The sequence below is a fragment of the Candoia aspera genome, chromosome 11 (assembly GCF_035149785.1).
Source record: "Candoia aspera isolate rCanAsp1 chromosome 11, rCanAsp1.hap2, whole genome shotgun sequence".
NCBI lineage: Eukaryota > Metazoa > Chordata > Lepidosauria > Squamata > Boidae > Candoia > Candoia aspera.
Genome location: NC_086163.1, coordinates 5640687 through 5855688, shown reverse-complemented (window position 1 = coordinate 5855688; position 215002 = coordinate 5640687). Strand labels below are relative to the sequence as shown.

The 215002-nt window shown below is 43.0% G+C and overlaps 1 protein-coding gene across 2 annotated transcripts; it reads right to left on the bottom strand.

The window, feature by feature from the left end:
- Positions 1-9871: 9871 nt before the first annotated feature.
- GNAO1 (G protein subunit alpha o1) lies at positions 9872-209465 on the bottom strand. Of its 2 annotated transcripts, none has more exons than XM_063313157.1 (8): positions 209204-209465; positions 208435-208477; positions 119984-120125; positions 72140-72300; positions 55238-55366; positions 50579-50708; positions 16844-16997; positions 9872-12951 (listed from the first exon to the last, which is right to left on the bottom strand). In XM_063313157.1, the coding sequence occupies exons 1-8, from the start codon at positions 209319-209321 to the stop codon at positions 12764-12766; spliced, it is 1065 nt and encodes a 354-aa protein (XP_063169227.1). In that variant the 5' UTR covers positions 209322-209465; the 3' UTR covers positions 9872-12763. The 2 variants fall into 2 exon arrangements, with proteins under 2 accessions (XP_063169227.1, XP_063169226.1); XM_063313156.1 differs by lacking the exons at positions 9872-12951; positions 16844-16997 and adding exons at positions 39262-39460; positions 42380-42533 and having other exon boundaries at positions 209204-209463.
- Between the last annotated feature and the right edge of the window lie 5537 nt (positions 209466-215002).

Here is a 215002-nt window from a genome sequence, read left to right as displayed (position 1 = left end):
TATTTCAATTATTAGGAGGATGAGAAAAACGATATTTTTTAAAAAAAGAGAGAAAGGAATGTGGCCTTTATATGTAATGTAATGGCTGTGTTCACACAACCCACTTAACTGGGTCAACAGCTCCAATAGCTGCTGCATTTGCATTAAGAGGTTAAGCTTGGTTGACTGTAAATCAATTCCATAAGCAGGTTTAAACGAGCCAGCAGGTCCCTTTTCCTTCTGTGGTATTTCTGGAAGGGAACTGGAAGCACAGACACATGTTCCTTCATAGCTTTTTCCAGCATCCCCCTATGCAGGAAGGGGGGTCTGGTTCTTGGATCTGTTTACAAAGACAACTGTGGGGCGCACCAGTTGGCTTGTCTGACCAGCTTTAAAATGTTCTTCCTGCCATGATCTTTCAGCAACAGGGTATTTCCCCAGACCGGCTTTGCATGTCTTGCTTAAAACATTGAAGCGCGCACTGGTGCAGAAAGGGGGAAAGAAGCCACGCTTTGGGCTGTGTTCTGAAAACAACAGCTAAACTGGACAGGCTCTGCCTTCTGCACACTTCCTGGTTCCTCTTCCCATGCTGCCCGAAAGCCAGATGTGGCCAGAAATCGCAGCAGTGACTTTGCTGAGAGGTCTCGGAAGGGGCACTGTTGTGCCAGCAGCAGCTGTCAGCACCGTTAGCTGTCACAACCGGCTGGGGGCTCTGATCCAAGTCGAGGCTGGGTCATCACTCCCAGGACAAAACAAGGCAAAATTCCACTCGCCCTTTAGAGCAGTGTTTCTCAACCTTGGCAGATTTCAGACCTGTGGACTTCAACTCCCAGAATTCCCCAGCCAGCATATGCACGTCTGAAAGCTGCCAAGGTTGAGAAACACTGGTTTAGAGACAGGGCTGCAACTTTTCAGACCTAGCCGAGCCTACGTTGTGAGGGGCCGCAGGGCTCGGTCCTCTCTCCCCTCCTGTTTAACATCTACATGAGGCCACTGGTTGGGGTGATCTGACAGTTTGAGGTGAGGTCCCACCAGTATGCTGATGATACCCAGCTTCACATCTCCGCCACAGGCCCCTCTAGATGTCCTGTCCCAGGGCCTGGAGGCTGTGGAGGTCTGGATGGGGCACAACAGGCTTCAGCTCAACCCAACTCAAGCAAGACTGAGTGGCTTTGAGTGTTTGGACCTTCCAGTGCTGGGGATTTTCCACCTTTGGTTCTGGATGGGGGGGCCCTTCCTCAGATCGACCAGGTGAGCAATCTGGAGATCCTCTTGGACTCACAGCTCCTGCTGGGAGAGCAGGTGGCAGCTGTGGCTAGCTGTGGCCTTCAGGTGGTGTGCCAGTTGTGCACTGGCAAACTGGACTGGGAGGCCCTGCTTCTTGTCACTCATGTCCTTGCGACCTCCCATCTGGACTACTGCGGCATGCTCTGCATGGGGCTGCCCCTGAAGAGTATTTGGAAGCTTCAACTGATGCAGCAGCAGGGGTAGTAAATGGAGTCGGATATTCGACGCACTTAACACCACTGCTACGTGAACTGCATTGGTTGCAAGTTTGCTTCTGGGTACAATTCAAGGTACTGGTCACCTTTAAAGCCCTTCATGGCTTGGGACCAGCTTACCTGACGGACCGTCTTTTTCCGATTGTCTCTACCCATCTGATCAGGTCTGGCAGGATGAGCGTGCTCTGGGCCTTGTCAGCCACAGAGTGCCAGCCAGCAGGGCCCAGGAGGCGTGCTTTTTCTGCCATAGTGCCTGCCCTATGGAATATCCTCCCTCTAGACCTTAGGATGGCCCTGACACTGCTGGCCTTTCGCAAAGTATTATAGACCTGGTTCTGTGCCCAGGCCTGGGGCCCCGAGGGTGTAAAGGGTCCTGTCACCCGGTTGTGTTAACAGCCATTAATAGTGATATTTTCCTCAGGTGCTGTGTAGTTTAATTTTTGTATCTCTGATGAGAATCCGTTTTTAATTTATTTTAAGATGGTCTGCCACCTGGAGTCAGTTGCTGAGATAGGTGGCCATACAAATTGAATAAATAATAAATCTGATGCCAGATTTCAGAACATCTTGGCCTCCATAGGCCCCTAAGCCAGAAACTGCTTGAAAACAGTACATCCGGTGCTCCTTTAAGCCCAGATAACCCAAAGGAGTCTGCCCTGCTAGATCAACAAACACAGCTGGTTCTGCCTGTTGTTAACAACAGCTGGAATGCAGGAAAAGGGCCTTCCAGAGGCTTCATTCATGTTCCCCTAAGCCAAATACTTCACTGCCAACCGCAGGCCGTTGCCCTCATTCATATTATCTGGCTTCTCGCTCTAAATGACAGAAAAAGGATTTGGCGTGTTGTTCAGCAACTCAGTACACCTCTAACAATGAAGACCTCCCTGATTTTCTTTTGAAATTTCCCCCACGCAGGTGCTCATTGATCAACATGTGAGACCTCTCCTAGGTGGTGGAACACCAGCTCACCCATTCCTAAACATTGGGTTAACTCGGACGGCTGCCAGCTGCTCCTATTGTATCTCCACCCTTGAGAGCAGAGGGTATAGTTAAATGCTCTGCCAGCTTAGGAAAAGAACCACCTGGTCCTTTTGAAAATGAACTGATTAACTCTTACAACATGATGGCTAAAGACAGACAACCAGAGATACAGTATCCAAAACTGAAGGTCTTGCACAAGCAATGAAGCTGATCCAAGAGAAACCAACATGCCTTGATGCTCTAGCACCCCTAAATGGATTCCCGTAACACAAAATGGCAATTAAAGCCAACAGGGAAATGACCAGAAGCACAGTGTCTCCATCAATTAAAGATGCCAGGAATCTGGGGTAAGAGGCTCAGAAGGATATCTTGTTTAATAACTGCACACACTGCCTGCCTTTCTCCATCTGACGTCCTTGTAAGACAAGAGGTCCATCGACGTCTTCTCCAGTCCAATGGCACCAGCTAATGGCACAAGTGGACTCTCCTGCAAAGATGATCAAAAGGACGCAAGGTTTCATCACTGAGAAGTGCAGGATGTGGTATCACAGACCCACCACCCTGGCCTGACAGAATCTCCTGTTCCATCATATGCCCCCAAACCTGTTCACCAGTCAATCCAAATCAACCCTTAGATGTTCTACTGAAGACTGATGTTTCCTTCATGCATGATGCATTCCCCCTGGCCATGAATACCAGCTCTAGACAAATGGACACTAGTCACAGCTTTCAAGTTCATTTCACTGAGGATCTCATCACCAAATCAACTTCTTCAATAATTTCACATCTACTGGCCTGGACTCTAATTTGCAACATGAGCCCTCCTATTTCTCTTTTCCAAATGCTTCCAAAGGGCCCCCAAACTCATGTCTTACTACCAAAAAGGATCATCTGGTTGGCCCCAGTCCTCATCTAAAGTGGATCATACCGTCTGCCTGACAAATTAATCTCATCCCTATCAGGTAGAACTGTTTGTGCGGTGCACCTTATTTGATTAGTGAATTGACCATTTTGTGGCATTGCACACAACATTAAATATTAAACTAACTGAAAGTTCTGGATTTGCATAATGCACTAAGCTATCAAACAAAGCACCCTTTACTGAATTTAGCATGCAAATGCAGTAAATTATTTCAGTCAGTCAGCTGCATGGTTGAAAAGGACTTGAATTAAACTAAGTTAAATTGCCTAATCTAGCATCCTAAGCACTAGATCACTTGCTTTACAGATCTGGCTCATGTTCCAGATCTGATTAACATCTCAAGCCATTTGGAGTTTATTACTGACATAATTGCCAAAGTTGTGTGTTGCAACTTATCTAGGTCAGTTTCATGAAGAAAATTATCTATGTGGTTGCTAAAGTCAACACCAATTTTGTGGCACATAATCAATTTTTAAAAATAGGTTAACTACCCACTGCTATATACACTTGCTAAACTTAATTTGTTTTAATATTTTTCTTTTAAGTTGGCGTATTGTGTTGTGTGAACTCAGCCCAGCTGGTTACTTTCTGGTTCAGTGGGTTGAATCCTAAACTAAATTAATTGAGTTCTTTCATTATTCCAGTTAAAAATGTGTGGACAGAGCTTATAAGTGGCTAGGTGTCTTATCTTATAAAGTTATCTCTGAGTTTTATTTATCTTATATTTATCTGAGGTGTGAGAGCCAGTTTGGTGAAGTGGTTAAGGCACCTGGCTGGAAACCAGGAGACTGTGAGTTCTAGTCCTACCTTAGGCACAAAGCCAACTGGGTGACCTTGGGCCAGTCCATCTCTCTTAGCCTTGGGAAGGAGGCAATGGCAAACCACTTCTGAAAACCCTTGCCAAGAAAACTTCAGGGACTTGTCCAGGCAGTCTCCAAGAATCAGACATGATTGAACAGGTTTTTTTAAAAAATTGAGGCGTGGCTCTTCTCTTGTTAAAGTTATTTTGAAATGAAAAGCTATAATAGAAGAATATTCAAGACTTCTCCTCCCTGGCATAGCCCAGATGTGTTCTGAGAGAAACCCCATACTTTCTGACAGTTAAGGTTGGAAAAGGGGATCCTGTACAGCTATTTCTTTTTCATTGTGACTGTGCTACAAACTTTAACAAACAGCCTGCAGGATATACAGGTAGTCCTCGCTTAATGACCACAATTGGGACCAGAATTTTGGTTGCTAAGTAAAGCAGTCATTAAGCAAATCTGATCTGATTTTATGACCCTTTTTGTGGCAACCGTTAAGCAAATCACCATGGGTGTTAGGCAAACTATGTGGTTGTTAAGCAAATCATGAGGTTCCGCATTGATTTTGCTTGCCAGAAGCTGGCCAGGAAAGTTGAAAATGGCGATCACATGATGAGGGGACACTGCGATGGTCATAAATGTGAACCGGTTGCCAAGTGCCCAAATCGAGGTCACGTGACTGTGGGGATGCTGCAACAGTCATAAGTGCAAGGATGGGTCTTAAGTTGTTTTTTTCAGCACCAACGTAAGTCCGAACCATTACTAAATGAATGGTTGTTAAGCGAGGACTACCTGTACTATGCTTCAGATGTCCTTCCAGGAAGGAGCAGATACAGCAGGCACAGCAGAGCAGCGAAGTTTCAGAAGACGAAATAACACTGACTCTCCTTGAGAATAGCAGTCAGGCTTTGACCTCTCCTACTCAAATGAATTTCTGCGAGGCTTTTCCTCCAAACTAAAGATCAAGAACTCAAGAAAAGAGATAAGCAGCAGCCTAGAATTTGCAAGACAACAATTAGCAACCTTGAAACAGCTAGATTAAGTCCTGGTCACCTGGTTAACATTCCTTCTCCCTGCAGTGACCTGTTTCTTACTCCAAGACTTCATAGCTGCAAAGACATACTTGGAAACCTCTAGGTCATGCCTGTTTCCCAGTGGTCAAAAGTTTATCACCTGGATTATTCCCTTTTCCTTTTCAGGGGTAGGCAAAATGGGCAAAAGAAAGGAAAAAAGGAAGGCCTTAAAGAAGGGTTTCTAAATCAGGGTTCTGTGGCACTCTTGGGTTCCGCGAGAGGTCATTAGGGGTTTGCTGGGAGATCATGATTTATTTAAGAAATTATTTCAAATTTGGGCAACTTCACATGAAAGAGGTATGTTTCATTCTTTATTCTGAGTTTAAGAACACCATTAATGCATATTTACAGGCCTACCCGTGAAACAAATATCATAATTTTGTAACTTCTGGCCTATATTCGAGCCTGAATGTACAGGGGTTCCCCAAGGCCTGAAAAATATTTCAAGGGTTCCTCCAGGGTGAAAAAGTTGAGAAAGGCTGCCTTAAAGAATAAAACTGCAGAATAAGCAAAAGAAAAGGCATACAATTTTCCTTGGCTATGTTGAATTTTTATGATGTGGTGTGCACCTTGGCCCTGTTCACATGACTTACTCATTCCTTCTTCTATCAAGAGACTTACTTTTGTATGCCAGCAGCTCTCAGTCTCAGATGACGTATTTAATCACTGCCCTACTCTTTTCCTTTTTTTTTTTCCAAAAAAAATCACTCTGTGTGGGTAAGGAACCAAAATTTAAAAATCTGTATTGGAGTGGTGTTGGGGCAGCTGTAGACAAATTTAAGGAAACCTACTGAACCACATGACCCGGAAGTGTCCTATGGACAACGCTGGCTCCAAGGCTTTGAAACGGAGATGAGCACCACCCCCTAGAGTCGGACACGACTGGACTTTACGTCAAGGGAAACCTTTACCTTTACCTTACTGAACCACAACCATTTTATCTCCTCAGGAAGGACGAGAAGTCAACCAGCCACAGGGATGAAACCTACAGAAGACTCATTCAGTCTCAGCTAACTTCCAGTAAATAGTTCACATGATGCAGGGGATATTTGACCAGGAAGAGGCCAAGAAAGTCAGACTGGGTCTATTTGGAGCTAAGCTTAAACCCCTCTGTTTAATTGCCTGGATCAAGGACCACTGTTTAGAAATTCATCTGATATTTTTCTCCTCGGACCCTGTTAAATGAGTTGTGTCACAGCATTATCTATGAATATTACATAACATAGTGTAGAACACTGAACGTACTTCTGACCAAACAGGAAAGGCAATAAAATAGGACTCTCTGCCATTGGATCTCATCTACTCCTCATTGCCAAACATTAAGATAAGGCAGTGTTTCTCAACCTCAGCCACTTTAAGTTGGGTGGACTTCAACTCCCAGACTTCAACCCATGTTGGCTGGGGAATTCTGGAAGTTGGAATCCACCCATCTTAAAGCGGCTGAGGTTGAGAAACACTGAGATAGGGTGCCTCCTTCTTGCCTTCCTGAACCTCTGCTCGACTTGACTTGACTTGATTTGATTTGGACTCGTTATTTGATTGGTTATGCCACCATAGCAACCAATTTTGCAAAGAGACCATTTTCCCCCTCCATGGCAACCACCGTATGTCCCCATGGTTATTCTTAAAATTTCAAATCTTCTCACTTGTTGAAAGAAGATTGATGATTTCTGCAGCAACATATATACAATTAAAAGCATGATCTCTGATATAATCTACTTTTAATGTTCCTTTAACGTTCCTTAGGGACGCGGTGGCGCTGCGGGTTAAACCGCTGAGCTGTCGATCGGAAGGTCGGCGGTTCGAAACCGCGCGGCGGGGTGAGCTCCCGTTGCTCGTCCCAGCTTCTGCACACCAAGCAGTTCGAAAACATGCAAATGTGAGTAGATTAATTGGTACCGCTTCGGCGGGAAGGTAACGGCGTTCCGTGAGTCATGCTGGCCACATGACCCGGAAGTGTCCTATGGACAACGCCGGCTCCAAGGCTTTGAAACGGAGATGAGCACCGCCCCCTAGAGTCGGACACGACTGGACTTTACGTCAAGGGAAACCTTTACCTTTAATGTTCCTTTCAGCCTTCCTGATGGAGAAATATTAAATTTCTAGTACCCCAGTTAACATCCTGAAGCAGAGATTGCAACTGTGTCCCCAAAGCTGGTGTCCTTCACCACATTTGAGACTTCAGCTGCCCTAGTTTCCAGACTATACTTTCTGGGAACTATGCTGGTTGCAGTTCAAAGTGTCTCAGAAGCTTCAGTTTAGGGAAAGCTGATCTAGATGTTAAGGTAGGAAGTTCCTGTTGGAGCCAGAGAACCACATTCCTTAAAGATTATAGGACCATTCTTCAGATACCTGAAGGGCTGTTCCATGAGGCAGAAGCTGTTGAAGGTGGAAACATTTTGGGTGTGTGTGTGAATATTCCTGAGGGCGGGAATCTGGTCTGAGCCATGATTAATGAAATACACTTTAACTACAGGTAGTCCTCACTTAACAACCATTTATTTAGTGATGGTTCGGACTTATGACAGCGCTGAAAAAACAGACTTATGACCAGTCCTCACGCTTACAACTGTCGCAGCATCTGTGCAATCACATGACCATGATTCGGGCACTTGGCAACCGGTTCACATTTATAACCGTCGCAGCATCCCATGGTCGAATGATCGCCATTTTTTACCTTCCCAGCCAGCTTCTGGCAAGCAGAATTAATGGGGAACTGTGTGATTCACTTAACAACCATGTGGTTCGCTTAATGCCCACGGTGGTTTGCTTAACAACCGCTGCAAAAAAGGTAAAAAAATTGGGTCTGATTCGCTTAATGACCACTTTGCTTAGCAACTGAAATTCTGGTCCCAACTGTAGTCGTTGTGAGGATTACCTGTATAGCAGAAAGGAGATTTATCTATAGGAAATACACTGTAGAGATAGGCAAGGACTAGCACCTAGCTAATTACATTCTGCTCTGTATATATGTTCCTGGAAAAAGGGCTATAATCTCTGAGACAAAGAAGAGACAAAAAGTAAATCCATAATTTTCTACTTATGCCTCCCTGCCCCCTCTGGTCAATAGGTCATGAAGTGCTGAATAGTCAGGGCCATTGGATTCATGCCTCTAACAGAAACAAATATCTTAGCATCTGCTCTTCCAGAGGCCAGTGCTTGTTCTAATAGGAAGTGGAGTAAGTTTTGGCTGAACAAGGATCCATGTGCAAGTTTGCTTGGGAAGCAGAGAGTCTTCTCTGGCAGGAGATCTTCTGAGTACAGCTAGGCAGCCAACCATAGAAGAACTGTGCCAGAAAATGGATTAGATGGCCTTCAACCCTCTCAACTCTGCTAGGAGGATGGCTGGATCATCAGGAGGAAGCCATGGCAAGTGGCTTCACCCAATTCTGGTTGGTATACCAGCTAAGGCCCTATCTGGACCAACATGCTCCAGTGACAGTGACTCATGCCCAAACACCATGCAGCTGAACTTGTAATGGTTGGCTCCAAGAGAGATAAGGCTTCAGGAGACAATTATATAAAGAACCAGTGGCAAGTTCCTTTATTAGGAAAGACCCAATAAAGACACATACACCCGTGAAAAGACCCCGCCCCCTTTACTCACTCACTCACAGCTCCCTTGAAGATGACTCAGAAGTTACAACTTGTCCAGTCAGTGGTTGCCAGGCTACTAGCTGGCTTACACCAAGCCTTCAGTTGCTGCACTGGTTGCCAGGAGGTTTCCAATCCAGCTGAGTTTCTGGTCATTACCTATAAAGCCCCATATTGTGTGGCCCTGAGATATATCAGGGGCCAGCTAACTAAACATGATTCTGTCCATCCAACTGAGTCATCAAGAGAGGCCTACTGAGAATCTTACCCACACCAAGAGATCTTCAGGGCAGGCACATGATTACAGACCTTTTTATTAATAGCCCCCCTCTCTGATTATCTATTATTTTATATCATTTATATTGTGTTCTTTTTCTGTGTTTGCTGAATGTGCATCACCCAAAGGCCTACTGAGCACGGTGGTAAGCAAAACTCTAACGTAAATAAATAGAAATACATATTTGGAGGCATGCTACCTCCATCCAGTACTGAGACTCCAAGATGAATAGCCCGTGATAGGTCTCTCTTGAATTTATCTAGTCCCCTTTCAAAACTTTCAGACTTGTGGTCATCATATCTTCTGGTCATGAATTCCACTCTATAAAGAAAGACTTTCTTTGCGTGCTGCATTTGTCTGGTCTGGTCTATTTCAAGCCTCAGGGAAGATTCTCTCTGAAAGGTTGTGTCAGTGAGAGGGTATATCTCATCACAAGCTATTGCACAGGAGGAAGTTCTTTGTGACGGTCCTCTCCTCCACAGGAGGAGGTCCTCTACATGAAACCAACAGCAGTGGACTCAATACATGGTGGTAGCTTAAATAAATTCATGGGATATATCTAGCTCTAGGACTTAAGGTGGGCCTCTGTTTAATTTGGCCGATCTAACGAGAGATTAAGGAGAGGTAAGAGGATTGTCAACAGGCCTTAGGACATGTCTTCACACTCATGTCTTCTCAAAAAGAAAACCACAAGTAAACAACTCTTGAATCAGAAGGTGAAAGAGAAAGACTCTTGATGGTACAGACAAACATTCTCTTTATTAAGCTACACATGAATTTTTCCATTAGTCAGAGAAAGAAATTGGCAGTGTCTAATAGATCACAGAAACCTCACCAATTGGTAATAGAAAGGCTTAGAAAGATCTGGCATTTTTAGAGATGTGTATAGGTTGTGTTTGTGTGTATGTGTGTATTTAGTTTTCTTCTCTATTTGTTCCAGATTTTAATTGAGGAGGGTGCAATTGGCTTTTTCCAGAAAAGGTACTTCTTAAAAGTGAAAGGTGAAGACCTCTGCTAATCAGAGAAGAAATGACAAAACATTGGTCATGAAAATGGTGGCTTTTTAAATAATATAAACACTACATTCGATTTTGTTTTTTCATATTTTTTTTTCATTTTTTGTTGCTTTTTATGTAGATATTTAATTTTTATATTGTTTTTTCCTAGTTTTTTTGTCTTTTTTTTTTGTTTGTTTTTGCAGCACGAACACCCCCACATGAGAGAGAGGGGAGGGGAAAACAATTAAGGAATATCACCACCAAACGTAAGAACTGGAAGAGGAGAAGGGAACCAAAAGCATCATGAAGAAATGGATTCACAGGGAGTATGGAAACTTTAAATAAAACGAAATCAAATTCAGGGGGCAGATTAAAAAAACAATCCTCCCCACCCAACTTAACCCATTTCAAAAAGAGACTGAAAATGGGTATATGATACAGAGAGTCCCTTGGAGCAGGAAAAACATCAAAACAAGATCACAGAGATAATTTTGGCCCCTTGAGACCCGTGGCAGCTGTGCTTTTTATATAAATTAAATACAAAACCAGAGAGTAAACGAGACGAAGCAGAACGATCATGATGAAACCCCAAAGGAATGTATCCCATTTTGTTGGCCTGTCCTGTTGGCCTGTCCTAATGTGATGATTGTACACAAGAGGCTCTCAGGAGGATTTTCATGGTGGTGGGGGAGGAGGGAGTTGCAAATATGTATAGCAATGATCTGACTATGAAAATAAACCTGGATATTTCCCATTGGTGTTCCCTGGCCATCTTTGTGCATCTAAACATATCACGATCAACTTTCCAGTTAACCACCAGGATGAGAGAGATGCGTTGGTCATTGGGCCTCCCTTTCCCCATGCCCCGTGGACGAAAAACAGCACCTGTTATGATAGGGAAGGGGGATTGGGAGGCAAGACCAAGAATCCCATAACTTCTGGGTCTTTAGCCGTATTGTGCATACACGCAAACTGACCCGTTACGAGGCAGGCAACTCCGGAGCATCCCTGGCTGTTTCCAAATAGCTTGTTCACCAAAGCAAAACAAGGTTGCCTCTTGTAACCATCAAGGCTCTGATTGGGCCACTGCAACCACCTCCAAGGGAGGGTCCCTTCCCTAGGATCAGTTCACCACATTGGTGTGTTGGTGTGTGTGGAGAGAGTGAGTGAGTGAGCAAAGGGATGTAGGTAAGTCTGTGTGTATATATGAATGTCTGCTTGGGCGTTGTTTGTGTCTGTCTGTGGAAAGGGCGTGAGCAATCCTTCCGTTCTTCCCCAGTGTGCTGGGTGAGCAAATCTTCCATTTCATGTTCTCTTTTTAATGGCTTTTTCTGGGGTTGGCTTGTTGGGCCTCCCAAATATCAAGAGTTGGGTAAAGTCCCCGTTTCACAGCATCTCCTAAAACTCCTAGCCGTGATTCCAACATGGCAGGACATCAAGGCAACGAAAAAAGCCTGTGTCATCCTGGGGCTGGAGGATGGGAGCAGAAAGTCTCTTCTAGAGAGACAGAGTTAAAAGATGGTTTGGGCCTGAACACAAATACTAGGCTGTGTGCATGGATGGGGGAACCCAGGAGAAGCACTAAAAAAAACCCTCCCCAAAGTGCAGCCAAATAATAAGTTTCTTACTAACTTTGTGATGCATTTCTCCTTGGTAAGAACTTGGCCCTACATCCAAGGGTGAGTGTCTTCTCCTCGCTTTAAGGGGCCAATGTTTTAGCTGATGGAACTTTTCTCTTTCTTGGTCACCCATGTGGATGTTAACCAAAACAGGAAACAAACTAAGCACCAAATTTATCAACTTTAGCTTAGGAATTAACTGCATTCCACAAAGAAGGGATTCCTAACAAGCAAGGGGTAGGGGTGAGGTGGGGGGCTGTCCGGTGGTCTGTTTACGGAGCGGAAGAAGGGAAGCCTGTGTTTCGTGCAAGTTTTTTCAATGTTTGCTTTGCCTTTGTTTGTTCTAACCCTTCAAAAGCTGATGTAGCCAACAAACTGGGAACTCTTGTGATAGCATACCTTGAAGAAACATTTCCACAGATAGTGGTATCTTTAAAAATCCTTTAGAACTAAGGAAAAAAAAGCCTTTTCCCTAAAGCACCCTACGTATAAACGACTTTAAAAAATAACATTGCTACTTTTTATTTTTACTTTTTTTTGGTTAAAGAAAACCGATTCCTTTTTAAACTTGCAGGATAGTACATTCTTTGAAGATACAGCTAGACATTTTAGAAAAATTAAGTGGTTCTTGGTTTATCACTTGGTTATTATTATTATTATTATTTCTCCTTTATATTTCCTGAAGGAAAAAAAGGAGGCTGAATTATCTGCCATTAAGTTACTTAAACAGGAAAGAAGAATTAAGTTCTTGATAGGGACATTGGAACGCTTTGAGGCAAACTTAAAAAAAAAAGTGTATGTCTGTGTGCGTCTGTCTGTATATTCATTATACCTTTTTATTTACCAACTTGCATGGTTCATTTTTAGTGTGTGTGTGTGTGTGTGTGTGTGAGACTCGTACTTGGTTTTGCCTTTTTTTCAAATATTTTATTATATTTTTTTCCTCTCGCTGTGATTGTTTCCAAATATGCTGCTTGCTATACAGGATGGGAGGGAGAAAGGAGGGAGGGGGGGGTCAGTATAAGCCGCAGCCTCGTAGGTTATTGGCAATGATGATGTCGGTGACGGCATCGAATACGACCTGGATGTTGTTCGTGTCTGTTGCACAGGTCATGTGACAATAAATCTCCTTGTTCGGCGAACGGTTTTTGCTTTCAAATTGTGCTTGGATATAGGCTGCAGCATCTTCATACGTGTTGGGTCCTGTAGGGAAGGGAGATCATTTCATTTGGTTTTTAGGAGTGGGTGTTGATCATTGCATTCCTCCAAAAAAGAGAGAGTTAATTAAAATGACAACATGAATGTGCAAATTAGGAAATGCTTTAACATATGGAGTCTGGTCTGGCTTTGTACGCCGCTAGGCTGAAATGGGATCTGGGAATTTGGAGTTCAACCAGGAGGGTCAAAAGAGTGAAGATGCAACTGTGCAAATGAAGCGCCACCTCTTTTTACATTCTCATACTCCCAAAATTGCAAGGCTTTGGTTGTGAACTTGTGGCTGTTGTCTTACTGTTTTGAACCTTCTCTGCAAATGCCCCTGGTTTAACAAATTGTGGGAACCCAGCTGTTGCTTTAGCATGTTGTGTGAAGCAGCCATTACACCAAGTCAGTGTTTCTCAACCTCAGCAACTTTAAGATCCGTGGATTTCAACTCAGCTGGAAGTCCACGCATCTTAAAGTTGCTGAGGTTGAAAAACATGGTACTAAGCCATGACAAGGGAGGACACAGGGTTGCGTTAAACCAGTTTGGAACTGGGTATCTGGCATCAGACCAGCTACTGAGTTTTCAGACTTGGGTGAATAACCATTGTCTTTGTCCTTGAATGCTAGCTGTCACTGAATATCAATAATATTTATTGCTAACAGAGAGTCTCTGTGTTAAGACTGATATTTTGAACTGCTGATTCCATGGCTGAACACACCGGACTTATTTTTGTTTTCCCCCCTGCTTTTTGTGGCACCTTTCTGGAGAATGCAAACCCATACACGTTCTTGGGGGCTATTTCAGTAGGTCATCATAAAAATATTGTCCAGCTAAGTGGCAGTACCTGACTCCAATTGATCTCAAAAAGCTTGCAGGATTGGGGCTAGTTAGTACTTGGACAGAAGGGCATCAGAAAATCCAGGCCCAGGAAGTCCCAGGAGAAAAACATCTCTGAAGAAGACAGCAGAAAACCATATTCTCTCTCTCTCTCTCCCCCCCCCCCCCCCCCCGTCTCTCTCTCCCTCTCTCTCTCTCAGTTGTGTCTATGGAAGCTCCAGGGATCTTGCTCAACCTGAAGGACTTTACTGTCAGTCCAAATATTAACCAGCTATGGATTTTAGATATTTTCTGTGGACCAACATAATTGTGATTAGACTTCTTACAGATTTACGAAGGTTATCATATAAAAGCATATCTCCTTCCCTTTGGATGCTAGAAAAGCAGAATCTCTGGCTGCAGGGATCCTGGGAAATGTTTCTAAGAGTGCTTGATTCCTTAATATGTCAGATGCCTTGGAAACCACAGCATACCTGGGACAAAACCGTGAGCCTGCAGTGCACAGTCTCAAGTGTAAGAAACGCTAGCATATGTAGTTTCCAGGGCACATGACAACTGCATTGAGGCTCTGGGTGCCAGGGGAAAATATATTTCCCAAGGATTCTAGGGTCTCAGACACAGCTGTCTTGCAACATTCAAGGTAGCAGGGAGGATATTTTCAACAATGTTCCCCTCTCCTCATTATCATTGCCAAGGCAGTGAGAATTTAAGTAGAGGGAACTTATGGGATGGCGAATGGTATTTATACCCTGAGTCCTTGGATGACTCTTCTAGGAACGTGAACTGATCCAAAATTTTGGAACTGAGCTCTTAATCCAATCTAATCCAATCCAGTCCTGTCCCATGCCATACCACGCCACCCCGTCCCCTCCTTTTGGAAAAATAGCTTAGTTGACTAAATCCAGCTCCAGTTCTTGAACTGATGACTGATCATTAGACCAATGACTGTATTCACACAAAATGCTAACCCACAGTCTATTTAATCACAGTTTACTGAGTTTACCAAACAACCTTGGTTTGCAAATCACACTGAACCATAAACTAGTCAACTATATTTTAGCCTAGTGTGTTTGTAAATGCAACCAATATGCTAATGCAGCTGTCTCAGCTTGGCAGCTTCCAGATGTGTTGGTCTACAATGCCTAGACTATACAGCCAGTATGGGGAAAACTGGATTACTGTTAGTGGTGTGCAAAACACATTGTTATGTCAATAGACTGTTCCAGGGAACACTGGAATGCTGCATTTTTCTCCCCAAACATGCTGAACTGGCCATTTTAGTGGCAATCTATTCATTTTCAGAAAGTGGTTTGTGATTCCAGATGTGACCTGGCCCCAAAATGGATCTCACAAAACCAACGAACCATCTCTGGAATGACCAGACTGGTCTGTTGCAGAAGAAAAACAGAACTTTCTAGTGTTTGCAGATCAGTGAGTGTTAGACATCTTAATAATGTTCACATATTATTTCAGAAATGAAAATCAGAGTGAGTCCTACTGAATGCTGTCATCTTGTTCCGGTACAGCTTGTGCGAGTAGGTTTATTTTTTGCACAGGTTCTCTGTAACACAAGGAAGCCTATCTTCAACACCCCCCCCCCCATACATTCTCTGACTAGGCCTGTGGGATGTGGCCACAATTTAAGCCATGCTGTGGAGCCAACTGCATTCACCTCATTGAAGAGAAGCAATGATGTCATTGGCCCCATTGAAATTCTTTGTGTCACTCACTCTGACAGCCACCTCTGGTACAATCAGTAGCCTGAAAGGGGTTTTCAGCTGTGGAGGAGGCTGTCAAATCAACCCCAAGTGAAACAACATGGCAACTCTGCTGTGTTCTCTAGAAGACCAGAGTTTTGTTGCTTCACAAAGTTTAACTAAAGACATCTTCTGCCTGAAGCATCACTGAAATGAAGCACCCTTTTGAATCTTTGCACAGTTCCCAAATCCAATGTGTTAACACAAGACTAGTACCCATTTTCTGGGCACCCTGGGAGTTTCTTCATTGCACTGGGTGGGGGTGGTGCTTTTCAGTGATTATGACAGGGGAGCAAACTTTTTAAGCAGCCTGAACTGGAATCTGGTGTCTTTGTACAAAGATGGAAGTGCCAGAAAATCAACCGAGATCTTTAAAATATTGTATTCATGCCTAATCTTATGTTTCAAATCTCACCTGAGAATATAAAGATCCTGCAAGACCTGGCTATCTTGAGAAATATGGCTATTTTTAATTATATTTTAAAATTCTGGAAACTTATCCGGGTTAATAAGACAATGGCCAGATTAGAACATGGCACCATTGCTGCTCAGCCAACAGCTGGGTGGAAGACTGAGTATTTTCTAGGGCCAAGATGAGTGCTGTGTTACTCTTCAGTCATCCTTCTGAATCAAATCTTTGAATTACTGAACTGAGCTGATGCATGAAATCAAAACAGATGCCTTCGGAATGATTAAAAAAGATTTGGCTACCATTCGGAAACTCAAGGGACTTTTGCACTCGTGCAAACACACTTTTTCTGAATGGAACCCAAAGAATTGCAAATCCAAGCTGAATCGGTTTTTTTTCAAACCAAACTGGACATTTGAATTGGATTGATTCAACCTTTTTTGAACCAAACTGTACATTCAAAAGGGATTAAGGCTGTGTTGTGTAATTTCACAGGAATATCTCTGAAGCAGAGTTGAATGAAAAGGCCAGGATCTTCATGCCAGGCTGTTCTCTAGCATTTCAAGAGTCTCTGCTTGATCTGCTAGGTCCAATGTTCCTAGGTATCTGGTACAAGCCACAGTGATGTCATGTACATTATGACATGTCATCTGTTATGTCATTGGTGTGGTGATCTCACAGTGCCTAAGGTGTCGGTTCCCCTACCTTGTGGATGCTCATGTGTAGGTTGTTTTGATTTTGCAATCTACAGCAGTGTTTTTCAACCTAGGCAACTTTAAGATGTGTGGACTTCAACTCCTAGAATTCCCCAGCCAGAAGTCCACGCATCTTAAAGTTGCCGAGGTTGCAAAACACTGATCCAGAGAATCTGAGGCAGAGCCTCCATACCTGTGTATTCAGGGAAGCAGATGGTCAGAGGTGACTTTTTGATCTTCTCACCAAACAAGTCTTTCTTGTTGAGGAAGAGAATGATGGAGGTATCAATGAAGAATTTGTTGTTACAGATGGAGTCGAAGAGCATTAAAGACTCATGCATGCGGTTCTGCATCGGAAAGAAGGAAGGAGGTGGCAGAGAAAAAAAACAAGAAGAGAAAAGGGGGTTGGGGGGGGAGAGAAACAAAGTTAGGCTTAAGAGAAAAGAATGGTTGCCAAGCCAGCAGTGAAAATAAAAGTTAAAGGACCATGTTGACAAGGGTTGGAAGAATTATCATTTAGGATGCAGAGGAAATAAGAAAATTGGAGGTTATTTCATTTGCACAAAGGAACTTGGTTTTGCCCCCATGAGGCTTTTTCTACTGCGGGGGAACAGGGGATCCTCCTTCCATAAATTGCTTTTGCCATGCACAAAGGCATCTTCCTACTGCTGAAAGTGCCAGAGCGGGTCTCTGAGGCCAGAGGAAGCCGAACATGGCTGCTGCGCTTCACTTTCAAAATAAGGAGTGTACTGTTTTGTGAAGCAGCCTTCAAGGGTGCTTTGCACAAATGTTCATCCCAGCCAGGCACGCCTTTGAACCTTGGCCCAGCCAAGTTGTGTATCTCCTCCAGTAAAGCACATCTGTTAAAATTACGCAACACCCCTATTGCACCCTCCTTTTCTTAGGATCCAAGGAAAAGAAGCATGCATTGATTGATTGATTTTTCCTTCTAGGTCAGTGTTTCTCAGCCTTGACAACTGTAAGGCTGTCTGGACTTCAACTCCCAGAATTCCCCAGCCAGCATAGCTATGCTGGCTGGGGAATTCTGGGAGTTGAAGTCCAGACATCTTAAAGTTGCCAAGGCTGAGAAACACTGTCCTAGGTCAAACAGCTGCCTTTGATTTTGTGTGATAATAAAGTGAGTTCTGCAAAATGCTGTTTGGGACCAGGAGGGAAATAAACAAATAATCAGTGAGGAAAGGCATTGGTGGGGAGGAGTGAGAAGAAATTTGTACGGAAGACCTGAAGGATAAGTCTCCCTTTTTAATCATCTCCAACAGAGATGAACCAGCCAGATCTGTCAGTTTTAGCTTTCCTCAGTTCCTCATTTTGCCAATCTGTCAAGCCATATACGCTAATTTCTTTTGATCACGCTGAAATGTGCAGGTGTTTTGGAGAGAATTCCTGTAATTCCATTCTGGTTTGGCCGGTTTGCTTTGCAAATAAACTTTCCTCACACAATGCATCCATGAATACTTGCATTTTAGTACAGTTTTCATTTCTTTTTTTCTGGAGCATCCTTGGGGTGGTATTAAAGAAAAAAAATCAAGATGGCAGCCAGGCCAGGGCCATCCATGGAACATGTGATACAAGTAAAAAGGTGTGAGGTGATGACCGCCATCTTGACTTTTTTGATGCTCCCCTGTGGAAGCCCCAGATGCTTCCTATCTGGTTTTCTTCCTTTTTAAACCCACAGTCATCCAGAAAATCTACCTCACAGGGTAGTGTTGGTGAGAATAAGGAGAGGGGAAAATGCTGCACCAGGCTTAGCAAATGTGCAGTCTTTCACTTAGCAAATAGACTCTCTGCTTCATTTCCCCTGCATTTGAGAAATCTCACTGAGGCAGCTCTATGCTGCTCATCTACTTCTCCATTTTAAGGAATTCTCAATCATTCTGAGACATTGACTTGCTCTTACACCAGTCCCCACAATCGTGTCAGACTCATCTGCATGGCTAGCAGCCCACCCACCTGCCATTTTGAAATCAAAGTTATCGGTGCAGAAGAAAATTCTCAGAAAAAATAAAAGTATCTTGATAATAAGCAGCCTGTTTGCCTTTTTCATGCACATAGCCACCACCACGTAAGCTGTTAATTTCAAAAACAAACTTGGGGTGTGGAGCAACAGAGTTGGGTGCATGTGCTTAATTTGTCTGGTGAATCAAAACTCTAAATGTACATGAGCATCCCTTGTAAAATGGCGTCATTTAAAACATTATTTCACATAATAAAACAAAGAGAGCACTTTCCCCATGTATATGCACAGACAGTCTCTCTCTTCTGTGCGTTATGAAGTCCAGTTGGGAACTTTAGTTTATTAGGAACAGAAACATTATGGGGCTTTAAGAATTCCATCTTAGTGAATTTCCAGCTTGGGCTTCCTCATGCCTTCTCTCTTTATGGTATACCACAGCTGCTTGCTTCTAGTAACCTTCATTTGAGTCCATGGGGACATCTGAATTTGAGAGTCAACTCGTGATCATGGTTGGCCAGGCTACGCCTGCTAACCCAAAAGGAAAACTGGCTCATCGCAACCTCTAGGAACCACCCTTCATGGTCTCTGCTGCCCTAGTTTACCTCTCTTTCCTGGGATGAGGGGCACACTTCCAATCAAAACACTGAGCAAATTGGTTCTGAGAAGGACAGACACTCATGTAGGCCCAGAAGCATTCATCTAAATAAAGATGCTGCTGGAGGGAGGCTGATGCTTTACATTGCAGCCTGCACAGCTTTCTGCTTATTATTAATTCAAAGAATCTGGAAAAAAAAAAGGCACTGGGGGCAGAGAGCTTGCTGGGGGCCAGAGGAGACATCCATGAAAACCTTGGTACCAGGGGCACCACAATGCCTGCCCTGTTCCAGCCCATTTCTTAAAGGATTTCTGCCCGGATGGCTATTGGAATGCATTTGCCGTGTGGCTCAGAGTGGTTATAAATATCTGGCAACGATGAACATTCAAACTTTGCAAACTGGAATTCAAGCATGAGACTGAAAAAAGTACAGATTAAAAAAAAAAAAGGTTCTGTAGGCACCCCCACCACCAGAGAGCATAAAAGTATATTTATGAGTACAATATTATTTGAAAACAGCCCTGCCCCATTTCCAAGTCTTAGCACGGTAATTGCATAGAGGTTTCCTTAAGTCCTTGAAGCTCATATGTCCTGTTAAAGCTTCTTAGTCCCAGGAGTTGCTATTGGAAATGGAGCAAGTTGGGTGTGCCCACAGTACTTCCAACTTAGACTCACACCATAACACTTGTTAGGTTCATAGCTATTCCCACCCTTATCCATCGAATATTCAGAAATTCAGTTATATGCTTGTGCTGGGCATTTAGAGATCCCAAGGATGACTGGAAAGGATGAGGGGAAGTATTTGGAAATGAAACTGGATGTGAGTTTATAGAGTGCACATATTCCATGTGTATATATAGGAGTGAAGAAGTAACTTGTGTACATAGATTTACACATGTGGCCTTTCCTGATAAGTGTATGTGTATGAAATTCATCTTTCAGCCCTTGTTCAGGATGCGGGTCAACCTGGAGCTTCATCAGCACCACCACTGCCTATAGATCTCTCCATGCCATTGTTCAGCTGTGCAGAAACAGCTTGAAGCACATTTGTGACATGCCTGGGCTGTATCCTTCAGCTGAAAAAGTGGCATTTGCTAGTGCGTGTGGTTGTCACCAGGGTATTTTGCCACTTTCCAGTCTCTGATTGTACAGAAAGGGCCCCAAACACATACACCTGCCAGTTGCCAAGATATTGTGGCTGGAATTCTTGGCCTCTCTCAATAGCAGAGCTGGTTTCCAAGGCTGCTGTTTCAGGAAAGATCCCAAGTCTCAGAAAGTGCCATCTCTCCACCTAGGTGGATGCAAAAGAAATCCACTGGGGACTTGGGGCAGATCAAATGTTGCTGTCCACCCAGAATGACTCCAGCACGAACAGCCAGCAGGGAATGAAATAGCAGGCATCCACCATTCAGAACTGGGTGTTGTAGGATGGCAATGCCTCCAACAGCAGAATGTCTTGTGTGGTCGTTGCATTAAAAAAAAAAGCATATTGGGGTAGCTGCATTTTAGAAAGCAAACATAAAGAAAAGCACATACATGCATGGTATGTGAAGACAAAGGGAAATTTTCCAAGGTGATAAAATGTATTAAACATTTGACAGCTATGGGAAAATGCGAGACTGACATAGATTGGATTTTGACTGATTCAGACAACATAAGGTTCATTGTAAACCTGCAAGGAACACAGCTGGGCTTCATTTCTATTAGCATTCACTTCCTGGGAAGCCCCTTAAACTTTACTCAGAGGGTGTATTGTGCAAAAATAGGAGGAGGAAGGGATATTAGATATGTTCCCCACCTTGAGTTGTCTATAAAAATAATAAAGGCGGGATTGAAAAGAAATCTAATAAACAAACAAACAAACAGACCTAATAGCTTTTGAGTGTGGGGTGGGTGCCTTTCTCCCATATAGGGATATGATGGCTTGTCACAGCATTTCTCCTGGAAATTACGATTCGAAAGCTAAATGTTCAGGTTGCCGAGCGAGTGGATTGTTGAGTGGGAGCAGTAATGAGCAGACGATGGAAGAGTTGCATGCCAAGAGAGTAAGTGTGAAAACTTGATTTTGAAGGGAGCATGCGAATTGCAAATATAATTAACAATTCCTTAAATGCAAATTGGGACAGCTGTTTAATTACCAGGGGAGAAGATAAGTTAATATTAGCATTTGGGGAGGAGGCCCATAAGGAGCATCTCCAGGGGGTTAAAAAGGTCAGGTGGAGGAGGCCATGACCACTTGGTTGAAATTCTGCCCTTTTTTACACGTGTTGCACCTGTGACACATGTTTAAGAGGGGAGGGCCTTCAGTGCCATGGTCATGGCTTCTTCAATCCCCCTTTTTTTACTTCCCCAGGACCCATTTCTTCCCCTAAATCTCTACCTGCAATGTTCTCTTTCTCAGGAAATCGTTAAGGCGAAGGATTTCGTTATTAGGAAGTGGGGTAGACATGCCCCACTACAGGTAGTTCTCACTTAATGACCATTCATTTAGTAACAGTTTGTTCAGAGTGCTGGAAAGCTAAAATTTCTTGCGGAAAACACCACAAGCCAACACAGTTCAGGCTTACGATGGTGCTGAAAAAAACAGCTTACGACCATTGCAGTGACCCTGCAGTCTCGTGATCATGGTTTGGGCACTTGGCAACCAGTTTGCATTTATGACCATCAAAGCATCCTGTGGTCATGTGATTGCCATTTTTGACCTTCCCAGCTGGCTTCTGGCAAGCAAAATCAATAGGGAACCACGTGATTCACTTAACAACCACATGGTTCGCTTAACAACTGTGGTGAAGTATGATTTGCTTAACAACTGCTGCAAAAAAGATCATGAAATCTGGTCGGTTTTGCTTAACGATCGCTTTGCTTAGCCACCAAAATTCCGGTCTCAACTGTGGTCATTAAGCGAGGAGTACCAGTACATTATTATTTAGTAAATTTCCTCACACCTGTCTGGGAAGAGGAACGTCCAATAAGTGTCTCGCACACTAGAAAAGAGCTGGCACTTTATTAACATTTGGTAACTAATAAATACATTACTGACAGCCAATAAATTATTACAATAAGAATCAAAAGAACTCTATGAAACCAAGTGATGGTCATTCACACATCATACAAAATGATAATTAATACCGTGGCAGCCAATCAAACATGCAAAAATAAAATCAGGATAAAAAGACTCTGCCGCTAATTTGCCAAAATGAAGTAGAAGTTTAGCAAGCTCCTGCCTCTTTCAAAAACCTCTCTGTCCATATCTCTGTAAAGCATTTTAAGCAGCCAGCAGGAAAAAGAAGTGATAGAAAAAAACCTAGGAGACTAGCAAAGATCAAGAAGAAGAATAGATGATACATGACAAGGTTGTATGCTGAAGCCCACAGGGCTGCACAGGACCTTCCAGATTGGCCCCAAACCCTCTTACTATTTTTTTTTGTGACAGAATGGGAATATCATTAAATACATGTAGGGGTAAAAATGCCTTTGAGCTGAGCTCAACTCCCTGGAATGTCATGGACACATCCACACGGATTCCTTAGCAGCCATATTTTTTATTTATTCATCTAACAGTACTCATAACCCACTCCAATTCCAGAGGACTCTGGGCGGCATAAGGCAATAACAACCATTATACACCTGCTTTACCATTGATTTCTGCCTGGATTGTTTTCATTTCCTATTCTAGTTTAAAGCCCTGGGATTCCCTGAATGTCTCCCATTCAGAGACCAACCAGGCCCAACCCTGCTTAGCTTCAGAGCTCAGGAATGGTTGGCCAGATGCTCGCACCTGCTGAGACACTTGATGTCATAATCTATAGCAGTGTCTCTCAACGTTGGCAACTTGAAGACGGGTGGACTTCAACTCCCAGAATTTCCCAGCCAGTGCTGGCTGGGGAATTCTGGGAGTTGAAGTCCACCCGTCTTCAAGTTGCCAACATTGAGAAACACTGATCTACAACAATATCCAGCGTACCCCTCTAAATCTCTGATTGAGCAATCTGGGATAGGCAATCTTGGAACTCCATTGACCATTACATGTTGGTAAAATGCTGCCAAAAATCAGGAGTGAGATTTTGAAGTGAGAAACAAATTGTAACATAGAGGTATCTGCTGGATTCAGTGCTTTCCATAAAATGACAAAAGCAGTGTCCTGCTGTTGCACCTTGATGCCTGCATGGTGCTGGTTTCGTCATGTGCCCCCTTGGTCCTCCTGCAATGCCTCTACTGTAGCATAAGCCTAACGTAGCTTTAATGCAGTCAAAAAGCAAAGAAACAAAGACAGCTCCCCTGATCCTCCCAAACTGGGAAAAATAGGAAAATTTCATCTCATGGGAATGAGGCAGCCCCACCCAGACTGCATCACTGCATCATCAAAACCGTGGTGTCTGTCTGTCTCTCTCTCCCCCCCCCCAAAAGTCAAGATGGTGGTCAGAGGGCTTTGAGCTACCACGATTCCCATCTTGACTTTTTAAAAAAACCTCCTCCTCCCCACAAGGCCTGCTCCACCAATGAACTTCCAAAGGTCTGCCCACACCTCTAAATATGGTCCTCGCTAAATTCCAGATCAAGCCAATTATTTCAAAATGGAAAGTAATTCGTTGGATAAATCAATATTATTTTAGTACCAATTTTTGACAAAACGCCTTCCACTCCCAGCGTTGGATTGTTCTCCAGGCAGGGCCAGTATAGATTTCATTTATATTTTATCTTACTTTTTTTCCTGGGTGCTGAAATAGATCAAGTTCCGACACACATTGTGCAGGGCCAGGCTTACCTACTGTTTGTTGAATGAGCTGAGTTCACACACTACACTAAATCAGTACCCAAGACCGATCAGAGCGTCCCATTTACGTATTGACTGCAGCCAGACCAGCTTAGTTTGATCAAGGCTGCTACAGCAGGTTCCTTCAGATAATTATTTTTATGTACACAGAGATGTCAAGTAGTACTATTGGTGCATTATCTCTTTGCTGTCTATCTCTCCATCCAAAAGTTTAGTAAGGCAGTTCCTTCAATAAGATAGCTAACAAACATACCACAGAGAAATGAGCAAGCTTTGAAGTTCAGGGTTGTATGCATAGGTAAAGGTAAAGGTTTCCCTTGACATGAAGTCCAGTCGTGTCCGACTCTAGGGGGCGGTGCTCATCTCCGTTTCAAAGCCGAAGAGCCGGCGTTTGTCCGAAGACACTTCCTCCATGGTCATGTGGCCGGCATGACTGAACGGAACGCCGTCACCTGCCCACCAAAGCGGTACCTATTAATCTACTCACATTGGTGGGTTTTCAAACTGCTAGGTTGGCAGGAGCTGGGACTAGCAACGGGAGCTCACCCCGCCACGCGGATTCGAACCGCCGACCTTCCGATCGGCAAGCTCAGCAGCTCAGCGGTTTAACCCGCAGCGCCACCGCGTCCCTGTTGTATGCATAGTTATTTGCAAATAAACCACTTGGACGTGAAAGGATCTATTGCTGATGACCAATCTGGGGACTGGACCACTGCTTATCAGTCTTGATGTTAAGCAAAGCAGTAACATCTTTCATCCATCTGGAAAAGTTTGCTCATGTCTTGGGGATTTTTCAGTTGGCTGCAATTAAGGAATTAGCCTAGTTATTCTTACTGGTGGGGGTTCCCCAAAGATCAACCACAGGTACTGTATTAATATCATGCAGTCCAATACAGGGTTCCTCAACCTTGGCGACTTTAAGCTGTGTGGATTTCAACTCCCAGAATTCCCCAGCCAGCATGGGAGTTGAAGTCCACACAGCTTGAAGTCGCCAAGGTTGAGGAACACTGGTCTAATACACAGATGCAACATCTGGATAAATTCTCAAACAGGCATGTTTGAGACCTACAATATAATGTGTGAAGGCATTTCCTTTTCTTCTCACTGCGTTTGACAAACCAACAGTGAACGGCAATTCTCCAATCAGAGTTACAACTTTATCAGAGACTGGAGACCCTCCAGATGAGTGGGATTTCCAGTCCCCAAATTCCCATTTAGCAAGGACAACATTCAGGCTGGTTGGTAATGCTAGGAATTGCAGTCCAAACATCTTTGGAGGTTAAGGCAGGATATCCTGGGAAAATACAAACTTTTCATGAAAACAAGCTTCAGGTTGGCTTCTGTATCACTCTAAGCCACGGTTCCTTAAACATGGTTTATTATATAAATCACAATTGGAGGGCTTCACACACCACACAAACCTGTAAACCAGGTTTTATAGACCACCATGGTGGAGTCTAGGCTAAAAGGAAAGAAGTTTCATTATGTATAGTATCAGTTATATCTTAGTGCCAAAGGAAAATGAAAGCAGCTTCCTTCCTACAGTAGGAAGAGGCCAAAAGCCTTTGTTTCACACACACACCCCACCTTCCAAGGGGCTACAACTGAGTTTAGCATGTTGTGCAAACACAGCCATTAAGTGTCTCTCTTGGAATGATCAAAACATTTTCCCATTTGGGCAACCTTTATAAAATAGGGCCATGGTACAAAGCAGGATTATCCACTGTGAGCATGGTATTACCTTGCAAGCTAACAACAGACCTGACATTTGAACAGATTCCATCTCACAGTTTTCACTACTATGGTTTGACTCAATGAAACTTGGATTCTTAGGGTGCAAATGTTTTTAAAGAATCCTTGTGGTTTCATTTGTTCCTGCTATAATGTCCCCTTGCATTAGATAGATGTGATAGGTTTTCGCACCTACGTTTTAATTAGACTATGAATGCTATGCTGTACTGGTCTAGAAAATTGATTTCATCCCTGCAAAGCTGTTAAGAACAAAAGAGATTCACAAACATCTTCAAGAAGATGTTTAGAAGGTTTCAGCAGTGATGCTCAATGAGGGGTATCATGCCTTGGCTACACAGCTCTAGATGGCAACAAAGACATTGAGGTTCTCTTTGCTGTCATCCAGTGGCAGTCCAGATCTAGCAGCCCTAAATTCTCAGCAACCCACACTATTTTAAAAGAGAACTGTCACTGCCTGGACATTTTTACCACTTTACCAAACACTGGTTCTGTACAGTATTTAATACAGTTCCATCCTTCCAAAAGCCAATTCAGAAAGTGTATGCCAGTGTTTCTCAAACTAAGCAACTTTAAGATGTGTAGACTTCAACTCTTCAGTATGGCAGGGCTGTATACTCTCGGCCTACCTATTCAACTTGTACGCAGAACACATCATGCGACATGCTGGCCTTGAGGAATCCAAGGCTGGAGTTAAAATCTCTGGAAGAAACATTAACAATCTCAGATATGCAAATGATACCACTTTGATGGCTGAAAGTGAAGAGGAACTGAGGAGCCTTATGATGAAGGTGAAAGAAGAAAGTGCAAAAGCTGGTTTGCAGCTAAACCTCAAAAAAACCAAGATTATGGCAACCAGCTTGATTGATAACTGGCAAATAGAGGGAGAAAATGTAGAAGCAGTGAAAGACTTTGTATTCCTAGGTGCAAAGATTACTGCAGATGCTGACTGCAGTCAGGAAATCAGAAGACGCTTAATCCTTGGGAGAAGAGCAATGACAAATCTCAATAAAATAGTTAAGAGCAGAGACATCACACTGACAACAAAGGTCCGCATAGTTAAAGCAATGGTGTTCCCCGTAGTTACATATGGCTGCGAGAGCTGGACCATAAGGAAGGCTGAGCGAAGGAAGATTGATGCTTTTGAACTGTGGTGTTGGAGGAAAATTCTGAGAGTGCCTTGGACTGCCAGAAGATCAAACCAGTCCATCCTCCAGGAAATAAAGCCAGACTGCTCACTTGAGGGAATGATATTAAAGGCAAAACTGAAATACTTTGGCCACATAATGAGAAGACAGGACACCCTGGAGAAGATGCTGATGCTAGGGAGAGTGGAAGGCAAAAGGAAGAGGGGCCGACCAAGGGCAAGGTGGATGGATGACATTCCAGAGGTGACGGACTCGTCCCTGGGGGAGCTGGGGGTGTTGATGACCGACAGGAAGCTCTGGTCCATGAAGTCACAAAGAGTCGGAAGCGACTAAACAAATAAACAACAACAGACTTCAACTCCAAGAATTCCCGGACTCAGATTTCTTTTATCTGAGTATTGCCTTAGCTGTGGCTCTTTTTCCTGTTCCTCAAGGTTATCCTTCTGCCCACTACATCCCACTCCTAATCTAAATGAAAATTTCTAAAACTCTAGTATTCCAAGTGTGGTCATGCCTGGAAATCTGGCTGAAAACATTTCACAAGCCATAGGCTTATTAACATGTTACCAAATGCTTTAGCACTTGTCTGGTGCCAAGGGTCTGGGTGACCCAGTGGGAGAAAATGATGGGTGTTCAGGCTAAGGACTGGGACTAACATATATTTTGTTTCTGAACTTAGTGGTAGTAGACTGGTCACTGGCTTCTATAAAATTTTCTACTTACAAGGATATGCATAGTTTGGAAATCTTACAACTGCAAGTTTTCAGTGACTGGAAATAAACAAGAGGTTTAAATGATGCATTTTGTAAGAAACAAGGCAATAATTGTAAGAGAATATACAGGTAAAAGTCCTTCAACAGATTCCTTTTAACTGTTAACACACGTCTTGTGTTTTTCCCCTCCTCTGCAGTGCTAATAAAAATCCAGCAATTATCCCCTTTGGTGCTGAGTTTGGCCTCATAGGTATCTGTTACAAGCCACAATGTTATCAAAACGATGCACACCAAGATGCCATCATCTTGCCAGTCATGCAAGTATGTAACTCACATCAGTTGAATCATGATGCAAGCTGTTTGGGTGATGATGTCACAGCACAAACGTCATTTGCCCACTCTTCAATCTGGCATAGCAAACAATTCTCTGCTAGGGGCCCTCAAATGCCACCAAAGTAATGACTTTCAGGGACATTGAAGACAATGTAAGGTGGTATGTAGGTCACACTTATCAGCTTTTGCAACACTGCAGCTCACCCTACCAATGACAGCTATCAAAACTCATTTCAAACCTCACACGTCACCAAATATCAGAATTAGAACTCTTTGGTTTGGAGAAGTCAAGCAGATGTTCTTAGGGACATAAACTTTGCATGTCCTCAATAACTGTTTCACATTCTTTATCGCAAACACGTTCATACCCATACACAGAAGTGGATCCAGAACAAGCATTTCCCCTCCCTTATTCTTTTGGCATTGATTTCAGGAGTAATAAACGCTGACAACGGGGCCTGAATCCAAACCACTGGATATACTGTACCAAGTTGAGGGCAGCTGGATTTTAGTGGCCCATATCTCCATGACCCCTGCATCCCATCTTTCCATCTCACCTTATGGTACTTATTTGTTATAAGTTTCAATTTCGTAAGTGTCTACTGTTTCTGACAATGCCAGTTTTCAACAAATCAGCCAGCGTATTATTAGGAATCAGGGAATTTGCAGTTGAGATTGGCAGAAGCGTGGTAGAATGGAAGGGGAAGATTTCTTAATTCTGCCTGAGAACAGAAAAAGACAGACTGTCAACATGAACTCAGGTTTGCAAGTTCTAACTCTTCAGGATGGGAAGATATGGCAGAATTTGGAAATCCAGACATAGTGGCTTCTGTAACCATGACTATCTTAAGGTTTTTCATAAATGACAAGGATATTTCTGCATCTTGCCCTTTCCCATCTGGAGCAAAGAGAGAATCAATTAGGCAGACCAACAGCACAGATCAGGAGATATAATATGCAGAATGAAACAGCAGCAATAGCGCACCATTGGAAGATCCGAAAGATCACTTTGGGGAAGAGTCTCCTGCAGAACATCTATCTATGTGGTTGCTGAAAGTCAAGACCAACCTGATGGCACAAAACCCATCACTGATCAGTGCAAAATAACGCCAGGCAAACTTCCTCAATGGGTGTGATTTGGATAGATTGCAACATTTACCTTTACTGGCATTGTACTTGCACTACTGAAATACAGAATTACTGGCAGTCCTCACTTAACAACCACAATTGGGACTGAAATTTTGGTTGCTAAGTGAAGCAATCGTTAAGTGAATCCGACCCAATTTATGACCTTTTTTGCAGCGGTTGTTAAGCGAACCCCCATGGGTGTTAAGTGAACCACGTGGCCGTTAAGTGAATCACGTGATTCCCCATTGATTTTGCTTGCCAGCAGCCAGCCGGGAAGGTTGAAAATGGTGATCACGTGACCACAGGATACTGCAACGGTCATAAATGTGAACTGGTTGCCAAGTGCCCAAATTGTGATCACGTGACTGTGGGGACACTGTGGTGGTGGTGAGTGTGAGGATTGGTTGAAAGTTGGTTTTTTCAGCACCATCGTAAATCTGAACTGTCACTAGATGAATGGTTGTTAAGTGAGGACTACCTGTATAGTGTCCTTAAAGCATACAATACACATGCTTCTCATATGAATATCATAGCTTAATTCACATTTACAGAAGGCACTCGTGTTGAAGAAACCAACTCTTTATTTGTGAGTAGGATCCCTTGGGGAAGGCCTTTGTTACTCAGTATTGATTTATTGGTAAACAGAGTATGCTTGCCTTGCTTGCATTAAAAAGCTGAAGGGAAAAACAACATGGCAAGTATCATGTTTATTGTGGTTATTCATCCCTAGAGACGGCAATTATAAAATGATGAACTGGGAAGATTTAGCAGAAGCATGTCTTTATTTAAAGGTTAATTAATTACCCCCTACTTTTTTTGGCGAAAGAGATAATGTCCTGCTGATTTGCTCTGAGATAAAACAATAATGTAGCTTTTTCCAATGTGGCATTGCAGGGAGCTCCACCTCTTCCAGACTGGGGGAGGCTACACTGAGGTTTCAATAGCCAAAAGATAGGGGGATGCAAAATTCCATATGCAAGGCAACAGTCTTGAATTTGGGATTCCCATCAATGTGCCAGGCTTGGCAAGATGAGTAGGATCCAAGCTGTTTTACTACTGTTTAGTTCCTCCAAGTGATTAATCTGAAACTATGTGCAAATGTATAAGGTAGGAAAGATTCTATGCTGCAACAATTCTCAGCATTCTCTCAGTGGTTATTAGGTACCCCTGCGAGGAATTATGCAGATGTGTTGGGTGCCCTCCAAAAATGCTAAGATTGCAACTTCCCAAATTCCCAGCCAGAATGGTCAACAATCATGTCATCTTAATACACCTGGAAGGTACTAAATCAGTGTTTCTCAAACTTGGCAACACTAAATCAGTGTTTCTCAAACGTGGCTGGCTGGGGAATTCTGGGAGTTGAAGTCCACACATCTTAAAATGGCCAAGATTGCGAAACACTGTGCTACTAATTAGATACACACAGTGTATTCACCTTGAAGAATCAAGACCTACACTTCGATCTGGATTTGAGTCCAAATCATCAGTCCTATTGGAATCTGCAATTTAAAAAAAATGTGTGTGCATGCACATAAAATCCACTGAATTGTGCACTGATGTGAAAGCACCCAATTCAATTGGATGCAGTGAATCAGTTCAGCCTCTGAATCAAAGCAGCAATTTGACTGAATCGTTTTTGACTCAAAATAGCAAATCAAAACTTTGCTTAGCTGTAGCAAACAGCAAAACAGTGGCCCTATTTTCCTGAAGAACCAAAAATGAGTCTCACCAAACCATACTTAAATCAGTACCTACAGTACGGTAGCTGAAGAATTTCCTTATCGGCAGAGGGAGGAGGAAGGACCTATAGTTCCAGGGCTTCCACCCATCCACTTCCAAATATCTTTGCATGTGAAAGAGAGACGGTGAACATCGTTGCTTATACAAAAATTCCCCCTTCTCCATTTAGCAGACATGAGCATTTGGAACAGGAGCATATGGATGGTAGGGAAGAGATATGGCCTGTAATATTGACTGGAGGTTTGGGAGATTTTGTTTTTCTGCCTTTCATGACTCTAGCAATACAATTAATTCTGAATCTTTCAATTTAGGTCTTCCCCCAAGGAAGCATCAGATGTGAATTTGCTTCAAAGCTCAGACAAACAAATGAATCTCTTTACTGCTCTGAAAATATTTGATGGGAACCTTCTCAAAATATTACTTGGCTGTACCACTAGTTAGGCAATGCTCTGTATTCAATTTCCACCTTTGCAAATATGACAGCTGGCTAACAGTAAAGCTTAGTCCATTGTGTATTATGGATTAACTTAGCCAAATAAAGAAGAAAAGCAAAAATGAAGCCCATTAATTCAAGCCTAATCTTCAACTGTTAAACCTTTGGTGCCCAAATATATTTACCAATACCACGTAGAGTTCACTGTTCACATTCTTATATCAAGCATCTACAATTACAGTAATTTTAAGTTCCCAACCAAGTTTTTATTTTATTTCTATTTATTTATGTATTTAAAGAACATATATGGCTGCCTATCTCACACAGTGATCCTGGGCAGGTCATAACAAGCAATAAAAACAGAATAAAAACAGAATAACTGTTCTCACCAGGCGCCAGACCAACCAGCTATCATCAGGGGGATTGAGCCAGGAAGTTGATAGCTAGTTGGTCTGGTGCCTGGTGAGAACAGTTATTCTGTTTTTATTCTGTTTCAGCCCCAGTTTTGATTGAATAAAAGTAGAATTTTATAATGTAATTCTGAATGTCTTCTTCCTTCTTCTTTCCTCTACTTCTGCCCCAGACTTTTAATGTTTACTTTTTTTTTCTTCCTGAATGCCCTTTTCCTTATTCTTTCTCCCTTGTCATCATTTCCAACTTGCATTTTGCTCCCCAAAGTTTCCAGAAGAACTGACATCTTAAAAGTCCATATGGTTCATCTGAGTAACACTTCAGCAGCACTTTGTTGTGGGCTCAATGATCAGTAGCTATTTTTAAAAATAAAAATAATAACTAACAATTCTAGGAAAACTAGTTGGAACTCTGCAGAACATCTGCAACAGATTCTTCAGGGTAGGTACATATTATTGTCTTATCACTTTACCATTTCTGCTATCATCCATTCCCCTAAACTCCATTACCTTTCTTCATTTTATCTTGTCTCTATAATTTCCAGTGGCAACCTGATGCCTTTAACATATCTCTTGGACATCTACTCCCATAATCCCCAATCAGCATGACTAATGGCTGTGCTGGTGGTAGATTATGGGAAATGGAGTCCAATACCTACAGAAAGCATCCAATGTGAATTTTTTTTTTTTGGTACAGGCTGCTTCTGATTCAGTTAATTCACCCACTTTCCAAGCAAACCCAGCACTCTTCTATGGTTTCAGGAAACTCATAATGAGTGGTCAGGAAGCCATAACAACCCAACCCAAGACTCGTTCTTCACTCTACACACAGTTTCTGGGAAAGAGGCAAAAGTCAGACTTGGCCATCCTTCCAGCAGGCTTTGTCAGCATTTCTCCTGGCCTTTGAATGTGTCTTTTACTACTTCTCACATCCATAATCAACCTCCTTGGACTTTCTACTTGTCTTTGTTCAAACTGAGGAGTCTTCCGCTTAATTCTTAGCCTTGTTACCAGTCTTGCTTGGCATTTGTTCCATCTATCTACTCCCATGTTTCCTGGGGCTGATTGCCCTCTGCCCCAATCACATGGCACTCCCTTTTCATCTCAAACCTGATTCTACTCTAGATTGCCTCTTCTTCACTCTGACCATCATGATACCTGAGAAACCTACCCATGAGCCAAGATCACTGCCTATGTCCCTAATTCTGTGGGACACTGTGGTGCACCACCCCACTTCCTGTTTTATTGGCCTTGCTTCCTGCCTTCATAAAGGAAGAGCTTACAGTAAGCTGGCTTCAACTCTGAAGGGGCCTTGGGATGGGACCCTTTGGTGTGCCTTCCCATCAAAATACATTGTCCTTTAGGGGCCCCTTATGTCATTCCCTCCTCCTATTTATTTCCATAAAAATGAAATCTCTGCTTAACAGACCACGTGTGTGTGTGTGTGTGTGTGTGTGAAACCTAAATATCTGTTAAATCCCAAAGAACCCCACCATTTTCATCAATTTACACCATTAGCATAGTGATGTTAATTAAGCAATTTGCATCAACTGGGTCAACCGATGTCATTCTGCAAATGATATAAATTGACATCATTTGCCCAGATTTCTCTGGAAACAACAAATGAAAAAGTTCTTTGTATCTGACATCTGATAAACCAAAGCATGTTAAACTGAGGTTTCCCTTTAGATGTAACAAGGTGGCCCATTCTAAAAGGAAGCTGTAGCAGGACTCTTCCAATAACCCACTTGTCTTCCAATAAGACAGGACTTCCTAAATTGTTCTCAGCACAGTATCATCCTTTTTCAGGGCATTAGGGATGCTTGAAACTGTACATGTCCCTGTAGTAACTGGAGATCTGGGAAAGAGAATGCAAGGCCTTGGTTGCTGTAGGAAACTACTCCCAAATGCTGCCTTCTGACACCCCTTCTAAGCCTACATCCCAAGCTGAGCATTAGTCCCTTCCAAGTAAGAGAATAACTATTCTAGAAGATGCACTGGCCAAACAAGACGTAAGAAAAATGAAAGCCACGCAGACATCTGGCCAAATTCTGTTGCTATTGGGAAAGTCTAACAAACTGAATAGTGTCTCTCCCTGCAGAAATCCTCAAGTTCAGCCCTTGCTTGGATAAAGGAAGATGACCTCTCACAAGTATTTCACAAGTCTTCCAAGACTTCTCTTTCCTACCTCCAGTTGGATTCCAGCAGTTTGTGTCCTCCCTTCCCATTTTAGGAAAGGCAGGGGATGGCTCTTCCTTCTGTCTCAATGCAGGAATCTAAATGAAAACATCCCTGAAAGACAGCTGCTCGCCTTCATCTGAACACCACTGAGGAGGGGGAGCCTCTCCGGGTCATGAGTTCCATTGCTGAACTGTTTTTATTACTAGAAATGTCTCCCACTAGGAATGTGTCTTTCTGCAACTGAAGTCCTTTATTCCAGATCCTGAGTTTGGGAAAAAAAGAGAATCAGGGCTTGGCTTCCTTCTGTGGGGCCTCCTTTCAGGAACTTGAAGAGGGCTATCATACCCACCCTACTCAGTTGTCTTGTCTCAAGGCTAAACATGCACAACCTTACAACATACAATGCAAAGACTGTAGCAGCCACTGTGTAGGACAGACAGGCAGAAGACCAGCAGAGCGCATCCATGAAGACCAACTGGCAGTCAGAAGACACGATGAGAACTCCTTAATCTCACAACACATGGACAGACTCAACCAGAGTTTCAACTGGGAAACTGTGAGCATCCTAAACCAAGCAAAATCCAAAAACGCCGGAGAATTCCTGGAAGCCTGGCACTCAAAGCAGCCATCAACAGACACATAGAGGTAAACAACACCTACATACCATTCAAAAGGGACAATAGAAAAGCCAAAAGACCAGGGCACTCCCTTGCCAGCAATCAACACCCAGATATGCAAGAATCAACACCAGGATTAACACCAGACGAACTATCAAACAGCACAATACACCCTAATGAAGGAACTGTTAACTCAGGCAATCAACCAAGCAGCAAACAACAGCCCAATCAAAGAACTCTCAAGGAGAGAACAGCACCCCCACCAACACAAGCAGGGCAAGCCACGGCATATAAACTGAGAGCAAGGCCCACTCCCTCCTCGCACTGAAGATGTTGCCTAGTCCGGCAATGAAACGTCTGCAGGAAAACAAGGCTCAGAGAGCACCCAGGACGCCACATGCACACCTTTCTTCATAGGGATTAGTTTCCTCACTTTCTGATCATCCTCATTGCCTTTCTCTGACCTGTTCCACCTTCTCTGGATGTTTCTGCAAGTGTGGTGTTCAAAACTGGATGCAACCAAAGTTGTCAACAACAAGGAAGGATGAGAATTTCATTGCAATGTAACTGGCAGTCAGGCTAGGCTGACCTAGGAGTTTAACCAGAGAGATCGTTTGCCACTGACAAAGAACATGCAGACACTTTAAAAATACCCCTTAATTTGGGACACAACTGCTTTTTTCCCAACAAATAGTCAAGAGCTGCCTAAGAAACAATCATTTATGTGTTTAAATAATAAGAGACAGGTATTGGGACAGTAAAGTTGGAGTGCAGGGATTGAAGAGATGAATGGGTGTAGTTATGGGCTGGACGGCCAGTTTTTCTTAACTTTTTAAAAAAATTCTTAATTTTTTTAATTTTTATTTTTTTTAAAAGAATATTTTATTTTATTTTATTTTATTTTATTATTTTATTTTATTTTATTTATTCCCCTTGCTCTTTTTGTATTGGTTTTACTGCTTGCATTTTCATCACTGTTGTTAGCCGCCCAGTGTTGTGTGCTACAAGATGGGCAGCTATATAAATCTTTTAACTAACTAAATAAAAAGAGACACCCCCCGCCCCCCATTCCAGGGTTTCTCAACCAGGGTTCCGTGGCACCCTTGGGTTCTGCGAGAGGTCATGAGGGGTTCCCTGGGAGATCACAATTTATTTAAAAAATTATTTCAAATTTGGGCAGCTTCACATGAAAGAGGTAAGTTTCAGTCTTCATTTTTTGTTTAAGAACACTGTGAGTGCATATCTACAGGCCTACCCATGAAACGAATAGAATAATTTTGCAATTTCTGGCCTGTATTTGAGTCTGAGTGTGCAGGGGTTCCCCCAGGCCTGAAAAATATTTCAAGGGTTCCTCCAGGGTCAAAAGGTTGAGAAAGTCTGCCCCATTCTATGGAAAGGTGTATGCAAAGAATTAAAGGTGGGAAAATGCTGTGCTGAGATATGGATTCAAAGGACCAACTGTCACACTCCCAATCAAATGTTAACACAACAATTGATCGCTCTTGTGTCCATCTTGAAGAAATCCACATTCCCATGGATTATTTGTAGAGTGCTTCAGCAGAGATGCAGCACCTGCTGAGAACACCTTAAAGCAGCCAGGTCCTTCCTGGCCTTGCATGGTGGCAGCGAATCTTGAAAAAAAGTCACATTGAGTTTTGGGCATTGCTGACAAGCATCCTTCAAAGTCAGATCTCAGCACAGCCCTAACAGACACTAATCTCAAATGCTGATTGAGCCTGTTTATAGTTAAGGAGAACTTTTATGGGTAATACACCTGCTTTGATGTTGTGCTTGTGGATTTGAGATGGACTGGCTTTTTGTAAACATCTCAGAGGATCTTAGGTATGTGTCAGAAACGCTAAATCATTTAGCACAGTGTACCTTGGCAACTTGCTGGCTGGGGAATTCTGGGATTGAAGTCCACACATCATACAGTTGCCAAGGTTGGGAAACACTGATTTAGCAGAACACTGGCTGAGCCTTTTCCCCCCCCTGCATGAGTAAGTACAAGCTAGGATGTTTCATAGTGAGCTTTGCCACCCATTTCCATGGCACTCTGTGCCCAGAGAAGATTGGTTAGAGCGCAGCAAGTCTTTCTATTACTACCAACTTTCTAATTAAAGGACCTTTGGCATGCATCTTAGGATTGCTAGAACTCAGTTTGCAAACCACTCGATTAGACTGCCACAACACGCATTAGAACTGCCCCACCCTACTAGCCAATGTCTAGAAAACATCACGGCAGCTGCTTCGGTTGCCTCTAAAATTTAAAGCATAGCAAAAACCTCAGACCTGTATTTAACTTTGGGATTCAAATAGAAGAAAAACTGAGGCCCAGACAACCCTTCAGCTTCTTTGTTCTGCTTAAGGAACAGTTCAGAAAGACAAAGAAGCCAGGGTCATGCCGAGGCTGGGCAACTGTTGCCTTAAGTTTGCAATTTCCAAATAGAGTGATGCCAGAAGAAGAAAACCATCTGTAGGGTTGAAAAATGTTAATAGTAACCCGTGTTTGTGCTTGCATGCTTGGGGGTCTGTGTACAGGTAGACCTCGTTTAGCAACTGCCTCATTTAGTGACCATTCGCAGTTATGACGGTGATGAAAAACTAACTTTATGATCCGTCCCCAGCATGGCTGTCAGGGGAATTGTGGGAATTGAAGCCCATGCATCTTAAAGTTGCTGAGATTGAAAAACACTGCTGTAAAGCAAAGGAAAGCTGAAGTAAGACCATAAGCACAGTCACACTTTCACCTGGTGACTGCTTCACTTAATGACTGAGTTGCCACTCCCAATTGCGGTCGCTAAACAAGGACTACCTGTATTGGAGTTATGGACCTGCAGAACAGTTACTCAGCAACCTTTTTTTCCATACTAGTTATTCAATCTGATTAAAGAAAAATCCTTTGGAAACTTTGTTCCAAGGGAAAGAGAATCTGAATGAATTTCCATGGCTAGAATATAGTGCTGGCACACTTATCTAGTCTTAAGATGGCAAGTGCATGAATGTCTTGGCTCCTATTAAATAATCTCTCTGTGGACTGCAGCCACCCTAGCTTCTCATCTCTTCCTTCATCTGTGCCCTCTCTGGCTTTTCACGCTTCCATCCAATTCCAAAAGAAATATCAGGTGAAAGTTCCTCCCGGGGTCTTTTCTCAGCCTGGGAATATAAGGAAGGCTTCAAATGAGTGACATGGGATGCAAAACTTTGCAGAAAACATTCCAGTGCTTAATTTTTCTATAGAAAATCTTCTCCCCCACACCCCTGATGCAAATGGGTCCTATACAAATTAGGCTAATTTGCGCTGGAAAGATTCCTGATATAAACCCAAATTTCCAGTTTAACATTTTCTGAAGAAACGGCATTACGCTTTCAGGGTGATAGAAAGGCGTGTCGCCAAACAAGCCCGGCAGTCATCCCCAACTGACAAAGGAATGGGGAAAAAATTCTGAGCCACGGTGAGAATGAGAGAGAAAAACAGAACCTTTCTCAGGATGAAGAAAACTTTACAGAAAGGGAAGGTCAGCGAAGCAGTAGATTCTGAGCAAGCAGGAATGATTGAGATTAGACAGCTAATTCAGGAATGAAAAGGATATACTTTTTTCTCTGACCAATTTTGCCTGATACAAAGAGTGGCAGGGGGCCCACAGATGTAGGCAAATAAATAAAAAAGTAAGCTGCCCGTTTCAAAGTAACTTTTCTGAAACCAAATCTACAGATATTTAATATATTCTTGTTTACTGCTTCAGTGCAAAAAATGTGGGGAGGACTTTAAAAAGATCCTAATACAGGGAAAGAGCTTGCTCACCCCTCCATCCTTTAATACCCTTGATCCCATTCAGATCCTGCCCTGTTCGTCATGGTTGCTAGTATTTTTAAATGCACAGGAGGTCTTATTTACAGCTTTTGCCAACCCACGGACCTCCAAATGTACGCAATTCAGCTTTCAGGATCCAGCTAGAGAGTTAGAGGTGTCCGTAGGGTATGTTTCAAGTGACGGAAGCACTGTTGTAATGCAAGCTCCGCCCCTTTTGTATGTGTGTATGACATCACACAAATCTCCGCCCCTTTTGTATGCATGCATGACATCACACGTGCATACGAAAGGGGTGGAGCTTGCCTTCTGATAGTGTGAGGCCTGCTTTTGTCATTTTGATGAAAGCATTGGATCCTGCAGACACCTCTGATCCTGGGAGTTAAGGCTGGGATTTAAGATATGGCCACTGATTGCCTAATCCTTGAATATGTGGATTGTATGTTTGCTGGAAAGGCTAAATTGTATTCTTGTTCTTGAAACTCATCATTCAGGTGCTTCAGATGTCTTTCAGAAATGGAAAAGTGGTAAAATTAGAAGACGTGAAGGCCCAAGGGGGAAAACAGAGATGGGGGGAGGGAGAAACTTTGGAAAAAAAAATTGAAATATTCAGCAAAAACATGAATAATGTATTTCTAATGGTCTTAACCGTTTTTGTGAAAAAAGAAACCAGAGATTTTAAAGGCAGGGGAATGGGTTTGGGGGAAAAAAGAGAGTTGGAAGTTTGAGCATGGTTTGGGGAATCAGCGAAAGGGATTTCTATGAAATTTCTTTCAGGGCATTTCTGGCGCTGATTTGCTATTTGTGTGTACGTGGTTCAGAAAAATCCTGTGAACGCAGGCGCAGACAGTAATTCGCAAGACCCTTTTCCCCCACCATCTGAACACTGGAGTGGAGAACCAACACTGACTGACCCTTACATCTGAAACATATTTATAGGATTTAGTTCTGCATATGGAGAGCGAGGAGGCCGAATCGAACAACGCAATACGAGGGAGGGAGGGAGGGAGGGGTTTTAATATAGTCCACATCCACGCAAATTATTGGCAATTATGACATCAGTTACAGCATCAAAGACAAACTGGATGTTGTTGGTGTCCGTGGCACAGGTGATGTGTGTATATATCTCCTTGTTGAACGATTTGTTCTTGCTCTCATATTGGGCCTGGATGTAAGTCACCGCTTCCGCAAAGTTGCTGGGTCCTGCAATGGAGAAAGGTCACAGCCAAGAGAAAGTCTGTTTTGAAGCCCCCCTCCCCCGGAAGTGGTGGCAGCGTTGGCTCCCCTTGGCAAGCGGGCCAACCAGTCAAGGGGCAGAATGAAGGGTCTTGGGGAAGCAAGGTTTGAGTTTCTGTACAACGTTCCCGACAAATGAAGTTCTGGGTCCTGTTATTCGAAAGGATTCCAAGCAAGGTCGCTTGAAGTGCCCTGAAGTTGTATAGTACTGACCCAAGTCATTTCTGGAGGGTTCAATTAATATTAGATTGATCTATCAATACCTCACACTGATATACATTGCTCAAAAAACACTGCACAGTCCTTAAGCTCAAATCAAGCCATGGGTTCCTTTGGGTGGAGGCAGGGCGCGATTCTTTCAATTAAAAGAGGAAAGGAAAACAGGTTTGCAGACACCCCCCCGCCCGCCAGTCTGGATCAGGACTGTATTATGCAGAATTTAAGTTGATCCTCCCCAAATCTAGCACTAGCTCGAGGAGTGAGGTGTCCCAGGGCTGATACAGGGGTGTCCACAAGGGGTGGGTGAGTGTTTTGCCCGCATTATCAAAGACCTGGCCCTTATTTGCAGGGCTTGAACCACGTGGCTTTGGCTGCCATACTGACCTTTTTTGACAACCCCCCCCCAATACCTCTGGGATAATAACAGCCTTGAGGTGAAGGGAGGGAGAACTATTAACGTTTCTTCCCATATCCTATACCCCTCATCTTTATCTTCCCCATGTCACCTCACAGCTACAGTTTCAACAAATGTGCCCTCCCCATGTATTTTAGCCTTTATTCATTCCTACAAAGTGGGTATAAAATAGGTCAGAATTGCTTTACCTATCATGTACACAAGGGACCAAAATGGAGAGAGAACGTGGTTTGCTTAAGGTCACCCCAGGGGCTGTGATCACACAACAAGCTGATCTCTAAACCTGGGTGAACAAACCACTCTTGCTGTGTTCTGGTAGGTAGGTAGGCCCTAAGAAATAAGGTGTATTATGGCCTATAATGAAGGCCAGTTTCCCATAACTCACTTAAACTAATCCCGTTTGAATCTGGTCAGGTATGTTACCCCAAGCCAACTAGTGAATTGGTGGGAAAAGTAGGATTTAGATTAATAGTTCACCTGCTCACGGTTCAGTTTCTTTAAGTTCACCTGCAGTGTCACATTACTGTAGATGCAAGCAGGATGTTTAATTGAATGTTCTGAATTTGCTCCATTTCTTGTAGGAGCCACAGAAAAAACCCGCAAATTTAGTGGAACACCATTGGAAAACACTCTATGATTCTCGGGGCAGGGATCTGTATATTTTGCTAAGTCATCAGCCAAGTAACCTTTGAGGTACCTTTATGGTTTTTATTATTTTTATTTGTTCTCTCCTAGAAGGGCTGTCTAACTGATAGTGCGTGTCTACATATATCCATTCTGAAGGAAGCGCCATTGAATGCCATAATATTTACTCCCAAGTAAAGGAGATAAGACAATAGACTGATACTTGGCTTCCTACTTTTTTCTGACAGGCTTCCTATCCTCTTGTGATAGCCAAAGATCTAACAGATTCCAGCTACCTTGTGATGGCAAAACCAGAATCTGCTGAGTTATATTAATCTCCTACTTCTTTTTCTTAGACCACAGAACTATGGAGTAAGACACACAACAGCCCTTGGAGGGTAAAAAGTGTGCAACCTATCTGAAGAAAAAAAAAAAGAAATATTTTGGGAGTTATTCATTCCTTTTGTTGCCATAGTGAGCAAAGCATTTCCATCTTCATGTTAAAAACTCTTCTATCCCAGACCAAAATCAACACAACAGCTAACCAAGCTCAGATTTTGTAATTGTAAAACTGGCTTCTTCAGCTTCTCCACATTTCTGTGGTGCACACATTTTGTGCAAGAATATTGAAGACCTGTGTGTTTCCCTTAGCATCTGGAATTCACAAATACAGTAAAGTTGGCCATCAAAGTTCCACTGGGCTATCATTACTAGCTGATATTAGCCGTCCCTAACCCTAATAAAGAATGGATTCCAGAAGTTGATCATCTTCTTCCCTCCCCCCCTCCTCTCCTTCTCCTTCTCCTTCTCCTTCTTCTCCTTCTCCTTCTCCATCTCCTTCTCCTTCTCCTTCTTCTATCTTCTCCTTCTCCTTCTCCTTCTCCTTCTCCTTTTCCTTCTCCTTCTTCTGTCTTCTACTTCTCTTTCTCCTTCTCCTTCTCCATCTCCATCTCCTTCTGTCTTCTCCTTCTCCTTCTCCTTCTCCTTCTCCTTCTTTTGTCTTCTCCTTCTCTTTCTTCTGTCTTCTTCTTCTGTCTTCTTCATTGTATTCTATGCTATCACCTCATTCTGAATAAAAATGTACATTCTGTTTGGAGCACAGAACTATAAAGAAAGAAACTGATGCAATTCCTTTAGTCCAGGGGTTCTCAAGCATTTTTTAATCTCACAAACCACTTAAGCACTGATGATGATGATTATAGCAAATCATCTTAATAAACTCAACAAACTTTTCTGTTCTGCAGGCCAAAGCACGGGCTCTAAGCTAGGAGGGGGAAAAGAACTTCTTTTTGGCTAATGCTTCTTTTTAGAGACAGGTATTAGATGGCAACAGCACCCATATTATGCCCATGTTGGACTTAGACCAAGTTCCTGTCTGTAATCTGAACCTCTTCAAAACAGCCTTGGAGTTTCTTTTCCAAATATGATTTAATCAACTACAAGGCCATATTCAGATATTCTTGATTTTTCCCTAACCCTTCCAAATACAATTTAGATAGAACATCTGGTCTATTTGTGGATCATAGTTTGGGAATTTTTGCCTTAACAAAGGTTAAAAGTTCCCAGGCCCAAAATGCTCTTCCTGCATATATTTCCTTGTAAAAAATGAAAGGACATGCTTTATTTACCTGTGTAATCTGGGAAGCAGATAATTAATGGGGATTTCTTAATCTTCTCTTCAAAGATGTCCTTCTTATTGAGGAACAGGATAATGGAGGTATCTGTGAACCATTTATTGTTACAGATACTATCAAACAGCTTCAGTGATTCATGCATGCGGTTCTGTAACATAAAGGAGATAATGTGTCAGGCCAGGATGGTTACACTGCCATCTTCAACATGTAGGGAAGCATCTAAAGAAAGGAAAAATTCAAAAGGAAGCAGACAACATTGGGTGCAGTACAGCCCATATCAACATACAGGAAAATGTGTACATATACGACAGCTGGGTTTGCACAACATACTTAAAGACCTTGCACAGAAGATGCTAAGTCTGATTAGTTTTAACCTGGGTCAGTTTATTTTGTGGCTTAGCCTGTTGAATTAACCAAATGTGTTTGATTAGGGTATCCTTCAATTCATTGTGCAAACCCAGGAAGTGGGTCTATTCAGTGACCAAGTTAAGTGTGTTGCATGAACATAGCCAAAGAGATGAGGTTTGTATAGTTGTGAACTTCAGTTGGCAGCACTGAAGTGTTGTGTTTTTCTTTCTGTTTTAATAGAGCTGAATATTGTGAATAACACTTAAAAATATAAACAGGGTTCCATCTCAGATAAATCACCATGCACATGCATTTCACAGGCTGAGTGGAGGAACTGTTACTGCCCTTACAGGCTGCAACTTTAAGCTGAAGTGCAGGTCATGCAGGTTGGTTAGAATAAATCTGTAAAATGTTGGCCATATCATCATTGATTGTGTGGGACAGTATTTGGTTGTAGACATTAACCAAGGATGGCTGGATGACATCCTTGAATTAATCCAGAGTTGAAAGCAGTCCAAGAGGAAGTCTCTTCAGGGCAATAATCTTGCTGTGAATTTTGGCCTTTTGTTATTTCAATTAACATTTGTTACTTTGTTGGTTTAATGTTGACATCCTTCAGTTTACGGTTTTAGTGTAATTCCTTTTTGGAAGGTGGTCTGCTCAAAAGCATAGCACAAAGCAAAAAAGAAGAAGAAAGAACAAAAGAGGGAAAGGGAAGGACAAAGAAGTGGGGACAGACGATACCTAAGAATAATGTTAATATTTATCAGCTGATTACTTCGCCAATGCTTAGTTCATGCCTCAGGCAGAAAGATTAGATCTGATTGTAATTTTTGTTTTTCCAATAACGCCACAAGTTCAAATGCAAGAATGAGGGGAAGGTGGTTTTAGTCTGGAATGCATGCACAAAACAACAATACGTGGATGAGCGAATAAAGTGATTAAGAGATTAAAAAAAAGAATCAAAGAATTAGTTAAGTAGCGACAAGGTACTTGGCATACGGTGGTAAGTATATACAAGTTCACAGCAAAATCAGCCTGTTGGTGACCTGTCCTTCAGCTGCTTTCAACTCCTTGGTTTTTCCCAGTTCAAGAGAAGCTTCATACCTGCCAAATTTGGAGGGTGTCTCAAAATCTCATTATTTTTGCCTTTGTTCTGTTAGATAAGATCAGTCGGCCCAGGAAAAGTGATGGTGAAGAAGCCTGTTGGAGTTTGGAGCGAGAGGCTGAAGGTGGAAATGGAATAGCAGAAAGTAGCAGCCGTAACGGAGGTTGAAGCCAACCCAAAGAGTCATAGGGGTTATCAAGAAGCAAAGCAGATATTAGACCAGAGAGCCTTCTGGGTTTTGTCCTGGGTGGCACCTCGTCGAGTGCCGTAGTTCCTGCTGAATGTGGCTGGTACAAATTGTAATTAACCAAATGAAGAGGACAGACACGAAAAGAGAGAACTTTTCAGGTGATTGGGAGATCTGCTGAAGCTTTCAGGAGGCAGCTGGAATGCGCCAAGCCCTCTCCCATCTGCAAAAAATCAACCACAGCTTCTCAATGCAGCCATCAAAGGACTTTTTTCAAATTAAGCTCCAGAGAGTATGAGATGCCTTGGAAGTGTACTAGAGGCCCATTAATGTGTGAAGGACCAGAAGTGGTAGTGAAGATGAGAGAACTGTGGGCCATTTTCCCCTACAATAGAAAGCAGTGGGGAAATTCACTGTCTGTTCAAAGGCTCAATGTCTGTTCAAAAGACTCAATGGTGAGATCCAGAACACTTGGCTAGTGTGAAGGAAGCATGTGCTGTGCAACATGCCCCAGAATCTTCAGTTGAATTCAGGAATGAGAGAAAGAGGTTCTGGAGGTACAATGTTAAAAAAACCACTATGCAAAGTTATTCATCTCCTCCTCTGCCTTTTTATAGCCACAATTACAGTGGAGGAGAAGGGAACCAATGAATTCTTCATCTACAGCCACAGTTCAAGATTCTTTTGAGAGCTCCAGGATGACGCCCATTTAGATACTCCTATTTCCTGTTGATGGATCATTCTTAGCTTGTCCCACAGTCTGGGCAAATTGATCCACCATTAATCAGCAAATGCCGATTCTTCCACAGCCTGAATCCAACTCAGTTTAACTTCTGCAAAACATTCTCATAGGACTAAAATAGCTTAACCTTGTTTGCTTTTGACTACCCCACTTGGTGCCTTCAGATGGACAGAGCCACAGGGCATGGGGGAGGCAGCAAGGGAAGTCATGCACATCATGACACCAACACACAAACTGCACAACTCACATCGTTTTCACACTTGCATCATCACCCATTTGATGTTGTTGTGAATTCTACCAGATGCCTATGTCTAAAATTCCAGCATCCACCTAAGGTGCAGTATTATAGACACACAACATTGTAAGAAAGTAACATTTGCAAATACATTTGGAAGACATCAGGTGAGAGAATGTTGGTATTGTATATGTGAATAATTCAAAAATAGATTGAGATGTTTGTGTCCTGTAGAAGCACTGGAAATTAAGGTTTCCCATGGCTGTAATGACTAACAGCTTCCAAATCTGCAGAAGAATCGGACACAACTGGATTAAAAAAAAAATCTAATCATGCAACATACTGGAACACAGAGACTCCAGGAGAGGCAAGGCAGGGAGAGTTAGAACTCGTCTTAATAGGAGTGTTCTCTTAAGCATGAAACAACAATATACTATTTCCTAGCATTTCCCTGTCTGAAGAGACAGCCCCTGGCATGAGGATATGCCCAAATCGCCCACAACCGCAAGCTTCCAATAGTGACATCATATAATCAATGAGGGACCCGTCTTGCCCTGTTACTGGGGCTATGTCTTTAAGTTACTGAGAGAGAGGGAAGAGCAACCTTGCCTACTTCCATTTCCATCTCCCTGGTGTAGCCGTTGGTCTCACCAACATATTAGCTGTGAGGAAACCCACATCAGCCCCAAGATGTAGATCGGACCAAGAAATCCTGAAACCATTTTTGTTAAGATTGATTAGTAACAGAATCTTGCAAGTCTCAATATGGCTTTAGGGTTTACCTCCTCCCTCTCTTGTACTATGTGCATTAGGGGGGTGTCTGTCTGAGATGTTTTCACATTCCTCCTCTGTAGTTTGGACTTAAGCAACGTTTTCCTTCTTGTTGCTTTGTTAACAGATCTTCCCTCTCTCTGTCAAGGTAACCCTCTTTACTCTCTACAACCCAACTCTAAAGAAGATAGGTTCCCACTTCTTTTTAAAGGAACAGAATCCTGGTTGTCCTACACAAGTGGTATATCTCCATCATATCTATCTATCTATCTATCATCCATCTATCATCTATCTATCATCTATCTATCCATCTATTACCATCTATCTATCATCTATCTATCTATCTATCTATCTATCTATCTATCTATCTATCTATCATCTATCATCTATCACCATCTATCTACTGTATATCTCTCTATCTCTCTATCTATCTATATATCACCATCTATCATCTGTCTGTCTGTCTGTCTGTCTGTCTATATATCATCTCTATCATCTCCAGCCAATTGATTTAATGCACCACTAACATTTGGAGTCAGTTGCTTTTCTAGGAAAAAGAAGACAGTGGAATTTCTAACTCCAAGATGTCATTTTCCCATGGATGAGCTATTTGATCCAGTCTTTTGCATGAACCGGATGACTGATTAGAGTTATTCAGCTGTCTCTGGATATTTTCTATGGCTTGTCACTTTGGGATCTGGGGTATTAGAACTCTCCAATTACATTCATACACAGTGTACCATAATGTACCAAGCTTCCTCTGAGTCAAGTTTGACTCCAGGGGGCTTCGAGGTCATGTCCGTGTAGTTTTCTTTGGTCAACAGTATGGAAATATTTGCCAAAAAGTCAAGGGACTTTTTTTTTAAACGTCCCAGTCTATTCTACAGCCCTGGGATTCCCTGGTTGTCTCCCACCCAAGAATCAAGAAGCAATCGGGTCCAGCCCTGCTGAGTTTCTGATCCCATAAATATACTTGTCACCTAAACAAAAATTCTGTTTGTCTCTGACCCCATCCAGGGAGGCTAATATTTTGAAGTGGGCAAAAGTTTCAGAAAACTCAACATCATCAAAAACAAGACATGCCCTCATGCCTTGATATCATTATACTCTATCTTCTTAAATTACAAAGCTAGCAGTAAAACAATTGCAAGCAATTGTTCATCAGCACCCCGCCCCAAGCGCAACAAGATTATTTTTTAACTAACAAATGGAAGTTTAGTCAGCCTTTTTGGATCTCATGCAAACTTCAGAGTGGTACCCAAGGAAGTTTACTGTAAAAGATACACCTTAATCGCCTTTTCAGAAGTGAAATGAAGCAGAGCTACATATTTCCTCTGAAGAAGAAATATGTAGCTCTTCTGTGAATCTTTTATTCCACTCTTGCATTGGAGACACCAATTCCCTAACTATTGCGCGGACATCATTCTTCCCAGATGACCGTTTCACTAAAATATTATAGTGTAGAGACAGTTCAGTCAACATGCTAACCAGGCCAGTTAAAAACACCGCAGCTTTATCTGCACAATACATTATGCTTGGTTATTTTTCAGCTTGGTTAATTTTTTTGGAGGCTCAGCTTACTGAGTTTATATTCATTCATTCATTCATTCATTCATTCATTCATTCATTCATTCATTCATTCATTCTAGACCTTTGGCAACTCACTTCAAAAAGTAGGAACAATTAAAAAAAATCATATGATAAGTGCCCAGAAAGACTCTAAATAATAAAACATTTGACAGGGGCTCAACCACCACTCTGCCCCAAGGCCTGGGAGCATAGCTATGTTTTCCATGACTTTTTAAACATCATCAGGATGGAAGCTAGATGGATCTCTGGGGGTTGCAGTTATAAAGCTGTGGAGCTCTATAAAAGGAGCTCTCACTCCAGTGATGGTTCAAATACAGTTACCTTTCAAACACTTCATGAAGTGGATCAGCCATGATCCACCTAGGTTGAGTTAGCTGGTTCAATGCATTGTGCACATGCAGAAAGAAAGTTAATTCAATAACTAAGTTAAGCTTCTTCTATGGACTCTACCCTTTAGTAATTGAAAGGGAAAAAATAAGTAACAATATGGAGTCAAGATGTTCTGCAGAAGGTTGTACAAGCACCTGGGATAATGCAGTAGTGCAACACAAGTTCACAGAAGTGCAACTTAATCTTTTCCCCAGCTGAGCACCAAGTGATTTTTCCTTTGCTGCAAGCATCTGTAAGGCCGGTCACTTGCCTCTTGATCTAATCCATTTAATTCTAAGATCCAAAGACTAAATTATTCATCCTTTTAGACCATTGACCAAGCCTGGTGTGCCCTGTTCGGTTCTCCCACAGCTTAGAAACAGGCAGCCAAACCTTGAAACCACTTCAGTTAGAAGCAAAGTGGGCTGTTGACATTTAAAACCCATCCACCTCAAGGAACACCCAAGATTCACTCGTTGGGTAAGTATTTGTTTCTACTTGCAGTATCAAACCCACAAAGCCTACAGTCACATGGCAGAGATTTATGATACAAGGATGCACAGGTTGAAGCCTGGGAGAAAAATCACAAAAATTAATAACTTTTCTCTCTCTGTTCTGTTCTGTTCGTTTGTTGTTTGTTTTCAAGTTTCCGTCCGCTTTTTATCATTTTAAACTTGTGAAATTTCACATCAAGATAACAAAATTCTTATGTATATGAAAGAAGAACCACTGGGCTGAAAAGTTGTAGTCCCAATACTTCTGGGAGATACCCCCCATGGAAAATGTTGGACTTGCCAATGTGCACATTCCTTGAATGGGTGGTTAAATACATTGGTAATTTGCCAGCCCAAAACGAGACCCTTATTCAGGAGAAAAGTGAAAATGTAAAACAAGCAATGATTTGGAAATTCACAGCCAAGTACACGCTTAGGAATTGGGACTGAGAAGGAAGAGGCAATGGATTCATAAGAGCTTAGCAAATAAGAATTTTCTAGCCTCACTCTCCCCCACCCCAAATTCTACCACTTTTCCAGCCTGAAATGATAAAAAAGGAAGAAAGGAAGAATCAGAAAGGCTAGACTTTCACCATTTCAAAAATTCTTTACAATCCTCTGTACATTTATTTATAGAATCAACATAATCCATAACTTGATCCCCTCCATTCAGACCGGAATAATTTTAGTCAGTCTTGCAACTCCTGCAAGAGAACCAGCTGTTACAAAGAAACTGCCTTCTCTTTCTGCTAAATCTGGGTGTTTCCAGACAAAGCTTTGATGGCCCAACCGCCTTGTTCCAAATGCTGCATTTCACAGGGGTTAAATATTTTATAAATCAAATAAATAAAATATTGAGGGGTTCAGTTGATGACATCCTTCATTTGTAACCCACTTTTCTGTTGTTCTCTCCCCCTGCCCAAATCCATTAAGGGGGGAAAGAGGGAATCATTGTTCAACATCTTTTTCTTGTTATTAACCACAGCCTTCTGCTCAGAAGCACTCTCTCTACAACTTGGGATGAATGGAAGTTCAAACTCCTTTTATTTTGGTGAACAGATTGCCATGTCAGATCTGAAATCTCAGGTGTAGTATGAATGGCAAAGGCTTCCTTGCACTTATATGTCTCCTCTACCATTCCTGTCTTGCACTCCCACTCCCCCACCCACCCCTGCGAAATTCCAGTGTTAGCGCTGGAACATGTTAGTGTTGTTACTGTTAGTGTTTGAATCAAGAGTGACTGAGGAGACCCTCTTTTGGAAGCCCCAATAGGAACATCTCTTAGTTATTGTATAAGCTGTTTTTGCTTCCTTTGGGGTGTGGATGGGCATCCTGGGCTGAGGCCCAGCCTTTTACGCAAAGCTGACATTTGATGAAAGAACTAATCTTTTTGTCTGACCATTCTGTCTCTTTCAATCCCACCCCACCCTTTTCCAGGCCTATGAAAACTATGCAGGAATTTATCCACATAATTGGTGGCAAGATCAAGATGAGTTTCTGTAAAGAATTACAAATATGGCTGTGGGAGAGAGCATCTGGGGATGTTAGATGTTGGTATCTCCACATGTTCATGCCATTATAATGCATGCCATTGTGCATCTCTGTGTTGTTTTTAATACTGTTTTTTAAAAAATATATAAACCATTCTGAGCCATTGGGAGTAGAGACCCATAGAAATGTTAGTTAATAAATGACTGGGACATTATTGTCTACTATGCTTGAACCATCTCCTCAACATAGGTCCACTTTCACACTTTTCATTAGCGCTAGAGTTTAGAAACCTGGTCTTGACTTTTCATGTATGCTCACAATGGAGAAGAAAGCAATTTGATGACACTGACACAACCTTTCTCTTCAACAATGGCATCCGTTCATATTCAGTTTGTTGCAAATATTTTCTTTTCTACCTGCCCTGTTCCTCGATTTCCTTTCTGTCAGCACCTTGGACAGCAGCCTACCTTTCAGGTCCTTCTCTCCTCCCCTCCCTCCCATTCCTAGCAGAGTAGGAATCAAAAAATAAAATCTTTAGGGTTTTTTTTCTTTTTAAACGACTGTTGTTCATCAGGGACACCTGGTCAGATACAACCAATGAGAAAGGAGAGATGTGTAGACAAATCCTTGACCAATTAGGGTGTGCAAGAAGTGGTTACCTGGGACTAAGACCATCCTCTGCTGGATGGAGAGGCTTAAATCCATTGCGTCAAAGGAAGACTTGTGAGCAATAAAGCGTATCGTTAGATCCTTTGGGCTTAAGAAAGGAACCCTGATTGCGTGGTGGCTATGGACAAAATACAAACAATAGAAAAGCCGTGGCATCTCAGGGATTCTTTTAGCCAGGAAAATACTCACCGTGGTTTCGTCTTCATGAAGTACCTGGTCATACCCACTCAGTGCGACGCAGAAAATGATTGCTGTGACATCCTCAAAACAGTGGATCCACTTCTTGCGCTCCGATCTCTGACCCCCAACATCAAACAGCCTTAAGGAGAAACAATGAAAACTCTTCATCATGATTGCCTAGCACAGAAGAGGATAAATGTCTTCAGGCGAAGGCCACACTGAATGACCGGTCAAGCACAGCACTCCGAAAAGGAGGCAGGAAGGACAAGATATGAATAAAACACAGAGCAAAACTAACGTTCACAGAATTAATATGCTTATGCCCCATTTAAGTCATTTCCCCTTCTGTTGTTCTTGCCATCTTTTATCTTTTTTTTTCCTTTTATTGGTTTTATCGTAATTTCTTTGTTTTGATTATTGCAGGCCACCCAGATTTGTTGGGAGTCAGGCAGCATAAAAGTTTAATAAATTGTTGTTGTTGCCACATTAAAAATGGAAAGGCCATTTTGGGAGGGGGGCAAACCAAAGACTTCATGATTGTATTTGGATTTCAAGTTACACAGCTCTACTTTAGGTCCAAAGGGGTAACTCCGTAGGCTATGGCCATTTGGGACTTGCATTTCTTGAGACATGTTCACAAAACATATAGGGAATAGTTGTTCAAACAAGAGGAGGATTTCAATGTTTTTTGCAACATGGTATCAGGCAGAGAGAGAGCTTGGTGTAGTGGTTCAAGCTGCTGGACGAGGACGGAGGAGAACTGACCCAAAGCCAGCTGGGAAACTTCCTCAGCTGTAGATTGAGAAGTCCCGAAACATCTCAGAGGATGTTACTGGCAAATGATTTCTGAAAATGTTCCTCCAAAACTGCAAGGACTCATCCATAAATCACCATAGTATATCAGGCTACAAAACAATAGTAAACCTAAAGAAATTTCCTGAATCCTAGTTTTATCTTTCATAGAAATGAATAATGGAAAATTAAGCATGGAATACAAAGGGAAACACTGTGGGGTGAAACCCCGATGACATATATTAGGATCAAAGTTTGTTGTTGTTTATTCGTTCAGTCGCTTCTGACTCTCTGTGACTTCATGGACCAGCCCACGCCAGAGCTTCCTGTCGGTCGTCAACACCCCCAGCTCCCCCAGGGACGAGTCCATCACCTCTAGAATATCATCTATCCATCCTGCCCTTGGTCGGCCCCTCTTCCTTTTGCCCTCCACTCTCCCTAGCATCAGCATCTTCTCCAGGGTGTCCTGTCTTCTCATTGTGTGGCCAAAGTATTTCAGTTTTGCCTTTAATATCATTCCCTCAAGTGAGCAGTCTGGCTTTATTTCCTGGAGGATGGACTGGTTGGATCTTCTGGCAGTCCAAGGCACTCTCAGAATTTTCCTCCAACACCACAGTTCAAAAGCATCGATCTTCCTTCTCTCAGCCTTCCTTATGGTCCAGCTCCCGCAGCCATATGTTACTACGGGGAACACCATTGCTTTAACTATGTGGACCTTTGTTATCAGTGTGATGTCTCTGCTCTTAACTATTTTATCGAGATTTGTCATTGCTCTTCTCCCAAGGATTAAGTGTCCTCTGATTTCCTGACTGCAGTCAGCATCTGCAGTAATCTTCGCACCTAGAAACACAAAGTCTTTCACTGCTTCTACATTTTCTCCCTCTATTTGCCATTTATCAATCAAGCTGGTTGCCATAATCTTGGTTTTTTTGAGGTTTAGCTGCAAGCCAGCTTTTGCACTTTCTTCTTTCAACTTCATCATAAGGCTCCTCAGTTCCTCTTCGCTTTCAGCCATCAAAGTGGTATCATCTGCATATCTGAGATTGTTAATGTTTCTTCCAGCGATTTTAACTCCAGCCTTGGATTCCTCAAGCCCAGCATGTTGCATGATGTTTTCTGCGTACAAGTTGAATAGGTAGGGTGAGAGGATACAGCCCTGCCGTACTCCTTTCCCTATCTTAAACCAGTCCATTGTTCTGTGGTCTGTTCTTACTGTTGCTACTTGGTCGTTATACAGATTCTTCAGGAGGCAGACAAGATGACTTGGTATCCCCATACCACTAAGAACTTGCCACAATTTGTTATGGTCCACACAGTCAAAGGCTTTAGAATAGTCAATAAAACAGACATAGATGTTTTTCTGAAACTCCCTGGCTTTTTCCATTACCCAGCGGATATTGGCAATTCGGTCCCTAGTTCCTCAGCCTTTTCTAAACCCAGCTTGCACATCTGGCAATTCTCGCTCCATGAATTGCTGAAGTCTACCTTGCAGGATCTTGAGCATTACCTTACTGGCATGTGAAATGAGTGCCACTGTTTGATAGTTTGAACATTCTTTAGTGTTTCCCTTTTTTGGTATGGGGATATAAGTTGATTTTTTCCAATCTGATGGCCATTCTTGTGTTTTCCAAATTTGCTGGCATATAGCATGCATTACCTTGACAGCAGCATCTTGCAAGATTTTGAACAGTTTAGCTGGGATGCCGTCATCTCCTGCTGCCTTGTTATTAGCAATGCTTCTTAAGGCCCATTCAACCTCACTCTTCAGGATGTCTGGCTCTAGCTCACTGACCACACTGTCAAAGCTATCCCTGATATTGTTATCCTTCCTATACAGGTCTTTTGTATATTCTTGCCACCTTTTCTTGATCTCTTCTTCTTCTGTTAGGTCCTTGCCATCTTTGTTTTTGATCATACCCATTTTTGCCTGGAATTTACCTCCGATGTTGCTAATTTTCTGGAAGAGGTCTCTTGTCCTTCCTATTCTATTGTCTTCTTCCACTTCTGTGCATTGCTTGTTTAAAAATAATTCCTTATCTCTTCTGGCTAACCTCTGGAATTTTGCATTTAATTGGGCATAACTCCCCCTATCACTGTTGCCTTTTGCTTTCCTTCTTTCTTGGGCTACTTCTAGTGTCTCAGCAGACAGCCATTTTGCCTTCTTGGTTAGGATCAAAGTAGACAGTGCCATTTTTAAAGTTCATCCTGGGATTCCTCCTTGCCACCCCTATTTCTAGTTAGTCCAGTTCAGAAATCTGTGCAATGAAGTCAGATTAACTTTGTGCTGAAAATTACCTTGGAAATGGTTATTGGCACAAGAAATGAATTAAAAGACCACATTTGGTTTGACCCAGATGCTGTCTGAGACGGAGATGGAAGCTGAGGTCTCCAGTCAGTGTTTATCCAATGGCATGGCCTAATGAAATCCTTCTGGGTTAAAGAGAAATTGAAGAACCAAAGTAAAGAACAATCAAGAGCACCCATCTCAGCACCCTGGTTCTCAAGTATCAAGCTAGTGTGTGTTGATTATTCCTGGAGAAAACGTGCTTTGGTTTGGGTGAGAATGGGGCACTTAAGGTGACATCTGTAATGGAAGGTAAAAGTGAAATTTCTTTCTAGCCTAGCTTAACTCTTGGTGAATTTATGGATACATCCACAAGATTTTCTTAGCAACAAAGTACAAGTGGTTGCTACTGACTTGTTCCATGATTTTTTTTTTGAACTTCCCAGTCTATCCTATAGTCCTGGAGTTCCCTGGCTCTAGCTATGGCATTTCAAAGTGATGGAGAAGAGACAAAGAAGCCAACTTCATTGCCTTCTTCCAGGACAGTGGCGTGAATCTAAATTAGAGACTCCTGACTATCATTGCTAATTTGTGCCACCAGGTGTTGGGAACTGGTTGTGCAATGGAGTCCATACAGGAGTTCTGTTGAGTGGGGATTGTTTTTAGACCCACACGTGGATTTTGTTAATTTAATTTGTATTGTTTTTATATATTTTTATTTGTTTGATTGTAGTTTTCTTCGCATTTTCTTCAATTGTTGTAAGCTGCCCAGAATCATGCAGTTGAGATCGGTTGCTATATAAATTGATTGATTGATTGATTGATTGATTGATTGAATGAATGAATGAATGCAGTTAAAGTACAGTAGCAGCCTCTACCCAGAATTGCTGAAAATGGAAGATTTCAGGAAATGCACAGAAAAAGGCAGAGAGCGCCTTTAAAATAGAAATATGTGTTTGTTTGTTTGATTGTTTGTTTTAAATCCTCTGGTTCTATCCTCTTTGCACCATGACTCCATCCACTCCAGGTTTTATTTCACCTCCAATATGAAGTTTGGGAATGACTTTTTGTGGAGTTGTGTAGATAATTTCCAGGGTTGGGCAAAGCTTTGGATTCATCAGAAGGATGCTTCATTGGAGCATGGGGAGGGGAGGGGAGGGGAGGGGGTGAAGGGAAGGGAAGGGAAAGAAGAGAGGGAAGAAGGGAAGGGGGAAGGGGTGAAGGGAAGAAAAGTGAAGGGAAGGGGGAAGGGAAGGGAAGGGAAGGGAAGGGAAAGAAGAGAGGGAAGAAGGGAAGAAGGGAAGGGGGGAAGGGAAGAGAAGGGAAGGGAGGAAGGGAAGGGAAGGAAGAGAGAGAAGACGGGAAGGAGAGAGGAGACGAGGGGAGGACATTCTCTGGGTTTAAATGAGTGGTGGTGATGAGCAACTGAACCAGCCTGTGGCAAGCTCCACTTACCATGGGAGCCGTTTTCTGGGACTGCAAACAAAACAGTTTCCGAGCCTGCCCACTGTTAAATGAAAAGGACTAGAGAACACCAGCTTATTATCTGCCCAGTCAGGGTGATTCTTTCATCCTGCCTGCATCCTTCTCACCTGAAATGGAGGTTTTTGAACGTGAAATGGGTTTCTACAATGCCGGTTGTTTTGACCCTGGTTCGAAGGATGTCTTGCTCTGTGGGCTGGTAATCAGCAGCTCCAATTCGATCTAAGCTGTCTAGATAGCTGGAAAACAAAAATAGTAAGGGAGGGGATCGGGATAAAATCTGATTTTTATCGCTAGCAATGCTGAAGGAAAACAGAACAAAACACATTTAAATACCAAAATCAAGCAACTTATGAAGAATTATTATTTATGTTTTAGGTCCTTGGCTTCCAAAAGAGAGCACCTTCATGAACCACCCCAATGTGTCTTTCTTAAACTGAAAGCTGAATGGGGCAGAGACTTGTTTTCTCAGTCTCCACAATCAACCACGTGCAGGAATGCTGAGGCAGAGAGTCTGTGATATCTTACAATAATATCTCATATTATTTACGTTATAGTAGTGAATTCATTGGCAAACCAGTGTCTACTGACAAGTATAAAATGTAATATTTTTTCCTTCTTAGTCTGTAGTTTTATTTTTTTATGTTTCTTTTCTTTTTTGTAAGATTAAAGATTGTTTTGTTAAAAATAAAGATATTAAATTAAAATTTTAAAAAATGTACAGTTTTGTTGCTTCAGATATGTGGGCGCTTCTTGGAATGCCCAAGGAGGAATTCAGTATTATTCTCCTCAAGCAGTACAAGAAGGGTTGTTGATGGGAAGCTGCAGAGACAGCCCTGCATCCTTGTGAATGGCATGGGACTTTTTTTAAATTAAAAAAAAAAAGCCAGGGGAAAAAAAGACTAAAATCTATGGCTTCCCCATAACATTAATTTAAACAGCAATCTCTTCCTGAAAAATCCAAATAAATCTCTCCTACCAGCCCATAAACTTTTGAAAGGGGATTATTTTGCCCCTAAGGCTTCAAAAAAGCCTCCAGAAAGCCAGAACATGTTTGTATTTTCAGCACAGCTCTCCTTTAGCAGAAGACAAGTAAACTCTAAGGCTGGGCATGCTTTGCCAACAACAAATACCTAATTCAATTTTCAGCATCTGCAAGATGGGCTAGCAAAAATCCTTTTTGACAGTTTAGAAAGTCACTGGCAGTCTGAATTAGCGATATAGAGCTGGTTATACTCATGAATCAGGTTCAAGTCTTGCACTTAGCCATAATGGTTTGGTTGGATTGGGCTCAGCATGTTGTGTGAACCCAGAAAATTGTTCCTATGGAAGGAGTTGTGTTCTCAGTATGTCAACTTGCCTCTATTAATTTAACCACAATGCTTGAAGAGAATGGGATGACTTTAGGGACATTTTCTTCCAATTTGATGCCAGCAAGTGCAGAGAGATAACTAGTACTGTAGAATGCCTCCCTCCTGCCCCCCAAATAGAGATCAAGGTAGCCCTGATAGTCTTCAGAAGGGGGTTAAAAACTCTGTTTTTCTGGAGAACATTCCACTATGTTTACTTACTGCAACATCTTTTACTTTTTATTCTTCTGTTAGATATTGTTAATTATATGGTTTGCGTTTTCTTTTAATCATACCATGGATATTTTATTTATTTTGGATATCTTGTGAACTGCTGAGAGACCTGAGATCATGATGGGATATACTTTAAACAAAGAAAAAAGTAATAAAAGATTCCTCCATAAAAGCCCCACAGCGCCTATTCTGAAGTTAAACAGCCTGCAATGATTGTCAAGCTCCTGGATTGAACTCAACCGATAGAAGATTTTGGAGAAGTACCTTGACTTTTAAAAATTCCCCAGCTTTGGGAAAGGCTGCCGAGAAAGCATTGTATAACCAGCTCTTATGCGCTGAACAAGTATTTGAATGGTCAAACTGAATGCATCTCAACATGAAATCTACTTATCCATCTGATCCCCTCGTCTTGATGACCCAACTGGATTCAAATACTAGGTGGGTCAAAGGCCAGCCATTCCTTGGTTCTATTAAAGCTGTCCTAGCTTTTCTATGTTTATTCTTTTGCAACATTATTCATTTCTGAGAAATGGACATCATCAGCCAAAATCAAGTACAAGGTCCGCATTGAACAAGCAGTTCAATATTGCAATTTGGGGCCAAGCCTTTCTTGAATGGACTTGCATCAGGGCAAAAGTGTTGACAAAACCAGGGTGGCAGCCATGAGTTAATCAAAGCCCTCCACCCCCTTTATGGGCATCATACATGTGACATGCCAAGGGTGTGGCTTCAATCACATAGCCACAGACTTTTTAACACCCCCCAGGACACTAGTGCAACAGGCTAGCATGTATGAAAATAATGCAATAATTGATCTTTTTTCTGATTCCTTGCCAACATAACTATTCCATATTCTCTTATTTGAAAGACACCTTATTGAAGGCTGCAAACTCAAGTATTCTACCTTAGAACAAGTCCTCAGAAATCAATGGGACTTTCTGTACAGGGGATAGATATGGGATAGCTTTGTGATATTTCTCTATTGAAGTCCAAATCTTTTTTGGACTCCAAATATTATCTATTCTCAGGTGAGATTGATGTCAACTTGAATAAAAAGTAAATCCATTTACTGAATGCCTCATAATTTCCCAAACATCTATACAGTCCATTAAATTCTGGGATTTCTTAAAAATCCCAGTTCATTTTAAAAACTCTTCAAAAATGAATAAAATCAACAATGTCTTTACTAAGACAATGTTTCAGATTTGGGGGGAAAAAATATCCAGTATTGATAGATGGCATCTCCCTGCCATCATTTTGGAGATGGAGAAGCAATATGGATTAACTCAACTAAAATGATTGACAAATCACACTTTTGATAGGATAAATGATTTTTGTAGCAATACTGGGCTGCATAATAACGACAAGATGAAACAGAGGATAGGGTGCTTGTACTTGGCTGTTCTGGCACGAGCTCAAAATTCAAAATTCAGTTAATATTAAGATGAAACCAGAATTATTTCTGTTGGGTTTTATGGACACTGAATTGGAAAATAAATATGGGAAAATAATATTGTATATGGTAACTGCAGCAAGATTATTGTATGCACAAAGATGGAAGAATAATGAAATACCCACAGTAGAAGATTGGATTATAAAATTGACAGAGCTTGTGGAAATGGCAAAGCTAACAAGTTTGGTCAGAGAAAAAATGATAAAGACTTTTTTAAAAGACTGGAAGCCTTATATGGACTTTTTGTTGAAAGAAGAAAAGACGATTGATGAATTCAGGGATTTAAAAGGGTGAAAGAGCAAGTGGAAAGAATAAGATGGCAATTTATTTATTTATTTATTTATAAATTTATTCACCGCCCATCTCCCCCTCATGGGGGGATCCAATTACTCAATAGAAAAAAGGGCAGAAGTCATAATTCTATGTTTTCTTTCTTTTTTCTTTCTTTCTTTCTTTTTCTATATTCTTCTTTTCTTATTCTTTAAATACTTTTATTGTATTGAAAAATTCTAATTAAAAATATTAAAGTGATGGGCAAATCACACCTCTGATAGGATAAATGACTTTTATAGCAATACTGGACTGCATAATACAGTAACGATGAGATGAAACCAAGTACAGAGTACTTGGACTTGGTTGTTCTGCCACCAGCTCAATACTGTTCTTGGTAAGGAGGAAGTCAGAAACTCTGAAATTCACTGACGTATTACATTTGAGAACTTAATATTGAATTGATAGGCACAACCAAAAGGAATAATGCAAGAATTTACATGCTATTATAGCAAATTGAGATAGGGGATCCTCCTATCGGTTTAAATCAGTTTGAAGCCTTGTGTGGCGCAGAGTGGTAGGAGGCAGTATTGCAACCAAAACTCTCCCCATGACCTGAGTTTGATCCCAGCGGAAGTTGGATTCTCGGGTAGCTGACCCAGGTCGACTCAGCCTTCCATCCTTCTGAGGTCAGTAAAATGAGCACCCAGCTTGCTGGGGAAGGGGACGACAGGGGAAGGCAACGGCAAACCACCCCGCTCTATAGTCTGCCAAGAAAATGTTGTGAAAGCAGCGTCCCCCCAAAGGGTCAGACATGACTCGGTGCTTGCCCAGGGGACCTTTCACCTATAAGTTTAAAGGACACCTGGGATACTGATTTAGGCAGCCCAATAGTTGAATCAAAATGGCAATCGCTGGGAAATCAGGAGGCCTATCCACGAACTGCTAGTGGAAGACGTTACTTTGCTGGCACTTATCCCCAGCTAGATTAGCACATATACGGTGCAATCGTTCTTCAAAAGGTCGGACGGCTGTGCACCAAAGGGTCATTTTACCATGTATGATGGCCATGGGACAAAATAGCGCTTTTTAAAGCAGAAAACCTTCAGTGAAATTACAGGTGGTGTCTGCCAGAGATCACTTCTGTGCAGGATGGTCTTCCTGCCTGAATATATGACTATCCTTGCAATCTGATGGTGTGGTGAATTTCGGCGGTGCCGCTGGTTCTCAGGAAGGAAAGAGCACATTCCAAGGAGGTGGAGGAGGCACAGTCTGGGGGGCAATGGTGAGAAAATGAAGAGGTTCAGGGTAGCCCTGCCCTACAGCCTTCCCACATTATTTCCTCCTGTTTAGGCAAAGCAGCTTGAGTCTGGCAAGACTCTTTCTATATGGTGTGAGCAAATAAAGAACTGGAGTTTGAATGGACGGACTCTTTGTTGTTCTTGGGCTGAGCCTGACAGATGGCCTGGATGACACTCACTGCTTGACCAGGCAGAGCTGTCAGCTAGCTGTGTTACACTGCATGAACATATGGTGCTCAACATCACAACGTACCTTATCCCAATGTCAACACAAAAGCAATGGAATTCTGAAATTGTAATTTTGAAACATTCGGAGATCTGAAATTCTGTAACTCCTTTTAAAAATCTTTCAGCAGGGGACTGCAAGGTAATCAGATACCACAGCAGTGCAAGTTGACCCATGTTTTCCCAAACCATCTCTACTGTGTGGTGGTAAAAGGTATCCCCCTCCCCCCCATGCATGTCAGCTGCATTCACTACCAAACCTATGAGATGCCCAGAACGGGGGGCATGAGCTGCTTAAAATGTCCTTGTAAGAAAAAAATTCACATCAAGCTGAAGTGACCCTGAGCGGCAACAGGGAGAAGTCAGGAATCTGTGACCCAGTAAGCCAACTTATTTCTATTCACCAACCGTATCTCAGAGATAGTATAGCTAGCATGCTGACCTAGTTGGAAGGGATAAATAATAAGAAGGTCACCTGGATGGGTTTATCAAAAGCATGCCAACATCATGCTGGAATTGCCATGGTGTCTGGCTTTTTCCTTTGTCTTGTCTTTGCCCTGTAGCAGGCCAAAGGGATTTAAACACTGGTTCTGCTTTTGATCAGGGTTGCTCAGCTGCCTTGGGAGCCCAGTGTATGCTGTTTATTGATTGCATACTAATAAAATAATGTTGTATCTTCAAAGTAATTTGGTTGCTTTAGGTGAGCCAGATCTGGGCCCCAAGGATTGTCTCCTCTACTTCTTCTGAACAAGCGAGGTCACCCCTTGGAGATCCTTCCTGATCTCCAAGGGGTAACCTCGCTTGTTCAGAAGAAGTAGAGGAGACAATCCTTGGGGCCCAGATCTCCGTTGTTCTTGGATGATCAGAGGGCTGTTAAGTCCATGACTGTCCTTCCTGGGGAAGACAGATCTAGCTGTAGTGCTCCAGAACCTCCACCATTTCCTATTTAGAGTACCGTGATTTGGTCACCCTTGGCAAATGCTGGAAACTTCAGCTACTGCAAAACGGGGCAGTCCAAATGCACTTGAGAGACCCGTGACCAGTTCTGAATGAAGGACATTCCTCTGCACGAACCTGCTAAGTCAGGGGGTGCACAAGACACCCACACCTCCAAGAAATGCAGCATGAGCCAGAGGGACGTCGGCCTCGGGTTTGCTTTTAAATACTGCACTTTTAAACAAAGTATCTCATTTTAAGAGCAAGCCGAACAGCAACGTAGAAATACTTCTAAGAAAGAAAAAATTGGAACGTGCCCAGATTTTAGCGGAACAGGCTTTCTCTTATGCCACATCCACCCTTGTCTTCCTCTCTTCATTTTTCTCTTTACTCATTTTTGCTCTCTCCCATAATTTCAGGCTGCATATTATGTCAGAAAGGGTTCTCCCATTTTCTCCCTTTCCCTCTTTTCTCTCTTTGCCTTTTCTTTTTGCAATTCCCACCTTCCTTTGCTGGGAAGACAAAGCACCCCTGGCAACCATCTCCCTAAAAATGACACCCCCCCCACCCTTTACAGGAGACTTGCACTCATTAGCAATTTTCTGCAGAATAAAAGATTTGAATGGGCTTCTCTGCTAGAGAGAGGAAAGACTGGCCAGACAGCTTCATTGGTTATTCTAGCTCGCTAAAGGGAAAGAGGATATGGCTGCCTTGCAAAGCTGGACCTGCTTAAGCTTCTCTAAATGCTGGAAATACCAACAATAAGAGGCCCTTGAAGATGTTTGGGACTGCATACAGATGAGAGGTTTTTAAAGCTGTGAAGTTGGCAAGGGTTGGGGAGGGGAGGCAGATCCCTCATCAAGCCGCAAGTCAACAGAAAGGGGATGGTGCTACTGCCAGACAGCCCTTGCTCTTCACGTGGAAAGGCCGAGTATGCATTTATATAATAAAGAAATAATACACAAGGGGGCATCCTCCCTCCCAAGACGAAACAGAAAGCAAAACACGTCAAGCCGGGTCATGAATGCTTTGCAAAAGGCCAGGAGGATGCGGGATGGATGTGCCTCCAGGAGAAGTGTGTTTCAAAGTGCAGGAGCTGCTGTTGAGAAGGCCTGCCTCCTGACCCACTCCTCAGTAGGTCTCAGGAAGGGGGGCCCCTCAGGAGGCCCTCAGGAGGCCCTCCCTAGACATTTGGATAGATGGGTGAAGACACACTTGGTGGGGTGGTTCCTGATACATCCCAGTGTTCTACTGCATAGGGTTTTGCAGGTGATAATCAACCCTTTGAACTGGGCCTGCGGCAACCTCAAAATTGATTTCAATCTAATTTAGTGGGGTTGGCCCACTCACAATCTGGCTACTGGATTCTGTACCAGCAGCAGCTTCTGAGTTGTCTTCAGAGACAGCCCCACATAGAGTGCCTTGGAGTAGCTGAAGCCAGTGGTGATCAGGGCATCAGTTACCATCACAGGGTGTCCTGATTCAGGGACAGCCATAACTGGCACACCGGCTGAAGTTGGGCTCAAGGCCTCCTGACCACAGTCTCCACGTACTCAAGCAGGAGCCATGAGTCCAGAAGGACATCTAAGCCATGGCCCAACTCGTCAAGAATGACTATTGAGACTAATGTTGCCAAATCCCCTAGACATTTACAAATGAGCAGCAACTCCATTATGGTAGGGTTTGATCTGAGGTTGTTTCTCCCCTTTCCATTCTAACAGCCTCCAAGTACCAATTCAGGACTTCTACAGCACATCTGGCTGTAGTGTGCCAGTCTATAACTGAATGACATCAGGTACTGATGATACCTTACCATAAAGTGACATATGACTTCCCTCAGTGGCTTCATATAGATGCTAAATAATAGAGAAGAAAGTACCAAGGCCTGTAATACTCCACATTGGAGCAACCAAGGGCTCAAGTTCTCAGCCCCCCAACTATCAACTGGAACTCTATCTAGCTAGGAGCAGAATCCCCACCCTCAACCATGATGGGTAGTCCAAAGGGATGCTGTACACTTCTTCAGGCTCCACAAGTCTAGAAGAGTCCTTTTTCAACTCCTAAGATGCTACCTCGGTTACCACATTGGGCTCTGTCTAGCTGGCATCAAGATCAAAGCAGAAACAGGAGACTTCATCTGCAAGGAACCCCATCAATTCACCCAGGTGGCCTCTAGGCATCTCGTCTATCCATTCCTAAAGGGTCCAGGTCCTCTATACAAAACTTCCAGGTGGGAATCCTTGGGTGCAACAAGTGCAGATAAGAGTTGACTCCAGTTCTCTTATTGCCACTGCCTTGACTCAAATGTGAACTTGGGCCAATGCTTGGGCATTGTACCCACTTTTGGTTTTGCACCATGTTGCTCCAGGCACCCTTTCATTCATTTAATGTCCTTCAGCTCCTCAGTAAACCAAGAGTTGCTTGGGATCAGCAACTGGAGTGATACACTGTTGGTCAGCCATATCATTTTTCTCTAAGTGTGATATCCACTGCAAATTTAATATTTGACATTCCCATTGTTGCATATCAATTGTTCTGTCTAAATTCTGCATCCATTTAATCATACAGCATTTATCTGGTTTGGTTTCTGAGTCATATTTCAACCAACAGCTTATAAATAGGGCTGAAGAAGGGCTCCGAGGTTTGTTTTCTAAGGTTTTCAAATTAAAATCTCTAAATGTTCTGCCTTCTTTTTTCTTTTTCTATTTTTAGAACAGCACTGCTTGTTTGAAGATATTGAGACCGGTCAGGGGGTTCTAAGCATTCTGAATAGTGAGTCTCAAAGGATTTCATCTTTGCCTTATTGACAATTAAATCTTGCCATCTGTACAATTTATTATTTCTCACTGACCAAATTTCTTTGCATTCTCATCTTCATAAAAATAAATAACAAAGCAAGAGGTGATAAATCTGGGCTTTCCCCCCCCCCCTATTTATCCCATATTTTTAATGCACTGCTTATTGGATGATCTCTTACAAACTGCCTATTTCTGTTTGGGTCAAGCCAAAGGTATCTTTGTAAACCATCTGGAAATCTTTTGCCTTTAACAGAAGTAACCCAGCATTAAGGAAATATGATCCAGCCTGTTATCCAGGTTTGGGAACTGGTCTGATAAGATATGTGAACTTTGGTACTGCCAAACTGCCTCACGCCTTAAATCTTTTAATATCTTCAGTTTAATCCTCAGTCTTTTGTCAAACTGTATCAAATTAGTTATTTATCTCTGCCAGTCATTTAATACTCTATCTTCAATTTTTATTGAAATCATTTGAAGCTGAAAGCTAAGCCTTGGCAGAATGATCATCTTTACTGCTGAGATTCCTCCGAACCAAGACAATTTTAACTTCTTCTATGGAAGACCATCCTAGCAGATGTCCAGGGCATCCAAACTATTGAAAAGTTCAGATTTCTTCACTGAAGGAACCACGATTCAAGATGGCAAAAAATGCATCACTGTCCCAAAACAAAAACAACACCCCCAACCCCAAATCCCCAAAAGCAAAAAACCCACCAAGGAACATTTTGGAAAAAAAAAATCAGTGATGTTGGTCCACCAGAAGAAAAAAACCATTGGTGGGAAATAAGGATCAACCAAAATGACATAAAAGGTTATGGAAGCTCTAAAGTTCTCCAGAACTTTTCATCCAGCAAGCTGAAGAATTATTCCAAATGGGGTACAAAAGTGGAGAAGAAACAAGCCAGATTTTAGGCATGTGATTGGTGGCTTAAAGTCAGTCTCAAGATGGTAACTGTAAACCCAAAGCCTTCTATAGTAATTGTTTTGGGGATGGACTGTCCCTAAAATTCAGGGACAAAGGATCATGACCATAATCCAGGGTTTGGAAAAATATATTATCCTACTTAGCTTTTGGTCAGTTTCCCAAATGGAAGTTAAAAGAGGACATACATTTGCAGAAAGCCCGCTGGGTGACCTTGGGCCAGTCCCTCTTTCTCAGCCCAACCCACCTCACAGGGTTGCTGTTGTGGGGAAAATAGGAGGAGGAAGGAGTATCAGGTATGTTCACTGCCTTGAGTTATTTATAAAAATAATAAAGGCGGATAGAAAATAAATAAATAAAATAAATACATTTGCAGAACCTGTGAATTTACATGTATAGATGCAAGCTACCTACAAATTCTGGATCTGGGATTTCACTGGTCCTGGCTTGCTGTCCAAAAGATAGTATTTCATATTTGAAACTAAATCTCTGTTCATGAGACCTTTGGCTTCTACCAATACGGAGAGGCCGATGGTTTCAGAGGGATTCCTCCTATGTAAGAGTAGATGATTATGTGGGTTTAGGATTCCTCAGCATAAGAATATTTTATTATGTAATGTTATTTATTGTTTGGCTGGTTTGATCTTGTTTGCGTGTGGTGGGATTATAAACCACCAGAGTTGACTGATGATTGAAGGGGCATTTCAGCCAGGTAAAATAAACAAATAAATAAATATTCTTCTTTTGAAAAGACAGTTTTCTGTTTGAAGAACTGTCCAGTTCAGGTCTGGTTTCAAGACAGCATCTAGTACAATGAGTTTGGTTGTGATTTTTTTAAAAATTCCATAAAGAAATAGGCATCAGCAAATCCCTTGCTCCCTTTAAAAAAAAATCATCAAACCAAAACCAAACCTCAAATCCTCTCATTTTTATTGTCAGGCAGTCTCTTCTTGATTTTGCTGAATGTTTAGATCAGTGTTTCTCAACCTTGGCAGTTTGAAGATGTATAGACTTCAACTCCCAGAACTCCCTGACCAGGGAATTCTGGGATTTGAAGTCCACACATCTTCAAACTGCCAAGGTTGAGAAACATTGGTTTAGATTATCCCAGTTTAATAATGTATAGATCTACTTGCAGATCTGTCACGTTGCATTGATTTCTTAACAAATGCTATTAATTATTAGTAATTATGCTTTCCTGAGATCCTTGGGATCTCTGCTGCCCATCGCTCTTATTCTGCAGGGGTACATGATATCCATGTGGCCTAGACGCCTTCCCACCCCAATCATGATTTGCATTTGGAATTTTGCGAAGGGAAAATATTGTTTCCTTGGGACAATGTGGTGACATCATTATTTGGTTCCTGGGACTTTGCAATCCTGATAATGAAGTGTCTCTGTGCTTTGGTGCTGCAGAGCAGATAAAAAAGCCAAAAGTGCCTTTTTCATTCATGTGAGCTCATTTTCCCAGAAAGAGTAATGAAAATAGCAGGCCTAGAATTTCTGGTTTAGAATTTATATACTGTCTGCTAGGGGACTAATTTACAAAACCAAACAGTTGAGGCACTGAATGGGAATGACATTCACAGTTGTGTGAATGTTGTTAGGACATATAAAAAAGGAAGGATTTCATCCTGAGAAGCACATTTTTTCCTTTCAAAACTAAATAAGCAAAACAAGTTCCTAGTCCTTATGGATAAGAACATCTCTTTTAAGGGATGTGAGACAGAGTCTGGTCCCCTTTCAGAAAACTACAGAGAGATCACTGAAACTGGTTTCTGGTTTTGAAATACTAATTTGATCTGATTGTTCCAGCCTATGATTAATAAGGCATGCATTAATTAAGCCAAAAGAGATGGTGGGAAAAAAAAGAAATTTGCACCATTGCTTTTGGCATGCAAGTTGCACTAATTTGTTTTCCAGCTGTGAGTTGTACATTTTATATGCATTTCATATTGCAATCTTCCTTAACCAAAACCTCCCCTTGTTTTAACCATTGGTGGTGCGTGCATGTTGAGAGAAAGAAAGATGGGAGCTGAATCAATATCTGGAAGGCACCATTGTGCAAATTTGTCAACTTCTAGATGCCCCTTTAAACAAGGTCAAAAACGCACTCAGTGGGAAGTGCTCATTTCCCAAAACCATGTTCTCTAATGCACCTAATGGCCGGTGCATTACAACCTAAGTGAGTTTTGATCTTAGGAGGAAGCCCTAATGAAATCTCATCTGTATTTGTGGTGAAAACTTTAGAATCTGTTCTTAGCTGCTGCGTGAACCTGGGTCTAATTGTGGAGTCCTTGGTGCTCTCTGAGCTTGGTGCTTTGCCTGCAGACGTTTCATGACTCAACTAGGCAACATCTTCAGTGCAAGCTGCTACATACAAACAGGAGCAAACCCCACACTCCCTCGCACTGATGATGTTCCCTAGTTGGGCCGTGAAACGTCTGCAAGCAAACTGCCAAGCTCAGAGAGCACCAAGGACTGCACAGTTCAACCCTGTGCTACGGAGATTCTCTTCTATTAGAATTTAAAACATCTACAACATTGGGTTGTAAACTGTTTGACCCTTGGTCTCACAACACATGGACAGACTCAGCCATACTTTCAACTGGGAAATGGTGAGCATCCTAGACCAAGCTAAATCCAAAAAGGCTAGGGAATTCCGGGAAGCCTGGCACTCAGACAAATCAGCCAGCAACAGACACATAGAGGTAAACCACATTTACACGCCTTCAAAAGAGACAAGAAAAAGGCTAAGAAGGAAACAAAAAGACCAGAGCACATCCCCTCCAGCGGCCAACACCCAGATAAGCAGGGATTAACACCAGGCAAACAATCAAGCAGAAAATAATATCTTAATCAAGGAACCACCAAGGAGAAACCACTCCCCCACCAATACTGGCAGGGCAAGCTATGGTGTATAAACAGGTAGCAAACCCCACACTCCCTTGCACTGATGATGTTCCCTAGTTGGGCCATGAAACGTCTGCAATCCAACAACCAAGCTCAGAGAGCATCAAGGACTCCACAGTTCAACCCAGAGCTCCAGAGATTCTCTTCTATTGGAATGGGTCTAATTCTATTTCCACTGGAGGCACTGGGAAGCCCATAAGCAACCACAGCCCCATGGTCACGAATCCCAAAAGCTGGAGTTAAGAACATTGCCTTGAATCACCAACAATCCGATCATTCCTGCCTTAGTGAATTTACTTAAACTGAGAGTTATCACTGAGATGTGCATTTCCATCATCTCCGCGGTTGTCATTTATGGAAGCAGGAAGCAATGTGCCATCATGCTCTAGGAAAATCACCTCAAATGGCAATGACTGCTGTAAGTGAGGTGTGCATTTTTCATTGATTTTGAACATCCCAAATTTGTTTTCCTCCTTCTTTTTAAAAAGATCCCTCTCGCTCCACATACCATACAGGTAGTCCTTGCTTAATGACTGCCCTGTTTAGCGACCATCCAAAGTTACGATGGCGCTGGAAAAGTAACTTTACAACTGGTCCTCACACTTATGACCGTCGCAGTGTCGTGCAGTCACATGATCACCATTTATGCACTTCACAGCTTCTGGCAAACAGAGTCAATAGGGAAGCCGGCAGTAAATTGCAAGTCATGGTCATGTGATGTCTCACTCAATGACTGCGGGTGATTTGCTTAATGATGGAAGCGGAAGTGAGGTTGTAAGCCCATCATGGTCATGTGATGTTTCCCTTAGTGACCATGTCACTTAGCAATGGAGTTGCCGATCCCAACTGTAGTCGCTAAGCGAGGACTACCTGTACATTCTTGAACCTCTGGCACATCACTCCTTTATCTCCTCACTTTTTCCTTTTTGCAGCTGAACTTATAAAAGAGGCAGGGCGAACAAGGCACCTGTCACCTTGCCTGCTGCAGGTGCTGCTGGTCACTGATCATCCTGGCTAGGCCTGATGGAAGTTGTAGTCCCAACTATCTGTTAGAGAGCAACTTGTCTGTCCCTGCTACAGCTCATCCTGTTTGTTTGTTTTTCCTGCTCTTGCGTGTTCTCTCGTCTTCTTTGTTTTCAGCTTGATAATGTGGACCTTGATGGATTGTGGGGAAGCGATGGCTCATGTTTTCATCTCCCTTTAAGGTTTGTTAATTGCTGTTTCTTTTTAGCTGTTACTGGATCAGTGCCTTCCCAGGCAAGGATGACTCTTGGCTGAAACAAAGCAGAGACCTCCTGCAGATCTTACCTCGGTGTGGTGTGTGAGCTGTCTGTGGCCCACTTGCTAGCAGAGCAGCAAAAGTGCAATCATTACAGTCACATGGCAAGGTAGTAACAGCCACTGTTATTGTTTTTTTTTTCCCAGCTGCATACTCTGCTTTCTTGCACTCACTCTCCTTCTTTTTACTCAGGTGCAATTGAGCTGAAAAAGAACACTGAATAGCAGAGTGCTGAGGAGGTTTGTTTTGCAAATTACCCGTAATGGTAAAATGGCTGGCTGGTTTGATCCCACTTTGCCAGAGGAAAATGGAAGGGCTGTCTGGAGAATGGAGAGAATTTTGACACATTCCAAAATTAAAAGCTTAATCACAGAAATATCAAAGTACCTCCCTACCTGCCACCATCTATCATATCAGATCCAAATCATCTCAGTATGATATACTTCTAAGTGTGCGCACCTAGGCTTGATTGCTTTTTCAGATTCAGAATCCTTGCTTTCATCTATCCAGCCCGCCTTCCTGCAGCAGATGGCAGCAGAATATGTAACCTGCCAAAGGATCCGAGACAGGATCATTCATATCAGTTGCTGAGATTCTGTAGGGTTCATCAGCAAGAATGGATCTTCGAGGCCATTGATTCGTGTTAGAATGCTTCCCACATTTAAATACGGGCAGAAGGGTCAAAACAGCAGAAGGAGCATCATGCAACCTGTGTCCTTCTCCTACATGAGTAGTACATGTTGCATGGACAAAAGGGGCGGAGCTTGCATTGCACTGATGCAACACTGCTTTTATCTTTTGCTCCCCCCTCGCCCCTGGCCTCTTGTGGACCTTCCAAGTACAGATGTCCCCCAAGGTTGCAACATTATGGATCTGGCAATATTTCAACCCCTTATAATTCTATTAATCATCAGGAAATATCCGGCGAGAAACCGTCTTGTGTTGAGTCAACCGTCTACACTAGAGGCCTGCGATCCATCTCTTGAAGGCTTGGGATATGCTTCTTGAACACCTCTTACCACATGGTCACTTTTAGTGAAACAGAAAGGGGAAATAAATACCAAACTAGATACTAGTTATGTTAATTGTATGTAAGCGTAATTAAATTTGAGTGAAATGAAATGAAATGAAATTCTGTTCTCCTGACCGCACCCTCTCTTTTGCAGAGCATGGTCCTGGGGTGCTACTCATAAGCTAAGGGCGGTCCTTGGACACTTCTCATCTGTGCTGGTCTCCAGCAGCCCTCCAACACAACCTGCCGATGGTAGAAACTGAATCTGGGAATTTCTTCATGCAGAACCTGTACCCTCTGCTCCTAACCGTTAGCTTTGCCCTCAGCCAGTGCTTAGAATCTCTTTAGAGTTTGCTTTTGCTGTGACCCAGACCTGATTTATACCTGGCGAAATGCATGCTTCTCTTTTCTCCCCATTGTTCACTGTTAATGCAGACAACTGTCTAAATACAATGACTGGTTCCTAAATGCACGGGACGATTGGGCCCTTTATCTCAGAGATACGGACCTTAAGCGGACATAATCCTGCCCAGTCCTCCAAACTTCTACAGGCATTGCCAGCGTTGGTTGGCTTCATTTTTGCCTCTCTTCCTTCTTGCATGTTTACCAGGGTAGCAATTGCTGGTTTATCTGATGCCCACCTTCTCAATGGGTTTAAATTACCCAATATCCGGATCTTTCCATGCAGAGGGAAGGTGGTAAGAGGCTCCCCTATTTCATCCTGCATGACATGCTTTCCTTCCTCAATGTGAGACCCAGGGAGTGACTCCCCCCGCCCCCCACCCTGGCAGCTTCCTGTGCAGAGAAATGGAAAAAGTGAAGATGGGGCTTAACTCGGCAAAGCCTTGCCCTGAAAGTGGTCTATTAAGTTCTGCCCCTATTATCTCATGGATTGCTGGAGCAAGAGGTGGTCTTATTCTGGTTTGGTTGCTATTGGTGGACTTTCCTCTGATGAAGTTTCTGAAGCTCACAAAAGCCTGCCACTCGCCAAGCTTGCTGAACCAAATATTGCCTGAAAAACATCCAAATCCAATCACCACACTGGTCAAGCTTATAAAGCAAAGGTACATGACTACACAACTTTTTCCGGATCAAGAGCTACACCTGGCCTTTGAACGATGTGCGTGGATCTCTTCCCCTAAGAATCAGGTGGGCCAGGAGAAAATCTAAACTTGATCTGAGATGGCTTACACTTACATTTAATTATAATTAGATGTCATTAATATGATTCTTCTCCACATCCTTGTACAATTTTGTAACAACTGTTGGAGATTTCCAGGGGCTGTACCCAAGACTTTTGGGAGCCTCATGAGATTTGGGGGGCTCACATTGTGCTTCTCCTCCATACAAATGTCCAATCCAAATATTTCAGTCTACCTACAGTATACATATGTCTGCCTCCCATCTGCATATGGTAAAATATGCACAATGTTTGCATATTTGCATTGATTTTTTTTTTGCCCCTGATTCATTTAGCCCAATGGGGCTGTATTCACACAACAGGTTTACCCAGGATAGTTACAACCTGAGACTTGTATTTACCCCACTCGTTAAACTTGATTAGGTCTTTTTGGGCTTGCCATGTTGTGTGAGGCCAGTCTGATCATTTAGTTTATGGTCGAGTGCCTTATGCAAACTAAGAAAATCAGGACAGGGATCGTGGTGTTCCACTCTTGCCCTGAACCCAACAAAATCCATCCACCTGCAACCAGTATGAAAAACTGTAATGGTTTGTAAGAATGTCCTTGAGAGACAGGAGGAGGAAGAGGACCCTCAAACTAGGCAATGGGCAGATAAGAGGCAGCTGAGCCCACAGAAGGAATGAGGGTGTGGCAAAAGTCGCAGAAGGGACCCTCCTTAGTTTCTTGGACTGTAAAGTCGGGTGGGGGGGAGATGTACTTTCAGACTTTCAAGATTCTGTTACTGTGACCTTACAATAAAGGTAGTGTTAGTACTTATGGTTGGTGCTTCTTGTCTGGGCTACCTTGAAGGGCTGACATCAATCTTGCAAGTCTCAAGGACATTCTCACAGATGATTAAGGTGTAATGGCATGTGGGAATGACCTTGGGAGACAGGAGGAAGAGCCGCAGACTAGACAATGGTCAGGCAAACAGCAGCTGAGTGGGCAGAAGGAATGGGGCCCTGGCAAATGTCGCAGAAGGGACCCTCCCAAGTTTCTTGGACTGTAAAGGTGATGGGGGAGGGATGCAGTCTCAGACTTGCCAGATTCTTTTAAGGTAGCCTTACAAAAAGGCAGAGCTAGGACTCCTGGTTGGTGCTTCTTGTCTGGACTACCTCTGAGGGTTGACAAAAACTCACTATTGAGCTGAGTCATTGAGCTGATATTCTCGGGACCGGTTGAAACATTCTTGGAGACCAGAATCTGCCCAAAGCCTCATCATGGCTGAAAGCAGCTCTGGAGAGAAGGGCTCCGTGTCTTCCATCCGACTCACGACATCGCAGACCATCTTGGCGTCAGCCTAGGAAAGAAAAGAGCAGATGTTTGCACCAACAGAGACGCGGAGGGAGGGAGGGAGAAATCAGCTGAACTGCCTCTCTGGGACCTTCATACTTGCCAGCAGAATCTCACTGAGATGGAATTTAGTTTTGGGAAAAATTTCGTCAGGTTTGGTCATCTCCATCCATTGGCCTTCCTCACTGATGGACTGAACTCCATCAGTTCCTACTTGCCACTTCATGGTTTTCCATCTAGCTTGCACAAATCTTTCTGGTATTCTATCACTCTCGCAAGATATTACGTCTAACAAATTTAAGATGAAAGAGAGAGAGAAAGGGGAGAGAGAGAGAGAAAGAAAGAAGAGAGAAGGGAGAGGAAGAGAGAGAGAGAAAGGAAGGAAGAGAGAGAGAAGAGAGAGAGAGAAAGAAGAAAGAAAGGAGAGAGAGAAAGAAAGAAAGAAAGAAAGAAAGAAAGAAAGAAAGAAAGAAAGAAAGGAGAGAGAAGAGAGAGGGAGAGAGAGAAAGAAAGGAAAGAAGAGATGAGAGAGAGATAGGAGAGAGAAAGAAGAAGAAAGAAAGGGGAGAGAGAGACAAACGAAGGAAGAGAGAGAGAAGAGAGAGAGAAAGAAAAAAGAAAGAAGAAAGGAGAGAGAGAAAGAAACAAAGAGAGAAGAGAGAGAGAGAAGAGAGAGAGAGAAAGGAAGGAAGGAAGAGAGAGAGAAGAGAGAGAGAAAGGAAGGAAGGAAGGAAGGAAGGAAGGAAGGAAGGAAGGAAGGAAGGGAGGGGAGTCCTCAGCACACAGGACAAGTCGTGGCAGCCCCGCCCTGCAGTGGCATCACTGCTCAAGCCCCCACTTTACACGCCTGAGCCATGCCATTGCTGCAGGGCAGGATTTGCACAGTAACATCACTGTACATGCTCAGGGTCTCAGAGAGCACACCTCGGCCTTTGCTTGCCGGCAAGCCACGGGCCAGCTAGCCTCCAACTTGTTTTCTGTTGATGATTGGTTATTACTGGCTGAGAGCAGATTGTTCCCGACGTGGACCTGCTTTTGCCAGAAGAAAGAACTAAAACTGACTTCACTGGCTCTAGTATAGACACCCTCCGAGTGTTACATTTGGGACCTAGAGTGCCAGTCCAATCCTTCTGGACTGGCTCCGGGTATGGGAATTGGGGGCACCGTATTGTAACGGTTCTCTTCTTCAAGGCCAGTTCCGGTCAGTATTGGGGGGGCGGGGGAGGAGAGATAGTTCCCAAGCCCCTCTTTTATGGGGTGCCACATGGCTCTCACCCTGATGGCATTTCAGGAGGCCTTGTAGGCCTGGCTGTTCTCTCAGGCCCCAGAGATGGGTGGGTGGAACTCTGGTTAGATGTCTTCCTCATAGCTTCCTAAGTTTTGATGTCAGTGGTCTGGATTTGCCCTTTGTTTCCCTTAGTGTATTTTTAAAAAATTATCCTATTATCTTTGCATTTGTTTTTTGCATGGTGAGTTGTCCAGAATGGGTCTGGAGTCAAATGGTGCTGAAGTCAAAACAAACAAACAAACAAGGATAAAGCGATGGTGTTTTACTCCTATGAGAACCCAGCCAATATCCACATTTAAAACCTCGCTCTGCAGAGCCACTTAAAATATCAAAATAATTAAAACCAGCAAAAGACAGGATAAAAAAATATTCTAGAAGTATTTGCTTTTCGAGAAACGCTCCTTATTCCACGCGCACATCTGATTGCTAATTGCAGCATTGTCCACCTCTTCCTCCTTTTCCCTTCCCTTCCTTCCCGCATCACTGCAGCTGTCCTTTCCCCTTTCTGGCAAGGCCTGTCTCATATCCTTCTGCTAAGGAAGCTCTTTTCCAGAATACATCAGTTCACTTTCTTGGAACAACAGAAGTGCCCAAGAGTTCCCTGCTCATTAACAAGAGGCTGAACACATACTTTACAGGTAGTCCTCATTTAACAAGCATTTTGTTTAGTGATGGTTCAGACTTACGAAGGTGCTGAAAAAACTGACTGACAACCGGTTCTCACACTCACAACTGTTGCAGCATCCCCATGGTCACATGATCATGGTTTGGGCACTTGGCAATCAGTTCAGATTTAGGACTGTCACAGCATCCTGTGGTTACGCAATCGCCATTTTCAACCTTCCTGGCTGGCTTCTGGCAAGCAAAATCAATGGGGAACTGCATGATTTGCTTAACCACCACGTGGTTCACTTCACACCTGCGGTTATTCGCTTAACAGCCACCGCAAAAAAGATTGTAAAATCTGGTTGGAATCGCTTAATGACCGCTTCACTTAGCAACTGAAATTCCAGTCTCAGTTGTGGTTGTTAAGTGAGGACTACTTGTATGCCTGTCCAGCCAGCCAAAGATGCAGGGCAACCTATTATGGCGCTGCTGCAATTTGAGATAATTACATATTGACAGAAAAACAGTGCAACTGTTTACCATGAGCCTATGGTCAATGTCGCAACCTGTAACTTGCTGATTGAAGCTTCTCCAACAGGTGGCCCTGAATGCTGAATGACTCTGAACAAATGATGCGGGTCTGAGAAAAACCTTGGTGTCCCAGTCGTCTCACCTTCTACTCAGAGGGGATCGGCCCACCCAGTCTCTGTGGAACAACTTTCAGAATCTTGACCTTGATCCCAGATGTGGTACTTCTGGGCACCACCTTGCCACTAATACCACTCTTGGTAGTGACCACACTCTTTGCTCCATGTGATTTTTTTTCTTCTTAAAAAGGATGCTTTTAATTGAAAAAAGTGGGGAACGAGCATGCTGGAAGCAAAATTAAATAAGGCCAAAATGTTGGGTGGCTACATTCCTGTCAGTGTCCTGTCCGGAAGTATGTTCATCTGTTCAGAAAATAAGTAGAAAGAAGAAGAAGCTGGGGCAAGAGAGCAACGTGTGCTGCTAGAGATGGGGGTGGATCACATCACCTTCTTGCAACAGGTGATCTGAGACTATCCACATTGATTATCGGTGGTCATTTCCTGATAGTGCCCATAACTTGCTCTCTAATTCCTTGACCTTTGCTTAGACCTAGTCTCCACACCCAGAAGTTCATCAAACCAAACAGGGCTTAAATTTCAGTGGGACTAAATCAATGTCCTTAGCTTGCTTGCAACTCATTTGCTGGACTAAGCATCCTTTTTCTGCGGCCATTTTGGCTATTTCGATGCTGAATTTCAGGAGTGTGATTGTCCAAAGGGAAAGATTTAACTGCTTTGGGTGGTACCAAATCTGCTTGTCAAATGGAAGGTCCTCCTCTGGATTCCTGCAACTTAATGCCCTCAGCCTCTATAACTCCCAACCAGCGGGGCTGGCTGGTGATGACAAAATCTGATCCCCCTGCATCTGGAAGGCAGGACATTCTGGAAGGTGGCATCATCAGGTTAGAGAAGAACTCCAGACTTGACAGTAATCAACTTTTTAAAAGAAAGATGAATAGCAACAATAACACACACACATAAAAAAGGAACTTTACACCTCACTGAAAGGGCACAGAACTTGGCCCTTCATTATGTCCATTTGTTAGCTGACTTAATAAGCAATTAACTGTCTAAGCAGAGATGTTCTCCCTTTCTTCTGGTCACTCCAGGATGTATCTCAAACTGTGAGTGACCTTAACATCCTTTTTTCCCCTCTCCCTGGGCCCAGCAGGTAAGATTTTGAAATGTGGCATGGCTGGATGTTTCTTCTTTTCGCTTTTCCCTCCAGACTCCGCTCAGCCCTTCTCCCCTCCTGCCCCAAGCCTGCCCAGGTGGTTGGATTCAAATCGCCTACCATGCTTTGCCATCTGTACAAAGGTGCACCATTAAATAAAACAAAACGGCGGGGGTGAGGGGTGGGGGAGGAAGGCTACCATTCCAGCAGCTCCCATCCCACTGGGGTTTTATTTAATGAATACCAAATTGGTATTTTAGAGAGTTAAAAGTAGAGAAGTGGGCCCTTGAGGCAGGGCTGGAGCAAAAAGTTTGCTGAATAGCCTGATCCCGATCCAATCTTACGTTCTTACTTCTCTCTTATTTTCTTTCTTTTCTGCCTCTTTTTCTTCTTTCCCCTTCTTTGCAGGTGCTGCCACTGCACAGTCAACTGTGATCGATAAGCCCAGTGCATGGGATCTTTAGCATACTGATTTATTTCTAGCAAAATTGCTCACTCCGTGGAAGAAATGTGAGCAAGGGAGTCTCTGGAGTCAGGATAAGGGAGAAATGTATTTCCTTTGCCCTGGAAAGCCAGGTTATTTCAGTTTGCTGTTTTGGGGACAAGGGATTTTTTCCACTAACTGCATTTTCAAAGCGAGGAGTTTCCAAAATTTCAAACCATAATAAAGGATGTTTGAGTAGCCCTGTATATGTGTATCTAGGTGTGATATGTGTGTCTTGATTTGCTCCATTCAGTGGTTCTTACTGAAGCGGCAAAGTGTCCAGATTTGATTTGGCCAGCTGCTTTGCTCCAGAAAAAAAAAAAAGTTTTTTGCTCATGTTCATTTATGTGCAAAAGTTTTTTCCATTCTCTGGATTAAAGGAGTGGGCTACTGATCCAAAGCTTTGATCCAGGATGATGATTGAAGCAGTGTTTCTCAACCTTGGCAACTTTAAGACGTGTGGACTTCAACTCCCAGAATTCCCCAGCCAGCTGGCTGGGGAATACTGGAAGTTGAAGTCCACACGTCTTAAAGTTGCCAAGGTTGAGAAACACTGGTTTAAGGCAATGCTCCATTTTATATTAACGCATACACACAACATCCACAAAAAATCTGTATCATTCTATATAGTTGTAGATCTATAAGATTTATACTGCTGTGCTATCCATGGGCTTACTTTTGCTTACTTTTTCCGGAAGATGGAGCAAACTCAGCTAGAAAAACCCAAAAACCAAAGGGGGAAAAAAAAACAAATGCAATGGGGACACATACAAAAAATGAACTTATAGCAGCAACATTACCTTTACTTAGATCTGAGGAAGATCTGCACACACAAAACATCTTTATTTATGAGTTTGCATGGAGAGAAGATGGGGAGAAGCATGGGCTGAGGATGACAGCTTATCTCCTTCCCCAGGACAGCCCATGCAGCCTACAGACCTTGTCCAGGGCCCCGTTGCACGCTGACACATCTCCTCTGTTAATTGCAGAGTGGATTTGCATCTCCACCTTCTGACATCAGATTTTAAGCAGGCAACTAATTACCGGTTCCAGCGCTCCCCAGCTCCCCAGCACAGAGACGTCAGCCTATCCCTCACTCTACGTAAGCTGTATTTAACCACAGATGTGTGGCTGGCTAGTTGTATTTTAAGACAGCGTAGACACACCACTGATGTCTTTTCCCAAATTTGCATTTTCTTGGCCGCCTCTGTTCTACTCCGTAGCGAAAAGGAGTTTTTTCTTCCTCTTGTGTGGTTACAAGTGTGGGTCCATTAGGCAAGAGCTGCTGGGGGATGGGGGTCAGAAAAAGTCTTGGGCCAGGAATTGCAGGAGCAGGAGGTCAGACTTAGATCAGGGTTTTTTAATACTCCAGCTGTGGGGTTTCCTAGTGGTCTCCCATCCACATACTAACCAAGTCCAACCCTGCTTACTTTTTCCAGAAGACAGAGCAAAATCTCCCCGCAGTGCAGGAATGCGGGAGCTCAGGGAAAAGAATAAGCTTACTTCCGAAGCTGAAGGTCCATGCAGACAAATCCAAGGCCCAGGATTTACAGTAGTCCAGAAATCAGTCAGGTGATCAAAACCACAACTGGGTAGTCAGATCCAATGTTGGAAACCTGTTTGCCAACAGAAGTCTGACTCCAAACCTTGCTTTTATGGCACTGACTCTGGCATACTTATTTTCCTGAGACATGCCTCTTTCTTTTGAGCAGTCTCATTGAATGTCTTTGTTCTAAGTCTTCAACTTACAATCACAACTGGGACCGGAATTTCCATTGCTAAGCAAGGCAGTCGTTAAGCGAGTCACACCCGATTTTACGACTGTTTTTGCCATGGCTGTTAAGCGAATCACATGCTTGTTAAGTGAATCCAGCTTCCCTCATTGACTTTGCTTGTTGGAAGCCAGCTGGGAAGGCAGCAAATGGTGATCACGTGATCCTGGGACCCTGCAACCGTTGTAAATACATGCCGGTTGCCAAGCGCCTGGATTTTGATCCTGTGACTGCAGGGATGCTGTGACGGTTGTCAGTGTGAGGACCGGTTGCAAGTTATTTTTTTCAGCACCATCGTAACTTCGAATAGTCGTTAAACAAATGGTCATAAGTCAAGGACTACCTGTATTTGCTTGACGACCTTTCCTTGCTCAGGAAAGGATGATATTGTTATTCTACAGTATTGCTGATTGAAATATCCTACAATTTCCCATAGCAGCAGGTCAAAAGTGTCTTATTTTACTAATGGGAGATATGGATCATGCTGGCTCCAGAGTTTGTATTCCGTCCATCCCAGGGAAATGCTTGCTGGAAAAAAAACATTTAAAGCCTCCTCTGGTGAGACCTAAGATGCCTCTGGAATATCATCCTTGTCCTTTTCTCTCCTGGAGCAATGACAGCAATAGCCCAATGATTGAAGCCGAGGTTTCTGTTGACTTGTCGCAGCAGAACGCCTTACCAGAGACAGCTCTTCATCTCTGGCCCCACAGGGAAACCTCTCAAGATACCCTCAAGTTAGGTTTAAACCCTGGTGACTGGACACCTGCAGTTTTTTTGGCAGAGTCATGGAAGTGCTTCACAACAGCTTTCTTTGGAAATTGTTTTTTGTCCCTTCCCAGTCTACAGCGGCCTTTCACTTCAGTTACTAACTAGGGCCAACCCTGCTTAGCTTCGGAGATCATCCAAGGTCAACAGATGTTGACATCTATTTAGGCAGGGATTAAAAAAAACAAAACAAGATCATAAACTGTCTGTGACTCAATTACATTTAGCTGAATAAACTCTGTTCTTGCTGCCAATGCTGCCAAAAAAAGAAAAGAAAAGAAAAGAAAAGAAAACTACCTTTTTTCATTATCCTAGAATTATTGCTGATGATTTAACACATGGCAAAGCAGGATCAGCTTTAGAAATATATTAGAAAGCACTGAAACTTGTGAACCACACTCTAGGTGCATGATGCTAGAGAACTTATCTAGAATGTGTAAAGGCATTTCGGATGTATTTTGGAAATGTGAACAACATGAAGGGACATTTTTTCATGCTTGGTGGACATATAAAAAAGCTAAAAAATGCTGGATTCAAATACACACATTGATACAGAGGGTTTTAAAGATTAATATTCAATCGAAGCCAGAACTGTTCCTTTTAGGATTGATGGAAAAACAGTTAGAAAAAAGCCATGGAAGATTATTGCAGTATATGATTATTGGGGCGAGATTACTATGCACAAAGATGGCAAGATTCGGCATTATCCACCGTGGAGGAATGGCTGGTGAAATTGAGAGAACTTGCTGAGGTGGACAGACCTCCTAGACATATGACTCCTGCTTGAAGAGCAGATGGTAGCCATGGCCTTTGCACAAATTGCCCTTGTGCACCAACTATGCCCATTTCTGGATCAGTAGGCCCTATTCCCAGTCACTCAGGACTCAGTGACCTCTTGTGTGGACTACTGCAGTGCAGTCTACATGGGGTTGCCCTTGAAGGCTGCCCAGAAGTTACAACTGGTCCAGAATGCAGCCGGGTGAGTATATAGATGCACCTTTGGGCTTTTACTTCCCTCACTTTTGAGAAACAGAACCATCTTTTCTAGTTTATCACCATTCATGTCATGTGTCCAAAGTAGATGCATTTCTGCTTGCTGACCATCACCGCAAAGGGTGTCAGCTCTTATTTGGTCTGTGACTGACCGGCTGATTCTCCTTGCAGTCTATGGTACATCTGGTAATTGTCTCTAAATCTGTCATTCAAAGGCATCTACCTACTTTCTCTCACCTTCTCAGAATCCAGCCTTCAGAAGGATATGCTACCACTGGAAAACCACTGTTTTTAAGACTACTGCTCTTGTCATCACTGAAATGTCCTCATCCTTTATGATCTTGTCCAAGTTGGTCATTCTCTTCTTCCTTAGATAAATATACTCTTTACTTCTTCAGCACACTATCGATGTTGATCTACTGCTGTTCTGAGCCAAAGAAAATCTACCACTTTCATTGCTTGGTCATCAACTGTAAGTTGACTAAGCATGTAGGTCAACATGACTGGTCATCTCAACATCTAACTTTAGCCCAGATTTTTATCTTTTCCCTTTCACTTTCATCAGGAGCTCTTCTAAGTGTACTTTTTTTTTTTGCTAATGAAGCGATGTTCTGATTCTGAGACACGTCTTATCCCAATCCTGCCATTTTTAGAATATGTTCTCTGTTTCAATAGTCATGAAAACACTAGACATCCTTGTCTCACTTTCTTCCCTGTTCTAAACTATTTGAATTCTCCAAATTCAGTTCTTTACAAGACTCTTCACTGTGATGATTTCTCAGAGAAATCTACTGCTACCATTAGCCATAAAATGTTCTGATTTTGGCACAGTCTATACAAAAATCTGGTTGTAATTTAGAAAGGAAAAGTAAACCTCATTCTTGTAATTTTTTGTAACCTCCATTTTCCATCCTATTCTTGCTGACTGACATTTTGGAAAACTGCCTATCCATTTGGCATTTCTCTCTCCAGATACAGCCCTATTTGTCTTTGTAAGATCTTAGCCAACTTTGTATATTGCATTATTCCATGGGTTATGACCCACCAGGCCAAACAATCATTAAATAAACTTTTATTTAAATCACACTAAGTATTTTTTGCTGGTAAAACAAAAAGGAGTTGAAGATGTATGGATTTCAACTCCCAGAATTCCTCAGTCAGCATGGCTGGCTGGGGAATTCTGGGAATTAGTCCACATATCTTCAAGTTGCTGAGGTTGAGAAACACTGGTGTAGAAGTTTGGATGGGCAAGAATACACTTCAGCTCAACCTTACCAGGACCAACCCTGAGACTGGAGAGATCTCACCTTTGACTCTCAGTAGGGGTTCACTGACTTGCTTGGATTCAGTGTGTAACTTGAGGGTCCTCTTGAACTCAAAGTTCCTGCTTGTTGAGCAGGTGGCAGCTGTGGTGAAGAGAACCTTTGTTCAACTTCATTAAGTGCGCCCATTGTGCCTGTTCCTGGATTGCAGGGCCCTGCTCATGGTCACTTATGCTTTAGTCACCTCCTGACTAGACTACTGCAATGTGCTCTGCATAGGGCTATTCTTGAAGACCATCCAGAAGCTGTTATTGATCCAGAATGCAGCAGCATGGGTGGTTATGGTTGGTACTCATTATGTCTATGTGACACTTCTATGTTGTGAGCTACACTGGCTCATGGGGTACAACTGAAGATGCTGGTTATCACTTAGCATCGGACTAGGTTATTTGAGGACTATCTGCTGTGAAGGGCATCTGCCCTTGGCACATGATCCAATAGGGAGGGCACACTCTGGGTCCTGTCCTTGAAATAATGTCATCCTGTGGGACACAGTTGGCATGTCTTCTCAGTGCTGCTCCTGCCCTTAGGAACAATCTCCTCAACATATGGCTGGTCCCAACCCTGCAGGCCTTTAGGAAGGTCTTCCCATGGGCCTTTGGACCAGAATGAGGGGAGTTCCCATTTTTTACGTGTTATAATAGACTTCAGCTGTTTCCCTATTTATTGTCTACTTGGTTTTAATTATATGTGTTGTGGGATTTTTGTTGTTTTTCAGGGGGGGTTGTATTTGTTGGGTTTGACTTTCTTTCCCCCCCTCTCTTTGCACACCACTCAGTCACATTGTCTGGGTTGGGTGGCTATATAAACACTGAAAACAAACAAACAAACAAACAAATCACCATTGGACTGGAAGCTGCAGATGGGATTATCAGTTAGAGATCAATCTTCACAGGGAGTATAACTTTTCCTCTTGACTTTATCCCCGTCATAAGAAACTTCATGGAAGAAGACTTCATGATTTTTGCTGCCTTATTTCCTGCAATCTTCTTAGTTCATGGCCCATCCATGTATAACACCCACCCACCCACCCACCCACACCCACACACACGCACACTTAAACACAGACATACACAAATAGGTCTGCATGCTGGCCAAATTTGGTCAGACTTAGGGCTCAACCCAAGAGCCAGTTTGCTATGGTGGTTAAGGTACCAGGTTGGAAACATAAAGATCATGAGTTCTAGATGGGTGACTTTGGGTCAAGTCAACTTCTCAACCCAAGAGCCAATGTGATGTAGTGGAAAATACACTTGAGTAGGAGTGGGGAGGCCCAGATTCTAGTGCCCCTTATTCCACAGATACTCAGGGGGTGACCTTGGGCCAGTCATGCTCTCTCGGCCCTAAGAAGAAGACAGGGGTAAACTGCTTCCAAAAATGTTGCCAAGAAAACAGCACAGACTTGTCCAGGCAATCGCCGGGCGTCAAGGCTGAATGCAAGGCCCACATGCTGACACAAAAAAAGACTCAGACTGGCTAAGAATCACTTAATAGAAGGGTTAATTCCAGGCTCAGTGAGTTTTATTCTGATCCACTCATCGGGGATCAGATCACTCAGGCAAATTAAATAGCAGAACAAGTGAGAATAAGGCCAGGAATAAGCGTGGGGAGGGGAGGGGCCAGCAGAGTCCTGAGAACTGTCAGGTTAAACTTGCTACAACTGATGAAAATATAGATTCATTTTGACATGCGAACTTGAATTGCTGGTCCAATTAATCTTTCTTTTTCTTTCACACAAACAAATATTATAGGGTGGTAATAATGCCTGTCCTCCCCCTGCTCTTAGTCCATTAAGACACTTCTACTTGGATGTCTTGGATAAAAGAAGATGCAGCTCTCTATAACATTCACACAAGAAGCTTAACCATGTTAGGGAAAGACCAAGCAGCTGCATTTCTACACCATGGTTAAACTTGGTTAGTGTTAACCTTAGGGGGGGGGGTTGGGTTTATTTAGTGTGTTGTGTGAACCAAGCTTGTTGGGTTAGTTTATGGTTTAGGGTCTGGTAGGAATCCAGAAAATGTGTCAGTTGAGTAACCAAGCGTGTTGCATAAAATCCCTTTACTCAAAAAAGACATTTGCTAAACTGTAGATGTAGAAGTTTAACGGCCCACCCCTGTTAAAATCCATTTGGAATTTGGCGACCTATACGTGGTTGCGTCAAGACACCAACAATCTCTTTTGTGACATCTAATTCCATCAGTAGAGTTGGTGATCCTCAGACAGATGATTGCTTGCACTCATTAAAGACATCCAGGGGAGGTCTAGGCTGACCTAGCAAAGATGAAAGCAATGTCATGGTGCAGGCTCCACCCCTCTTGCATTGTGATGCTGCAACCATGTACATACGGGGCAGAGTTCATCTCGTGATGGCTCACCGCTTCTTTTGTCATTCTGAAGAAAACGCTGGATCCTGGGGTTGCCTCTGCCTTTCCCTCCACTCCAGCTCCATTTCCCTTGGCTGAGTAACCTTGTTCTAAACCAGGAACATGCAATGTCTGGCAGGCTAATGATTTCACTTAGTTGAAACTGAATTAAAATTACATATACAGTAGTTGAGATAGCTGCTCTCCTGACATGCATCTCGTAGCATCCCCCCTTTTATCCAATTAAAAATAAAACAGCACAGTCACAGGTTTTGGAGACCTCTAGGATCAACACTTAAGGCTCTTGAGTGCCTTGCACTGGGCACCTCTGTTCTAAGCAATTAGCACATCTTGAATGCCTTTGAAATCAGTGGAATTTAACCCTTTCGCATAGCACTGGAGTGCTAATTCCTTATACATCTGCCGTCTAGTCTGTGGAACCAGAAATATATTCACTACTAGGGAACAATTGCGTGGGTCTGAAGCTCCATCCATCCTTTTTAAGGAACTGGGTCCCACTGTTGAGCTGAAGTGCTGACTCCATTCTTGGGCTGGTAGAAGACAACACCAGCATGAAATTGGATGTCACCATTGCCAATCCCTTTCCTTTTCTCTGTTGCCTCGGTTCCCAGTCACTGCCAGGTCCCTGGGCCTTCTCTACAGAAAAGTGACAAAGCCTAATGTATTTTTTCACCTTAAGGCTGCCCTTGGATGGTGTATGAATGGTATGAGAAAGGACTATCTTAACGCTGATGCAATTAAGGGTACCTTAAGCCTGGTTCATTGCACTGCAGGCTTCGGGGATGAGATGGAGGCAACTGCCTAGGGGACACAGAAAACAGAGGTTTCCAGGACATGTTTGTACCATGACTGGGTGCAAGCATGGAATGATCCAAAAGAACAGTCCTTCCTTCTATTCTGCTTATACAGGACGGGCTCCAACTTTGTCTTTTTGAGAAAATATCCCTGGAAGTCCCAATTTCCTGGAAGATATTTTGCCAGTGATGCACCACGAAGGAAAAGGTAGGACAGAACACTGTGATGAAAGAAGCTAGTGCCAGAGAAGTGCAGACTCAGTCCCTCTCTGGTGGCCACTTTCTCCATTAGCAACCAGAGTTCTGGATCTTTGTCTGAATAATAAAAATAGCATGGTTCTCCCCTCCCCATCCATGCTGAGTGGTCCCTGGCCTCCAACCATCTAAAGGGCTTTGTTACCAAGGCAACAGCTTGTCTCCTAGCTGCAAAAAGGCCACCAGATGAAAGCAGCCTATAGAAAATGAACAAGAGGACAGGGAGATGACAACAATGACAGGGGGGAGGAAAAAAATCCACCAAGCAATGGGAGACAGGGAGGGAGGCAATTTCTCGTAGAAGAATAAAATGCAAAAATAAGACAAGAGTAGCCAATTAGGCCCAGAACAAGAACTTAAAAACAGAACTATGAAAATTCAACTAGCTAAATGGAAGAGTACTCAGATTTGCAGAAATCAGCCTTTTATGTCTTAAAAGACAGTATTTAAAATTTCAGAAAGAGCCAGGTTGGTGTGGTGGTTAAAGCACCAGGCTACAAACCAGGAGACCGGGAGTTCTAGTCCCACCTTAGGCACGAAGCCAGCCGGGGCACCTTGGGCCAGTCCTTCCCTCTCAGCCATAAGAAGAAGAAGGCGAGGGCAAACCACTACTTGCCAAGAAAATGGCATACTCAGCTCTTGATTATTCATCCTGTGACTTCCTTCCCACTATACAGTATCTGTGAGTTCTTCTACGTCCCTTCAACGTGGCCATGTTGGATGCAAGCATATGGCACAAGGACCCACCTTGGGATGTAGTCAGTCATACAATGACAGTTCCATTCCAGGTCTAAGTCACAATCTCCAAGTGGTTCTCTCTGTCTCTGAGAGTGGGAGAGTTGATTTTCCCACAGTCAGAAGAAAACAGACTTATCTCCAACCTGACCCCCAAACAAGAGATACATGGAAACCAGGTTTTTACCCCAAAGATTGCTTTCTCCCAGCCTGGGGCATAGCTTGAATGGAAAAAGAGAAACAAAAATATGAACTTTGATTTCATTATAAATTCCAGGGACTGATTTTGATCCACAGCAGTCATTGGAATTCTTTCATCAAAGCTTCTTAGCTTTCTTACGGTGAAATTACTTATTCTGTTCCTGGATTCTTTGGTGCCTCTGTAACTGATTTCAACTCAGCCTTGCCAAAGAAGCCTGTTTTGATTAGTAACATGGGGTCAATGTTACTGATTCCTTGATTTCCCAGTTGCTGGCTGTGTGATGAGAAGGACCATCATGGAGTTGCCTTTCTTCCCTGCTTCCAGTAGACTCCAAAGGATGTGTGCCCTTGTCCTTTTTGCTAGAAGGCCACTCAGCAAGATGAGGCAGGGGCATCTCTTTGTTTCTGCCAGCCCCCATTTGTCTCCATTCATCACTTTCAGGTGGAAAGTGTTCACCCGGCCAAGTACCTGCCATCTTGCTTGCCAAAGGGAAGCAGAGCTGATGGGATGAATGAAAGGGGAAAAAAATCGGACTAGGAGAAGGACTTTCGTGCCAACTGGATTTCCAGCTTAAAGCAGAGAAAGGCATGGTGCTCCCTCACCTTGGATTTTGTACTTCGGGGACAGGCAGAGGCTGGCAAAATGCCCAGTGGCTTTTGTCTTTCCCTGTTTCTCAGAGCTTCACCCTGGGCATGCACTACATCTCTCTGCAAAAATGCCAACGTGAACACATGAACTTAGATGAGTAGATTCAAGGAGGAGGCTCAGGTCGATAAGTGGCTTTTCTTATGGATAGCCCTCTTGTAATGGGGAAGATTTACTGCAGAAGATAGGCATCTGGCCAGATTTATATTGTGATGGAATGTGAGGATCACCTTGGAAGACGAGGGGAAGAGATGCCGCCTAGGGAACGATCAGATAAGAGGGGGAGGAGCCCGCAACTGAGTAACGGACAGGAAGAAAGAAACTTAGGAAGGACCTGCCCTGACTACTCAGGCAGTAAATAAGGAGGGCAGGAGGTTTGTACTTGCAGACTTGCAAGATTCGGTCAATAAAGTAGAATTAGCTCATTAGCTCATATTTACCACCTGAGTAGTTAGGGCAGGTCCTTCCTAAGTTTCTTTCTTCCTGTCCGTTACTCAGTTGCGGGCTCCTCCCCCTCTTATCTGATCATTCCCTAGGCAGCATCTCTTCCCCTCGTCTTCCAAGGTGATCCTCACATTCCATCACATCTATTTAGAAACTCTGCTGCATCACTTTCTCTTATCTTTATGTAGTACATCCTCTCGTTTAGCCACTGCAATCCATTCCAACAACCTGGCCACTAAGTGAACACGGGACTAAGAGAAATATGAAGATCACTACTTGCTGCTGCCTCATTCAGATAAAGTCCTCTCCTACAGTGCCCTATGCCTGACCTGTTTTTTCCCCTTTTTCCACCTTGCAGGATGGAGACATTGCTTAAACAAGCTATCTCTTCCTGAGCTGCTTTTCTCTGCAGGCAGCACTTCCCTAAAAAGTGCTAACTGCAAGTTAACAAGCTCAGCTTTTGTCACCTTCATCAGTTAATTAGAACCCCTCCACCACTGGCCCTGCTGCCTGAAACTGACCAGGCGATAATCAGTTTCACCCTGAAGGCTTTTATTGTCTGGCTCACAAGGTTCCTTTGTAAATGTGCATGGTTTTTTTCTTTTTAAATTACTGTTGTATCTGCAAACAGTCACTGAATGAGGTAGCTGCTAAACGAGGAGTGGTTGTAACAGGATTCTTTTCCTGCTTGTTTCTGAGCTTTGGAAATTGAGAGAACCCACATATGATTTTGGTAACAGTCTTGCTTGATTTTCAGCTCTCTATATTCAGCCTTGCTGGTTTCTGCCTTCACATCCCTGAGAGGCCTGCAAGCAGGGAGCGCAGAGCAGCTGTTGCTTGGGCATGAAATGTCTGAATACGATATTTTGGTGGTGCAGGAGGACTGAACCAATTAAAGGAGAAAGGTCCCTCGGTAGGTGTTAGCTATTCACAAGCTTGGTCAGAAGACAATTGGAATTCCAGGTGCAGGTTTTAAAAATAACCTTGTAGGTGTTTAAATGGTATCTGTCACATGAGGGAGGGAAGCATGGTATAAAGTTAAGTGATGGACTCTGGATCTTTATTTCCAAAATTGCTTCTGGCCACCGCCCAGCACAGAGGAAATAAGTGTGAGGTGATTACAGTCTGGTGTTTTGTTTGGAAATGTGTCCAGTCCTTCAGAAAAGACCAGAAAGGTAAGCTGGAGGTGGCAGTGGTGATAGAGAAGAACTTCATTCCAGAAAGATCCAGCGAAGGTACTTCTTGCTTTCTTTGATTTGTACGGGGATTTGTATTCATGCTGTCTGAGAATTACAGAAGTTACAGTCTCAAACACCTAGAAGGCTTGTGGGAGGCTGATCTATTCCAACGATTTGGACAGCTGGTTGTAAAGGGGTGAAGACTTTTGCTTCAAATACTTCTGCTCTCTTGCACCAGAGATGCTAGGGATTGAAACGTGGACTCTGTTGTATGTTGTATGGTCCAGATGATCCAGCAAATGTTTTCCCAAACAACATTTTTGGGCCTATCCTTAAAAATAAAAACCCACTATACAAGAGAAAGAGAGAAATCAGAATATTTGTGCTCCATTAATTCTTTAGACTTCACATTTGTTATCTCCAGTTCCGTAAACTAACAATAGCGGGGCAAGTCATCTTAATTACGGTTTAAGCTAGTCTTCGCTGCTTTGCCTTTTGACCAATGCACTTTACTGTCTCTGATTCCTATGCTGTGCTTAAAAGTTGCAACCCAATACAGAATCTCTCCCACTCAATGGGAATTATATTAAATATTCACAGCCTCAAATTAACTTTCTTTTTTTTGCTGCACCTACATTTTTAGGAGCCCAGGGAACTTAATAGTTTTTTTTGGCCACCTACACCATTTGGTGCATAATGGGAATGGCTAATTCACTCTCACCCGCATCCCCATCCTGGGAATTTCTTTCATCAGAAGAACTTTGTAAGCATGGAATTTTGTTTTTGTGTATGACAACTGCAGCGAGATTATTGTATGCACAAAGGTGGAAAGATTAGGCAACACCTACAATGGAGGAATGGATGGTGAAGATGATGGAACTGGCTGAGATGGCCAAATTGACAGGTTTGATTAAAGGTAAGACATTGTCTAAGTTTAATGCTGATTGGAAACCCCTTTTAGACTTCTCATGTGAAACAGAAAAAAAAAATGATGTATGGTTTTGGTGCTTAGAAAAAAAAAGGTTATAGAAGAAATGTAAGCAATGCTGTAACCGTAAAGTAAGAGGTTTATTTACAGTTATATTTCTAACTGTTGTAAAAGAAAATCGGAAATCATTTCTTTATATTTTTCCTTTTTTTGCACTCTGTTCTTTTCTTATTTCCTCTTTTCTTCTCTCTTTATTCTAAATATTGGTTCTTGTTAGTTTTTATCTTCCTTTTTAATGTGTGTGTGTGTGAACTTTGTGAGCTTAGTATATTTGAAGCAATAACATAGGATTCTAATAAAACATACAACTATTATGGAAGGGGTTATGGAGCCCACCACTTGCTGTGGCAGAATTCAAATTAAAACATCCCATACAGACGGTAGTCCACTTTCTGCTTGGAAGCCTCCACTGAATGGGGCTTGGCACTTCTCTTGCAAATGAATTTCACCATCAAAGTGTTTCAACTATTGGTTTTTTTCCCCAGCTAGAATCTGCTGTCATGTAATATAGTATTCTGTGTCCTGAACTGAGGGATGATAAAGTACAAATATTGAAATCCTTCCGTATAACACCCCTTTAGGTACTTGAGAAATAATATTGTATCACTCTGAACTATCTTTTTTTCCCCAAGTCTAACAAACCTAGTTCCTTCAGTCATTTCTTATGAGTCTTAGTTTCCACTATGGCTATGCAAAGTTTAGCATCTACTCTTGAATCATCTGCAGAGTTGTCAACCATTTCTTCTATGCCTTCATCAGCATCATTAATGAACATTTCGAAGAGTACCAGGCTGTGGATTGAACCCTCCTCCTTTGATACCACATTCCGGTTTATTGAGGATTCATTAACGAACAGTCTCTGAACGTGATTTCCAAGCCAGCTGTGGATCCACCCAATAAACGGACCACCCAACCCATACTTAATATTCTTATTAATCGTAACAGACTTTGTCAGATGCTTTCCTAAAGTCAAGATATATTATGTCCACACCATTCCCACAGTCTATTAATACAAATTAATCTAATAAGACTTGTTCCAAATAATTAGTTACCAAGCTAGGCTTGATCATAGGTACATCCTTGGACTGATTCCCTCCTTTTCCAAGGTCCTCCTTTTCTATGATTTTATTTATTTATTAGATTTATAAAGCTGCCCAACTTAAGTGACTCTGGATGACAAAGTAACTATGGTTTAGGAGCAACTAATACAATGTGTTCCCTCAAGGCCAGGAGATTAATGCAATGAACACATAATTATTTTTATCAAACTCACTTGTAAGTGAATGAATAGCTTTAACTAGGTCTGTGTGTAAATGATTTCTCAAAAACCTTATGTTTGGGCACAGAAATGGGAGCATTCCACTGAATGGTGCTCCTCATCAGCAATGGCCCTTTTTCATTCTTTTCTTTCATATTTTTTATTGTAAACTCCTGCAATAGTGTTAGCAAGCTATTCACTACTCCATCAAGACCCTGGCATGGAGTATTTTGGGACCTTGTACAAGTAAAATGGCAGCTCTCCCCTCCCCCTCAAACCTAAACAGTGACAAGTATTGAAAACTTTGTTCCCTTCCATTTCCCAAGAACTGAGACAAATATCAGAAACCTTCTAGCAAATTATCTGTGAAGCCACCGCTAGAAATGATTATTGCACCAAATGACAAAAAAACTTTTCCAGAGTCCTGGAGACTATCATTTCTGCCTGCCTCTCCCCACCCCCCAATCCTGGCCATTTGTACTGCTAGCTTATGATGAAGATTTCTGCATTGGTGTACCACGCAAATTTAATCATGACTGGAATTTTTTTGTTGTATACAATATAAATATATTTTTCATCTGTGAGAGATCCATTAGCAGAGATGAATCCTTAACTTATTCAGAAGGTAATTACCTGGAGTGTTCCCAGTATCTTGGACAATAAAGCAAGAAAGGGTCGGGGAGCAAAAGACACGCATATGTGCACCTATACAAATTGTGTCTCCTGGATTACATCACTCAAGAATTTGCGAGGAAAACAGTAGATGCAACCCTAGTGAGCTGAAAACACACACTCCATAGGCCTGATGCTCTGAATCCATTAGGAATGATTGGAGCATCACATGGCTTCAGCAAATCACGCTGAGGATTGATTCGATTTGTTAAATTCAATTGAACGATTTGGACCAATTTGGATAGTTTCCATAGACACGCACCTTGTAATAGACCAAATTGGTCCAAATTAAATTGAGTATAGTTTGTAGGTTCGGGCCAACTCTATGTGGATGCCTGAATCAAAACAAATTTGCTTTATGAATAAGTTTGAATGTTTGAATTTAATCAGAGCTGATTGTCCCACCCAAACACCTAAATGGATGTATCTCCTAAGCATCTTTGACAGAAGGTTTTGAGTTTTGTAATGTACACACACACACACACACACACACACACACAGAGCTTTGTGAATGTTCACATCAGTGGCAGGGGGCTGGTTGGTTTCTGCCCCAAATAGGTTAATCTCCATTCTGCAATCCAAGGACAATAGGGAGTCCAGAACCCCATAAAACAGGTACATGCATAAGACCTTCTGGAGGACTACACAGAGAACCCTCAGTGATGAACTGGCATGCTTTCATCTGACACATAAACCTTTGGGGAAAAGACCATCCATCAGAGTTGGAATGTGTGATTTGTAAACAAAAATGCAGGTTCATTCTTCAACATCTCTAGAAGAAGCTGGAATAAGTCCTAGAGAGCTACAAAGAATGAGCCCTTGTGATATAGGAGTTTGGGTAAGAGCAGGAAGACCCACATTGAAGTCCTCCTTCAGCCATGGAAATCCCCTGGGTGACTCTGGGCCAGTCATTCTCTCTAAGCCCAGCCTACTCCACAGGCTTGTTGGTGTGGGGAAAAATAGGAGGAGGAAACCTCCTTTTGCTCTTGAACGAAAGGCAGGATAGAAATCTAACCACAAAAAATAAATAATGAGGTAGACAGCCTGCAGCCCCTGGATCCCATGGCACCTCCTAAAACTATTAGATGTGGGGTGCATCTTAGAGGTGGCCTGAAAGCTACTGTTCAACTACAATGTTTAATGGGAGAGAAGGCGAGCATTATTAAATAAATGAATGCATTTTGGGATGGTGGAGAACTCTGGAGTTAGGAAGACATGGGTTAGATGCTCTCACAAAAAAAGAGAACCCACATAAATGCACCTCATCAGCTCTTCTCATTTCCTAAGTTACCTTCAGCCACCTGAGCTTACGCTTATCTCCCCTCAGGACAGGTGGGCATGCACACCAAGTGCTGAGCTGTAGCTACATACCCACTTATTTATTTTAAAAAAATATTTTTAAAATTAAAAAAAAAGTAGGTGGAAAAAGAACTTGATTTGTGCCCCAGGGAATCTCCCTGGGCATACCGATTCTACCACATTGGGGGTCCCAGGATTATTAGAGAATAGTCTGGATGATTTTTAACTTGTATTTGGATGGACAAAATATGCATTTATAAAGCAAGCCAGCAGGAAAATAAATAAAAATAACATTGTTCCAGTTGGAGCAAAGATCCAAGTCAAGATAAAGAGGCTCATGGCATCTCTCAGGAAACAGTGTATCCTCAGATACTATGGGTGGCCAGGGATAAACCCTGGTTCATCATCAATTTGGATTATGGGTTTTTAGGGATATCTGGAAACATGACTAGATGAATCTTGACCTGGTTTTCTGTTCAAAAATCCTCTAGCAAACTATTTCCCCTCCATCTGGGTACCCTATCTTCTCCACCCTCTTTTGGAATGCTTTCCATTCCAAAGAAAAGTAAGCATTTTATAGAATTTCCAGATTGCCCAACGATTGGCCATTCTGGCTGTAAATTCTAGGAACTACAGTTCGATCCATTTGGAGGACCCTAACTTGGAGAAGCCTAAATGAAGCCAGATCATAATAAGCAACCGGCATGCTTTGTTCAATGAGAAAGAACATCCATGAGAGGGAGCAAAGGAAGCTAAGTGGCCTCATGTGCAAATAATGTGACTTGTGCAATGACATCATGGTGCCTACACCAGTAGGATAGTTTAAAAGCAGTCAAATGTGGCATCTTTTTCAAAAAAATAAAAACAAATGCCTTTAAATAGTCAGCACAATCCTCCTTTGTTCCTTTTTCTTTCCTCCCCTTGTTATTTTTTTCACTTTTTCTTATTTCCTATGTGTTGGTTCCATAACATTAAGAAGTCATAAATAAAAGCTTATCTTGATTTTCGTGGTCAAGGCAAATTTTAACTGATGGAGATGACCTTTGGCAGCTTACAGCTTCATTTTTAACATCTATGATGGTTCTAAGACAAGAAACGAAAAGGAAGCTATGTGTAGATGGCCTTTCCATATTATTAAATCAAAATGTTGCTGTTTTTCCAGTGATTTTTTTTACTAATTAACTTCCTGAAGATTGTATTTACCTGCTGTGGCATAGTTAATTTGGTGATGTTTGCAATTACAGTCCAATTCCCCTCCAAAATTCTTCTCTGGCTTGGATCATAATCAGAGCCGAGATCCCACCCTCCATCTTGAATTAGAACAGTTTGCAAATGACATTTAGAAATCCCTCACTTGATTCATGGGGAGAGAAATTGGGCAAGGACCATTTGCTTCATTTTTAATTAAGAGGGAAGTATTCAGCTGGAGTTCAGTATTAGCAATGGTAGAAAGGCTTCTGGTGCAGATTGTTTTGCCCTCTTTGGCACATATGTTATGTGTCTGAGGGTTTACCATTATCTTCTGGACTTTTTGAGTTTACACATAGTTTGGAAATAAATCCCTCTAGTTCAGTGTTTCTCAACCTTGGCAGCTTGAAGATGTGTGGACTTCAACTCCCAGAATTCCTCAGCCAGCCATGCTGGTTGGGGAATTCTGGGAGTTGAAGTCCACACATCTTCAAGCTGCCAAGGTTGAGAAATACTGCTCCAGTTTCTCAGCCACCTTATTCTGCTGTTATTCTTCTCAGTATGAGGGTCTGTTAGGAGAAACAACCACAGGAAACTCACTATAAAGAAGAACCAGGAACTGTCCAGAGTGCTAAAAGTAGATAAAGCCTGTTGCCTCCTCTTGCACTGACCAGCTGCATCTAACTTTTCTTTTCATTGGCATAATGTCTCATCCAATCAAACCTATGTTTGTCTGATCAAGGCTAAGCAGTTCACCCAGCTGAAGCCTTCCTGTACTAGCAATTCAAGAAGCAGGGGAGCTGGAAAGGGAAACCCTGAAAGCTTGTGGACATTCAGTTTGGAGACCCACCTGGCCAGCTTTCTGTTATCTTCAGAAGTTCTAAGTGTCCTTCAACATAAACAGTTCAGGGCCCTGCGGCACATATATGGTCAAGCAAAGCAGGAAACTCTAATATTAACTTAACCTGTATGGAACCTCTGTAGGTCATCTAGCTACACTAGAAAATAAAAAGAGTACATGGATGTAGCTGATGGATTCCCTTGGAAATGCACAATTTATCCAGAAAAACAATTAAGGAACACTCAAATGGAAGAGAGAATCCAGTATGTGGAGGTGAGATGCAACTTCACTATTTGCCTTCAGGTAAATGGGCATTTTGTGACTAGTCCAGCCACTGGCAGACATATTGTGAGAGTGCCCAGGACATGCTCTTATTCCCACAATGAGCACTGGGCCAAAGTTATGCCTAATGTGACTGTAGGCAACCCATCAGCCCCAATTCTATTTAAGTCTGCACAATTATTTTCAGTGCTTGAAACACATTCCTTTCTTAATTTAAGTATGCATTTCAAAACCTGAAAATATATCGGAAAATAAAAGTTTTCCCCATTGCCTAAGTTGCTAGTCTTGACCGCACTGATAAGAGATTCCTATATCTACTGGTTTCCAGTCTCTCTGTTTCTGGAAAAAGATGTCCAACATTCTCTTTTTAAATTACTTTCTCTGTGATATTATATGGAAAATGGTTTCTTTGCAATGGTTTTATCATTTCTTTTATTTAAGCTTTTACTGTTTGATGTCCTTCCTGTAGAACAAAGCAGGAATTTCTTGTTCTTTTTGCAATTCTTGTTGCTACTGATTTGTAAACCTTATTTAGTTGGTGCAGCCAAAATTAAAATTAGGGCCTCTTTCTTTAAACAACAGAGGTTGGAAATGGATGACCCAGTGGGAAACCTCAGTTAATATTCCATTAAATGGGATGATGGAAGAACCATGCATGTTGCCTCATTTGCCTACGTTTATATTAATGTGGGCAGGGACAGACATTGTGAGGGTCAAAAAAATGAAGATGGTAGCTACGATCATTCAGCTGAAGCTCTGCCCTTCAATAGCATGATTGTAGCTGCCATCTTGATTTTTTCAACTCCCCTGCAGATGCCCCTGAGTAGAGTTCAAAAGAAAAGCCTGGTGTGTGTGTGTGTGTGTGTGTTTGTGCATATGGCTCACTACCCTTTAGTTTGTGGCCCTCTGCCTCTTAGGGAGGGTGGAATCAAATTTGTGGGCCTAATTTAGTAGAAGATCAGTTTAAATAGCATTCAAACACTGACAGATGTCATTTCAAGTCCTGTTTGTCTGGATTTGCCAGCTGTTTCTGAAAAACCCACTAAATAAATAACAGGGAACAGGTGGGTAAAAATTAGAGAGCTCTGAGGCTTTGCCTTCAAAATGACTCCATGCTTGTTTCTAAAGATGGATCCCTTTAAACACACAAGTGGGCATTTAATTTCTGACTTGCTGTGGGTGACATGTAATCAACACATCTGCTGGTAAAATAGTTTTTTTTTTTCTAACTTCCCACTTCTGGGGAAATAAGGAAAGGGTGGAAGACACACTGAAAGTGAAGGAAGGGGGGATGAGTCACAAATAGATGAGTGCATAAGTGTCTTGGCACTGGGTAGGAGAGAAGTTGGAACTGGGCATGGGAATTACTTTCTTGAAGATTCCCTAGACAGCAGCTTCTTCTAGGAATACTTCCCCTTGTGCAGAGAATACTTGCATGCTGCATTAATGACTGTGGCAAAGATATTTGGTGTGGGAAATCTTGTCAGTTGCTTGGACTTCTACATAGATATGTCTGGATGTCATAGTTCCATTCATGCAGGTACTTGCACAAGATGATGACTTTTGTTTTGGAGACCTAAGTCAGCAGGTTTTACCTTGGGGAATGGCAACATGCTGTCAAGCTTCTCCTGCCAAGCTGGACTAGAAACAGATAAGCAGGTGCTGAAGGTTACAAGAACTTTTGCTAAGTAGATTTACTGCAGAAACGCTAAAGAAGCCATTATGAAAGAATTCCAGGGACTGCTGTGTATTGAAGGTAAGGCCTACATACCGTGACAACATTGAGGTTCATGTTCTTCCACTTCTTTCTCCTGATTAGAAGCCAAGCTCTTTTGGATGGGAGATTGTCTCTTAATCTTGCAATGGACTGATCTAGTATCAGACTGTCTCACATACAAAAGATAGACAGTGTGGTATTGACTTCTGAAGAAACAGGAACCTGGAATCTGTCCTAGCAGAGTTCATCTTGGACCAGAATTAAACCAAAAGCTGGAACAGTTCAGGAGGAGAATCTGAAACTTTGAGATGGAAGAAAAAGCGGATTTCACTATGGTCCTTGATGATTTTCTCACCTGTAGGGGTCAGGCGCTATTTAGATTACTGATAAATGAGCTTGAGGTAAAGGAGAAAACAGTAGGCAACATGTTTATAGCCAAGGAAGTGGCATTATTCAGGACAATGAAACCTCGAGCAGACAATAAAACTATGGATCATGCCACATCTTTGTGGAATTTGTTTGTTCCTTTTAAATATTCAGTAGATATCTCTCAATCCCAAAAATTAGAAAAAAATTCAGAGGGGCTTACATGAAAAAAAAAACAACGAAAAATAATATGAAACAAAATGATGACAACTTAGGCCACCAGGTCTCAGCAGGTACTAGATGCCCGTTGAAGCCTGTCTTCAATGCTAACTGGTTTGTTCTGAAAGCACTGACTGAGTCATGGTTCCAGAGGAGAAGCCCATATCAATGGCAAAAGGTCCCAGAAGATAAGCTTGTAACAAATGGGTAGCAGGAATGTTAGCAGTGGATTAGCACTGCTTCATATTGGTGCCTTTCAGATCTGGTGGATAGCAATCCCATTAATGTCTATGGTCTATGGTCTATGGTCTGTCTGTCTGTCTGTCTATCTATCTGTCTACCTATCTATCTCCCATCCTCCCATCCTCCCATACTCCCATCCTTCCATCCAATAGAGTCAAAAGTTGAAAGAAGATGAAAGCTCAGGTTTAAAACACTGGTGCATTAATAAAATTCCTCCCAGTGCTCATGATACCTAACCCAGCACTGGGAAAAGACCCAGGGTCTTCAAGTCCCATTTTCAAAGGACATCAGTGCTGGGGCAACCTGAGCTTCTGTGGGAATGCTGATCCAGAGGGCAAGCACAGCAATAGAGCAGGGATGCCACTGGGTCCCATGAGATGTCACTGTGTTGAAGATGGGACCTGGATCATTCCCTTAGTCAGATCTTACTGACTAAGAAAGCAGAAACTATCGGAGAAAAGCCCATCCCACAAATAGCCATGACCTTTGCCCTTATAAATCATGAACAGCACCTTGAATTGCACTGAGGAGTTTACTGGTAAGCAGTGAAGATTGCATAGCAGTAGTGTAACATGGGCATAGCAAGGAGAAACCATAAATGCTGGTTAAAGTGAATGCTTATGCTAATGTCTTACTCTCCATCCCATGTGGCCCTTCAGCTATAATCTGTGGTCTACAGGTAGTCCTTGACTTATGACAATACGGACTGTAAAATTTGTCGATAAGCAGTGCAGTTGTTAAGTGAGGCATCATGTGACCACACCTGATATTATGACATTTTTGTTGTGGTTGTTAAGTGAATCACATGCTTCCCCATTGACTTTGCTTGTTGGGAGCTGGCTGGGAAGGTTACAGATTGTGATCATGTGACTCCAGGATGGTGCAACCGTTGTAAATACATGCTGGTTGCCAAATGCCCGAAGTTTGGACTTGTGACAGTCATAAGTGTGAGGACCAGTCGTAAACCACTTTTTCAGCACTGTTGTCACTTTGAATGGTCACTAAATGAATGGTTGTAAGTCGAGAACTACCTGTAGTTAAAGATGGCTATCTGAACTAGGAGCTGCCATCACTCTGTTTAGCACCAGAATTAAAAATCAATCATTAACCCAAAGAGAAGGAGAAGAATCTCAATGGGGGTGGGGGTGGGGAATGATGTAAAATGAGTGGGCTGTATCAGGCATGAGGGTGGATCAAAATAATCTTTATCGCCCCTGCCTAGGTTTCTGGAGAAGGTTTGAGGTTTCTTCCTTTTAAAAAAAAAGATTATATTATATCTATTTTAGGATGTCGCCTCCAAAATCATTTCCACTAATGGTATTTGGTGGAAAGTCTTGCGCCAGGCAACATAGATAATAAAATAAAATACTCTGTCTTCGAGATAGTTCCCAGTCTCTGCTCTGATGAAAAACATCAGTTGTGCACTTTAGAAAGATTCATCAACCGGCTTTCATTTAAAAGGCACTGCATGAATAAATTAGCCGAGTCACTCTGTGTTCGAGTCACAAAAAAGTCACAAAAGCACTTAAGCAGGATTCCTACCCTGGTAGCGCAGGCTAATATTTCCAGAAAACCAAAAAGAGTTGTTCTAAAATCTGTAAAAACATAGAGGCCCAACCATTTAACTTTCCAGATCAGATAGGGTTTAAAAGGTCGTGCACGGTCTAGAACTCCCTGAGTTTTATTTATGTGTTCATTTGCATTTTAAAAAAAACCTTCTTGCAATGTGTTTTCTGAAGAGCAAAAACTTTATTTCCAGTGCCTACCCATCTATCTCATCTCTCCAATCCAGTCTTTTTGACCTTGCATCTGTGTGCTGAAATTCTGGTTGCTTACTGCTGGGTCCCCAAGAGATAAATTAGGAAACAGTACAGGATGAAGTGAAGGCTGGTTCATTAGCTGCCATGCCTGGAGAGTGAATGGTTGTGACTAAAGAGCTGCTTAAACTCTTTCCCTTCCATTCCCTGTTGTTTCAAAAATTCCCAGACCTCCAAGAAGGTTCATTTTGAACTGACAGGTCAGTGTTGGGAGCAAGCCAGCAGGATTCTAATTAACATTTTCTCTGTGTGCTTCTTATGGTAGAAGACAGACAACACTACTCAATGCCTACTTCCATATTTTCAGCTAGTGAGGAAACAGCAAGGAAGTGACAGATTTGAGAGAGAGGCTGATATGGCTATTGAAATGATTCTTGACTTGGAAAAGGTTTTGTATGGATTTGTTGGTCTGTTAACGTGAAGGATAAACTGTGCTTGCTTGGACCACTGTTTTCCTAGGCGTGGCTTTGAGAAGAAGGCAACAGTGTTGCCATCCTTGTTGATTCAAAGGATGTTTGGAACACCACATTCTGGGACACAGGATTTATGGGAGACCACAGATGGAGAGGTGGATTCTCATGGCCGCATCACCTAGTACCAGCAGACAGAGATCCTGACAGCATACCCCAATAAGGAAAGAGGAACTAAGGAAATTGGTAGTTGACAAGAGCTACAGATTGTTGACTTGCTTCACACATACATCCTCATAGAATTCTCTCTTCAAAGTCAGAATGTTTTCCCTGTTAATAATTATGTACAAAGAACAACCGAAATCACGAGTTACAATAAACTCTTGATTTAGTGATCCTCAGATGCGACGGACAAAATCTGTCCATATATTATATGCCCCTGCACATGTGTAAAATCCTTTTTGCCATAAATGACATGCATAAACTACATACAATGTGTCTGAACAAAATCCCATTTCTATTTTATACATGCATAAAATGTGTAAAATATGTAAAATAAGCATGCATTAAACCTTATTTGGATGTAAGGGTTATTTTGCTTTAACGGATACCCGTTCCCCACTTTAGTTTGTTAAATCAAGAGTTTATTAGTATATATATTAAAAAGGGAGAAAAATTAGAATAACTTCAGATTTGACAGTCTAAAGGAAAAGATGACCTTCAGCTGAGCTTGATTCCCAGTGACTGTACCCGTGCAGTTTTCTTTATAGAAATGGCATTGTTCTGGGATTTTCCCCCTAGCTTTTCAGTCTAGCCCAGTGTTTCTCAACCTTGGCAGCTTGAAGATGTGTGGACTTCAACTCCCAGAATTCCCCAGCCAGCTATGGGGAATTGCTATGCTGGCTGGGGAATTCTGGGAGTTGAAGTTCACAAATCTTCAAGTTGTCAAGGTTGAGAAACACTGGGCCAGTCAACAGCTCTATAATTATTTATTTATTTATTTACTATCCCGCCTTTATTATTTTTATAAATAACTCAATGCAGGAAACATACCTAATACTCCTACCTCCTCCTATTTTCCCCACAACAACAACCCTGTGAGGTGAGCTGGGCTGAGAGAGAGGGACTGGCCCAAGGTCACCCAGCCAGCTTTCATGCCTAAGGTGAGACTAGAACTCACAGTCTCCCAGTTCCTAGCCCAGCACCTTAACCACCAGACCAGACTGGCTCATCATGAATTCCTAAGCGGTCCTCATCCAAGTCCTAACCAAGTCCAGCTTCTGAAATCAAACAAGGTCAGCTATATGCTACCACCTGCTGAAGCATTTGACAGTCTGAGCATGCAAGAAAATAAGCTCTGGTGCTACATGCAAGATGCGGAATTTGTGGCTTAGAAACACTACATCTGAGAAAGACTTGGGTGTGGTCACTGACAACTTGAACACGAGCCAGCAGTGTAAGGCAGCTTCCAGAAGGGCTAATGCACAACAGCTGCCTTAGAAGCATCATGTAAAGACATGAGAAATCATTATTCTCTGTTTGGCACTGGTGAGACTACACCTGTTAATGTTCACTTCTGGGCATCACATTTCCGGAAGAATATTGATAGGGTAGGATATGGACAGGTTAAAACAGACTCAGAAGGTGATAGAAACTTGAGGATATGCTCTTAATGAGAACAGGCTGAGGGAACTTGGGATGTTCCATCTGGAGAAAAGAAGTCTGGGGGGAAACATGACATCAATGTTCAAGTACATAAAAGGGTCCCATAAGAAGATGGTCAGGGACTCCACTGCCACATAATTTGGGATCAGACATAATGGGTATAAGTTGCAGCTATCATGATATTGTTTTAAGTATAAGAAAATACTTCCTGATGGGAAGATCTGTACAACAGTAGAACAATTCACCTATGGAGACTGTGGGTTCTTCATCTCTGGACAGTTTTAAGAAGAGGCTAGTCAGCCACCTCTTGAAGATGATTTAATCAGTTTTCCTGCACATTTCAAATATCTGGACTCGGTGATCCTTGTACTCCCTTCCAACTTCATAATTCTATGGTTTCATTCTGGAAAGTCCTGATGAGTCTCATCCTTCCTGGGCAACTATGAGTGATAAGAAGGACTGGGCACAACTGGAGAGAAATCTGCTTTCATGGATTGTTTGTATGAAAAGCCCATCCGGATCCAGGGATCTTCAGTTAAATGCTCTCAAAATTCTTGTCAATAACAATCCAGCAACATGGATTCTATATGGTTCCAGGATATGGCTTGTTGCAGTGACAGGACATTAACACTGCCCATAACACATGGAATGACTTGACATGCCAGCAACAAGCAGTAACAGTAGTTCTCCATGAGGGAGCAGTGTGACCCTAGCAAGTCACTGGTAACTAGTACTACCAACTTGAGATTCCAGCACCACAAACCTCAAGGGTGCCACCCACCCAGGGTTACAGCAGGGATATCCCTTGGCCCTGCCTTCTAAGTTTAGCTTTCATCAGAAGACATCAGGGGAGAATGAAGGACAATGGTCTTAAAAGATCTAAACAGCTGTCATACCAATAAAAGCTGTGACTTGTTCTCTGCTGCTATACAGAGGGAGGGCTAGATTTAATGGAGTAAAGTTCTAGGAAGGCAATCAGGAGAAACATTTGGTTGCTGAACAGAAAAAAATTTCTGCTGTGGATGCATTAGCTCTGGAGTCCTTGTGTCTAGCAGGGGAAAGGGCTAGATAGCTAATGAGTTGTCTCCCAACACTACAATTCAGTACCTATATTCACATGTAATGCTAAGCCTGGATTTTTCCAACTGTGCTTTAGTAAAGCTGTAATGTAAGGACTGGCAACTTTTGGGGCACTGGGCTAGGGCTTGGGGTGATAGTGTGGAGAATCTACCATAGAGTCTCCAAAACATGGACATCAGAACACATGGGAGCATGAATGGAGCCTCTCTCTGGAGCCAATTAAAGCAAGTACACCTTTTTCTCTATGATGAAGGTGAAAGAAGAAAGTGCAAAAGCTGGCTTGCAGCTAAACCTCAAAAAAACCAAGATTATGGCAACCAGCTTGATTGATAATTGGCAAATAGAGGGAGAAAATGTAGAAGCAGGGAAAGATTTTGTGTTTCTAGGTGCGAAGATTACTGCAGATGCTGACTGCAGTCAGGAAATCAGAAGACGCTTAATCCTTGGGAGAAGAGCAATGACAAATCTCGATAAAATAGTCAAGAGCAGAGACATCACACTGACAACAAAGGCCCGCATAGTTAAAGCAATGGTGTTCCCCGTAGTAACATATGGCTGCGAGAGCTGGACCATAAGGAAGGCTGAGTGAAGGAAGATCGATGCTTTTGAGCTGTGGTGTTGGAGGAAAATTCTGAGAGTGCCTTGGACTGCGAGAATATCAAACCAGTCCATCCCCCAGGAAATAAAGCCAGACTGCTCACTTGAGGGAATGATATTAAAGGCAAAACTGTAGTACTTTGGCCACACAATGGGAAGACAGGACACCCTGGAGAAGATGCTGATGCTAGGGAGAGTGGAGGGCAAAAGGAAGAGCGGCCGACCAAGGGCAAGGTGGATGGATGACATTCTAGAGGTGACGGACTCGTCCCTGGGGGAGCTGGGGGTGTTGACGACCGACAGGAAGCTCTGGCATGGGCTGGTCCACGAAGTCACGAAGAGTCAGAAGCGACTGAACGAATAAACAACGAACACGTTTTTCTGGGATTGTTTAACAAAACTATATGCACTTGCTTTGAAGTGGCAATTTTCTTTTATCAAGGTTAAAAAGCAGCTCCCAGCCAGCCTTCAGAAGGCCCAAGAAAGCCCTTGCTTATTGCTGTGACAACAGCTTTCCCTGAGCGATTTCCCACGAACTCCTGCCAAGGGTGCTGTCCATGGTCCTGATGGACTCAACTGTCCATTGTTTTGCCTTCTGCAACTTAATGCAGCTATATCTGCCTTCCAATAAGCGGTCACTTGGAATTCTTGCATCAAGCTGGAATAGGGTAATTGATTGCACAAATATCTGTTCTGCTGCACTCCAGGACCTCATACGCTCTGCCCTGAATTACGCTGTGGAAGAGAGGCAGGATATCAAATATTCATGATCAGTGCTGAACGAAAATGTCATATATCTTTGGAGGTTCTCTCTTGACATCTGAAATCTTGGCTCCCCTCCCTTGTATTAGAGTTTGGTTTTATTGGGGAACAGAGAAAATTGCTTGGAAATTTTCTTTTGATTCAGAGGTCACCATCTTACCTTATCTGTTGTGCAACCTCGCAGGTTGAACTCAGGGACTATGATGGGCCATGGACCATTTTCTTGTTGGTTCCCTTTTGGAGAGGTAGCTAATGGCTGTTGCAGCATTAGCAGAAGCTGCAAGTTACAGCCCCACAGGGAGTGAACAGGACAGGCCTGAAGAAAGCACAGAAATGTTTGGCCGAGGAAGAACATTTAACCCCTGTGGAACAGATGCAATTGGCTGTGGCTTTAATGAGTTTTTTTATGCCAGCTCTTGAGAAGGTTTTAATGCTTTCGATTAAGAAAAGAAAAAGTACTCCACTGGGCAGGAGTTGCTGAAACTGCAAGAATTGGGGGATGTGAAAATGTTGTCAGCAATCCTTCTGGGAAGGATGCCGATCTCAGGAACTAACATGGCCCTGCTGGCCAATTCACATGCATTTTTCCAGCTTAATTGCTGATCCACAAGGTTAGACAGAGCTGTATTCAAAAATATGGCAAAAGGATTCTGGTCAGCTAGGGGAGGAAAGGTAGGGGATGGAAATATAGGCCAATCCACTGTGGACTGATTTTGCCCACAGATTCCCAGGCAATGCCATTCTGAGTAGCTCCTGCTGTGGAAAACTGCCATGCCCCGTCTTTGAACAAGAAGATGAGAAACAATACTGATTGTGATGTGGCTTTTGCATCCCCATCTTCTCTGCACAATGTGCTGATTAGGAGCAACAGGGGATCAGAAGAAAATCCTGCTGTGCTAGATAACCAGGTATGACAACAGAGATCCAAGATACACCAAAGACCTGTTGAAATAGAAGAATTGTGGAGAGGACTGGGCAGCACACAGAAGTCCAACTTACAGCAAATCCTGTTTTATTTATCTATTCTTCAAATTTCTATCACCACCCATCTCTCCCAAAAGGGGACTCTGTTCTGCTGAATCCATCAGAATTTGGGTTCAATTCAATTCAATCCATCGCTGTGGCTCCATCAATAGGGCATTTTTATCCCAGCTTCTAAAGACATAGGAGATTTCCTTCTTGCTGACAAGACCTTTCAGGTATTGTGTCCTGTAGACCTAGAGACTTCATGTGCAGGGAAAAGGCCCTTTGCAGGAAAAGGAAGCATTTTGCATGAGCAGAGAGTAAATTGCATTGCCTTCTACAGTCAGGCATTTAAAAGAAAGATGACCTTCACCTCCATGGACATCAGTTGTGCTACAGCCATCCATAAGAAAAGCTGATGGCCCTAGAAACATTTCTATAGTGGGGAGGAGAGCAGGGCCTTGGAGGGAGCAACAAGAACATCCCCAGTTTTGTTTTGTTTTGTTTTGTTTTTGGAGGGGGGTTGAAGTCACATGCACCAGTTTAACTAGGCAGAAGCAAATTTCCTTTAGGGAAGAACCCAGCTTCCCCTAGTGGAGACCTGCGATAAGAAGATAGAACTGTTTCCTCCTCACCACAGCCAAAACAGGTCAGCTCCAAATCCGAGTGCTCTCTTGTTGAGGATCTGTCATGTGGAGCTGCTGAAATTTTAATGAATCATAGGAGAATCAAAATGCTTCTCTTCCCCATTTCTAATTGAGATGGGGCAGGCAACCCAGAATCCATAAGTTGTGTTTAGCCTCCAATTCCCACCCCCTCAGTCCTTGGGGTCCCCTCTAATTGCACTGCCAAAATTTCAGTGGCAAGACAGTAAGTTTTAGGGCATGGATTTTCTTTTTCTTTCTAAAGGCACACGAAGAGATGCACACACATTTTAGAGAGTATCACCCATAATGATGCAACAGTTACTCGCCCCTGAATTAAAGAACCACATTTTGGAAGATGCGAGAAGGAAGCATTTGCATCTCTCAATCTCAGTTTCAGTCTCAGTCTTTATTCCACTGCTGATCTCAATGACTATTCTATCCTGTTAAAAGAACAACCAACCTCACACTTAGTTCCTGGCTGCAATAATGAATTCATGCATTCAGCTCTACAATTTCTAGAATGAAAAAGGTAAACAGAATTCACAGAGCAGGTGAAAATCCCAGGGATCTTTTGGAAAGTTGGGAGCTGTCGGTTCAAACCTGCCAAACTGACCCAGAAATCAGTTCAGAGATGCACATGGGACAATAGAGCTGGTGTTGTTCAGAAACTGGGACCATTCAACTCAGTGATTCAGCGACCGTTTAAAAACCCTGGTGCATGCAAGGAGAAATTAATGCTCTCCTTTTAAGGAATGTCTTTAAAAGCTCATTGCAGGCCAACTTTGATTCTCTGAAAAGCAGAATGAGATTGCAGGGGGCCCAGGCAATCAACCCAAAGGAGATTTGAGCAGAAAGGGAAGAAGATCATGCCTGGGTGATGATGAATCAAACCTAGGTAATTGTAATAGTAAATCCCTTGCAGAGCAGATTTCTTTTAATGGGAAATAGTATAGAATGTTTGAAATAAATTAATAAAAATGAAAATATGATCAGCAAGAGCTCAATTTCTCCAAATGAACTTATGGGCCTCATTTGAGGAACTAATTCTTTTGCTCTTTGCAAACTTTCTCAGGACCCTAAACCTAAAGGAATTTCTTGAAAACCTCTCAAGAATCATAGCACATTCACGATGCTCTCTGGCATCCAAATAGAAAGCCTGTTTTTTTTTTTTGACCAACTGCAAAGGGGCTGCATTCACTTAAAACTTCCTGGGTAGAGAATAAACCCATTGTCTGGATTTGCATAATACACTGAATCTTAAAGGAATCAGCCTGGGCTGGGTGGGTAAACACAAGACATTGAATGACCCCCCCAAAAAAGCCACAGTTGAAACTCACCAAGCTTAGCTGATTGTGGGAATGCTGCTAAGATTACTTGGCCTGTTAAGCGTCTTGTGTGAATATAGCTGGGGTACTGGTGGTGGTGGAGCTGCAACAAAATTGAAGTATTGCAGCATTCCCTCCCCTCCAAATAATCCTGCCACCCATATATCCAAGGAAGGAATTCCATTTCAGGCTGTTGGTTGAGAGCCCTTGAGGTTTCTTACAAGAGGAGGCCAGTAGCATGCTTTGTAAGTAGTTCTGCAGTGTGCAGCATTTGGAAGAGAGCCCAGAGTTGTTTCCAACACATTCAGAGCTCTGGAGAGTGAGAAAGAACTCAATAGAACAAGCATCCAATCACAGTTTGCAGTGTGAGCATTGCCACAAGGTAACTTCAGGACTGCAAGATGCGATAATTGGAACAGCTTCAAGGCCACACTTCTCACTGAGGTAGGCATTCTGTAACTGATTGGCAGCATCTAAGAATGCAGGATTGAATGCTCTTCCAATAAAAAACATATCCCTGCAAATAGTGAAGTGACATCCCCATTCAAACATAAAGTAGATGAGTTGTCCCTGGGCCAATCTCTGCATTCCTCCTCTTAGCTTAGCTCAGTGCTCACCCCCGATTTCCATCATTTGTCTCTGGAAGGCTTTGCTGGAGGACCATGGGCATTCACAATTGGCAGGTGGACTGGGCAGCTGGTAACTTTATGCTTTTGTAATTTACAAATATATATAAACAATGTAGAAGGACAAAAGCGGGCCCCAAATCTCACATGTCACCAAAGAGCAACAGGTCCTGAAATTCACAAGGATGAAGGGATACCAACGAATGTTTTAATGGCCAACAAAATGCATTACAGACACAATAAATCTGTGTAACTCTTTTCTGTCAGCCAGACATTTTTTTAAAGATTCCCCAAAGGCCTGTTCCATCTCCAGATCCAAATTACAAAACAGTTTCCTTTAGCAAGATGCATGGGTATGACGCAAAGAAGGGCCGGCTTTGGGTAATCATCCATCAACGAAGATTATTCAGCCCTGAATTTAGCTCTTGAGCAATTTAGAAGGCTGTGAGCAAAAACAAGGGTGATTGAGATGTTTTGGAAAGCCAACGAGTGGGCTTAGGGCCATGTTTTCATCCTGGTTCTCAAAGACTATGTTGAACCACTGCAGGGGAGTGATGTTCCCAAATTAGGCCACGTCCAAACCAGTGGCGATAAAAATCTCATTGATCTGACTAGGATTTGAGCTCATCAAGGGAAGTCCCAAACCTAAAGCAACACCCTTTGAGGAGCTCAATTTGTACTGGATTCAATTCAGAACCTCCCAGACATCCAACTAAGTCATCAGAGGTCTAAGAATTCCCTTCTCTCAATTTCTCCCTGAACCTCAAGGCCTAAAAGTCCTCAAACTCTTTTATCGGCTTGCTACAGCAAGGGTAAACTTGGCTAATGCTTCAGCAGTAATGGGAGAAGAAGAGAGGTTGAATTAATATATTGCCCTAAGTCATAAATTGCATTGATTGGTTTTGGCTTAGCATTATCCCTGAATCCAGTTCCTGCGGTTTTTAAAGCATGGTGTATTACCTAGCTTTATATGTACATCAGGCCCCGGTACAAATCATTGTTACAGCAAACTAGGGCTCAGTGCAATCTGTGAGCCCATCTAGAAATCCTTTCTTCCCTCCTCATGAAAATGCACCTAAAGCATTTCTTGAGGCTTTGGGAAATGTAATTTTCCTGGGGCATGTGAATGTTATCTTGGGAAAATGGTTGTTTCTCAGGTATTCTTTCTTCAAGGGATATTACTTAGCTGAGCCAGCTATCAAGGATGGAGAGTAGGAGAAAGAAATTTCATTCCACCTTTGCCATGACTGCTCTGGTCAGTAAATCAGTGGACAACGTGAAAGAGGAGATGGTTGAGATGACAACCTACGTTGGAGAATAATGATACAAGAACCTAGTCTGGAATGACGATGACGTTTATCAGCATACCAAATTAATCAACTGAGCTAGGTAACTGCTTATTTTAGGGATCTTGCTGAATTCAAACCAGACAGAAGACAGGGCTTATTTTGGGCTCCACCTTCTCGATTTCATAGGCATCCAACTAGCCCCTTTGAGGGGTCTGTTGCTAGATTTCCATGCTTTGACTGTATCTTCTCACTTCACTCTGTGCCCTGTCCCCCATGCAACAGGAATTGCTGTTGGCTCCTTAATAGTGAATCACTAACCCCACAGCTTCCTCGTTCTTAAACTTGCATTGATGTTACAGTCTTCTCTAGGTCTCTTTTGTTCTGCCTTGCCATCTTCCTGTGGCAACTCGGAGGCATCCACTGTATTTTATTAATGAACCACATTCACAGAAGCTGCCAGATTTTCTGCAAATGGAAATAACTGAGATTTTCTTTTCTTTTCTTTTTTTTGGGGGGGGGGGGAGGAATGCACACACACACCTGAAAACAAAGCAAAACTGCCTAGAAACCCAACCTCTTCATTACGGTTCAGCCCTCCTGCTTCAAAGCCTTTGCTCTGCAAGTGAAAGAGGAGGGGATGAATAGATAAAAGAGAAATAGAAACGGCAGAAGAAAGAGATCCATGAGCATGTTCAAAAGTGGTTAGATTTTCAGTTTTGAGGGTGTCTCCCCACCCACATTTGCTGGTTTCTAAACCTGCTATGAAGAACATGAGGTAGAAGCTGGCATGGCCCAGGATAGATCTATACATCTCAAACATATTATTCTCTGATGTAACGAAAAGGCCACTTTATCTATCAACATGATGGAAGCCTTGGAGAAGTCATGACAAGGACGTTGCTATATTCCCCAGATGACACCAGGCTTTGCTTTTTCCTAAAAGCCTTGACAGGCTAATAAAGTGGAGACATGACCACCATCTACGTGTATCAGAAAAACTGTATCCCAAGGACCAATGTGAGCCCTGCCCCTCCTTAGATTTCCTCTTGGAGCCAGCTGTGACTGTATTGCCACCTGGAACCACAAAATAGCCCACCATATTTTAACCTCATACTCTGGGCTCGGTATGTCATGCAGATCAGGACATTAGGCTAATTGGGTAAACTATGAGTAAGATAACTACATCTGTGTCCTGTGAAGACTGTTGATCAGAGCTGTGTCATGAGAACCAGCTTCTAATGAGGGCCAAAAGGGAGAGTAGAATTCAGGGAAACTGCCACTTAAACAAGGTGCCACAGGGACAGGGATGTCCTCTTTTGTTCCTTCCAGTCCAGGAGATGCCAGTGATCTGGAGGATGTCATGATTTCCAAATCCAGAAGCTTCTTTACTGAGAGGCTGCAATTAGGTAGCCTCCCACATCAGCAGGGGTTCCTGACACAAGTCTCTATCTCATCCCTGGATGATCACCACAGTATATATAACCGCTGCATTTATACTTCTCATTAACCTATGTTGGGTGCTGTAACTGCAGAAGGTGGATAAATAAACCTTATTTGTCCTGAGCACCTTTGGGTTCATGTATCAGCATGGACCATTCACTTCCCAAACGAAGAGAGGACTTGTGTTTCTCTCTACCAGGTCAAGCGAATCACCCAACTTGTCAGTGCAGGAATGCAAGCTGAAACATCTCTGACAGGTGGCTGACCAGAGTTTCCTTCAACACATCCAGGCAAAGGGAGCCTACCACCACTTCAGTCATTGGTTCCTCTGTTGAATGACTCTTAAGGTTAGGAAGATTTATTTCCAACATCTGCCCTTCTATAAGAGATGGAGATGAGGCTGAGCAAGCAACAGAAATATCTCTAGGCACAAACAACTAGCAGATCAGGAATACTGTTTTAGGCTTGCATGCAAAAAGCTTCAGAGAGACAGCCCCCGCCCCGCCCCTTTAAATGAACTCAGTAATAAAGGAGGGCTACAGAATTTTCATCTCAATTCTTGAGATAACCCCTAGTTCTGGGCATTAAAAGTGATTTTAAAAAGGCTATGTGAATTGTGCTTCTTTGACCATGCTTTGCAGGTAAGGGGCCCGATATTTCTTGTAACTAAAAACCAGTCTGTGTCCTGCTTTCTGAACCACAGAGAACAGGTTTTGATTTTCTTCTGTTAAACATCTTTTCAAGAAATTGGAAAAGGCCACCTTATTCCTCCCTTGATCTTCACTTCTGAAAGCTAAACATTCCCAGTTTCTTCAGTTGCTCTTCACAGGACAAGAATGTTGGGAGTTGTAGTTCAACAACATCTGGAGTGCAACCAGTGGCTTAGTCCTTGATTTAATCCAAGCCTGCTTGCTTTCAGCAAAGTGTCTGCTTCATATGCCCCCCACCACTATTAGGCATCTTCAGTCACACAGAACATGCCACTTTCTTTCAGACTCTTCATGGCTGTGTTCACACAACAGGTTTACTACCCGGTCCCCAGAGAGGTTGCAGATGCATTAGCAGCATGCTAAGTTTGCTTGTTGCTCACTCGGGTTAATTTTTTGTGGTTTAGCATGCTATCCAATCCTAGCTGGTTTGGTCTATGATTCAGTGTAGTGCTTGAATCTATGCAATGGGTTAATTCTGCGATCAGGAGAGATATGTTGTGTAAAGACCATCAAAATGTTCATTATTTGAAGTTCTTTGAGCAGTGTCCCTAATCACTGGAGATTCTGGGGACTGAAGCTGATACTTTTGGCATGCAAAGCAGGTGCTTCTCCCTGGACTCCTATCTGAGAAAAATGCCCCCTGAAATGAATTGGTCATTCAGGAACCTGTCCGATCCTATTTCTCTTGCTCTCTCTGTTTTTCAAAATCCATTTTTGGCAGTTACTTTTATAAAGAATTTAAAATTAGAAAGAGGAATATGAAGCTTAAGTGGTCTGAAACAAAATTTGATTAGGAAGAAATACGCACCTGCTTGTCTGGCAAATAATGTTATTAAAAATAATTGGTTTGCAAAGATGTGCATGACCACCATAGTATTTATTGTAGACAAAGAGCATTTTCCTAAGTCCATAAATGGAACTTTGAAGTGAAGGTTCCAATTCTGACCTGGCAGAGGAGGTCTGCATTATCTTAGTCTGCTCGAGCCCAACCTTGGTCTTTGCACCACCAAGATCAACCATCCTTCACCTCAACCCCAAAGCTGGCAGCTCCTGGTTGAAAGTGAATCAAAGAGGTGAGCTTAAATCATTAATCTCAAGGGAGGCTTAAAATCAGTGCTATGGCAGCAGAAGTGACACTTGCTAAAGTGTTGATCAGGACTTCAAAGCCACCATGTTCTCCTTCCATTTCCAAGAGAACAATCCATAGCCTTCCTTGGACTTCATCGCCTACTTCCTTGCTATGGAGATTCTTTGAACACAGTCATATTTTGCTCCTCTTTGGACCACTTCAGAAGCCCAGCCAAAATTCTTGGCCCCAGCATAGGACTTTGAGGAAAACATCTGAAACTTCAGTAGGCTAATCACTCAGGAATCTTTCAAATTCTCTCCCAGAGAAGGAAGGGTAGATGTTGGAAAACAGCATGGCGAAATGCTTTTTCTTTGGGTAGTTAATAAAATGACCTGTCTTTTAAAGTCCTAGCCATTTGTCATTTTAACTCAAATATTCAAAATATAATCATTGTGGAAAGAAGATACTATGGAAACAGCAATAAATGTAATGTGTAGAGATTCTGTCTAACTTTCCAACAGTAAACCTGATTTTATCTCAGCGTTGTGGAAAGATCTGAAGATGTTTAATGCTCATTGGCTTATTTCAAGAAAGAGAGGATGTACTTTACAATTTTGAAAAACATTTGCAAGCCTTGGAGTTCTCTCAAGTATCCCTATTTCTCCTTCTCCGTCCTCAATATTTCTGTTTAAGCTACCAACCTTTCGGGGCGTGGCTGCTGAGTTTGTTTTCATTGTAATTTCTGTCCTTAAATCTTTAACTCTGCTCTTCTTGGCTGTGATAAAACTGCAGCCATGTTGGGAGGCTGCCACTCCCTTAGCTAAGCCAACGTTTAACCATAGCAACGCGGCAGACTGGGAAAAACCACTAGCCAGAATGATGATTCTGATAGGATGTTTTTGTTAGACTTATTTTGTACAAAATCCTGGACAGCACAGAAATGTGAGTTCTGCTTCTTGCAAAGGAAGATTGCCCATGATTTCTCCTTGACTCTTTTCAAATTTCTGATGATGTTTCAAAGAAACCCAGTGTTCTTCAATCTGCTGCCCTTCAGATAAATTACATTTAGAAATGTGTAAATCACTAAAAAATGTGTTCGCTTTATTGAGTTCATTAGCATGGCGGTATTCCAGCCCATTTTTTATTTTCTACAGGTTTCTATAGACCTTTGTTTTAAATCTGTAACCACATGTTTGTGATGTTCTATAAGAAACAGGATCCTTCTAACCACCCTCTTCTTCATTTAATGTAACAGTGTAAACGAAAATGAAGAATGACCCTTTTTTTTAAAAAATGCAGATCACTTAGCTTTCATTCTCTGTCTGATGTGCTAATTTCCCTGTCAGACTTAAAAAAAAAATTTTTTTTTGGATGCCTAAGTGGAAAATCATCTTTCCTGAAAACACAGGAGTGCAAAACACATTTTGAAATACGTTTTATTTTATTTTTTTCCCATACTCTTCTTTGGTTCAGTTTTTATATCTGCACTGAAAACAACCCAACTGGCCAACATCTACAGCAGCTTTCTCCAACCTAGTGCTCTTTTGATGACAGCTTCCAGATTTCCTGTCCAGTGAGGGGACCTTACTGGTTGGGAAATCTGACATATAACTTAAGTAAGTTGCCTTTTACTGGCTGATTTTGCACAAAGACAGTCAAAGACCCAGTAGAGCATTTGTGCCATATGCCAAGCTAGGTCACTCATGCCCTATTCACCTCACAGTTTGACTATCACAATGTTTTCCACACAGGCTTGCCCTTGAAGACCACTTGGAAGCTTCAACTGGTCTAGAATGCAGTGGCGCAGACAGTGATGGGCATGCCTTGGCATACCCATGTGATGCCTGTGTTCCACATGATGCACTGGTTACTAGTATGCTTCCAGGTGTGATTCAAGCTGCTGGTTATCCTATCTATCTATCTATCTATCTATCTATCTATCTATCTATCTATCTATCTATCTATCTATCTATCTATCTATCTAATTTAGCCACTGCCCATCTCCCTCTGAAAGAGGGACTCTGGGCAGTTTACGATATAGCTAAAAAAAAAAAATACAATAAAACCACAATTAATACATAAAATATAAAAACAAAATATAAATATAAAGTAAAAATCCAGATGGCAGTAGAAGTTCTAATTCAATTCATGTGTATATGAGGACCACTTTAAGGTACCAGCCATCCCCAAGAACGACTACCTGAGATGGCAGAGCCATGTCTTCAGCTTTTTCTGGAAGGCCGGGAGAGTGGGGGCCTGCCTCACCTCTGGGGGAAGAGTGTTCCAAAGGGCGGGGGCCATGGCAGAGAAGGCTCTCCTCCTGAACCCCGCCAATCAACTTTCTCTCATGTCTGGGGTCTGTAGCACACCCTCTCTGCCTGACTGGGTGGGATGGGTCGATGTAGCGGTGTGAGGCGGTCCCTCAGGTAACCTGATTGTTATGACCCACAGACAAAGCCCTACATGGTATAGGGCCTGGTTACTTGAGGGACGGCCGATCTCCCATGATACCAGACAAGCTGGTTCGATTGATCCAACAGAATTGGCATGCTCCTTTCAATTCAACAATGTCAACTATTGGGACCCCTGAAGCCTACCTCTGGAATGAGATTCTCCCTGACACCCATGTGGCTCCCACCCTCATGGCATTCTCCCAGGCCTTGGGTTAAGGTGGTTGGGGTCCCTGTTGGATTTCTTCAAGGGAATGGGTGTGGTTAGCCAGACTTACCATCAGCTGTTGTTCTTTATTTCTTCCTTCTTTCTTTTATGATTATTTTATAATATTTTTCTGTTTAGTTTTAGGTACACTGCCCAAAGTCAGTTCGGAGTTGGGCAGGGCCCAAATTGAACAAATTAAATTAATCTTAGTTTATTTTCCTGGCTTAGCAAGTTGTATAAGCCCAACTCATTTAGATAGCTTATTAGTCAATGTATTGTTTGGAAGCAGAAAATGGGTTAGTTCTATAGCCAAATTAAGCAAATTGTACGAACCTAGTCCCTGAGCCAGTGTCTTGCTTCAGCTGGCTCAGTATTGGCTATGTTCACATAACACAAATATTCTGATTTGATTTGATTTGAACTAATCCATTTGGGGCAGGGTGGTGGTGGTCCTAGAATACATTAAACCATAATGAATTGTTAAATAGTTAATGGACTGGACTGATGCAACATGCCAAGCCACAGCAAACCCTAATCAAGATTAACCAAGATGAATACTAACCAAGCCTAGATTTTTCTCTGATCAGGTTAAGCATGTTGTCTGAATGTAATGCAGCCTGCATTGACCTACTACATCCCTTTCAGTGCCTCAGGCAGAGCAATTCCCCAGCTTCACTTAGAAGCATAAGGGACTGAAAGACAACTCTTTCTACATACAACCACTTTAGATTCAATTGAACAGGAAACAGAGTCACTCTCCTCGTACTCAGCAACTTTTCCTTCTGTCACTTTAGAAATGATAATTCAATGTTTGGAGAAATGCAGGGGGCAGCACCCAAAGTTTGGAGGGGGGCACTTGAGGTCCTGATTCTGACCCCTAACTGATGCATCTGTAGACATGTCAAAAAAGTTGCCAGGTGCCTGGATTTTGATCATGTGACCGTAGGGATGATGCAGTGGTCATAAGAGTGAGAACTGGTCATGAGTCACTTTTTTCAGCACCATCGTAACTTCGAACAGTCGCTAAACGAATGGTCGTAAGTTGAGGACTACCTGTACTGAATTACAGTGCTCTCCCCCCATCCTTAAGTTGGCAGAAAGGTATAGCAACATGGAATTTGCTGCCCGCATTGCCAATCCTTCTCCTGCCTCAATTCCTTCTGACTTCCTTCCACGACAAAGAATGCCAAAGCCTAACAGATGGGACCCACCTTGGGGCTTCCCTTGAACAGTGTCAGAAGAAGAGAGAAAATATTATTTTAACACAGCTAAGGATGACATAACCCTGTCTCACTCATGGGCAACGGATAAGATGAAGGCCGTGTTATGGGGACGTGGCAAAATAGGATAACATGCCGAAGTATGTTTGTGCCCTGATTAGATAAAGTGAGACATGGCCTTAGAACCCAGGTTTTTTTAAGGAATGACAAGGACTTCATTGATTATGACAAGTTAATGCTGGAGGAATCGTTCTTCCTTGACCCATTTGCAAAGGATATGCCAACATTTCTTTTTGTGCTGCTTCACTCCATACTTCTTAGGTCCCTTCTACGCTGCCTGCTTCCATTCCTCAATCTCTCAAAAGAGACTGGGAAACAGCCCATGATCATCTTTACTTCTACCAACCCATAAACCCTGAAAACCAGAAACAAATCCACCCCTTTACCCTGAGCTGCCACAGATCCTCTGCAACAAAAATCTCTCCCTTCCTTCTCCGCGTAAAAAGAAAGAACCAAAACTTGTTAAAATGGCAGTCTGGTGTTTTGCATCCACTTATCCTCTGAAGAAGACAAGAAGAAAATCCTTCAATGTCCTTCCCTCCTCTTTTTTTGCCTGGGCTACTGGGGGGGAGGGATGCAAAGCTGATAAGTCAACTTTCCTCTTGCAGAACCTCTAGGCAGTTGAAGTTCAGAAGGAGGGTTGAGGCAAGAGGTCCTCCTAGTGGAGAAATGGGAAACTTGGAGGGCTGAACACCTGTGCATAACTCCAGACTGCAATGTTTTGGACACTTTGACACCACCACTATTTCTATTGCCCAACATTTTAGAGCAACTGTAGTCATCTTCACTCTCCAACCCCTGAAGCTGTTACATGTCCTGTAGCAGCAGAAACCCCTTACTCAAAAGGGAAAGAAAGACAAGAAGTAACACTTCCAGATAGACAGGCATATCCCTTGCAGAAGAGAAGAGGGGGATGGGCAGAATCTTGAGAATTCCTCCCATTCTCTTCTCATCACAAGAGGGAGACACAAAGCCGTGAAGCCAGCTTTCCCTTAGAAGATTTGCCTGGTGACTGAAGCTTTGGAGCTGAGAAACGGATGAGGCAAGAGAGCCTTCTAATAGTAAATTGGGCTGCTCCCAGACCTTCAGCACTTCTGCTGAAAATCAGGTTCAGCATGGTTCTTCTTGCACGACAGATGAACTGGAAGAAAATCAGCCCAGTTGCCGAAGCGGTCGACTGCAGGGGAGCAGAGCCAATGTGGAAGCATTACAAAGTTCTTGCGAAGAATCTTCATTTTTATTTAATGTTCCATATTTAAAAGACTTATATGGCCACCCATCTTGGGAAGCACAACTCTGGTTGGCTCACAGCAGTGGTGCAAAACCAAAACACCACAAAAACAATAAAAGCCCAAAGGCAAGAACCAGGAGCCAATCTCCTCTGGCGCAGCCAACACCACCATCTTCAGCCTCCCACCCCATCTTATTCCAGCCTTGGGGGAAGGGCCAGCTCTTTACGGCCTTTCAGAAGCTGCAGAGGGTGGGGGCCCTGCCGGATCTCCAGGGAAAGGTGTTCTACAGGGCAGGCTGCTTCAGTGCCCTTAATATTTTTGAACAGTGATGGGAAAACCCACCCACCCACAATACAACTCTAATGTGATGGTGCTTTCTTCCCCCGACAATTCTATTCCTACATCTGATGGAATAGCTTGCAGCAGAAATAGGAACAAATTATAAATACCCCCCACCCCATAAAACTAAAAAAGAACTTTATAGGAAAAAAAGCATTCATGTAGACCCCACCCCCTTTTATTTCTTCCAGGTTTTCTCTTTTTTTTTGTTCCCCAACCCCTAACTGCTACTTAAATATTTTTAAGCAATGCTTCAAACACATAGGATTATTGCTCATTTCTCTTTAAGCCATCTGAATTATTTTTTAAAGCAATTTCTCTCTTTCTCCACAAAATATCTTTTAAATGTCTTAGCTTGCCCTGTTGTGTAATGTGTTATATATAAGGAAGCCCTTCCTGCATGAATTTGGGTTGACTTCTGTTACGAATATATACAATTTTTCCATTGTGGCGTATTTTGGTCTCTTTTTTTATCCATTTGTTTATATCACAACTCCAACTCTCATGTTCTGCATTTTATTTTCAGCCTTCACCTTAGTATAAACCTTACGCAACAACAACAAAAGATAAAATAACAAAGATGAGTTAGGGATTATAATGTTACGTGTGTATTTTTTATGTAAGCATATGTATTCCTTTCCTTTTTTTTCTTTTTCTGATGTTTTTGAACTTAAACAATAATTATTTTTTAGAAGGGATAGGAGCAAATTGAGGTGCCCTAACATCCCTTGAACTCTTCATCACTAGGAAAAGAAAGACAGTTTGGGACAAGAGAGAAAGGTGGCACCCCCAAATAACTTAAACCAATCTTCCTCAACCTGATGTGTTAAGACTGCAGCTCCCAGAATTCCAGGCATGCTGGCTGAGAGTTATGGGAAGTCATGGCCCCAACCCATGAGAAAGACACTGTTATATCATGTAGGCCAGTGTTTCTCAACCTTGGCAACTTGAAGTTGTGTGGACTTCAACTTCCAGAATTCCCCAGGCAGCATGCTGGCTGTGGAATTCTGGGAGTTGAAGTCCACACATCTTCAAGTTGCCAAGGTTGAGAAACACAGATGTAGACCCTCCATCTGTCTCTCCCCTCTAGCATCCCATCCTCCATGGAATAAAACTCCCTAAGCATTATATGCAAAAACTTAACACCTGAGAAATGGACCAGAAAAATACCTGAGGACCTGACAGGGGTTGGCCGGTTCTTCACCACCACCACCACTCCCTCAATAGAAGATTCATCTCCCCAACTTTCCCTTTGACCTCCCAAATGCCAACTTCTTCAACCTCATGCCTCTCCATGACCAGATGACAGCCATGTCAAGAGCCTATGGCAGTGGTTCAGGGAAGATATAATGCCAAGGACCACAATCATTATTTTTCTGAGGCTACTAAACCAATTCCCCAGGGACAGTTCACATGTTCTGCCAGGGGCCATTCACGCCGAGCCATCCCTGGATGAGAAATCCTGTGGTTTATGGGCAGGTGTGAACCAAACTTGGCTAGGACCACAAAGCATAAATTCCCACCAGAGACTGCAGGGAACGACGGCTGTTTCGCAGCACAACGCTGCATGCCAAACTGCAGTAGAATAATAAAGAAACAGTGGACCAAGATGAAGATAATTGCTGGTGCTTCCAGGAATAAGTTCACAGCTAAACAACCCCCATAATTAGAGAACACAGCTGAGCCATCTGAAGGGGATGGAACTGTGTCAGCAATTCAGCTAAGATCTGCACAGAGCTATTGGCATTTACTTGGAGATAAGTCGCTTTGAGCATGAAAACAGAGAGCATTGGATTTCTGTACAGCCACAGCAAATGCTTCTTCTGCCCCAACGAATTTAGGTCCTCCACTCCTCTATAGGTCCATAGTCCATCAGCTAAATGCTGGTGGAAAAGTTAAATGCATGTTTTCATGCAGCTTCTGTTTTCCCTTTTTCCAGAGTAATGTGGAAATTCAGGCAAACCAACCAAGAAGTACATACTGAGAGATTGTATTGAAACAAGCTGGTACTGACCCAACAATTCTTAATTTAGAACATCCCTCCCATTAATATGTTTGTCTTCTGTTATAGGGAGGTGTGTGGGGTGTTCACTTGCACAGGGAATAATATCCTGGTTAATATGATTCTCCTGCTTTGTATGTACCCCCTGATATAACTTCCTTTTTTGGCCATTCCCCATTCAAAGCCAATCCTTTAAAGCAGTGTTTCTCAACCCTGGCAACTTTAAGATGTGTGGACTTCAACTCCCAGAATTCCCCAGCCAGCATGGCTGGCTGGGGAATTCTAGGAGTTGAAGTCCATACATCTTAAAGTTGCCAAGGTTGAGAAACACTGCTTTAAAGGAATCATCTTCCACCTTTGGTCCCCAGATGGAGGTTAGCCCAGGGGTGTCCAAAATAAAGTGGGACAAATTTGAGTAACCTCTACCCCACACTGATGTCACTTTTTCAAGCCCCTCTTTACAGGCCTGCCTTGTGATGCTACAGCTGGCTTGCTTTCTGCCAGTAATCACCAATTATCAGCAAAAAGCAGACTGGTTGAACCCTACCACTGACCTGTTTTTTTGTTTTTTTTTCCTGGCAAGCATTAATTAAAGTGCTATTTTGGGAGGTGGGAGAGGCCTTCTGCTTTTTTAAAAAAAAAATCTGCAAATCAAGTTACATTATTTGATTTCACTGGTTATAATGCAGATGTTCCTGTTTGGGCCATGCGTCCCATCATCCCCTACCAGCACGGGCAGGGAGGACTGAGTTCTGATCTAACAAAACCTAGGGCCCCAAATCAAGAAGGAGAGCTTTAAAGGAGAATTTTGCTCCAAACCAACCTCTTATATTGTCAAGATGAGCAAGGCAGCTGAAGTTTCTGTAAACGACAGCACCCAATACATAATTTCAGGTACGTCCATTGGAAACATACTTGCAGGGCAACATTCAGCCTGACAGACCGAGCGGAGAAAGTTCTCAATTCCTTCGCATAAAAATACTCCCCCTAAGAAATGCACCGTTGAGGATCATGAGGCCGACAAGGTTTTATGAACTGAAACCGTTTCTTCTTTGCTATCTAGACTGTGACTCACCCGCCTTTCCTTATCACCGTATTCTATGCCCAGCGTGTCCATGGCGCGGACAATAGCTGCCAAGGATTGAATAGTGTTGCTATAGACCACAGGCTTGTACTGCTTCACATCTTCTCCAGAAAAGCCATCTTCATGGATGATCCTTGGCAGGGAGAAAACAAAAAGCTTGTTAAGTTGGAGGAAGAGAGTGCTTTATCAAAAATAAAATTGATACCCCGTGTGTCTTTTATGAATGCTGTGCAGAAGCTGCCCCCCACCGGCCCTTTTTATTCCATTAGAAATTTGCTTCTGAAATTTCTTTCCAAGGAAGCCACATCGGTGAAGAAGTGCATCTTTGCACTTAACCATTTTCGTATGATTATTTATTAATTACACAGATTTCTATGCTGCTCCAATCTGTCAACTCCAAGAAGCTTGCCAAATCCCAGGGCAGTATTTAAGGTTAAAAGGTACAATATCACCCCAAACAAAGAAGAACTAACAATAATCTCAACCACTCACACCCAGAATAATCACTTTTCCACTGCCTCTGCATAGACTGTCCTAAAAAGTCAGTTTCTTTGTTTTTTCAGACTGAGCTGCCACAGCCCACTCTCATTCGCTGATTGCTTATGTCTAGCATCCCCCCCATTTCTTTCTCAGCCTCCTCAAAACCTCTCACCCCTATGGGGTTCATAAGTAACATTCTCATGGGTAGAATGCAGTCTTTTCCCACTTATTTCATTGTTGAAGTGGCCAAGGAATGGTGTGAATGTCCTGTCTTTGACGACACCATCATCCTCCCCCTGCTCTGCAGCTTCCCTGGCCTCCTATGCTTTCACTGAAGCCAAGGAAGATATCACAAGGGAAGCCCTCTACTAGTTTTTTAAAAAAAAATCAAAATATGAACAGCCACGCAGGTTGCTGAGTGATCCAAAGATGTGCAACAGAAAACACAAATGTTAGCAGTTGCACCGTCCACCACTTCCAATGATCCAAAGGAAAATCCAGAAGGTCTCCTTGAGCTTTTCTCATCTAGAAAGGATACTGTTCTTGGTATCCTAGAGACAAAATGGTGGTAGCATTTTTGTTTCTTTGTTTGTTTACTTACAGGAGTTATATGGCCTCCTGTCTTACACAATGACTCCGGCCCACAGTAGGAGCTTGGCTACCTGGATCAGAGTAACCTTCCCTAAAGTGGTGTGGTGTTCACCAAACATGTGCCAACTGCAAGTCCCCAAATTCCCAACCTTCAGGATTCCCCACATTTCTGCAGAAACATCTGCACTGTAGTCATTAGGGATGGTCTTCCCTGGAAATTCTGAAAGGCCCTCTGGCTACCTATGGAGAAAGTGGGAAGGGAGAGCAATGCCACGTCTCTGCTCTTCCTTGCTATGTTGTTTTTCTCACCTCCTCTCACATCTCTCTGGCCCCTAATTGTCCCTCAGCCTCCTCTGCCCAACCCTTAGGGAAGATTAGCAGCTAAAGGAGAGAGGTAATAAGCATCCATAAACAATCAGTGCACTCCAGTTCCCATGAAACTTTGCCTGCTTTTCTCCAGAGGATCTTGGAGCATTCATAACAGTTGAAGATGGACTTGAAGAGGAGCTGGGCTTGCCATCAAATGCACTCAGTACACAGATAAATAAAATGAAAGGCCCAGAGCTCCTGTTTAAAACTTTATAGTGGGGGCCAGTGACCTTTTCAGGCAGCTGGTACATGGTAATCCAATCATAAATAAATAAATAAGCAAGCAAGCAAGCAAGCTTGGCCCAGATCTCTTGAGATTTCACTTTGTGAGATTTTGGCAACCTTACCTCTAAGCTGTCATGTAATAACGCTGGAATCTCCTGAGATCCAGAGATAGCCTGAGATTTGGGTCATTAAAAAATTAAAACAGATTTTTCATGTAACATCAAAACCCATGTTGAGGTTCTGTAATTGATTGGTACATGTACTTAGGCTTGGTAATAGGGGGTTTGCAGGAGGGGTCAAAAAAAGTCAGGATGGCAGGTGCAATTGAGTGATCGAAGCTCCACCCCTTTTTATGTGTGTTACACAAACACCCCTGCTTAGCTGCAAGGTGAACGCCAAGGAACATGGGAACAAAGAGTCAGAAGAAAGGAAGCTGTGCCTCGTTGGGTCTTCTGAACTGTCTTAAAATGATTCTACCATTCATGCATATATCATGATGAAATTGTCCGTCCTTCCTTCCTTCCATCCATCCATCCATCTCCCCCCCCCCCATTATCAGCCCCTTTGATCATCCTGGTTGGAAAGAAAAGGAGAATGGCAGGCAGGGAACTCAATGATATTAATTGATTAATTAAATGTTTTATCTGTTGTTCTGTTCTGTATGTATTGTGTTAACATTTATATGTTTTTTTAAAGTTGTACTTCAATTCTGCATTGTACATAATCTCTCCCTCTCTCTGTTTAGAATGCACAAACGAGCACATTTCAAACAGGCATTTTGCTGGATGCATTTGCCATCCAAATCATATCCTCCAATTGTTTGGCCCAATTTTTATTTGCCGCATGACATCTGAGTGAAGGCGGGAAATATTGGGCAAAGCTGACTGGCTTTGGGGCATTAACGAAGCCCAAAATGGAGCAAAGGTCCTGTTTCTATCCTCACCCAGCTTTGCAAGAATAAGGAAAGATGCAGTGCTGAGCAGAAGTGTGATTGTCGCTCATGATAAATAGGGCAAACACACTGTCCCTTTTTACAGCTTGCAAACACCTAGGAGGGTTCAGGCAAGAAAGTTTGCTCGGGCCCTGGAGGCGAATTGTAATGCTAAGCTACACCTCAGCTTCTTCTGCCCTCTTTTCATTTTTTTTTTTTAAACCACAGGATTTGGTAAGGTGAAGTCAGTAGTAACAGCAAGCGGGAATTGTGCCACTACGACTCATCAGCAATTTTCATTTAGAGGAGTAAACAGATGGATTGCAGGAGGCAATCACACGTTGGTACAAACACAAGGTGGTGTCTGGACCTGCAACCTTTCCAGGGGGAATTAAGCAAAACAAATCAATGTACAGGCTTTGGGGAGGGGAGGGGCGGGGAGGGGCGGGGAGGGGAGGGGAGGAGGTAGGACAAAGACACCAAGATCTGTGAACTCCTACCATGAAGGAGCTACCATGAAGCTGGTTGGCCCCCTCCAGCGCTTATCATCCCCAGCTCATCTGGGACTTTGGAAGGAAACTGACCAAGGTGGCTGAACCCTTCTGGGGGCACTGGGGTTATTTAACATGTTTTCAAATCTTACTTTCCAGCTGTAGAGACCAAGCTTTAATTTCCTGGATCTCCTGGATTCTTCTCTTGCTGGGCTCTTCCCTTTCCCTTTCCCTGTCTTATTATTTATTTATGTATTTATTTGGTGTTGGACAAGTCTCTGCAGTTTTCTTGGGAGGATTTTTTGGAAGTGGTTTGCCATTGCCTCCTTCCCAGTCTCTTTCTTTTCCAGCACTCTTAAATTGAAGGAGAGCTAAGGATGGATGGATGGATGGATGGACGGACAGATGCATGGATGCATGGATGGAAACATAGATCCTGCTAAGGGCAGGCAAGACAGCCAGTTTGGTGTAGTGGCTTGGAGACTGAGCTAGAAACAGGGAGACTGTGAGTTTTAGTCCTGCCTGAGGCAGGAAGCCAGCTGGGTGACCTTGGGCCAGTCCCTCTCTCTCAGCCCTAGGAAGGAGGCAATGGCAAACCACTTCTGAAAAACCTGCCAAGAAAACTGCAGGGACTTGTCCAGGAAGTCTCTGAGAATCAGACACAAGTGAACAGATAAAAACAAACAAACAAGAAAAACCCAATGCCCAATCAACAGCTTCTATCCAACTATATAGTCCTCCAGACTCCAACATTATTTAGCCTTTTAACAAGCCTAGATGTTGCCACTTGCTATAGCTAATTTACTCAGAAGTAAGTCTCAATGGACTCAGTCTGGTGTAGTGGTTAAGCCAACAGGCTGGAAATAGGAAGACCATGAATTCTAGTCCTGCCTTAGGCACAAAGCCAGGTGGGTGACTTTGGGCCAGTCACTCTCTTTCAGCCCTAGGAAGCAGGCAATGGCAAGCCACTTCCAAAATCTTTCCAGGAAAACTGCAGGGACTAGCCCAAGCAGTTGTCAGAACTCAACACTGACTCAAAGGCATCCAAAAAAAAAAAAAGTGTGTTTAATCCTTTTTGTTTCCATTGCATGGAAAAAAAATTTTTCAGAAGGAATCATGTTTGGAGAAGTCTGAAAGCCTTACCCAAGGCTTTTAGAGATGGGAAGTCTCAGGCTGCATCTTGCCGTTATAAAATTGATGATGAGACCATCCCCAGACAGAAGTAATGGGTGACAGGAAATTGGAAAAAGGAGGTGCAAAGGAGTGGTGGAAGACTGGATGTCTTATCAGCTTTGGAAGCTGATCAGATCAAGGTGTGGGCTGATGCCTTCAAAGAGTGCAAATATTAAAATACAGACAGCTGTTCAAGCTACACTTAGCATGAATGTGGAAAGAGCTGATCTCACAAGAGAAATCAAAGCTACTGATGGGCTCATTTGTATTCATGACATGTATGGTCCAGACCGCCACAAGTGTTAAGAGCAGCAAGTACCAGGCTCTGCTTATTACTGGCTGATGGAGTAGAATATCTGAAGATCGGGGTGGGGGGAGACCCAGCTGGTTTCCATTGTCTCTCAATATGCATCTTCCAAAAGAGAAACAAAGGAGGGCCGAGCTCATGTGACCAAGCAATGTTCTGATCAGAGAGCCTTTGTTAATGGCTGGGACATAAACGGCAAAAGGGCCCAGCTGTCTTCTGCAAAGCTCATAGGTTGACCCCCTAAAAGGATGGGGAGGATGCAGATCAAGAACAGATTTAGAATACACTAAAGGGTGAGGTGCACGGCAGGGAGAGAGAGAGAAACTTTTTTTTAGCAATGGAAGAGTGAAATCATTTTGTTAGCATTTGACTTTGATGAATAACCAAGCAATTGCTCTGATTCTGCCCACAATCCCTTCAGCTGCCTTTGAACTGCACTCTGGAAGGGCCCCCGGAGGGCCAGAGGACAAAGCTAATTCAGGATGGCTGGCAACCAAGGGGACCTATAGCAACCTTTCCTAACTTGCCACCCTCTCTCAAGATGTGACGGTGGTGTCAACAATGGGAGTGCTACACCAACATTTTTGGAGGACATCAAGTTGGAGAAAGCTAGCCTTGAGCATTATGAGTAGAGAGCAGCAAAAAAGCTCTGAAGCTGTTTAAAAGCTAAAGACCCATCTAGTCCACCATTCTGACTCCACAATGGCCATTAGGCACAAGACTCCCCATCCCAGAATGTTGGATTCCATGAGGTTCCGCGTGAACCAAGAATGCCACTGCCAGCACACACTGATTGTGATTTGTGGGGACAGCAAATCACCATCCTGCCCATTCCTGATGATGGGACTGATGCATGTGGAAGCCCACATGTGCTACTACTTCTCTGTATCTGACAGAAGCTGTGAGAACTGGTCATGACCCCACCATTAAGTGAGGACAACTGGAGGTCTCAGACCCACAACAAAATACAAAGACCAAGCCTTGTTCTGGTTTAGATTAAGTGCTCTGTGCAGGAAAAGATGTTCTCACATTGAGTTTGTCCCTTGGAGACTGAAATCGTGATGTTTTCTTGGCACTATTACAGATATGGTTTCCCACTGCCAGGATGGTGATTTTTTTACTTCCTAATTGAGCCTGGAATTCTCATATTTTCAGCAGTCTTTCATCCAAACACTAACCAGATTCAGGTATACTAATTTCTGGAGATCAGTCAAGATTGGTTTGGTGCTGCCACCTAGCTTGGCTTGGAGCGTCCCTAAAGTTAATTAAACATGGGCTATATTACACCCAATGTCTTTGTAACTACTCTGCTTTACTTTACTCTGCTTTGTAACTATTCTGGTCTAGTACCAATAGTTTCTGCATTCTCTTGCTTGCATTTCTTCCAAAAGCCATATTGCCTGGGAGGGGAAATGGGAGCTGAAACACAATATATATGGAGGTCCACAGGTTTGGAAAAGTTCCCTGTAGACCTTCAAAGAGGGAGACAAGGTGGCATCAGGTATCACATTTACTACTAGTCAGGTTGTATTACATCAGGTTTCTGATGCAACGTCAGCAACAATTGAAGCTGTTTTGAACACTGAACAGCCTCATCTGCTTCCTCCTTAAAATAGCCTCTTAAAATAGCCTCTTAATTGAGCAACTTCTTCAGTTCTGGCCAAGAGAACTCTTCACCCAGGATGTTCAGAGCAAAAGAGGAAAGGGTTTGTATGCTAAACAGCCGCTTAGCCCAAACACTGTATTACTGTATGGATTTGTTTATATAGCTTATCCTGCTCTCATGGTTCAGATTACAAGGGGTTTGGGCTGGGGACAAGAACAAAAGACAAGGAAAGAAGATCTTGGCTGGTATGGAGAAATGAAAATTAAAAATAAAGCAAGATTCCAAGAAAAGACAATCGGGTGGATTATTATCTTGACCTGTTTCTCACTAGCCTTGAGCTGAAATTTCTCCAGGGAGATTCTTTAAAAAAAATTCTGAGGTTTCTTTTTTCAAAAACTCTCCCCAATATTGATGCTGCTTGGCTGCATGTTTTTAGAATGATCTCCATGGTTGTTTCATGCCACTTGCCATTTCCCCCCCCAATGCCAGGTCTTAGATATTGCAGAAGATGCAAAATGGTGGTTGGCAATACAGTCGCAGCCAAAATAAGATATTCATTGCCAAGGCTGGCATCACAATTTAGGATCCTTGGGCATGTGCCAAAGTCTACACCTTTGTAGGGCAGCCAGGACCAAGGCTGGGATCAACCTCTCCCAACTGTTCTTCATGTTGGTTAGGCTTCCAATTTTTCTATTCACTTTTCAGCCTGCAGAATAAAAAGCTGGAGCAGCTATCACCACTTAGAATCTGGATCCAAAGCCCTTAAATTAGTCTATTTCCATATATATATATATACACAAACACACACAGAGTATATACAGTATATAAAGTGTGTGTGTGTGTGTGTATACTGTATATATGAAAATTTTAATTACAATAGAAAAAGCAAATACAAACTAAACTCAGAGAGAGCAGGAGAAATAGAAAGGAAGAACAGAAAGTGCAAAAAAGAAAAAGAAAAAGAAGAAAGTTAAACCAAAAGAAAAGAAATATATAAAGAAGTAACTTCCAACTGTTTCTCGTCAGCAATAAATGTAGATATTGTCTTTTCTCTGATCAAAGAACTCAATTTGGCCATCTAAGCAAGTTCCAACATCTTCACCAGCCATTCCTCCATTGTAGGTATTACCAAATCTTTCCATCTTTGTGCAGACAATAATCTCGCTGTGGTTATCATATACAAAAACAAAGTTCCATGACATTTTTCCAGCTGTTTATCCATCAGTCCCAAAAGGAAAGCCTATGTTTTCAATTGTATATTAATCTTTAAAATCCTCTGAATCAGTGTATGTATTTGAATCCAAAACTTTCTAGCTTTTTTACACATCCATAAAGCAAGATAAAATGTCCCTTCTGATTGTTCACATTTCCAATATAAATTCGAAGTGCCTTTAAACAGTATGTTTGAGACGGTGGCATAAATATGGCACATAGTTTTACAAAAATATAAAATAATGGACTATAAATGGAGCAAATGCTCCTCAGAAGAGAAAAAAAATCATTATTTGAAAAATTAAAACAAGATATAATTTGCCTACAAGAGACACACATTAGAAAAAGGACATAAAATATTGATTTATAAAAATGTGGGTGAAGAATTTATTTCACAGGAACTAAAAAAAGAAATGGAGTTGTTTTGTATATAAACTCCAAACTAAAACCAGAATTTGTATTGACTGAGGAGCATGGCAGATTTGTTGGGGTGGAAATTAATTTGCATGGGACTAAAACTCCTGCCAACCTAGCAGTTCGAAAACATGCCAATGTGAGTAGATTAATAGGCACCGCTTCGGCGGGCAGGTAACAGCGTTCCGTTTAGTCATGCCGGCCACATGACCACGGAAGTGTCTACGGACAAACGCCGGCTCTTCGGCTTTGAAACGGAGATGAGCACCACCCCCTAGAGTCGGACACGACTGGACTTAATGTCAAGGGAAACCTTTACCTTTACCTAAAACTCTGGTATTGGGAATTTATGAAGATAAAGTACTGTTCTATAAAGGACTTATAGAGAGACTATTAGGTTTTTCTTATGAAAACTGGTATTTGATGGGGGGTTGGAATGGAGTGATCTCCCCACAACTGGACAGAACTTCTGAAAAAGAATATTAAAGTCACTCAAGGCAAGTCACCAAAAGTTTTTTTTTTAATTTGATGAACAATTTAGGGCTTGTTGATATATGGAGACAGAAAAATGGCAATTCAAGAGAATACACATACTTTTCTGAAAGACACAGTTCCTTTTCAAGAAAATATATGGTTTGGATTTCAAAGAATTTGTCTCCTAAGGTCTCTAAAGTAGAGACACTACCAAAGACTTTTTCAGATCATAATCCTGTGAGTTTGGTTTGTAAAAGGAAATCTAGTTCTTTTAGATGAGGATTAAATGAAATGTTGCTACGGAAAGAAACAATAGTGGAGGACTGTAAAAAGAAATTAAAAGAATTTTTTGAAAATAATTTAGATAAAGGTGCTGATTTAAGAATGGTTTGGCAAGTAAAGCTTTTATCAGAGGTTATTTTGTACAATATAATAGTGAGCTCAAAAAGAAGAGGCAAGAGGCAATGCAAGCTATTTTGGATGAGATAACGAGAAAAGAAGAAGAATTAAAGAAATTTCCAGAGAAGATTTCTCAACAAATTAAGCTTTCACAATGACAGTTATCTCTGTTAACAGTAAGAGAATTGGAAATAAAAATGAACCATGTAAAGCAAAAAAACCCTTGAGTTTGCAAACAAACCAGGCAAGTGGTTGGCATATAAAATACGAAAAGAAAAAGAAAAGAAAATAATATTGAAACTACAGGAGGGAGAAATTGTATTCACGGATAGCATGGCCATGCAAAAAGCATTTCATCAATATTATTCCAGCTTGTATAAAGCAAGTGACTTCTCTCTGGAAAAAACAGATGAATACCTAAAGAAACAAAATTTACCAAGGATTACAGAGGAACAGAAACAGATTATGAATGGACCTATAACAATAAGGGAAGTTTCTGAAGGTATAAAAAAAGATTAAACCAGGAGAAAAGGATTCAGTCTGGACCAGATGGATTCCCAGGTTCTTATTATAAATGTTTTGAGGAAAAACTCTTGTAACCTTTACAAAATGCGATGCACTCTATTTTACAGGGAGGAAAGATGCCAGAGGGTTGGAAAGAGGCTAATATAGCATTAATATTTAAGGAGGGGCAAGATTTGACTAACAAGAAGCTATAAGCCGATATCATTATTGACTAATGACTACAAGTTGTTTACAATGTTTCTGGCCGATAGACCGAAAATAATTTGGCAAGAATTTATTCATGAGGATCAGTGTGGCTTTTTACCTAAAAGACTATTAAAGGACAATATTAGAAATGTGTGGGACATTTTGGAATATTTGGAGTAACATAATGAAAAACAAGCTGCAATGGTTTTCTTAGGTGCAGAAAAAGGCTTTGACAATGTGAACTGGGCTTTCTTGTTCAAAGTTTTGGAAGGTATGAACTTTGGAGTGAACTTTATAAAATGGGTAAAATCAGTATATACTTCACAGAAAGCACAAATAATTGTTAATGGAGATTTAACAAAGCCTTGTGAGATACAAAAAGGAACAAGTCAGGGATGCCCACTGTCTCCTCTCTTGTTTATTTTGGTTCTTGAAATACTGAATAGAGATATAAGACAAGATGAGAGGATTGTGGAAGTAAAGATTGAAAAAGAAACTTGTAAGTTAAGGGCTTTTGCAGATGACTTGATGTTGGTTTTGGAAGATCCTTTAAAGGGAATTGAAACATTAATGGGAAAACTAAAAGAATTTGTACAATAGCAGGTTTTAAGGTCAACAGAAGATGAAGATGTTAACAAAAAACATGAAAATAGAGGATCAAACAGAACTGATGAATAAAATGGGTTTTAAGATTTAGAAGAAAGTAAAATATCTGGGTATGACAAATATGAATTGTATTTCATTTCAAAATAATTATGTTAAGACACGGAATGAAATTAAAGACATGGGATGGGAGAAATTACAATTGTCATTGCTGAGGAGAATTTCTGTGATAAAAATGAATGTCTTGCCTAGAATGATGAAAAAGTGGGTGCTGCTGAGAAATAAAGAAAACTAAATATAAAGAAGATTAAACTAATGGCAACAAGAAAAACAACCAACCTTAGAATTGATAATGAAGATATTGAAGTGGTGGAGAGCGTCTGCCTTTTAGGTTCAACCATCAACAATAAAGGGACAGTCAAGAAATATACCACAAACTAGCACATGAAGGCCTTGAAAAAGATATTCAGATGCCAGGATGCCCAAGATCAGAATTGTGCAGGCAATGGTGTTCTGTGTGACACTCTATGAAGTGAAAGTTGGACTTTGAAAAAGCAGGATAGGAAGAACATTGATGCTTTTGAACTGTGATGTTGGAGAAGACTCCTGAGAATACCACAGACAGCCAAGAAAACAAGCAAATGGATCATCAAACAAATCAATCCAGAGTTCTCACTCGAGGCCCAAATGACCAGGCTCAAATGATCCTACTTTGGACACATTATGTGAAGACCCAGCTCCCTGAAGAAAGCTGTAATGCTGGGAAAGGTGGAAGGAAAGAGAAGAGGAGGACAACCAGCAGCAAGGTGGATGGCCTCAGTTACAGTGGTGATGGGGACTTGAAAGGACAGGTTAGAGATAGAGAAAATCTATCTATGTGGTCACTAGGAGTCAAAAACGATTTGATGGCACATAATCAATCAGTTTGTTGAGAAGAATTCAGAAGTGGTTTGCCATTGCCTTCTTCCTCTCCTCCCTGTCCCCAACTTCTCAATCTAGCCCTTAGTTCTGTCTGGCTTCCCTGGCAATCCCCCATTCAAGCATTAACCATGTCTCACCCCATTTAGCTTTTTGAGATAAGCCAAGGTCAGTCAAGTGCTATCACCTAGCTGGAGACTCCACCGAAATAGAATTGAGCAAACTAGTATGAGAAGTTGCCTGTTTCAGCAGAAATTGGTCACAGGGTCTGCCCTTGGAATGATCCCCTTCTCAGTAACAATCAATGAGGATATTGTTTTGCAGTGACAGATATTTGCCCATCCATCATAGTAAATATAAACAAAACTTTCTCTTTGGTAACAGGAAGACTTCAGTAAAGGAATCAGTATGGGAAGACTTTGGGATTAAATGTCCTATTGGAAGAGCAATTGCTACACTTTCACCAATTAGGAAGCCTCCAGGTTATTAACCTTGAGAATTACATACTAGGATATTGCTTTTTAAAATCGGTCTCTTGGTTTTATCCATTCCATAAGGGCCTGAGTACTTACAGGGTGTCAGCTGAAAGAATTAGGCTGTAAAAAACTAGGATCATGCTTGGGATTGGAAGGGAAGAGGTGATTCAGAGCATTGTGGATGGGACTGTTGCAATTCCTCAAACCAAATGCATCTTTTCTCAGGATTGCACTGCAGCTGCATGAACTCAGGATCTAAAAACAGCTGCTTCAAGGAGTTGCTGAGTGGTACTACACAAGCATCCCTGTGCACTCTGACATCCCCTTTTCCCTTAAGATATGAATCACTGCATGGCCTTACTAAAACATGGGTCTGCCCTGGGCCTTCTAAGAAGAAGTGGTCTTGAGCCAATGCTGAACTTTTATAAAATGCCCCAGGCAAACATTTTCAAAAAAAAATCAGGAGGGCTCTTCCAGACTCTATTGGCCAGGGATTAAGCCCAAGCCACTCGCCACTCAAATACCTTTGTCTTTCTCACTTGCTTAAGCCACTGCAGTGCATTCTTCCTAGCCCACTTCTTTGCTCTAGCCTCCACAATATTAGAAGGAAGGCATAAGGACATTTCCATCTTGAAGTGAGTATGTCCATATGAAGTCCAAGAAACCAAGTCTCCAGACTGCGTACTTCCATCTTGCCCTTTCTGTAAGATTCCACACACTGACCTCATGACCCCCCCTTGGTTTTTACACACCTGGTAGCCCGAAGCAGGATTATATCACCCTCTCGCTATCATCCTCTTGCAAGTGCCCAAAGAAAGTCACGTTTCTAGGTATTGCCATTATATTGTGCCAGAACCTATTTGAACAAGCCTAACCTAAGTTACTCCTGATCCACACATGATGCTCTTATTCTTCCTTCAGGTTATTCCTTATTTTAATATACAGTATGTTTCTTCTTTTTCCAATCTTTTTACTTTTTAAACTTAAGCTCTCTTTCTGTTATCAGTTGATCTTGGTTCAAAATGACCACATTCATGCTGAAGAGCAAGTGGTCTGCATGGAGCTCTCCAAGGTGCTGCTTGAACACGAATTGATCCTTCGGTCAAGGATTCATTTGGAAATTCTTGGTCAAGACTCAGGATCCTATTTAAAAAGAATCCAGTTTGGGACTCGGTGGTGGAAACAAATTGAGATATCTTGCTGCCATGGATACACTGAAAGTCTGTACATGGATTAATGCCAGCTAGATCCAAATCCAGTTAGCATTCATTACAGATGTGTAAAATATACCATTCTGGGAAGAGAGAGAGAAATCCCAGAAGGTTCCATTTTTTTGTTTGGACGATGCTGGCTTGACTATTCAAGAGACTTTATGGAAGAAAATGTTCTGGATCTGGAAATGATCTGGGCCCACCACAAATCACTTCTAGTTCCAGAAGATTTACTCCTGGAAATCCTATAGAGCACTGCTAGTGTCAAGCCCCACACAGGGGGACGATCCTGGGCCAACGCTTGGCCAAGGATGCAAGAACTACACGGACTTCAGTAATGGATCTTTAATGCTGGTCAGGGGTTAATCAGGGACTCTTGAAACTGTCAAAGGAACTTCTTACCCTCATTTATGATAGGTCCATTAAGGCGGAGTCTCTTTGAATGACTTGAAATGCTTCTTCCCAACTTTCTTGCCACATGGAAGAATCTACCAATAGACTCGCCTTCTGCTTACATCTCCCCTCCTTTCCGTTCCTTCCCCAGCCTTCCCATAATCTCTCACATCCAGAGCAGCAAGATCAACACATTTCAGAAGAAAAATTGGTAGGTCCTAATCTTTCTGCAGACATTTTGCTTCTAGAACAGTGCCTTTTCCAGATTCTTGTTGCTCACCTTTCCCAGAAGAAAATCCCTCATGGGGGCAAATGGAGTGCGCTTATTTAGAAACATTGAGTTGACGGACAGTCTCTTTTCTATTTTTCAGCCTGAACCATGGGCTTGTGGAAAGGCTGCTAGCAATGGCTATAAAAGTGCCAGTAAGAAGGATGGGGAGAAAACAGCCTTAGCCATGAGCCACAGTGAACTCATGCAGATAAAAGAGCAACAGTTTACATCAATCCTTGACATGCTCCAATTCATGCAAAGCTGGGGTTGCTACCTGCACCCTTCAGTTTTTCTATTTTCTTCTTTGCAGCCCTTGATAGCTTATCTCAGGGTTCCTCAACCTTGACAACTCTAAGCTGTGCGGACTTCAACTCCCAGAATTCCCCAGCCAGCTTTGCTGGCTGGAGAATTCTGGGAGTTGAAGTCCGCACAGCTTAGAGTTGCCAAGGTTGAGGAACCCTGGCCTATCTGACTCATGACTGTTGAATACTCAGTATGGTTTTATGTGTTTGCAGGCAGGAAACACAGTGTAAAACTGCAGTGTAAGCCCTAAAATAGGTTTAAGGTGACTTTAAGAAAAGTCCCCAAGGGACAGGAAAACAAAACAACCCCATCCCCCAGCAGGATGCCTAGATGGATGCATCGTTGACCGGCCCGCTGTGGTCCTTGCGCTCCTCCTAGATGTAAAGTCTGGGCCATACTTGATGCAAAGCAGCGCTTCCTACCCCACCTCCAATTTGTACCTCAACGGGGCAGACACAGGGTTCAGCCCTCCACTCTGTTTCCCTCCTGGCATTAAATTCCAGGCTTGGGGTTTGCAATGAAAGCACCAAAGATTAAGTACGAATTACCAACCTGCTGTGATTCTGAATAGATGCTGAGTGCGTCCCCTGATTGCCCAGGACCAAACAGTTTGGAAGGCAGCATGGCCTGCAGGTTAATTGTGCAGAGACCCGGCAAGGCCTCCCCCTCCCTCTCTCCCCCACTCCTCCTCTCTTTGATCCTGCCGAAGCCTTTATTTACTTCCATTGATTCCTTTCCAGCAGCTAGCAAATTCTCTTTTGTGCTCAGCCCTTGTTCAGAAATCCCCACAAAGCACACCAATGGAACTGTAACATAGGATGCAGATGATAGTGTGGTTCTTTAGCACGACGACAGCATTATCCCTATCTCTGCTTAGTCTGCCTGCTGTATTCTGGTTCTTCTAATCCCAAAGAAGCTACTGCCCAGCCAACCACCCCTCTATATGGGAAGGAGTGATCACATCCCATGTTCTCAAACTTCCCTCTACCGTCTTAAGGACTAGTAACTTACTCCAGAGAATTTGAAACCATTAATCAAAGTTAGATGGGTAAAATATAGGAATCTGCTTATAACTAGCTGTATCTTGCTTTTTTTTTTTTATTTGTTCAGTCATGTCCGATTCTCAGAGGCTGCCTGGACAAGTCCCTGCAGTTTTCTTGGCCAGGTTTTTCAGAAGTGGTTTGCCATTGCCTCCATCCTAGGGCTGAGAGAGAGGGACTGGCCCAAGGTCACCCAGCCGGCTTTATTCCTAAGGTGGGACTAGAACTCTCAGTTTCCTGGTTTCAAGCCTGATGCTTTACCCACTAAGCCAAATTGGCTCTAGTCATGCAATACCCTAATTTAATTTAGCCATTTTGGGGGTTTGTACAATACACAAAACTCATAAATTATGTGCTTGCATAACACACTGCTAAGCCACCCAAAAAAAAAAAAAGACTCACCAAGGTTAAAACTAACCAAGCTTAGCATCTTATACAAATGGATCTTCTAGCTCTTTAACTGACCTGGTTAAGTGTGTTGTGTGAACATGACTAAGTCAGAGAAAAGTTGTCAACACTGCCAGGTAGCTGTGGCTCTCCAGTTTCAAGCCCAACATGGACCTTCTGGAATTGAACTTGGGACTGTCTCCACTGAGCTTCAGAACTACAACTCCTACTTTAGCTGGCACACATATCCAGAAGCACATTACACCAAGATTTCAGGTACAATTCAAAGTGCTACTTTTGACCCATAAAGCCCAATACGACCTGGCACCTGGAGATCTTCAGGATGGCGTTTTCCACCTGGAATTGACCCAACTGTTGACCCAATTGTCCTGGGAGAAGCTGTTGGTTCCACCTCACTTCTGCAAGGGGATGTGGGTGGAGGAATGGAGGTGGCATTCTTCTGTGATGCTTGTTCTTTGCAACAGTCCCTGTTTGAGATTGGCTTGATGGTCTCCGTGCCCTCCTTTTGGTAGATGTTGAACACTGAGCTCTTTGTGGTATATATAGCTGCCCTCCAGGTTTTGGTTGACTAATTGTGGGGGAGGTGAGGATTGGGGTGTTATTATTTCTGGACACCTTATTTCTATTCCTTGGATGTTTTATGTTAATGTATCTTGGTCTGTCACCTAGCAGATTATGGGGGGCTGGAAGTCAAAAAAATGAATTAATAAACAAACTAGCTACAAACTCTCTAGGGCAGTGTTTCTCAAGCTTGGCAGCGTGAAGATGTGTGGACTTCAACTCCCAGAATTCCCCAGCCAGCATGGCTGGCTGGGGAATTCTGGGAGTTGAAGTCCACACATCTTCACGCTGCCAAGCTTGAGAAACACTGCTCTAGGGAATATAAGCACCCTAGTTGGATAACAATGGATTCTGCCAAAAAAAAAAAGGAGGGGAGGAGAAGCAGAAACAGAATATGTGTTCTAACTTTTCTATTACACCTGCAGAATGATATTCTACTCTTAATCTTCTTCCCTTTAGAGATCTTTCCTAGCTGCTTCTCCTCAGTTAGAATCCTTCCACTGGGTTCAGTGCGGCTCTTGGCATGCCAAGAGTGTGCCAAATCTCTCTCCCTAGACAAACGAGGACGTCCCAAAGTGAATTATTGCAACTTCATATGTTTCTTTTCCTTTTGTAGAGTTGATTTCAACTCTGACCAACTGCTACCTGGATTTTTAATGAGATCTCCAGCTTCAAACTTGATACTGGGTTCTGTGGCTAAGCGGGGTGTTCCCCACTTTGGAAAACATACGAGAAGGCTGGATTGTCTTGGATTTTTCTTTCTTTTACTGCAAAAATATAGCACACTCACAGCAGAGCTTTCCCGAAATGCTAATTCTCCCTTGCACCAGTTCCTGGACTGACCATGGAACCGTGCAATGTTGTTGTCTCGTAGTCAGTCCAGGAAGTGCTATAGAGGAAGCAGCCTCTCCTGAGAGCTTCACGCTGCTGTGAGCCCAACAGCGATCTTTTGCTGCACTCTCAAAGGTAAAACTGAAAGTCCCACCTCCTACATTTTCAAAAGTGAGTCACCACCCCCCTTCAATGCTCTGCAAGCAAAATTTCCCAATCTGTTGCCAGCCAGATACAAAGCAAACTCTTCTACATTCCTAACGCAGAGTGTGTCAGAGCAAATTGGTGCAAAGTTCAGGGAAGCAATGTTGTACATGTTCAATAACCCCCATGCCAGCCTGCAACGTGTCACCTAGATTGGTAGGGGGAGAAAAGGAGAGATGCCTATTGATCCAGGACTTGCTTTCCTTCATTGTAGGATCTGAAAGCACAGCATTTCCATCTTTCATTTGATCTGCAGAGAACTCCCTCCCCATAGCACAGCGATTCTGGTGTATTTTGCCCATCCAGTTTGTTTTATACTTGAGGAGGTCAGGAAATAATATCTCAAGGTTCTTTCATGCAATCTGAAAATTCTGCAGCAATAACAGAATCTATTTTCAAAGTCTCCTTTTCTCCTTCATTCTCATTTCACTTTCATGCTTAGCCTTCTGGGGTAGTAGGAAACATCAGTTAACCTATCTGATCCTTTTTGTGCTGCAAATACATACATACATACATACATACATACATACATACATACATACATACATACCAATATTATATACAACCTTTAGTATTTGTGGAAAAAAGCATTGTTTTCCATTTCCATGCTATTTTTCTTTCTTTCTCCTTAAATAATGCATTCAGGTTCCACCCCTGTAAGTAGAGGGACTTTGTTCTTTGAGAAAGACATGGAGAAAAAAATTATTCAGTCTCAAGAGTGTCTGTAGAGCAGCCTTTCTCAACTTTTTGACCCTGGAGAAACCCTTGAAATATTTTTCAGGCCTCGGGGAAGCCCCTGCACACACAGGCTCAAATACAGGCCAGACGTTAAAGATTATTTTGTTCATTTCATGGGTAGGCCTGTCTATATGCATTAACACTGTTCTTAAACTAAAAATGAAGAATGAAACTTACCTCTTTAATGTGAAGTTGCCAAATTTGAAATAATTTTTTAAATAAATCATGATCTCCCAGGGAACCCCTAGTGACCTCTTGTGGAACCACAGGGTTCCATGGAAACCTGGTTGAGAAACCCTGGGATAGGGTGTGTTTATGTGTTTGGGAATTGCATATTATGCCAACACGGGAACTGTAGTAGTATTTTTTTTAAAAATTGTTATGGTGTGTATACTATAACAAATCAAGCTAGAAAAATAAAATCATATAATAAAAATAACCAGGATAAAACAAGACAAGATACAAATATATGCTTACTAGAAACTGTGTTTGCAAGCAGCAATGCAAATAAATTTCTCCCTCAAAACAGCTGCAAGCCAGGAAGATCTGGCTATGAGAAATAATTTGCATGACCTTCTCTGTGGTGGCCCCAATGTTCTAGAACTCTCTCACCAGAAATGTGCCTGGCCCCCTCATTACTGGCCTGCCATATGATAATTGTGAACATGATTTTGTTTAGGTAGGAATTTGAAGTTTAAATTACAGTTATGCTGTGGGTTTAGCTGAGATTTATTCTGATTTAATTCTATTGCATGAGCCAATTTGTTGTTACATGTTTTTTAACGTGTTTTTACATGCAACGTTTTACTGGATTTGATAATATTTGATAGTATTGTTGTTTAAAGTCTTGGGACAGGGGAAGGATACGATTCTTTAATTGTTTGTTTGTTTATTGGTTTGCAGTCACAGACCAGCATAAAACTAATAACATAACAATCATTCTAAAATAGAAGTAAAAATAAAATATCATATTGATAGAATAAAATAAAGTAAAAATAAAAATTATTAGTGTAAAAATACAAAGCACAGGGATTAAAACCCGGGAGGAGGCAGGATACAAAAACATGCAATAAATGATAACCCAGATTTAGGGGTTAGGATTGTGTGTGATCCTGGCTTTATGGATTAGAACATTCTACTTTCTCCTCAAGCACACATGGAAAAGATGGGAGCTCTCATCTTTTAACTGTGTGGAAAAGACCCGAGTCTGGATTCTGGCTCTTTCCAACTCTGTGTCTGCCCAACATGATTAATCAAGTCAGCCTTAGTTTGCTTTAGCATGGCTGAATGGGTCAGGCAAACTCCATCATTGGTTTCATCAATGGCTCAGAGCTCTATGCAAACTTGCCAAATGGGTCACTTCAGCCCTAAAGCTAAGCTGATGTTTCCATTCATTAAAAGGAACATGGTCCCTTGATCCCAAGACAGAGGTTTTGGCAGGGGTGGGGGTCAAATAAGTCAAGATGGCAGCTTTCATCGTGGGATGGAAGCCCTGCCCCTTTATAAAATCTATCACCTACCCGACGCAGGTAAAGAAGAGGTGGCGTTTTGATCATGTGACTTTTTGACACCCCCCTATCCCCATGGATGACCTGGTCAGTTGCCCCCCATCTTATCCCTTCTGATCGCAGCTCAGTTCCCAACAGAAAGGAATTCTTATTATTTCTCAGGGCAGCATTACTCCTTGCCGTTCTGATTTTTAAGGCTTTGGAGCCTCCTAGCATGCCTGTGCGGGTACACATACTGTATATCAACCTTCGGACTCATCAAAATAAAAGCCGGCTTTGTAATACTCTTTATCCCTTCCTTGTCCAGCATTTAACAAAGTCATCTCTTTATCTAAAGCACAAGCTGGGGTTGGCAGCTCAAAAAGCCGAGAATGCAAGGCAAATAGCTTCAAGCCTCCTTTTTTTTTATTTGCTCCAACTGATTGATATGTTACAGATTGGCTGAAAAGGGGAAGTAAGGGGATGTGGCTCCCTGCCCCCCCGCCCCCATGGAGTTAACCATTCCCCTGCCATTATTCTATACAAACTCTATAACAGTATTTTTCCAAACTCTCAAGTGCCAACTGTGTTAGTGCTGCAGCTCCCATTGTTATTTAAAAAAAAAAAAAGGAGGGGGAAAGAGAAAAAAAGAGAGCTCCTTGGAAAAGGTAGATAGATATTTAACCTCTAACTCCACCCCACCCCCCTTCTCTATGCTCCGGCCAATTTGCAGTGTTTATAAACTTTTTTTTTTTTTGCTCTTCAATCGTATCCGATCCTCAGCAACTGCCTGGACAAGTCCCTGCAGTTTCCTTGGCAAGATTTTTGGAAGTGGTTTGCCATTGCCTCCTTCCTAGGGCTGAGAGGGAGTGACTGGCCCATGGCTTTGCACCTAAGGCTGGACTAGAACTCCCAGTCTCCCGGTTTCTAGCCCGGGGCCTTAAACACTAGACCAAACTGGCTCTCTTATAAACATTTAAACCCCCTTAAAAACCCCACTGTAAATCTTTGTACTTGCCTTGCTGAGTGAGGTGCTGTCTACACTGGGAGCCATTCCTGCTTGAATTTGGTTAAGCTTCTGTTGCGGAAATATGTATACTGTTAGTTTTGCCAAAAAACTAGCAGCAAATCTTTCAGCATTTTTTAAAAAGTTGTAGCTTTCTTAAACTGCAAGGCAGACTGTATTTTCCAGAGCTATCTGTTGCCTCCCCACAATGCAGAGACCCTCTAGAACAGTGTTTCTCAAACTTGGGAACTTTAAGATGGGTGGACTTCAACTCCCAGAATTCCCCAGCCAGCATGGCTGGGAGTTGAAGTCCACCCATCTTAAAGTTCCCAAGTTTGAGAAACACTGCTTTAGAATCTCACAGACAGCCTGGACCAATCAGCTGCAGTTTTAGCACCCTCCTGCAAGATGACCTCCAGTCTGTGCTAGTTAAGAACAGGTTTTTTGTACTTCTCCTTTCCAAAGCAGAACAAAGATCTTAAATATCTTTGTTGGGGAGAGGAAAAGGAAATGTCCACTTCCTTTTCCTCTTTCCCTTTGGAGTCATGCTTCTATTATTCTATTTGAAGGGAAAGACTGTTTCATATTCAACAGGTGGCCACTCAAGGCAACATTGGCTAATCTTGAAAAAACCTAAGTAGAGTTGGACTTGGCTACTACTTGGATGGGAGACCACCAGGAAATAGATGGGGAAGTGAAAAACTATCCCAGAAGAAGGCAACAGCAACTGTATTGTTGCCGAGAAAACTACATAGATGTATCCATGTAATCATCTGGAACAGCCTTTCTCAACCTTTTGACCCTGGAGGAACCCTTGAAATATTTTTCAGGCCTCGGGGAACCCCTGCACATTCAGGCTCAAATATAGGCCAGAAGTTTACAAAATAGTATATTTGTTTGTTTTACAAAATTATTATATTTGTTTCATGCACAGGCCTGTATATATGCATTAACAGTGCTCTTTAACTGAAAATGAAGAATGAAACTTACTTCTTTAACGTCTAGTTGCTCAAATTTGAAACAATTTTTTAAATAAATCATGATCTCCCATGGAACCCCTTGTGACCTCCTGTGGAGCCCTAGGATGCCACGGAACCCTGGTTGAGGAACCCTGATCTAGAATCAAGCTTAACTTGAGGAATGTTATCATCCTGGGCAACGTATCAGCTGAAAAGCAGGGTATCAGTACTTGTTTATCTGCCCAGATAGTTAATGAAGATTGAGTCAGAAGCTGGTGCTGTGCGCAGAAGATGCCATTATATAATTTGTAATTCAACCGTTAGGTGGCACTGTATTTGTTCTGGCAGGGTGGAGCCAGGAATTTTCCATTTCCTGTTCTGTTTGTTTTTGAGACTTCTTGTCTATGTTTTTTTTCTTGTGGTGGTGGCGGTGGGGAAATCCTCTAATCCAGGAGTTTTCCAGCCTACAGAATCCAGGGATGTGCAGGTCAGTTTGGACCTTAGATGTAGCCAGTCCTTTGGCAACACTGTCATAGCTTTTCAGCCCTTGTTTCATTTGTCTTCACTGTCAATTGCCCTTAATCTGGGACACTGTTATGTGCCTCTTTTCTTAGTAAGCCTGCTTTGTCCTTTTTCAATGTAAATTTCTCAACCACATGCTTTTTCTTATAAATTTCTCCATAGTATATTTCTTAAAAATGTAACTATTTGCAATGTTCTTTTTTTAAAGTGCAGACCCTTAATATGTGTTTATGTAGATATCTTTTGCTTTTTTAAATGCACCTTGACAAATAAACAGCTGTTTCACAGATGTTCACCTTAAGGAAAATGGAATGGGCTGAGTGGATCGTGTTTACTTCTCAGAGTAATCTGGGGCAGAAAATACATCTCTCCCACCCCGTCTTTACAGTCCAAGAAACTAGGGAGGGTCCCTTTTCAGACATTTACCACGCCCCATTCCTTCTGTGGGCTCAGCTGCCTCTTCTTCGACTGTTGCCTAATCTGTGGATCTTCCTCCTGTCTCCCAAGGTCATTCCCACAGACCATTACAACAGGATGTAAATTACATGAAACTGGTCCTTGCATTATTCACAGAAGTGGTACCCTGTACTACAGGACAAGTTCTTTTTATTTCCTAGCACCCCAGAGCCCCAAACACCAACTCCAAAAGGGCCAGAAAATGGACATATCACCCTGTCATAAACAGAAGAGGCTCCTATGAAATCCATACCTTGTCACTTGATAGGCCTCAGGAAGAATATATATTCTCAAGTTGGGCCATTCAATAGAATAGGTCAAATTTCCTTCAGGTCAGACTTCTCCGGGCAATCTTCTTTGCAACAGATACTGAAGGGGTTTGCAATGCTGTGTTCTAGGATTTTTTTTTTTAATTTTCCAGTCTAGCCTTCAACCCTGAGTTTCCCTAAGACTCCTACCCAAGCACTAACTAGGTCCAAACTTGCTGGGCTTTTCAAGGTCAGCCACGGCTGACTAACTGGACTTTCTACACATAGGACATTCTCCCCATTCCTTCTCTAAGCTTTTAATGACCTGCTGCTTATTTCTGATATCTCTGTGTGCCATGAATCAACAAACCATCCTCCAGAGCTATCATCACTACCCACTACCCCCAACCAGTAAATTGGGTGATTGTCATCCTACATCCCTTGTGAAGGCAGAGTTAGGAAGGTCTATTATTTCCCTGAGTTCATCATAATGAGCTGGCTTGGATTTCAGTGACTATATATATTTTTTCCGAGCCACTTTGAAAATAACAACCTCACTTCAAAGGCTAGATGTTGTGCTTTTGAATGAATTTGCCCTCAGAACATGAAATCCGGTGACAACAGTTTCTGCGATTTGTTTGCAGGCAACAAGGGTTAATCAGAAGCAGATGAGTTGAAACAAGATGCACCCCGGGTAATCTGGGATTATTGACATGCTGTTTCGTCATTTAATAAATATCATGGTCCTTATATTCTAGATATACAGAGAATAAGTCTGGTTCAAAGTCCATTGCTAGCAATTTACTGAGAACAATGCAAGAGGGGTAATGAGGGGCGCAGAGCAAACAAGTACAGTAAAGTCAGGATAATAATCTGGTGCTTCTGAAGGGACACCAGACGAAAAACGATCAGAACCCAAGATCAGAACAATGTTGGTGGGAATCAAAATGTTTTCAATGAGGGTGGGGGGATTAATAATACTAAGCCCCCATTAGCGACGAGGTATTTTATCCTTTTCGGGTTTTTCCCGTTTTTCCTTTTTGTACTTCTGTCCATTTCAATTTCTCTCAGTTTCTCTGCTTTGCAAACAGGCCCAGCTTGCTTTTTCATTTTTTTTTTTTTAATCCTCTGGTGAACACATCTGGCTCAGCCTGAGATTTTCTTTTTAAAACATTTGCAATAAAATGCATTTCTTGCTCCATTTCTCCAGTCATGTGCATTTTATTTGCAATCTGACTTAAAGATTTCTTTTAATCCAATGCATTGTTATAACAGTTTTTCAGGACTGGGTGCATCTGTGTACAGACCTCTCCCTCATACGTGTTATTTTAAAATATGAGCAACCTAAAAGCATAAAACTCAAATAACTGCAAATTGCTAAGGATGCAATGATCTTGGTTTGTGCGTTAATTTAAAAATGCAGAGATGCTTGCATTCAAATGCAAACTAAACAGATCTTTCTCCCATCTTTACTGCAGGCTGGTGATGATCTTATGCCTCTAATGCTGACCATTTTGAAGCAGAAAGCTAGTGCTGAAGGATTGTGCCTGTGGCAGCCACTTCAGCCATCACAGGGATCGCTGTGATGGTGAGGAAGAATTTAGGTAGCATGTCTGTCATTTTATCTCACTTCAGTTTGTTGATTTGGGGGTTAAAACTGCCCAACTGGTTGTTTTTGATCCTGTGAAGGGAGTCTTGTGCCATGAGGTGGGCCTGACTAGGTAAAGGTAAAGGTTTCCCTTGACATGAAGTCCAGCCGTGTCCAACTCTAGGGGGCACTGCTCATCTCCATTTCAAAGCCGAAGAGCCGTCGTTTGTCCGAAGACACTTCCTCCGTGGTCATGTGGCGGGCATGACTAAACGGAACGCTGTTACCTGCCCGCCGAAGCGGTACCTATTAATTGACTTGCATTGGCATGTTTTCGAACTGCTAGGTTGGCAGGAGCTGGGACTAGCAACGGGAGCTCACCCCATCACGCGGATTCGAACTGCCGACCTTCCGATCGGCAAGCTCAGCAGCTCAGCGGTTTAACCCGCAGCGCCACCTGATAGGGCCTGACTAGATTCAGTGTATTTATCACCAGCGTAATTAGAATGCAGATGCAACAGTAGCTAATGTGGAAGCATTTTTGCCTCGTTACATCTGTTGGCCTCATCCTTCTCCATTGTCCTTTCTAATGGTGCTGCTTTTATCTAATCACTGCGGAAACTGAAATGATCAAGATTTGGTCCTCTGCAAATAAGTCAACAATGACCTCTAGGAAAGTTGCAGATTCTGTGCAATCTGGCATGCAATTGTTTAATCTCCTGCAGTGCAGTGCAATTTAATTTTTCAGTCTACTTTATGTAACAATCAATAGTAAGTATGCCCATATGTCACTGGCCATTAACCAGGATAGGTAGAGCATACCAGTAGGTTTTAAAAAGTTTTCTGTTTGTATTATTGTGTTTGCTTTAAGACCATTGTCAGGTACTGTATTACTCAGTGTTATGGTCGTGAGAAAGCAGGGTGGACTCCAGACCACATGTCGATGAAGATTCTCAGTCCAGACCACATATTGCTCAACCATCTCACTCTTACCTAGAAGGATTAAGTAACCTGTTCCCTGAAAAGCTTGTTTTCTGTATGCAAGTAATGGAAATTCAGTTGTGCTACATAAACGGCTCTTTTTCACCATGGAAACAAGGCCCAAATTACTTCAGCTCAAGTATGACATTAAGGACGGCAGATATTTGGGGAAATTGTATTCGAAAAGGTGATTTTTGCGGGGTAGGGAACAATATGTAGGAAGGGAGGGGGAAATCACATTTTTTACATAGGTAAAGGTAAAGGTTTCCCTTGACGTAAAGTCCAGTCGTGTCCGACTCTAGGGGGCGGTGCTCATCTCCGTTTCTAAGCCTTGGAGCCGGCGTTGTCATAGACACTTCCGGGTCATGTGGCCAGCATGACGACTCGGAACGCCGTTACCTTCCCGCCGAAGCGGTACCTATTGATCTACTCAAATTTGCATGTTTTCGAACTGCTAGGTGAGCAGGAGCTGGGATTAACAACGGGAGCTCACCCCGCCGCGCGGTTTCGAACCGCCGACCTTCCGATCGACAGCTCAGCGGTTTAACCCGCAGCGCCACCGCGTCCCTCTTTTACATACACATGCACAAATTAACATGCAGTCCCTCTCTCTCAGCCCTAGGAAGAAGGCAGTGGCAAACCCCTTCTGAACATGTTTCTAAGAAATCTGTGGGCAATTGTCAGGAGTTAAGACTGACTTGAAGGCCCCAAAATATTGATTCGAAGGGCCAAAATGTTAGTACAAAGATTAAAAGATGAAGTCTCCTTCCAGTGGAACTCAACTCCTGGTAGCAACAAGAGTATGGAAGGGGCTTGTCTTTCCCTCCTGGTTGTGATGATGATGATGATGATGATGATTCCCAGACCAGAAATAGTTTCCCATTCTTGACTAGCCCAGCCTGACCCTGCTTAGTTTTCCAAGGTCATCCAAGGTCAGCCAAGCTGTACTACTATCTAGCAGGTTAGCCACATGCAATCATACGCTTTTTAGGCAAAAAGGCGCAGTCATTCTTTACGCTCGCCCCACCACTGGGTAGGTTTAAAACATAAAAATGCTGAGGTTGTATAGAGCCAAAGCAGTACCACAAGGACAACCAGATCACCAGAACTGCAGGTGCAATCAGCAAATCAAAAAATCCATCAAGGAGAACATATTCATGTCCCTCCCTCAAAGCCCATCCAGTCCATTTCTCAGAGGTGATACAAGCAACTTTCCTTTAATGTTTCTGGATAATCCAACCCATCCTGCTGTGAAAGTTTTTCTGTACACCCAAAGATGGTAATGATGGGGAAAATGCTGGGCTAGAACCAGGGGTATCCTCCAGGGTGATCCAAAAAGTCAAGTCGTTGGCCATGATCATGTGAACAAAGCCCTACCCTTTTTCATGTGTGACACATGTTTTAAAAAGGGAGGGGCTTCAGTCTTGACGGTTTTGACCTCACCGATCTCCCTAGCTGTAGCCTACTGAGACGCTACAACTGGTTTTTACCTCCAAACAATGAATTCATGAAGCTTTCGCTCAACCCCTTGGCATTCTTCAATGACGTCGTTTTTTTCATTCATTTTCTTTTTGAATATGCTGCCACCCAGAGGTGTAACTGGCCCACCTCCTTCAAGATGATGGTGAAACCTTGTGTTTTTAAACAGTCTAAGATGAGTTAGGGGGATGATGTATTTTACTGTAGTTGTGCTTTAACTGAAATAATGGGAAGGTCCCTTTTATATTGTTTTACCCTGGTCAGGATGTAGACTTTTTGCAACGAGTAAGTAAATAAATACATGGTTAGCTCTATATACCCTTCCTTTCCTCCAGAGCTAGGATGAGCAGTACCTGCCTTACTGGCAATTCTTTCTGTATCACAACAATCCTGTGAAGTAGGTTGGGCTGAGAGACCCTGGCCCAAAGTCGCCCAGGCCATTTCCATATCAGATCGTAGACTTGGCCCGGGTGTCCCCAGTCATAACCAAGACTTGAACCTCCACACCACATTGACTGTTATCCTGAACATGCTATAGCAGGCCATTTCCTCCGTATTTGACTCTCAGAAAGGTTCAGCAATGTTACTTTTGAAAGGCACATGAGTCTTTAGCAGGAATGCAAGGAGAAAAGTATCAAACAATTGCAAACAGAATAATGAAAGGGTGTCCTGCATTCTGTCACCCAAAGGGAAGCATCCTGAAACCTCAGGGTTACATCCAGCTCACAGATGGGTGATGAAGTGGGAAACCTATGAAAATGATTGTGAAAGCCCCTCATTAGGCTTAAGATAGTTTTATAATATAAAGAAAACTCATAATCTCAGCCACATTTTACCATACCTCAACTCTTGAGGTCCTTCACTTCCCCAATTCCCCAAAATATGAAACAGTCCTGGACAGCCAAAATGTTACCTATTTCTTCTTTTTTTCCCCTTTTGGTACCTCAAGGACTACAATTTTGAGAAATTGTCTTTAGTTAAAATGGTAGGGAATGTTTTAGACTTCTCATGAGCACAGTAATCTCTCTTTTTTAAAGAATTCATACTTTTTTTTTTTTAAGTTTCTAGTCTGCATTTCAAGAAGGATATTGTCAAACTGGAGGGGGTCCAGATGACAGCAACCAATATGATGAAGGGCCTGGAAAGAAAACTTAGGGGAAGCAATAGGAGGCAAGGTATATGTTTAGCTTGGAGAACAAAAGACTGCTGAGAGACATGAGGGCTGTTTTCAGTGTCTGAAGGACTATCATGGAGAAGACAGGGCAGAAGTGTTCAAAGTTGCTCCAGAAAGTAAGATAAGAAACAAGAGACTTAAATAAAAGGAAGTAAATGTTGGTTGGATGCCTTACCTAATGGGAAGAGCTGTTCAACAACGACGCAGACTACCTTGGGAGGTGAGGAACATCTTCACTAGAGATGTTCAAAGAGAGGTGGGAGGACCATTTCTCAGGGATCTTGTTGTGGTGGATTCCTGCATTGGGTAGGGAGTTGGGCTAGATTTCCTCCAACTTTTGATCCTTGTATCCTATCATTCCAGAAATTAGAACAGTTTCCAATTTGGTATCGCCTATGCTTTAACATCCCTGTGTGGCACTGATGGGCTGACATCCAGAAGGATCCTGTTTCTAAAGGTCAGCCACCCTCTTCCAACGGGGTCTGCCCCCACACCCCTTGGACTGCCATCAAGCCACAAATCATGTCTCTCCTTAGGATGATGGTGAGCGAGGGTCCGTCACCAGACCAGGGCCGGGGATGCTGTGGAGTGAAAACAGATACTTGCAGCGAAAGTGCCAACTGACAAGGGGGCTATAAATAATCATTTCTACCAAACAGGAGTGGCTGTCATAACCGGGTGCCAGGGTGCTGCTGTCACACTCAGAAGTCAAAATCGGCTCTTCATTTGCTAAAGTTGTCCATGCCATTCCTCATTTGGAATGCAATTCATCGGGCCTTTGGCCTTTCAAAATTCATAACCGGCAAAGCGGGGCCTCTCCCCCCTCCCACCCCCACCCCGAGCCAACTCCCTTCTCCTTGCTGGACAGACAACAAAGCACAGCTAGAGCCTTCCAAAGGATCATAATAAACAAGGTTGTTCTCCCAGCACAGCCTGCCGCCTGGTCACCAGGCTCTGGCCAATGGGAATGCATTGCCATTGGAGAAAGCAGATGGGCTGGGGGGAGAGAGCAATTTTCAAAGGCCCCCAAGGGTCCTGGAGCTGTATATTTTTCTTACAATTAAAGTTGCGTCACATACCTTCAGAATCTGATTCTTGGTATAGTTTCAGCTGACTGGGAGAAGACTCTGACTCGACTCTTAGGAGCTGGAAGACTTGGGAAGGAAAAGTCAACTGTGACACCCCTAGTAATCGAAGGTCTTGGGGCATACCAAAAGTTTTACACCAAACCCACCTTCTTTGGAACTTCTGATCCTTCTACGATTCCTAGGCTCCTGGTTAGAATCATCAGAAAATTCCCAGTCTAAAGACCGTGATATTCATTGGAAGAATAGATGATAATAATAATAATAATAATAATAATAATAATAATAATAATAATAATGCCAATCCTTACTATTAGAAGTTCAGTAAGCTGGTAGGATATTTTCCCCCTGCTTTCTTCTAATGTGGTGTGTGTGTGTGAGAGAGAGAGAGAGAGAAAGAGAGAGAGAGAGAGAGAGAGTGATATTCCCAGCTGGGTGATAATGCAATTGTTTTGGATCCTAGGGGTGCAACTGTTCCCCTATGCATGGCTTTTGCATAGCTTTCAGGGGATTATAACAAGGCTGTGGTATCACTTTCTAGGTTTAGTTCCACACCCAGGCAAAAGAATGATAGTTTACCAAATAGGTATCAGTTAAAGGTGAGGAGCCTGCTGGGATAAAGATGTGGCTTAGAGGTAGTCCTCACTTAACAACCTTTCATTTAGTGATGGTTCAGACTTACAACGCTGCTGAAAAAAACAACTTGTGACCAGTCCTCACACTTATGACTGTTGCAGCCTCCCTGCAGACATGTGATCATGACTTGGGCGCATGGCAACCAGTTTGCATTTAAGACTGTCACAACATCCTGTGGTCATGTGATCACCATTTTTGACCTTCCCAGCTGGATTCTGGCAAGCAAAAGCAATGGGGAACCCTGTGATTCGCTTAACAACCACATGGTCCACTTAACACCCACAGTGATTCACTTAATGACTGCCTCAATAAAGGTCATAAAATTGGGTTGGACTCACTTAATGATCACTTCGCTTAGCAACCGAAATTCCGGTCTCAATTGTGGTTGTTAAGTAAGGACTAGCTGTAATCCAACCCTGCAAAGCAAGGTTGAGGTTTTGGAGTCTCAGCATGAATCTTTGAAGATCTAGGCCAGAGCACCCTGCTTCTGCAGGATTTTGCATTATGATGCTGCAGGCACCCAAAAATGAAAGTAAATCATGACTGTGTTCTCACAATAGGCTTAATTTGGTTATTGAATTAATCCACGTTCTGGGTTTACAAAAGATGTGCTCAAATGGATTAATCCACTCAAGATCCATTGAACAAGAGTCAGTTTGGTCTAGTGGTTAAGGCACCAGGCAAGAAACCAGGAGACTGTGAGTTCTAGTCCCGCCTTGGGCATGAAACCCGGCTGGGTGACCTTGGGCCAGTCCCTCTCTCTCAGCCCAACTCACCTCACAGGGTTGTTGTTGTGGGGAAAATAGGAGGAAGGAGTATTAGGTATGTTTGCCACCTTGAATTATTTATAAAAATAATAAAGGCGGGATAAAAATTAAATAAATAATAACAATAATAACAATGCAGCCGCTCTGTCTTCACCAGAATTGGCTGAACACATGGCCCAATCATAACTATAAAGTATAAACATAAAAATGACTCCTTCCCCATGAGAAACGCTGCCCTTTCTTGAACTTTGGTGAGTCTCTGATGTTTTGCCTACCTTAAAAATAAGATAAAAATAATTCTGGTGTTCCATCAGTGGCATGTAGGGCTAGGAACTAAGGCGAGCAGTGCTTTGCATTCAGTTCCAAAAAAGTCCTTGGAGGGCCTGGGAGTGAAAATATGCGCACTCCTGTATGCTCCAAAGCACCTTTTTCGAACTGAATGCAAACCACTGCACAGCTGTGTTAGGAACCACGGGCATAAAGCTGACAGCCCAGATACATAAAACATTTTGCTTTCTCCTCCAAGTCCAAAACAACCTGGTATGAAGAAATGTGAACATATTGAGAAAGTCTTATTAAACAACCACCACCAAATGCAAGCTGATCACCACTCTGTAAATTAGAGATATTTGGCACTGGCTCTAATTCCTTTGAAGGGTTTTCTTCCTGGAGTTTTCCAGCAATGGTTTGGCAGATATTTAATTGCTTTCACTCTGCCATTCCTATACCAAGCACCTCCAACACCATGCCCTGCCACTCACTCACTCTGTGCACCCGTAGTGCAGCAACTGGTCCATACTTGGGGGACAGCACTCAGTAACAACCATTTTTTATTTTTTTGGTGTCAAGTCAGTGTTGACTCCTGGACATTGCCTAGACTAGTGTAATGGTATGTGAGAAAGATCATGACAGATGGGGCAAAGAGATGCTGCCTAAGGAATGGTCAGATAAGAGAGGGCACAGCCCACAGCTGCATAATGGGTGGAGAAAGAGGCTCAGAAGGGACCCTCCCTAACTTCTCAGACTGTAAAGGAGACGGGGAGATTTGTACTTTCAGACTTGCAAGATTTGATTAATGTAGCCTTACAATAAACTGGAATTAGCTCATCTGGTCTTGTTTCCTGTCTGGTCCACCTAGGAAGGCTGACAACTAGTCCCTGCAGTTTTCTTGGCAAGATTTCAGAAGTGATTTGCCATTGCCTGCTTCCTGGGGCTGAGAGAGAGTGACTGGCCCAAGGCCACCCAGCTGGCTGTGTGCCCAGGGTGGGACTACACCCAACTGGCTCTCAACATTCTTACTTAATATTAATTGGTCAAACCCAGTCAGAGTTATAAGCAACTAAAGTCGCATAAAATACTATCCTATTCATAAATGCATCTGAAGAATTTCAAAGGGGGAAGAGGGGAAAGAAAAGATCTTCCCTTCGTTTGGAGACAGCTGTTTCAGCTCTACTAGTTTAGAGAATGGAAGTGTGTTTCTGGCTGGAGGTGGGAAGACCAAGCTTTATGTATAGACAGACCCTCTCAACTAAAAAGCTTGGCTTCCCTCCACCCCAGTACTTAAGGCTTTTCACTTAATCCATTTTAGATAAGTGACAGAAATGTTAAGTAATGGGCTACCATGAAAATGGCCCTGGAGTTAGAAGAGAGAACCTTCTGGAATTGGGGAGATTGAAAAAAAAAAGAAGATCCTTGCTTCTCCTTTTCCAAATTTAAAACAGGATTATTAATTCATTATCAAATGTACAGTTAGACTGTTAATTAATCATCGGGTTGTCTACCCCAACATAGGTTTTGAAATCAAAATGTTAATATATGGGTGTAATTTATTGAAAAACCTATATATTAGCATAGGTATTCCTTAAAGCCGGGAACGATATTAAAGGCAAAACTGAAATACTTTGGCCCCATGATGAGAAGACAGGACACCCTGGAGAAGATGCTGATGCTGGGGAGAGTGGAGGGCAAAAGGAAGAGGGGCTGGCCAAGGGCAAGGTGGATGGATGACATTCTAGAGGTGACGGACTCGTCCCTGGGGGAGCTGGGGGTGTTGACGACCGACAGGAAGCTCTGGCATGGGCTGGTCCATGAAGTCACAAAGAGTCGGAAGCAACTGAACGAATAAACAACAAATTCCTTAAAGCCACCATAATATTACAGGCATCATCATATCATTATGTAAATTACATGAATGGTACAATTTGCAAATTAGATCATTTGATGCCATGATACATGTGATATTCCTTGTCTTCCCCCTAGGTGCCATTCTGCATTAGCACAAAATGCAGTCTCAATGCCATTTTAAATCCCTGAGCACCTTTTTAATCTCTCTTTCCCTCTGCAGAGTTTTCCTGTCCCTTTATGGTAGCTGGCAGGAAACTGCTCACTGCCAACATATTTTTGGGAGAGCTTCTTGTCATCCGTATCTCTCCAAGCACCTTGAGGTCAGCAGAGCTAAGTTCTGATCGGGGCTGGTTTGAGCCAAGCAGCTCCGGTTGAGAGGAACATCGAAATGCCGTTTGCGCAGTTGCATGGATTGCCAGGAAGATCTGTTACCCTTTGGATCACTTTGGCAAAATAACATAGAAGAGCCCACCCCAAGTGTGCACTGAATAGTTATTCATTCATTTATATCATTTATATAGTCACCCATCCCACACAAGTGACTCTGGATGGCTTACAAGATTAAAAATAACCCCCTTCCCCATCAGCCTCCCAAGTAGACCAGACAGGAAACACAAGATGAACTTATTATTATTATTATTATTATTATTATTGCCATTCATTAATGTCTGATCCTCGGCAATTGCCAGGACGAGTCCCTGCAGCTTTCTTGCCAAGGTTTTTCAGAGGTGGCTTGCCATTGACTCCTTCCTAGGGCTGAGAAAGAATGACTGGCCCAAGGTCACCCAGCCAGCTTTCATGCCTAAGGTGGGACTAGAACTCCCGGTCTCCCAGTTTCTAGCCTGTTGCCTTAACCCCTAGACCAAACTGACTATCATTTTATTTTATTTTATTTTTATTTATAATTTTTATTTGTTTATGTTCATGTTTATGTTTATTATATGGCTATGTTAACCAACCCTTGCAAGTCTGGAAGTACAAATCGGCCATCTCTTTTTACTGCCTGATCAATTAGGGTGAGTCCTTCCTAAGTTTCTTTCCCTGTCCGTTACTCAGTTGCGGGCTCCTCCCCCTTTTATCTGATCGTTCCCTAGGCAGCATCTCTTCCCCCCATCTTCCAAGGTCATTCTCACGTTCCATTACACCCCCGCCAACATAATCCCCTTGGCACCCAGCGATAAATGATTAACTATTAAACACCCATACTAGCAGAGCTCATCCCCATCCTGACCCAAATGTCTGGGAGAACAGTCAGGTCTTCAGTGCCTCGCAAAAGGCTAAAAGGATTGGGCCATCCAAATCTCCTGGTGGATGCTGCTCCACAGGGCAGGTGCGGCACAATTCCAGGGTCCAACCAGATGACGTTGTTTAATAGAAGGGGCCTGGAGCGTGCCCTCTCTACCAGAACTGGTGAGGAGGGCCATGTCAGGCCCAGCCCAAGAATGACAAAGAATCAATCCAGCCAAACTCCAGTTCTTTATTTGCTCACACCATACAGACAGCGTCTTGCCAGACTCAAGCTACTCTACCTAACCTAGGAGGAAATAATGTAGGAAGGCTCTAGGGCGGGGCTATTCTGAATCTCTCTGTCTTCCCACGTTCGAGCTCTGGGCTGTGTTTTCTCTTATTTTGCTCCCCTCCTTGGAATGTGCTCCCTCCTTCCTGAGAACCAGCAGCATTACTGAAGTCCATCACATGCAGAAACAATAGAAGAAAGGTGGTCCCTCAAGTAACCTAGCCCTAAGTCATGGAGGACTTTGTAGGTGATGACCATCACCTTAGATGGCACCCAGAAGCCTACCGGGAGGCAGTGCAGCTTGCGGAGCAGCCGTGTCACCTGGGTGCATAACTGCTGCATTCCGGACCAGCTGCAGCCCCAGAGCATGCTGGTAAATATATGTTTCCTATTATTTTCAAGTGAAAAGCATAAGCAAGCATTCATATCCACCTAAGCTGGATAGGATGCACATGATTTAGCCTCCCTTACTTTCTGCTGCTGGCCAGGCCATAAAACTTCCTAAATCCATAAAGGACAAAAGTCAACCTCTCCAAAGTTGCCCACCCCTTCTCTACAAATGAAAGCTAGTCTCTAAGCAAGTGACAAATTCAACAACACAATTAAATAAGCAGCTTGAAAGACCAGGACAAATCTCTCTCTCCCTCCCTTTTATGGCTGGTTAAATACAACAAAGTTGAAGGTTTATACATTTGATGACAACTGAAAATGGCTTTATCCTAAATTAGCCTTTTTAGGGCTTTTTGCATAACAAATCCAAGTTTATTTTACTTGTTGGTGCCGTAGATAAGGTTACTATTTCTAAAACGAGATGCCTTAACTTCTGAAAACACATTCTTTTTATCCATCTTGCTCCACTTCCTTACTTTACCTTCCCCATGCCCCTTAAAATACAACTTTAGATTACTTTGCAGCCTGATAAAGTCACTTTTTCTAGAAACAGCCCCCTTCCCCAATATTACAATGATTCATTGAAGAGGAAACAAAAATAGATTTCAGACAAATCTAGATGTCACCAAGATGTACTTTTTCCCACACCGATTCCAAAAACTAATAAACCTCTTTGGGTCAGATCAGTTATCATCCCATGATAATTTTATATTATTTGATAAATAAATAATACATTAATTTCATCTAGTTCATTCCAGATCTCCTATGCATTTCCCACTTTGGTAAAATTCCCCCACTGACCATCTCATTGCTGATTCTGATGACATTAATGTTATTGCAATACATTCCAACAAGTTCTTCAGAATCTTCAAACTGCTTCTTGATCCCAACAGCTGCAGATTAGTGCTGAACAAACTACTTTAAATGAAATAGTTGCAGCCTATGATTCAAAAGTAACCTTAATCTATCCCCATACCCACTGGAATCCTAGCATTGCCAGTGTACAAATGACACATCTATGGTTGCCTGGATGAGGGATGGGGAATCTAACCCCAGGAAACCATGAGGTGGCATCTATAGACTTCCAAAATTAAATAGAAATGGGAAAAAAAAGATGTATTTATTTGATAGAAATCAAACAAACAAACAAACAAACAAATAAAAATAAAAAAGCCCATTGAAATAGCCAACTATGCAAGATTTCAATGATCTTGAGAGATTGTAGAAGAGATTATGCAAGGTTTTGGAATTCTTGAACAAGATTGTGCAAAATCTCAGAAGAAGGAAGAGTGCCAACAACTTGCAAGATTTCAACCACAGTTTATTTAAGTATTAATACCCACATCATCACAGGATGCCTTTTTAACAGTTGGTTCCCAGACTACAAAGGTTCAGGAGATCATTATGTAAACAGCCAACTGCAAGCTTCTCTATTAGCAGTGAAAATACTCACCCCCTCACCAGGCCACCCAAAAGCTGTTAGAAAAAAGTAAAACTGTATCTGCTCTCTTGTACAAGGGCATACATTGAGTCTATATGGGAAATAGATCAGTGGCTAGAATCTTGTAACCCTGTCAATTCTTCTCAGTAACTCTGACTGAAGAAAACTCTGGGCTCAGAAAAGAATCATTTTCAGGGGCAGTTACCAAAAGACGTAAGAGTCATCCAGACCCCTCCGTATGAAAAGATTGCCAAAACCTGATAGGAATTGGATGTCTGGGGCTTAGCACGGTATGCGAACACAGGCCATGTGTAAGTGCACCATTCCTCAGGCATGCCCCCTCCCTCTTCTGCCTCCCTACTGGATAATGTAATGGGGTAGCCAGAAAAGGGGTGGCCTGGGCAGGCAGGGGGGGGAGATTAGGAGCTGTGCTCGGTGCTGGTTAGAATGGGTTCAAGGTCTTCATCTAGACCAGTGGTTCTCAAAATGTGGTCTGGACATCCCTGGGGATCCCCAAGTCCCTTTCAGGTGGTCCATGAAGTCAAATCAATATTTTAAAATTTCTGTTGTAATTTCTAATATAGTCAATATTGATAGATATAACACACATAAACCAAAGCTCTTTGGGGTCCTCAATAATTTTCAAGAGTGTAAAGGGGTCCTGAGACCAAAGAGTTTGAGAACCACTGATCTAGACCAGGTTTCTCAACCTCATGTGCTGGCCGGGGACTTCTGGGAGTTGTAGTCCACACATCTTAAAGTTGCTGAGGTTGAGAAGGCCTGGTCTAGACTGTGGACAGAGATTCTGTATCCCGTTCTATGTATTTATTCGGAACTCAGTAGATTTCCATAGGATAGTGCAATTAGTTATTTATGTAGGATTGAATGTCAGGACCGTGTCTTATGGAGCACCCTGGAAGTTACATTTGTGTAGGTACAAGATATAATTTAGCATCAACCTTACACCCTTATTCCTAAGAAAATGGTTGCATGATGGCCACCAATAACCCAGCCTTTCCTAACCTGGTGCCCTCCAGATGAATTCCCAGAAGTCTCAGCTTGGAAGTCTACAAGAAAAAGTCCGGCACTTATGGATAACACTGGGTTGGGTAAGGATCCTATGACCTCTTTTTGTTCTTTAATGGGTGTGTGTTTACCAAAGTGAGAAATGCATAGGAGATCTGGAACGAACTAGATTAAATTTATGTTTTGGAGCAAAAGACAAAAAAATGGACTAGAAGCATGTTACTTCATTCACTCCAGGCGATTCAGCTGGAAAATGAATCAGAGGAAAGTTCTAATCTGCCAACGAGACTGAGTCCAGTTTCTCTAAACATTAAACTGATAATTGTCTAAGTACGGAATGGGGGTGGATAAGGAAAGCTTCCAGGAGTAACAGTTCTCCCCGAGGGATGTTGTTGAAATGTCCCAATGTCTTTTGGCAAGTTCAAAGTACAAGCATTTGTTTCCAAAATAAAGGAAAAAAAAATCCAAGCACCAGGCAGGACCAGGAGGTGGATGGAGCAAACGAGAGAAGCTGGGCCCCTGGTGCCAAAACCGACAACATTTTTAACTGCGGTGCAAAAATCACTCGATGCTTCTCAATTCTCGACCCCATTTATAGAACATTCCATTTTCTGCCCAGGTTTTCATTCATATTTTTGACTCAGCCTCCCAGCAGGCTCTGTCCCTTTTCCTCAACTTTGGAACTTTTCCTCGCCAGAAAAAAGGGAGCAAAATGTTGCAAGGAGAATAAAATTGAAAGGGGGCACGTGCTGTGCTGGAGCTTGGTGGGGAGAGAATGGGACATTAATGCAATAATATTGGTAAAACTGACTCTCCTTGAGGGTATCTGCCTGTCCTACCAGGCTGGATACAGGGGCATGCTCCAGATCCCTTCCCTTAAATATTGTCATCTAGTTGGGACCTAGGAAGCTCCCTTTTTCTGTAGCAGCCGCTGTCCTGTCGGACACCCTTCCCCTGAGATCCACCCAGCCCCTACCCTTTTAGCCTTCTGGAAGGCCGTGAAGAGCTGGCCTTTCCCCACACGCTGAGGTAGGGTCGGGTGGGAACCTGTGGATGGTTCTCTTGGATGTATCTGCAGAGGATGGCTGAGGCACCAGACTCTTGTTTTTAGTGTTATTATTTTAATTGTTTTCTGGTTTTTATTGTTGTGAGCCCCCCAGGACTGTGTTTTTCAGATGGGTGGCCATCTAAATCTTTTAAATAAACAAGAAAGCAAGCAAACAAGCAAGTAAATAATATGTTAGAGGAGACTCGGATCTCTCATGGCTTTAATCTGGTTTAATAGCAGCTGAGGAAGGGCAGGGAGGGGGAATTGGTATGCTTTTCACACCCTGTAGTTTCCCTGCGTGGCAGGGAACGTATAGCACAAGTACTGTGACAGGAGTTCTAGCTGGAGAACCATTTAAGTCAATGGTGCAGTGACCATCCTGTTTTAGAGAGACAGTGTGGTGTAATGGTTGAGGTTTGGGATAAGGAATGGGGAGAACCAAATTCAGATCTATCCTCAGCTTTGGAAATTCACTGGGTGACTTTACCAAATCTGTCATGGTATGTGGGAATGACCTTGGGAGACAGGAGGAAGAGCTGCAGTCTAGACAACGGTCTGGTAAATGAAATTTGAGTCTGAAGGAGAAGGGATGGAGAAAGCATCTCAGAAGGGACCCTCCCTAGTTTTCAGGTGAGTAAAAGTAAGGGACAGGAGAAATACTTTCAGACTTGCAAGATTCTGTTAATTTTTTTTTAATCTGTTCAATCGTATCTGATTCTCGGAGGCTGCCTGGACAAGTCCCTGCAGTTTTCTTGGTAAGGTTTTTTTGGAAGTGGTTTGCCATTGCCTCCTTCCCAGGGCTGAGAGAAAGTGACTGGTCCAAGGTCACCCAGCTGGCTTTCTGCCTAAGATGGGACTAGAACTCACGGTCTCCCAGTTTCTAGCCTGATGCTTTACCCACTACACCAAACTGGCTCTTCTGTTAATGTATCCTAACAATGAAGACAGAGGTAGTATTCATTGGTGTGCTTCTTGTGTGGACTACCTCGAAGGGCTAACACATTCTCTCAGATCAACCTTCCTCAAGGGTTCCAGTAGTAGGGGATATACAGAGGTCACAGATGAACTGCTGGGCTGCTGTGTTCTCTGATCTTGGTCGTTTTATTTTTATTTATTTATTTATTTAATTTATATTACCGCCCATCTCCCCCCATTTTCCTGCAGACATTTCATTACCAGGCTAGATAACATCATCAGGGGACAGGGAAGTGTGCTGGTAGTTTATATATAATAGCTCCCCTGGCTTGTCCTGGTTGGATTGGGGTTTCTTCTTTAAGGGTTCCTTGATTAAGATATTGTTTCTTTTTTTATGGTTTTCTGGTGATATTTCCTGCTTATCTGACTGATGGTTGCTAGGATGGATGTGCTGCAGGCCCTTGGCTTTCTTCCTTGACTTTTGGTTAAAACTTTTCAATACTACTGTATGTGGATGGAGTTTATCCTCAAGGGTTGGTGGAGGGGGTATAAAATACGGAGATAATCCTGCCTTGAGCTCCTGGACAAAAGGTGGCAATCTAAATGGTATTTATTTATCTAAAATATTTCACCCAATTCAACCAAGGTGACGCTGGGTGGTTTACAGAAAATTCAACAAAACTCAACAAAAGGAATATGAAACCACAATATATACCCCTACCAATGATAATGAAAGAATAAAATGGCGATCCAATCATTTTGATTATAAATAATAGAGGCGATAGAGAATTGGTAGAATAGAATCCTCTGATGAAGGAGGGCATGTGCCCCGGGCGCTGTGCTGGGGGGCGCCAAAGTGAGCGCTGCGGGGGCACCAAAATGAGCACTGGGGGACACCAAAATGGGCACGGAATCCATGTTTGCCCCGGCTGACACAGACCCTAGTTGCCGGCCTGCTCTGATGCCCATTTTTTCTGAATGTTTGAAGTCCTCCTGACTCATGTGCAGACACCAGGATTCATTTCAGACTCACTGCATTCTGCTTCATGGTCTCTCCCCTTGAGCCAGCACCAAAGGGAACTCTCCACTAATCAGAACTTTTTCCATCCTCGCATTTCACAAGGAAATCCCAGATACTTTTTTTTTTAAAAAAGAATGCCTACTTGCGCCTGGCCGTCACTTCCATTCTTCTCACTCACATCAAGCTTAGCCACCTGAAAACCACTGGAGATCATACAATCTAGCTTGTCCCGAGAACAAGGCAAGGAGAGAAAGAGAAGATCAGCAGCATGCAAATTCAGGCTGCTGGCAACCTTCAACAGAGTCCATCCATTCTCACATATTAACCTCTTCTCTGTAGGTTGGAGGCATCAAGGCAGCCCCTCAGGTATTTAAAAACAACCCTGTGATTAAATTACTTCATTTGTTCCACAACCACCCAGAGCCATTGAGAGTCAGGTGGCATACAAGTTTGAATAATAATAATAATAATAATAATAATAATAATAATAATAATAATCATCATCATCATCATCCTTTTGTTGCTTCGTTTGGCTTAAAAGCCTTTGGTAAGAGACCTTCTCCAATCTCACCTTAGACTACGTTTAATGGATGATATTATAATTCAGTATTTCTTAAACTTTTTTCTCTGAGGACCCCTTCCCATTTTTAAAAATTATGGTGGGCCCCAAAAGAGCTTTTGCATGTATGGGTTATATTTATCAATATTCACCATATTAAACATGAAAATTGACGCATTTGCTGCCAGGGCCATTTCTCACAATTGTTTGATGGGACTTCAATATTGTATTATTTTTCAATATAGGCTGGCAAATAATTTTGATTTCGTGGGTCCCTGAGAGGGTCTTGGGGGATACCTGGGGGTTCTTGGACCCCACTTTAAGAAATACTGCTATAATTTATCTCAACCCACCCTATGTTGGAGGCTTGGAGGGAGAAGAATATAATACATGCAAACTATTTACATCACTTTCTAACTAGGGACAGGAGAGCAATGTGTTTAGTTTGGATCTGAATTTACTTTTCATGCTCAAACAATACATAAATAACTTTAGTCCTTCAAAAACTGCATTTTTTTGAATTTTTCAATGCAGTTTGGCCATCTGTGAAAAAAAACATCAGGTCTGCATAAATAAGCATGTATTCATGAAAGTAGCATGCAAAATTCAACCTTTTTTGCCCCAGAAGCTGCTTTAGCCAAATCATAGCCAAAATTGCATAATGTACAGAAATGTCTGCAAATGAAAGTGCAAAGCATTATTCTTTAAAAACTCTCAAATCAGTGCAGACATGACACAAAATGAATGTCCAAATGCAATATCAAGAAACTGGAATTGATGGGTTCACCTATCATCTTTAACAGAGGGATTTCAGTACTAACACCTGTCTACAGTTCTCACGATAACTGTGGTTGAAGAAAATAAGCATGGGGGAGAAAATGGGGAAATTATTTATATTTTAAAGTAGATTTACCTGATTAGGCATCTGGTTATTTTTGAAAGACATTTTCCCCAAATTTTGCAATGCTGCTAATTTTAAATAACGCTTACAAGAACGTACCAGTTGGGGGAAATGCTGCATAAAGTGGCATATACTTTCAAAAATACTGTACCCAAGCTCACTTTAGGTAATGGACCATAGAAAAATAAGAGAAGAAATTTCTATGAGTGCAAATATATTTTGGGCAAACTTTTGTTTAAAAAAAGAAAAGCTGAAGCAGAAAAAGGGGCACACTGCAATTAAGACTGGAAAATAAAGAATGAGAGCAACTAAATGTGGCAATTTTGTCCATTCCAGGAAAGATAATCATAATGGTTAAATGGGTACAAAGCCTACATAGAAGTATATTTATATACACAACCATTTCTATCCCTCCTTTTGAATCACTCATAAGCATGTGTGGATCAGATTGTAAACCTATCCCATGAGGAGATCCATTACTAACACGCAACAACAAATCTGTTGAGATCTGTTATGTCTCAAGGCAAAGCAACATTTTACTTTAGCAAGAATAGGAAGAGTTGGGGATTGACTCCAAGGATGCCCACAGTGGGGAATCAATCCACCTCCAAAACTGAGACTATAGACAAAAAACAGCATATGCATTCTTCATACACAATGACTAGCCTGATACCATGGTAATAACCCTGTGGATTTAAGATGCAAAATGGGACAATAATGGGACCAGCACAAACAGTCACTTGAGTGTGACTGTTCTCACTCCCAGATTGAACCTCCAGCAGCAAGACATTTGCAGCCATACAAGCCATGGTATTCCCTGTGACACTCTATGGAAAAGAAAATTGGACTTTGAAGAAGTAGGGCAGGAACAGTATTGACACTTTTGAATGCTGGGGTTGGAGAAGACTCCTGAGAATACTGTGGACAGCCAAGAAAGCAAACCAAAGGATCACTGAACAAATCAACCCAGAATTCTCACTCTAGACACAAATGACCAGGCTCAAGTTATCCTACTTTGGACACATTATGTGAAGACCTAGAAGCTCTCTGGAGAAGGCTCTGATGCTGGGAAGGATGGAAGGAAAGAGAAGAAGAGGACGACCAGCAGCAAGATGGATGGACTCAGTTATGGTGGTGATGGGGTTACAATTGGGAGAACTGAAAGACCAGGTTAAGAGAGAGAGCATCATGGAGAAAATCTGTGTGGTCGCTAGGAGTTGAAAACAACTTGATGGTACATAATCAATCAAATCAAATCTGAATTGCACACAAAGAACAGGTTGCTACGGAAGAAAAAAAAACCCCTTTCATCTTAAAGCTTATGCTGAAATCTCATATCCTTTTCAGGTCCGATAAAAGGATATGAGATTTCAGTGTAAGCTTTAAGGTTTGCACACCCAGGAAAAGCACTAGGTGTGATTCACTCCTTTGCCCTGACTCTCATCACTTAAATGTGGAAGTGATGAAAGGCAGGTGCCAGGCTTCATCTTGTGAAATTTTGCAGGAAGGAATGAGACATTGAGGCTTCAAGGACATGAAGTTGGAAAAATGTATTTTATTCACTATTTCAGTTTTGTAGAGCCACCCACTCGCCATGTAACTCTGCAGTGAAGCCAATCCATCCACTATGAAACCCAATTAATGGAAGCTTTGAAATAAGCATCCTTTCCAACGTTCTACAGCATCTCCACTTACATATGTCCACTACCGCTTTCTTCTATCAGATGATCTCCAGATATTTTGACCTCCAGTTCCCATAATACCTAGCCATTTCAAGTATAACATGCCTGGGGAGCAGGCAGAGAAAGGACTATGTGGGGTGGGGGAATCCCAACCCTGGGATTTTCATATTCTAAAATAGAGATGGACATTCTGCAGGCCATTCCAAACATCCTGGTGGTCTCCAGCTTTCTTCTACCGCACTCTGAAATTTCAGTGGCATCATCACTGAAAATAAGTGCTATCCTTTCCTGCCATTTTGAAGTAATATAATAGTATAGTGGAAGCCTTTAGGCTCAATTAATCAAATCCTGCCCACTTGATGCAGTGATGCCAATTTGACAAAAGAAACTCCGGACAGTGTAAATCTGCATCTGGGCTAAGCTCCTGAGATGAACACCAACCAACTCAAGTTAAAAAAACAAACAAACCTCAGAATAGATGCTTATTGTTATTTTTTTTTTTAAAAAAGTCAATCACCCTTCAAAACTCTTCTAGGAAAAGTCCATTAAGCCAAGTAGGAGCGGATGTAGTTAAATAGAGATTTCTCAGTAGAGGTGCGCAACATGGATCAGGTGTCAGAATAACCCTTTTGTAATTCAGACCTCCGTATTCCAAATTCAAAATAGGGCATTCTGAGTTCAAAACACTTTAAATTCAAAACATTTTACACACCTTGATTTCCAGATAGAGGTGGAAGGAAGGAAAGTGAAGAAGAGGGCAACCAGCAACAAGGGGATGGACCCAGTTACAGTGGCAATTGGGGCGCCATTGGAAGACCGAAAAGATCAGGTTAGGGATAGATTGTCATGGAGAAAATCTGTCTTTGTGGTTGCCAGGAGTAAAGAATGACTTGATAGCACATAATCAATCAATCAATTATTTCCGGCACAACTATGCAGTTCTTGCTAACTTGTGGCATGCTGAATATCAGCTACAAAGTGATCAATTGGAAACCATGGTTTTATGCTATCCTTCCATCTTCATCTATCTTCAGTTTAGTTCCTGTCTTGCTCATTTCACTTTGGGGATAAAACTCTTTGATCTTTCCCCTTCACAGTTCCAGATTTCTGCTTCTGGAGACTGAGTGACCCTACGAAGGCTACATAGACCCTAGAAATTGAGCTCAGCTTGAAGGAATCTTTCCCTTTTTCTTTAGTGACCCCAATTTCCTCCATCTTTTGTCACAAAGAACTGTCCAGAAATTTAGCAAGTCATCAGCAAACCATTTGTAGAAGATTTTGAATCAGGAGGGAGCTCGTCCCTGTGAGATTGACTTTCTCATGAATGGAGTTGGATTTGTCTTTGGTTGCTGGTTCCTTTCTTGTTTTTCTAACCCTGTTCTGGTTTGCTTAGTTTGAACCCAATGTGAGTTGCTCAGAGTCACAATTGTGAGCATTATAAATTAATTAAATGAAGAAATAAGCTTATTTGGGGGTTAAGATTGAACATGTGTACTTCTGTCCATGGAAAAGCCTTTCTATTTCATTCAAGCCAAGCGTAATACCAGGCAACCAGATCCTTCATTCATATTACAGCAGAAATCCATCTGGGTAACATGCACGGAAATAAACATGTTCAATCATAAACCCTACAGATAATTCTATCATTTTGATGTTACTTGCAATAGGTGTGTATTTGGGTTTTAACTTGTTTGCATTTTGTTTTACTTATTACAATTGGCCTTGAAAACAGAAATACAAAGACCGTATATACTGTACATTCAACGATATAACTTTAAAAAATAAAGTTAAAATATGTGCAATCCCTGTTTGGAAGATACTGCTTTGAGGTTTGTTTGATGCAAAGAAGTGTTGAACCTACAACAATCTGTAGGGCAAGATTATCAACCTGTGACTCCCACCTTCTTCCACTGATGCTTTCACCTTTTTTCCTTTCTACCCAAAAATGAATAAATGGAAGGAAGAGGCTACATAACGCCTTTCAACTGGTTGTAGTAGGAATTCTCTCTCTGGAAACACCCTAGTGGAAATTTTTGGATTGAGGGATTTTCAGCCATTAAACATGGTACTCAAAAAGTTGAACACTGCTATTCTAGAAGCTTTGCATTCTGGATGGTGGGAGGTGGGGGGGGAACCTTTTCAGATTATTTACTTATTTATGTATGCTTTCAGGTCAGTCTTGACTCTTGGCCGCTGCCTGGACAAGTCCCTGCAGTTTTCTTGCCTGCATTTTCAGAAGTGGTTTGCCCTTGCCTCCTTCCTAGGGTTGAGAGAGTGCAACTGGCCCAAGGACACTTACCTGGCTTCGTGCCAAAGGTGGGACTAGAATTCATAGGCTTCTTGGTTTCTAGCCTGGTGCCTTAACCACCACACCAACCTGGCTGTCTTTTTCAGACTTACCCAAAATTTTATCCAATACCCCTTCCTTATTGCTGTTTTTTCCTGTTTGCTTATGATCTATGAATTAATGCTCAATCCAGCTTGTCTACAGTAGGAAAAAGAGTTGTATAACATTTCTTTTACTGGATTTGCAAAAGATTTGCAGTGTGTTTGTTTTTTTTACAAGTTGCTTATACACGTAATAGGCTTGTATTCACTGGACAGCCTTTAAAGAAATCTGCCAAGCTGCCTTCCAGAGAGAGGCAACGAGTCCTGTTGCACATGCTTTGTGGGAAACTTGCAAAAGTGAACCGTTTTTGCTTATAGCTTTAAGCAAGGTGTGTTGTTGAGAAAGTGCAGGCTTCAGAGCCTGTTGGCACCATGCAAAAATCTCGCTCATCGTCAAGACTTGGGCTCCCCAACAGACAAGAAGTTTACAAAATCTTATAAATAGTACAGGAGAAGGCTGTGTAAACTAGCAGGAGTGAATCTAAATATTTAAAGTGTTAGACAAACGGTGCTCTAACACATTTTCAAAATCCATTATGCACCCAACACTGTGGCCTGTGTCAGCTTGTATAAATACTGCAAGGCAAGAGAGAAAGGACGTCAGCTCAGCTGCTCCAGGAGACACAAGGCAATGTTGACTTTCTTGTCCAACCCATCAAGCTGGGGCCCCTCCAGCGGCTTGGATGATCAGCTTTATTTTCCACTAAGCAACCAACATCATCTGACTCGCCCAGGTCCAAATCCTGTCCCCAATTCTGCAACCATCAAAGCTGAATTTCACAACTCTTATCACAATTTGGACTATTTTGAATTATTTTTCAGACTTTTTTTTAATCCCACCTTTATTATTTTTATAAATAACTCAAGGTGGGGAACACACCTAATGCTCCTTCCTTCTCCTATTTTCCCCACAACAACAACCCTGTGAGGTGAGTTGGGCTGATGTATTTGGTTTGTAATATATTGCAAAATAACCTCTCTCCCCACACACACATTAAAAAAAAAACCTGTTGTATATAACCTGAAAGATCTCCAATTTTGGATTGCTCATCGTCTGGTTTAGAAATTCCTCAGTCTTGGAAATCATCCCTGATGAATATGGAGCCACAAACTGGTTAAACTTGTCTTCACAGAAACAGCTGGAATTGTATCCGTTGTACAATTGCTGGGTCTAGGTTAAGGGTTTGGTCTAGATTAAGGGTGATGTGTGGACCCAATCATGATGGTTTGTTAACCATGGTGGATAGCTTAGCATCAGGTGCAAATCCAACCATGACTAAAAAAACCAACCAACCATAATTTGGCATGATGTGCAAATCCAGCCAAAGAGTTGTAGAAATAGAGCAAGCCAAAGCAGAAGATGCACATTAAGATGAAGGTCATTTTCTGTTTTAAAATACAGCTTAAGAACTTAAGGGTGGATCCCTGGATCTGATGGACACTGGATCACTCTCTCTGGCCCAGCATCTTATTTGCTTTTATGTCTGGAAGTGGCAACAGGAGCCACTTTCAAAGCCAAGAGGTTGCCATAAACTTGATAACATTCTCTTGGCGCTGTTTTCCATGAATTGGTATTCAGAGGAAACCCGCTAAAATTATATTTATGTCGTATTGATCCCAGGAGGGTCTATTTTGAGCATGACTAAGCCAGGAACCAAGTCATTTGTTAAATTAAACATTCCTTTCAAAAGTGCTCGATTTAACATGATATCTGAACATATTCAAGTCTCCCTTCCGTTCACATCTACTCAGAAATCATGTCTCTGTAATCCAATGGGAAGTACTTCTAAGTAAATATATCAAGGACTTACAACCCTAACGTGCTAAACGGAATGTATGACTTAATGAATCAAAACAAACTTTTCTCTACTTTAAAAAAAGACTCCACAATGACTTTTGAGACCACAAACTTTATAAACAGGACAGAGAGGGCCTTGTGGTTTACATTTGTCAGGCGTTTCACCTGGCAGGACTGTAAGTCTAGGCTGTCTCCTTACTCAAAACTTGGCAAGAACAGAAATTTTATTGCAGACTTGAAGGAACGCTTACACAGAAAATCTACCTACTGCAGTTAATAAATATCTTCCTCTTTCTCTCTCTTTTCCTCTCTCTCACCCTGGGTTTCAATCCTAGGCTATTTCTCCCACCTTTCCAAGTGAATGGGACATAAAACAGTTCTCCTGAAACTGGGAATCATGCTTACTATCTCATCAAATTCATTCCTGACAATATGGTGCAAAACAGGAATGATTAGACTGTCAACCAAAAAGCACATCTACTTTTTGCCTTATGGAGGCGACCTGTTCCAGCCAGGAATCAGCCACTTTACCCATAGTATTTTTGGTGAAATTCACAAGGAAATGGTCTTACTGTTCTTAGCATGTGCATGTATGTGGTTGTATGGGTGTGTATGTGAATGTGTGTGTGGATGTATTTGTGCGTGTGTCTGTCTCTGTATGTCTGTCATCTATCTATCTATCTATCTATCTATCTATCTATCTATCTATCTATCTATCTATCTATCTGGTAGTTTCAGTGATTCCCTAAAACAGTGTGTGTTATATTCCCCCCCGGACCCCTTCCCACTTTTAAAAATAACAGAGGACCCAAAGGAACATTTGTTTCTGTGCATTGTTTATCAGTATTTACCATATTAAAAATTAAAAGCGAAGTATTCGCTGCTAAGACTGGTTCTCATGATTGTTTGATGGGATTTTAATATTGTATTATTTTTCAACGTGGAAATAATTTTGATTTTGCAGACCCCTGAGAAGGTCTTGGGGGACCCCAGGGGTCCTAGGACCACACTTGAGAACACACTGCCCTAAGTACATTAAAACTCTACTGTTAAAAAGATCTAAACTGCAAGGCTGGGATTGACATGGGTTGAGTTGGAAGCTTAAGTGGAGGAGCCAATTGGCATCCCTCCTCTTTCAGGAAATATATGAATGAACCTAGAAACCCAATTTAAGCCAGTGAGTTCTATGGTCTTTCAAAACTGGCAACGCCAAACCAATGAAAGGTGAGAACTTTAGAAAGCTAAAACTTGAAAGCAATTCCCATTCCCTGGAGTGTGAATGGCCTCTTCTATTAAAGCTGGCATGTGCACCCAGCTGTGCTTTTCTTGAGCTGTTTTGTCTTAGGGTACAAGTGCCAAGATTGAGCCTTGAACATGATGGACAGAACTTGGGCTGCTTGTTCCTTGGTAATTGGGCTGATATTCTGAGAAGTTTGGCAGTCACTGAAGAATGCTGGAAGGGTTGGGTACCCAAGAACCATGACAGGCTAAATTGGCTCGTGAATTAAAATGATGTGGATCAATGATTCCGATCTTTGGGAAGATTAGTAACCAGAAACTACTGGAGATAGGCTGGACAAGGGAGAGGGCGAGCCAATTATCAAAGCTTCAAAGTTGACTGGATATATTTAGGTTCAGTCTTTTTCCTTCTAACATCCTTCCTAAGTTTGTTCTAAAACCACCTGAGGAAGGGAGAGATTGGGGAAAAATAGAAACAGACTAACCAGATTTGGAGACCTTGGGATACACAACCTATGGCTTTACCATCAAACTAAGACTATTTCAGATTAGATGCAATGGGAAGAATGTCAGATGGAAATGTTCACAGCAGACCGAACATCATTTGGAAGAATTACGGTATTATTTGAGACGGCCTGGCTATGGAGAAAGCTGAACATATTCAGGACTCTGGAAGGACTGAAAGGCAAGATTAAGCTATTTTTGCAGGGTTGTTAGTAGCAGAGAATGAGTTAGACTAGAGTTTCTCAACCTTGGCAAATTTAAGAGGTGTGGACTTCTATTTCCAGAATTCTTAGAGTTGCTAAGGTTGAGAAACACTGAGTTAGACTATAGCCCATCTTTCCTCCATCAGCTCAAGGTCCACAAGGGGATCTACACAACAGTCCTTCAGATTATCCCCACAACCATCTTGTGATGCAGGTTGAGCAAAGAGAGGGTTATTCCTGGTCCAGGTATAAGGTGACCAAATATCCCGAATTATGCCAGACAATCCATATTTCTTAAACTTTGTCCTCTATCTATCTCCATCCTCTGAAATAATCTTTTTTTTTTTTGGTGGGGGTTTTTTAGGGGAGTGGCTGTGTTCTGTTTCAGCCTCCTCCCTCCTCTGGGCTATCAGATCTGGGCTGAAATAATCCAGATGGCCACTAGGGGGCAGTGACAAATTCCATTTCTATGTCTCTTCGCTGCCACCTAACTGCTGTCTGGATTTTTTTCAGGTCAAATAGAGAACCCACAGGGGTAAGGCTGACTAACCTTCCTCCATGGAGTCTGCTAGTGGTGAGGCAGAATGGCCTGGCTGGGAGGAAATTGAGCAAAGGACAAATGGCTAAAGAACAAAGTTTCCGAAACATTCTTCTTTCTCTTTGTAGTTACCAGTGCAAATTTAAAAAAGAAAAGAAAACTTCAGGGTGGTTGAAGCTGCCAGGACTTGCTAACAACAACAACAACAACAACAACAAACCCCACATCTCTCTGTGTGTGGGGTGGGGGTGAGAAGGATTTGGGACTAAACAATGCAGTTCTATAGAATTGATGAATGCACATCTAACATTACTAGTTACTAGTGTTTATTAAAGTTACTTAAATTACATCTTGGCTTCCTCTGCTACCAAGAGCAGAAAGAGAAAGCCTTCCTTCCTTCCTTCCTTCCTTCCTTCCTCCCTCCCTCCCGTCCTCTGCCCTGTGTCTTCCTTCCTTCCTTCCTTCCTTCCTTCCTTCCTTCCTTCCTTCCTTCCTTCCTTCCTTCCTTCCTTCCTTCCTTCCTTCCTTCCTCCCTCCCTCCCTCCCTCCCTCCCTCCCTCCCTCCCGTCCTCTGCCCTGTGTCTTCCTTCCTCCCTCCCTCCCTCCCTCCCTCCCGTCCTCTGCCCTGTGTCTTCCTTCCTTCCTCCCTCCCTTCCTCCCTCCCTCCCTCCCTCCCGTCCTCTGCCCTGTGTCTTCCTTCCTTCCTTCCTTCCTTCCTTCCTTCCTTCCTTCCTTCCTTCCTTCCTTCCTTCCTTCCTTCCTTCCTTCCTTCCTTCCTTCCTTCTCTCGTCTTTAACCGTTTTCTTGTATATTTTATTTACTTAATTTCATTTCAAACCTTGGCTCATTTTGCATTGCACCTGGAGTCACACAAATAAAATCCAGCTCTGGGTCAAATCTCCTAACCATATGCTTTTAAAATTTGCAGGGAACTGTCAAGACCAGAGAAGAAAGTGAGATGCTTGTATGCAATGGCACAAAACCAGGTTTACGGTTTTGGAGTAACAACTTGATTTATACAGAACTTTGCAATACTGAATACGTTGGACTCCTTTCTCGGGATAATCCTTGGTGCATCTGATGAATTGGCTTTGATCCCTGAAAGCAAATAGGCTCCGGGGCTAGTAGCGCCTTCAAGATTAACCAACTTTGTAGGGGCACAAGTTTTCTCACATCTCTTTGCATCCCCTTCCATTATGAAAGCTTACATTATTTATCAAAGGGCACAAAAATCTTTTATTGTTTTTGCTATAAAAACTAGGTAGTCCTCAACTTACGACCATTTGTTTAGCGACTGTTTGAAGTTACAATGGCGCTGAAAAGAATGACTTGCAACTGGTCCTCACACTTAACAACTGTTGCAGCATCCCTGTGGTCACATGATCAAAATTCGGGTGCTTGGCAACCAACATGTATTTTCAATATTTGCAGCGTCCCGGGGTCACGTGATCACCATTTGTGACCTCCCCAGCCAGCTCCTGACAAGCAAAATCAATGGGGAACTCTATGATTCACTTAACGATCATGACAGAAAAGGTTGCAAAATGGGGTGCGACTCAATTAACAACTGCATCGCTTAGCAACAGATGTTCTGGTCCCAATTGTGGTCGTAAGTCAAGGACTACCAGTACTGCCTGGAACTGCTTATATTTACTCTTTAGTACATGGCCCTGGATGGCAGCGTTGGGCACTGATTACACTGGCCTTTCTACACTGGTTCAACTCTCCCTTTTTATTCACAGGAAGCCTGGAAAAATAAAATAGCAGAGCTGAGCAGTTGTGAACATGAGTTCCACAACACCAGTGGGGAAAAAGGTAAATGCTAGTGTAACGTGTTCTAGGAAATGTTATCCTCCCTCCCCTCAAGCTGATCAATATTTTCAGTCCCAAACTGAACCAGAGAACAGGATGAAGGATAAGGGCAGGCATCCCCTCCAATCATTTAGTTTGCTTTTTCCCCACACCCATCATTCCCCCCTCTGTCTCCAATGCTAGCAAACCGAACAAACTTTCTTACAAGCAGTGAACAGAAGGGCATACAAGCAGAACCAGACACAGCCTAACATTTACCCTATGGGATACAATTTTGAATAATCGTGCAATGTTTCAGATTCAGTTTGAAATAAATATGTCAAAAACCATAGAACCTGGAAGGCAGCGCCTCTCTTTAATGCATGAAAGCAGCCACGTCTATTTCTAGGACCTAAACAGTGTTTCTCAACCTTGGCAACTTTAAGATGTGTGGACTTCAACCATGCTGGCTGGGGAATTCTGGGAATTGAAGTCCACACATCTTAAAGTTGCCAAGGTTGAGAGACACTGACCTAGATGAAGCTTTGCCACAGCCATCACCCAATCCTAGAAAAATGCATCGGCTTTAACAAGTCTGTGAAAGGAGCTGCACTGCACTGCAGTCCATTTCAATGCACATCTTCCAAACTGAATCTGAAGTACTACATAGCCTTCACCTTCATAATCCTATGTGTTTCTAATCAGGGCAAAAATAGCAAGAGATCTCTGCGTTTGATTATATAAAGCATCTAATTATTCTTAGCTGATCTTAAAAAGCAAACCCCACAGCCATCACCATCATCTCACATCCCCCCAAACCCCAGCATTATGAGAATCCCAGGGCTGCCAGATAGACCAGTAAGTTTTAAAAAAAAAACAAAGGTACTGGAAAAAGTCAACGGCAACTCCATGCTGTTGCCAAAAAGACTGCTTGGATGTTTCTACGTAGTCATTAGAACTGGAGCTCTACCACTGAATCTTGAGACAACAACGTTGAGTATTACCATCTTCAGTGGCTGAAGGTTCCCCAAATCCAAATGACTCCATAGTCTGGGAATTTCCCACCAGGAGCTGAGCTTGACTTGAGGGATTCTTTTTATTTTTGAATGCAAGGATATTTATAAGTCTTTTTAATTTGGGATATTTTGTGTCCTAAATCTTGAGATAACGTGCAGAATGGGTGTTTTAATGGGAGGGGCGAGGTCTGGAACAAGCTATTTTCTTTGAAAGGGTTGACGCTGGTGGTGACACACAGGAGCACAGCACTCACCGTGTCAAACTGACTCCAGAAAATGACTGAACTGCAAATCTCAAAGACAAATTCTGTTGCTGGCCTTGCACTGAAGATTCCAAGGTACTTATACAGGATCTTGTTTGGAATGTCCCAGGCACTGAGCAAGAGGATGGACGTCCATGATTCTGTGTGGAAGTCCATTCAAAAGAAGCTTCTGTATTTGAAACTATTTTACTTCTTTTCATTCAAGCAAATAAAGCTAATGAGAATACAGTTCCACTATAGGTCTCAATGGACAAAAACCACGGAGAGAGAGAGAGAGAGAGATCTCAAAGATGTCAGAGACTGACATCTGCTTGACCTGATCGATATTAAAACAGCTCTGGTTGATTCATAATAGAGAAGTGGAGCGTCCACTCCTGATTAATTAAAACATCTGGTTTATGCCACGGCCCCACAAACTTTCAAATGGCTGTTTGCTTCAATTGCAAGAAGAAGACACATCTCCTTACAAACTCTGCCTGGTCAGGGATGTTTAATACTTTGGCCCAAAATCCCCGGTCAGTGAGTTGAAAGAGCCGAATGACTCAGGACACAGGAATATATAATACTGTCAAGTTTTAAGAGCACTCAAATTATCCCAACTCCAGCTACACAGAGGCTTTCAACCATCTTCACACTATCGGCAGGGGATGGGGATCAAGCCATCTGGCACAAAATAGTTCTGCTTAATTAAACAACTTCTCAACTTCCCTCTGTCAAACAAACTGCTGATTTTTCCCAGCTCTAACTACAGCCAGAGAAGTATGTATTTCAGCAAAATCTCCCATGTAACCATTTTTAAGCCCAGGGCCATTGTTAAGATGGCCAAAGAGCCTGGACATTTATGATTTGATTTGATTTGATTCACACAGCACCACAGTCATCAAATTCATGGTGGCACAACTCAGATATGGTTGACCCTTTGCTGTAGGAGAACCTCCTGGTGGTGTGGATATGCAAGTATTCGCACATTATTACTTCTCTGGAGACTGACAGCTTTTATTTTTTGTAATGGAAAATGGAGAGAGCCATGGAAAATGGAGAGTCTCATGCAGCAGCTAGGATACTGGACTAGGACTGAAGCAAATTAGGTTGAAGTCCACTTTCAGCCATGGGAGCTCCCCAGGAGGCTCTGGGTCAATCACTCGCTCTCAGCCCAGCCAATCTCACAGGGTTGCTCTTCTGGGGATGGCAAGAAGAGAAACCCCAGTGCAAACAGATCAGACTTCCAATAGATGTGAGATAATCAATCTGCGAGGAACTTGTAATGGTCTGTGATAATGACCTCGAGGGACAGGAGGAAGAGCCGCAGCCTAGACAGCTGTTGTGCAAAAGGTATCTCAGCCCACAGAAGGAAAAGGGATGTGGGAAGCATCTCAGAAGGGACCCTCCCTAGTTTTCAGGAGAGTAAAAGTAAGGGAGGGGAGAAGTGCTTTCTGTCTTGCAAGATTCTGTTACTGTAACTTTACAATAAAGGTAGCGTTAGTACTCATGGTTTGTGCTTCTTGTTTGGACTACTTCAAGAAACTGACAGAAGGCAAACTGCAGAACTGGTACATGTTGTTGAATTTCAGTGACACTCTTGTTAAAAATCAGAAGTGTGATTTTGAGGTAGGAAACAATATGGATACATCCATGGAAGCTACAGTGCAGTTTAGTAAAGGAAAAGGTTTCCCTTGACATGAAGTCCAGTCGCGTCCGACTCTAGGGGGCGGTGCTCGTCTCCGTTTCAAAGCCGAAGAGCCGACGTTTGTCCGAAGACACTTCCTCCGTGGTCATGTGGCCAGCATGACTAAACGGAACGCCGTTACCTGCCCGCCGAAGCAGTGCCTATTAATCTACTCACATTTGAATGTTTTCGAACTGCTAGGTTGGCAGGAGCTGGCACTAAACAATGCAGTTTAGTGCCATGTAAAAACAAATTTTAGAAAGGGTGAAGAACACAGAAGAAACAAATAACACCACCCATATGAAGTGGTCCTGATAGGCCCTCTGTGTCCTTTCTACCCAGAACTCAATTTTCAAATGCATGAAGTTCAGCTCGTGACACTTTTTTTCATGCCACATGTTGGTCATGTTTCTGCATGGCTGTTTTTTGGTTTCAAGTGAATATATACATTCATATAACCTTAGGAAAAACATAGCAGCTGAAGATGTAAATATGATAATGAATTATACTCCAAAAAGATGGAATTTGACATTTTATGAAGAACTTTGGCTTTAATGAGCCTAGGGTTCAGCAGAGAGATTATCCCACATAGGTGGAAAATATTTTACTCCTGATGTCAAAGGTTGGATTTAAGAGATATGTTCTCCATCAATTTTTGAAATGTCTTTCCATTCTAAAATCAGAAGATGGAGCTAGAATTAATATGTTAAAAGACTGAGCTAGTTTCATAATATATTATCTGGTTCTTTTTTCTTCCCTTTTTCTTAAAATTTACTTTTAAGGAATTTACTATCGTGTATATTTTTAATAGTATAATTACTATTATTTTTCCTTCTGTTTCTTAGATTTCACCAATAAAATTTTTTAAAAGGTTGAACAAAAACTGGTTAAACACCTAGCAAATGCATTTGCACAATTCAGCAACCTTGATTATTTTAAATTTCATTAGGGATTTGTGTGAGTGTGTGTGTGTGTGTGTTTTATGTGTACAAACTCAGTCCATTTGATTAGTTTATGGCTCACACCATGCAAAACTGGAAAATCGGAATAGTGCAGTGACCACGTTAAGCAAGTTGGCTGAACGTAGTCATTGTGGAGTTGTTAGATGTGAAGCTAGATTTCACACTAGTTTTCTCCTTTGAGTATATCAATCCTTGAAACTAGACCTACCCTTTAAACAAGGGATGATGGAAAGATCTGGTGCTTGCAATTTCTGATTCAAACTGACTTGGTCATCAGCTCCTAAGTAATCTTTCAGACTGCACATTTGCTGAATTTTTCTCATGCAGGATCTTGGCCTCAAAGAACATCCTAGGTTGCATTTGAAGACATAGTTTCGGTAAAATATATTTAGAAAGGTGAATGTTGAGAGATAATATACTGGCAAAGGTTTCTTTTGTGAGATGGTTTAAATCACACTTTTGGGCAAGATGTATTTTAAGAATAGAGGATTCAGGCAGAAAAGGGATGGAGCAGAAATAAATCCAGAAGGAGCTGGAGAGAAATTAATGTCATCAGTTGGCCTAGGAGGACACAGACTGATCCATCAAGAAAATAGGAATTGCTTTGGCATGATTCCACCCTGATATGAGATGTACTTCTTCAATAATGGTTGAAGACTCATCAAGAAACTGCATTCATCAGCTAATCTGCCTGGGAGCTCCTATTGCATGCTGCACATCGATATGTGGTCATTCTGAGTGGGCCAAACACAGTTCTGCACATAGAAAGCTAACCCAAGATCTGATGCTGAGTGGTAGAGCATTCATTCCACACATTACCTAAGCATGCTAGGCAAATGCAGCCAACTGTAATTATTGAATTAACCGTGGTCAGACAAGCCAGGGTTCAGCACATAAGCTGCTTATTTAGGCCAGATGTAGAATAACAAAAGAGTTATAGAAAGTAAGGGTTGGAAATGACCTCAATCTAGTCCATTCAGGTCAGGTCAGAAATCCACTATTAGAGCCTCCCCAACAGATGGCCATCCAGTTTCCAGCAACCACCTTCCATGACAGTCAGTTCCATTGTCAAACAGCTTCTACCATGAAGACAATTTTCCGATGGCCAACCCCAAATCTACTCTTTTATCCGCCTAGTTTCTTTTCTTGTCTCCTGGAACAACTCATCAGTTCTGCCCTGTCTTCTACAGCACAGTTCTACAGACACGTGAAGCGGGGGGTGGGGGAGTCTGCTGCAGGGGGGGCACAATAATATCAAAATAGTGGGTACGACTGGGTGCCCTGCCCCCTTTTAAACTGGGGCTTTGATTGTGCCGTTGCAGCCAACATCTTGGCTTTTTTGATCCCCTGCTCCCTGTCAATGCCCCTGAGTTGTGGGTGGCAGGTCAAGAGGACAACAGACAATGAATTGGCCTTGATTAATCCCCCTTCCTGCCCCACAACCCAAAGCAGTCGCTCTGTTATGCCTAAGGATAGGGACGGCCCTAACTGGCCTATATGTTGTACCCTGTGTGATATTTCCACAGATTTTATTTCCAAGTCAGTTGATGTGATTAATAGAGCATTCCTTCCCTTGTCGTTGACCTGCCAGCTGAGGCATCACAGGAGAATGACTGTGCATCAGGGCAGTTGTAAGCTATCCCATGTGCTCTTTTGAACCCAGTTTGGTCTAGTGGTTAAGGCTGTGGACTAGAAACCAGGAGGCTGTGAGTTCTAGTCCCTTTAGGCATGAAAGCCGGCTGGGTGACCTGGGCCAGTCACTTTCTCTCAGCCCAACCCACCTCACAGAGTTGCTGTTGTGGGGAAAACAGGAGGAGGGAGTACTAGGTATGTTCACTGCCTTGAGTTATTTATAAAAATAATAAAGGTGGGATAGAAAATAAATAAATAAATAAATTGTCATTCAGATGATCAAAGCCAGGAGCCCTTCTGGACTGAACATCTGCACCACAGCCCTTGGCTTTTAAGAGTGCAGATCCCATTTTTGTTCTCCACCTGTCTTTCCTTGGACTGTGGATGAAAACCAGGCAGCTGTCGATGACAGCCCAAACAGGATCTTAATAAGTGACCATAATAAAACTGTACAATCCTGATTCATTTCTTGAAAAGGAAACAAATTGTAAAGTGGACTGTTGCCTGGCGGTGAGGCTGAGGTCCAAACACCCCTGATTCTGCTGTCTTTAAAATGGGCGCAAGAGATGTTAAGGGCTGAGAACCTGTAGGTCAGAAGTGTTCACAGGGGGGGATGAAATAAGTCAAGATGGCAGCTTCAACCACACAAAGAAAGCCCAGCCACTTTCTTACAGCCATCGCTTTATTACTTTCTTTCTTCCTTTCTTTGATTAGTTTGGTATGGCTGCCCACCACATGTGTGACCCACCTAAAGAGGGAAGGGGCTTTGATTGGGCTGTCACAGCCACCATCTTGAATGTTCAAGTCAACCCTGCTATGGATGCTGCCCTGGGGCCACATTCAGAAAAGCAGGAAGGTCCAAGGTAAAGAACCAGGTAGGAATGGACCATAACAACAGCAACAATGTGGTTGACATGCAATTGAATCAAAATGGCATTGTATTAATGCCACCTATTTAAGACAATTCCTGTGGAATTTGATCATTTTCTTCTTCCATTCAAAATCACACCTTCCAGAGGGCCCCTAAAGGAGCTGCACCCACACAGCTTTGTGCCCTTGAGTTGCACTCCTCTGCTTTAAGAGACAAGGTCAGCCTTCACCAGCCTGGTGCCCTCCCAGTGTTTTGGACCACACCTCCCCAAGTTATTACAGGAATTATGCAAATTGATTTCTAACAAATCTGAGCACACTGGCTTGGGGAAGACTGAATTCATTAATGGATAACTGGCACCCAAAATATTTGTGTGTTGATCACGGAGCCCTAGAAAATCTATTTCAGAGGGACAGGCATCTCTGGAGCTCCAGATGTTGCTGGATTACAACTACCAGCATCCCTATTATGGTGATGTTACCTGGAGCTGCTGGAATGTATAATTCAGCAACAGCTGGGAAGATCAAAGTTTCTTCATGTTGGTATTGTGCCATTGAACTCATGGTGATAAGGCTGATGGTTATGATGATGAAGTACTGGAAAGACCTGGGGTAAGGCATGGAAAACAAGAGAGAAATTGGCAGAGGAATCCTGGCTGAACTGGGATGCTCCCATCAGAATTGAAAGGAAGAGACCTCACTTCCCACATCTGGCATTCACAGGCAGACTGCCTCCAGAATGGCGCCTTCAAGGAGCCATTCTGAGAAAGCCCAGAGGAGTACATATGGCTGCCCCAATTCCAAAGAGCTAGCTAGATTTGGGGTTGAAAGAAAAAAAACACCCTATCACAAGTGATTTTCAGAGCTGGCTCTGGAAGAAAGCAGCTCATTAGGACAGACAACGGAGCAATCCCAAGATATGGACATTTCCATGAAGCTTAGAGTTTCTCAACTGGTGCTATCTGTATCACCTGTGGGATGCAGAGTTGCTTAGGTGGGACAAGGATCTTCACAGCAATGACTAATTCATTCTCCTCCAATCCCCAGGTTTGTGGAAAACCACCATAGACCTGCCAACTGCCTGTTCTTCTGCTTGCTTGCTCCTTTGAGTAGCTTCAGGACCTAACTTCTGAAGTTACTATCCCAGCAGTATCTACAGCGCAATGGTCTTGGTAGCTGGGCAACCATTACTGGAGTGTTCCTTGCTCCATCTTCTCCCATCCACCCTTCCTAATTTTGCTCCCTAATTTGTTACTTGGGAATGTCCTCTTCTCTTCTCTTGTTGTCTTTTGGGATATCTTGCCAAAAAGCAGAGAAAAGGGATTTTCCATCACAGCTGCAGTTTCCTTAGCTTCTCGTGATCCTTCTCAGAAGGAAGCAAGGATCTCACAAAAGAAGAATGGCTCACTTGGGGAAGCTAGGGAGCTTCCTGATCTCCCTGTGCCTCCTTCAACTTCTCACTCTTTCAGAGCAGCTTCCAAGAAAGAAGGAAAGTGTTTTCTTCAAAGTTTCTCCAGTGCTTTTTCTTGTTTCTTGACGCTTCTGCAAAGCAGCAACGAGAAAAGAAGGGAGGGGGACCTGCACAAACACAACTTGCTTTCTCCATGCCATGGATTCTTTCTGGAAATCCTTATCCCTTCTTCTTTTCTTTCCACCTGCAATGCCTCAGCCTCCATTTTGCCTTTTCATCCCTTGGTTGCTTTGCAAATAACAGCCAGAAGCATGGAAAAGAAAGAACAAGTCTCTAAGGCGCGTGATCCTGAAACATTTTCCTGGCCATGATGGTTTATTGTTGTCGGGGTTAATGGTTTGGGCTTCTATTTCTTAGCTTCCCGGGGGGGGGGGAGTGGTGGGGAGACTTGCTTCACAGGCTCTTAGATTAGGAGTGGAAAATCCATTTTAAAATTAATTGGAAAGGAGAAGAAGGAGATATAGTTTTTAATTCATTAGAACAGTTCCGGGAGTTGAAGTCCACACGTCTCAAAGTTGCCAAGTTTGAAAAACATTGCATTAGAACAACACACTGGCTGCTTAGAACAATGGGCATTTTTTCCTCCCTATTATGGTGGGACCCAAGTTCTTTGACAGTGATCAGCGGGATTTAAGAACTGAAAGGAGACTAAACACTAGTCTAGATGACAACAGCTTGCCTTGCATTTTTTCCTAATTGCTGTCACTCTGGGCCACAAACCCCTTCCATGCAGCTCAATAGATCATCCGTGGTGGGCAAACATGGGTGGCTCAGCTTTGAACATGCTGAGCTGAGAATAATCTTGAAGCCATTTATTCTTTCTTTCCTCTTGTAATATGTATCATCTCCGGTTGCCATTTGACCATCTAATTTACAAGCCATTATCTGAAAAGGAAAGCAGTGATAAGATAGCAAGGGGCGTTCATCATCTTGGGGAAAGGGTCCTGATTTTCCTGCAGAATAATCTATCGTGTATTCTCCTTGCATTTATTTGGTTTGCATTATAACATCTGGAGAAGCTCTTCACCAGTTTCAAAAGAGCTTATCAGGAGAAGAAACTGTAGCTTGGTGGCAGAATGGCACATCTAGGTATGAATTCTTGGGTCTGAACTTAGGAGGCATCTTCATTTTCCTCTTTCTGGGAGCCTAGATATATGCTAGTATAAGAGGAGGTAGACCACATGTCCTATGGCTGAGGAGGCCTTGAGTAGAATCTGCAAGAGGTGGGAAGAATGTGACCTCTATCCTCTCTTTGCAGCCCTTTAGAGACTTTTTCTGGCCAAAACCTGGTGGTACAGATAGCACTGATTCCTTCCATTCTGAGCTGGGAAGCAACTGAAAACTTACTTTTAGTTGAGGTTCTCCAAACTTAGGAAGTTCAATACCAAAGTAGAGGTCACTGTGCAGATGTTTGTGTGCCAGCAAGGCTTGCTCAGGGCAACAGTTTTGATACTGATCTCCCTAAGGCTGGAGAACCCCAACTAATGGTATGTACAATGTACCTGGGCTACCATTATCCCAGGAAGTCCTCATGGAAAAATTACAGTAGACATCTCTGTGGCCTTTGCAGGTTAATCAAAGTTCTGATGGCTGCATTTGTGTAATATAAGCTTGGTTTCTGGTAACGGGGGAGATACATGGAGGGTGTGGGGTGGGTGCTTAGCATGTTGGATGAAATCAGCCTGTTCAGTTAGTTTATGGTTCAGAATATTGTGTAAATCCAGAAAATGGGTCAGTTCAATAACCAGTCAAGCATGTCAACACAACAGTGCAACATGTGGACCAAGATGGGGGATACACTTGGCCAAGTGATGCATAATTTGTCTCCTCATCTCCCAAGTCCACACTGTGGATTTCTTATTACTCCATTTCATACTAATCCTGATCTAGCTAGAAACAGGGGTACCATGGTTTATCCCACAATCAACACATGCTGTAAAGTCCAGTTGCCAGCTGGACTTTGCTCTCTCCCCAAATTTCCCTTTTGGCTCATTCTTGACAAGCTTTGCTTCAAAAGAGGACACACTCGGGTGGGGGAGATGGGCGGTAATAAAAATATGACAAATAAATAAATAAATAAACAAACTCTCCTCCAAAGACAAAAGACCAACCACATGTTGTTGGTAAAAAGTCTGCCAATAAAAACTCAACTGCTTGATTCCTTTCCCAGTGCTGAAGGACTGATTCGTCTCCAGTTGGAAATAAAAACAACAAAAAACTGGATACCGGGGGTGTGGGGAGGATCAAAACCGACGTGACCTTTGATTTAGAGAGGCAGCACATGTCCCGGTTCCCAATGACACAGATCAGTTTTGTGCCAGCTGGGGCCGGGCACAGAAGTGTGTTAGGCCGTGCAACACAGCTATTACTAATATGGAGACACACTACCCTGCTGAGAAGGGAGAAGCAGCAAAAGCTGCTGAGGAATGTTTTGAAAAATGACCAGCTATGCCACAGATACTTTATCATCCAAAAGATTTGCTGATCAGCAACATTCTTTCGCTTGTGGTTTTAGCAACCCATTATAACCAATCCGGAGAAAATGTGCAGTGTTTTCTATATTTGGAAGATCAACTCTGTTGGAAAAGTTTCCCAAAATGGTTGTGGTGTTAATCTGTGCTTTTGTGGGTCAAATTACTTGCATGCAATGGTTCTCCAAGAGGCTTAATCCCCAACGGCTTACGTGGATGTGTTCAGGGCCACTGCAAGCTGGCATGCAAGTTGTGTGCTGCACAAAGGCACCATGACATGGATGTGCGCGTGAGTGTGCCAAATTAAGTTTTAAAAATCATTTCTCCATTCCGAACACCAGCTGCATGTGCTCGCTTCCCTCATATTTCACTTCTTCCAAAACAAGTGCTATTGATCAATTCACAGAAACTGTACATATCATGCAATCTGAAACTATCAGTGCTGTTGACATCTTCCGGGGTGCATATTGTTGCAGTTCCAGGAAGCTCAGCCTGACAAATATGAGCTATGCAAATAAAATTATTGAGGGGAGGGGCAGCAAAAACGTTTTAGCACAACGGCGCCTTACAAGTCAGCGGGGGCCCTGGATGTGCTCATCCCTAAAATGCCAAAAGCAGAAAGTAACACCCTACACATGAGTTACAGCTACAGCTACAGTGATTTGGAATTGGGGGAGGTGTGTTATAAACACATCTGGAAGTTGCTGGGTTGGACAAAGCTGGTGCAGAGCAACCTTGCAGAAGGGAAGGATTTAAACTCTTGGTAACAAGGAGAACCACCAGCATGATGTTCTGGATTCAAAGGGTAGAATGTGATTCGGAGTGTACCTGATTCAGCATGTAATGCCTTTTGGAAAAACCTGAAATCAAATGCATCTTTTCCCAGGTCTGTGCATCAGCTGTGGAAGGCAGCTATTCATGCCGTGGAAAAGGCAGACGCTGCTTTAAGGTGTCCCTGACAGGTGCTATGTGCTCCCCCATGCACACTCTGAATCACATTTTGCCCTTCTGCACAGCCCTAATCAGCATGACAAGGGAAGCTTACAAACATACAGAAATAACTTTCAGGAGAAATTAAGCAAGCAAGTAGCAAAAAACTGAATGAAGATGGAACATACTTGGTAGGCATAGACTGTAGAACTGGGTGGGAACAGAGAGAGGGAAGATAGAACTTCTCTCAGGATCTGTCGCTAAAGGACACCTGTGGGTGGCAAAGTATCTACCAGGCTCCACTTTACTTTTCAAATATTCATTCTGGTTTTTAAGAAATATTAAAGAAGAACTTAGCAATTTGCAAAGTGAGGCCCATCTCAAGCGTCTGCAGGATTTTGAGCAATGCTTCCTACCTCTGCACTCAGGAAATAAAAATTATTCAGGGCTGTAGCTCAGGGGTTTCTTTGGAAATATTTCCATCTGCCCAAGGAAAAAGTCTTAGGAAGCTAAGATGGTAGAAATTATCCTATGTTGTTTGAAGAGTTGGGCAGTGGGTCATTGGTGGCCTGAATTTTTCATTTCCATTTAATTGCATTCCCCCTGCATTTTCTACCCCTGCTTATCCTCCAGAATCTCTCCCCTTCCTCCACCATGCTTTGCGCCATTCAGCTGCTGCTGGTGTGCACCAGCTGCAGATATTAAAAATTCACAGGAACAAAAGCGCCAAGCCTTTGAACGTCACCAGCCGTTGCTTTGGGAGAACTGAGGCTGAGCAGAGCCCCCTTCAGTAGAAACAAAAGCAAAGGCCCCAAACAGAACTCTTTTCTCCAAAGCTACTTCATGCAGCAATCACCACCACACACACAAACACAGAAAGACAACTGCTTACTTCCAGCTGAATCATGGTTTGATTTAGCCATTATGAGGATTTTAACAGCTAGATTGTCTGGCTGCTGGATTCAGCTGTGTTTGGTTGACAAAAATTTCCCTGTATCAAATCAGCTGCCTTGACTGCATGATGTGGGGGCGGGGGGGCAACCAGATCCGATCTGGTAGTACAGATATTTAGCTCCATATACTGTAAATCGCCTTTGTTTTATTACTTGCATTAATAGAGCAGTCCAATCTTCCCTCCTTCCTTCCCTCCCTCCCTCCCTTTTCCTTCCTTCCTTCCTTCCTTCCTTCCTTCCTTCCCTCCCTCTTCCTTCCTTTTTTCCTTCCTTCCCCCTTCCTTCCCCTTCCTCCCTCCCTTCTTCCCTCCCTCCCTCCCCTCCCTCCCTCCCTCTTCCTGCCTGCCTTCTCCTCCCTCTTCCCTCCTTCCTTCCCTCCCTCCCTCCCTCCCTCCTTCCTTCCTTCCTTCCTTCCTTCCTTCCTTCCTTCCTTCCTTCCTTCCTTCCTTCCTTCTGCTTAGAATAATTGAAACAGAATAGTCCCCTAATATATATGCTTTGGCATACAACTTACATAAATTCACAGAGAACTGAATGTGTATTTCCAGACAGCACTCTTTTGTTCCATAAAACACCCCAATGTAGGCTATTAAAAAAACCCCTTCCCCTGATTTAAGTAGTGTTCCATAATCACCATTTTCGATATGCCATTTTAGAAAGCTTTATTCCTTCTCAGGCCTTTCTGTCAAAACGAAATAATGCTTCTGTGCAATTGTTCACTAGACAAAGTGGTTGCTAGCAGAATCCACTCTGTGTAGTTTCTGGACTGCTTCAGAGCCAGCTTAAGTGGATTGCAGAAATAACGTTTACATCCCTATCAGAAGGTTAGGAGATTTGACTTGTAGACTTGAAAAGAAATCTTGCTCCTTGCTGAGTTCAAGAGATCTGGAATCAGGGATAGGAAAGGGAGGAGATTATCTCCATTTAGCCCCCTCCTTTGAGGATGCTAGCTTCTATCAACTTTGCTGACTTTCCTGATCTATTGAGGGGAAGAGATAGGCTATAAAGGTGCAAATGGGTCTGCCCCATCCTGAGATTCCTGGGTTCAAGTCCATTTTTAGTCATGCACAGCCATTGGATGTCTCTAGGCCTGTTACTCTCTCTCAACAACTTTGTAGGGTTGATTGTAGGAAAAACAGAAAGGAGTGTGTAAGCTTCCTTTAGCTGCTAGGGGAAAGGTGGATATAAATCTAGCAAATAAATAAATAAAGGATCTTTTAAATCACATTTTATTAAGCAAATTCAGAAAATCACTTCTAAAATACTTTAAAAGCAACTTGTGTTTAACTATGATCGCAGGCTAGGTTTCTCTATGCAGTTTTCCCTTAATGTATTTCTAATTGTAATTTATTACTGTACACTGCTGGGGATATCACACCCAACAGATAATATGTAATATTTTAAATAAAAACAAACAAACACTCCCATGTGCTTCTTTTAGAACAGTGGCAATTATCCCAAGCCAAAGACATACAAAGCATTTATAACCTCAAAGAATCTTATTTGGACCATCCTTTCACATTTTCTTCCTACCAGGATGGCAGGTCTTCATGGAAATGCAATGTAGCATTTCATTTTTACATGTTCTTGAAACAACAAAAAAGACAAGAGACGTGGGGACTATGAATAGTATGTCAGACTGATATGATCAACCATCCAGCACATTTGGATAATACCAAGTTTAGAAAGGAAAACACCTCATGCAATAAAAAATATTCTGTAAAGGTCTGAAGCCTACTCACTCCATCCCCTTTTGAAAATTTCCTGACAGAGTGGATTGCAGGTTCATTTTAAATAGTACTGATCCAACCAGACTGTTATGGAGAATCCACTCAAGTTCATGAAGGTCTAGATGAGAAGTCTATGAGATGCCTTCTAAAGCCCCAATATTGTCTTCAGGAAGGATGACCAGTTCTGAACCATGACTGACACTTCTTTCAAGGCTAATGTTGGAGAATCTATTGTCCCACCTTGCTCTATAGCGATGTTCTCGGGATATCAATCTAATCAAGTGGGCTATCAGCATCTGATAAAACCCAAGAGGGGTGGGGCAAAACAGTGTGGAACCAAAGGAAAAAGAGCAATTTGTTTATTTATTGGAACTTCCCAACTGCCAATAAAAGCCAGCTATTATTGCTTCTGTACCCTTCTCCAAGCAATTGAACTTGGTCACCAGAGGTAAGGAAAATGGCAATAGTGAACATGCTCAAATTCCCAACATGGTTGCAGCATTGAAATGTGGAAGGATGTCCATATCTGGTTCACTCATCACATCTCTCCATTTAAAAAAAATGCTGGGAAATGCTGTGGGTGCATGTGATGGATAGTCTCCAGCTGACATATGTGAACTGGCTTTAGGTGTTTTATCAGAGATCCATTTATTTGGAAGGTGTGACTCTATTTCCTAGAAAAGTGTCTTCCATTGACTCAGCCCACTAGTCCTTTGAGCCCAATTTTGCCAACAGTGGATTGACAGCATCAGTTCTCCAGGAAGGCTCTCCTTGGAGAAGCTGAGGATTGAACCTCGGTTTGCGAAGAGATGAGCTGCTGTCATGCTCTCATAATTCATCTAGTGCACTCTGAACAGCACTGTGAACTTCTTTTTTTAAAAGATGAATAATAAGCAGGTAAGATGCACTGATGCATTAATGTGCAGTGGAGCTTGAAGTGAAGACGTGAATTCCATTATTAAAGGTAAAGGTAAAGGTTTCCCTCGACGTAAAGTCCAGTCGTGTCCGACTCTAGGGGGCGGTGCTCATCTCCGTTTCAAAGCCTTGGAGCCGGCGTTGTCATAGACACTTCCGGGTCATGTGGCCAGCACGACTCACGGAACGCCGTTACCTTCCCGCCAAAGCGGTACCTATTGATCTACTCACATTTGCATGTTTTCGAACTGCTTGGTGTGCAGGAGCTGGGACGAGCAACGGGAGCTCACCCCGCCGCGCGGTTTCGAACCGCCGACCTTCCGATCGACAGCTCAGCGGTTTAACCCGCAGCGCCACCGCGTCCCTTCTGAATTCCATTATTGGCTGTGTATTAAAGATAGTATATCAGAGTAAGCTTAACTCAGGTTTTGGCAGATCAAGCTCATATTAAAAGCACTGTGTTAAAAGATGACATTTTTCTCAGCCATTAGGTTTAAAAGAATTTGCTTTCCAACTTCTGTGAAAATCTCCTATGTGAAATGTGGTGTCCTTGTACCTCTTTGGTGAAGTGGTGATCCTGAGATGTGGCTGAACATTCAAGCTTCCATGGCTTCTCACATGGGCTTCTTAGGCCCAAGAGGAGACCTCAAGTGGGACCTCCCAAATAGAGCTTGTTCTGATTGGGATGTGTGGGTCACCAGGGATGCTGACAAAAGATGTGGGGCTCAGAAACAAAATCTCAGCAAAAGCTCTTAAGTACCCCAAAGAGAAATGTGGGAGAAACCCAAGCACTCAAATATAAGGGATTAAACTAAGCCTCTTTCACAGGGAAATAAACCTTTTGAGAAAATGCACAGCATTAACTAGACAAAGAGGCGGGCAAGTTGATCTTCACTGGAGAAATCCTGCTAGATTTTGAAACCCACTTTTCCAACTGTCTCCGAACAAATGGACAACCAACTTTCTTGCCCTCTTAGCTTTTGCTGTTATTCACACATATCTAATGAAATGTCTATATGTACATGTGTGTATGGGTGTATGTGCATCTCGGTAGACACACACACACTCCTACTTCCACAAACACGTCAGGAATTCAAGCCAGTCTGCATCAAGACAGGAGGATGCAGCAGAGCCAGGGCAGAATGCTAAAAAGAAAAGAAAGGACATTCCAGTTTTAGGCAAGGCAAGAAGAAGGTCATTGAAAACTGGATTTCTCCTGCCTTTCTTCTCTTGCAATAGATTAGGGTGCTGAGTTGATTTAGGTACATGATTTTAAAATTGTACCGCACTCAGGAAAAAAAAATTCTTTCACTCCCACAATGGGACTGAGAAGTGAAGAATCTCCAACCATTGCACTCTCTGCAGTTTCTACTCAATGGCGACCGAGACTCAGCTGCCAGGGGGACTGCGATGCCTTCTGCGAGAATTTCCACCCTTTACCTCCCCATTTTCAGGCGATTGAAGGCAACTTCCACACCAAAACAATTATGGCAGACGACTCAGGGGGAGAATCAAAGGATGCCTGAACTTTGCAGCTCGCTCTGTCTCCGTAACCAACCGCTTGTTCCTGCGTTTAATAAGCCGTATCTGATAAATATCAATGAACGGCTGACGTGCTTGCTGGGTTACTAAGGAGACACCCTCCTTCTGCTGTTGCTCACAGCAAAGTCAACACTGCATGTAGGAGGGGCTCTGCTGCTGACTTGGCCAGTGGACGAAGGTGTGCGTACCCAGGGCTGCTCTTCACATCCAAGCATACAGTACGTCCCTCTCGGCCTCTGCTGCTCCTGCCTTACTCTTCACTTCCAAACTGCAGCCCTTTAGCCCTGAGCAAGTGCCCCTAGTAGCCACGTTCTGGGTTACAAAGGGTTTCTTGCACCCTTGTAGCCACGTTCTGGGTTACACAGTGTTTCTTGCACCCTTGTAGCCACGTTCTGGGTTACAAAGGGTTTCATGCACCCTTGTTCTACAATGCTTGCCTTCCTGGCCCTGTTGTCACGCCCAGCCCAAGAATGACAAAGGATCAATCCAGCCAAGGCCAGTTCTTTACTTGCTCACACCATTTAGACAGAATCTTGGCAGACTAAATCTACTCTACCTAACCTAAAGGGAAATGACCTGGAAGGCTCTAGGGAGGGGCTCCTCTGAATCTCTTTGTCTTCCCATGTTCTAGCTCTGGGCTGTGTTGACTCTTGTCCTGCCCCCCTCCTTGGAGTGTGTCCCTCCTTCCTGAGAACCAGCTGTGTTACTGTAGTCCATCGCATCTGCTTTGTTCAGGAGCAGGTGGATATGGAGGGGAAATCAAGGTGAGAACACACATCCTCAAAGGCTCATGTCACACCAGACTTCTCCTGCCCAGAACCTCTATCATGGAGGTGTCTTGGGCTTCATGATTCCTAAGCATGAGCCAAATTATGCAAGTTGCTGTCCAATTTCTGTTCAGGATCTGGAAAACTATACTGGATCCACCGTAGGGGTAACCAAAGAAATGAAGTGAAAAGTATCTGAGTTCAGAGCCAGGCAGTCCCTATCATAGTATCTTATACATTATACTTATCAATACTCACTGATTTACTAATAAATACACTACGATAACATAATTCATACCAAATATTGCTGTGAAATATCACAACATCCCCGCCATAGTCTAGCCTGGCCAAGGTGGCCATATGTATCCTCTTCCATAAAAGGCAATATTCTCTTAGAAAGGTTGCCAGCAGCCTTTCCTGGAGATGAAAGTCTCCTCTCTTGGGAGAGCTACCAGCTCAAGTCTGGTTTAAAGATCAAGAACCATGAGATGAAAGAAGGACTTGTCCATCAACAGAGCCACCTGAACTGGTGTGTTTGCAGTCTTCCTTTTACAGTGAAAGAGATTTCCATTTCAGTCATTATTTCTTAATTTGTGTCTTCACCAATAAACATACAGTGGGTAAGGCCTGTATTTGCACAGGAATCAAGGGAAAGACCCAGCAAATAGATCTGCATCACACAGTAAACTTGCTTAGCACACCTGGGCATTTTGTACAGATCGGTTCCATCTTCTGTGCCTTCTTTGGCAATTCCATTTTATTGTCCCAGCATAGTCCATCAAGTTGGGCCATGCAGGAAGAGGAAGATGAAAGGCAGCAAGCCAACACCCTGAGTCTGCAATTTACAACAACTTTCCTCACTCTGGTCCTACCCAGCAGGCTCCTTTTGCAACTGGAGGGAATGATGGGCATTGTAGCCCAAGAGGGACATAATTAAATTGGGGAGCACTGCCAATAGGCAATGTTTCCAAATCTCTGGCAACATGCAGCATTTGCCACCTTGGCCGAACTAATAAAGAAACAGCAAATAAAATAAACCATTTCAACAACGTCACCCCATTTTAGCTACCCACCTCCCTAATCTTGACATTCTGCATTGGGCAGAGCCATTGCCTTACAAGTTCATCAGCTTGAATGTCCAGCTTGGTTCAAATGCATTAGACTTGGAGGCATGTAATAAAATTCTGGTTGCCATTTGAAAAACTAGCTTGGGAAATGCCACCCAACACAGCCAAGATAATCCAGCATTTGGCTTTGCAGCTCACCGAAACCACGAAAGCTCTGCATTTAGCCCATAGTTAAATTAGGGCAGGTGGAGGAAGAATGCAGAAGGAGATGTCTGCAGGGGCATTCTTCATCAAATCAAACTTTTTTATTTGAGTGAGGAAATGCCCCAAGTTGAGGCCAAGCATTAGTGGAATATAGCTGCAATCAAAAGAACGATGACAATGAAAAATACCGCCACAGAGATTGCCATCTTTTTCTACCCCTACGTATTTCGTCTTTAGTCGGATGAAGCAGAGTTATTGCTGGAATTGATCAACTATTATTGGATTTATGCACCTTCAGGAGGTAAGTCACAAGTGGGCAAGAAGGTATGAGTGAATCGGGCAATTTCAGCTTCTCGTTTTGCTAATATCACAAGCCTCATTCCTGTCATTTGAGAATTCCTTTTAAAAAAAGCTTGCAAAACACTGGCCTGTTTCTCAAAGCGTATGCACTTTAGTCTGCAATTCTCCGGATTGTATCTGCAAAGAGATTTCCCCTAACAGAATGCATTTTGCTGCAGTATTTTCATCAGTAGGAATAATTTTTTCCATTTAATATGCTGTCTTATTGCTGGCACACCATGCTGCAAAACACAAGCAAACAAGCAAACAAATAAAATAGATGAAAGTCAAATAATAACATTTGGGGTCATATCTTGCTTCAGCTATGTAGCATTAAGTAAGTTGGCATTCAGATATGAAGTGAATGAGTTTTTCCCAACCCCTGTTTCTTAGTTCAGTTGTATTCCTGAGATTAAAGCTTCCGTTCTTATGCTCAGAAACTGTGCAGTAAAACCTTAACCATGTCAGGCCTTTTGCTGTTCTGCCTTGCTCTGGTGGTATGACTAAGAAATCCAATACAATATAATTCTTAACCCCTTGGAGCAGGAATGTCCTTGGGGAGGTCAAAAAAGGCAATATGGCGGCTGCGGCTATTTGATGAGAGACTCTCCCTTTTTTATATGCATTTTCACCCAACACACATATGTTTGGTCTGGTGGTTAAGGCTCCAAGCTAGAAACCAGGAGGCTGTGAGTTCCAGTCCCGCCTTAGGTGTGAAAGCCGGCTGGGTGACCTTGGACCAGTCCCTCCCTCTCAGCCCAAGAGCCAATCAGGCGTGGTAGGAGAGTTCTAGTCCCGCCTTAGGCATGAAAGCCAGCTGGGTGACCTTGGACCAGTCCCTCTCTCTCAGCCCAATCCACCTCACAGGGTGGTTGTTGTGGGGAAAAGAGGAGGAGGAAGGAATATTAGGTATGTTTGTTGCCTTATTTATAAAAATATTAAAGGGATAAAAAATCTAAAAAAAAAAAAGAGGTGGGGCTTCAAGTACATAGCCGTAGCCACCATCTTCATTTCTACACACACACACCCCTGAGTGGAACAGCTTTAGCATGCTGTGGGAAGAGAGACTTTCTTTAAAATATGGCTTAACACAATACAGAGGGCCATGATTACCAGCCATTAAACCGGGATCTGTACTAAGCCCGCCTGCCAAAGACTTTCCATCAGCTACAGTTGTGTATGTTCTAATATCCAACTTCAAACCCATGAGATGCCGACTGTCACTGAGCTATGGAGATGAATGGAAAGAGGAATGATTTTGGTAAAGAGATCTCATAGAATCATGGAGGCATCCTTGGAGATCATCTAGTTCAACCCCCTGCCCAGTACAGGAATCCCTGACAATCATCCTGCATCTGTTTAAACACCTCCAATGAAGGAGAATCCACTATTCTTCCCTGACAGCCTGTTCCATCGTTGAACAGGTCATAGATTAGGGCTGGGGTCTTTTTCTCTGATGTTCAGTCAAAATCTACCTCTTTCTTGTCGTGTCTTCTGGAACAACTTTAAACAATTCTGACCCATCTTTTACAAGACAGCCCTACAGATACTTGAAGACAGCTATTGTGTCTCCCTGCACTCTTCTGTTACAGAATGGAACACGTGGAGATGATCTTGGAGATCAACCAGTCCAACCCCCAACCCATTGTAGAAATCCACCATGACCGTATCCCCAACAGAAGGCCAACCAGCCTCTGTTTGAACATCTCTGGCAAGGAGAGGACACCCCCCCACACTGAGGCAGTTTGTTCCATGGGTGAACAGCTCTTGTATATGTCCAGCATCACCCCCAACATGACTGGGAAGGGGGAAATAGAGAACATTTTTGGAAATGAAAAGCTTCTCATTAGAACATCGCAGTTACAGAAAGGCACCAGATAAAATATGTGGAATCTAACACAAGCACCTGATTAACTCTTCCACCCTAAGAGTGGGCTGCGTTGTTCCAACTATTTTTTCCCTCTTGAGTAGAAACTCCAAACATCTGTCAGGGTCTAAAACCTTGCTCAGAGATATACGGTGATTCAAATTCACTGCCCAGTTCTACAAATATGGTTGCCAGGAGCTGCTAGAAATGTAATTCTGGCAACCGGCAAGAAAATCATTAGTGTGGAACAATACAGGAGATGATAGATGATAGATAGATAGATAGATAGATAGATAGATAGATAGATAGATAGATAGATAGATAGATAGATAGATAGATGAGAGAGAGAGAGAGAGAGACATATGGATAGATGATAGATGATAGAGCAACCAGCAGCCTACAGAGAGAAAAAATGCTTACCATTTATATTTGCACCAGTTCCTAATATACCAAGCCTATATACATCTTCCCCTCATTTGGTCTCGTGGTTAAGGCAACAGGCTAGAAACCAGGAGACGGAGAGTTCTAGTCCTGCCTTAGGCACGAAAGCCGGCTGGGTGACCTTGGGCCAGTCCCTCTCTCTCAGCCCAAGAGCCAATCAGGCGTGGTATGAGAGTTCTAGTCCCGCCTTAGGCACGAAAGCCGGCTGGGTGACCTTGGGCCAGTCCCTCTCTCTCAGCCCAAGAGCCAATCAGGTGTGGTAGGAGAGTTCTAGTCCCACCTCAGGCATGAAAGCTGGCTGGGTGACCTTGGGCCAGTCCCTCCCTCTCAGCCCAAGAGCCAATCGGGCCTGGTAGGAGAGTTCTAGTCCTGCCTTAGGCACGAAAGCCAGCTGGGTGACCTTGGGCCACTCCCTCTCTCTCAGCCCAAGAGCTAATCAGGCGTAGTAGGAGAGTTCTAGTCCGGCCTTAGGCCTGAAAGTCGGCCAGGTGACCTTGGGCCAGTCCCTCTCTCTCAGCCCAGCCCACCTCACAGGGTTGTTGTTGTGGGGAAAATAGGAGGAGGGAGGAGTATCAGGTATGTTCGCCACCATGAGTTATTTATGAAAATAATGAAGGCAGGATAGGAAATAAACAAATAAATCTAACATAAATTCTTGAGATCTTTTTCTGATGCTATTTTTCCTTCCGTTCATTGTTTGGCATCTGTATTCACCCATGTGGACTTTTCTGACACTTCCCCCACCCCTCAGTATTAGCTCTTGATTGATCACTCATTAATAAATGATCATTAATTATGCAGCATCTTCTAAATTGTAATTTTGGTGGCTTTTTCTATAGAGAAGGTACATAGGAGCTGAGCTTTGGAGCTGGTGCTGAGGCCACTGGATAATGTGGGGAAGGACTGGAAGACCCAGATCGTCCGCAGAGCAACCTTCATTCAAACCAGTAAGTTCAGCGTCAGTATCAGCAGGTGGGGAGCTACCCAGCTTCAAAGGGGTTTTTAAACCGTTGTCCTTTTCAATCTGAGATGTTGCCAGATCAAGACTACCTTAAAGGAAAAGAAACCAAAGGAAGAGAGAACCAACCAGGAGCTGGAAAAAGATGTCAGCCACAAGCTTCCCCTACAGAATAGCCAGAACAGGGAGCATATAGTTCATTAGCTTTATACCTAAACAATGAGACATATCATTATTTCTGTTTCAGTTACCATTTAAATTTAGCCATTCCTTCTCAATCTACATCCCAAACCCAGACACCACTTGTGTTCATCTTGGTTTTGTTTTTCAGGACTGTGAAATTTGGCTTCCCATTTTGGGAGAGAGGACACATTCAGTGCTACGAATGCTGGCTCTAGCCTTCAAAGCAAGCATTTCTGGACATTCGCTTTACTGAAACGGAAAACAAATCATTTTAAGCACTGCCTTCTGCGCCAGCCAAGCTTCAATTCCTCTGCTACATGTATCATGAAAAACGGAAGACTCCCTCACTCTATTTGCAAGAAAACAGCCTCTTCCCAGATTAAGCCAGCTGTTCAGATGATAAGCAAAGAGCTAAGCTGGTCGACCAGATGCTCATGCTTATTACTGTGCTCCTATTACATTCTCCACCTATTATGTCTTAACACAGCCTTTCCCAACCCAAATACACGGCAGCCGGGGATGATGGGCGATGCAGTCAACCACAAGTAGCATCTGGCATCTAAACTTGCTTGCCAGCAAACTGGTCCAGATAACAGAAGGGAAGCATCTACCCTACCCCTCAGCTAGATGAAAACCATTTTGCAGATGAGAAATGCAGAGCCCTGGTAACAGGTGATCAGCCTAGAACAGCAGTTTTGCAGAAACAACACTTACATTATATGAGCACCTCTGAAAGACTTCCTTTATACACACCACTGAATAAAAATTTAAAAAAAACAACCCTACAGCTTTCTCCCTTCCCCATGTTTAAAATCAAGATCCAGAACAAGGAAAACAATGGAATTATCACACTGATTTAGACCTCCATTTCTTTAGCAACTAAATCTTGGCCCTCCCCAAGGCCCTGCTGGGAGAAGGAAACACACCTCTTAGCTTCCTTCTGCATAATAAAGGCATTAGTTTGCTCTGCAAAACCCGTTGTGTTAGAAGCACTTTCCCTTCCAAGCAGAAAGCCTAAATTTGCAGAAAGAGCTCAAGGACAGGCCTCTCAACCCAGGTTTGCAGCCAGGGCGAAATAAAATGGCTGTGTGCATGTGGAAATAGCTTGTTGAAGAATTGCACTTTATTGCATCCCTCTACAGAGAGAAAATGTTTTGCAGCAGAAAGAGATAAGGTGTGGTTTTCCCTATGGTTTGTTCCCACCAAAAAAACAGAACAAGCTGTTCATGCCCAATTTCCACCTTCCCAAAGGTATTTCTGGGCCTTGATTCCAGAGCCGGCTCTAGACATGTTGGCGCTGTAGGCAAAGTCATGTTCTGGTGCCCCCATGGCTTGGCTCATCTTCCGACTTTGTTAGGAATTTCAAAAAGGCACCCCCTTGTTTCTTTTTTCTTTGAGTTTTTGAGCATTACCCTTACGACTGCCTTGGATATTTTCACCCCATTTGCTGTGAATCACAGTAAATAATTTTAATTACATCAGCATCCAAGGTTGACATATGGCAACAATTCTGCAAAATTATATTTAACCTCGAACAGATACGCTGGTGGACAGAGTGCGCCATTACCTTTTTTCTGGGTATAACTTTGATAAGCTGATAGTCACGCGACTCGCTCACTCTGTACCTTCCTATCAGATCTTTCTCTTATTTAGGTAATATTATCAGCTTCCTGAGGTCCATGGCTGTAATAATAATTTCTTTTTCATGACTTGCAACATCTGGTTAGTGTTGGCTTTACTACCACTCAACCAAATTTGTGGGTGTTTTTGAGAAGCATAGAAGGAAAAAGTTCTAAAGCAACAAGGAAAGATGATCAGATTTTATACTCATATTGTTTCTTTTGGAAGTCTTTTCAGTATTGGTGCCGCCTAAAATTTGGTGCCCTGGGCAAACTGGCCCTGTTTGATTCATAAAATCAAGATACCTTAGTCCAGGGATTCTCAGCCAGGGTTCCGTGGCACCCGAGGTTTCCACAGGAGGTCTCTAGGGGTTCCCTGGGTGATCACAATTTATTCAAAAAATTATTTCAAATTCAGGCAACTTCACATTAAAGAGGTAAGTTTATTTTTAGTTTAAGAACAGTGTTAATGCACATACAGGCCTACACGTGAAATGAATATAACAATTTTGTTACTTCTGGCCTGTATTTGAGCCTGAACTTGGAGGGGTTCCCCAAGGCCTGAAAAATATTTCAAGGGTTCCTCCAGGCTCAAAAAGTTGAGAAAGGCTGCCTTAATCTCAGAAAGAGGCTTGCTTCTTCAACATCAACTGGGTGCAAATCAACTATAAAATAAAAGTAACAATGGCAGGCAAAGCCTAGCAGTTGATTAGCCCAAACATCCAGAGGACACTCAATTGGATTCAGCCAATCAAAAAAATTGGTGATTGCATTCAAAATAATACCTTCATTGAACTGCCCTCAGATCACAGCTTCCCAGTACCCTGTTATCAACATTGAAAAGCTAGACTCACAGCACAGACTTATTCAGACCTGAGTTAATCAAAGACAGCAGCTGAGTTCATGCATCATACTACGCCCAAAATATCAAATCATTTAATGGCTTAACATGATGTACTGGTTCACACCAAGACACTAAGGCAATGGCTGGTTCAGGCAACATGCTCAATTTTAGTCTAAGCCTGCATCTCGTACAAGCCTAGCTACGATCTCTCTCTTATATGTTCCCCAGATCTATTCTAAGGTGCTAAGTGCTGGACTAAGACTCTCCTGCAAATAAAATATGAGCTTCATTTTCCTCCTTCAATAGCTGGAGATGCTGAGAATGTGAATTCCTCTCTGGTTTCAGGTGGAAATGTTATTTATTAATTTTATACCCTATCTTTCCATCCCTAGAGTTGTAACAATGAAGGATCACTGGGTCCTCAGACATGGTATTGAGCAAGAATCTTTCTGGATATCCAGAAGCTGGCTATCTGCAAAGCACAGCATCAACATTCAGTTTCATCTCAATTTCCCAGAATGCTTCTGGTCCATGCATAATTCCAATGACTATGCCCACAAAATCAGAACCCTGGAACACTGCAGCCCAGCTCCTGACTTCAAAATGTTCCCATGGATCTCCAAACCATCTTGGGGGTCAGCCAGCCATCTCAACAGTTTGCTTTCTGATATATGTGTGTTTTGTGATTGGCAACACCCACCATTGTAGTCATCTGATGAACTGGCAGGTATTCCCATGTTCATACGCAAAGCCAGCTTATCAACTTTTCTCCAGATGCACCACAACATTCCAGATGTGCTTTCAATCCCCTAAAATTGATCAGGTGGAAGCACCACATTCTGAGTTTTTAGACCACAGGCTGAACAAACAACTGGGCGTCTTATTTTGTGTTGGCAGTTCCTATTGTCATTTCAAACTACCAGCAATAATACAGACTGCAGATCTAGGTGTTATTTACTTATTTCATTTTTAGTCCGCTCTCCTCGTCAAAGCAGCCTAGAATAAATGATACAAATTGATATATAAAATGATATAAATTTAAATTTATATAAATGATATAAAACAAACAATAAAGCCATTTCTCATAAAAGCTAACATAAACAGGAATGTATAGAAACCCAAGCATTAAAACATCATTCATTAAAATAAGTTCATTACCAGGAATTAATTTTTCATATTTTCATATGACAGCCAACATGGCATCTTAAGCCAACCTACCTCACAGCTTGCTGTGGGGGAAAAATAGGAGAAGGCCATGGTGTGTATGGAGACTTGAGCGCCTGAATTAAAAGCAAAATATAAATCTAACCAACGGAGAAATGCATAACTCCCAGGAATCAACTTTGTAATTATGACAGCATATGTAAGAGCTGAATAAAATAAATGCATACTATTTATTTATTTATTTGGCCGTGGTATTTATCGGCTACTCTATTCAACTGACTTTCAAGGTGGTTATGGTAGGGAAAATTTAAGGAAGGAATGATATAAAAATCTATATACAGTAAGCCTAGGTACATACAGTAGAAGCAGAAAGGCGAAATTCTTTGGAAAGTCAGCAGGGGTTAGTGGGGAAGGTGTTCAGTTGGCCCTGTGTAGACCAAGGTCTAGTCCCTTCTCAGCCACAGAAGCTCATTGGCCCGCTTTGGGCCAGTCCCTCCCTTTCAGCCCAAGAGCCAATCAGGTATATTGGGAAGATGCTGGACTTTGAGGGGGGAGACCCAGGTTCTCGTCCTCTCTCAGACACAGAAGCTTCCATGGTGACTTTGAGCCAGACCATCTATCTCCCAGCCAAGCTATTTCAAAGGGCTTCTTGTGGATAAAAATAGGGGGATCTCCCCAATGAAAGCTGAGATTATATATCTCTAGCTAACCAGAAACTTTTTGGTCTGTCTCCTTCTTCATTTACAAGGTTTAGAAATCCTCCTAATACTGCATCTCTGACCTTAGCAGAACATCATCCCCAAACCAACCTAGGCAGAAACAACTTCTGCAAAGAACAGCTTGATGAATGTTGGTCTCTAATCTTGAAGATAACACCCGAGACCTATTTTCAGCTCCTGGAACTGGTGTGTGAGGAATGCATTTCCTGACATAAACATGATAGGATAAGAAGCCATCGGGTTGCTGGGACTGTGACTATTGCGTTTATGATTTTCCAAGCACTGCCTTGTGCTGGTCAATGTGGCTGGATTTTACAAATATCATTGCTGAGATTAGAAAAGGCAGAAACGGAAATACTTCCCTAGGTCAAAAGCAAATAAACTGTTGCCTCTGGTTTTCCCTGATTTGAAAGCCAGTTTGGGGCATGGTAAGACAAAGTGGACGAAAGAGAGTCAAGTTTAAATCTTTCCATGGCCATAAAATACAGGGGGTGGCCTTCAGTCCATCACTGGTCCCTTCTCCTTATCTACCTCATCTAATGCAGGGCAAAGCCATTTTCCTGCATATTTTTCCTTCTTTAATAAGTTTAATCACTTTCAAAATTCTCAGTAATGGCAACGGCATTGTCATAGATGGAATCTGGCTTTCTTAATTTAATGATTAGGGAGTCACAGAGAGCGTGCAAATGACCCAGGTTTCAAGTGACCGTCCTTTCTCCACTACTTTCTCAAGTCTGATGGCTTCCTGTATATCAAGTGAATCCCAAGGGAAGCCACCTGCAGGAAATTCCACGCTTCCTTGTTTTTTTCCCCCCAGCCCTGGAGTTCCTGTCACCTCTATGAAAAAAATCCTACCCCTGAGAAATGGTTGTACAATTTTTTTCTTCTTCTGGAGAAGGTCAGAGAATTCATCCATCCCATTTCTTCAGTTCTAACATCACAGAACTGTTTGTGACGATGCAATGGATGAGGGGAAAGAGAGGAAACTGTACTGGGAAGACACTTGGAATCTAAATGTAAAACACATACACATACTGTATGTATCTATCTGTCAAGGAATTAAGTTTAGCAAGAAAATGACACCTCATGACACCTTTAAGGGCGTAGCTATCAAACATATGGAAAAATGGTCTCTGTCGGGCGGTGCCCTTAGATCCGGTTTTTATTGCTGTTAGAAAGGATTTCATCTCTTTTTATTATCTGCTCCTTGCTGGACTTCTATAGATAGAAATGAAGATTAATTGAAATAAATAAGTGTGTGTAGTGTTGCAGAGGCTAGAAGTTGCCTGTTTTTCCCACAGGAGTCACTGTGTTTGGGAGCGAGCTAGAATGTGTAAAGTTTTCCACTAGCCAATTAACGACCAGCTAACATATAAGGAATATAAGACACTAATACAGTGTTTCTCAACCTTGGTGACTTTAAGACGAGTGGACTTCAACTCCCAGAATTCCCCAGCCAGCATGGCTGGCTGGGGAATTCTGGGAGTTGAAGTCCACACGTCTTAAAGTCGCCAAGGTTGAGAAACACTGCATTAATATCTGCACAGCAATGAAGCAGTCTATCTGTGGAGATTGTGGGTTGTGAGTTTTTAAGAGGTTGGGCAGCCACTTCTCAAGGATGTTCAATTGATTTCCCCACACACTACAGAGGGTTGGACTAGTGATCCCTTCCAACTCTACAAGAGCCAACCTGGGTAACAAAAGTCCCATGGGTGTAATGGTTCCGGAAGAGAGCAGAGTCAGGATACAAACCAGACCTGAATCCAGGTAATCACTTCTAGGAGAATGAACAAAAGTCCCTACCAGCTAGCCACAAGACTACCCGAATTTTTTTTAAAAAATGCTACTTCCAGTGCAGTGTTTCTCAACCTTGGCAACTTTAAGACGTGTGGACTTCAACTCCCAGAGCTCCCCAGCCACACATCTTAGAATTGCCAAGTTTGAAAAACACTGTACTAGTGCTAAGGAGGCTCCAGCTGATCAGCTATAAGTCTCAGCCCTCAAGCCTCCTCCTTAAACCAGATGATTTGCCTAGGCTTAATTCAGACCTCTGGTCTACTCAGGAGTAACAGCCACATCTCAATAGCCCATTACCCCGGAATAAATTTTGCAGGGGCTTCTGAGTGTTTCAAGTCTCTGACTCTCAGTTCCCTGTTGCTATTGCATGCTTTTGCTCTATTGATAACAAATGCTTCTATGCTGCTTCTATGCTGCACCACCCACCCAGCTTCACAGAGGCATTCCTGCTTGAGTTGCTTGACCTTATCTCACGATAAGTTGAAATTGTTCAGGATTATCATCCTTGCTTTCAACTAACTGTCCCTAGGGAGGTGTTTTGAGGCAGCTCGAGATTTCATGGTTGCCATGACAACCATCGGCATATGGCTGGCCCATTGCACAGAGCGGGTCACACATTAGACCTGGTTTATACTCTGGAGCAGCTGGAATGTGGTCTGGTAGTGGGTGACATAACAACTATGCCCTTGCCATGGACAGATCACTTTCTGGCGGCTCTGGGGTTGTGTAATGGAATGTGGGAAAGACCTTGGGAGACTGCGCAAAGAGATGCTGCCAAGGGAATGGTCAGATAAGAGGGATCCCAGCCCACAGCTGGATAGTGGGCAGGGCAAGAGGCTCAGAAGGGACCCTCCCTAGTTTCTCGGGCTGTAAAGGAGACGGGGGGAGAATTGTACTTTCAGACTTTTAAGATTCTGTCAATGTAGCCTTACAATAAAGTAGAATTAGCTCACCTGGCTGTTATTCCTATCTGGTTTACCCCAGGAGGCGGGCATCGGTCCATCCAGCTGTGGGCTCTGCTGTCTCTTATCTGACTGTTCCCTTGGCAGCATCTCTTTGCCCAGTCTCCCAAGGTCTTTTCCAGATACCATTACAGGTTGACCAGTGCTACCCAAAGGAGATGAGGGCCTATGGGGTTCCCTGGTGCCACCACAAGTAGACTTTCCCACCACAAGTAGACTGAAGAGGGGAGCCTAGTCAAACTTTGGAATAAGGAGGCCACAAGGACTCCATATTTGCTTGCAGACCTGGAAGGTGCTTGGGGGAGCCCTGATTAGCATGCAGGGCTGCAGCAGTAAGAGTCTGATCTTCCCCTCTCTTCCTGTCTCTAGGCCCTATGACTCTCCAAGGGACCTCCTGGCTTCTCTAGCCTCTATTGGACCATATCAAGAAGCTTTATTACCCATATCTAGCTTCTTATGCAAAGAGATGGTTTCTTTTGTTTCTTTTTTTGAACAGAGAAGCTTAAGGAGTCTCTCCACTCCCCAAATTCATGCTCCTCAGCTCTACTGTTCTTGGAACACAAAAACCTTGGGGGCATAATGCAAGCAAGGAGACCAACCAGAGGAGTTCCAAATATGGAGATTCTGAATCACCAAGCCAATGAAGCCCAAGTTTCATGCCAAGCCTAAAAAACACTATCTCCTTTCATTTAGACTTAACAACTTGACAACCGTAAAGTATCTAGAGATACTATCTGGGCATTTCCACCAACTGAAATCAAGTTGTAACACACAATCAGCTTGGAATTTGCCTCCAGTCTTTCCTATCCCCTTTCCTATCCTCGGTCTTCCACTTCAGTTAAAGGAAAACTCTTCCTGGCTCACTGGGCAGGCAGATTCCAAGTTTAGGCTGCCTTGAAGGGAGGGAAAATGCTCAGACAAACGCCAGCATCTCCAACATAGCAGTTCCAAATGATTGGCTGCTCTTGTGTGCCAGACCCAGATCCTTCGTACACAACCAAGTGATCCTGCAAGGCTTTCATCCAGTGCCATATGGCAAAACTTGGTTTGAAAAGGCAGAACGTCACACCCAAAGGCATCAGCTTCAGCCTGGTTTTAATTCCATGCATCTAAGAGCCTATCAAAGCACGTGTTTGTCTACAGAGTGCAGCGAAATATGTCCGTCCTCCAACTGACTTCATATCAAGTTCACTGTGGGATCCATGTTCATTATTATTATCACTATTATTTGTACACTCTCCACCAGATAGTTCTCACCGGGTTTGGTACTTTTGCCTTGATTATTCCCAAGGATCTTGGATAGCTAAAGATATTGTCATAATATATGTGCTGCTCCAAGTAATGAAACTTTTTTGGAACTGGTGAGTTGGGATTCTGTCCATTCCGATCATGTCCAAGTGCTTTTCCTGATCTTTTGGTACGGCACCAAGCACACCGACCACTACTGGCACCACTGCAACTTCATTTTTCCACACGTGCTCAATCTCTATTTGAAGGTGGTATTATTGTTATTGTGTTGTCACTGAATTATTTTTAGGAGACTTGCTGAAAATGTATTTGATCTAGAAATAGACAGCTTCTTGCAAATATCTTAGTTTATCTAAAGTGAATATACTCTTGGGGCAATTTGGTTGTCTGAATACCATTCTTAGGTTACATCATTTTTTTAAAATTGTATTTTAGTGAGGGATATTCACACTGTGTGTGTGTGTGTGTGTGTTTTTACTTTTTGCCTCAGAATAATTTTTTAAGTATCATCTAATGAAGTTACAGAAGAATCCTATAGATGTTTATCCCTGCTGTTGATAGCTTATTTGTCTTAATGTTAGATATCCATGAAAACTGTATGATAATAGCATTTACCCCCTTAAAAATAAGATTATGCCAGCTTCCTTGAGGGCTGAGATAAGCAGAAAGATGGAAAATAAATTCAATACATTTTGGATTGGGGTGGGCCTCAATACTCCCAAGATCAGCCATCAACATTGGGCATGAAAATGGCCAAAGAGGGTCATTGTGATATATATATATATATATATAATAACTTTCTCAAAAAGAAGGGTGAAAATGGGAACCCTTGAGAGACAAATTGCTCCTGTTTCCTCTCCTAACTCACCTCCCCCCCAACCTCAAAACTGCACTACCAAGCCCTTTGTTTCCCCAGTTTGGGTAGCATCTTTTGAACCACTAGTCAGAGGTCCTCAATTCCTACCCTAAAGCCCTGAATACTGTAAAGGACAAAAATAAAAATCATCCCTGCCCATTCTGTAATTCTGTATCTTCAACAAAGGTTTAGAAAGCTAAGCTGTGACCCTTGACAGTTAAAAGGTCGTTTCTTTCTGTTCCTATACTAGGAAAGCAAATATTTTCAGGTTAAACCAAGTCTAATAACAAGTTTGATTTTCATAGCAACTAGCCTGCAAGGGAAAATGCAACCATTTGTGCCTTAGCCTGCTCCATAAAAGATCAAGCCTCTGTTTATTTTTCCATAGTGTGAGTAAACTAAGGCATCATTTCAGGCCTAAAGGGGTTGCTGCTTATCTTAGCTTACTCAGGCTAGATATGAGGTCCCATAATAGCCTTAATCTGGGAAGATGGAGGTTGGAGGAGAGCACCATTCTACTGTAGAGGCAAGGGAAGATAATCTTGGAAAAAGGAAGTCAGAAAAATAATGACTCCCTTGAGAACATGTCAAGAAATGCTTTACCTGAAGAAAAGGGAAGGATTCTTAGGAGTATTTGCTGTGCCTTTTTTATAGCTCATAAGTCGGTTCTGACAATACATCAGACTAAGTTAAAATGGGGTTAGGTGACCTGTAGTTCAGGGTGTTGTGGGAACCCAACCATTCTCTTAGCTGCTTGGATGATGAACCTGGTCATCAGGTCAACGTGATTTATTTGTTTGGGTATAACATATAATGTGAATTCAATAACTTTCTGTAGTGGAACAAGATGTTCGAATCCAGGCATGGGTAGTTGGTTTTGTGATCCTCTGTCACAGCACCCTGATCTGTTTTGATAAAGGGCTCTCTCTTTGGCATGCATATCTACCCATGGGGCCATTTATAACATCAGAAACTCAAGGATTGTGTTCTCATAACTAGGTCAGTGAAAGACCTAGCACACACCTTGCTACCATATACTATTTGGTTATTTTTAGAGGTAAAGGTAAAGGTTTCCCTTGACGTAAAGTCCAGTCGAGTCCGACTCTAGGGGGCGGTGCTCATCTCCGTTTCTAAGCCTTGGAGCCGGCGTTGTCCATAGGACACTTCCGGGTCATGTGGCCAGCATGACTCACGGAACGCCGTTACCTTCCCGCCAAAGCGGTACCAATTAATCTACTCACATTTGCATGTTTTCAAACTGCTTGGTGTGCAGGAGCTGGGATTAACAACGGGAGCTCACCCCGCCGCGCGGTTTCGAACCGCCGACCTTCCGATCGACAGCTCAGCGGTTTAACCCGCAGCGCCACCGCGTCCCTGCCTGGTTATTTTTAACTTTGGTTATTTATTACTATTGTTGTTGTTAGTGGCTTGACATATTGTATGAAGCCAGGCTGTTTGATTAATGGCTTGGTATAATCAGGGATGTTGTGTTGTGTGAGCAAAGCTAAGGAGTTGGGCCAGAGAACTGGAGGTCTCCAGTGGAACCATCATAAGGTCTATGGCCTGGACATCAGAAGCAAGTAAAGGATATATGAGGAGGAACTTAAAACCCAAGAGGGCACTAAATCATCTACTGAATACTGGGGAGGAGCAAGTGACCCCAGCATTCAGCAGTTAGCCTTTGAAATCACAAGGTCCCAATTTGAGGTCTCAGGGCACAGGATTGAGAACTTCCTCTCTGTCCCTTCATCTCTGTATAAATCAGGGAAGGATAAATGGTTGGAGTCAGTATAAGAAATTTCACATGGGTTTGAAAGTATGAGATTAGGGCTATCAGATCCAGGCTGCAAAAAGATGACATACTATATATGTATAGTATATACAAAAATGATATTATATATTTCCATCCTGGGTGAAGTAAGTGATCACCCTTTCCAGGTACCTGGGGGCTGTGGGGGCTGGGACGGGGAAAACAGGCTTCAGCTGAACCCGGGGAAGACGGAGTGGCTGTGGATTAATGGCACCTCAGGATCTGGGAAATTGTCATCTTTAGTTCTGGATGGGGTTGCACTGCCCCAGACAGACCCGGTGCATATCTTGGAGGTCCTCTTGGACTCTCAACTCCTGCTCGAAGAGCAGGTGGCAATCATGGCCTGGAGGGCCTTTGCTCAACTTGGTGTTGTGCACCAGTTACGCCCTTTCCTGGACTGAGAGGCCCTTCGAACGGTCACTCACGCCCTGGTCATCTCCCATATAGACTACTGTAACACTTTGTACATGGGGCTACCCTTGAAGAATATCCGGAAGCTTCAACGGGTCCAGAATGCAGCCGCGCGGGCAATCTTGGGTGTTCCAAGGTTTGCACACGTAACACCTTCGCTGCATGAGCTGCATTGGTTGCGGTGTGCTTCTGGGTCCAATTCAAGGTGTTGGTTATCACCTTTAAAGCCCTACATGGCATGGGACCAGGTTATCCAAGGGACCATCTCATCCCCGTTACATTGGCCCGTCCCACCTGGTCACACAGAGGGAGCATGTTACGGACCCCATCGGTAAAAGAATTCCATCTGGTGGGGTCTCGGAAGCGTGCCTTCTCTGCGGTAGCTCCTGCCCTTTGGAACATTTTTCTCCTGGAGGTGAGACAGGCCCCCTCGCTCCTGGACTTCCATAAAAAATTAAAAACCTGGTTGTGCCAGCAGGCCTGGAACAGGAAGGGGACTAGCCACTCCTGGGGATGGTAGTACCATAGAATGATTTTTAAAAGGCCCATTCTACTCACAGACTACTAGGGAACTCTCAGCCATCTGGATCTTATCTCATTTTTACTTTTAGGTATTTATTGTATTTATAATGGTTTGAATTTTAACTCTGTTTTTACTGTAAACCTCCCAGAGTCCCTCCTTGAGGGGGAGATGGGTGGTGATAAAAATTTGATAAATAAATAATAAATAAATATAGACCTCCTGAAGTTGTACAAAAATAAAGGTGGGATATAAATTGAATAACTAACTAAATGAAAGCATAACTTTTTCCTGCCATCTCGTGTTCCTCTGGCTATTTGCAGCCCAGATCTGGTAATGCTACTTAAGATGGAGAGAGATGTGTTCGAATAGAAGAGAATATCTGTAGCTCAGGTGGAGTCCTTGGTGGTCTCTGGGCCTGGTGGTTGGCTTGCAGATGTTTTGTGACCCACTAGGTAACCTCAACAGTGTGAGTGAGTGTGGGGTTTGCTGCCTGTTGGTTTAGAGTGACTTGCACTGATGAGGTTCCTTAGCTGGGTCATGAAATGTCTGCAAGCAAACCACCAAGTTCAGAGAGCACCAAGGACCCCTCGGAGATACGTCTTCCATGCCTGGAGTTCCAAATACAGTGGGCATCAGCGCAGCCACTGGGGATTTTTTTTTAAATTCCCCCAAGCCCCCCCCCCCCCGTTTAGAGGGCCTTACTCTGGAGTAGTCACCCCTAAAGGAGAAGATCAAATTCAGACTGCACTGAAACTTAACCAAATTTAGAGACATAAAGTCCTCCACTGATATCTCACACTGATCAAGCAGGAATTAAAGTGACCCAATGTACAGAGGTTGTACTCTGTTGTGAAGACCGAGGTCATTCAGCCCCATGTGAACATTTCATCATGTAACAAGCCTTCCCCAGTTTTGGGCTGTCCAAAGGCACCTGTGGTCTGTATCCGAGGCCCAAAGCCTTTGGAGAGCGTCAAGTTAAGGACATGACACTTTGGCGGAAGTAATCCGGTGCAGGCTTAAATTAAGTTCTATAGGTTTTACTCTCAGGTAAGTGTATGTAAACCACCCACCCACCAAAGCTTTTCCAGAAAGCAAAGACCTTGAGGAAACCAAATAAGAAATTATGAAATGATTTTTAAGGGTGCTTGTATGATACGAACTTTCAAACTGCTTGAGCATTTTATCTGAACCATCCCCTTTTTGGATAGGGTTTTTCAGAGTGATTGGAAAGTGACACGGGCTGGATTCTGACACGATGCTAAACCAAGCTAAAATTAGGAAAGTGTTCAGCGTGTTGTGGGAACTCAGTCATTGTTTTAGCATGCCTTAGCACAGCCCATCACACCAAGCCAGTTTATGGTTGGGCGTCGCCTTTGGAAGAACGGGGCATTCGCGTCTTGTTTATCTTGAGTTTTAAATCTGGTTCTCGTTTGTCCGATCAAAGCCGAACTGTCTCCGGCTCTTGCCGAAGCAACTGGCTTCGCAACCGAATGCCTCCGAAGGCAGGCGAGTCCCACGCCCGATCATAGCCGAGCAAAGCCGAAGCTTGCCGAGCTCCCTAGTGCCCGTCGCGTCTTCCAGCCTCTGCCGGGCGCTGTCCACCGCCTGCGCCGCCTGAAACCTGCGCTTATTTAACCCCCCCGACACGCTACAGGAAAACCACCTGGGACACGGACATGCACGGGCAGGGCTGGCCAAGAGCAGGCCCCCAGGGTCTGTGTGTGTGTGTGTGTGTGTGTGTGTGCGCGCGCGCGCGCGCATTTGTGTATGCACAGGTGCGGGTGCACACCGAGGCGTGCAAATATCCCCCGGGTGCCTCTCTGTCTTAGCAACCTGCAAGGCATCCAAAGGCTGCTGAGAAGGCCATTTTGCAAAGGGGCAACGGCGAGCCCTCTCTGGCCTTTTGCACCGGGAAAGGCAGGCCGTCCTTCTTCCGAGCTGACCGCAAGGCAAGCAAGCTCGCGCCGCTTCTCCCTTCATCATCTCGACGTCTCGCCTCCTAGCCACCCGGCCACTCGCTTCCCCTAGCCGGGGCATCCAGTCAAGGGGCACCCGGAAGGGGCGCTCCCACCCAGAAGGGAGCCCGTGTACGCGTGAATGCACACAAGCACCCCTGTGCTACGCCCGATGCCTAATGCATTTGCCTCCAGCGCCCCGCCGCACAAGCCTCTTGGGAGTTCAAATCAGCGTCACTGATTGCTCGCGGGGAGGCGGAGGGAGAGGTCCAATGCAGGAAACCCTCCTTCTTACGATCTGCACGTGTTAGGGATCCGCCACATTCACACGCTCCGGATGCTGGGTGTCAACGGGGAGGACGCAAAGAAGGGGGAGGGGGGCTGCTCGCCTCGATGTGCACGATGTCGATCTCCTGCCTTCCTGCCCCGGCTTAATCTGGAGTGGCGGCCAAATTCTGCCCTGATTAATTAAAGTACAGGGAACGGCTCCAAGCTAGAAAGCTGAAAAAAGGAGGGGAGAGGGAGAGGCTGATGGACACTAGTTTCAGATCCGTATTATTAGATGCCTTTCCACCAATCCTGATGCCTTGGTTCAGGCCGAAACCCAGCCCTAACCAGTCCGAGACGAAACACTGGCAACGCAGGCAAAGGAGCGCCCCGTCTGGGAAGCAGGTTGGGCGGGGGGGGGGGGGTACACTCAGTGCCAGTCTTTAGCGCACAAATGCCTAGGCAAGGCCATATTCCTCTTTCCCCCCGACCCCACCCGTCTCCGGCCACCGTTCTTCGGAGGAGGAAGAGAAGAAATCAGATTTCAGCACCACAGCGGTGAACAGCACCACACACCTGAAGGAGTGGTGCGGGGCGAGCCCTCAGCAAGGCGCAGAGACTTGGGGCCCTGGGAGGCGGGGAGGGGGGTCCACCGCTCTTCTGCCCACCTGTGCCTCAAGCTTTTGCAACAGCTGCTCCAGATGCTGGGCCTGGTCAAGCCGGCCTCTTCAAGGCAGCCTGAGAACCCAATCTCCTCCCCTTTCCCACTTCAAACATGGCGGAGACTCATTCATGGAGGCAAAGATCAGGAGTCTGGTAGCATCTTTTCTGATTAACTGATTTTATTAACAACTTATGAAAAGGCTTAAACTCACGAGAGTTGATGCCTTGGAATAAAACTGGTTAGTCGAAAAAAATACTACTAGACTCCTGATTTTTTTTTTTTTTTGGCCACCGTAGAGGAACGGCTGTGCTCTTGCAAATTCACTGAACCAAGGAACTGATTTGCCTTTCCCTCCGCCCAGTTGACTCTCATCCCCAAAATCCAAGAAATCGACCAAGGCAACAAACAGGAAACAGCTGAGCTCCCCCCCCCCCCCGCATTAAGAACGAGAGAGAGAGAGAGAGAGAGAATTAGTTACAATGCAAATATTCCAGCTCTCCCACTGCACTACTGTATGTAAGATGGTTGGGATGAACCGACTTACTTCATTTGCTTCACAATTGTGCTTTTTCCGGATTCCCCAGCCCCTGTTGGGACAAAATAGAGGGGAAAAAAGGAGGGGGAAAAAATTAAAACCTTCATAAAAGCAAAGTCTGCTCTGCGCAAGAATATAAGAAGATAAAGCAGATAACATGAGAAAGAGGAGTGGTAGCGCTAATGGCTCTGCGTGGCGGGGGTGGGGAGAGGAGAGCAAAAGGCGACGTTTGTGCAATTGAGTTTTCGGTGCAAAAAAAGGCAAGGGATGAAGGAGCTCCATTAAAAATAACCAGCTGGGGAGGGGAAGGAGGACCCTACCTGTTGGGGGGCAGGCGGGGGATTGGGGAGGGGCTGAGGGGGGTTACATATAGTCAGTCCCTCTAAAGGTGCGGCAGAAGATGGAGAGTGAAAACACACACACACACACCTAGTTGGTAGAAGGCACTGATTTACTCGCGGGGGTGGGTGGGAATAAAAGGTTCTGGGGAAATGGCTTTAGACAGGCAGCAAAGCCGCACGGGGAGAGGGTTCCTCGCCGCCGCAAAGCAGGGACCAAGCGGGGCTGCAGCGGAAACCGTGCCAGCGGGCAGCGCAGGTCGGGGGGCGCCGAGCCACACCTGAGAACAGACAGGCGGGGGTGGGGCGGGAGGAGAGGACGTGAGTGTGCAAATCTATCCGGGTGTGTGTGTGTAGGGTGGAGAGGGAACAAGGGTCGGGGGCGACAGAGTGAAGGAGGGTCGGGGGCGACAGAGAAGGAAGCGCGGCCCTCGGCTTACCTAGCAGGAGCAACTTCACATCCTTGGCCGCGCTGATCCCGTCCTCCTTGAGGTTCTTCTCGATAGCTTTGCTCCTCTCCAGGGCGGCCCGTTCCTCGGCGCTCAGCGTACATCCCATGGTGGCCCCAAGTCGGGAATGGTTCCGGGCTGGCGGACCCTTCTCCTTCGCTTCTTCCCCCCCACCCTTTCTCGGACGACCCAAAGGGGGGGAAAGCCGGCAGAGAGGGCTCGGGCTGCTACCCCAAAGGCCAAGCGGGGTCCTCTCTCTGCCTGAGGATGCTGCTGCTGCCGCCGAGCCCTCTCCCTTCTTCCCAGCCCGGCTCTCGGTCGCCCCGGCGAATCAAGGCATCCAAAGGAACGAGCCGAGCTTGCGGGAACTGGTCGGGAGGGGGGCGCTGGGAGAAGGGAAGGGAGGTGGCTTGCCTGCCGGAGCAGTCGGAGAAGAAGGAGAAGAGGGTCTGCTGAGGAAGCGGCAGCGCTCGCGTCTTCCACCCCGGCTACAGGCGGAGCTGGCCCCGGCTGCTGCGCTCCGGCTCCAGTAGGGTTGGCAGGACCGGAGATACTGCTGGGGTTGTTTTTTGACGCCCCTTCCTCCCCTCCTTCGTCGGCCAGAATTTCTTGCTTTCGGATTTCCTTTCCCTTTCTTTCTTTCTTTCTTTCTTTCTTTCTTTCTTTCTTTCTTTCTTTCTTTCTTTTCTTTTTTGCCCGGCCGGTGGGCTGTTGTCGGATTGGGCTTTTCTCCCCTTCCTTTCCCCTCCCCCTAATCTGGGGGTCTCTAATGGGCGGCGGCGGCGGCGGCGGCGATGGCTGCGAGCGATCGCATCGTTCAGCCGATCCTAATGGAGAGAAACGCAGAAAGGGTGGGGGTGAGAGCGCCAGCGCGCGCGCCCGCGAGCCAGCCGGAGGAGGAGGAGGAGGAGGAGGAGGAGGGCGAGAGCGCCAGGGCTCTGCGCTGCTGACTTCAAGGGGCGAGGCGAGGCCGGCTGGTTTGGTGACGTCTGTGGCTCCCCGCCCGCGCGTGCGCACGGGCCAGACAGTTCGGCCCCTGGGGTGGGGTGGGGCGGGGGGGTGTGAGAAGACAGATAGCAGGGCGTCTGTCCTGCCAACCTCCAACAGCGGGGTGGGCCGAGCGATCCCCAACAGTTTCTGCTACTGAGGCTTAGCCACCACCACCACCACCGCACCACCACCCGGTTTTCACTGGGTAGGGAAGGCTGTGTGTGTGTGTGTGTGTGTAAAGAAGAGAATGCTCAGAATGCGCCAGTTGCCACCAAGGGGACTCGCCTGCCCCCTTCCGCTTTGATTTACTTCTTCTTCCCTCCCTTTTTAATTAAGATGCAGTTTTTTAATTTCATGTCAAAGTAGGTGCGGTTTTCTCTATTTATTTTTTAAAATAGGCACTTTTAAAAAAAATAGATTCCCCCCACCCCCAGGCGCGGGTTGTGAGCTGGTTCGTTCGATGGGTTTTTAACATCGCCTTCATTTTATTTTTCCCAAGAAGGAAGCAAAAATAAGTTGGGGAATCAAAACAGCAGAAAGTTTGGGGTCTGCCCCAGAAAAAGAACACCCCACTTGGGAGCAAAGATCTCTCTATTCCAGTGGACTCCCTTTGGGGATTCCTCAGGGCATCAAGACCACACGAACTGGACACAAAGTCTTGGTCCACATGACCTTTGAAGCTTTGGTGTAAGCATTGCAGTCATGGCTGGAAACCGGGATTGATGGCTTTCTAGTGTGTCAGTTTAGCCAATCCTGGTTTATTCAATAAACCATATTTAAGCCATGGCTTGGTGTAATGAATGAATCTAATGACAGTTTGTTCTCTGCTCCTGGTATTCAGATGGCTTTGCTCAGATAAAGAAGGATCTGCAAAGCCATCATGGATAGTTGCGTTGTGATAAATTAATCCTTCTCCATTCCCCCGCCCCCCCCCCCGGACCAAAAGGCATGATGCAAATTGCTGTCATTGTCAGAAAGGGTCCAGCTAGGCAGCAATCCAGAACTGATCCAGAAAGCCTAATATTTGGATGTGTGATGATGGGGACATCTCAGTTTGAAGATTAGATAGTGGAATTGAAAGTCATCCGTGGAAAAAAGTGAGGGCAATTCATCCCCCCACAATGCCAAGAAAACTGCATGGATGTGTCCATATAACTCACCAGTAGCTGAACAGCTGAATTCCATGTTGTCTTCTATAAAATCAGGAAGTCAGTGAAGCCTCAGTTTGAGCTGTCATTGTTGGAAAGAGCCACATTAATCTATGGGAACCAATGAAACTAATAAAAGCTTCTGCCTTTTAATAAAACTGGTTCGTCTGAAAAGGTGCTACCAAGCTCCTTCTGATTTCTGAGACCAGGTAAAATCTCGGCTGTGGTCAAGCCTCCATCTATACTAAGTAGCCTTTGTAGGAAGCCAGCATGGAGGGTCCTTCTCCCATCACAGCAGAGAGGCCGTTGACAAGCCAATCATGAAAGATGTTTCAAATCACCGCTAATTATTGGGCCAGGCAGGCATTTTTGAAACAGGAAGAATCACGCACTGTGGGGAGGGTGGGGTGTATTTTTTTTACCAGAAAAGTGACTGTGGAGATTATTCAGGGTATCCAAAAGATGCATATAGCTCTGCAAGCCATGGTTTTAACAGTGTTTGTTAAATCAGACACTTGGCTGGGCTCCTATCTTCCTGGCACTTTTACAGACCATAGTGGCTGGTTTTGCACTTTGCGCTAAGGCCAGAAGCAAAGAGATTACATTATGGCTTAGTGCAAGGTGTGAACCAAATGAGTGTTTTTGAATTCTCCACTGAAACTATTCCCAGCGAGACATTGTGAGTGCACAGATCAGCATCCCTAATTGCGTCCAGCAGAATGCCGAATGCAGGTATATTTTCACATTTATTTTTATTCATCATCAAATGCCTGCCTGCCTTTCTGTTTATATAAGCAAGGCACTTAAAACAATCGTATAATTTTTTAAACTAAAAAAAATAATTTTTAAAATTTGTTGTTTATTTGTTCAGTCGCTTCCGACTCTTCGTGACTTCATGGACCAGCCCACGCCAGAGCTTCCTGTCGGTCGTCAACACCCCCAGCTCCCCCAGGGATGAGTCCGTCACCTCTAGAATATCATCCATCCATCCTGCCCTTGGTCGGCCCCTCTTCCTTTTGCCCTCCACTCTCCCTAGCATCAGCATCTTCTCCAGGGTGTCCTGTCTTCTCATTATGTGGCCAAAGTACTTCAGTTTTGCCTTTAATATCATTCCCTCAAGTGAGCAGTCTGGCTTTATTTCCTGGAGGATGGACTGGTTTGATCTTCTTGATCTCAGAATTTTCCTCCAACACCACAGTTCAAAAGCATCCATCTTCCTTCTCTCAGCCTTCCTTATGGTCCAGCTCTCACAGCCATATGTCACTATGGGGAACACCATTGCTTTAACTATGCGGACCTTTGTTGTCAGTGTGATGTCTCTGCTCTTAACTATTTTATCGAGATTTGTCATTGCTCTTCTCCCAAGGATTAAGCGTCTTCTGATTTCCTGACTGCAGTCAGCATCTGCAGTAATCTTCGCACCTAGGAATACAAAGACTTTCACTGCTTCTACATTTTCTCCCTCTATCTGCCAGTTATCAATCAAGCTGGTTGCCATAATCTTGGTTTTTTTGAGGTTTAGGTGCAAGCCAGCTTTTGCACTTTCTTCTTTCACCTTCATCATAAGGCTCCTCAGTTCCTCTTCGCTTTCAGCCATCAAAGTGGTATCATCTGCATATCTGAGATTGTTAATGTTTCCTCCAGCGATTTTAACTCCAGCCTTGGATTCCTCAAGCCCAGCATGTCGCATGATGTGTTCTGCGTACAAGTTGAATAGGTAGGGTGAGAGGATACAGCCCTGCCATACTCCTTTCCCAATCTTAAACCATTTTTAAAATTAAAAACAGAAAAATTAATAGTGCTAACACCCATGCCATACTTTCCCCCTGATTCCTTTCTAGAAAACCCTGCCTGTCATCTGTATTTTTGGTCACTTTTCAGAAGTTGCAAAGCTCTTTATAAATATAATAGAAAGAATCTGAACTGGTTTTTTTTTAATTTAAAAGCAGCTAGAGGAAGCGAAAAGCACCCTTTGAGTGAAGGAGTTAGGGTCCTTCAGTTTTAAAAGTCTGCAGTTACCACCTTTTAAGCTTTCATATGATCCTTCCCAGGTAGAGAATAACTGGATCAAGTGCAATAATAACCTATTGCCCTTGATCCACAGAGAAGGAAAAACAATTCACTCAGTTATTATTATTTCTAAAATAAAAATTAAACATTTGCCTTCTTTTTTTTTCCATTAAAAGCAAAGATGGGCAACGAGGAGCTGAGGGTTATATACAGGTCCGCTTTTTGTGACTCTCAGAGACTTCACTGGCCTTAATTTCTGCAAACCAAAAAGTTTCTACTAGTCATTCAATGAGAGCCAATGTGGGGTGGTGGTGGAATGGTGGACTAGAAGTGGGAAGATCCAAGTTCTCATCCTCCTTCAGCCAGAGAAGCTCCATGGGGTCTTTGAATCAGTTTCTCTCTCTGTTGTGGGGAAAAATGGGAGATGGGAGTGCTATTAACAATCCTTTGAGGTAGGCCAGGCCAGGAAATAGATTCCACAAGGACTACTGGAACGGCTTTATTTTTCTAGGGTAGTGTTTCTCAACCTTGGCCACTTTAAGATGTGTGGACTTCGACTCCCAGAATTCCTCAGCCAGCTTGCTGGCTGGGGAATTCTGGGAGTCGAAGTCCACACATCTTGAAGTTGCGAAGTTGGGAAATGCTGTTCTAGGATATAACAAGAGAATCTTGAGAGCTTGATAGAGTTTCTCCCTCCCTCTTATACCAAAGGAAGTCAAGGTGGCCCAGTCTTCAGTTTCTTCCTTGCCTGTTTTTGACTTTCCAGGCTAAGCTGTCATGAGTACTGATGGCGAGCAGGAGGGGGCTCCCATCCAGGGGGGGAAATGCATGCGTAGTACTGAGGAGTTAAGCAGCCATTCAAAGAGACACAGTTCAGGCCCGCCTTAACTTTTGGGGTTTATCTGTCTGGGTTTTTCCCACGCTTATTCAGTTTGTTAGGATTCTGTTTATGTAGCAGTAATAAACACTAGAGAACTACTTCTCGTCTCAGCGTGATTCCTGACTGTTAGGACGTGAGCTGATGTTTTTTGTAACAACTGCCTACCTCTGTGCTCCTCTACATCTTTGCATGTCACCTTAAGCTCCTGAACAAGAGGCAAGATATAAATCTAACAAATAAATATATGAATGAAAACTGTAATACAAGCCCTAAAATAGAATGCTGGGCAGAAGTCACATGATGTCACATACATGATGACCTGCATGGCATCACTTGTCCCCACTTGGTTGCCCCTAGGACCCGAAACTCTGCCCCTCACAGCTCCACTCCCTTTGCTGCCGTCATCATATCTTTGCCTCCTCCTGGATGAGAGGCAAGCAAGTCTCTGAGAGTTAAAAAAAAAAATCAATCATGGACAGAAATGCTCCCCCTAGGGTAGATCTTCTTCTTAAAAGTCCAAAGAGAAATGGGATGTTGGATGAGCCAGTCCTTTGGTTGCATTTTTTAACTTCAAGTGTTCACTAAAGTGAAACCGAACAGAAATAAATTCAGGGCACTGAAATAAAAATACATCAGCAAAAACCATTTCCCAAAAAACCCACATCCCCTGCAGAGTTAAACACCAAGTTACTGCAGAGCGATGGAGGTAAGGAGTAAAGCTGAGGTGGGGGGAAGTAAATGAGTTATTTTCATAAGATAGAG

Excerpts from the sequence above, each read along its gene's own strand:
- GNAO1 (XM_063313157.1), bottom strand. The coding sequence starts at position 209,321 with ATGGGATGTACGCTGAGCGCCGAGGAACGGGCCGCCCTGGAGAGGAGC. Across the intron at positions 72,301-119,983 it reads ACGGTGATAAGGAAAGGCGG|GCTGACGCCAAGATGGTCTG; the intron begins GTGAGTCACAGT and ends TTTCTTTCCTAG. Across the intron at positions 55,367-72,139 it reads CTCAATGACTCAGCTCAATA|CTATCTAGACAGCTTAGATC; the intron begins GTGAGTTTTTGT and ends TTTGTTTTCCAG.